Source organism: Perissodus microlepis, chromosome 9, assembly GCF_051167445.1.
Source record: "Perissodus microlepis isolate ML-2025 ecotype Zambia chromosome 9, ASM5116744v1, whole genome shotgun sequence".
NCBI classification, from domain to species: Eukaryota; Metazoa; Chordata; class Actinopteri; order Cichliformes; family Cichlidae; genus Perissodus; species Perissodus microlepis.
This window is the reverse complement of record NC_140469.1, coordinates 4,027,934-4,316,291: the sequence shown is the minus strand read 5'-3', so window position 1 is coordinate 4,316,291 and position 288,358 is coordinate 4,027,934. Positions and strand designations below refer to the sequence as shown.

The window sequence follows — 288,358 nt, the reverse complement described above, 5'->3', positions numbered from 1 at the left end:
GAGACACTTTGGACACTCATTCCCCCACCTCTCCCCACTCCATAGAGCCATCACCACCTACAACACCCCCCGCCACACCCCACACCAAGGAGGATTTCACACCACCTTCTCCCACTGCAACCCTTCATATTCATGAAGCAGATGTGAGGAAGCAGTTTAAGAGTCTGAATGCTCAAAAAGCTCCTGGCCCAGATGGTGTGTCTCCTGCCACCCTCAGACATTGTGCAAACGAGCTGGCCCCAGTGTTCTCTGGCATTTTCAACTCCTCACTGCAGGCACGTCATGTGCCTGCCTGCTTCAAGTCCTCTACCATAATCCCTGTCCCCAAGAAACTAAGGATCACTGGACTAAATGACTACAGACCTGTGGCTCTCTCCCTGTACACTAACTGCTGCACCTCCACCCACCAGTCTGTCAAGCTAATCAAGTTTGCAGATGACACCACCGTTATTGGACTCATCTCGGACGGGGATGAGTCTGCCTACAGGAGGGAGGTTGAATATCTGGTGTCCTGGTGCAGCCACAACAACCTGGTGCTGAATGCCCAGAAGACAGTGGAGATTATTGTGGACTTCAGGAAGCACACAGCCCCACTCCCCCCCATCATCCTGACTGACACCCTCATCACCTCTGTGGACTCATTCCGCTTCCTGGGTACCACCATCACCCAGGACCTGAAGTGGAAGCCCACCATCACCTTTGTCATAAAGAAAGCCCAGCAGAGGATGTACTTCCTGAGGCAGCTGAAGAAATTCAACCTGCCAACACGGACGATGATGCAATTCTACACTGCAATCATCGAGTCCATCCTCACTTCCTCCATCACCGTGTGGTACGCTGGAGCCACTATCAGGAATAAACAGAGACTGCAGCATGTTGTGCGCTCTGCTGAGAAGGTGATTGGCTGCAGACTCCCATCTCTGCACGACCTGTACACCTCCAGGACACTGGGGCGTGCAGCTCGGATCACAGCTGACCCTTCTCACCCTGGACACAGTCTGTTTGACCTGCTCCCCTCAGGCAGGAGGCTCCGGTCCATTCGTACCAGAACCTCTCGCCATAAGAACAGTTTCTTCCCCTCTGCTGTTGAACTCATGAACAAGAACCATATGACTGTTCCCACCACTAACACATGACCCTACGCTGTGTTCACTGCATCATTCCATGTTTGGCACTGATCACCACCTGCACTCATGTATATATCTATCTACTTAGCACTTTTAATTTTTATTTTTATGTTTATTTAAGTGTTATCTGACAGTATGTTTTGCACTAAGTACCGCAGCAATTTCCTAATGTTGTAAACCTGCTCAACATTTGGCAATAAAACCCTTTCTGATTCTGATTCTGAAATCCATAACCAACAATGATAATGTCCAGGTATGCTTATACTGTGCTGGCAATGTTTTTGGGATCACTGTGCTGAAAGATGATGTTGTTACTAAGCAGATGTTTTCCAGATGGTATTGCATGATAAATACAATTTTTATAGTACTTTCCTGCATTCATAATTCCATCAACTCTAACCTAAATGCAGATCCAAACATGACAACAAAAAAACATGACGCCCTTTTTCCTATTGGTGGAAAAATGCACTACATCAGCCAATCAAAAACTATAGTTCACTAGCATATCTAGACAATCTCTCCACACCGTTACATATTCTATATGTACGGCGTATGATCCCCCTTGGTCGTGGCGTGTGGATACTTCTTTAAGACACTCCGGCTTGCCCGGCCACGCCCCAAGGCTCACGTATAACACAGCTGTGCAGACATAACACCGGTGATCATTTGATCTCCACTTGTGTTGTGTGTGTGCCTTACCTTGAGAGTGCTGTATGTATGTGCGTCCATCAGAAGCCTGTTTCAGCAGCCTCCATGGGCCCTGCCTCTCCCTTGGTATTCCCCTGGTATTCCCTGGTATCCCTTAGCTTTGGTTCCCCTTAGCTGGCCCATAGCCCCCCTTGGTTGGTAGTTGCCCTCCCATGGCCCAACTCCCACTTCGATCTCCCTAGTCTTGTACAGGCCAGGTCTGGCTGCGTTCCCCCGGCGTGTCTGTCGCTTCTCGGGCTTACTGTGCTGCGGTCGGCGAGTGAGCGTTCTGCAGCCTCCTAACCCGGGTCGGTAGGGCATATCAGCTGCTGTTTCCCCGGCTTATCGCCACGAAAATAGGCTTATGCGCCGGTCGGACATGCTGTGCAGCTGCCGGCTAGCGAGTAGCTCAGCTATGGTGAGAAAACACAGTAGGGACATGGCTTCAGCGTTCAATTGTACACTGTCGCCTGGGCACTGTGCAGCTCGGCCGCGATGAATGTATACACAGAGGGGATACGGCTTCAGCGTTTCAAGCATACGCTTTCACCTGTCAGCAGCTGTGACACAGAAGCAGATAAACAGTGCAGGGGGAATAGGGCTTTGGAGCGTGATGTCACTGGAGGGGGGCGTGGCCAGGATTTTTGGTCGAGGCGCCATTTAAGCATGACAAACAAAGGGCGAAAACACACGGATAGTATCAGCCATGGTTCGTATTTGCTGTGTTGTCGGTTGTAATGTTAGATCGCACGATCGGGAAGGGAATAAGCTGGAAAATGGCTCCCTTTTTATCGGTTCCCCTCCTGGAAGCAACGTCTGGGACCTCATGTATCGGATATTACCAAACAAAGACGTCAGGCCTGGACAGCAGCGGTGAGACGAGCTGATATCGAGTTCTCTACCATCCCCAGACCTATGTTTTGTTTTGTTTTTTTATTCAAGACTTGTTCATATGTACTTAGTAAGTACATACACATTAAATGCACATTAAATTTTTACATGCTGTAGTGCCAATTTTGGGAGCATTTCAAGTTGCTATACATCAATACAACCATTATAGCCTAAATTTTAATAATATGTATGCATTAAGTGCATAGTAATTACATAAATTGCAAAAAAGTGCAATAAACTACAAAAAAATTGAAAATCGTTTTTGTTTTTTTAACATATATTTCTAGTTAGAGAAATTTAAGAGGCTTATCAAAGGAGCTTGCAAAGAAAAGCGTCTGGACTTCTTTAAGTTGCTTGAAGACGTTTCACCTTGCATCTGAGAATCTCATCCAAAACTCCAAAACACAGACTTCACAATGTGGTGTTATGCTGTATAGTGCAGCGAGGAATGCCCAGACCTCTACATTGAGGAAACCAAACAGCCACTTCACAAGCGCATGGCACAACATAGAAGAGCCACCTCCACAGGACAAGACTCAGCAGTCCATCTGCATCTTAAGGATAAAGGACACTCTTTCGAGGATGCCAATGTTCACATTTTGGACAGAGAGCACAGATGGTTTGAAAGAGGAGTGAAAGAAGCCATCTATGTCCACTGTGAGCGACCATCTTTGAACAGAGGCGGTGGTTTACGACACCAACTGTCTGCCATCTATAATCCAGCTTTGAGTTCCCTCCCCAGACGCCTTAACGCCCACTCACATCCTGGGCCATCCGACCTCAGGAATTCGCATGATAAGGTGGGGCCAGGTTTCACAATGAGCTCACCCGAAACTCTGGCTGATTGGGACCCACACCCAGTTTCACACCTTGGCTCAGGCGATTAGAGGATCATCAGGGGGTCCTTTTGTCCCTCTGTGGGGGGATACTCCCACTAGGTTTATATCTGGGACTCCCTACCATTTGACCTTAGAACTGAAGAAGCTTCTCAGATGAGAGGTGAAACGTCTTCAAGCAACTTAAAGAAGTCCAGACGCTTTTCTTTGCAAGCTCCTTTGACTACGATGACCTGGATGACTGAGAACCTTCACAGACTTAAGAGGCTTATCCCTTAAAACTGTAAATACAAAAAAGTTGCACAAAATAGTTTCCAACCACAGGAAATTTATTTTGAGTGCCTTCATAGTTTTATTTTTGAAATACACTAATTTTTATATACTGCAGAAAAAACGAAAAACAATCCTATAATGCAAATCTGTAAAGAAAACAGCATGTGCATCAAAATAAACTATTTCCAGCAGTGCAATTTGACTTCTAAGCATCCTAGAAATGACACAGAAAGTCATAAAGTCAAACATAATTTTTAAAAACACCAGCATAGGCTTATAAGGCCTTGATGGTAAAAAACTACATTTCCGTGAAAATGACATCACTTCCTGTTTCGGGCAGGTCATGGCGGACATGCGATAGTTCGCGCTGACGTCTATTCCAACGTAGGAAGTGTTACGAACAGCTGATCGGATCGGCAAAGCGTGTTTCTGGAATATTATTTTTTTGTTGCTGCAAGTGCTTTTTATGCAATTTTTGCAAAGCTATATGTGGAAGGAAACCATGACCTAGGGCAAGTTGATAGCATAAGATGTAAGTACAACTCCTCCGGTTTCATATGCAAAAACAATAATTGCGCTAGTTTACGTGGTTAAAAATAGTTACGCAAAACGGAGCGTGCCCGCTCCGACCGGTTTTAAAGGGTTAACATGGCTACGTACAGCTGGCATCAATCGTGACCCACAAAATAAAACACTATTGGTTATTTAGAGCAGCCCTTATTTGAGAAATATTTTCCCACCAGTTCAGGAAGGCACAGTTTTTGGAAGAAGTCTTGTGCTTTCTTCAAACGCAGTTCCCAGAAGTCCACATCAGGGAAGATGCGTATCACAGTAAACTCCCTTTGTTGCCGAAGGCAGAAGTCTTTGTCCTGTGCAGTCAATGCCTGCTTGCTGTCCGTTCGGTGTTTAAAAGGACAGTTAATCTCCAGACACCCCTTCCCACAACAGTCACACATTGTGAGTCTGTCTGGAGATGCTGCCATTGTCTCGATGTAGGCCCTTGTGCGTCCTCTTCATGTGTAACGCCCCATCTTGTTTGCACAGTAGACAAAGACTTTTCAGGGTAACACGCACGATTCACAACCAATTACTGTTTTCTACAGTCATTGTTCACAACACTTTGGGCCGGTGTGTCCAAACTTGTAGCAAATATAGCATGCATCACCAAAGCTGTGACTCTCAAGCATGCCAGCGAAACCAAGCAGGGGTCTTGTGCTGAAATCTGTGTTTGTTTTGATTCGTGGCCTGCTAAAATGGTGCCGCGCTCCCACAATGCATTGTGGCGTTACGTCAACTCCAAAGCCCTATTCAGGTTGCGGCCAGTGCCGGCTACCTGTTAGCACTTCCTGGATAGCGTGTGGCCCTGCCCTCTTGCTTGGTAGCAGAAGTATGGCAGCCCACACGTCCCAAGCATGTTTGTTTATGGCATTTTTGCTTTTTGACGATAGGCACGAGCAGTGTTGCTGTGCCTGGGCGAAAAGGGAAAAATAAATAAATACATAATAGCAGCCCAGAGCATGCTGTGCTGTCTAGAGAAGCTGACGCTTGCATGGACTGCTTTGTTGCCATCACGAACTAGGGAGACTGTGCTTGGTTTTCTGAAAGCATTTTAATGGCCCGCCCCTCCCCCATCTCATGCCTTCAAAAAAACGAAAGCAGGCTACTATGGGGAAAATGCCTGCCTCTGCTGTGGACACCAGATAGGCAGGCCATGGTTCACTGATTCACTGCTGGCCCCTCCCACAGCGTCGCTCACATGGCTCACATGGTGGAGGTTGACTATCAGGTGGCGGATGTTGAAGAAGTGTCCATCCTCTCCTCCGGTGTTGCCCACCTGTCCCTGGGCTGCCCCCTGCTGGTCCCCAGGCACAGTGTTGGGCGAGATGGGTCCCTTCAGCTTTTGATTGGAGCATGCCGGGTGTGGGAACTAGCCCTTCCTGAGGTCCTGTCTAGTAGAGCGGACCTCAAGGTCGATGATGTCACACAGCCACAGCGCCTCCTATCTCAGGTGCCGCTGTCGCCTGGTTGGTCTGGTTGCAGGCAGTTGAGTGCCCTGCCTCCCAGCATTTATGGTTCCCTGCCCGCAGATGGTTGCTGCAGTGCATGGCAGGCGTAGTTTGCCTTTGGCCCCTCCCCCAATCCAGAGGGGCCCCTGGCCCCTCTGGATGCCCCTTCGGGCCCTCTCTGGGCAGGGCGGCATGCCCTAACAAGGGCGTGAGGGTAACTGCTGCCCTGCTGGCGGCCATTTTGTCGCTCCTTCTGATGGCTGCAGCGTTCCCTCCCATGGCCCCGCCTCTGTTAGGCCTGAGCCGGCGGAGGTTGATTATCGTGAGGTGGATATTGAAAAAGCTTCCATCCCCTCTGGCTGCCACTGGAGTGGAGCCCGGACGGGTGAACCCATGTCTGGGTCGCCTGATTTCCGGGCCAATCCCACAGCATTCCCTCCCATGGCCCTGCCTCTGTAAGGCCTGGGCTGGTGGAGGTTGATTGTCAGGAGGTTGATGTTTATGACGCTTGGCTCCGGTCAGATGACCAGGGTTGCCTGATGGGACTGCCTGTCTACCCTGCGGCCATCTCGCTGTGCTGAGGAGCCTATGCAGGCGTGTGGAGACAGCCATGTTCAGGTGAGGCGGGGAAGATTCGGAGCGTAGGCTCAGCTGTCCTCCAGCCGCCTTCCTCCCTCCTGACATCCTTTGAGTTGGGCCTAGTGGCCAGCACTGCTTGCAGGCTGTGTTCCCCTGGCATATTGCCTGCTTCGCCGGTTTCCGCACCAGTTGGACCTCGCTGTGTCTGATGCGTCAGCCAGTGAATGAGTGTTCTTTAGCCCGCAGCTCTAGCTCCCTTTCTGGCGTTGCCCGCTTCTTGCAGGGTTGCGTGGCCAGTAGGGACTCCACTCAGCGGCTCAGTGAGCTACACTTGCTCTCCTCACTGTGGCCCTCGGATTCCAGGTTCGGGCCCTGGGAACCCCTTTAGCGCCGCCTCTCTGTCTGGCATTGCCCACATGTCGTAGGCCTATGTGACCAGCGGGATGCTATTTGACAGCTCGGTGTGCTGCACTCCCAGGCCGTCTGCCTCGCGGTTCCCGGGCTGACCTTGAGCAGCTGATCACTTGCGGTCCTGCGTCCTGCACGACCGGTCCGGTTCGCCTCCACCCCCCAGCTTGGCCTTCGCGTCTGCAAATCCCTGACCGGGGTGGTCTGCTTATGTGTACTTCGTCAATGGTTCATTCGCACCCTCACTCTTGGCGGTTCGGTTGCACTGTCTCCTCACGGGGTGTCTTACAGAGTTACCCCATACATATGGAATATGTAACGGTGTGGAGAGATATTCTCAATATGCTAGAGAATGTATGGTTAATGTGTAACCTTATTTTTTTCAGTGAGAGACTATCACTCCACTGCCAGGCTGCTCAGAGACGCGTTCCAATCAAACTATCACCGGTGTCACGTCTGCACAGCTGTGTTATACATTAGTTAGGTGTGGAGCGATAGTCTCTCACTAAGAGAACTAAGGTTACACAGTAACCATACGATTTGCTGTTAGAAGATGAGGTTTCAGCAAACAGTATCAGCGGTCTGGTGTTTGTTTGGCCCAGAACTCAAAACCAGAAGTGACCCATTAATGGGTCCACAATGCAGAGAAATAAGAATCTGTGAAAGCCCTGGTTTATAGGAACTGAATAGGAAATCATTAACAGAGACAAGGAAGGCTGGACTAAAACACAAAGAATAAAACGTATAACCATTCCTAAATGCTAACATAAATCAGATGATAAAGATAGTAAGAACTCAAAATTAAATATGGGGGAATTACTAAAAGAAAGAAAAACGTTAAGGCAATAAGAACTACATAACCAGACCTAAAACACAGGATGCTTCATAATGAACAAGAATTCGAAGTCCAAAAATACAAAACTGTGTTTTGTACTTAACTTCTGTACAAGAGAGTTCATGGCTCAGGACCATGACACTTTAATTGATTCCGTGGTCCTTCCTTGGTGTTTAATGGGTCAAGTAGTTCTGTCTTACTTCTTGGTCTTGTTCAGTTTGGGTTCTTCAAAGCAGTTGAAGACTAAGCCAGTTTGACATAGTTTCCTCTGAGTAGGTGATGCTGAGATGTGTCTGTTGCTTAAACTACTTGATGTGGGTTCTAATTTGAGCTCTTTGTGCCTGATTAATGTGATTGGGCTTCTTCACTTTGTCTTCCTTTCCAGGTGACATCTACATGAAAGGCACTGGATTTTAAATTGTGTTTTTATGGGTTTTCTGATTGCACTAGAAGAAACCATTTAAATTTCTTTAAATATTCAGAATTAAATTGCCCCTTTCTTTTCTTGCTGTCTTATTGTAAACTCTTCTGCAATAACTTTTAGTAAGATAGCTTTTAGTTGAGGGGGAAGCGTCTGTGATCCACGAATTTTAAGACTATCTCAGTCTTGCACTGGAGAGGGAGAGATACAGTGTGTGTGTGTGTGTTTGTGCATATATGTGTGTGTGTGTGTGTGTGTGTGTGTGCCTCAGGTCTCTCCAATAACCAGCACAATCTTTGGAGAACGACTTAAACAAGTTTCAAGACTCTCCAAAAACTGTGCAGGTCTTTGAGGAGAGTCTGGACATTTGTTGCTGGCTACAAATTCAAATGGAAGCATACTGCTTTAAGAGCAATGACAGCCTCTTGAATATCAACATCTGTGCTATTTTTAATTGACAACAACACAATACATAACTTACAAGTATGCATAAGAAATAAAATATATAAAATAATTAATCTATTATTTTTTTCCATTCTACTTAAATCTTTACACTAATAGCCAGGGGGCATAAGCAGGGCTTAATTTTACATATAGTTCTGCGTATAACTTATCTATTACACGTAAATTGGTGGTTGCATAGTGGGCGAATATTACTGGCATGCAGACAGGACTAAACCACCAAACTATTCATTAGTACACAATCTGCTTTTCATCCTAAACTGCAACCACCTTTTCTTCTTACTTCTGCTACAGGAAAAAGAAAAAATGTAGCTTCATCCATCTATTAACCAGTATGTCTTATGTCATTTAATGCCATTATTGTTCAGTAGCTTTTTCACAGTCTTCAGGTAGTCAGCATCTGGGCCATCACTGAAAGAATACAGATTAGAAAGAAATAATTAAATTAAAAAATAATTGTCATCACACACACACACACACACACACACACACACACACACACACATTCCCATGTAGATGTAAAGACAGAAAATTGGGACTAAATAATATATTTAAAACTACCTATTAAATCAGTAACTTTAACAGTAGTGTTCTTTCAGTGATCTAATTTTATGAGTTCAGTTCAATTCAGTTTTATTTATACAGCACCAAATCACAACAACAGTCGCCTCAAGGTGCTTTATATTGTAAGGTACATGCAGAGAAAAACCCGACAATCATATGACCCCCTATGAGCAAGCACTTTGGCGACAGTGGGAAGAATAAAACTCCCTTTTAACAGGATGAAACCTCCAGCAAGAACCAGGCTGAGGAAGGAGTGGTCATCTGCCATCTGTCTAGACATTTCAGTTTCTAACACACAATTGTAAATGTGTTTGTGTTTGTTTGTTTGCTTGCTTGCTCATTTTACTTCAAGTCAAGTCAGTTTATTTCTAAGCACATTTAAAATCAAGGCTTAACCAAAGTGCTGCACAATTAAAAGGGATAAGCATTAGGCCTTTCAAACCAACTCTGCTATAGTATACTCACAATATGTTTCCACCTTCTGACTGTATTTTTAGTGGAATGGAACTTGTAGTGATCACGTCCTCTCCATCTTCATTTGTGGCTATTCTAAATAGAAGCTTCTGATTGAATGCCTTTTCCAGCAGAGCAAGAACCTTCTTGCCTTCACGGTTGTCAGGCAGGTAAGCACAGAGTACTCCCCCAGCATAATTCTGGCCAGGGTGAGGGTGCATCTCCTATAGGTAGATATGTTTAGTGCATAAATAGACATTCATTAAACCATGTGCTTAAGTCTAGCCACATTGTACTTAAGTCATCATACTTTTAGAGTTAATTAAATATATAAAACTGTAATTAATAACTATTAACAAAACTATTTAGACTTTCGTTTAGTACTTTGCTTATTCTTTATTAAAAATATTTTTAGCCTAAGCAAGAGTTCTGAGGTTTTATTTAATAGCAGGCTATAAAGCCCACAGGTAAAATATGCACATTAACTAAGGCGAGATTTTAATTTAATTTAAAAATAGACTCTGACTTGATTAACTCAGAGGAACTCTGTTTCCCCATTCCAGAACACCTGATCAGGTTAAGTTCAGCAAATTGTGAGTACGTTCACCCTGAGCTAAGCGTGTGCACTCTTTCATCATCACAGAACAAAGTCTGATATATGTATTGACACCATGTCTACTGTGGTGATTTATCCAACTCACATTTTTGTTAGATAAAGTCGGAATGCTAATTTTGAATGTAATTATCTAGCTGTAACCTGAGAGAGGCAAAAACGAAAAAAGGAAAAGAAAAAAATGAAGAGAAAAATTGTTCATATTAAGCAGTTTACTGATGGACCTGTGATATTAGTTATCTAGACAGCAACACACTCCAGAGTGGTCAAGTGTGTTTTTTTATAATTGGTTTGGTTTTCTTTTGCTTTTCTGGTGGTTGCTAAATCAGTTGTTAGCTAAATCTATTTCCTGTTACACCTCAGAAATGCCAGAAAACACCTGCCCAGTCCTCGAAAAGAATAAAAAATATTGGGAGATACAAAATTAAGATTAACTTAATGATAGGATGAATGATAGGAAGAGTATACAGAAACTTTACTACATGATTTATCAGAGGAACGGGGTCACTAGTATATTGATAAAATGACTGTTGATAGTAGGATAGTAGTAGAATGTGCACAGTTTGTCTAAGACTCAGTCAAATGTTGCAAAATTGATCAAATTGTGCTCCTCAAAGCCCCCCAAAATACTTAAAAGCTACTCAAGAGTTTAAATATTCTTCTGGAGATTCCCCAACAGTCATGTCAGTCAGTGGTTATCAATCCAGTACATCATAGTTTTCAGTTACTTTAGACAAAACTGTTTTTCTCTGCACCAGAGAGAGACTTAAAAGAGAGGGCATGTTTCTTCTATACCGGTTTCTCTTCTTTGGCTCCCTGTTAAAAATGCAGAATCACATACAAGGCCTTGAATAACCAGGGTCTTTTTTTAAAGACCTCAAAGTACCATATCATGCCAATAGAGCACTTCCCTCTCAGACTGTCGGCTTACTTGTGGTTCCTAGAGTATTTAAAACTAAAATGGGAGACCTTCCGCTTTCAGACGCCTCTTCTGTGGAACCAGTTCCCAGTTTAGATTTGGGAGACAGATGCACTCTCCACTTTTTAAACTTTCCTTTTTGATAAGGCATATAGTTAGGGCTGGAACAGTTGACTCCGGATCCTCTCTTAGTTAGGCTGCAAACATGCAAGCATGTGCTAATGAGCTGACTGATGTTCTCACGTCCATCTTCAACCTCTCCCTCAGACAGAGTACCATCCCCACATGCTTCAAGACCACAACCATCATCACTCTTCCCAAGCAGAACAGCTGACCTATTTTAACAGTAATAATAATTTTAGCACATCAGGTCATCTCACATATCAAACCAGCAGATTAAGCTCATAGCTCTTTTGCACATAAATCTATTTAATACTTTAATACTCTAAAAAAATTTTGTCTCCATTTATTTATTCATGCTATTTGTATTTATCTATTTATAATGGGGCCGAATGACAAAAGCGAAGCTGCCATATCACGCCATCGGCCCCTCTGGCCATCACCAGTAGGCGGTAGGTGAAGTGTCTTGCCCAAGGACACAACGACCAAGACAGACAGAGCTAGGGATCAAACCGGCAACCTTCCGGTTACAAGATGAGCTTCCCAACCCCCCTGAACCTCGGTATATATGCACAGCAAATTCAAAAGTGTTAAATGTTTTGGTGTTAGTAGTCTTCTTGCAAAAGTAGAGTTAATTTTACTCTAAGTAGAGTCACATTCTTTTAATGTAACTCTGAGGTGTAAAATGATAGTAGTTAAAATCGAGTGTTAAAAATTAGTGTTTCTATGTCAAATCTGAGGGTGTTACAATGGAAACATTAACTCTTGATCTCTTAACTCTGAACTCCTACAGGGGCTATGACACCAATAGAGTAAATTCACAGACTCGGCCCCCAGCACCATAGGCTCCAATCGAAGCTGAAGTGAAGCCGTTTCAGAACATTGCTCTACATATTTGAGTTGTTTGCCATGCTTGGTAAGTCATTTTTTCAAAGATTGTTTCAATTATTATTATTAGCTTTTACTTCTGTGGCTCTTTGGAGTTGAGACAAAGCTGTGTGAAAGGCATTAGCCATGTTGCTCGGCGATAGCATAATATTCTGTTTTAGCTAGCTGAAAGGTATTGTTTGCAGGCAAATACCACAGCCTTGAAAAAAAGCTTGCATGTGAATTTTCAGTCACATTTTTGGTCAAATACACCTAAAACAATGTCTAGAATGTGAAATGTTGGTATAATGGTGCTACTTGAAGCCTGAAAATGATCTCCCATAAAAAAAAAAAAAACGAGCAGACACCAGTAGCAGATGTCCTGACTGGGTTCTACGTTAGCATTTAGATCCCTCCAGAGTTTTGTGCACACGGTTTAGGTTAAAATGAAAAAGGTTGAGGTTTTACATTTAGTTCAGTATTACCTGTTGCCTGTGTCCTTGTCTTTTGGGAAAATACTTTACACAAGTAATGGCTCAAAAAGGATTCCTTTTTTTTTTTTTTTTACTGTGCTGCAATTGATTACCGGATTATTTGTGCCATTAATTAGTGTCAACTAATTTTTATTCAATCTCCACATAGGATATGTGAAGATGGAATATGGGGGAGAGCAGAAGTGTGTTGAAGTGCGTTGAAGTGCGTTGTCCTTCATTCATCACTTTGTGGAAACAAAGTGATGAATGAAGGACATGCATATTGTATTGAAGAAATAAGTGATGAGAATGCTGTTATTTGCATTTACCAGCTCACCTATGTCAGACCTTTTGATAAACAGAATTATAATGAAAGTGAGAACATGTACACTGTTACATCTTTCAGAAAATGTTTTGAAATTGTGGTGCACAGTTCAGAATAAATGTTTTTCAAAAACCATTGCGTCTTTTTAGTAAATGTTTATTTCCAAAAGAAATTTCTAGAAGTTCAGAACAGGAAAATTCCCGCTTTTTAGAATTAATTAGAAGATAACTCTTACGTAGTTAAACTAAAATACTCTTTGAGAGTTAATATATAAACTCTTAACACCTAGTTAGCATTAGTAAGTATTAAATTATCAACTCCAGACAGATTTGGTGTTTAACACTTAATCAGAGTTAACGTACCAACTCTCCAAAAAGAGTTAAATTAACACTCTCTGATGTGGACCCATATAGACACTTTAATAGTGTTGAAATCCAATCTGACAGTGTTAATTTGGACATGCTGGATTTGCTGTGTGCATTTAGTGAGTGTTGTTTACAAGTATGTACAAGTATCTTCCTTCAAATCAAAGTATGTGCTGCTCCTTTTTTTTTCTGTTTTCGTTTTCTATTTCCATCTACCGTGACACACTAACCTGACCAACCAGTTCACCAGTTTCTTTCTGATAAGAATGCGGTGTATATGCTCTTACTCTAGTTCAAATAAAAGAATAGTTAGTGTTTCTCTTTCTTTTTGAACAATTTTTAAAAAATATCTTTTGAACCGTCAATTTAGGGTTGTGCCACATAGTCTTCTTATGTTTAATGTGCTGTACATCAGCGGTCCCCAACCCCTGGGCCTCAGACCAGTACCGGTCCGTGAGTCATTTGGTACCGGGCCGCGAGAGTTGAGGCTCAGGTGTGAAATGTGTGGTTTTCAGGGTTTTTATCGGTTTTCAGCGTTATTTTGTTATCGTTTTTATCGTTAACTCTGTTTTCCTGGGTCTTTTCACGTGTGTTATGAATAAATCTTCTTTTTTTCGGTACCGGTACTAGTTTTATTTTGTTGTGTTTATCCGCGACACCTTAAAGGCCGGTCCGTGAAAATATTGTCGGGCATAAACCAGTCCGTGGCACAAAAAAGGTTGGGGACGTTGTGTTTTTTATCATTTTAAACAATGTTATTGACCTAGTGAGAGAGTTAATCAGAAGTGTTTGACTGTTTCTTTTTTTTATTATTATTGTTATTATTATTAATAATATAATTGACTTTAGCATACAGACTGAAGAAGCCTGGAGTCAAATTACCAACCTTGAAACTAGTGCATGCCTTGCTCAACCTCATTAGCTATCTCAAATATTAGGTATTAGTACATATTAGCTATACCACATATAGTTGTCAGCAGATCCACTAAGCTCACCGTCTGTTTTCCTTCCAGGAATGAGAAGTTAATCTTCAGGGTATTATCATTAGGAAATCCAGCTAGGTCTCTGTTGATAACTTCCCAGGTCATTTGACCATCTGGTTGGCACCCACTTAGTGTACTGAACTTCCCATTTGCCTGTTCAGTAGCTGGACAGACAGAAGCAGATTTTCAGTGGAATTATCTACTAGTAAATAAGAAATTGTACCAGGCATTCAGAAATAGGTGTGTGTATTTTTGAAGGACCTTGTTCAACCAGCGATGGAGGACCCTGTCCATCGAGATAACGATTACAGTGAAGCTTGTCACTGCTCTGGTTAGAACCCATACTGTAAAGACAAGGGAAACAGTATGAATTAGCACTTTATCTAGAATAAATCGCAATGTTGGTAAATGTCTTATAAGAAAAAGGTTTTACCGTTCAAAAAAAATCAAGACAATTGTAAAACTGAAACAAATGAACAATGGAGTTCCAAGAGGAAGAGAGATTTTTATACATAGTTTAAGATTTGTGTTTAAATTTACTATCATGCTTAAATTCATTTTATAGATCTTCATTACTCGTCATAACCGCAGCTAGCTGTAGATTATGGACTGTGTATTCTTGCAGATGTCCACTCACACAAGAGGATTTCTGTAGACTGGTTAGCACAGTTTGATGGTGTGTCAAGGCTGTAAATCACAAAACCCTCTAAAAACATTGAGCTCACAGGACATGCTTAGAGTCCCCTGAATAAAGGTGTGAATGGTTGTGAAATGGCTGTGTACAAATGTCTAAATTTGATGGCAGAAGATACATCCTTAACACATCGTATGTCGCTGCTTATTAGGGAAAAGTATTTTATGGCCCTCAAACACAAGAACTTCCTCTCATGTACTTCGAGTCCTAAAAAAACAAAAAGATTTGATAGCTGGCTTGTAACTTCAAATAAACATTTAAATGTGTCCGATGTTATTTTTAAATAATCTTTTATACTGCCAAATACAGCACATTGACTAGGTATATCTGAGTAGGGCAGGTGAAACTACCGAGTGCTGAAAATAAAGTTTGTACGTTTAGCCAGTCATAATGTCTTTGGTTTTGCTGCCTAGCATTTTGCCTGTTCTGTTCTTCAATCAGCTTGTTTTAATTCAGAACAAAAAGAAAATGTTTACAACACAACACAACATACATTAGTGGGTGAGTTCAAACTGACTAATAACTTAAAATTCCAATGATTACAGTAAATGTTAATTATTGATGAGTGCTATTCATACTCTTCTCAGTACCTGCTGAAAGGCTGTTATCCACACTGCAGAAAATTATCTTGGTTTCTCCTGTAGTAACTAAAAAATCTTGGAGCTCCAGGCATTCGTTAGCTCATGCTAAAAGTGCACCAAGTCAAACACAGAAACAAGGGAAAAATAAGATGGGTGTGTCCAGTTAATGGGTTGTGGTTTAAGGGCTGAATGATCTGCTCAACTGGTCTAGCAAGTTTGGTAATCATGGTAGTGTGTGTGTGTGTGTGTGTGTGTGTGTGTGTGTGTGTGTGTGTGTGTGTGTGTGTGTCGGTGTGTGTGGCAGAAGCAAGCAAGAAAAACAGTTTCACAGTAGTTTTATGTGTGATCATAAGGATAACAATTTATTTGTGTTGTGTTTTATATTTTTATATATTTCATTGAATACAACCCCAATTCCAAAAATGTTTGGATGTTTTTTTTAAACACTTTAAAATAGAATAGCCCTTTATTGTCATTGTAAATGTACAGCAAAATTGTGGGTGCTCCACACCAACTGTGTAGAAATAAAATATAAAAAGTACAACAGCAGGAATAAATAAACATGAGAGATATATACAATTAAGAGGAATATATAAAAAACAACAGAAAAGGCAAACATTAGAGAACAGGCAGTTAAAAAGACTTGGTCAGAATAGAGTCCAAATATAAGTAGTCTGAGGGATGAGGGTTACTTAGATCATGGCTCAGATTGGTGGGTGTGTCGTGAAATCAACAAGTCATGAACAGCTGTCGTCACACATGTGTCCACTGTACTATCTGGGAACTCTTCTTGTTTAGCACTCGTAATAATACAAATGGCTACTGAGGGGGAGTGAACTGTAGTGCTGGACTCAAAGATGTCAATGTTTAGTGTGTTTATTTACATTGATTCACCAACAAAGCTATACCCAATGCATTAGAGGAAAATAGTTTCTACGTGATCCAGGGAATCAAAATACCTGGTTATCCAACAAAAGAACACTCTCAAAACTCAGGGCGACTCATCACACTCCAGGAAAGGGAATCCAGGGGAACTCTTTGCAGAGGGAAACACCAGGATTTCACTGTGTAGTTCAACACTACAGCAAAGAATGACAGCCAGTCATTACCTTAACTCGTGGCAGTTATGGTATCATTGGTGACAGGTGGGTGATGTGTTTCAAGCTAGAGTCCTACCCTCGCGCATAGACAACAACAACAACACAGAGAGAGAAGAGAAGAGAAGAGAAAAAACAAAGACAGAGAGACAGATAAAGTCAGTCGGAGAGGCCTTAGGGACCGTGATAGTCATTCATGCATGTGCCACGGTGTTTTAAGTTTAGCTTTAGCTACAGAAAGCAGTTGTTCAGTTTGGTAACTTGTATTCACATTTCTTCCAGAGAAGTGGAGGTGGCCATTAAATGTAAAATAACCGTTATAACACAGTGTTGTTATATTTAATTCGTCAACATTTAAACAGCAATGTTAATAGTCTGTTTATTTTTTATGTTTTTTTGCATATCAGAAAAGCTGAAAATGGCATTTCAATTCACACAGATCAGCTTATTGATCTAGGTATTGACCTATATCAAATTATCTTTTGATGCATAATTAGAAATGATAGTTTGTACCGACGTAGAAATAAAACTTAAATTTAAAGTTAAACGCAGTAATAAAGAGTAAAAATCTTGATCATCTTAAATAACTGCAACAACATATGAGTAAAGAGGGCAAGCAGTTTGGCTTAACAAATGTGTGCCCTGCCTCCTATATGTGAGGAAGGTAAAAACCCAAAGGACAAAAGACACACTTCTTGATAAGAATGTAAAACGGATTCTTTTAGCGTGTGCCAAAAGTTTCTTTGTCCTTTGTCCCACAGATGTATGTTAGAGATATCCTTGAACATGGTTTACTCAGACTGAGTTGCAGGTCTGGGTTCCAGGCAAGAGGAAAGAAAAGATGGTGGTAAGTGGACTGGTTCTTATGTAGTGCTTTTCTATTCTAACTGAGCACTCAAAGTACTTTAATGCAACTTGTGCCATTTGCCCAGGCAAACAAACACTTTCTTCTATGCTTTTTTTAATGAGTAGGTGCTTTCTGTCTAACATTTACACATATTCACATTTCAATGGGTGCACGGATGAGAAACTTGGAGTTAATATCTTGCCCAAGGATATTTGGCATGCAGACTGAAGCAGCTAGGGATTAAACCACCAACATTAGTAGGTGACCTGCTCTATCTATTCAGCTACAGCCACCCCAAGATGAGGAGTCAAAAATTAGTGAAATGAGAAAACCCTGTGGACTTTGCCTTTTCCTGCTCCTTACATGTAATGATTGCCCCACTGATTGCCTATATAGTCATGACAAATGACTCTTTAAGAATAAAGCCTTTGTTTAAATTTTGGAATTTTTCCTGATCTCTCGCCTAAAGTCTTTGGTGCCAAACAGAAATTTTATTGAGGGTAGCACTTAATAAAAAAGTCTCATGCTTAACAAATAATTAGAAACAGATGAATATTTGCATTCATCTCTCCAATCATTCTCCATTTGTGGAGAGATAATGCTTTTAGAAAAGGGCTGAAAACTCTCAGTACTGCAGAGGTACAATACTTACTAAAGCCAAGTTTGCTCAGCAAGATAAAGGCTTTCTCTTGGGATTTGTTCAGCTCAACATTTGGATCAGTTAGACTCAGGTGTGATGTCCAGTATGTCCCTTTATCTCCTTTGTTTTGTTTGTGTTATTGACTTGTCAGTTTTGATCAGGCTGTGAGAAGTTTATCTATTACATGGCAACATTTACCACTGTGACTCAAAAAAGTTTTTATTTTTTGAGCCATTCATAGTTTGACTTTCTGACGCTTTGTGCATCACTTTCGTGCTGCATAATCCAAGTGTGCTTGAGCTTTAGGCCAGAAACTGAAGGCTGGACGTTTACTTTCAGAATTGGCTGCTAGAGACCAGAATTCCTGGTTCCATCCTGCTTTGATACAGCAAGTCATCCATGACCAGTCAAGTAAACCCAGATCATCATATTACTGCAACCATTTGTGTTGGTATGATGTTCTTTTTATAAAATGTTATCTTAGTTTTATGCCAGATGTAATGAGAGTCAACCCTTCCAACAAGTTCAGCTTTTGTCTTGTCAGTCCACAGAATGTTTTCCTTGGATCATCAGGTATGAAATCACCACCTACTGACCAATCAATTTTCCAAAAATAATGTCACCATTCCTTGAAAAACCCTCAGGCCTCTGCAGGGAAAGTAGGAAGGGTTGTTTTTTAATAGAGTCTAGTATTAGCAGTGTAGCAGTGTAAAAGGCATATGCAGATTAAAATGAACTATTAGAAAATTTTATACACTTTCTTAATCACCAAATTAATCCATGTCCATTCTTTTGACAGTGGAATGCATAGTTTGTGTTTCGTTCTGTGGTTTCAGTAAGGTAGACATAGGCTGCACATATGAGTGCACATAATGTACATAAATAGTTATGTATTTAAAAAGTTACCTGGAAAACCAAAATCCTGCTTTGTAGTACAGGCCTTTGGTCTGCACTCTTGTGTAAATGATGCTAACTAAATCTCTGAAGATTCCCTCACTTTTTCACTTGGTAAAAAGTGTACATGTTTTAATGCTAACTTCACCCTGCTTAAAAAACTGTTATAGAATCAACAATGTCTATGAAGATGGATTTAGGAAGTACACATTTAAATAACATGTTTAACGCTTTCTTGTGCAGGTACAGAATATGGCATCACTTGTGAAAAGCAAGGACAGCAAAACTAAAAAGCAGTTCCTCTGGGCTGCAACAATGAGTTTTGTGTTAAAAAAAAAAGAAAAGAAACAAGGATATGCTGTCCACTTTCACTCCCTGTCTCTTAAGCAGTATATTGTTGCTAACTAGCTGAATTGAAACAGGAGAATCCATCTATTAGCTGTAATTTTGTGGTTTGTAAAGCACTTAACGAATGAGGACAATGTAGAGGAGAGTATACTTTTATCAGCCTTTGTGTTTTGCATTTCCTTTGTACAAGTCCCTTCTCAAAACTTACAGCAGACTCATTGGATTACTGTGATTGGCTAGAGTACCACAACATATCCGTGTCACTTCAGAGCTTACCACCCGTTAAACACTCAAAATTGATATTAGACAATCGATTTTTTCACATCACACGAGATGTGGCGCAGCCTCAGAAAGCCCTAAAGTTAAGCATTCTTGAAAATCAGAGGGTTCCAGAACAACCTTGGTCCTCTCAGAGACAGTTAAAACATATCTGCCTCTTCATTTGAAATCCTTTGTTGTTGTGACACAAAATCCAAGCTTGTTTTTAGTGACCTCAGAGACGCTGAAACAGAGAAAGACAATCCCGCTTAAGCTAAGAGGGCGAGAGAGGTTTAAAAAAAATAGGCTGGGGACAAGAGGGGGATCTCAGATGGGATCTCAGATGGGATAATTACCATGTGTCCCAAATCCTGCCTTACTCTCCCCTCTAATCCAGACAGGAAGAGAAAACACAGAAAAGTCCAATTATGTTTTGAACTTGCCTTCCTTTTCTTCTCTCACCACCATTCTCTCCATATAGTGCTCACCATTAAAGGTGTAGTCAATCTGAATCAGTGCTAACTGTCATGGCTGTGTGAAGCAATATTGTATATGTATTGTATTAAGTTATATTTTAATAGAGTAGCTACAACTTTGTGAATTAAGCTGAACAAAATTATTTAAGGGGAGCATGGTGGCACAGTACAGGGTGGGCCATTTATATGGATTCACCGTAATAACATGGGAATGGTTGGCGATATTAAAGTCCTGTTTGTGGCACATTAGTATATGTGAGGGGGCAAACTCCTCAAGATGGGTGGTGACCATGGTGGCCATTTAGAAGTCAGCCATCTTGGATACAACTTTTGTTTTTTCGATAGGAAGAGGGCCATGTGACACATCAAACTTATTGGTAATGTCACAAGAAAAACAATGGTGTGCTTGTTTTCAACGTAACTTTATTCTTTCATGAGTTATTTACAAGTTTCTGACCACTTATAAAATGTGTTCAATGTGCTGCCCATTGTGTTGGATTGTCAATGCAACCCTCTTGTCCCACTCTTCACACACTGATAGCAACACCGCAGGAGAAATGCCAGCACAGGCATCCAGTATCCGTAGTTTCAGGTGCTACACATCTCGTATCTTCACACCATAGACAATTGTCTTCAGATGACCCCAAAGATAAAAGTCTAAGGGGGTCAGATCGGGAGACCTTGGGGACCATTCAACTGGCCCACGACGACCAATCCACTTTCCAGGAGACTGTTCATCTAGGAATGCTCGGACCCGGCACCCATAATGTGGCGGTGCACCATCTTGCTGTAAAAACTCAGGGAACGTGCCAGCTTCAGTGCACAAAGAGGGAAACACATCATCATGTAGCAACAGTGTTGGGGAGTAACGGAATACATGTACCGCTGTTACGTATTTAAAATACAAAATATGAGTAACTGTATTCCGCTACAGTTACCGTTTAAAAACTTGGTATTTAGAATACAGTTACTTTGTTGAAATAAAGGGATTACACTGCAGTATTTTCCTGTTTCATATTGTCGCAGGTCAGGACTGTTCGGGTTTTGTTTGACAGCTATGTTCTGTTGTTCCAGGCGGCAGCGTTACGGTAGCCATGGTTACAGGGTGATGCGCGCTCCCTCTGCGACTGTGTGTTTCCTGGGAGAGAGAGCGCCTTTTTGTTGTTGTTGTTGTGCTAAGCTAATAGGCAGAATGCTACAGGCATCGCTCTAAAGAACGTAGCCTCATGGGCAGTGTAGTCCGTGCTGCAGGGAGAATGGACCCGTTATGTGTCTGTGAGCGCGAGGAGGGAGAAAAAGGAGAGTGGAAAAGTACGAGTTGCCATCGAGCAGAAACGGTAGCTGGAAGCATGTCAATATAATAATAACCACTGCAGCCAAGAAGACGGCCTGACGAGCCCAGTTGTAAGTATGCTATTAAGACTCGACTGTACACCGTGTTCGTGTTTTCCTCCGAAACAATAACTTCCGTTGGAGCAGCCTTTCAACACCTCCCTCTGTCTCTCGCTAGCAAACTTGACCCAGACAACAAAGTAAAGCTATTTTTTGGCTATGAGCCCGACACGGAACCCGACGTATTAGCCAGAGGTCCCTTACTACGGTTCGGAGCCGCGGACCTTCGGTAATAGTAATAAATCACATTCATGTAGTTGTAAACAGCATGATAATATATTAAGTAATCCAAAGTATTCAGAATACGTTACTCTCATTGAGTAACGTAACGGAATACGTTACAAAATACATTTTGGGGCATGTATTCTGTAAACTGTAGTGGAATACATTTTAAAAGTAACCTTCTCAACACTGTGTAGCAATTTCAAATATCCAGTGGCCTTGAGGTTTCCATTGATGAAGAATGGACCCATTATCGTTGTACCCCATACACCACACCAAACCATCACTTTTGTTGTTCCAACAGTCTTGGAGGGATCCATCCAATGTGGGTTAGTGTCAGACCAATAGCGGTGGTTTTCTGATCTGGGTCATCCTCGTTGAGATGCTGCAGTAGCTGGAGTTTGTAAGGGTGCCATTTGTGAGTAGCTAATATCCGCCGAAGGGATGTTCGACTAATGCCACTCTCCAGTGACATGCGGCGAGTGCTACGCTGTTGGCTCTTGCTGAATGAAGCTAGGACAGCCACTGATGTTTCTTCATCAGTGACAGTTTTCTTGCGTCCACATTTTGGCAAATCCAACACTGAACCAGTTTCACAAAACTTAGCAAGCAGTTTGCTAACTGTAGCATGGGAGATGGGTGGTCTTGTAGGGTGTCTTGCATTGAAATCTGCTGCAATGACCTGGTTACTGCGTTCACCAGATATCAACACAATTTCGATCCGCTCCTCACGTGTTAACCTCTTCGACATGTCAATGGCTGTGAACAAAGAGAAACTTGTAAATAACTCATGAAAGAATAAAGTTACGTTGAAACCAAGCACACCATTGTTTTTCTTGTGACATTACCAATAAGTTTGATGTGTCACATGGCCCTCTTCCTATTGAAAAAACAAAAGTTGTATCCAAGATGGCCGACTTCTAAATGGCCACCATGGTCACCACCCATCTTGAGGAGTTTGCCCCCTCACATATACTAATGTGCCACAAACAGGACTTTAATATCACCAACCATTCCCATGTTATTACGGTGTATCCATATAAATGGCCCACCCTGTAGTTAGCACCATTGCCTCACAGCAAGAAGTTCAACCCCACCATCTGTCTGGGGCCTTTCTGTATGAAGTTTCCATGTTGTCCTCGTGTTTGCGTGGGTACTCCAGCTTCCTGCCACAGTCTAAGGACATGCAGTTAGTGGGGGTTAGGTTAACTGGTGATCCCACTGGTGATTGCCCATAGATGTGAATGTGAATTGTTGTCTGTCTCTCTGTCCCTGCAACAGACTGGCTCTTGCTCTACGGTAGCTGGCATACACCCCATCTTCCCCATAACATGAACTGGATAAGCAGAAGAGAATGAACACAATTATTTTAGATATGATGTGATAAATGAGTGCATGTGTTAAATCCAGGAGATTGACAAGGAAAACCCACGGGAGTCAAACAGTCACTACAACACAACAACAGCAAATACAAGCTAACTGAGGGTTTGAATATACAAAAGATAATGAGCGAAAGGGAGATGGGAGAAGACACAAACATGGCTAAAACTAATCACAGAGGATAAAGGAAGTAAAACTAAACACAAGGGAAAAGGTGACAAAAGCAAACAAAATTAAACAGGAAGTAGCACAGCAGGAGCACATCTAACACAGAAACAAAGGTTTATTAGAGCCAAGTAACAATAACTAAGGTTATCTGCAACTAAATTTAAGAACTGAAAGTGCTGTCCATACTTCAGAGGGAAAAGATGTGTGTCTCTGTGCATTTTCTTTGTGTGTGTTTGTGTGGCTAGCCCTGTGGCTGAGCCTCAGTCCCTCTGGGACATTGTTATTAGGGGTGGAGGGTTTCCCCTCCCTGCTGCTCCCCACTGGTCGTTGCTTTCAGGTGCTTTTTATTGTTTGAATGTGTTTTGTTACAGATGCAGAAGTTGTAGAGCCAGCACATCTGTTTGTTTCATCCCAAGCCCCCCTCTCTCTTTCTTTCTTTTTCTTTTTCTTTACCTATACCTCCACTTTCTTCTTTCTTTACCAACCTGGCCTTCACCCCCTGTCCGCTCCAGCATATTATTCACACAGATAATAATATGAATAAAAAAATAAATAAATAAAATAAAGAGATTAACAAGAGGAGCCTACAGAGAGTCTACAGTGCTCGTCTTGGGAAAGCAAATGTGTTTGGCACAACAAAGCCTTCAGACCATAATTCTGCTTGTTCCAACTGCCAGATAGGAAAGGGTTTAAAAAAATGAAAGTGAATGCAGACTCTAGAGTTACCCCAAGATTCCTGACAGACGATTTAACAAATGATGCAAGGGGCCAATGGCTTTCATTACACTGGGCAGAGACAAGGACTTCCATTTTATCTTCATTAAGTTGGAGAAAGTTGTTAGCCATCCAACTTTTCATGGAGTCTAAGGACCTATTTAAGATCTGCAGCTTAGAAGTATCTTGGGGCTTAAAAGAGATATATAATTGAATATCATCTGCACAGTAGTGATAGCAAATGCCTTTAAAGATACTCAAAATGTGCTGAAGTGGGAGGAGGTATAACAGAAAAAATAAGTGGTAAGTGGACTGGTTCTTATATAGGGCTTTTCTACTCTATCTGAGCACTGCAATACAGAACCTTGTGTCACACCATAGCTGAGAGAAGAGGACGAGGAACTGTACTTAGAAACAGCCGCAGAAAAGTATAGTTCAGACAAATACAATGTGAGCCACTTCATGGCAGATCCAGATACTCCCACCCCGTATTTCAGCCTATCAAGCAAAACATGGTGGTCAACAGCATCAAAACAGAGGTAAGATTCAAGATTCAAGGTTTTTATTGTCATGTGTCACAAGAGAAAAGGCATTTCTTTGTGCAATTAAATTCTTTCTTTGCTGTCCACCCACAGATGCCGATTAATATATACAATAGAAATAGAACATATAAATACAAATAGTACAAATAAATAGCTGAAGACAGAAAAGGAGACAAAATATGGAGATTTGAAACAGATGTGTGCAAAAGAGCTATAGCTCAATATGCTGGCTTAATATGTAAGATGACCAGACGTGCAAAAAAAATTATTATTACTGTTCAAAATGGGTCAGCTGTTCAAGAGTCTGATGGCAGTGGGGAAGAAGGAGTTATTGAGTTGAGATGTTCTGGATTTCACACTTCTAAACCTTCGTCTCGAGGGCAGAAGTGTGAACAGTCCGTGTTGGGGGTGTGTGGGGTCTTTGAGGATGGAGGCAGCTCTCCTCTGGACTCTGCGATGGTAGATGCTCTGCGGAGAGGGCAGCAGAGTTCTGATGATCTTCTCCGCGGTTGTTATCACTCTCTGCAGGCGTTTGCGGTCCATAGCAGTAGTGCTGCCGTACCATGCAGTGATGCAGCTAGTCAGGGTGCTCTCCACAATGCAGCTGTAGAACCTGCTGAGGATCTTGGCCGACATACCAAATTTCCTCAGCCTCCTCAGGAAATACAGCCGCTGCTGAGCCTTCTTGACCAGCTGTGTGGTGTTCAGTGTCCAGGTGAGGTCCTCAGAGATGTAGACGCCCAGGTACCTAAAGCTGCTCACCCTCTCCACTTCAAGGAGATAGACAGCGGTGGGTGAGGCCTCCTCTTCTTCCTCGTGTCCACTATCATCTCCTTTGTCTTGTCAGTGTTGAGGGTGAGGTTGTTGTCCTCACTCCATGACACCAGACCGGCCACCTCTCTCCTGTAAGCCGCTTCGTCCCCTCCAGTGACGCAACCAATCACTGCAGTGTCGTCCGCGAACTTCAAAATGATGTTGTCTTTGTTGGAGGCGACACAGTCATGGGTGTACAGGGTGTAGAGGATGGGGCTGAGGACAAAACCTTGTGGGACGCCAGTGTTTGTAATAATGCTGACTGAAGTCCTGTTGCCGATCCTGATGGACTGGGGCCTGCCAGTCAAAAAGCCCTTTAGCCAGTCACATAGGGTGGACCAATATTAGTAGAACGGAAAACTCTTCTGCATTGCTTTGCACAGAGTGTCACTGGGCACTCTAAGAAGAGCAGTTCCAGTAGAATGAGCTCTAGAGTATTCTTAAAAATAAGCACCCAGCAGATTGTCGATGCATAGTGCTGCGCAAAGCCCCAGTACACCAACAACCTGTTCACATTTCAAATAGTTTTTCCCATTTCACGATACACCCACCAAGGAACAGACTCTGGTTATTGGTGGTTTTGTTTTTGTCATGGACCTGGGCCGGTGACCCAGTGTTTTGTAACTGTTTTATTTGTGTTTCTTGATTATTTGTTGTTCAGGATTGTCACTGTTAATATTTTGGTTTCTGTCCTAGCATTTCTAGTTCTCAGGTTTTGTATTTTGAGCTCCTTCAGTTCTGTGTTTTTGTGTCTGCCCTAGTCCCATGTCTCTGTGTTCCCTCCCTGTTGCTATGTTTGATGTCTTAGTGGTAAGCTAGTGTCTGTGCATACCTTTTATATTTCCTGTTTTACCTTGAGACTATCAAGGACTATCAGGACAGGGACTACCTGTCCTGTGTGTAGTGTGCCTGGTTTTGCTTCCCCTTGTCTCGTGAGCTCTGATTTCTCCCAGCTGTGTTTCCCCCCTGTCTCCCATTCCCTGATTGCTCCTGTGCATATTTAAGCCCTGTGTTTTCTTCTGCTTGTTAGTGGTCTGTCTGCGTTTCTCTGCAAAGTCATCCTGTGAGCAATGTTCTCTCTAATTTTTCATGGGTCTGATCGAACACACAAACTCCCTGAGCGGTCCCTTGGACCACTGTGAGCAACAGCAGACGTGTGCACTGTGGTCACGCCAGCATCGAATCCATCCAAGTTACATGGTTTATTAAAATAATCAAATTGCAGCATTTATGTTAGACTACTTTTAATTAACTGCTTTAGCCCACTTACAATGACAATTTTAAAAAATCTTGTTCATGACCTGTGTAGTATGTTAACACTATTGGAAGTAAAAATAACTTTAACTCCAATTTTGAAAACACAACTTTGTTTTCTTTTCTTTTTTTTTTGTATAAAGCTCTGACTTGTATTATGAGCATGAGTCTGTGGTCTGGGAGAGAGTCCTGTAACTCTCTGTCTGCAAAATACAGTATATAATGACCAATGTTGGGCAATTAATTATATAGTTACTTCTTCAAAAAAGTAACTGAGTTACGCAAACAACAAAGTTTTTTGCAGCTGTTTACCTAAAAATGCAGCCAAGGCATTTTTTTAAATAAACATTTCAAACTATTTACAGAACAATCAGCTGTTCTGCATCAAATTTGATGCCACACAAATTATTTGTGCCACTCCAAAAAATTATTTCTGTCCACTATGAGATAAAGGAGAACTACAGCCTGATACCTGCAGGCCTGACAACAGGAGATGTATCACTGCTGTAACACCTGTAACATTCAGTAGTCGCCTCATTGTTCTGACACACACAACAAAACTACTGACTACACCACACACTAACTACACAAGATTTGCGCTAAACGTCGCAAATCTCTCACATCTCAAAACACCACCGTCACTCCTAAAACTTCCCCCTTCCTAAACAACTAAATGCCATGTTGCCATATCATTTTTGATTGGTCGACATGGTACATTTTTCGACGAATAGGAAAGGGTGGGGTTTTTTTTGGTTTTGTTTTTGCTCACAGGCGAAGAGTGCTGTCAAGTGCTTTCCTTATAAAACGCAGTTTTTACCGTTTCTTCCCACAGTAAATATAAACAACGACAGTATTCTGGAAGAAAACCAAACATTGCAGATATTTTTATCAATACTCTGGTTTTACGTGGCCTATCAACACAATTTAAAAACTGGTGTAAAGTCCACACTTAATCCGTCAATTGTTCTGTCTGTCCTGCTCACATCTCCAATGGTTGTACACGTTGTCATTAACGTGGCTTCACTCCACATCAGCCACGCCGCTTTGCTAGCTAAAACACTGGTGTCAGCACATAAGGACGCTGTCATAGCCTGTCAACGACGTTGATTAGCTGCGTATATACGAATGTGAATCGCATTATTGGCTGGACTATGGGATAAGGTGGCATCGTTCTAATCCCATACGGAAGCAGCCAGTCACTTACTGACTAACACTGCGAAACAGAATTGTTGAAATTTTAATTTTAATTTCAATTCAGGTCATTTTTTTGGGGGGGGTTTTTTGTGCGCAACTCAGATTTTCTGTGCGCAGAGACCGTGCCAGCAGTGCACAATTGCGCACGCGCGCAGCTTAGAAGGAATGTTATGGTTTCAGATCTGTTAGATATTCCCAGTTTAGGTGATTCCTTAGTTTCTGTCCTTCCCATCTCTGCTCAGTCTGTATTATCACCACGTATAAATAAAGCTCACTCATCACATCTAAGCCAGTGCCTGCATTTTGGGTCCATCTCTCATTTCCACATGGTTGCCTTGCAAATCGTGACAGTTTTGAGAACTGTAAAGTAAGAGATACCAGCAGCCATAGTAAAATGTTTTCTCAGGGCTAGAGCAGATGACATTGAAGGAACCCTGAAACTGCTGGCTAGAGATCATTTCAAATTTTGCAAAATTAGAATTCCCAGGTTCTTAGCTTCTTTTGAATGTTTTTATTTGTATTATTTGTCTTTGTGATAATGTTGGTGCTGTTCCTTCAGCAAACATGTGCAGTAATTTTGGGCCTTTTTTACTGACAGTAAGGATGATTTAGGACCATTAGGTTCTATGTCTCACCGCCTCAGACCCCAGTGTTCCTCCTGGTTGCTCAGCTGTCGTGGAGACCTTGAATGAATTATGTATGGCAGTTCATCACCTAAGATCATCACACTGCCAGAGACTGTCTTCCCCCAAAATCTGGTAAAAAATATTTTTCATGCTATTGGGCCTGTTTCCAGAAATTAATTAACACTTCCCTAAATACAGGATGTACCTCATCATGCTTTAAACAGACTCAATTTTGGTTTCAGCCTTGTTTGCACTGTATATGTTGCCACTGTGCTCTATTTGATCACATTATAAGGTTTTATTTCACTGTTTTGCAGATGACATTGAGATTTATTTGTCTTTAACAACAAAGAAAGACTCCATTTAGCTATTATTGTGATGCCTTGAAGATTTTAAACAGTGGTTGTCCTTCTTTTTTTTTAAATGAAATGAAATGGAAAACAATTGTTGTGGAATTGTCGTTTTTAAGAACTTTGTTAGTATATAAATTGACAGTGCTCTGGGCCCCTTATCTTCTTATTGTAAGTCAAATGTTAAAAACTTTGTATGTACCTTGATGGTTCCTTTAAACTGTGTAGGCAGGTGAGTGCAGTAGTCTGATCTAGTTTTATCTATCTGAGACAGCCTTCAGCCATCTTCTAGCTAATGTCTTTGAATGTGCTATTGCAGATTGGACTACTGCAACTCTCTGTACTTTGGTTTGGACCAGTCCTCTATTTATTGTGTCCAGTTGGTCCAAAATGCAGCTGCTCATCTCCTCACTGGTATGAAACAAAAGGAGCATATAACCCCAGTGTTGGCATCTCTACACCGACTTCCTGATCCTTATAGGACACAATTTAAAATTTTACTTTTTTAATAATAAAAATGGATTGCATTTATATAGCGCTTTTCGGGGCCCTCAAAGCGCTTTACAATTCCACTATTCATTCACACACTGGTGGAGGCAAGCTACAGTTTTAGCCACAGCTGCCCTGGGGCAGAATGACAAAAGCAAAGCTGCCATATCGTGCCATCGGCCCCTCTGGCCATCACCAGTAAGCGAAGTGTCTTGCCCAAGGACACAATGACCGAGACTGTCCGAGCCAGGGCTCGAACCGGCAACCTTCCGGTTATAAGACAATCTGCCAACTCTTTGAGCCACGATCACCCACTAAGCAAACTCACTAAACAGCTGAGCCCTTTCTTACCTACCTGAGCTATCTCTTCATGCTCCAGAAAGAATCATGAGGTCTGTGTTATCAATTCCAAGGTCTAAACTAAATCTCACCGAAAAAGAGCTTTCTCTGTGGCAGGTCCCAGACTCTGGAAGTCTGCCGCTAAATATTAGATCTATACAAACACTGGAACACTTTCAATCTCTACTGAAGATGTCTACTGAACATTTTGATGGACTGGCTTTTAGCAAATGTTGACTCAAAGCATTTTTTTTTTTTTTTACCAGCCTTAGTTCTTATTTTTAGTTCTTTTTGTCTTATTGTATAATTATTTCTCTGTTATGTTTTTATTGCTTCACTGTCATGCATTTTATGTAATTTAGTTGCATTTTTGTTTCTAAAGCACTTTGTGCAGCATGAGTTGTTGAAAATGTCAAGTAACTTATTATTTTATTTTAACTTTATGGGGAAAACCTGGCCTTGTTAATAGAGGTGGGATTTATCCCACTTTGGATGGAGCAGCTCTCATTTTTAGAAATGTGGCTAAATATATGAAACCATGAAAACTTGACTATCCAGGTGCCAGGATGTTGAAGTCTGACATGCCACACTGGAGCTTTTCTCCTCCTGTCATGCCCTCATAACCCCATCCCCATAGAGACTGTGAATAGAATTTCAAAAAGACCCTGGCAAAAAGGTAGCAATTAATGGGGGGGCTTTTAGGCTTGAATATTAAAATTCATTATTATTGTGCTGTCCTAAAAACACCCTGCAGCATTCTTCAGTTGATCCAGAATACTGGAGTGAGAGAACTCACAGGGACTAGAAAGAGAGAGCATATTTCTGCCATATTGGCTTGTCTTTATCAGCTCCCTGTTAAGTTCAATTCAATTCAATTCAATTCAACTTTAGTTATACAGCGCCAAATCACTACAACAGTCGCCTCAATAAGCCCCCTACAATAATACATAGAGAGAAAACCCAATAATCAAATGACCCCCTATGAGCAAGCACTTTGGCGATAGTGGGAAGGAAAAACTCCCTTTTAACAGGAAGAAACATCCGGCAGAACCAGGCTCAGGGAGGGGCGGGGCCATCTGCTGCGACCGGTTCGGGTGAGAAAAGGGAGACAGGATAGAAGACATGCTGCGGAAGATAGGCAGAGATTAATAACAAGTAGGAGTCAATGCAGAGAGGTCTGTTAACACATAGTGAGTGAGAAAGGTGATTAAAAAGGAAAAACTCAGAGCATCATGAGAGTCCCCCTGCAGCCTATGCCTATTGCAGCATAACTAAGGGAGGACTCAGGGTGACCTGATCCAGCCCTAACTATATGCTTTAGCAAAAAGGAAAGTTTTAAGCCTAATCTTGAAAGTAGAGATATTGTCTGTCTCCTGAATCCAAACTGGAAGCTGGTTCCATAGAAGCAAAGTGCTCTAAAAAGGGTGATATGGTACTACAAGGTCATTAAGATAAGATGGGGCCTGATTATTTAAGAACTTGTATGTGACGAGCAGGATTATAAATTTAATTCTGGATTTAACAGGGAGCCAATGAAGGGAAGCCAAAACAGGAGAAATCTGCTCTCTCTTTCTAGTCCCTGTCAGGACTCTTGCTGCAGCATTTTGGATTAATTGAAGGCTTTTCAGGGAGTTTTTAGGACTTCATGATAATAATGAATTACAGTAGTCCAGCCTAGAAGTAATAAATGCATGAACTAGTTTTTTAGCATCACTCTGAGACAGGATATTTCTAATTTTAGAGATTCAGTTCAGAATTCATTTTAAAATCTCTCTCAGTCCTTTTTTCTTACATCTCAAATAATCAGTCCCCATCTTAGCTTAAAGACCTAAATAGTTCCACATGACCCCAACAGAGCGCTTCATTCCCAGACTGGTGGCTTACTTGTGCTTTCTAGGGTATTTAAAAGTAGACTGGGAGGCAGACACTTCACTGTCAGCCCCTTCTCTTGTGAAATCAGCTCTCAGTTTGGATTCAGGAGCCTGGGTAGTGGTGGAACTCTATTTGTTTCTACACCACTCTGCATTTAGTAATTAGTTACTCCTACTCTCTGGCTTTCTTCCAGTGTGTCTTTTGTCCTGTCTTCCTCACCTCACTCACAACCAGTTGGCAACGGCAGGTTGCTGCTCTTTCCTCAGACTGGTTGCTTAGAGGAGGTCATATGATTGTAATATCATTTTCAGGAGTGTTGATATGTGAGTATTGATGTGACTGAATGATTGTCTGTCATTCTGTGTCATCCCTGTGACAAAGTAGAACCTATCTGGGATTAAACAACCTTTCACCCTATGACAGCTGGCATAGGATCCTCCTGGGATAGGTTACTTACATGATGACTGGCCAAAATGAAATTTGGCTGTTGATTTCCATGTAAACTTTCTGCAAGAAGAACTGATAAAAGAGGACTGTGCTTGATTTCTTCCAGTATTATTGGACCACAGATTTACCAGATGGCCTACCAGCTTTTTCCCATTTGTTACTCCTACATATTCCTTAGCAGGTAAATTTATAAAACAATGAACACCTGATAAATAAACAGAAGTCGAGTTTTTATGGTGTATTTCTGACTGAAAGAGGAGCCTTTATGATCCTGTGAGGCATACTTCTAAAATGCACATAAATCTGGTCCAGGGGTTTCAGGTGATGTCTCTATAGTGATTTCTTTCTGTGATGGATGATATGCTGCTAACAATAACCCTGCCTCTGTGGATTGTTATCTAAAGTTGTGTGTAACTATGACGAAAAAATAGTGTAAGCTCCTGTATATGGCTACATGGAAGCATCAATGGTTGCTGAAGTAATGTAAAAGACCTTTCATCCCTCATTATGTGCACTATTTTTAGTTTACTTTTATTATAATTAAAGTAACAAAAAGCAAATACTTCTTAAATATGAAACTGTAGTCTGAAATCCATGCTAAGACAGAGAGACAGCCACTCATTCACACTCACATTCAAACCTATGGGCAAATTAGAATCACCAGTTAACCTAACCCCACTGTATCCCACTGAAGTGTGTTAAATACTAAATATTTTAATCTTTTTTTTTAATGAAAAATGAACAATATCATCATGTCAATTCTTTCTAGCCCATAGCAGATTTAAACAACAGAAGCTGACCCAAAGTCTTTTAAAGATGAAAAACACTATATAGGCAAACTGTGTTAACTAGTTATTGTGGGTACCTAAAATCACAACGCTGTTGTGTTAGTGTTCATTAAAATATCTACAATGATTCAGCTCATAAATCATTACACACTGCTCTCCCTTACATAAGCTCCCTTTACTGGTTATTTGGTTATTTTTTATCAGTATTGGTATCGACAATACTTCTCTTAATTTACTTGGTATACTAAAATTTACAGTATCGCACAGCACTATCAGTTAGTCTGTTGGTTTGTTTTCTTTGTATTATTGTAGGGTCTTTACCTTACAAGATAAAGTACCTTGAGGCAAATGTTGCTGTGATTTGGCACTATGTATATAAAATTGAGTTGAACTGAACTGAAGTCTAAATCAAGCTTGAGGCAAAGTGAGATTTCCAGGCGTTACAGGGAGTTTTTCTTCATTAACTTAATGACTATAGTCCAAAACTCAGTTACAAACTATGCTACTCACTGATATGCCTTTCTTAAATTTAACAGGTGTTAGCTGCATCCTCCTTTTTTAATGGTTTTGCACTTTACAGTCTCCATTGACACAATAGAAAAGTTCACTAGTGGAATTTGCAAAAAGGGAGATTGAGCAGAGTTTAACTGGCAGATTGGTTTCACAGTCCTGGAGAGAAAACAGAAGTTAGAGGGAGGAATAGTTGTGGTTTGAGTGGCTGTTCAGTTCAGTCAGCTGATTGATTCTGAAATTGTGTCATGATTTAAATGGAATGCAGGAATCAGCAGAGGAGGGAACACGATTCAGGGGGCCACCAGGGAAGCCAACATCAGTGACGAAGAACCCAGTGGCCAAAGCCACTCTGGTGGACTCAAATCTGCACCACTGCAGGCTTGCCTGGAGACCTATGTTGGTAGAGGTGATGGGACACCTCAGGAGACTTGGCAATGGGCAAAGGTCTCCAGAGGCCTGCATCACTGATGGAAACCCTCCAGAGGGTCTTAATCTCAGTTTCAGGTGCAGGCAGATATGGAGCCTTGGGCCCAGATCTTTTTTTACTCTGGACTCTTGGATACAACAGGATCCACTGAAGACTCTGGCAACTGGGGATGCTCAACAGGGCATCGCTGGATTCAAGTTTAGCTGGCTCTGGAGACCTTGCAGATTCTGGGTCAAGGCAGGTAGAGGGGACCCGACGTCAGCAGACGCAGGTGCAGTAGCAGTAGCAGTCTCTGGTTGGGGCCCATTGTCTCTCAGGTTGCATAGGATTCTCAGGTTGCACAGGCTGGGGCTGCACAGGGGCATAGGGCTTGCAGTCAACTCTAGAGGCTGGGGCTGTTGAGGGCACTCAGCAACTTTGGAGGATGGGGCAGCACAGGGCACCTAGTCACCACACGGAGGCTCTGAGCCATTCAGTGCAAGTAGCACTGAGTTACAGGTCATGATTTACAGTTTTCCAAAAACACCATGAGCCATAAAATGCTCAGAATAAATAATTAAATGTAAACAAAACACAGTACTAATTTAGTATTGTTTAATTTAAACATATTCCATTTCTATTTCTGATCTGATTTGATCTTTTCTTAAATTATCTTATCTTTCTTTAACTTTTAGGCCTGCCTCACTGCTTGTGTCCACGTTGGTAGCTTGCCACCACAACAGGCACAAATAACCTTTTGACATAGGCTTCTATTAGTTGTCTCTGCAAAGCAGGCTTCAAACATAGTGCTTTTGGATTTAGGATACACAATAATTGAAGATGTGGTAGCTAAAGAGCTGTTAACCGTGGATCATATACCAAATGTGTTTTTTAAAAAGCTGACTTTTGATAACAAATAAAATGTAATGTTTTTTCTCACCCAACAGTGTTCCTTCACAAATTGTGTGGCTTTATAATAATGTTTACTACTGCCATAATTTCAATAACCACAATGAATTCATACATGATTTTGAGGCACTGACTAAAAGAGTAGATGCCACCTTAAATTACTTCCTGCATGGCTCTGAGTTTTAAAAAAAAGAAAATGCATTTTTTTAATTGGCTCCCTCTAGAAGTTTAAGTTTTGATCTAAATTACTAAAATTAGTCATAAATGATGTCAACAGAATACACTGCCCTTGAGCATTAGCACTAATACAGAAGGGATGTCAAATCAATTTGCAGGTACAGATTTAAGTTACTCCAGAAGATATATTGTGAATTTAAAACAGCTGTACATAACTGCACTGAGTAGGAGATAAGGTCAGGTTCTGTTCAGGCCCTGCAGGAAGTATGACAGAGCTGTCACAATGTATCACCTTCAAACACGTAGAATTATTATTTGATGCCAATCTTTAACATCTTATGTAAACAACTTACCAGAGATAAATCTCACTAATAAATGTGGATTTGCTGCATGTACCTCTGTTCTTCACCTATTTTGACAACTGTTTATCTAATCTATTTTAAACTTGTTGGGTGTATTTCTGGGTATCCAAATGCAGTGTTATGTTATTTGGATGACTGGTCGTGTCATTTTGGGGGGGTTGTCCGTCTGTTGCTAAGGCAACATTATCAAAGGCACAGTGTAAGGTCACACTTCTCTGCAACCTTACAATGATTTTACAAGTCCAGATAACATCTATTTTGATCCTCATGTTAACATGTATGCGAAAGGTGTCATTGCACTAGAGACAATGTAACACTGGAATTGTACAGCCTTTGTCATCTGTAAGTCCATTTTGTGTGGTCCTCTTGTTCTGTGCTGTGAGTCTGGTTGTAAACAGGGTTGCTTCTACCCATACATGTGGAAAATATATTCAAGCATTGCAAGTATTTACCTCCTTTCTGTGTATGTGTATCTTTTTGCTTGAAACTATGAAAGACAAGATGCATACAAACATTAATACAAAATGATAATAACTAATATCATACATCCAGTGATCTCAGTAGAGCAGAGATATGAAGAAGTGTTTCAGAGAATGCTTAGTTTGAGTAATAGCACACTATCATAAATGAAGATACTCTTATCACAAGTTTAAAACATTGCCTTTGTTTAATATTTAATAGTTAATATAAAGGTGTATTTTAGACTGTCCATAAAACCAAATGTTTGTTGCTGTGACTTAAGCAGACAGAAGACTGCATTCATACCCAAACACACAGACACAGACTCTCACACCACTCCTTTAGCAGCAGTTTTCCTCTCTCTGAATTAGCCTGCTGCAAGAATGTGATGAGAAGTGACAGCTACTATGGACTGTTTGGACTGGATGTGATCCACTTGGCTCACTGCTGATCAAATCTCCAACAACAGACTATTAACTCCAAGCAAATTGTGCCAAGTAGGTTAAAGGGATCCTTGTCTGTTTTAATAACTGTGATATCTCAGTTTGTTGACAGAGTGTAAAAAGACTCATTTTGGTTAGCCTGATAGCAAAAGCACACAATCTGTCACAGTCTTTGTCTCTCCACCTCTATCTCAGCTTTTCCCCTTTTTTTATCCTACTGTTTTAGTGTTGTTGTTTTTGTTTTTGTTTATTCCAAAATTCTACATAATGTTTTATTGAACATTTTAAGATAATTTGTCCTTTTTTTTAAGACACGCCTTCTACCATGCATAAGAATTAAGATTATATATGTACTTCAGAAGAAAAAAAACACATTTCACCATATTACATTCAACTCAGTCATTAATCTGATGCAGTACATGCAAGTTATTTAAATATTTATGAGCTTGTCATCGTATTACATCTGTATCTGACTGACAGTGCTGATTTCACTGTGACAACACTTATTTAGTATGCATTTCTCTTCCTTAAAAGTAAAGGTAGAAAGCACAATGAACAAACAACACACAGCTGCAGTAGCTTGACAAAGAATGATAAAAGAAAAAAAACAATACACTGATGTCCATGATGTCAATGGAGTGTGGACTCGAGGCAGTCACTGCAGTGCATGTAATACATGATAGAAATTTTAATTATGAGCTGGGAACTTTTTGGCATGCCAAAATTCCAGTGGTGGATCCACCTGGGTTTAACCTTTTCCATTATCATCTACCCCTTATATATGGTATTTTCACAAATATTACATATGAAAAAGGAAACATTATAACAGAAGATGTTTAATGCATGTAAGAGAGTTGATGTAAAAGGATACATCTTTTGTAATAATAATAATATTATTAATAACAACAACAATAATAATAAATTATTTGTCTTTTAAATGTGGATAATGCTTAAGTCTTAGTCTGATGTAAGAACATATTCAGCAGAGCACTGAGGTGAATAAAACAAATATGAGGGCTGGCAAAGTTGTTCATCATGCTTTAGTTGGGGCTCTGTCCTTTCAGTTGATGGTTTGGACGTGATGGATGTTTCTTTAGTGACAGTGAAATCAATGCATTCCACTGTTTCTACTGTGAGCTATCTAGAGCTCAAAAATATATATATGTTTGAGAGCAAACACTTAGAAACATTGCAGTGTTATATAGGACATATTGATGTCTCACTCCTCAAAGATGTTTATTTCTAGACACAGTGTCCCAGTTATTCAGGATGATGTGTATTTGCTGTTTATCCAAGTAAAAATGGGTCTTGAAACATCCAGGGTCAGTCAAATCACAATAACATGTGTATTGTGTATTGTGTAGGCTTTAGGAAAAGGAGACAAGGTCCACTCTTGTTTTATGGGAACAGTCTTTACTTGCTTGTCATGATGTCAACAGGGTAAGTAGTCAGAGTTAGGCTTTGTTAAACAGAGTGTCTCCTAGGACAAAAGTAGATTGGTATGTGTGTGTCTTTAAATTTGTGTGCATTTGATTGGGAGGGGACAAGATGGTGGTGGGTTTCTCAAAATTAAATGGCTTATCGCTTTCTTGTCAAAAGAAAAATCAATTGTGACATTCTCCTGACAGTGTACACCACATTTAATTAGCACAGAGATGCCTTGGAGAAAGCAAAATTATCCAGTAACTGAGGAGTAGACAGTGGTTGGTTAGGGCAAGGTGAAGAACAGTAATGCAGGATGCAAAAAGAGAGTAAATGGTAGATGATAGGAAGGCAACACAGGGGTCCAAAGTTGGAAAGTAGGAAGAGGGAATGTAACAATAGAGAAGATGAAGTGAAAGAGGGAAAGTGGATGCAATGAGAAAGAAGAAACCAGGGCTGAGGCAAAAAGAAGAAGGGAGAAAAAGGGAGATTAGCGAGTAAGAGTAAGCTAAGTTTAATTCAGTTTTATTTATATAAAACCAAATCAAAATAACCAGACTGTGTCGTTCAATGTGAATATTAAACAAATGAGTAAGAATCTGGTTAGATACCAGATTCTTACTCTGGATAGCATTACCTTGGCCTCCTGTAACACTGTGAGGAATTTTGGAGTCATTTTTGACCAGGATATGTCCTTCAGTGCACATATTAAAGAAATATTTAGGACTACTTTTTCCCATTTTTGCAACATCTCTAAAATTAAAAATATCCTGTCTCAGAGTGACACCGAAAAACTATTCATGCATTTATTACTTCTAGGCTGGACTACTGTTTTAAGATGTCCTAAAAACTCCATGAAAAGCTTCAGTTAATTGAATTCAAAATCCTGCTCCTAACATACAAGGTCTTGAATAATCAGGCCCCATCTTATCTTAATGACCTCATAGTACAATATCACCCTTTTAGAGCACTGCGCTCTCATACTGCAGGCTTACTTGTTGTTCCTAGAGTATTTAAAAATACAATGGGAGGCAGAGCCTTCAGCTTTAAGGCCCCTCTTCTGTGGAACCAGCTTCCAGTTTGGATTCGGGAGACAGACACTATCTCTAATTTAAGATTAGGCTTAAAATTTTCCTTTTTGCTAAAGCATATAGTTAGCGCTGGACCAGGTGACCCTGAATCCTCCCTTTCACCTCTCTGCATTAAATCATACTTGTTATGAATCTCTGGCTCTCTTTCACAGCAGAAATTGGAGGCCATCCAGGTCTTTATGTCTTTAAGATGTTCCTGCAGTTTAACTAATTGGTGTGTGTTATCTGGCTTCATGGATAGATAAACTTGTCATCTGCATAGCAGTGAAAATGTATCCTATGCCTTCTGATGATATTGCCTAGGGAAGCATGTATAATGTAAACAAAATTGGTCCTAGCACTGAACCCTGTGGAACTCCATAATTAGTCTTAGTGTGTAAAGAGGACTCTCCATTTACAGGAACAGTTGGAGTCTATAAAGTAGTAAATATAAAGTTTCTTTATATTTCTTTCTTTAGAGCTATTGATATATTATATATTTTTTATTTTCAATAAATTTGCAAGAATTTCAAGCAAACCTTTTCTACTTTTTCATTATGCAATATTGTGTGTATAGGGTAGTGTATAGAGTAAAACATTTGGAATAAGGCTGTAACATAACAAAATGTGGAACAAGAACTGGTTGGAAATAATGGTTCTGGAATAATGGAATAATTGTTTTTCCTCTAAATATATTTGTTGCAATTATAACTCCCTTCAGACCAGAGTCTAAATGGGTAGTAGGGATTAAGTACTTTAACTTAAATACAGTATATTGAAGTTTCTGCATTTAAAATACAATATGAATAAAGTCATTTAAAAAAAAGCAATGGAAAAATTTTGACTGAGCTCAACAAACAAGTGTAAACACCACAAAGTATCGATATTAAAAGCTACTTTAGGCTGCCCCTTGTCACAGGGGGTAAACTGATAATACAGGAAAAACTCCCTGGGTTGTTTAATAGTTTGGAATTTCTTAAGTTCACTCTTAAGGTTCAGCTTTCTTCTCATTTGCAGCTAGCTGGTGCCTGCTCAGGTTCAGATCTTAAGTGATCCCGAATTAAACAAATGAGTTCAGTGCTGCAATTCCACAAAGGTTTACTCAAGGGAATGATGGAGGAAAGGGACATGGCGTCCTCCTCTGGCATAGTGGAAACTCAGAGCAACTTCTCAGGGTAAGGTGATCAGGTTTGGGGTGCTCCAACATCCCCTACACAGTGAAGAATTGCAAAGTAAATAGCATTTCGTGGAATCTTAAAACCCCAGCCTATATAAAACAGATATGTCATTGCCTTAAAATCATTTCAGTAGGGAGAGATCACTTGGAATAATTTAACATGATTTAATGAGACAGAGAAATTAATGTTTTTGGCTATTAGTCTTTGATGACCCATCATGGCAGAACAAGACAGGACACCCGATTTACAGATTTACTTCCTACAATTTAAGTTCAAAGAGTCATGTACACAGATTTCTTTCATTTACTACAACAGCATTTCTTTATAATGTAGGATAACTGGGATTTACTGTCGTAATTGTGCTTCTTTTCTTATATTAAAATATCTCATTAATTAAATGTGTAGCTAAATTCAGTACACTGGCAGAAGAGGGAGTTTCACTGGTCCAGCTTAAATAAAATCACAGTTTTCTGTAAGTGGCCCACCTTGTAGCCACTTTCTCTGTTGATGCATTAGCATGGCAGCCTCTATTTTTCTAATGTTGCTAGATGAACTTGACTTTACATTGTAATTAGTGCTATTGTGGGTTGTTTTAAACCTTTATTGCTTTAATAAACTGAAAGAGAATTGAATTGTTTGTTTTTGTTGGTTACTTTTGTTCTGTGTTAGTGTACAGCTGCAGGTGCTGCCTTGCAATGCACCGTCAGTGCCTATTATACTTTGTAGTATGTCTAAAATCACTCCTCCACACCTGCACTTAAAATTATGAGGCTAGATGTACCAAGTAAACTGATGTATGATAATGTGCTATTATTCACTAGAATTCACTTTAAAGCTAAACACACATAAAATCCATGTTAAAATATATATGGCTGATGTTTTACAAGCATAACTGATGATTAAATAAAAGCTCAAAAAGTCACAATATATAAGATATAAAAAGATATGATACTCTGTGAAAACTGCAGCACTAAAATAGCATTGCATTAAAGTATAGATTTATTAATGTGTTAGAGAAGTATTTTGATAGTTCATTTTAAATGAATAGCCATTGAATACTGGTATTTATTGATTTAATGCAATAACATCCCTGTTTCATACAGGCTGGTAACATGAAAATACCATATGATTAAGAAGACCTTCACCTTCTAATCCTGAGGAGCTACTCAGAGGAAGAGGAGACTATGCCCTTTTGTTTCATCATTTACCTGAGTTCACCTGTGTGAAAGCACAGCACCAAACAACCTAACTTATTTGTTTAATTCAGGAGCAATTTAGAGCTGAACCTGATTGGATTGGCTTATCTGAGTAAAGCTAACTGACTACAAATCAGAGGAAGGTTGAAACTAACCCTTTTCTTGAAAAGTTTAATAAGACTTTTTATAGATGTTTTCTTTATAAATGGTCCTCACTTTGATGAATTTGGCCAGATTTCTAGAAATGAGAGCTGCCGCTTCCAAAGTGGGATGGATGCCAACTCTCCTAACAAGCCCAGGTTTTTCCCAGAGAGTTTCCCAGTCATCTATAAAGCCCACATCATTTTTGGACACCCCACAGACAGACAGCAATTAATGGAGAACATACGGCTAAACGTGGCATTACTCATCCAACTGAGGAGTGGATAAGTGACAACTACAGAGTCCGACTTGTTTGATAAAGTTACACACCGACTCAGTATTAATTTTGAAAACCTATTGACACAGCCAGGTGTCGTTACTGCCGAGATGATAAGAATTTTATGAAATGTATGTTTATTCCTAGCCTGCACTTTGAGTTTCTTCAGTGTCACCTGCTCTAGGCCCTAGAGGACAATCAACTATGGTTGGTTGAGTCTCTAGTTTCACATCTTGAGTATTAGGCTTATATTCTCATTGACAGAAGCTCCTTCAATATTAAAAATAAATAAACAAATAAATAAAAAAGTTTTAGCTGATTGAGTTTGTTAGGTGTGAAAACTGATTTCAATTTAGCTTTTTGTTTTCTGTCTGTTTATGGTATGTGCTGTATACAGCTTTTTTCTTAGGGCACATAGCTTAACATAATAATTAAAAGTCCAGTCACTGATAAATTGTTTGTGCCAAGAAAGTTTACATCTGCAAACTGATTTAACCATATTATAATAAAGACAGGACAACCTTTAAAAAAGATGCAACACAGGAGGGGTTACAGATTTCAAATATATGCTTATATAAATAAGCAAAATATATGTTAAAAATATTTGCTATAACTGAAACTTTTCTACGACCATATTCATCTACAGTGTTTCCCGTTTTCATGCTGTGAAAATGTGTTTTACTAACAGTTCTTGTGATTTCAAGAAAAGCTAGTTAGCCTTCTGCATCCAGTTACATATTTTGTTCTTTTGCTTTCTGGCCATTGTTCTTCAGATCCCTTTTTCAGGAAGATATGTCACATACATCAGTGTCCCAGCTGAATACAAAATCTCGAGCCTCTGAGAGAGCACAGGCAGATGGAAGCTCATTTAACTGATGGATTCTAAAATGCCACAAATCCTTTGTAGCTCGTGTACAAAGTGAACACATTCTTACAGTATTGTTGAAAAAATCAAAGTGGATACACTCAAAAAAATAATTCATTGGATGAACGTAATTTTATCTTGCCACTTATATTCCATCTAAACAAATCATGTTATATTAATCCATCTTGATTGTGTTGTGTCAACACGATATATGTGTGTAGGTTTAACATAATATTAACATTCAATTAATTTGACTTTTGTTCAATCAACATGTTTGCACCACGTTAGTCTAATTAAATTTATTTAAACCATCTTATATTGTTTAAACACTTTGGCACATCAAAAGTCAGTCTTGTTACATGAACTGGTAAAATATTTGCTTGTTACACCAATGATAATCTTGTTGAATGAATGAAATGTAACTTATGTCTGTAGTACATGTTGTATTCATATTAAGTAATGTTCAACCAAAAAAAATCAATGGATTTACGGCAACTTCCAATCCACCCATCTTCTTATCTTTATCTGGGCTGCGGAAGTGATAGGGCAAGAGGGACAGGGTACATCCTGGACAGGTCGCCAGTCAATCATACAGAGACAAACAATCATTTGCACTTTAACACCTTTGGGCAATTTAGAATAACCAGTTACCCTTACAACTGCATGACTTTTAACTGTGGAGGAAACCAGAGTACGCAGAGAGAACCCACTGCAAACTTCGCCACATTGTGGATTTGAACCCAGGATCTTCTTGCTCTGAGGCAACAGCACGAACCACAATGGCATTAATCTGTCAATACAGACTTAACAAAAGTAGGAAAGCTATATGCTTGATGATGCTTTATGTTGTTGTCCTTGACAAGTTAAACCATAAGAAATAGTAACAGCATACACGTGGTGTGGTTGTCTGCCTCTTGTAACCCCACTGACTCTAGTAAGAGCGGTTAGTTGCCTGGATCCAGCCACTCTTACTAGATTGTATGATGTCATCTCAACAAGAACAAATTAAGTTGCTGAATTTCATGCAGATGCTACATGATTTAATTACGTTCACCATAAAAACATGGAATTATTTAGTTCAAATTACAAGTTTGGATCTTATGCATGTAACAACCACCCAATTTCATTTTTTTGAGTGTATATGACTGCATGTCCCAGTCTAAATGCTAAATAGACTGATTCTTATATAGTGCTTTTCTACTACCCGGAGCACTCAAAGCAACATACAACATGCCACATTCACACAAGCGCTTTCTTCTATGCTTTCAAGTGCTTTCTAGCTAACATTCCCACACATTCATACTCCAATGGATGCACCAGAGAGCAACTTGGGGTTAGTATCTTGCCCAAGGATATTTTGCATGTTACAGCCACTCCTACTATCCCTGCATAGTCTGTGCTTTACCCTGTTTGTTGTTCATCATCGCTCTGTGCTCTTCTTTTCTCTCTTCTCTTTTCCCATCATGTCATCAGATGTTTGAAGATGCAAGTATGATTGCGAGATTACAAGTAAGGGAACTGATGAAACCACTAAAAACACAATATAAATACAGCATAAGTGAAGGAATTTGTTTTTTAAATAAAAGGGAGTTTTCCTATTGATTTGGTAGAATATATTACGCCACTGGTTCTGATGTTTTCTAGAAAGTTGTTCCAAAATCTTGCTCAGTCCAAACCTATTCTTTAAACCCATTTCAAATTAAATTTTGAAAAGTCACGCTGGTGGTTTTCTCAGTATGTCAGAAAGACTATGATAAAATCCACACACAGCCATAGCACAATGAAAGGGTGAAGTTATTAGCTAACAGTTGTAGGACTGTACAAATTGCAAACAAAGCCCCTGGCTTTAAGGTTTAATAAAACCCAGTTGCTAACTGAGGGTACATCACGACTGACAAGAGCCTCACAAGAAACATCTGATAAATATTACTACTGAGTGACAATCACATGACCAGTCTGTACAAAGATGAGATCTGCAAAGTCATGTTTCAATTTCTTGAAGTGCAGCAAGAAAGCAGGTCTGTTACTTGTGACCTACTGCTACAAAGCCTAGATATGCAGGGCATCTGTGAGGAAATGTTACATTGTTACATCATTGGCATTGCAGCTGATGAGGAAGCCACTGGGTAACATAAAGTGATTAGTGTTAATGCTAAAAGCTGCAAAAATAGGTTGCTGTAAAATGCTTTACAGAGTCATTTTTTTACATATGTATGAATTCCCAAAGTCCAGAAGTCTGTTTGTCTCCTTCTCTGTCTCCTTCTCTGTCTAGAGATTTGTAAAGATGATGGTACATGAGGGTAAATGGCTGATGCTTTTTTGATCCTATCCTATACTATTTGAACATTCCTATGAGCCTAATTCACCTAAACATATATTCCTACAAGGACATGATTTTTCTTATGGCTATGGCTTTTATCTAACATCATATTATTACTCGCACTCTAATTACAGCAACTGAGTATTTGGTGTACTTGCATGTACATGCAGATACAGCACCACTGAGCATCTGGTGACCTTCTGACTGGTAGACAGTCCTCTCCTGAGGCACAGCCACCCTGAGGTGACACATTACAGATGAGACCTCCTCAGAAAAGTTGAATGAAACAATCAGGCATCAACACAGACTGCTTTCTTAGGCTGACATGATAGAATCTACTGTTGCAGAATATTTTATTTATTCTAATTGACAGCATGTTGTGGTGCTGCATTTGAAATCTTTTTAGATCAAATATTAAAGGGAAGTGGCACACCTCTGGCCAAATGGTGATAACCTCAGGTGTGTGTGATCTGACTGGTTCTGCCACTAAACTCGTGTTATTTATACATTATGGTATAATTACTTCACTTTATTTATTAACTCTTCTTACAACTTTTCCTTTTAGCTCAGTTTTTAAAATTGCACATCTTTTGCATTTAAATAAACCCACTGACTAAAGTGAAAAGCCCAGAAATCTCTAAACACAACGAGGTCAACTAATGATTTTTTTTTCCTTTATATGGTACACCAAGATATAACAGAGTCTATGTGCAGTTTGGTTTTACTTGATCAAAATACATGATAAAACTTTACTGAGATAAACAGCTTTTGATGTGAAATTAACAACATGTGTGATGCCAGAAAAAGTTTTGACAGGCAACAACACAACTTAATGAAAAAGGAAAATAACTAAGTTTAAGGTGAAATTGTTTCAGCTTACCCACAGGCTAATCTTAACCCATTCTTCCCTATAAACCTGTGATTGGTGTTTGCTGGCTTTTGTGCTGCTGTGCTGTCAGTCAGACCCCAGGCCTCCATCTGGATAACTAGCAGAGGTGTGAACATGGATATCAACAGTCTCCTTCATCGCCCTTCACCGCAGGCTGCGCTTTAGAAAAGGTGCTATGGTAAGTTGCCTGGACCATAAAGAATGAGATCAGTGTCATTGGAGTCTGAATCTCAATAAGTTGTGTAAAAATGGATTTATGTTTCTGCCTGAAATGTTTAAAATTCTTTTTTTCTCTCTTCACTTTCCAGTCAGCACAAATGATTGAAACTGATGGCTGCCCTCCTTCATCCAGGGCCTCTTATTGTCACAGGTCCAATCCTCATTATTTTATGTTTTTTATTTTCAAATGCCAAATTTATTTCTGATATATGTTCAAGAAAAATCCATTTAAACCTAGTTATAAATACTTTGAACCCTATTAGATTGCAAATATTTTTTTTTATGTTTTTTTGGTGTCAAGTAAAATCAACTCATATTTTGAGCAAATTCTCATTTAATGACAGGGTGTTGGCTTGGTTGCTACAATGTCTGAGAGGAGTTTCCATGTTTTGGAGACTCAGCCAGTAGTTTGATGGTGTTGTACCCTCACTGGGATCTTTGATAATCAGAATTGTTTTGCCCTGTGATAGCCAGTCTGGATCAGCACCTGCTGTTAACACCACCCTTATTTGTGGTGCCAGGCATCCATAAGCTTCTTCAGACAGTAGCCATGGATCATATCAGGTCCTGGTGCTCTCCATCTCTTCATTCTAGAGACTCACTGTATGTCTGCCTTCGCGTGTGACTAGTTCTTCTTCTGGGAAGTTGTGGTCTGCTCTTAAGTCAGCCACCTGGCATTTTTTTTCACAGAGGTTTTTTCTAGTATTGCCCAGTTTTAGATCTGGGTGGGGCTGCTGTTGTATCATTGTTCCCTTTTAGCAGAGAGTACACCCTGGGTGGACCTTTGAAGAGCAGTCCATTTATTATCTTGCACTTTTCTCATATATCACTACAGCCAAGTGACCAGAGTTGTGAGCCTGTGATTGGCCATTTCTAGAGCCTCAATCTTGTTGTAATTTCTATTCAACCATGACATCCAAATTAACCAACAAACATCATATTGGACAACCAACCTCCTTGAACTCAAATATTTATCAATCATTTAGTGAAAATTGTAATGATTTGTAATTCTCTCTTCCGGGTACTTGAGCAGGTACTCGGGTGTATGGTGGAACAGATGCTGTAGGAAATAATAATATTAGCTGCAAATGTGATTGATTGTTGTGGTTTAGATAAGTGTGACTGTATTTGTGCAATTGTGAATTGTGGATGATGATTTATAGTGTAGCAACCACTCACCTCTTTTCTCCTTCTCCTTCCTTCCTGTCCTCTCAGAGTGTTCAAGCTAATGTGTCCCTGCAGGTCTGAATACTGTTTCAAGGTTCTTGGAGTTGAGTGAGGGAAATGCTTGGGGTTTTCCTAGGTGTCATTTGGGATTTGTAGGGTTATTTCTTTTATATGTAAAAAAAAAAAAGTGTTATAGATAGATTTAACTATAAAATGTAATATATAAAATGGCGAATGGTCTTGTTGGTAGAGTGTGGGAACACCCATGGCAGATTATGAGGAGGATGTGGCTTATCAGCAGATGGGTATAAAGGGCTGCCAGTTGCTATTTAAGAAGGTTTTTTTGCTGCAGGTAGAGCCACTCCATTATGTTGGAAAATGGAAGTTCAAGTAACGCTCCATCAATTCCATATTGTCAGTCCTTGTCCATGTGTACCTTGTTCCAGTAGCCCACTTTCATTCAGTATGTTCTCAAGATGTGTTCTCTCAACAGCTGATGTGGACCTTGTTAAGCTGGGTAAAGTCAGCATGGGGTAGCATAGGTGGCAGAGCCCGGGGACTCTCACTAAATGCATGGCCTTGGCTTTTGATGAAGAATAGGATTTGACCGATAAAGACAGTTATGTTGCAACATATGTTTTATGTGTACAGGGCTCTGACTTACTGGCAAACATATAATAGTGATATCTCAAATACTTTGAAATTCACACACAGACACAGTGTTATTTCTATCCATTTTATTGAGATATTTTTGAAGTAATACTACACAGGGGACTGTTGTAAGACAGGAGGAGTGTGCAAAGTTTTCATAATATTGCACACACTTTATCTACCACACATATGCCTTTCACACCAATACAATGGTCAGGCTATGACTTTACAATAAGTAATTATTGAATTAATAAGAGGATTAACTAAGCATCTCATTTCATCTACACTCTTCCAGAAAACAAAGAACATATTATATCAATACAGCATTTACAGAAGATTCCAGTATGAGCAACATTTTCAGACAGTCCTTGCATGACACCGTATTGTTGTCATTTTGTTATGTCTGCATAGTAGTTCCAGTTCACATTGCAGTTCAAATATACCATATGAGCAGTATGCACTCACATTTGTACTAACTTCAGGGACTGTAAAAACTGCACTAGAAAGAAAAGTGATCTTGGACAAAGGCACAGGAAATGACAGTTTTTAAATACTTGGATACCACTGATGCTGATAACACCATATTAATATTTGTAGGTATGTATGACACTTGTTTACATGCTATATAAATACAAAGGTTTTGTTAGAAAATAGGCCATGATAAGTTGTGTTCAGCACTTATGGCTATGATATTAGTTGGTAGACCAGAAAATCTTAATTTGATTGAGAAAGATGCAGCTTTAGTGAGGCTATGATACAACAAGCACCGATGCATTTCTATTCCAGGGTGTCAGATACTGTTTTGTTAGATTGCCGACATCTCCAAATTACACGTTTGTTTGTCTTTAGCAACTCCTTATTCACTGTTTCTGAATTTCATTTTGATCTGTTTATGCTGCCGTTTAGATAATGTACCATGCATCTTCTTCCTTTCCAGTTCCACCTCATCTCAGGGCAGTTCATAAAAAAAAAATTAGACTCTTGATTGACCAGTCACAGTTTTTCATGTTTAATCTTTTCTTCCAAATTCTCTCTTTATTGAAATGTAATGCAACAGGGTCCTTCACAGGTGCAGTTGTATCACAGCTGCCTGACGCCCTTGGGAATGAGAACTGACTGACTAAGACTTAGCAAACATGGCTACCAGGGCACCCTACGTTTCCTCTAAAGCCAAAAGAGGAAGTTCCAGGGAGATTCGCAACCACCCGAAAACTCCCTGCTTGCAGGCTGAACATTGATGGGTCAAGTATGCCAGCATACATTTACCTGCAAACCTGCAGTTTGTGATTTTATTTTTAAATTTACTTTCACTGTGTTTTAAAAAAAAAAACCTTGGTGCAAAAAAAAGCCAAACCAAAAAAGAAAAAAGAAATTGATACACAGAATAACAATTATTCTAGGTCCCCTTAAGCATATGCAGAGAACTTTCTGTGTGAATTAGGTGAGAAGGTCTTGGTGAGAAGACCTTGGTGAGAAGGTCTATTCCATAATTTCATTAAGGCTATCATGCCAGTAATGTAGTGTGAAAGGATATTAAAGCAATTTACAAAAAGATTTTATACATATTCAAGGGACTCAGTCATGATTACACCTTTAATTTAAACTTTATTCAATGTAAAGACCCTCTAATATCGCCAGTTTTTAATACAATTCTTTGATAAGATTACGGTTGTCAAGCAATTATTTCTGCTGGTACAAACACAAGTCCATATGTCAGCCAACAACCCATTAAAATATGTTGTAGTCTACATACTTTTTAAAGTGACTTATACTGTGAAATATGGTGTATCGAGATCATGTATGACATTTTACCATCTGTTATTTGACTAATCAGTACCAGCATCTCTTTGAAAAAGACAAAATGCATAAACATATAATTGTGAACATTTGTCTGCGCTGTCTCGGTCATCTTCATTTGTAGACTAATCAGTTGTACACTTTTAAAACTGTTCAGAAATTGCAAAACCTTTCAGAGTTTGTGCATAGTCACTGCACCTACACCAGACAAGCAATAGCAGCCATACAAACTGCTGTTAAAATTACAAAAAGCAAAAAAATAATTTCCACTGGCTTTTAGCTTGTGTATAGACTGTAAGGACAGAACTGATCTATGCTAGATGCAGAGACATCAAACTGACCTCCTCATTAGACTGGAGAGACTGGGACATGACATGAAGTTTTGAGTCAAAAGTCTTCCAGTAAATGCAATCCTACATTTATACATCAACATTCCCATCGCCAGGTATATCAGATAGTATATATTTAACTGAGTGTTGCATTATATTGGGTCCAAAAATGGGAAATAACATGACAAACATGAGTTTTAAGGTGACTAGGAGTGAAACATAAACTACTATTCTTCTGTATATGGAGCAAAAACATTTGCATTCATATTTGTTCTGATTGTGCTGTATATATCATTTCATTTTTCCATGAAATTGCTTTTATTTTTTAGATATAAACAATTAAATGGTTCCAACTTGTAAAACCAAAAAAACTAACAATCAAATCAAAAAATTTTGCATCAGCAGACTTAACTGGCCTTAGTTGTTGTTTTCACAAACAACTTTCTTAATGTCATGTTTATATTTGATTTCCTCTTTCCACATTTACTTTGTTGATTTAAATGTTTGCTGGATTTGTTGACATGCTACCTGTGATGATGTCAGATTCATGACAGAATTGTCTTCAAACCTCCAACCCCTGAAACGCCCTCCACCCCCGAGCTAACCACCATTATCCCACAAGTTCTACTATTGGAACAAGCATGTCAGTGTTAATTATGACATGATAGTATACAGACAGGAAATGTTTACAAAAAAAGTTAAACAATTAATTTTCCTGTCGAGAGATACTTTCAACAAGTATCATGAGAATAGCAAAACATAGGAAATACATTATGCAGCTTTCTCTTGGTTTCTCCACAAAAGTTTAAAAAAAAATTACATTTGAAGAAGATGATTTGTGGAAGCGCTGAGCCAGAAGGCCAATAATTGAAAGCAAAAATGTAGTAATTATAGTTTAATCAGCGTAGATAATGAATCCAGAGAATGTGCTGTACTTGTTGTTGTTGCCTCCGTGAGCTTTTCCTCCATCTAGTTTAATGTAGACCTCATCTCCTGGCTCTAGATGCAGAACAGCACTGTTACTGGCATAGTCGTAGTTCTGGTCTGCATCCTGGGCTATGGCACTGGCACGTACCTACAGAAATACGTGAAATGCAGATACACACACAAACAGACAGAGTTGTGTTTCATCATGAGGACAATAAAAGGACTTACATTATATTTCATAGAGACTTACTACTATTTGTCTACCCCTGATTTTAATCAAGTCTTATTTCAAAATGTAATGTGTAAATGTAATGATTTGCATTAAGAGGAATTTTAGTTTGTCCCCAAAATGGATGCAGGTCCCCTGTAATGTGATTGTGTAAAAAGATGTATGTCAACAACATGAGTAATAAGAAAAAGAAAAAATAGAGAAGCATACATATTAAGTGAGCATAAAAGCTCAAAAGAATTAGAGGGAAGCTACTGGCTTTAAAACAATAGAACAGTCAACCCCATGTGTTGTGGTACCTGTGGATAATTTGAGGATAAGCCCTAGCTATTCCAAGAAATCATGTCATTATAAAATAGTATAATATAGTACATATAGTATGGCATACAGCTGGGCTCATCTATTCAATTCAGTTCAATTCAATTTTATTTATATAGTGCCAAATCACAACAACAGTCGCCTCAGTACAGGGCGGAGGTAGAGAACTTGTCCCACTGGTGCTCAGAAAATAACCTGACGCTGAGCATCCATAAAAGAAAAGAACTCATAATGGACTTCAGGAGACACTCCCACTCCCCTCTTATTATATATGGAAAACGGGTGGAATCTGTCTACACCTTCAGGTTTCTGGGCACCGACATCCCTGCCGATCTTACCTGGACCCACAACACCTCATTAGATATCCAGTTTGCTCTAACAGTTATCAGTTAGACCAGTAAATACAATTATGATCAAAAGTTTAAGACCACTTGAAAAATGGCCAAAAACAAACCATATTTTGCATGGTTGGATCTTAACAAGCTTCCAAGTAGAGCTTCGACATGGAATAAGAAGAAATGGGAGTGAGACAAAACATTTTTTGAGCATGCAATTTATTGAAAACAACACTTAAACTGAAACAGGTTCTGCTCATCAAAAAGATCAGTAGAACCTCTCCTATGAATTTTTTTCCCCAATTTTGTGGTATAATCACGACCACTAACCCTAACTGAAAAAAGTGCAGGCCTTACAGTTAGTAACCCTAACTGTAAGGCCTGCACTTTTTAGATCTTGTTTTCAACTGATGGTTTTAAAATCAAAACAGAAATCCAAATCTGACTGATGGCATGTTATAGCTTATACACAATGGAGAAAACAGGGAACAGTAGTTAACTTTCCAGGGAGTGGCAGCCTACCAAAATTACTCCAAGAACATATTGACAACTAATCCAGATCACAAAAGAACCCAGAACAACATCTGAATTGTATGAAGGTATGGTCTACATTAAGGTCAGGACAGGTTCCAAGGGGAAAACCACTGCTGACCGAGAACACAGGTTTTTGGATGGCATTTTGGATAAAATGAGGAATCATCAGGGATGATCTTTTATGAATTTCTGAAATCTGGTGTCTGCATTTTCTGGGAGATTTTGCAGTGGTTTGAGATTAAACTGCACACATGTAGAGCAGAGTCAGAAGAGGAATCTGGGCAGAATCTCATGTTAACTATCAAGGATGATTCGTAATAATTTTTTTATTTTTGATATGGGTGTTATTATACTTCATTAACTTTGTTCAGTTTGAGCGGAATTGTCCTTTTTTTCTCAACGAAAAGTGCAGAAGCTTGAGATGAAACTCAGCACACAGTGTATAGGAATGTGAGAATTTCATGTCAACTATCAAGGATGATTTTTTTTAGTCTAGTCTTATTTAACCTCCTGGACCTGGCGTCCACATATGTGGACATCACATTTTGGGTTATTTAGACCAAATTACTCAATTTTGCTCTACAAGGACCTGATATCCACTTACGAGGACATTATACTGCCGCTGTTCTATTGAAATTTTAAACGAATATCCTCATATGTGGCTCTCATTTTTCTTAGAAAAAAAAATTAGGTAAAAAAAACAAAAGTCATTCTATGCCCAAATATCAAAGAGAAACTAAAAATGCATGCCGTGGAAGAGTTCGGGTCTTAGGAGGTTAATTCACTTTGTTCAGTACAATTAGAATTGAAATAAATTGAAATAATCGTTTAGAATATTTTTCCAGGAATATTCAACGGATATCAAGTGAAATTCACCACAAACGTAATGCAAATTACATTGAGGATTTGAATTTATTTCTAACGGAAGCTGATCATGAACAAAAAAAGTCCATTACCAGGAAAATTCAGAAGAAAAATTTAAAAAAGCACATCTTGCTACTGAAATGTAATTTCTCTTAATTTCCTCAAAATAACACGAGCCATGTCTCACCCTCTCCCTCCTCCCCCTATACACACACTTTCCCCTATCTATCTCTCTCTTTCACCCACACACACACCCTGATTTTTGTCTTTAAATACACAACAACAATATATCTAATTTTCTGTCTGTTAAAGAAGTAATCAGCAACAAAAGAGAAGCATTAGCTTTTAAATGACTGGTGCCCTGAGGCCAAAATGCTGCAAGACTGACTGCTCATCATTGCAAGTCAAGTTCATGGTCTGGCTGCTGCAATGGGGTCTAATTCACTCAGCTTTAACATCATTTTGGGTTCTTGACTACCTTTGCACGAGCTTGCTGTCTGTGCACATGCTTCCAAAGAGTTCAAGTTGTGTTAGCAGTATTATGCAGTTCCTATTGTCCTACACACAGTTTGCATTCCACAATACAACCTTTGTCCTTTCATGCAATAAAACTACAATATCCAATCAAAAACTGTTCTGCTATTTTCCTCTTCTTGGCACTTGGAACTGACATTAGCTGATTGTAGCCCAACCAGGCAGAAAGAAAAAAACAAGAGTCAGTTTGAGTTCTTTTTCCCCCTTCCTATCCACCATGTGTGCTTGTAACTAAAGAGCCTTTGAAACGCAGGTAATGATATAATTGTACCTTTAATGTAATTACTGGGTTTAGTCCCTGTATAACTGAAAAATGTAGTAACACATTACTTTGGAAGGCCTTAAACCCAACACTGACTGTGGATTAATGAACTCCAGTGGACATTTAAAGACAATACATAGAATTCTTTGTGTGAAATAAATTAAATGGTAAATGGCCTGTATTTGTATAGCGCTTTACTTAGTCCCTAAGGACCCCAAAGCGCTTTACACTACATTCAGTCATCCACCCATTCACACACCCATTCACACACTAAATATTAAATATTAAAATGTAGTCACAATAACAGTGGAAGGAGAATAATTACTCCAAAACAGTATACTGAAAAGTGAAAAGGAAAATATAAATTTACAAAAACAGGGGTGATTGTCATGGAAAATTTATTTTACCTAATGTATATTTTGTACAAATTGTCTTTTGTATGAAGACTCTAAGCTTTGCTCAAAGCCATGACACAATTCGTTACCAAGCTGGTGCCGACATGACAGTGAGCACTTCACTCACTGTCGAATAGCGAATAGACAAAGATTGTATCGACACGACAGTTATAAAGGAGCTGTTACAATTTTGCTTTTTTGTCAATGCTGGTAGGAACACTTCATGCTGTATTGATCCCATTGCAAAGGTTTTAACTTTCTTTCAATAAATCTCAGAAAATCAGTTGGGTTTCAATGCTCAAATTATTTTTCTACAACAGCAATGTGGCTGTGAAGGCAGATGTCGTTAAATATCTCATCATCACATCACATATAATTAATTGGCACATGACTATTGCATTGTTTTTATACCCAGGAAAGGAGAGAGAAGGGGATGAGAGAGCAGTGAAGATTAAAATTGCAGCAGATTGATACCAAAAGAGCAGGAAAGGTGAAGAAAAGATAAACATTCAAAAGACAAGACAGAGATGGCCACGTTTAAAAGGTCCCATTATGACACCATAGAAGCAGAAGCTCTGGTAAAGTTGGCAAACAATGCTGAAGAATTTAAATCGCACTGATTGTATTATTTCAGTAGAATTCTGCAAGAGACAGCCCAATACTTACAGTGTTTGATATTTTATTTTAATTTTGCTCAAAAATATCGTGAATAACTTTAGAAGAGGTGCTGTTAATGCTTTCAGGGCTATGCTCAGCCCCAAGTGTTTCAAGTCAAACCTTAAAAGAAGAGAGGTCCTGTATCTTAAACCCAAACTGTTAGGTCCACCAGGTGAAGGCTCCTCCTCCAATTCTATTTTTTTCTAAATAGTGTTGGCAGCAATGAAATAAGTCATGAAATTGAGCTTGCGCTATAATAACTTATCATCAATATGGGTGTTTAAGTTTACCATCACTAAGTTTTATAAATTAGTGAAACTTCTAGTTGAAATATATCCGTAGATTTACTGGGTGGGCCTGGACCCCATAGGCCCCTGCATAACACTGATGTTACCCACAAGTCCCCAGTCTAGGAGCTAAATGCTCTGTTAAGATAACAGAGTCCAGTTAGCTCTTTAGGCTTTGACATGTTTTTATTATTCAAGATTTGTATGTAAGGAGAAGGATGTTGAATTCAGTTCTGAACTCAACAGGGAGACAATGATCGGGACTCAGTTATGGGGAAATATGGGCTCCTGTTCTAGTCCTAGTTGTTACTCTTGCTGCAGGATTCTGGATCAACTTTTCAACTGAAGACTTTTCAGGGAGCATTTTAAGCAGTCTGATATTAACGAATTACAATAATCCAGCCTAGAAGTAATACATGCATGGTGTCAGCCTCACGGTTCTGAGTTCTTCTTATGCTTTGTGTTGTTTTTGTTATTTGTTTTATTTTGTTAGTCTTTTGTCTCGTGTGAGCTGGGTTTACTTTTTTTTCTTGTCCAATCTTCTGAGAGGAAGAGAAGGAGTGAAAAATCTGATTTCAGCCATAAGCTGAAATCAGCCATAAACTGAACCCCCAGCTCAGAAATTGTAAACTGCCAGTGTTTCTTCAGACTTCAGTCATTCAGCCTAATAAATGATACCCAACGAGAGTCAATAGGGGAACAAGCTGTTTGTTTGGCATTGGCAAAGAAGAACTGGCAAGTTTTTCATGGGTACAACCCACCCATGCTCAACTCTTTTGCTCAACCCAGAAATGCATTTTACTTACAGAAAACAAAGGCTTTCCTAGATTTGTTGCCAAGAAGCATTGTTACAATAAAGAAATATTTCATCAAACACCAATTTCCTTACCTTTTGTGCTAAATTTAGTTCATTATTATTATTAGTAGAAGTAGCATACATTTTATTTGTTGGAGCTTTAAAAACACTCAGCATCACCTTATAACACAAAGCAACACGAACAATATTAAAAGTAGAGATGGAACGATCCGATATTACATATCGGTATCGGTCCGATACTGACGTAAATTACTGGATCGGATATCGGAGAGAAATAAAAAATGGAATCCGATCCATTAAATATCAAAAAAGCACCTCACAAAACTTGCGACACGGCGTAACTCGGAGCAGTGTGCTCACGATAGAGCGGCTGTGTGTATTTGTAGCCTCTAGCAAACCAGCATTTCATCTCCGAGGAAGTTATCCCAGAGAGAAGTAAAGCAAGTGTGTAAGTTCATCTCTGAATGTTTGTAAAGCATTCCCACGTTAAGCTTAACAACCGATATATGGAGCCAGTGCCTCTTCTTGCTGCTACTTCAATCGTGAAACTGATTAATGATCAGCTGATCGGCTTTTCTGTCACGAGTCCATCTCTCTTGTTTGTTTTTGCCCCACTTCGCGCCATAAAGAGGAAACCAGCGGCTGAACAACAGCAGTACGTTTAACCTTGATAAGCTGTTGTTAGAATTTATTTAATATTACTTTCTACACCAGGATCTTTTTCTACGCAGCTGACAGCTGGTAACTGTGCAGGGGCGGATCTAGCAAAGTTTAGCCAGGGGGGGCGATAAGGCATTAACAGGGAAAAGGGGGCACAAAGACATACTTTTCTTTCTTATTCTCATTTAAAATGTCTAGCTTTTAATAAATAATTATCTGAATCTTACACCCAAAGTTTTAATCTTATGTAAAATATATAGAAGTCCATTACTGTATATAGTAACTATTAAGTGTAATACACCCTAGTACGCTATACTACTTTTTCCTTTGGGAAGGTACCATCTGTGCAGTCTGCAATTATGTTGAAGAAAGATGTTGAATCTATTTAATTATTCTTGAAAAATAATTGATTTCTGTGCATTTTTTTGCATCAAATTAAAGTTGATTACGTCGATTAAGCATCATGAGGTGGAGGGTGGGGGGTGGTTCCCTATTTTTTTTTGCTGGGAGTTTGCAACCCTATTAGTTACGTTGCTTAATATTTCTGCTAAGTACTCTTTAAAATACCAGAATAGGAAGGATGGAGTAGGTTTAAGTTTATTAGATTGATCAGTATTGCTATGAAATATTTTGGGTGCAGTGTATTTTTTACATACAGGTATAACAGAATAGTGTCGTTGTTTATTTAAACTTGAGTATGAACTTATACAAAATGCAGCAATATATTAAAAAAAAACACAAATTTATGATATCGGTATCGGACATAAAAAAGTGGTATCGTGCCTTCTCTAATTAAAAGATGGGAAAAATAAAAATATAAAACATACAGAACATATAAAACAGGATGATTATTGATGATATACTAACTGATATTAATTGTGTCAAAGAGTGCTGTGTCCTTGATTCCAATGTTAGTCAGACATTTTAACAGAAGACTGTGAAAGAAAAACACATAGGGCAAAGCACAAAATTAAACCAAAAAAAAACAATGCAAACTATAAACTCTCTAGGTAACTAGTGGGCACAAAGACCAGAAAGCAGAGTAACACTAGGTAACTGAACAGTATGAAGGACAAGGAGAGACTGGGACAACATATACACAGGAGGGTGATTAGGGAAAGGGGAAACACATGGAAAACATACCAGGAGCAAATCAAGAATAACAAGACAAGGGAAGTTAGACTCAACACAATTAATTAATGCCAATACTGCAACTAGGACATGCAAACCTGACAGCGTGATAGACACGGAGACAAAACAGAGAGACCAGACAGACAAGGTGAAAGAATTACAAACACAAAGCACTGGGTCCAAAACACAGGATTATAACAAATTAATTAGTAACCGTATTTTTCGGACTTAAAATCCTTTAATTTTCTCAAAAATCGACAGTGCCCCTTAAAATCCGTATTATGTATAAATTCTGGTTGTGCTTACTGACCTCAAACCGATTTTGTGTGGTACACAGCGCTCAAAAATCTGTCAAAAAATGTTTTAGTACTACTTTAGTAAGCTATGAAGCCGCAGCACTTGATGGATTGTTGGAGCATTACGGCTACCGTAGTCAGGAGTCTTGTGGAGTAATCTGGGTCCAAACTCTGCTTCAGGTCCCAAAGTCAAACGAACACTGCAGCATCACAGAGAGTTAAAAACTGTCTAAATTCTTTCATCTTTAATAAAATGAACAGTGTTGCTGCTTTACCAGATGTAACAATTAAGTTTAACATCCAGGCATCCATGAAATCAGAATTTATTACATTTAATAGAGTTAGAAGTTAGCAGGAAGTTAGCGTGCTAGTTTCCACCTAAACATCATATAGCATGTTCTGGCTGAGAAATTTCTGAAAAAATTAAAACGCACAGCTCTGCTATCACTTCCAACATAAATGAAGACAGAAAACTAAACAGCAGTGACTTTTGTAGGGTTACTGAAGTTGGGTTAGCTGGTATATAATAATGTGCTACGTGACTGCTAGTGACATAGCATAATATAAACACAGTGAAGCTGGAGGATGAACGCTAACTTTTTTCCACTCGATAAAAGTTAACGTGAGGGTTCCTGATGGTTAGGGACAAATGCAATCGCGTGGCAGGATGCTTTAAAGGGAACATACTTCAGTCAGGAGAACAACTGAGATAATCCATCCACAATACGAAGTTAGTCATTAATGGGAACATGGGAATAGAGCAGCTCTATTCAACATTGCTGAATCAATGGTACAGAAGTGGAGGAAGCAAAAAGAATGAGTTGAGCAAAGTTTGACTTATCTGACTGTTTTGTTTTGCTTAATACACCTTATAATCTGGTGCGCCTTATGTATGAAAACAGATCGGTTTATCGACAATGTACCTTATAATCCGGTTATTATAATCCTTATAATCCGATAAACAATACGGTAACTGTTTATCTGTGTAGGTTCTCAGTCATCCAGGTCATTGTAATCTAAGGAGCTTCGAAAGATTTAAGATTTAAGTTTCTCGAAGACTACCTCTTGTCCGAGAAGCTTTTTCACACCTTGGCTTATCTGATGAGGCACATGATCAACAACCCTCTTAAGGGACAACTCCCACTAGGGCTTAAATATCTGGGAATCCCCGATTTGGTCTTAGAACTGAAGCTTCTGAAATGAGAGGTGAAATGTTTTCAAGAAACTTAAATAAGTCAAGTCGCTTTTCTTTCCAAGCTCCTTGGATTAGTTAACTTTTTTGAAAACTGTTCTTTTAAGAGTTTCTGAAATGAAAAAGAAAGGTTAGAAATTGTGGTATATGTGGATCTAGGAGATCCAGGCCATCCGCAGACCACCAAGAGTAAGACCTGAGAAAGTCTTCTCAGTAAGTAATTGATTAGTAATTATAGCACTTTCTGAAAGACATACTGTTATGAAATGTGTGCCTGTCACCCTCTTCGTCCCTCACTCTCTCACCCTCTCTGTCCCTTGCTCTCTCACCCTCTCTGTCCCTTGCTCTCTCACCCTCTCTGTCCCTCGCTCTCTCGCATCTGTCTCTTGCTCTCTCACCCTCTCTGTCCCTCGCTCTCTCACCCTCTCTGTCCCTCACTCTCTTGCTCTCTTCATTCCTAGCTCTCTAGTCCTCTCTGTTTCTACCCTCTGTTCCCTGTATTTATTCAGTCTGCCCTTTAGTGTGTTTTTCCTGTTTTAGTCTGGCAGTCTCCTGTCCGGTGTGTTGTCCTGTGGACAAGCAGTTAAGTCAGTGGGTAATAGATGGCATAATAGAACATTTGCCTCAAAATAAATTTTGTCCATTCATAACTCCATCGTCACTGACTACTCTTGTTCAAATAGGTATCCACAAAGACAGTACAAGAAGACTTACTGATAGAGAAGCAAAAAACAGAGGAGTAACTCTAGTTAAACTCCTTTTCTCTATGTCTGTGTGGTTCTTGGTTATCTGGGTCATGTTAGTCCTGAGAACTTGAAAAGAAGGCAGCTGGTTTCTTTAGGTTTTTTGAACACTTTCTACCGCTCTCACCTCTCCATGAGGCTTCTTTGGTTATAGAAGAACTGGTGGAGAGCGCCAGGTAGTAAGCCACTTGTCTGGACTGTCCCATTCGAGGTATTCCTGAGGGTTGTTAACCCTTTACTTGGTAACCTACAACTTGACCATGTCCTCACATGAGGCATGTGTGAAAAAAAGATGTGTCATTCCCATCACCTGAGCCAACAGGTTAATATTCTGTGAGACATTACCCCACCCCACCATTGTGTGAGCTATTGAGGTCACCTGAGGCTACTAGTAAGTGAGAGTTGAAATTCCTGGGAAGGGATCTCGGGATTCAGTTGTTGGTGACTGACAGCTGGTGCTGTAAACCATGACCTCACTTCAACAATGGTCATACACAGTGGACATAGATAGCCTCCTTTGCTCCTCTCTGGTTTGATCCCTCCAGTCTGCATGCCAAATATCCTTGGGTAAGATACTAACCCAAGTTCCTCTCCAATGAATCCATCAGAATGTGCGTGAATGTTACACAGAAAGCACTTACATAGAAAGAGCATAGAAAAAAAGAAGTGCTTGTGTCTTTTTTTTTTTTTTGCCTGTCCCGTTTGGTTCTTTTGCCATCGGAATTATTGTCTAAAGGCGAGGAAAGATGCCCAACGGATTTACTTTACCAAATTGACCATCCCAGCCTTGCCGTAATGGTCTATTTGATTCACCTTTTATTGTTTATTTTATTTATTTATTTATTTTCATTTGCTAGATACGGGACAGACTTGAATGAGGAAAAGAAAAGGGAGAAAGGAAGAGGGGGAAAAAACAGCGGAGAAGAGGGACTGGGATAAAGGGCAAAAAAACAAAAAACAACTAAATAAGCAGACAAAAAATGCTTGTGTCAATGGGCAACTAAGGCAAGTTGTATAAAAGCGCTTTGAGTCCTCAGTGTAGAAAAGCGCAATATAAGATCCTGTCTTCTTAGTCCAAAATGTGAGCAATGGCACAAAAGAGAAGGATATGACAGAACAGACGTTCATGGTGTGTGGTGGATGTTGTTATATTGTATGGCTATAGAGTGAAAAGTAAAGTACATAAGGGCGTAGAATAAAGGGTAACGCTTTATATAACATAACATTATATAATATTGTCACACTATTAAGCATTAGTAAGATATTAGCAAGTACTCAATCAATTATATATATCATTTCTTCTCCCTAGTATGTCATTTATAAAAACAGACATATGTTACTCTTAACCACTGCTATCACTGCTACTACATCACATCTACATGATCATAGTTAGATTTCATATACCTGTATTTATAAATGGCATACTACGGAGGAGTAATGCTATATAAATGAAGTAAGCACTTGCTAATACCTGAATAATACTTAATAGTGTGCCATTATTATAAAGTGCTGCCAAATAAAGTGATATTTAAATGTGTGACTAGACACTTAAACACTCTTACTGCTTTACAAATATGCTGGGTTACCTGTGCAGTGTACATTGTAATACTAGAAAAAGCAGTAAAAAAATGTATATAAGTCTGTATGCACTGCATATACTTTAATTGTTCCAAAATAATATTCCACAACTTTACGGCCCTAATTTTAATATACACAGTTAGTCTAGTCCATGCTGATTCTATTTTGCAGGTAGTCCAGCTATTTCCATCCGGAATAGAGCAGGTCACATTTAAATATTTCTCAAGGCTCCACATGCACAATTAGAAGTTCCTTTTGCTGAAAACATGGAGCTTAGCTTTTCAGCTGAATTCACTGGACTCTTACTTTGAATTGCAATCACATTAGAGATAAATTCTACAGTAATGATCAAAAGTGAACATTTTGTCCAAGTATGCCAACAATATTGCTTTAATCATTCCTTAAAGCTTTTTCAGCTGTGGTGGAGGTTCAGCATAACAAATAGTCATAAATGTTTTGTGAATAGTTAATATTAAAACAGTACTTCTGAAGTACTACAGAGGTGTGTTTTCTGCAAATTGTTTGCATCCTCTTTATATGTTGTGGTCACTAATATTCGGCCAGTTTGTTTTTTCTTCTTAGCTCTTACTTTTAGACATATTTTTGGACAAACAAACGTGTCCCACTGGAGTGTGCAGTATGTAACATATGCATGGAGCCACCAGAGAGTGATTAAAAGCTGTGTCCATTTGAATACCCAGAGGAATGCGCCTCTCATTGCAAAATAAAATTCTGATTGCATCTGAGAGAAAATGAGGTAAGTGGATAAATTCCTGATTAAGAAGTATCTGTTGTTGAATACAAAATAATACAAAATAATGTACAATTTGTAAATTATGGTTCCAATCAAATTAAAATACTACAATTAAATTATGCTTTAGGCAACTTTGTGAGTGACAACTCATTGCAATATGAATGCAGAGTCCACCAGCTAGTCAAACCTCTGCTTGTTTAGCCTGCAGTTATACTACAAGATGCAAAATGTTCTTCACTAACTTTGACTAGATTTTAATTAATAGCATAGAGATTAATGAATGCACCTTAATAACACAGCTATCTACTGTTAGCATTAACTTACTGACTTCACATCTCTCATTTGAATATGTCACAGTTTCAAAAGACCGGGATGGTGAAGGGCAAAAGGCCACACTAGTGGAGTCGTTGTAGAGTGTACATCGAATTTTTATTGTTTTGCATAACTTTGAAAACTGAGGGAGTGTGGCTAAAGGAGGAATCCATTAAAATGTTAATCTCTATGAGATGGCTGTGGTTAGAGCAGATTTAGATAGTATTAAGATAGCATGAAAGCGCATCACAAAACCCTTCAGTGAAACATATTTTTTATGTACTTGAAAACAGCAAAAAATTGCAACTTCAACGCAGCATGGCCTAGTGCAGTTCCAGCAAGAAGTATTTATTTTTATTTATTTATTTATTTATTTTGTATTCGTTAGTCTAGAAAACTACTAGAAGATGAGATTATTTCCACATACATATGAACTCAATGCTGACATCCTGTTTTCTATGAGTCAGCGTGGTTTCCTTTAATCATTATTGTTATTGTTATGAATATAAAATGAGTGGATTTAGTTCCTTTGATATTACCTTAACCATACAGGTTTACTGTATTTGTTGGCTGTTCAGCATTACAATAGGTAAAGTATGGTTGTGTTATTTGAGAAGAATAAAAGGTTTTGTATATATATTGCATAACGTCAGCGTTACAAGTAGTGTGGGCCTCAAGATGCTACAGTGGTTATTGCTTATCACCTTATGGCAAAACGGTCCTGTAGTCTAAGCTGGTGGACAGCTGGCTAGTTTATTCTGCTTGTCACAGGGCCCCAAATTGCTCCCACTGGATTCACTGCTGTTGCATAATAATTAATCCCTTAAATACATAGAGTACAGAACTGTTTGAAGGTGTGTGTCTGAATATTACTTGTAGAAAAAAATCCCTTTGAGCGTTCATATAAAGTAAAAAGTTTAGAACATTTAAAATATCTATCTAAACTCAGAAGGCGGTACAGTGGTTAGCACTGAGAAGGTTGTGGGATCGAAATGTTCTTTCTGGGTACTCCACCTTTCTCACACAGTCCAAACACATGGATAGATCTGTAATATAGAATAATTCTATTCAATTTTATTTGTGTACCAAATCACACAATAGTCGCCTCAAGGTGCTTTATATTGTAAGGTAAAGATCCTACAATAATACATACAGAGAATAATCCAACAATCATATGACTCCCTTTGAGCAAGCACTTTGGTGACAGTGGGAAGAAAAACTCCCTTTTAACAGGAAGAAACCTCCAGCAAAACCAGGCTCAGGGAGAAGCGGCCATCTGCCACAACCAGTTGGGGGTGACGGGAGACAGGACAGACATGCTGTGGAAGAGAGCCAGAGATTAATAATAACTTATGATTAAATGCAGAGAGGTGTACAAAAACATAGTGAGTGATAAAGTTCAGTGAAGAGGAAACACTCAGTACCTCACGAGAAGCACCCAGTAGGATAGACTTATTGCAGTGTAACTAAGGGGGGATTCAGGCCCTAACTATATGCTTTAGCAAAAAGGAAAGTTTTAAGCCTAATCTTTAAAATAAAGAAGGTGTCTGAGAGCTGGAAGCTGGATGCCTCCCATCCTACTTTTAAATACCTTATGAACCACAATTAAACCAGCAGTCTGAAAGCGGGTTCTTTTGGGGTGATACGTATGAGGTCTTTAAGATAAGATGAGCCTGATTATTATTGTATGGAATACCTAATGTACTATAAAACAGCATGGAATTAAAGAAAAGTACATAAATATTTATAATCGGTTTACGACTATCACTGTAACATCTTGTTTATTTGTGGTTACTGTTAGGTGTCAATTTACTTTTTTAAAGCTTGTTTTATTATTTGGTCATATAAAAGTCATATTGAGAGAAAAGGCAAAAACAGAAAATTTAAAAATAATAATTTAATCTTACAGAGTCAACAATGAAATGCACTCACAGTTTAATTCTGCTTCTCATACTGTTGCACCCAGACTGTGGACTATTTCTACGGTGGACTTGGTGGAGACCTTCAAAAAGCAGCTAAAGAAATTTTATTTCAAAAAGCGTTTAATTAGACCAGGGTTTTTATGATGTATTTATGACTGTATTGTATTGTGTATTGTGTTTTGTTACCTTTCTTGTGAAGCACTTTGTGACATATGTCTGTGAAAAGTGCTATATAAATAAACTGTGCTTACTTACTTTTCTTCTAAATTAACTGACTTAGTGGGATGACACATGTGCAGTGAACTTAAATTGTCTCAAAACATAAATGTAAAAAACAAACTTGAAACTCAGACCAGGATTAGTGCACAGAATGCCACAGAACTTAGGATATGATAAATCTTAACTCTATCTTTTTTTTAATAAGTTGGCTTAAAATATGGAGTGGTTTCATCAGTATTTAGCAAATGATATCCAAGAATTTTTTTCATAGCCTGATAGAGCCTGCATATGGAGGAAGAGGCAAAGACGGATGCATCTTTCTTTGCAGAATCTGAGAAAATCAAGAACCGGAGAGCTTCACTTTTACTTGACAGTCACACTATGCAGTCCACAATTAACACACATAGTTATATGTAAGATGTAAGGCCACTTTACATTTTGAAGATAAATCATGTTTGAGTTTTTGAACAGTCTCCTCAGAATTTCCTTTTCAATCTAAAATATGTCTCAAAGAGTTGTAGTACCTTCCAGAGACAAAATTACTTGATAAGGCTGATTAAATTTTTTTCACAACTATATTTGTTTTTGACAATATTTTAGGACTAATCGTAACAATCACTTCAGCAGGTCTTGCTTATTTTCCTCCATGACACTCTGAATATATGGTCAAAAATCCCAATACCAGTAACCCTAATTGAAATATGTATTTCAGCATCTGATTTGTCATGGTGTGCAGTTCTACTGCATTAATCCCAAAGATGTTTGCTGTATTCCTTGTGCTTTGCAGCAGTATTACAGTAGTCGGCTGACAGGCAGAAGAGATGTGCTTGGTGGAGCGGTGCTGCAACACTGGTTTGCCCCACAGATTAGATCTATCGCTGACAGCCTGATCACTACAGAGACGCACAGAGAGCAGGACACCGTGATGGAACAAACACATACCAGATGAAACAGAGGCAGTAAATGGCTTCTGTAGTTCACTCGGTCTCTAATTATTATTATTGTTATCATCATTATTATTTTTTTTCTTTTATTATTATTGTTGTTGTATCATAAAATACCTTTATGTGATGTACTTTTGGGGTAAATTATTGTCGTATGTTTCATTTTCCTTTCTTATTTCCTTTATTCAGGCCGTGGATTTGGAATCCATATTACTTGAGATGTTGGAAAGTGAGTGCAAAATCTATTATTATGTATATTCTTTAGTGATTTCTTTTGCTAACATGTAGAGGTTTAAACAAACTACGGTTACATATCTTACTACCTAAACAGCTAAAATTAATCAAATGCACAAATACCATGGCACTCTATTGTTTGGAATAGAACTCACTAGCCAGTTTGAATATTAGACTTGTCTAAATATCATTATAAAGTACACTGGTAAAGTTGTGTGGGTTTGTTTGTACTCCTAAATATATGTGGCTACTGGATGATAAAAAACACTCTTGTTCTCATTTAATCAGTCAAAAAGCATTTCAAAGAGAAGCTAGATGTACAAAGATCCTGTCGAATTCTTTATTGTTTCTCTAACCATTGCACTTAGCATAAATGTTACTTAGTGTCATCTTCTCTTCTGTCCTATTAGGTGGCCAACACTGTATTTTGCCTCTTGTAGAAATGCATTGCTCAGTCTAAGCATCACTGCCTTGCGGTTTCACCAAAAACCACAGACTCCACTTCGTTTAGTCCCACTGTTTCTCTGTTAGATTGACTGACAGCACCCCTGATATATCTGGCTGCTAACTTGTAGATAGTCCAGAGATGTATCAAATGTACCTAACAAAATGTGACGTGTTAAATGAAAGTCAGATACTGTGGACACGCACACCTAACAATGGAAACCTCGTGGAACTGCAGAGTTTGCTTTAAATCTTTGCTTCTACGTGCCGTTTGTTTTACCTGATTGTTTTTGCACAGATCAGCCCACATGCTTGTGCCGTCCCCTCCGCGCATCAGGACGTGGTAAGCGAAGAAATAAATCCCAGGGATGGAACACGTGAACTTTCCGGTGGTCGGGTCATAGTGGTTTCCCAGGTTGGTCACCACGTCGTCAAACTTGAGTACTTCGTAACCCTCGTGCTGTTTTTTCAGCCCTGCGTAAAACGCAATCTTGGGTACGGTGCTGTAGGTGGCCGCGCTAATAGCACTGGCAGCACCGCTCGGTCCCGGTAAACCGGGTCTGCCGGGTTCACCTCTTTCACCAGGTGGGCCGGCTGGACCGGGTGGTCCCTGTTCACCTGGCAATCCCTTTGGCCCTACCTTACCCGGACGGCCCGGTTCTCCTTTCGGACCTTGGATAAAAGTGGGTAAAGACTGCATTAGGCTGTTGTCGCGCACGGTATCGGCTGTGGCAGTGCTGGTTGGAGATTTGGTGCCGTATGGGTCACACACCATCCTACAAGTACCGAGCATCTCGTAGTGTGCAGCTGTCCCCGCTGAGCTGACTAGAACAGGGATGAGAATGACCAAAACCAGTACCATAACGACCCCCAGGACCCCCGCCGCCACCAGCCGCTTCCTGCCGACCAGCCGCGTCAGCGCAGGACGATCCTGTTGTCTGCTTTTAGGTGAAATTTTGCTGGCTAGGTAGCAGACCCTTTTAAAGAAAAAAAATGTAGCACAGCTACACTTTTTTGCTAATGTTAATTAACTTTTAAAGTACAGCCCCCCTCCCCTCTGTATCCTCACCTCTCCCCTCTCCACACTTTTCCTGCTGATGCACTGATTATTCAAGTCTCTCAGAAAGTTGGTCCGTTTAGAAGTCTGCGATTTCCCAAACCGTTTGATTTAGCATCTCCAACACGCTGTCCAAGAGAGATACGCGGTCTGCTCCTTTTTGATCCACAGACCTCAAACTGAAGGTGAATCAGGATCAGTTAAAGCGTCTGCAGGGTGCTCCAAGAGTCCACGCAGAAGCGCCGGGGAGGGGGGGAGATGTTCTGTTATCCAATAGGAATAGGGAAGGTTGTTTAAAGAAAAGAAATGTCCGATTTTTTTTCTTTCTAGATCAAATGTAATCCAGAGATTTGTCTTTTGCCTTCTGTTTAGTCTGCTCTGAAAATTTCATGAATTTTATCTAGTCATTAATCGTCCTCCATAACCCAGAGAATGAAACAGCAGCTGTACAAGCTTGAGAAGAAATAGTCTATATTTGCCATCTTAATAAACATTTAATTTAAGCTGCTGAACACAAAATTCATATAAATTCCTTCATATGGATAACAGAATGTAATAAATCGAAGTTTGGGGAGATCTTAATGTCAGAAACATTTCATCATGATTTAAAATCAAAAGAAGTTATTTTGTAGACTTATTTAACCTACCTTATAGCAGATTTATATCATGTGAATATTTTTTACATTTTCATATTTTTATACTTTTACGTTTTTGATATTTAGTAGTCAACTATAATGTAATCATTTAAACATTTAAGCAATTTAAACAAATTAACTTCTTAAGTAAAACTGATAATTGCATTGATACATTTATTATAACAATGTATGAACCATGAAGGGACTTTATAGACATAAAATTCAGTAGAATTTTTTTTTCTACACTCATGTTGTCACGTACAGAATCAAGTGTATCACATACACTCACAAGCCACGTCTGTTTACCTGCTTGTTAACACAAATGCCTAATCAGCCTATCACATGGCAGCAACTCAGTGCATTTAGAGACAACCTGCTGAAGTGCAAACTGAGCATCAAAATGAGGAAGAAAGGGGATTTAAGTGACTTTGAACATGGCATGGTTGTTGGTGCCAGAGGGCTGAGTATTTCACAAATTGTTGATCTACTGGGATTTTCCCGCACAGTCATCTGTAGGGTTTACAGAAAATGGTCTGAAAAAGAGAAAATATCCAGCAGGCTGCAGTCTGAGCGAAAATGCCTTGTTGGTGCAAGAGGTCAGAGGAGAATGGACAGACTGCATCAAGCTGATAGGAAGGCAAAAGTTACTGAAATAACGACTTGTTACAACCAAGGTATGTAGAAAAGCATCTGTGAATGCATAACACATCAAACCTTTAAGCAGATGAGTCATAAAAGTCCACACTAGATGCCACTTCAGTCATCTAAGAACAGTGAACTTCAATTTGGACAGGCTCAACAAACCACATTAATTAAGCTGGTCCCACATTTAGACGCTAGGGTCAAAAATTGGAGTAAATAAGCACTAGCCTTGGTGAGCATTCCAATCAAAGTCTAAAATGCAAAACATGGTTTGTAGATTATAGCCAACATAGTGGTACAGCACAAGGAGATCCTGGGTTCAAATCATGCTCTCTCCAATTACCTCTGGGTAGATGGCGATTCTACCTGCGTCAGACTGGCAACATGTCCAGAGTCCACTCCAGATACTGAACACCTTCATTAAAGAAACTGCGCTTTGTGTTCACCTGTGTTATCGTTGTCAAATATTGACATTTATTTGATGATTTAAAACATTTAAGGTGTGACAAACATACAAAAAATAAGAAATCAGGATGGGGGCAAATATTTTTTCACACCACTGTATGTTATCTGCTGCAGTGCAATGTTAGATTAAATAAATATGTGCAATGGCATTTAAAAATTAATAGTGAAACTGGACTGATTGTAAAATGATTAAACAATCTAATGATGTTTTCCATGATTTGCACCATTTGTGCCTGTTGCTTTGAGTGTCTGTAGGCCAGCTTGTGAATCCTACACAACTGCCTTGCCAGTCTGCCCTGCCTCCTGTAAATTCTGCTTCCACATAATTTTAGCCATTTCTCACACCTCTCAATTCTTTTTCACTTCTGGACTGCCTTCCCCAATGATTCTGTTGCTCAATTCTTCCTTCTGAACAGTCTTGCCCACTGAGCTTTTCAACTTCCCCTTGATTACAGAACTGTGCAGCCAAGAGATCTATAGATATTTGCAGCAGCAACTCAGAAGTGCCTCTTCACACACATTTCTACTATTCACACCCAAATGTATATCTTGAACTCAATCAACTGTCGTGTGGATCGTGTGACATAGAGGTAATGATGGTATTTTGCAATTAAAATCAAACTAGCTTCTCTTCTCTGGCTATATTAGGCTTCCAAAATTCCACTTTTCTAGATTTTTTGAAAGTAACCTGTGAAGGCAACAGAGAATCACTGGATGGGCATTTTCAGTCTTGATTCAGTCTCTTTCCTGTTTCCCCCTTATATACTCTTCACAGAAACTCATCAGTCAGATATATGTAAATCATCTACATAGACACCAGGCACATGATTATTGGAAAGTGTCTCTATATAATTGAAAAAATGAACAAATAAAACTTTAATTTTTAATTTAATGTTTATTATAATTATTGTTTATTATAATATAATATATTTTATTATATTTTATATAATATATTTTATTTTATTATAATATAATATATTTTCATTTCTATTTTATTACGTTTAGACATTTAAATTCAAGGAGTTTAAACCATTTCATTTGTCATTTATAGCAGATATTTAGCAGATTTAATGTGTGTTTTCACTTCTGCGTCAAGCTAATTTCTGCTTCAATGACAATTATAAAAAGGAACTTTCATGGTTTACCTCCTCTGTGAATCGCTACCTTAACGTGGTGGAGGGGTTTGTGTGTCCCAGGGATCCTAGGGGCTATGCTTTCCGGGGGCTTCTGCCCCCTGGTAGGATTTCCCATTGCAAATTGGTCCTGGGTGAGTGACCAGACAAAGAGCGATGAGTAGAAGATCGAGGGCACGGTTCACCCTCCCAGGGAAAGGGTTGCCGAGTATGCCCCGCCCTGGAGTTAGGCCTGAGCCCAAGGGCAAGCGTCTGGTGGCCAGGCCTTTGTCCATGGGGCCCGGTCGGGCACAGCCCGAAAAGGGGACATGGGCCCATCCTCCTGCAGGAGGAGTTCCTGGCAGACCAATCCTCAGCTACCAAGACTGGCAATCGGGAATGGATAAAAATAATACTATTATGAACAGTGGTTAACACAAGCACTGTCCTTGGTACAGAAGAGTGGTCACTCAGTATGTGTGCCAGCACAGTGGCACAATAATTAAGATACTGGTTTCAAATCCCTGGCTTATTTCCACAGCCCACAAAACTGTCCAGGTAATGTGGTTCAAAGATATGACCACATCAAGATCAAATCTTTGACTAAGCTCTGTTTCAAGTCCAGGATTTCATTCTCCACCTTGAGACAGATTTGGGTTCCTTCATATAGTGTATTTCAGCCCCTACAATCTGGTGTGACACCTTTTGTATGACAGTGGTAAAAGCTGAAAACCTAGTCCCACACTAAGTATGTGTTGATGAAAAAACAATTAAAATTAATTATTGCTTTAATAACTTCAAAATAACCTTAATTTGTTCCAGTGATTGTTTTTTACTGGCCACCATTTTATGAGGAATGTAAAAGTGGTGGCCTCACAGTATTGTGTTCAGCTTCTCTGCAGTCAAGCCAGATAAGTGGCTTCTCACTGCAGAAGGCCATTGGTCTAAACACAAAAACCAAATTCAAAGCTTTAGTTCATAATTTCAGTTGCTTTAAATATTTTCCCTATAGTGATGTTAAGGCAAACAATAAATCTTCTTGCAAGTCATCTTGATGCACTACACATAGACAAGAAAGCCTAATTTCCACATCTGTGAACACATAAACATAAATTGTATATCATAAGGATGGACCTAGTAAAAACATTTTCAGCTGCCTTATCAGTTTGCACCTTGCCCAGCTTTAGCAGCTGCAGCTTCCAGGCATATGTCCTTTATTTCTCTCCAATATCTAATGGCATTTCCCCCCCTTGGTAATAGTATTAGCTACTAGATATTGGAGCCTTCAAGGCAGAAAGTTTAACCGAGTTAAGGGCTTGCATTTGTGGACACCATTCCTTAAGCAAAAAGAAGAGTTATTTCTGGCCAACATATAAACAAGAATCTTGGGATACTGGAGTAAGGGCATAACTTACTGTCCTTTTGTGTGATGGAGATGTGTTGAGAAAGTACCACAGAAAACAATGTGAAGTTTCAAATAGGATAGGCTCAATTTTCAACTGTTAGCCTCTGTTATAATAGATAGGTGGCAGACTACTACCTACTGGGATTCTGCAATTTCTATTTCTATTCCTGGATAAAGACAAAGGAGAAGTTGGGCGTCAACTGCCAACTTTTTTTTTTTGTTACCATGATATTACTTTGATATTGATAAGTTATTACTTTGGTAATTGAGTTCTAATAACTTGAAAATTACCACATTATTACATCTTATTTCTTAGTTCGAGTTGACAAGGTCTCTCCAAATGTCTTTAGAATACATCTCTTGACAGAAACATACAGACATGGATTTGCTGGTATGTTTCTGACCATTGTTTTGCTGCATAACTGAAGTGCACTTGAGCGTCAGAGCCAGAACATTCAGGATTTTTTGGTAGAGAGCATAATAATTAACTTAGGGATTAATGAAGTATTCTGATAGTGATTGAAATTGTGATTCATCATTAAAATGTTCACTTGCGAATATGGGAAAAACCTTTGTGTTATTTTGGTCACCAGTGGTTTTTGCCTTAGAACTTTTCCATGGATGCCCTTTTTGCCCAGTGTCTTTCTCACTGTTGAATGTTGAACATTGACCTAAACAGAAAAAAAGTGAGGCCAGTAGTTGTGTAAATGTTGTTCTGGGTTCTTTTGTGACGTCCTGAACGAGTTGTTGATGCACTCTGAATAAGATTTGGTACCACTCCTGAAAAGGTTCTCCACAGTTTCAGGTTTCCTCTATTTGTAGATAATAGGTCTCGGCCTGGTTTGCTGGAGTCCCAAAGTTTTAGAGATGGCATCGTAACTTGCTACACTGGTGCTAAATGCCTCCCAATATGCACGAGGCTGTCAGACCCACAGCCTGTACAGCTGGTGCCAACCTTGGTTTAAATGATGGAAGATCTGGCAGCTATGCATCAGAAGCAGGCAGTGGCGGACTTGAGGCAGCAGGACCTATTGCAGCCTCAGGCTAGTAGCACACTGAAGGCAATATTTAACTGGCTCCTCTTCCCATGGATGCAAGGCTCAAGGTACGTGAGGCCCGTGGAAACAGACGAGAAATTTTCCACTGGAGTTTGCCCTCAAGCAAATGTTGACATTGAGATGATGGCCAAATGGTATGCAGACAGCAGAGGTGTGGACTCGAGTCACATGACTTGGACTCGAGTCAGACTCGAGTCATTAATTTTATGACTTTAGACTTGACTTGAAAAAATGTTCTAAGACTTGTGACTTGACTTGGACTTTTACACCAATGACCTGGGACTTGAATTGGACTTGAACCGGTTTACTTGAAAAGACTTGATATTTCACCCCAAATATAAAATTTAACATGCATATTATATAGAGATTGAAAATGTGACGTCATTCAGGGGTAAAACCGCAAAGGATTCTGGGAACTCGTGGCAAGAGGTACTAGCGCACGCAGGCTTTCAATTGAAATCAGTTACACAGCGATAAAAAGAAACACAAAAAATGGCAAGAAGCTGTTGTATTATTAACTGCAATAGCCGGTCGCATGACAGCCAACCAGATTTTTAAAGAAAAGAAAAGAAAAAAAAAAACGCTCAAAAATGCTGCAAGGAGTTATTTTTTTCAGGTACATAAACTATGAAGTAGTCAACAAAAAAACGAAATGCAATATGCAAAACATGCAAGAAGAGAATCACAGACAGAGATGGAACAACTTCCAACTTTCTCCGACAGTTGAAGTTGTATAAAGAACGGTAGGTGGTGCTTCATGACTTCATCTAACTAGCAAATGTTGTCCAGGCTACGTTGGTGATGCAGTTTTTTTTAATGTGTATGATATTTTTGTCATGCGATTTTAAAGCCGGTCCTACAAGCACATCCAAGAATAACATGCAGCTTATCTCAGAACTGTCGGTGAAAATTATTCTAGGAGCTAAGTTTAATTGAGCTGCATTTTATAGAGGTGCAATTTCACAATTTGTGTATATTTTCTAAGTTCACTATTTTGTCATGTGTTGAGAAAAACACAGATTTAAAAATTACATGGTCTAATATTTACATTTAGCATATAACTGCAACATTCTTTTTTCGTTTTTTTTTTAAAGACTCGAAAGGACTTGAAATTCAAAATTTCAGACTTGTGACTTTACTCGGACTTTTACACCAGTGACTTGAGACTCGACTCTGACTTGCCTGACATTACTTGAGACTTGACTTGTGACTTGAGGATAAAGACTTGAGACTTACTTGAGACTTGCAAAACAATGACTTGGTCCCACCTCTGGCAGACAGAACCCTATTTTGCAATGAGTGGGACAGAATTTTTCAATTGAGTTGTGACACTTCCAATGGGGAAGAAAACACCCAGCTGTTGGTTCCAAAGAGCTGTCGGGAATAATTTTCCAGGCAACTCATTATACCATTACCATTGTCTCATTACCTGATGGCTGTGACTGTTACAGGCCATCACTTGAGTTGACAAACTGTTTTCAGACAGTGCTCCTGGGCCCTTGCAGTGATTTCTTTGACAGAGTCATGCTTGTTTTTAAGGGCCTGAAGAGGACAGCCATCCAACACTGATTTTCTGCCTTGTCCCTTGCACACAGATTTCAGCAGATTCTCAATCTTATGCTGAACGTTCATTTTAAATTGTTCCACAATCTGTAGACAGCTTTTTGCAAATTAACGAATCTCTACTCAAATTTATTTCTAAGAAACACAGTCTCCCTAAGATGCTCTTTTTATACCAGTTATGCCGACCAGTTTTCAGTTAGCCTGATTAGTTGCCAAATGTTCCTCCAGCTGTTTCTTTTAAGTATCACTTACTTTTTCAGGCTTGTTGCCTCTATCCCAAGTTTTGGAGAAATGTTGCTGGTATCAAATTCAAAATGAGCTAATATTTTATAAAATGGACATGTCCAAGTTTGTGAATATGATTGTTGAATTGAATTAAGTTGAAGTGCCTTAAGAATAAATGACCTAATGATCATTAGTTGAGAGTTCCAAGTCTTCTTTAATATGGCAAATTGCTGACATGTAAATATTGGTATAATGAAAATTTAATTGAAGTCCCAAGTTTCAGCTTTAATTTAAGGGGGGCTAATAAAAATATTGAATCAACTTTTCAGGAATCTTTACTGTAACCACTTGGTTACACTGGTCAGTGTATTTTTCCTTTTTAAAAATCCACCAGGTTGTTGATTTGACCGTTATAATTTTTGGTTTTTCTCTGATAGGTGTTTTTTTCTTTATAATGACATTCGTTTTGGACCTTATATTGAAAGTTCCAGTGAGCAAAGGGACAGTTCTAAGTCTTTTATCTGTTTAATGTGGAATGGCATAGCAAGGTGAAACACCTCACCTGGCCATGATATATCAATTGTCCAATTATTTTTCACTCCCTATAAACTGGGGACCATATAATTCAGAAAATGTCTGTAATTTCTAAACAATTGCAATCCTTTTGTTAAAGCTCATTAAGTCTGCAATTCAATCACGTCTTGATCAGTGTTCCCTCTTGTGAAGTAGTCAGATTCGAATGTCAAGGAAGGTGGTAGGGAAGCAGACTACACAAATATTTCAGGTTTCAAGAGGTGAGCAATTTATTTACAGTGAACTTAATTTAATGTGTAACTTAACAAAACTTCCCCCAAATTAACTCAATTAACAAAACTCAACATAACATGGATCTGGTAACACAGCTCACCTCTCCTCTCTCTTGAATCTGGTAGAGACTGGCTTTAAATAGGGCCATCAATTTCCCTTCACTTAGCCCAGCCAGTACCACTCTCTCGAACTGAGGGATCTAAAACTCTACACAGATGATTAAAAAGACACAAAATCTCTTCACACTTCTAATATGCACATTTACACAACTAAATGGCAGTATTAATGAAAAGAAAAACATTCAACAAACCCCATTAAACCTTAACACAAACAAAAGGAAGCGTTTCTATTGACAAAGAAACCCCTCCACTTGGTTTGACCTGCTGATGTCATGTGTGACATCATCAGGACTTTAAAATGAGGAAATGCTAGGCAGGCGTTTCCCCACACCTGACCCTCATGAAAACTGAAAAGACAGAACAAAGTAAGTATGAACAAATGACTTAATCTGTAACATAATAAAATATAAAGAAACATGTACCTGAGTATTTGCCTTAATTTGCAGAATGTTTGATTTGCCAGCAACAGAACGCTTACACAAACAAACCCGGGATAGTGAGTGCAGCAATGTTACTTGACAAATAGCAAATCATAGCAAATAAATAGAAACAGAATAATGTGTACAATGTGCAAAAAAAAAGGTCAACACATATGGGACAAATGGAGAGCATTGCAACTGCTCATCCCCTTTGTCACACCTCTAATTTTTCATGTGTCTGAGCGAACACACAAACTCCCTGAGCGGTCCCTTGGACCACTGTGAGCAACAGCAGATGTGTGCACTGTGGTCACGCCAGCATCCAAGTTACATGGTTTATTAAAATAATCAAATTACAGCATTTACATTTATGTTAGACTACTTTTAATTAACTGTTTTAGCCCACTTACAATGACAATTTTAAAAAATCTTGTTCATGTGTAGTATGTTAACACCATTGGAAGTAAAAAATAACTTGAACTCCAATTTTGAAAACGCAACTTTCTTTTCTTTTTTTTTTTGTATAAAGCTGTGATTTGTATTATGAGTATGAGTCTGTGGTCTGGGAGAGAGTCCTGTAACTCTCTGTCTGCAAAATACAGTATATAATGACCAACGTTGGGCAATTAATTATATAGTTACTTCTTCAAAAAAGTAACGGAGTTACGCAAACAACAAAGTATTTTGCAGCTGTTTACCTAAAAATGCAGCCAAGGCGTTTTTTAAAAATAAACATTTCAAACTATTTACAGAACAATCAGCTGTTCTGCATCAAATTTGATGCCACACAAATCATTTGTGCCACTCCAAAAAGTAATTTCTGTCCACTATGAGATAAAGGAGCCTGATACCTGCAGGCCTGACAACAGGAGATGTATCACTCCTGTAACACCTGTAACATTCAGTAGTCGCCTCATTGTTCTGACACACACAACAAAACTATTGACTACACTACACACTAACTACACAAGATTTGCGCTAAACGTCGCAAATCTCTCACATCTCAAAACACCACCGTCACTCCTAAAACCTCCCCCTTCCTAAACAACTAAATGCCATATTGCCATATCATTTTTTGATTGGTGACATGGTACATTTTTCGACCAATAGGAAAGGGTGGGGGTTTTTTGGTTTTGTTTTTGCTCACAGGTGGAGAGTGTTTTTGAGCGTTTTCCTTATAAAACGCAGTTTTTACTGTTTAAATATAAACAACGACAGTATTCAGGAAGAAAACCAAACATTGCAGATATTTTTATCATAACTCTGGTTTTACGTGGCCTATCAACACAATTTAAAAACTGGTATAAAGTCCACACTTTTTCCATCAATTGTTCCATCTGTCCTGCTCACATCTCCAATGGTTGTACACGTTGTCATTAACGTGGCTTCACTCTACATCAGCCACGCTGCTTTGCTAGCTAAAACACTGGTGTCGGCACATAAGGACGCTGTCATAGCCTGTCAACGACGTTGATTAGCTGCGTATATACGAATGTGAATCGCATCATTGGCTGGACTATGGGATAAGGTGGCATCGTTGTAATCCCATACAGGAGCAGCCAGTCACTTACTGACTAACACTGCGAAACAGAATTGTTAAAGTTTTAATTTTAATTTCAATTTAGGTTAGTTTTTTTTTTTTTTTTTTTGTGCGCTGCGATGATGTACAGAGGAAGCAATGCAAAAAGTGTGTCACTGTCCAAATATTTATGAACCTAACTGTATTAGAACATGCTTTGTACCTTTGGTTGTTAAGCTAAAGAAAAACAGCAGCTATATAATCGTGGTTCATCCTGTGGTAAGCTGGGTGCTTACTTCTCAACCCTGTGTCACCATCCTCATTAAAGTGGCACTCTGCAGCCTCCCTTATACAATCAAGTCTGCCCTAACGTGCATGCCACCTATAAATCACCTTGTGAAAATCAATGGGCTTTAGTAAGCCTGGGACTATTGTATCCTTGGAAAAGTGTGAGATGAATTGAGATGAAGTAAGGGCAAATCTGGTACAACATCCACCAAATGAGATGCAGGAGAAATGACTGTAAATAGAGTGGGCTTTAGGATATATGTCTGTAACACATCCTTAGTAACAAATCTTCAGTTGTACAAATTTGAGGAATAGTAATAATGCACTATTGGGAACTGTCAATTTTTCTTTTTGTATTTTTCATTTCAGACACACACACACACACACACACACACACACACATATGTATATATATATATATATATATATATGTATATACACATATAAATCACATTGCTCATTCCTACTCATACAGCTGGATGTCATGCATGTACAGTGTTGTGGTCATTAATCAACAAAAGAAATACATTACTTTCAAAGTAATACTAAATTACTTCCTGTAGAAAGTAGTTTATTAGAGCGGTCCCCAACCTTTTTTGCGCCACGGACCGGTTTATGCCCGACAATATTTTCACGGACTGGCCTTTAAGGTGTCGCGAAAAAAAGAAGATTTATTCATAACACATGTGGAAAGACCCAGGAAAACCGAGTTAACGATAAAAACGATAACAAAATAACGCTAAAAACCGATAAAAACCCTGAAAACCATACATTTCACACCTGAGCCTCAACTCTCGCGGCCCGGTACCAAACGACTCACGGACCGGTACCATTCCCACCTATGGGCCCGGGGGTTGGGGACCGCTGCATTAGACCACTCAATACATTACTTTTTCTTTACTTCATAAACTGACCTGAAATGCATTGTCAAATAATTACCAGTTAACAAATTTAAATCATAGGCTACAGTTACACGCACCAGCACAAATCCCTATTCTAGTGAGGACACACATGCAAACTTTCTCTTTGTGTTTACGTAAGAACAAAAAGCCAACAGTGAAACACGGTTGTTTCTGTCCTGGATCCAGTTTCTCCCTTTTTTCCACTTATAATTGGATCCGCTCTTAATAATGAGCTGCCTTAGGAGATCGAGGCCTGCAGAACAAGAACCAGGACAGTACATCAACTTGGTATAAGGAAATGACAGTAGGTCTAGACTTTTGCAAATCAGTATGTATATCTTTTTATCATTTGTCACTGTCTTAATATATGTAAAGTAGGGTGACAAAACACGAACTACCTTTTAGTTTACTGTTAATTCCTTATGTTCTAAACAAGAATTATATATTTTTTTATATTAATGCTAATTTGTAAAAACTGTTTTAAAAGGGTAATGGCTGCCTTACCTATCTTTGGTGATCCAATCTACTTGAGGAAGATGCATATGATATGATTTTAATACATACCTGCAAAAAAATAATAATAAAGAGATGTCAATTAAAACAACATCAATAATTTCATTCAAACAGGAATGTGTGAGATTATAATGGATGGTAAATAATGTTTTGTGTTATTCAGGTTTATATGACAAAGTACTTTATGATAATACTTCCCTTCTTAGGTTGAGTCCTTGGGCCCACCTGAGTCATCAGATTTTTAGACAGTCCCCGCGGTTTTTATTTATATAGCACATTTCATTGTACTTCAAAGACAAGATAAAAACAGAAACAACCTGTGTAGGTTTAGAATGAAAACAAAAGAAGGTAAAACACAAACGATCATGAATGCACACTTATTAATTGTACGGCTGTGAGAATAAAAAGGTAATTTTATTATCATACCCAGGAAGAGCATTTAAAGTTAAAGAGTAGTGAACCAAGGACAGATTCAGGAGGAACCCCTAAATTCTAGCTTCTGTAATTTAAAGCTACCCACTGAAACATAAAAACTTTTACACTGACCTATAAAATTCCACTGGCTTCCGTGCTAGGGCCAATTCTATTTACATACATACACACATACATATATACATATATATACATGCTTCCTTAGGCAGTATTATTATAAGCCGTAGTATGCATTTTCATTATTGTGCAGATGATACCCATGAAAATCAGGTGACACGTCAATAATGAATGCCTTAATGGTTGGATTACCTCTAATTTCCATGCTTCTAAAGTTAGATAAAAAAAAAAAATTGGTTATTGTAGTTTTCTTAAAAATCTTAGAAACATGTTGTCTATTTAGATACTTAGTGTGGATGGCATTACCTTTCCCTCCAGTAACAGTGTGAAGAATCTTGGAGTCCCCATTCTTAATACATAGGGGTTTGCACCTATACCAATTTCCAATTTACCAATTTAAAGCTGTCTTTATGGGAATTTTTGATGTTGGATCAAAAACTAACATGCTTGCAGTTACTGCAACCTCTAAACCCAGACTAGCTCATCAGATTGCTGGACAGAAGAGTGTAACTCTGGAGAACACATCTCCACTGCTTTAACGTTCAGACACAGTGTGCTCTACAGCACTGCATCTGATGCTTTGAATTGCACTCGGTGAAGTAAGGCTTGGATGCAACTACTTCGCCTTGGAAGCTGTTATTGAGCTTATCTTAAGGCAACATTGCTTCCACTTTGTTTTATTACTAACAGGTGACTGTAGAATCTATAATAGTGAGGAAACTTCACGACTGGACTTCTTGCACAGGTGGCATCCTATCAAAGTACCAAGTTGGAACTCCCTGAGCTCCTCAGAGTGAGCCATTTTTTGACAAATGTTTGTAGAAGCTGTCTTCATGCCTAGGTGACTTCCATGACCAGCTGCAAGATGTCTAAATTTACAAACTTCTGTCTCAGAGTCCTGCTAAAAACCTACTTCATGCAGTTATTACCTCTTGGCATGACTAGTGTAAATCATTATTATTGTTATCAGGTTGTTCTAAAAACTCCCTGAAAAGCCTTCAGTTGATCCATTCAGAAATGGCACATTTGTCTCATACTGGCTTCTTTTTATTGGATTTCTGTTAATTCCAGAATCAAATTTAAAATCTCCTCACATACAAAGTCTTCAATAATTAGGCACCACTTTACCTTAAAGGCCTCAAGTTACCACATCACCTCAATAGAGCACTTCACTCTCAGACTGCAGGATTACTTGAGGTTCCTACAGTATTTAAAAGTAGAATGAGAAGCAGAACCTTCAGCTTTCAAGGCCCTTTTCTGTGGAACCAGGTCGCTGTTTGGATTTGGGAGACAGACACTATTTCTACCTTTAGATTAGGCTGAAAATTTCCTTAAGTTAGGGCTGGATATGATGATGCTGAACCCTTAGGCTGCAATAAGCCTAGGCTGCTGGGGGATTCCCACCCAGCATTTCTTCTTTACTTACCTTTACTTTAGAGGCAGGGTACACCTTGGACAGGTTGCCAGTCTGTCGCAGGGCTAACATATAGAAACAGATAACCATTTGCACTCACATTCACACCTATGGGCAATTTAGAGTTTCCAATTAACCTTTCCCCACTAAACCGCATGTCTTTGGAATGTGGGAGGAAGCCGGAGTAGCCGGAGAGATTTCAGGTCTCGGCCTGATTTGCTGGAGTCCCAAAGTTTTTAACAGAATTCTTCCTGTTAAAAGGGTGTTTTTACTTCCCACTGTAGCTCCTAGACAGTCATCTGAATGTTGGGAAATTTTCTCTATTATAGTAGGGTCTTTACCTTTCAATATAAAGCATTTTGAGGCAACTGCTGTTGTGATTTGGCGCTATATAAATAAATGAAATTAAATGAAAACAATTCAACAGATCACATTCAGAAGACAGGCAAAAAGATTTTACTTTTGCATCAAAAACACTGATTCTTTTTCAGCTGGTTTCCTTTATCTCAATTGCCGTTGCTGTTTCTAGAAAGAAATACATGCAAAGAAATCTGCACCTCCACTGTATTTTGTAGGAAGTAGAGTACTCAAATCTAAAATGAAAAATACAAAAGTACCCTTTTTTTATTTGCAAATGCTGAAATGCAGTGAGTACAATTAATGACCAGCATGTTTTGAACTGGCATAAAAGCTTAACATGGATTACATTCACACATTCAGAAAGATCGTGAAATATTTGGCACTGAAAAACAGAATGTGAGAGAAAACGTGAAACGGAAAGCACAGAGGGATTCAAACACAATATTTCATGTTCATTTGAAATTCTTCTCATTAGTGGAATGAATACAGTTAATGGCAGATTTCACCATAGGTGGATGGACGATAATTCCAAGGCTAAAAAGTTAAGCTAGTGTATACCTTAAATCTGTATTCCTTCTAATGGACATCAGGTCCTCAGATTGCAAAGGGAAGCCAGATCATAAACATGATCATTCTGATCACTTGATAGATATCCTCAGCCAACATTTCCTTTAACACTAATAATTGTTAATTTCAAGTCTTATAACATGGTGTTAATTTTGTACATTATGGTCCCTAATACTGTAAAAAGCATGATAAATCAGGGGGTGATTTTGGGCTGGCATGCATGATTGCAGTGTCTCTCAGTTTCATAGTTAGATCTCCTTTGCAGGTCATATCATTTTTCCAAAGATGAAGATGGCTACAGAAAAAAAATTGATGCTTCAGAACAAGACATTGGTAAACAACAGGCAACATGATGGATATACTGACAATGGCTTAACCGGTTTCCATAGCTTAGGCACGAATAAAAACAAATGTATCGAAATGTATGACAACATCTAAATAAGCTGTTAATGTATTTTTTATATGCACCATAATATTACGCTAGATTATAATAATTAAATAGGAAGGTTTGAAAGTAACAGAACATGTGTATCTGAACTCTCCTAACAATGTTTCTGAAATACCTAAAAGCTCTTTTCACACAAAAGTAGAATCATCCTAATTCAGTTTTTTTCCTTTGGTATATAGCAAATCCTTTTTTCCTAAAAGATAACATTACAGTAATTTTTTTTGTACTTTTTTGTACTGTCAATTTGCGCATTTTTGCAATCTTTATCAATTGTAACATGTCAAGTTCCTATAAGTAACAAATCATAAATACAGAGACTCTGACAGTTAACAAGCCCAAATGACACATTGTAGCCAGAAACACTCTTCATATATTTAACTGCAATACAGGTTTTTAACAAAAAAAGGAGCACAAAAGGCACATGCAGTGAATCTGGCTGCTAAATAAGTGTTGATTTTCCATCCTCTTATTTCTTCTTCACTTGTTTTTGGCAGCCAGTGGTTTGCGGCTGATTTTCTTACTCTTATCGTTGTTCTTTTTGGGTGGTTCTGGGTTGGCCTGCATGTGTCTGCCATAAAGACTGGGGAGAGGAAAAGAGGAGGGAAGACACATTAAATATCAACGTACATGTTTATGATTACATACAAAAAACTGCACAAATGTTTTTCAGAAAAGATCATGTAAAAGTCAACCAAAAAATGTGAATTTTACTGGCCCCGGACAGTGCTCTGTTACACATAACGAGTCAGAATAAATTACAGGTACAAGGACATTTTTTATGCATTACTAGGATTTGTGAATGAACTTCCATTAAAAAGTAGCCTTGTCTTCCTAAAAATACAATTAGAGATAATTTGACTAAGCTGAGCAATAACTCAAAGACATCTGTACTGTGAAAGCTCTGTGAAAATGACTTCTCAAAATGCTACATGGTGTAAAACAAGTCTCCAGACACAGGTGGATGTTTACTTATAAAAAAGGGGAAATGATGAAACAAACTAAAATAGATGTACGGCCATTACACCCTTTTTAGCAAGGCCAAAAACAAGCTATGAGTGGATCAGTGGAAATATCCAGTGATATGGTGAACTGAATTAATTATAACTAATTCACATGAGATACGAGTACTCTCTCTGCTAAGAACCCTAATAACCTGTGTGTTTTAAAGTCTTTGCTTACAAACATCAGAGGGGTATGCACAAAAGAAAAGGTATGAAAACTCGTACTGATATACTGCCTTTCTACTGAATTTGAGCTCTCAAAGCACTTTCTACTACAAGTCTCATTCACCCAATCATACAAACATTCAGGTGGTGCATTTATCTGTACCTTTTAAGCATTTTTATCTAACATTCAAACATACTCTTACAGATGGATCGGGGCAACTCAGGGTTCAGTATCTTGCCTAAGGATACTTTGATACATAGAGAGGAGGGGCCAGGGGTCAAACAACAAATCATCTGAGTGGTAGATCTGAACCACACCCAGCCCGACAATTTAAGTGTAACACGAAAATCAAGAAAATCATCAACAGTGAGCACACAGTTGTTGTGTTCAGTATTGATTGTCCATATTATTACAGTATACCTTTTAGTGTAAGTTACACACACCACCACTTACACGCTCCTCTCACCCCACTGCCACCTTTGCCGTCCCATGGGTCTCATCTTTGCACAGAAGCAAGAGAGCTCATCGGACTGGAAAAGAGTTCTCTGCTCCTCACTGCAGGATGTTTCCACAGATAAACGTGTTGTTTTTCTCTCTTCTAGGCTTAAAATTTTAAATAGTATTCAAAATATAATAATAATGGATTGCATTTATAGAGGCTGCCATATCGCTGCCAACACCAGTAGGGGGTAGGGTAAAGTGTCTAGCCCAAGGACACAACAACCAGGACAGAGAGAGCAGGGGAATCGAACCGGCAACCTTCCGGTTACAGATGAGCTTGGCTCTGTGGCAACCATGGTTATATTTTATTGTACATAACAGTACAAGTAGGAAAAGGAATCCAGGGTTGAAATTCTGCCTTCAACAGCAGAGATAATCATGTGCACACAGGCCAGCAATGGCTATAAAGCTACAGCCAAACAAAAATGTTGTAATTATTCAATTATCTGTGTTTAGACATTGTTTCAGGTAAGAGTATAAACTGTTCATTGCCTCATTCCTTCTGAAATGAGACAAGGAATTCACCCTTTATCCTCTTCTATGATTAGACAATGCTTAGATTAGGGAACCATGTACAATTGAATCGGGTATGGGGCATGGAAATTGGGGTGAAGGGTGTACATAATGAGTATATCCCTTTGTGGAAAAACGAATTATGCAAAGGATTTCTTAAAAATGCATTAGTATTCCAACTAGTAACTGTCCTATTCTAAACATCAATTATTTCTATTTTCCTTTATCTGGTGTCAGTTGTTTTATTCTAGCTGTAGCTGTTACGAAGCCTCAGTAAATTTCTCCCTTTTCCAGCCAACTGGTATCTAATGCTCTTCTACTTGTATCTCCTGACCCAAGGCAACCTTGCACACATGTGCATTTCAACACTGCCAAATAGATGAATAGCTTTAGTTAAGAGGACCTGGAGTGACTTATGGGATGTAATGGAATTTCTAGATGCAGCAGGAAACAGGTCCAGGTCAAAGTGCCACCAAAGTCACAGTGTGTCTGTTCTCTCTGCGATTGATATCAAGACAACAGTTTCTTTCCTTAGCTGTTGTTATTTTGGATAAACGATTAAAGCGATGTACAGTGTAGTGCACATAAATCCGGTTTCTTTTAAACTGTTTTGTATCTCTAAATTGAATTAGTACATTTAGTACAAAATATATTTTAACAATAATGTGTTTCCAAAAGTGATCAATTTCTATCATGCATGGATATACCAGAAAAAGCGTAATAAAACAATAATGTGTTACAAATATGGTCTAGCTTTTTATGGCCAAATGCCATTTTTAGACAGCGGAAACATAAATTGTGTATCTATAAGAGCTTGTCTCACTATCAGATCGCATTTCCCAACAGTTTCTGCAATAGCCATTATTTACACTGTCCTTTGTTGGCATCGGCAAAGGGAGATGTCACCGTCACCTGAGGTTTATATAAAAACTTCCAAACTGCTGAGATTTTAATGAGGTCACAGAGGAGCGTAATATCCACACACTTCTTTTGTCTTTAGTAACACACCTTTGAAGTCTGAATAGAATTGAATGAACGGTTGTAGTGATAGGCTAGACAGATGTCAGACAGACATACAGAGATCCCTTCATTTGTTAGTTTGGTTTGAATGAGATGAGTCTATGCAACTGTCAGGCTTTTCTCTTGGGTGGTTTGTGGACAGGGTGACTGTAGGCATTCAAACTTCATAAACTGGAGGGTCAATGCTGAAGTGTTTGCTTGCATACACTGAGATGCGGTTATGAAAGCAGATGACCTGAACATTTAAAAGGAGCCACCCATGATTTCCTTCTATACGTATAAATGCAAGTCATTTTAAATACAAATCCCTGAATACTAATTAAAAACTCACACCACAAGAAATTACCTAGAATAATCATAGTTAAATAACAGACATTTGTAATCCTCTTTTAGCCAAAGTTCTCTGTGAATGATTTAAGATCAAGCTTAATGGGCTAGGCACCGCTATCCACTGTTTTTGTCCGTTAATCATCCCAGGGACCATGTCAATAGACATTAAGGGCCCACCCATGGTCTTCTGTAATATGGCCTCACCATAAGTCCTGATACAAACCTTATAAATTAACCACAAAGTTAATGTTTCTAAAATCAGATTACATAGAAATGGAGCATGGGGGAATACCTGCACGCAAGAATGTAACAAGACTGGGACTAGGAAATCATCAAAGCTAAATTTCACCATTTTTATTTGGTTATTAGATAACATTCAGAATTTCAGCTAAATTAAGGCTGGTATTGTGCCAACAAGCAATTTATTGTGGTCTACCAAGCAACACAGAGTTCTTGTGGCAAGACTTAATTTGAAGAACAGGAATGGTGTGTTTGAAGGTGTTTCCAGGTCATGCTGGGAGCAATTTTCTATCATTGTATTGATATCGCTATATTGCTGTCATCGGTCAGAAGTCTTATAGCCTAAACAGAACTTGGTGCTTCTCACCCAGCATTGATAGCTGAGGTAAACAGTGAGTAAACAGCTTTCTACGGATAGGGGAAAAACTCCAGGAGGATCCAAACGGTAATGGAAACCTGGTGGCTGCAGCCATTGTAGCCTCGGCTAGGGCGCAGATTATTTTGCCCACATCTGACCCCTCTGATCTTCCAATTTGCTCAGCTGTCTTTCAACAGTTTGAGTCGGTTACTCTTGCTCAGCTACAGGAGGTGGTGGATCATTTAAAGCCTGTAGGCTCACCTTATGATCCTATCCCTCCCCTTTTTCTGAAAGAAGTTTTTTCTACCATAGGTCCAACCATTTTAACCATTTTAAATAGCAGCCTTACTTCAGGTATGGTTCCAAAGAATTTCAAAGATGCAATTGTGCAACCACTTCTTAAGAAACCTGGGCTAGATACAAACGCTGTTGAGAACTTTAGACCAATATCTAAGCTGCCCTTTTTATCCAAAGTCTTGGAAAAAATTGTATATGACTAATTGATCTCATACTTGAATGCAAAAAATGTTCAGGAGATTTTTCAATCTGGTTTTAAAGCAATGCATAGCACTGAATCAGCACTTTTAAGAATTTTTAATGATATATTTTTATCATGTGATTCTGGTGAAAGTGTCATTCTTATTTTACTCGATTTAACTGCTGCATTTGACACTGTAGACCATGAAATTTTAATCTCACGTTTGGAGCAGTGTGTCGGTATAACAGGTGTGGCTCTGAAATGGTTCAGGTCTTACTTAACAAACCGAACCTTTTCAGTTCGCTTAGGAAACTGTGAGTCCTCCCGTGCTCCGTTGTCTCATGGAGTACCACAGGGTTCCATTCTGGGCCCTATCCTGTTTTCACTTTATTTACTTCCATTGGACTCAATTCTTAGAAAGCACAGACTCTCTTTTCATTGTTATGCAGATGACTGCCAGATTTATGTTCCTCTTAAAAAGAAAGATGGGTCGTCTGTAAATCGTTTACAAACATGTCTGGAGGACGTCAAGTCGTGGTTGGCGCTAAACTTTCTTTGCTTTAATGATTCTAAAACTGAAGTAATGGTGTTCAGACCTGCCTCCACTGCTGTTCCGTGTGTTGATTTGCAATCCCTGAAATCATTCTGTAAACCAGAGATTGTTAATCTGGGTTTTAAAATGGATCCTGAGCTTAAGCTTGAAAGCCAGATCGGGTTGGTTGTAAGGTCTAGTTTCTTTCATCTGAGGCAACTGGCCAAAATTAAGCACTTTCTTACGAGACAGCAATTTGAAACAGTAATCCACGCTTTTGTAACCGTTCGGCTGGATTACTGTAATTCTCTTTATTTTGGGGTGAGTCGATCTTCTGTTTTTCGACTGCAGTTAGTCCAGAATGCTGCTGCACGCCTTTTAACTGGCACTCGTAGATACGAGCATATCACCCCAGTTTTATATTCACTTCATTGGCTGCTCGTGCATTTTAGGATCCATTTTAAGCTGCTTTTATTTGTTTTTAAATGTTTGTCCAATGCTGCCCCTGTGTACCTCTCTGAGCTTCTTCATCCATACATACCTTCCCGGTCCCTCAGGTCGGCAGACCAGCTCCTCCTGAGCGTGCCCAGGACTAATCGTAAGCTCAGAGGGGATCGGGCGTTTACTGTGGCAGCACCAAAATTGTGGAATGAGTTGCCTTTACATGTTAGACAGGCACCTTCCTTATCTGTTTTTAAATCACGTCTTAAAACATATTTATTTACCTTGGCTTTTAGCACAGCAGGACTTGTTGATGTCTCTTAATATGTTTCTTATTAATTATATTATTTTTAATTTTAAGATATTTTATATGCAATTTAAACTGTTTCCTCTCTGTTTTATATTTGTAGCACTTTGGTCAACATTGTTGGATGTAAAGTGCGTTATAAATAAAGATGCTATGCTATGCTATGCTATTGTGGGGCACAGTGGTACAATGTTGATTACACTGTTTTTCCTCTCACTAGGCTGCAATCTACTGATCCAGTGGTGAAGTGATCTAGTGGTGAACCCTTTAAAGTTGAACTTAAAAGGGTTCAACTTTAAATTTGGTCAGGCTGAACTACAGACCTCAGCCATGCTAAATTGTGTAGCTTTTGTTGTAGTGCACCACAGCAAATTTTAAAAATTCAAATCATAAAATTTTAAATTAGGTGTCACACATACATTTTCTAATTGACACCCATGTGAAAGGGTACATAAAGCCCTGAACCCTGGGGTGCAAGGGCCCCATCATTATTATAATTATTATTATTATTATATTTTTTAAGAACAGATTGCTAGAACAGATAGCTTTTATTTATGGCCCTAAAAAGACAATGCACGTAGAAAACTAAAATACATACTTCAAAACATCGCTTTCAAAACAAGACACTGAAGACACTAGAAAAGCTTAAGCATGTTACTGAATTTCTACAGCTAATGCTGCACAAGCACACGCACACACACCCTAAGAATGTGCGTATACAAATCCACAATAGTGAAAACTGTCAGTCTATGATTGAAGTGTCTCGTTTTCTTCACCCTGCCTCCATCCCATGTCAAACCTCTCATCTGGGAATTAAATATGCCAACCCCCTCCCATGCTGCCCATCAAAGAAACTGTAGCCCTGGGCAGAGAGACACACAGGCCAGAACAGAGAGGAGTGGGACAGACGGAGATACACCCAGTGGAGGAATAGCAGTAGGCAACTCTTTTTCATTTTAACATCAGTGTTTGCTTTCCATGGGCATTTTGCCTTAACTCATGCAAAACCCATTTACGTTTGGAAACAGTACAACAGCAACTCTCTAGCTAGATGTAGTATTACAAAACCAGCTGGGTTTTAGCCATGTGCAGCAACAGCTCAAAAGGAGTGAGTTGCTCACTAATTGGAAGGTCAGTATATGTACCCTTAAGTATCTCAGACGCACACAGTTGTGAGTGCGAGTATTTTTGATCAATAAAGTGCGGCGTAAGGCTAAAGAGAAACCTATTTAACATTTCCCTACTTTAAAAAGCCTGTCTGTTTGGAGAAACCACATAACCATTTAGGGTCTGCAGGGATACATATCAGACAGAGAGACAAGTTGAGACAAAGTAGGATCCTTGTGCTTTGCAGAGCTTCTTGCCCACTAGAGCCATCCCAGAGGAGATAATGGGGCAGGGGCAGGTGCCAGGAACCTCCTGGGAGTGTCTGGAATCAGCCAGGCATAGGGGCAGTTGACAGTTTTTACCATGTAAACAGAGCTCTAGGGATGGTACTGTCTCACTATTGGTCCTCAGTTTTGTCCAGGCTGAATTATGTCAACATCAACAGGATGGATTACTGTTAAACATGGTCCACTCATGTTAATTTCAGGATGAATTCTAATCCCTCTATGATCCTTTAATAATTGTAATCTAGTCTGTAAACACAGCTATATATTGTGTATACTCTCTGGATTATGACCAAATATGAGGCGTGATCTCAAAGTTTCATGACTCTTCATTTATATGGCAAAAAAACAAAAAACAAATATATGTTGTGACCAACAGCTCAAAAGGTCAAGGTCATCAAGTCAAAAGCATGGGGATTAAAGCAATAACAATTTTGTTGCTTTAACAGAATTCATGGAATTGTGGACATAGTTCTAACTTTCAGTGGAAACGAGGTGAACTATGGTATAATACTTAGTGCTGCTGCATCACAGAAAGAAGGTTCTGGATGTAAATCTCTGATCTGTGTTTCCACTGTGTACCCTGGCTTCCTTCCATAGTTCGATAGCATGCTTTGCTTAACTACTGATTCTAAACTGGTGATAGGTGTTGATGCAGGTTACAGTTAGGGCTGGGCGATATGGCCTAAAATTCATATCGCGATATAATTTGAAGCATGTGCGGTAACAATATATATCACGATATATTCTTTTCTTCTGTATAACATATTTTCCACACTATAAGGCACACTTAAAATCCTTTAATTTTCTCAAAAATCGAGAGTGTGCCTTATGTATGAATTCTGGTTGTGCTTACTGACCTTGAACCGATTTTGGCGTGCAGAAATCTGTTAAAAAATGTTTTAGTACAACTTTGCTAAGCCACACTGCTTGATGGATTGTCAGAGCATTACGGCTGCCGTAGTGAGGAGCTTCGCGGAGTAATCTGGGTCCAAAACTCCGTCCCTTCAGGTCCCAAAGTCAAACGAATACTAAGAGTTAAAAACGGTCTAAATTCTTTCATCTTTAATAAAATCATCAGCGTTGCTGCTTTACCAGGTGTAACAATTAAGTTTAACATCCAGGCATCCATGAAAACAGAAGTTATTAAATTTAACGGAGTTAGAAGTTAACAGGAAGTTAGCTCGCTGGTTTACACCTAAACATTTTGTACCATGTTCTGACTGAGAGATTTTTGAAACTAATTAAAACGTACAGCTCTGCTACCACTTCCAACATAAATGAAGACAGAAAACTAAACAGCAGTGGCGTTTGTAGGGTTACTGAAGTTGGACTACCTGGTATATAATGTTGTGCTACGTGATTGCTAGCGACACAGCTATGTTAGCATAACATTAGCACAGTGAAGCTGGAGGATGAACGCCAACTTTTTTTCCACTCAATAAAAGTTAACGTGAGGGATTCTGGTGGTTAGGGACAAATGCAATCGCATAGCAGGATGCTATACACGGGCCAAACTTCAGTCAGGAGAACAACTGAGATTATTCATCCACAATACGAGGTTAGTTATTAATATACTGCAACAACATGGGAATAGAACAGCTGCGAGAGAATTCAACATTAATGAATCAATGTTACAGAAGTCGAGGAAGCGCAGTTTTTGGCTTTCCCCATATTTCAAAAGTGCTTCATCTCTTTGCTATGACTGTCGCCCGCCATAATTTGCAGATGATAATGGTTTTAGCCACTGCGATGCTTTCGACCAAAACAGGCGCAGCTTGATGACATCATCAACATGCGCTATTGCGATAGAGCGATATAGTCAAAATCTCTATCGTTGGCTAAATTTATATAGTTTCTATCGTATATTGTTTATATCGCCCACCCCTAGTTACAGATACTACTTAGGAGCACAGAATAAAAGTATACCAAAATACCTCGGGTTTACACTGGCAATGTGAAATCAATTGGACATCATTAAAAAAGAAGAAGTTTTATAGTAACATCAACAAAATTTCCTTGTTAACCACTCTAATTGCTACTTTGTCTGTCCATCAATCCTCTTAACCACTTGTTCGATGTGGGCGGCTTTAGGCTATCCAAGCTCTTAGTTGGAGAAAGGTATGGTACACTTTGACGTGGTTGTTGACAGAGTTTATCGTTATGTCCAAAAAGGAAACTGAGGTACAAGGGCTACTATTTTAAAATAGGGTAGTAATTCAGGCAATTCTTTAGCTGCCCATCTGCATCTGATGGTACCCCCACCCCCCCACCCAAAGGGGGTGGGGGTACCATCATCTTACCCAGTCTGACTGGGTAAGGGGCTAGGTGCAGCCTGGACAGGTTGCCGGTCCATCAAATACACTTTCATTTCACTCGTCACTGGGACGAATATCTTGGTTGTCTTTTGTAATGTTCTTTTGTAAGGCTCTTTGAGTAATTGATTTGCCCATACCCTCAACATAGGACGACCTCTAACTGGTGTGGAAAGGTGCTGTTAATAGGCCTCCTTTGCTCTTAAGCATTGCAATAATGTTAATATGTCAGGAGATCAGAAGAAATATTTCATAACAATTAAGAAAAAACGTGAATATTCTTGTGTTATCTTAAATAGATGTCTCTTCTAAACTGATTTTAAGTTTTGTGCTTTTATGTCTTAATGTAAAAAAAGGTGTGTATCTATTTCATAAAATTAAATTGTATAATGTTTTAAAAAGATCTAAATCCTTTACAAAGATGATTACAATTTTGTCAGTATGTGAAAAAAGAAAGTGGAAACAGCTATTGTAATGAACACAATAGAGCTGCTTGAAGGAGCTCAGGACTGTGGTAACTGATTGAATATGCTCCTTTCAACAAAAGTGATTATTCATTAAGTCAATATGTGGACAGCCAATGCAGCACACTTGGTGTTGTCAAAACAAGCAGTATTCGCATAATTATGGGTACCAAGCATTGATGGATGAGAGGCTCATGGATAAAACGGAAGAGGGGGAGCGGGAGTAGAGAGAAATGATCAGTATGTCATAAAGGAAAAATTAAATGAGTGTTAAGACAGAATAATGATGCAGCCTTATTGATGCTAGGATCCAGTTTTCATTAATGCTTTTTAATTTTAATTTTAAGTCACACCTACGTTAAGTTAAATAGAAGTTGTGTGAGCGGCTGTAGTGACAATACTGCCAATGAGATACCACCTAGGGCTGGGCGATATGGCCTAAAATTCATGTCGCGATATAATTTGAAGCATGTGCGGTAACGATATATGTCGCGTTATATTCTTTTCTTCTGTATAATGTATTTTCCACACTATAAGGCACACTTAAAATCCTTTAATTTTCTCAAAAATCGAGAGTGTGCCTTATGTATGAATTCTGGTTGTGCTTACTGACCTCGAACCGATTTTGGCTGCAGAAATCTGTTAAAAAATGTTTTAGTACAACTTTGCTAAGCCGCACTGCTTGATGGATTGTCAGAGCATTACGGCTGCCGTAGTGAGGAGCTTCGCGGAGTAATCTGGGTCCAAAACTCCGTCCCTTCAGGTCCCAAAGTCAAACGAACACTGAGAGTTAAAAACGGTCTAAATTCTTTCATCTTTAATAGAATCATCAGCGTTGCTGCTTTACCAGGTGTAACAATTAAGTTTAACATCCAGGCATCCATGAAAACAGAAGTTATTAAATTTAACGGAGTTAAAGTTAACAGGAAGTTAGCTCGCTAGTTTACACCTAAACATTTTGTACCATGTTCTGACTGAGAGATTTTTGAAACTAATTAAAACATACAGCCCTGCTACCACTTCCAACATAAATGAAGACAGAAAACTAAACAGCAGTGGCGTTTGTAGGGTTACTGAAGTTGGACTACCTGGTATATAATGTTGTGCTATGTGATTGCTAGCAACACAGCTATGTTAGCATAACATTAGCACAGTGACGCTGGAGGATGAACGCCAACGTTTTTCCACTCGATAAACGTTAACGTGAGGGATTCTGGATGTTAGGGACAAATGCAATCGCATAGCAGGATGCTATACACGGGCCAAACTTCAGTCAGGAGAACAACTGAGATCATTCATCCACAATACGAGGTTAGTTATTAATATACTGCAACATAGAGCAGCTGCGAGAGAATTCAACATTAATGAATCAATGTTATGGAAGTGGAGGAAGCGCAGTTTTTGGCTTTCCCCATATTTCAAAAGTGCTTCATCTCTTTGCTATGACTCTCAGCATAATTTCCAGATGATAATTGTTGTAGCCACTGCGATGCTTTCGACCAAAACAGGCGCGGCTTGATGACATCATCAACATGCGCTATCGCGATAGAGCGGTATAGTTAAAATCTCTATTGTTGGCCAAATTTATATAGTTTCTATCGTATATCGTTTTTATCGCCACCCCTAATACCACCTCAAATAAAAATGTGCATTGCTCCAAATATGCTGTCATATATGGCGCTACTGGCACACCCACCTTGACAGTATTAAATGCAATTAATTAAAGCTAATTACTTTAATAATGCTTCCCTCTGATGCATATCTGAAAAGCATTATCCATGCCATTAAATAAAATACAATTTCAAATGGAAATCACTTTACTGTATTGTTTTGAATCATGCAAAATAATAACAAAAAAAGTCCATCGCATGTCTTGAGGTTGTCAGCATCAAGCATGCTGCTACTGCTGAATATCCTGTAGCAGCCAGAAAATGATCTAAAATCTACATATATAAACAAAACCAAAAACGACAGAAAACAGCCACAAAGACTGATCTGCGTTTTCTGCAACTGGAATAAAAACTTACTATTAAGGCACACCAATTAGCATGATAATACAAAAATGTGTAGGATTTATTAATGAGGATTTAACCTATAGGAAAAAAAAAACTATATAAAGGTAATCTGTGCTTGTTCTAAAATGAAGAGTGTTTAAATGGTCTATATTTTTATTAACAATACTTGACAATCAGAAACCAAATATCTAACTACACCAACCAAAATTAACATGCTAGATAATCTGTTCCGATTATCTTTTTTGATATGCAGTTTGCCTTTGCTAAATATAGCAACACTTTTTTATTTATTTATTTTTACTACATTTTATGCTATGCAGAGTGTAGTACAAACTCAGAACAGCTTTAATTTTTACTGTCACTATCACAGATACTAAATAACATCTCCACCACGTGGAGGTTGCAGAACCTTCTTCAGTTCTACCTCCATTTCCATGTGGACCTGCAGGGGCCATGACTTCTCTACATGTCTAAGGATCACACAGACTAGCAGACATCTGAAGTGACAATCACACTGAGGGGAACTGCAGTCCTCACAAAATGGTGAGATCACAGTTAAAATTCTCCAGATAGTGTAGCATACATGCTGTGGTGTGTGTATGATACCTGAAACACAGCAGACAATAGCAACTAGTACAAGTCATTTGCTAATTTGCATTTGACAATGCTGCTGTTCATCCTGTGTGGAGTGATGCAATATTTGTTTTATTACAAAAAAACGGTCAAAATTAATTCTGCATTCTGCATGTGTAATTTAATTTTGTGCATTTATTCCCTGTCATCACAGTTCTTTCAGATCATGTTTTAGTGTGGGATGAAGGCCATGGGCGTAATCTCTTTTATGTTTTGGCCCTTTTATTTTCTCTCTCCTGAACCTGGAAACTCCCAGGAAGCTCAAAGACAACTTTCACATTTTAACGGTTTTTAAAAGTAAATTCTCTCATATGCAGCCCAGCAGTAAATTAAGCATTTATTGCTGCAATCTTGATGGAAACAAGATAGCAGCGCATACAGATGTATGCAGCAGCACAGCGTCCCTAACTACTGTGCACCTAACGCGCTGATCACATACAGTCGTCGAACTAATAGACATCAGCCTGAACCCTGACTTGGGATTGGACTGACAGTATCCTACCCAACTGGGTGCTTTGTGGGTTATTGTCTGGAACAGCAAGCGATGCAGACGGCAGAGAGAGAGGAAACAAAAACAGGGATGCAGAGCTGGCTATCACTACCAGCTGCCTTGCAGCATAACTATGCAATGGTTTAAGTTCACCTGATCCATTCCTAAACCTATGTTGGTGAGGTTTAATACCTAATCTTCAAATCAGACAGAAAGACTGTCTCACAAATTCAAACTGGGACATGCCCCCAAAAAGTTGATTCTGTTCATCTGGACGTAGCATCTTCAGTCAGCTGATTGATTCTCAGCTGACTGCAAGTTTCGCCAACCTTATAGAGAAGACATTTGCACAATGACTGAAATGAACACCACTGGCAATCAATAGCCTGTGATGTGAGTTTCTTCATTAATTATTGAAGAAATGAGTGGCATAACATTTCTCCCACTGAAAATGCTACGTTCAGATGAAGGGAATCAACTTTTTGGGGGGATTTCCTTACCTGGATGATTGCGCATACATCAAAACAAACTGGGACATGGTTCCACAGGACAGGGGCATGACAGCTGAAGGCTCTGCCTCCCATTCAACTTTTATAAAGAAAACAAATTCACAAGTAAGACTGCAATCTGAGAGCAAAGTGCTCAACTAGTACAGTGGTCCCTCGCTATAACGCGGTTCACCTTTCGCGGCCTCGCTGTTTCGCTGATTTTTTGTGTGCAATTTTACATGTTTTTTGTTTTCTACAGCGCATTGTTTTCTGCGTCCTGATCGGCTGTAGACGATTATCAATCAACCTCGTGCTGCGGTCTTGTACAGTACAGAATGTGTTCAAGCTTGTCAAATTTACATAAATCTTCGATCGCTAGCAGTGTGACTCTGAAGTGCTGTACTGTATGTTTGTAAGTTTTCTCCCCAACAAATACAACAATGTCAATTAAACGTTTTTGCACCATCAAAGGCAACTGCGGGCGCCTTTGGTTTCAATCTATAATACTGGACTTATTTTTCTACGAAGGTTTGAACTTTGAAAGCGTTTAAACAAGAGAGAAAAATGTGAAAACATTCATGCCTGTCTGAGAAAAGTGTATAAAGTTTGTAGTTGGCTACTTTGCGGATTTCACCTATCGCAGGTTATTTTTAGAACGTAACAACGAGGGACCACTGTAGTTCAATTCCATTAAAAGGAATTTTGTCAGCAATTCTGTTCATAATTTTTATGGACAGAATTTCTAGGTGTAGCCAAGTGGCGGAAGGCTTCCACTTGGGTGGTCTGAGAATCTCATCTCTGCTTTTCGCAGATGATGTGGCTCTGTTGGCTTCATCAGGTGACGGCCTACAGCTCGCACTGGAGGCATTCGCAGCTGAGTGTAAAGTGGTGGGAATGAGAATCAGCACCTCCAAATCTGAGGCCATGGTCCTCAGCCGGAAAAGGGTGGAGTGCCACTCCAGATCAGGGATGAGTTCCTGCCCCAAGTGGAGGAGTTTAAGTATCTCGCGGTCTTGTTCACGAGTGACGGGAGAGGGAAGCGCGAGATTGACAGATGGAATGGTGCTGTGGCTGCAGCGATGTGGATCCTGTACCGGTCCATCGTGGTAAAGAGAGAGCTGAGCGTAAAAGCAAAACTCTCAGTTTACTGGTTGGTCCATGTCCCTACCTTCACCTATTGTAATGAGCTTTGGGTAGTAGCAAAAGAATGAGATCGTGGATACAAGTGGCGGAAATTAGCTTTCTCCGAAGGTTGGCTGACCTCTCCCTTGGAGACAGGGTGAGGATTTTGGCCATCCGGGAGGTGCTCAGAGTAGAGCTGCTGATCCTCCACAATGAAAGAAGCCAGCTGAGGTCATCTGACAAGGATGCCCCCTGGGTGAGGTGTTTCTTGCATGTCCAACGGCACGGGGGCAGACCCAGCACACACTGGAGAGATTATATCTCTCCGCTGGCCTACGAACTCCTTGGTGTTCCTCTGGAAAGGCTAGAGGAGATGGCTGGGAAGAGGGGATTTCTTGGCTTCTCTGCTTATGCTGCTGGTCCCGCAACCCGGATCAGGATAAATAAATAATAATAATGTAAATAATGTATACTTTATTGATCTCTGTGGGGAAATCCCTCTCTGCATTTAACCCATTCACTCAGTGAAGCAGTGGGCAGCCACTGGGCGCCTGGGGAGCAGTATGTAGGAACGGTACCTTGCTCAGGGGTACCTGAGGGTAGCCGTTCAGTGGATTCAAACCCCTGACCTTCCAATCATGGGGCCACCACGCTACCTACTGAGCTATCCCTGCCATAAGCGAAGAAAATGGATGGATTCATTCTTTCAATTTTATGCGACACTGTGCAAACTATAATGTCTTGGGGACAGTGTTTGCACAATGGATACACATGTTGTGTCCCATGCCCCTACATTCATTTGCTTGTCGTTTTAGATTGTTACCCCTATATCATTCTTATTACTATGCCATCTGATATTTGCAGAGTTACAAGAACTTCTTCCCGTTGTTTTTTTTTTTTAATATTAAAATCTATGACATGTAAATACAAGCGGCAGACATGTAGTCTCAGCTCCCACCTATTCCTTTCCTATCTCTCTTGCTCTTGTGCTGAGCAGGCTGGAACCAGATATTAAACCAGTTGTACAGGCACATGACCAATGCAAGCAATCAAGAGCAAAACAGTTCTAGCTAGAGGTCAAGATAAAGATTTCCTATTTATTTTAAGTGTGTGTATTTCTGTGTGTGTGCATGTGTGTGTTTTCATGTATAGCTCCAGTGATGAACTGTTAGGGCCAATTAAAATCAGAAGAAAAGAGGCGAATGGATTCAGTTTCCTGATGATGTCTTTATAGAGTTCTGCTATTCCACACGGCTTAATTAATCACAGCAAAGTTCTGTATGTGTGTCTGCGTGTGCAAAGAGAATAAAAGTTGGTATTTGATTTTTTTTTTCGTACGTGTGTGTGTGTGTGTTAAAAAGTTAAAAATATCTATGTGAATATATGCGTGTATGATAAATGTGCATGAAGGCCAAAGGCCATTGATCTGATGGAGGCGTTCCTCTTGCAGCCTCCTCATCTTCAACAGAGTTGCCGAGCAATTACGTAGTATCATTTACAGTCAAGTAATGTTTGTAGAAAGGAGGAGCTGCAGTGAAAATAAGAAAAGGGAAATGCAGAGAGGGACTAAAGGCAGAGGAAAGGAGTAGAAAGTTCCTAACTAAGATTCATGAGAAACAACTAAGGTTTTTAGCCAATGGTGGAAAAGTTCTTTGCCTTTATCATTAGTTACATTTCCTGCTGACCCACCAGTCTTCTGACAGATATGTAGTGCATGTGAGTACTACTTTAGTAACTATAAATTAAATAAGTAACAAATCTTTTACCTTTGTTACACAATCATAGTGGATATCTTATGCTACCCTTTTACACTCATCAGTTTTTAACCAGATTGGGCATTTCTACTAAATTCCTCACATTTACAAAATGTGGAATTTACAAAATTAGGAATGAAATGAAATAGAACTACATACAAATGTGCATCTATTCATATTTATGCATTTTGCAGGTTAATTTGGATATTTGAATACAAATTTTTCTAAAATGAAAAATATATATGAGCTCACCCCTTCACTCTTAGCAGCATTTATTACAAATATGTCTGTTTTCTTTAATCCGGCAAACTTAGAAACTTGTTCAGCAACTTCTTTTTCCATGAAAAAGTGTTTGGTGACAGTACTGATTTTACATTCACCTATACTACTTCTGCTACAGACATACTGTGACTACTCTGTAAGCGTTCTGTTCTACAGAAAGCAATGGGTATAACCTTTATTTCTGCTGCTTTTAAATTTCTTTCACTTTGAAGTTTTGAAGCTCTGACTGATTTCAGGACTTGTTGCAAAGTGGCATCCTACCACATTAGAGTTCAAATATTTGCATCAAAATAAAACTGCTCATCTTTATTCACCCAAATTCAGTGGCTCTCTTAGAAAAAAATTCAAAAATGTACCAAAACTTAACACAAAAATGAAATCAACATTGTACTACTTTACTCTGTGCTACAATTATGTAAAACAATCTTTACATATATATATTTAAAATTAATCTGTTTAACGTAACAACGAGGGACCAGTGTTTATTCAAAGAGCTCAAGTCCAGAAGTGCAATTTTTGGCACCTTAGGTAAAATTGATTGTGCTAGGCGATAACATATCTTTTGTTGAATATGTTTACCATTTTCCTGAAGCCATTCGATACACATCTTCGGCCAGATGGAATATGACTGCATTGGTCATTTCAATATGCCTTTGGGAGCTTGATGGATAAGCAGACATAGGCGGCTGTACAGGGTGACTTTTATGGATCAACCGGTTTCCAGAACGAATATGAGACAAAGGACTGAAAACATCCGTTTAGACTGTTGTGGTTAAATGCATCTATTGAGGGATGAAATAACAGCCTAAGAAAGCATAGAATGAGGTCTGTTTGGACACGGTAACAACCCTAATGGGAATTTAATTTGTTACTAATGATACTAAAGCTTAGGTCCCAATTTCTGCTAAGCCAGCTACTACATGTGGAGTAGGACAAACGCATCTGACACAGAAGAAGAGAATACATCTAAACAGGTATACATATACAGTTGTGGTCAAAAGTCATAAAAGAACCAAACTTCATGAATGTTTTTGTTACAAAGAAGCGTCTTTTCCAATCACTCTATCAGAGAAAAATCAGAGTTGTAGAAATAACGAGACACTCAAGAGAGCCATATTATATTCTTTACAAGTGTATGTAAACTTTTGACCACAACTGTACTTTATTTAAATTAATCTATGTATAGTCTGCATTTTTAAAAATATTTCAGAGATTCAACTTTCAAGAAAACATTATTTTTGAGAATGACAGAAAGATATTCTGAAAAATATTTAAAATGATTTTTCCCACCACAGCAATAAGATGATAACAGCCAGATATTCTTTCTATTTTCATTAGACAGAAACTGGGGGTGTGGACAGATGTGTGTGTATGTGTGCGTGTGTGTGTGTGTGTGTGTATGTGTGAGTGTGTTGACACGATTTGAAGAGGAAGGACATTTAGTCAGGTGTAAATAAAGCTGTGAAGAAATTAACACCTGTCAAAAGAAAGGCTGCTGCTAGATGTAAGTGTGTGCATGTGTGTCCTTCTCTTTCCCTGTTGTGCTGTTTTACAGTAATACATATTTCCTATTTACTTATTTTCACAGTCTATTCATATTGTGTCTTTCACAGTTTGGGACAGCAAACTGAAAACCAGCCATGAGTGGAGTTAAGCTTGTCCAGATGCTGAGACCAGCGTAGACCTTGTTCATCACATAAGGAGTAACTGAAGACTTAAATGAAAATAAACAGTTATCCACAATGTGGTATTTTTTCAAAGTTTAGTCACTTAGCCTCTGAATGTGGATACTGGATCAGCATGTTGTATGAAATGAGCTAAATGTTCAGCATTTTTTATTATAGTTTAATCCCCAATAAATCTATTTTCATACATTTTTCTCTGTTTTTGTTATCAGACCAATGGAAGGATTACTTAACAATCACGCTCATAAAATCCTTATGTTAACACAATGACCTCTGACATAAACACCACTTACCAAAACTAACATAAGTTATGGCTTAAGCAGAATTTATTGTCACTGTACAAAGTATGTGGTCACTCTTGCTTTGCTGTATATCCGCCAGCCAACCACACATAAGATTGAAATTATAACAAAAGACCATTAAAAACAACAAAAGGTTTCTACTGCAGCAACGGTCTGTGTTTTTTATACTGTAGTTTTCGATCTTTGAAGTTTTATCTTTTTTTTCCTCACAGTTTTCACATTTCTGGTGAACTCTGTCACCGTAACTCCCTTCCCTATTCCAGCTCACCAGTAAACCAATCAGCATTCGTCAAATGCATACTTTGTCTGCTTCCAGCAGCATGTGGTTAGAATGTTGAACGACTCACGACAATAATGACAATACATACTTTGTGTTTTTGCAATAAGGGGCTAATTGTATATTGCTTTTATTCATATACAAAAGCAAAGTGGTCTGTGAAAGAAATTCTGTTTCAAATCTTGAGGTGATAGCTGAACTCAAATGTAAGTAGTTCTTATGAATTTCTGTTTAACTGACGTCAAACTTACAGCAGAATGACTGTCAGTTATTTCACGGTCTTTAGGTAACGAAATCTCTTTGAAAAAAAGCAACTGACTGCAAGTTGTCAAAGAAATGATCCCTGTTAGTCAAGCAACCATTTCAAAGACAAAGATTTATAGCAAAAGGTTGCAAAAATGTTGACTGTACTGTGACCTCGAACCACTGTTTTCCTTAGTGTGGCTGTAGTGTTAGTGCAATATTTGCTGTATTAAAAGTGATCAAAAAATTATGAAAATGATCCAATAAAATTAAAAATCCTTACATTAATTAAATTTGTCTATTTCCCCCCCTCCTATTAAAGGTCATCATATTATGTATCTAAGAACCATTTTCAGTGAAGGTGGCTTTTTTAAAATCACTTTCTGCAAGTCCTATATATGTGCCAGTACTTGCAACTCTGTGATGCCAACTGGATCTGTTACAGAGTATCAAAAATGTGATTTTTCACTTGGGATAAATCACGAGAGGTGAAACATCTTCACAAACATAAAGCCGTCTAATCGACTTATTTTTTCACCTTGACTTCAATTGAAAGGGACGCAACTCAAGCCGAATTGTAAAAAGCTTTTGCGTTGGTCTGGATTAATTACAAGGCACAACTTGCACGCCTTATGCAAGGCTCCCGGTTCCTTGTTTAAGCTTTTTTTAAAGAAGAAATTGTTTTGTTGTGGATGAGCTTTTGGTTTGTCTGCAGGTGTACAGATGGGAGTGATTATGCATATGTTGCTTTTATGAATGCTGACTTCAGCAGTGACAGTGATTGATTGCATAGACAGAGTTGGAGTCGACTATATAGTGCAGGTAAATGCTCCATCATCCACCCTGACCGATACAAATAATCATGATGTGCAACTGTTTATCCTAAAATACAACCCGAGCGTTCTTGGCTGGCAGAGCTGAATTATAACGCCACACATTTTAGTTATAGTCCAGGAAAAATTGCAACAATGCAATCCACCACAAATGTTTTATGGTGGATATTTTAAAAAAACTGAAATGTATGAATATTTTGTTGCTGTATTGAACCGCAAGCTGTGCTCTGTTATTAATGCTTGAGATGTTTTTAAAAGTTGGCTTGATGGACATATCTTTTTTATAAGGCCCAATTTACACTGCAGACCTTCACAAACAATCAGACAATACCCTATGAGCAGTGTTGGGGAGTAACGGAATACATGTACCGCCGTTACGTATTTAAACGTACGTATTCCGTTACAGTTACCATTTAAAAAGGTGCTATTTAGAATACAGTTACTTTGTTGAAATAAATGGATTACACGGCGGTATTTTCCTGTTTCATATTGTCGCGGGTCAGGACTGTTTGGGTTGTGTTTGACAGCTATGTTCTGTTGTTCCAGGCGGCAGCGTTATGGTTGCCAATGCCGCGCTCTCTCTGCGACTGTGTGTTTCCTGGGTGAGAGAGCGCCGTTTTGTTGTTGTGCTAAGCTAATAGGCAGAATGCTACAGGCATAGCCCTAAAGAATGTAGCCTCATGGGCAGTGTAGTCCATGCTGCAGGGAGAATGGACTGCCATACCCGTTATGTGTCTGTGAGCGCGAGGAGGGAGAAAAAGGAGAGTGGAAAAGTACGAGTTGTCACCAAGCAGAAACGGGAGCTGGAAGCATGTAAATATAATAATAACCACTGCAGCCAAGAAGAGTGCCTGACGAGCCCAGTTGTAAGTAAGCTATTAAGACTCGACTGTACACTGTGTTTTTGTTTTCCTCCGAAACAATAAGTTCCATTGGAGCAGCCTTTCAACGCCTCTCTCTGTCTCTCGCTAGCAAACTTGACCCAGACAACAAAGTAAAGCTATTTTTCGGCTACGAGCCCGACATGGAACCCAATGTATTAGCCAGAGGACCTTAAGTAATAGTAATAAATCACATTCATGTAGTTGTAAACAGCATGATAATATATTAAGTAATCCAAAGTATTCAGAATACGTTACTCCCATTGAGTAACGTAACGGAATACGTTACAAAATACATTTTGGAGCATGTATTCTGTAATCTGTAGTGGAATACATTTTAAAAGTAACCTTCCCAACACTGCCTATGAGCAAGTGTTTGGCAATGGTGGGAAGGGAGAACTCCCTTTTAACAGGAAAAAACCTGGAGCAGGTTCATGGAGGGGCAACCGCATACCACAAATATTAAAGTAAATTCAGGTAGTAAGTGAAGAAAAGTCAAAATAGGATACATATGATCTTTCTAGTGCCTATCATGCTTTTGCAGTGTGTTTTCAGTTCACATAAAAAATTACTATAATCTAGACTAGAAGTACCCCTCCGTGAATCGCTACCTTGTTGTGGTGGAGGGGTTTGTGTGTCCCAGGGATCCCAGGGACTATGTTGTCTGGGGGGTTTTGCCCCCTGGTAGGTTCTCCCATGGCAAATATGTCCTGGGTGAGGGACCAGACAAAGAGCGATTCAGAAGACCTTTATGAGGAAAACATTGAGGGAACAGTTTACCCTGCCCGGGATAGGGTTACCGGGGCCCCACCCTGCAGCCAGGCCCGGGGAGGGTGCCTGAGGGCGAGCGCCTGGTGGCCGGGCCATGGGGCCCAAAAAAAGGGGACATGGGCCCATCCTCCCGCAGGCCCACCACCCACAGGAGGTGCCGTAGGGGCCGGGTGCATTGTGTGGGGTGCTGGAAGGTGCTCCACCTGGAGACTCTGTTGTCCTACTGGGAGACTTCAATGCTCACGTGGGTAAAGACAGCGAGACCTGGAGGGGCGTGATTCGGAGGAACGGCCTCCCTGATCTGAACCCGAGCGGTGTTTTGATATTGGACTTCTGTGCAAATCACAGTTTGGCCATAACAAACACCTTTTTCGAACATAAGAGTGTCCATAAGTGCACGTGGCACCAGAACGCTCTAGGCCGCAGATCGATGATCGATTTTGTAATCGTATCACCACACCTGCGACCATATGTTCTTGACATTCGGGTGAAGAGAGGGGCTGAGCTGTCAACTGATCACCTGTTCAGCATCTCCATTGCCGAAGCCGCTGCATTGAGCTGCGGCCGCAAGGTGGTTGGTGCCTGTCGTAGTGGTAACCCCCAAACCAAATGGTGGACACCAGAGGTGAAGGGAGCCACCAGGCTGAAGAAGGAGTCCTATCAGGCTTGGCTAGCCTGTGGGACTTCGGAGGCAGCTGACAGGTAGGAATGCGGCTCGGGCAGTGGCTGAAGCAAAAACTCGGGTGTGGGAGGAGTTCGGAGAGGCTATGGAAAAAGACTTTTGGACTGCCTCGAAGAGATTCTGGCAAACCGTCAGGCGTCTCAGGAGGGGAAAGCGGTGCTCCACCTGCACTGTGTATAGTGCTGGCGGAGCGCTGCTGACTTCGACTGAGAAAATTGTTGGGCAGTGGAAGGAATACTTCGACGACCTCCTTAATCCCATTGACACGTCTTCTGAGGAGGAAGCAGAGTCTGGGGGTGAGGGGGATGACCCGCCAATTTCTGGGGGCGAGGTCACTGAGGCAGTTAAACAACTCCTTGGTGGCAGAGCCCCTGGTGTGGATGAGGTCTGCCCCGAGTTCCTGAAGGCTCTGGACATTGTAGGGCTGTCCTGGCTGACACGCCTCTACAATGTTGCGTGGAGATCAGGGGCAGTACCCCTGGACTGGCAGACCGGGGTGGTGGTCCCCATTTTTAAGAAGGGGGACCGGAGGGTGTGTTCCAAATACAGGGGGATCACACTCCTCAGCCTCCCTGGGAAAGTCTATGCCAGGGTGCTGGAAAGGAGAGTTCGTCCGCTAGTCGAACCTCAGATACAGGACCAGCTCTTTATCCTCTCAAGGATACTTGAGGGTGCATGGGAGTTTTCCCAACCAGTCTACATGTGTTTTGTAGACTTGGAGAAGGCATTCGACCGTGTCCCTCGGGCTGTCCTGTGGTAGGTGCTACGGGAGTATGGGGTGTCTGGCCCATTGCTACGAGCCATTCGATCCTTATTCGCATTGTTCGCATTGCCGGCAATAAGTTGGACTGATTCCCGGTGGGTAATGGGGTCCGCCAGGGCTGCCCTTTGTCACCGATTCTGTTCATAATGTTTATGGACAGGATTTCTAGGCGCAGCCAAGTGGCGGAGGACTTTCACTTCGGTGGCCTCAGAATCGCATGTCTGCTTTTCGTGGATGATGTGGTTCTGTTGGCTTCATCAGGTGATGGCCTCCAGCTCGCACTGGAACCCTACCCTCACCTATGGCCACGAGCTGTGGGTAGTGACCGAAAGAACGAGATCGCGGATACAAGCGGCGGAAATGAGCTTCCTCCGAAGGGTAGCTGGTCTCTCCCTTAGAGATAGGGTGAGAAGTTCAGCCATCTGGGAGGGGCTCAGAGTAGAGCCGCTGCTCCTCCACATTGAAAGGAGCCAGCTGAGGTGGTTCGGGCATCTGACAAGGATGCCTCCTGGGCGCCTCCTGGGCGAGGTGTTCCGGGCAGGAGGCCCTGGGGCAGACCCAGGACACGCTGGAGATTATATCTCTCGGCTGGCCTGGGAACGCCTTGGTGTTCCCCCGAATAAGCTAAAGGAGGTGGCTGGGGAGAGGGAGGTCTGGGCTTCTCTGCTTAGGCTGCTGCCCCCACGACCCAGCCTCGGATAAATCGGAAGAAGATGGATGGATGGATGGATAGACTAGAAGTAACCAACACACAAACCAGTTCCTCAGCATCACTCCCGAGACACAATGTGTCAATGGAAAATTGTATGAGCAATACCGATAAAAGAAGGCAGTCCTTCACATTTGTTTAAAGTGTGAAGTGAAGAAAATATCCTTGTCAAAATCACACCAAGAATCCTCAGTGCTACTGGAGACTGAAGTAATACAACCCATACCTTTGCATCTTTATCTGATAGAAAGACTGATTTGTGTCATTTGTTTTTATGACAAATACAGTGGTACTCTTCAGGATACTAGTAGATGCACCTATGGTAACGTTTTAAAAATCTTCTATGCCATCTTTCTCAATTTATTGTATTCACAACATTTTCAGAAAACTTGGCCCCTGACCTGGACCTCAATGTCAAAGGATTGGAAAAAGAATTTTTTGTAGATGCACGCATGGTATCTTCTTCTTTAGTTAATCGCATTCAAAAGACATTCTAAAAACTTAACCTCAGATTTTGACGTTGAGGCTGAACTCATCTGCACTTTTTAGTAGATGCACCTAGTATGAATTTCAAAATCCAAAGCCGTACAGTACATTACTTTTAATAGCAACAACATATTCTAATCTGTAAAGTTAAAATAGTATTAAATGTGAATAGTGTTGTCAAATGCTGCATTGAAGTCTTGGAGGACAAGCACAGAGATAAGATCATTCTGAAGCCACAAAAAGATCATTATTATTACTTTACTAGTGCCATTTTGTGCCTTGATGAACTCCAAATAATTCCTAAATGAACCATTCCTACAACAGCTTGACAATTTTGTTTTACATCTGATACTACAGTTACTTTTCAGCAATTATAACAGCTTATGTACCTTGTTAATTAAAGATAAACCGATCACATTTAGTTTTTTGTTTCCCAGGAATCCCAGGAGCTATGTTGTCTGGGGGCTTTCGACCACTTGTAGGGTCTCCCATAGCAAATTGGTCCTGGGTGAGGGACCAGACAAAGAGCGATACAAAAATTGCTGTGAATGAAAGACCAAGGGAACAGTTCCCCCTGCTTGGGATAGTTAACAGGGCCCCACCTTGAAGCCAGGCCTGGGGAGGGTGCCTGTGTTGGAGCGTCTGGTGGCCGGGCCTTAGTCCAAGGGGACCGACCGGGCAAAGCCAGAAAAAAGGACATAGGCCCACCACCTGCAGGAGGCACCGCAGGGATCGGGGTGTGTGTGTGCTGGGCAGCAGCCAGGGGAGGAGAACCTGGCGGACTGATCTCTGGCAGACAGAAGAAGCCTGAGCAAGTGTGTGGGGTTGAGGAGTACCAACTAGATGTAGGTATGGGATGTAGCATGGCTTGGGCTGCGGAACCAATCTCCTGGAGAGGGGCTGGAGTCTGTCTTATTCTGGAATTGGTCTTGGTGAGAGGCAGCGGGCTGGGATGGGTATCTTAGTAGATCTTCTGAGTTCTTCCGGTGCACAAGAAGGTTTGTTCCCTGCACCTTCAGGTCGGATGCTTATGCGCTGAATGACAGTTTAGAGTACCTGACCTTCTTGGAGTCCCAAGGTAGGGTGCTATACCTGGGGACCCTGTGGTCTTACACTCATATGGGGAACGACAGTGAGACCTGGAGGGGCATGATTGGGAGGAATGACCTGCCAGATCTGAACCTGAGCGGTGTTCTGTTACTGGTCTCCTGCGCAAACCACAGTCTGTCCATAACAAACATTGTTTTGTAATATAAGGGTGTCCATAAGTACACATGTCACCAGGACACTCTAGGCCACAGGTCAATAATTTTGTAATCGGATCATTAGATCTTAGCGTAAAAGCAAAACGTAAAAGTCTCGATTTACGGTCGATCTACATCCCTACCCTCACCTATGGTCACGAGCTTTGGGAAGTGACCGAAAGGAGATAGCGGATACAACCGGCAGAAATAAACTTTATCTAAAGGGTGGCTGGCTCCTCCCTTACAGATCAGAGTAGAGCCGTTACTCCTCCATATCGAAATAAGCCAGTTGAGGTGGTTTGGGCATCTAACAAGGATGCCTCCTCGGTAAAGTGTTCCGTGCATGTCCCACTGGGAGGAGGCCCTGGGGTAGACCCAGGACACGCTGGAGGGAGTGGCCGGGCAAAGGGAGGTCTGGGCTCCTCAGCTTAGGCTGCTGCCCCTGTGACCTGGCCCCAGATAAGCAGAAGAAGATGGATGGATGCATAGATTTAAAATCACATCATTAAATAATGGTAAGACTTCTTTGAAGAGTTATGTAGGGATGGGGGTCAAATAGATGTTTGGTTTGGAACTATTAAAGTTAGTTCAGAGAGGGAAAAAGAAAAAGAAAAAGAGGGAAAAAGAAAAAATCTGAAACTACTGCAGTTGCTGTACTCCTGCTACATCGATGAGAATACTGTAATAACTTTTTTAAAATATACACATTTTCTTTTTAAAGAATTTCATGAAGGCATTAGCCATGTATTCCTTTAGAACTAAATGAATCCAAAGAAAGAGACAGAGGGAATGGCACTTCCATGCCTGAGAAACTATTATTATGCTGAACAATTGATCCCTGTACTGCACTGGTGTAACAGAGGCTATAAAGCCAAGTGGAAGGAACTAGAATTTAGAATGTCATCTAATGTCATTTAGAATGTCAACAGGGAAGCTGCTGTTGTGTTATCTGTTGTTATCTGTGTTCTGTTGTTATCTGCTGTGTTGTTTCACCCACTTTGTGATCCTGTCATTGATTTAATAATCAACTAGCTCTAAGACGGATCAACAAGCTCTAACGAAGAAAAGTTCACTTTGTTGCTGCTCCTGTCCACCACCGTTTGTTTTACACTGCGAAAATCAACAGTAAAGCTACAGAACCAATGCTACATTAAAAAATGCATAAGAACTGTAAACTCAGCTTGATACGATGTTTAAATTAGACAGCTCGTTGAAGGCTGAAGGCAGCCATCCCACTTTCTGTCGCAGTGATAAATGGTTATAATGCATAATTTCCGTATAATGCAAAAGATTTTAATCCTGGTCAAAAAAGGCTTAAAACCCACGTTTCTTTCTTTAGTTTATAAAAACTGAGGGATAATCATGATCTTGAACAGAAGGACTTTTCAGATGCAACCATGTATGTGGTATCTGAAAAAGATAAAACATATATCAAAATCATCAGTTAAGAAATATAATTACGGGCATTGTAAGGATGCAGCTCTGTGATTAAAGCAGAACTGTTACAGCCAACATTAGACTCAAAATGTTTTGACATTTTAAATTAGGCTTTTGTTGCACCATAAATAATACCATCAAAAAATCTGTATGAAAAACTGTCCCAAGCTAAGAATGATAGTGTCATATTAAAAAAACATGGTAAAAAGGAGGAAAAGGACTATCCTCTGAGGACTAGAAGGAATTATGTAACTTTCAACACTGACTCAGTAACCATGAGTCTGTATGGAAGCTTATGTTGTCCCGATAGTGGAGCATTACATATCACGGTGTATCATGGTGAGTGGTCTGATCAGAGAAATGTATTCTACCAAATACAGAGAGATCCCTCAAGAAATTCGCCACAGAAAAAGTGTGTTCTAAGGCCATTTCCACATTAACATGAACACTATATGAGGCATTATATTTTATACTCTAGACTCCCACATTGCTGCCTTTTTAGAGTACCACATAGATCTGAGGCAAACTCAACATACCCATGATGTTTACTTATCTTGTCTAACACAATCCAACACACACCTTTGTTTGACTACACCAAAAGAATAAAAAGCTGCTCAAAGGCCATTGAACTAATGGATTAATTAACCTCCTAGGACCTTCTGCGGCATGCATTTTTAATTTCTCTTTGATATTTGGGCATATTGGGGCCCGATGAATGTAAGAACAAAGAATTACCAGATTTTTTTTTTTAACCTTATTTTTGTTTTTAAGAAAAATAAGAGCCACATATGAGGATATTAGTTTAAAATTTTGATAGAACAGTAGCAGTATAATGTCCTTGTAAGTGGATATCAGGCCCTTGTAGAGCAAAATTTAGTATTTTGGTCTAAATAACCCAAAATGTGATGTCCACATATGTGGACGCCAGGTCCTAGGAGGTTAAATCTAAAAACACAAAACAACAAAAAAAGAAAAACATTCCCTGAGTTCCCATTGATGCTTTTGAGGGAAAGATAACGCTTGACACATTATCTAAAACTATCTGCACACTGGAGTCTACATCTTGTACTGATGGGGAGATCATGGTCCAGTGAAATGATAGGTCAGTATGTTGATCAGATATTACAATGGATACAACATACTATGGCAACGGCAAAGCCTGACTTTACATTTTCAAGCCCTGCATCTTGCGCGTCTTCTTGTTTCATTTTTACTGGAGACCACAATGTTTGTATTCCCACTGTCAGCCTTCTCGATTGGTCTTTTGGTAATTAGTTCACTAGTAATGACTTTAAAATGCATATTAAAAATAATTAAAATAATAAAATAATAAAAATCAAGACATTTAAGTGCTGCAGAAAAATATTTTGTGTGTGGGTCAAAAAAAAAAAGAGTTCAAATCGGACAAAGTGTGACATTTGTATGCAGTACTCTATATCTTCACGGTGCTATAACAAATCTCATAGAAGTATGCAAACATATAGTGGAATGGAATTTGTTTGAGACATGGTCTTTTTGTCTCTCTCGCCCACAGCCACACAGTGCAGGGATCAGTTCCAGAGTATGCCTCAGAGCAGCAGTTTGAAGCATTCACACAGAGGATTTGCAGCATGTCCTGCTGCTTGGAACAAAGAATTAATAGCAGTCTTCTGCTTTCCAGTGCAGACTCTAACTTTCTTCTCCGCCAAAGTACCCTTTGTGTGTGCGTGTGTGTGTGTGTGTGTGTGTGTGTATATATATATATATATATATGTATATATTACTGTGACAAAGAATGCAAGCATTGCAGATAAACATATACATTTGTGTGTGTGTAACTTACTATTTATAGGTCTCGGAACGAACATATTCAAAAACATGGGAGACTCCTAGCTGGAACTGGTCTGCAATGGGAGTAACCCAAGGATTATTCTCTGCTTTAAACACCTGTTTAGGGCCAGTCAGATCCAGATTACCTGTAGACAAGAGGACATACAAACATGCCATTGAAGCATTTTCTCATATGTCTGATGTTTATCTTGTATTCTGCAAACTAATCACATTTACAAAGTTAGATGCAGCTTGCTATACAGCTTCAGAGCCATCAGGTTGAGGGCTTTGATCATGGGAATTGCAGTGCTAATTAGGAAGAGTACAGTACTGCTCTAACAGTTCACCCACCCAGATTTATTCAGTTGGTAGAGAAACTCAGCTCTTGCATTTATATATGCTTAAGATCCTTTAAAAAGGAAATGTGATGACAAAGAACACAGCTTTTCTCACCAGATTTCTATTTTAAACATAAACACTCAGTTTTAACAGATGAATGTATTTGGATCACAGTGATAATTTAATAATACGTTATTAGGGCAAAGAGCCAGTCCCCATAATGTAAAGCATTCAGTTTTAGGAAAAAAGACTTTGATTAGGTCTGCATTAAGTTTGGGTTAGGCTAAGAGATAGGTTCAGGATTTCAGCATCGGTCAGCAGACAAAGTCTCCAGGAAATACACATACAGTAAATCAATATGCTATTCTCTAAAGAGTTGTTTGTATGTGGGCAGTACCAAGTTCCGGGGGCAGAACGGTCAGTCTGTTGCCCTGGATGTGAAGCTCTTTGAGATGAGCTAAATCCCCAATCTCCTTAGGCAGCGAGATCAGATCATTATCTCTAAGACTCAACTAAAGAGAAAAAATACACAAAGCAAAAAGAGGATGCGTTCACTTATTATACAAGATCACATGCTTACATTGATTCAAAATTCAAATGGGACTTGAATATTCCAAGACTTCTATTCATATTGACTTACTATTTGCAGCTTCGTCAGCTTCCCAATGTCAGCTGGAAGGACCTCAAAGTCATTGTCACTCAAATAAAGAGCTCGCAGAGTTGCTGGAAAACAGAGATCCCTGTTACTTTGTATCCGTGTGCAATGATGGTGGAGAACAACACAACAGCCTAATCAATCAAGAGCAAACTCAGCAACATCATCAACATAAGTTAGCAAGAGACAGGGTGAGTTTCCAAAGTTTCCAAATTAGGCACCTAGTTGTTTATGGAAGGCAAAATATTAAAAAGCTTAACTAAACAAGACCCCGTTCATCCGTGCAATCTGCGACAGGTTCGCAATTTTGGCCCCATAGGCTGTATTATTGTAGGGTCTACCTTACAATATAAAACGCCTTGAGGCGACTGTTGTTGTGATTTGGCGCTATATGAATAAAACTGAATTGAATTGAATATAGCTTCACTGCCACAAGAATGGGATAAACTAAAATAATTCTATAACTCTTTGAGACTTTGGAAATTATTTTGGGCAGACTCTATGATTTTGAACTTTTGTGTGTGTGTATGGACAGATATTAATGGGGACCAAAAATGAGTAGTTTATTATACTTGTGGGGACAAACAGCCCTCGTGGGGACCGAAATCCCAGTCCGCACGAGTTTGAAGAACTGTGGTTTTAGTGTCAGGGTTACAATTAGGTTATGGTTAGGTTTAGGGTAAGGGGCAAGGGAAAGCATTATGTCAACGAGATGTCCCCACAAGGGTATAAATACACACACACACACGTGTTTATTTGTGTGTGTGTGTGTGTGTGTGTGTGTGTGTGTGTGTGTGTGTGTGTGTGTGTGTGCGCATGTGTGTGTGTCTTCATGCACACTAACTGAGGTAAAAGAAATTCCCAGGCAGGCAGTTCTGGTTCAGGTTGTTATAGGTGAGGTCCAACACCTCCAGAGCAGGCAATGACCCAAATCCTCGGGGCAAGGTACTCAGGCGGTTCATCCTGTGCTCCAAAAAACAAACACAAAACCCATATCATGCATTACATAAAAACAATACACCAACTTCAGCTGTTCGCAGTTTCTGTTTCTAATTTAGGCAATGACTCAATTACTTATTGTGCATCATAACACAATAACATCAACAGAATGTTGAAATCTGAAAAATGTCAAATCTGTGTGTGCAAGGGACAAGGCTGAAAATTAATATAGAATCCTCATCTTTGGGAAGGTTGGTGGTTCGATCCCTGGCTCCCCCAGTCTGCATGCCACAGTATCAGGCAAAAGTATACATACCACCTACTAACATTTTGTTAAATGTCCCTTTTAAAGTTGCACCTTGACCAAGAGTCAGATACCTTCTCTACGTCCAAGAAACTTCTTAAAACTTTCCTTTTTGCTTAAGCATATAGTTAGAGCTGGATCAGGTGACTGCTACAAAATGTAATAATTAGTTGCGGGATATAGCTGCTCCGCTCTAAGCTATGTTCTGCCAGAATTAAAGATTTTAAGCTTAAGTATTCCATTCATCAAGATCTGATGCATCACAGATCCCCAACCTAAATAGGACACACACTTCACAGCAATCACCATAGCTATTCTACTTTAGAAACGGGTACAGGTAGAAATGGAGGCTACAATGCTACTGCTTTTGTTGGCTGTTGAAAATCAAACATTGGCCATTTGATTGTGATCAGCATACACTATGATTTACCATTCTTCTGGATTCTTCACTGTTGGCCTACTGTTAACATGCTGTCTTTGAGTCCACGTTGAATCAGCAGCAGTGGATAGTTTTTTTTAACCTGTAGTTTGCATTTTACTGTCATGTTCTTGTGTTTTCATGCAGCAATAATAAAAGCTCTTTCAAATCGTAACTCATCAATATTTATAGACTACTTCAAGATCTCTCTCCTCCCTGCACAAACTGAATCCAGCTGATCGTAGTCTATGTGAACACATGGGGCAGGGTTTTTTTCTCCTTACACTATATGGACACAGTCTAAGGAGCTTGAAAAGAAAGATGACCGGACTTCTTTAAGTTTCTCTCATTTGAAGAGCTTCTTCAGTTCTACAGGCAATTAGCGGAGGTTCCTAGATTTAAGCACTATTGGGAGCATCCCCAAGAAGGTCATGGATCCCCTTTTGATCCTCTACCTAATCACATGAGCCCAGGTTTGAAAACAGGTGTGGGTCACAATAGGCCAAGGTTTCGGGTGAACCCATTGTGAAACCCATTGTAATTTCTTTCCTTAGTGACTGTAATATGATTTCTAAATTTACAGATGAGAAATCATCTCAAATGTAGCAATGCTTCTTGATCTTGCATTTCCACAATTACAGATTCCCATGGTACAAATCTGAATTTTTTGTTTGGGCCTTGTCCTTGATGATTATCATGAACATCGTAACCAAATAAATAGGAACAAAACAAACAAAAGGTGTGAACAGACAGATTAACAGAAAAGGAGGATTTGATAATGGAGGAGACACCAGCTGAGTTTATGCACATATATGCTTTCAGGTAGAAGGAGCTGACAGGTCACAGGGACAACCGTTCTATTTGAGTTCTATGTGTTTGGCAAATGAAATTACGAACCTACGAGGTCCAATCACATCAATGCAAGTCCAGCGACACACATACACATGCGCACACACGTACAGACGCACACTCACAAAACAAAAAAATAAACAGAAAATGAAAAGTGAATGCACAGCCTGAATAGTAGTTTGAGGCTTAGACTATCCAGATCATGTTTGTTTGTGGATCAATACACACCATGGCTCCTCTCCTAATCCTCCTGTCACTGACATCCTGCCTGTGTGAGGCTGCACTCATATCTAAACATACACATACATTCACTTCCAATTTGTGACACAGAAACTGCAGTTTTGATTAGATTAGTTTGTAGTTTTTCTGTAACACTAAAACAATAAATGAAAACTCTTGAGTATTATTTGTGTTGTAAATCGCTGGAGATAACCCAGCAAAGAGTCACATAAAGGCTGTGTGTTTGAGCTGAGGTTTAAGCATCAAACACATGCTCTTTTACTCACTTACTGCTCATCAAATAAACGAACCAATTTAGATAAATTGCTGTAATCAAATCGAAGCTGGAGCAACCTGAGGTTGCACAGACTTAAAAAGGTGGAAAGAGATAAATTTACTGTATACAGTAATGTGTACACACTGATGTGAGAAAGTATTTCCCCGTTCAAACATGAATGGCCTGTCATACCAAAGCACTGAAATTAGATTCAAGTCCAAAACCTTAATTTAGTTTTGTTGAGCCATTCAGAAATAGACTTGCTTATGTCCTTTACATTATTGTCCTGCTACTTAACCAAAGTGTGCTTGAGCATCATGGTACAAACTAATGGTTGGACACCCTATTTTCTGGTAGAGACCATAATTTGTGGTTCCATCACTTATGACAAGTTGTCCAGGTCCCAAAGCGGCAAAGCAGCCCTGGACCATCCACTATCACCAACGTGTTTGATTCTTGGTATGACAATGTTTTCGTGAAATGTTGTGTTAGCTTTAGGTTATATTTAGATGATATCGTGATTAAACAGACCTGGCAGTAGTTAGCCCTGGGTGCTGGCAAGTGAAATTGAACATGTAGTTAATCATATTATACTAGTAATATTATACTGCAGTTGTAAATGGAAGTTATCACAGTATAGTGGTGCAATAGATGAGCCTTTCTGCTAGTTGAAGAGTCTTCCACAATATTTTCATTTTTTTAATGTTCATTTATTTATTTTGATTCACTTATTAATATATTGATATTTAGTGTCTCTGGATCGATGTAATATCGTCATGCAAAATATCACAATACTGCGCCATATCAATTTTTCTCACTTACCTCTATTGCACAAGCAACCTTACCTCAAACGATGCAGTCTGACTTGGACTGAGTACAATTGCTCTCCGCAAAGTTGTCAAAGGTTTGAAAATAATTGCTGTCTAATTTAAAAATACACATTGCCATTGCCAGTCTGAATGAGTCTTTTTGATTTGAAGCGACTCGCCTCAACTGGCTGCCAGCTAATTGCACTCTGGTGATATTGCTTTAGAATTGGAAGGTTGCAGAGCACAAATGTAAAAGTATTATTCAAATTTCTGTTAAATGTAAACATCTAGAGATATTTGATTCTTGATGATTTATGACAGTTAATTGCTTTACAATCAGAAAAAGATTTCATTTAATAGCCATCTTGACACCATTTAATCGCAGGCTAATGTACTGAAGACATAGTGTACATTTTCATTTTCACTGCTATACTGATGACACCCAGCTCTATCTATCTATGAAGCCAGATAACACACACCAATTAGTTAAACTGCAGGAATGTCTTAAAGACATAGAGACCTGGATGGCCGCTAACTTTCTGCTCCTTAATTCAGATCAAACTGAGGTTATTGTACTCGGCCCTGAAAATCTTAGAAATATGGTATCTAACCAGATTCTTACTCTGGATGGCATTACCTTGGCCTCCAGTAACACTGTGAGGAACCTTGGAGTCATTTTTGACCAGGATATGTCCTTCAATGCACATATTAAACAAATATGTAAGACTGCGTTCTTCCATTTGCACAACATCTCTAAAATGAGAGAGCATATTTCTCCTGTTTTGGCTTCCCTTCATTGGCTTCCTGTTAAGTCCAGAATTGAATTCAAAATCCTGCTCCTCACATACAAGGTCTTAAATAATCAGGCCCCATCTTATCTTAATGACCTTGTAGTACCATATCACCCTATTAGAGCACTTCGCTCTCACACTGCAGGCCTACTTGTTGTTCCTAGAGTATTTAAAAGTAGAATGGGAGGGAGAGCCTTCAGTTTTCAGGCCCCTCTTCTGTGGAACCAGCTTCCAGTTTGGATTCGGGAGACAGAAACTATCTCTACTTTTAAGATTAGGTTTAAAACATTCCTTTTTGCTAAAGCATATAGTTAGGGCTGGACCAGGTGACCCTGAATCCTCCCTTAGTTGTGCTGCAATAGGCATAGGCTGCTGGAGGACTCCATGATGCATTGGGTTTTTCCTTTTCAGTCACCTTTTTCACTCACTATGTGTTAATAGACCTCTCTGCATTGAATCGTACTCGTTATTAATCTCTGTCTCTCTTGCACAGCATGTCTTTTATCCTGTCTTCCTTCTCTCTCCCCAACCGGTCGCAGCAGATGGCCCCGCCCCTCCCTGAGCCTGGTTCTGTCAGAGGTTTCTTCCTGTCAAAAGGGAGTTTTTCTTTCCCACTGTCGCCAAAGTGCTTGCTCATAGGGGGTCATGATTGTTGGGTTTTTCTCTGTATGTATTACTGTAGGGTCTACCTTACAATATAAAGCACCTTGAGTCGACTGTTGTTGTGATTTGGTGCTGCATAAATAAAACAGAAACGAACTGAATTGAATTGAAAGCAGTCTGACTCTGTCTTACGGCAACATTTATGGTAAGTTTTAGTAACAGTGTTGGTATGCTTGACAATCTCCCTGTGTAGCAAATAAAATAACATAAAGCAAATAACTTTATTAGATAAAACAGATAATGAAAGATAATTATGAGGGCATAATTCACTGTTGAAAAAATGTAACAAACTGCAATGTATCGTATTGCAGTACTTAACATATTTCAAAATATTAAAAATCCCAAAACACTGTATCATGAGCAAAGTATTGTGACAATATCATATTTTAGGGTTTCTGGCCATTCCCACCTATATGCAGCATGGACAGCTAGGGAACAATAAAGAGTAGGTGGCGATTGTAAATGAGGTAACCATAGCACATACCCAAGGTTGAGGTGTTTCAGCTTCTGAAGGCTGCTGATCTGAGTAGGAAGCTCTTCAATCTGGTTGTTGAACATGTTTAGAACTTCCAGGTTCTTCAGTTCTGAGATGTTAGCAGGGACAGCTGGAAAACACCAACACAGGGAAAATAAATGATAAGTATATCCAGCATACTGGGAACATAAGCACAAAAACACACTTCTCCTGGATGTCTGAAAATATTGATAGTGTGGTATCACACAGGTACCATCTCTACAGCAAGGATACCATCAGCAACTCGGGCCTTGTTCCGAGACAACTGACTTTTTAACTAACCCTACACACCCACCATTTACCAGGTTGTTTACAACAAAAACATACATACTGTGACAAGAACATCGCCTTCCCAACTCTGATCACCAGTTCATCATCATCAACTTGATTAAACACTGTGTTGACCAACCTTGATATAAGATTGAAGAGTATAAACGAGGCAGTTTTACTCTTCCCTACTATTTACAGTTCTACTGATGATCGGTGGACATTTGAACAGAGACAAGTTAGAAGAAAAGAGTAAACCAACTAGGCCCTGACATGAATGCTGCCAGGAGGATGAGTGTTAAAGTGGTGAGGTCTGGGCATACTGATAGGACTTGCGCGTGAACGTGTGTGTGTGTGTGTGTATTTTTAACTTGTTAGTTGAAATGTGCAATATCTACTTTCTACATTTTAAAAATAATTGAAGATAAATCTGTGGAATTCAGATCAAGCCTTCCACAAAAACAACATTAACACAAAACACAAAGTCTGTGTCTGTAAGGTAAATATTGTTTCAGTCCAATTTAAGATTATATGTGGTCAAAAGAGTTTGTAAGAAATTATATATGAAGGTATTACCACTGTTTGTTAGATTGACCACATATAAGTAGCTTATTTTAATGGCATGCCCGTCTTGGGCTATGGTGGGCTAAAGACTGGGGTGGAATTGTGGGACTGGGTGGGGATGGTAGGTTCTTGGTTCAGCCTTTGCTCCCTGGTCTCTCGTTGGGTGGGATTGGACTTCACCTTTCTTGCTTCTTTTAATGCACAGCATTAGCCTAGCACAGGCTCACCTATCAGATTTATAATAAGTGTATTAACTATAGTTGTTAGGAGCAGATTGGGATGATGGTGGGATGCTGCCCCACACAACACAGGACCCGAAGAGTTTCAGGGCGATTCAGAACAGCGTTTGGGACAGATCATCTCCTTGGTAAATTCCACACTTGATGGTGTCTCGTGCAATCGGCTTTATGCTGGCATCCGGTGATTTTTTGCCACATCCTCATCGATTTTCTAATGAAAGCTGTTAGGGTCCTGAGTCATAGGCCTTTGTATAGACAATCTAGGTGATGCACAGGTTGGTCAGTGTGGTATTGCAGTCTTGAGTGATTACTCTGTCTACTAAGACCTTGCGCATCACAAGCTCACCCCTCTGGTGAATCTTCCAATTCCCTTCTGGACCCTGCTCATGTGTTGAGTCATGTGCCTGCTCATCTTAGCTGCTGTGACGCCTGAGGTCACTAGTTGGATAGGACTGCTCCCTTTTGGGAATCCTTCAGGATCAGGACTGTCAGGCCTTCTGTTAGCCATTGCAGGTGCGTCTCATTCATTAGCAGCTCATTTGTTTGTACTGCCAGACGGCCATATCTTCTTTAGCCAGTAGGTGTGAATGATGCCTTTGCTTTATATCATGAAGCGTGCCAGTGCCCTACGCTGACAAACAGGCCGACACCATTATGTTAGCACCTCCAAACTTCACTGTTGGTATGGTGTTTATGGGGTGATATGCAGTGCCTTTTGACCACCGAACATGGTGTTTATTATGGCATCCAAAAAATTCAATTTTGGTCTTATCTGACCAGACTATATTCTCCTTGCTTATCTAAATATTGTTGAGCAAATTTTAAATGCATTTCAATATGCTTTTCCTTCAACAATGTAGTCTTGCATGGTAAGCATGCATACAGTTTAGATATTCTTCTGTAACCAATGCCATCAGGAAGGTCTTGAGAAAGCTCTCATTGGTTTTACCCATCATGAGATGTTTCTTGTGTGACACCGGTTTACAGGCCATCAGTTTGGACTGAACCAGCTGACATTAATTTGCACTAAGTGGCAGGATTACGTTCTAATTACTGATGGATTTCAGCTGGTGTTGTGACTTTCCATGCCTTTTTGCGCCCCTCTTTCTTCATGTGCGCAATACTTTCTCCCTGTGTCATTTCTTGATTTTACACATAATTTATGGACATCTATGATTTGATTTCTATGCATGTGTGGATTAGATGGGTTGTTACCGACATCTAGTAAGAATTTTAATGTCCCTAATGCCCAATTAGAAACATATTTAGTGACACAATCAATACTTATTTTCCGTGCTGCGTGTATATCTTTTTATTATGTCCTCTACACTGCTGTGGGGAAGAAATGTAAACCATATATTTCTTAAATGAAAGATATACTGTACATTCTTTGGCATTATTAGATCACCTTATTTAGTTTTTTAACTCATAAGCTAGTGTTTTACATGACTTGAAGACATACAAACTGAATAAACACAAGACCAGCGTGAAAGTGTGAGTATATGCTAGTGAAGGAGGACTCGGCAGGCTTGCAAACCACATATTAGTGCTTGTGATAATATGACAGCAAACAGTAAGGTGTGTGTAAGTGTCAGTGAAGTCTCTTCTCATTCCTCCTGTGGGCCACTATCAATGAAATACCACAACCTCCTAACCATGTGAACAAACCTACAGTATTTATGAGGCTTTCTGTACAATATATGACATTGATTTCCATACAGGCTCTTTGGATGGTTGGAGAGCTACTGTATTATTAGTTTGCATGTTCGTGTATTTGAACAAGAAAACCTTTTCAGCCATGCTTGAAAACACTGATATAAAGAAAAGTTTGGTGCAGCAGGTCTTCAATACCTCCTTTATGCCAGTAGTATTCATCATTAATCATTTAAATGGTCTGAAAAATCACGACACAGAAAGATCAGGTGTGAGAATAGGATAGAATCAAACGTATAGAACAATATAAACCAGAATCCTGAAAAGAAAACATTTCTGTTAGGAGACAGTCACCGTTTCCACTCCTTTGGAGTTCTAAGGTAATATGAGCCAATATAATACTACAAACAGTATAGACTGTCAAGTTTTTAAGACAAGTGTTAAGACACTTGTCTTAAAAACTTGACAAGTGTCTTAACACTTGTCTTTCCTCTATTATTAGAGGAAAGATGATCCTCTAATAATAGAGGATCATCTTTCCTCTATTATTATAATACAGTCTTTACGTTGCAATAAAAACCACCTTGACATGACTTCTGTTGTGAATGGGTTTATAGAATTACAATTATAACAGTGCATTTATATTATAGTACTGCACTGTACTGTAACTGTTAGAGTAAAAAGTATTTCCGAAGTGCTGTGAAACAGAGCAAAGAAATTTTTCACACAGCTTCACCAAACATCCTAGTTTTATTTTGGATGCTTACACGATTTTACTTGTTTTAAAAAGAAACTAAATTCACCAGCAGCAATGCATTGTCTCCAGATTCAGTTTTGCTGCTGACTGCTTGAGGTGTTTCTTCAAAGTGACTTCCAGTATCTTTCTCCAGGTCATCTTTAGCATATTTGAGTCTATATCACAAGTAGAGTTCTTATTGGTCCGTAGCCTCCTAGCCCATTGATGTGCAAGGTCTAGTGATTGTCTTCTATGAAACTACAATTCACAACTTAGCCAAGTCATTCATTTGTATCTTTTGGGACTTTTAGACACATCTCTCACTAGTTTTTGAAATGTTTTGCTTACAGCTCAAGCCTTTGCTGAAGTTTTTATAATGTGTATAAATTGGAAGCTAACTCTAAGTTTTACCTTGATTTTACAAGCTTTGAGCTAAGGCATATCACTGCACAGCAGTGGTTTGTGCTATGGCTTAATAAAAAGGTCAGTTTTTTAGGCGACTAATAATATTGATCCTGGTCTTATTTTCTCTGAAATAATTCAGTTATTGTCTGCAAATAGGAATGCTTAGAAACGCTATGGTGAAAATCCCTTGATCTGTTAACCTAGGAAACCTTTGGAACACACACACACACACACATCCTACTTCTTCATATAGTTTTACATTTAGTTTATATTTCTCATAATTAGCTTTTATGAAAAATGTAAATTATCATTTTATTAACATCACATCAATCAGCAAGACACGATAACCAAAACCCAAGATGTAGTTTCATACCAGTATAAAAACAGCTTAGTGAATGTGTGTAGTGAGCCTGTGATGACCTCTGCTGGTGCAAAATACAATCACATGACTTCAATGCCATTAGATATTACAAAGTACTCCCCTCCAGTTCCCTATTTATGATATAAACGGTGTCTTTGTTTTAGGTGTTAAACATCCTGCAGATCAAGTGTATTTATGTATGTATGGGGATTTTATGCAAACAGCTCTTAGAACAGAGCTAGTTAAACAAGGATGGGAAATGATAAATCAATATGAACACTACAAGTAGTCCAATGGACCTCCTTTATATGTCGACACCATCTGAAACTCCAACCAGGGTTTACCGTTTACTCAATATACAGCAAGCATATACACAACATGACCTTGCTTCAAATTCATGCCATGCTTAACAGGACTGAGAGATGGGCTCCTATCTCTGTCTGGCAGATAATGTTATACCACGAAGGGTGGACTGGTTCAGGGCACCATCAATTTATTTACAGTTGTGGTCAAAAGTTTGCAAAAACTCATCACTATATTCATGCCCAGTATATGTAATCTTTTGACCGCAACTGTATTTATAAACTACAAGTCTTCAATCTGTTACTGCTTGTCCTGTTGCACAAATGAATAGAATGCCTTTATTGTCATTATACAGATGTACAATGGGATACAAATGAGTTCAAATCCCAGCTTTAGTGATGAAAAGAGAACAGTATGAATGTGAATACACAGACTGGGCCTACCACTGACATAACAGGATATTATGGTTAGTTGATGCTGTCCAGATGTTTGACTTGAATAGGACTTTTTATTGATTCTAATATGCCAATGCTTTCCTTTTAACGTAGCCTGCAGGCTATTTATTTTACAATATGCCTTACTCTAGATCTGACAATAGTTAAAATGATGGCAAGCTTCACAGGGTTGTTTGATGTTAAACAGCTTAATATCTGAGAGAGCAGAGAAAGAGATAAGAAGTTACCTGTGAGCTTGTTGTGGCTGAGGACCAGCTGAGTGATATTAGACAGGGTGACTGAAACGACAAGGAATATCAAGTCAACAAAGCAAGGTGACAAGGTGATGACAAGGTACAAGTGTGTGTTATGTTGATGCACTGTTACCACCAACACAGAATACAAGTAGTAAATATATAATACATTGTATAACCAAGAGTCAAAGTTGGAACAATCTGGAATGAGGTTGGGCTCATAAGCAGTTAAATCTGACAGGCAGTTAATACAAAATGTTACCGAGTTCATTTTTCATGGGCTGCAATGTCAGGAACCTGCATACAAAGGCTCCTGACAAAGGCTCCTTGATACAAAGTCTTTCCATGGGCCCGCATGTATGTATTCTTGCTCTCACGGTACTTTTGCATCTAGCCACTTGTAGGCAAATGTTTATATTATACATCCATTCATTCTCTTCTGCTTATCCTGTTCGTGTGGAGTGAGGGGTGTGAGGTGTTCTGCAGTCTCTCCCAGCTATCATGGGATCACGGACTCTCACACCTAGGCCCCATTTAGAATCATCAGTTAACTTAATCCCACTAACTGCATGTCTTTGAACTGTGGGAAGAAGCTGGAGAACCCGGAGAGAACCTATGCAGAACCTATGAAAAGTTATAGTTGAAGCAAAACAGAGTTATGTATAAGAACTCAGTTCAAAAAGTAAGGGAACATTTGTTTGGCCAATTTCTTTGTTGTAACAATTCTTTTTGCCAATAAATGTCAGGATACCATTAGAAAGCCTGTTTATTCCATAACTTCCTTCAGGATTAATAAAGTATTTCGGATTAGTTGCCCTTAAATGGTGCCAAATTTAAGCAACAAAGTAGAGTATGAGTATGTGGTTTCTGCCCATGAAAAACTTCCAAATCTTCTGCTACTGATACTTCTGCTAATTGGACTGAATGAATTAAGTGTGAAGAAAACTGACATACTGAAAACTTCATTATTCATTTAACAAACGGCCTCAGCAGCATGAGGAAGAACCATACACAGCCTGCCCCGTCCTCCTCGTTCATCTTCAAGAAGCGTTATTACAACAAACACCTGACCAATAAACAATTTCGTTACTACTTATTTTAAGTGAATATATAATTCTGTTTTGGCCAGTAACAACAGCTTTTCACATCACATTATAGTCACTGTACAACGGTACACACGCTTTAAACATGACGCTATTAGAATACCACAGTTGGAAGTGACGGTCGCAGATGGCTTTCAACAATGTATATTAGTCAGGAGTGGGAACACCAAGCAGTCTTCTCTGTGTGTGTAACTTCTGTGTTATTTCTAGGGTACTTTGACTGTTACGTTAGCAGGCTTAAGAAAGTTTCGAGCTTAAATGGAAGACGGTCTTTTTCTTACATAGTCCTGGGATGTCGAGCATGTTCGAAATACCCCTATCGCACATCTCCACCTCCGGAAGGTTCTTATCTCGACACTCCTCCACAATCTTCTTCAAAGACTTGGACATTTTTTCCTGAAAATCCAAAAGATACAGACGTGTTTAGAAACTCGTAATCTGTAGCTACACTGCAACGCTAAAAGGGGAAGATCCGCCTCTTCACAATTCTTCTATTTAGCAACGCAAAAAACGGAAGACAGTTGTGTTCATACGAGATGGGCTTACCGTTAAGAAAAGACCGACAAAAAATGTAAAAAAGAAAAGAAGGAATTTTAGATTTTTAAAATCCGGACACAGTCGTCCTTACAAACTCACGCCCAACCGGAAGTTTATGTGAGCGCTACCATTCCATACTAGGATATTTCCTGTTCCTAGACTCGGTCAGCCACACCTCGGCTTCAGTGCAGCGGTGAACAACGTTGTTAGCAACATTGTTTAAAGTTTAAAAATAGTTTAAAAAAATAAATGATACTGGATACTACTACCGTTATAACTACTATTATTATTATTTAATAATAGTTATATACAGGTCTCCCTTGTAAATGAGACATCGAGTCTCTGGGACTACCTGTAGAAATAAAGACAATATAACTACCAGTTTGTGCTAGCAAAAATTTTAAAAAGTAAGCTAAAAATGTATATTTTCTATTTAATTCAATTTTATTTCACAAATGTTATTATTCTCCCATTTAGTTTTATTTTTCCATTTATGTTTCCTGTTTGTTTTCCATTTATTTATTTGAAGAAGAAATCGCTAATAGATTTCTTTTTATTAAGATGGGACAAATTAATTTGACATCACTGCTGTAAGGCAGAGGAAACAGGCCAAAGGAGGCATGCAAGAGGAGCTATAATCAAGGATTTGCAGTGTGCAAAATCTGCACATCTGCAAAGCATACGTATGCTTTGCAGATGTGCAGATTTTTTTTCCTGAAAATACATAAAGCTTGGACAGAAGGATTCTTTTTTTTTCTTCATTTGTCAGCTTTTTGAGAAGGTCAAATATTCTGCCCTCTCCTCTTTCTGTGTGGTTAAAAATGTATTATATTGTCACATTGTGCTCTGTTGTGAATTCATACTGGGAAAATAGGAGCAAACACAATCAAACGTTTTGGATATTAACAGAGATTTGCTCTTTCAGAAAACGTCCATTTGGATTTGGTACATGTTGTCATTTCTGATTTATTTTGAGGAATATTTTGTATTTTGCATATGAGAAGCTCGAGGTTAATTAAACTAACGGGCCTGTCGCTACCTGTACCACATTCCACACCAGCAGGTGGCGGTAATGTTCCGTGTTCTTTAGTTGCCTGATAACCTTTATTGAATACGAAGAAGAAATATGCACCGCATCAGCACGCCGAGGTAGTTTATTTTGCCATGGACAATCTACGAGTACTCGAGTTGTATAGTGGCATTGGTGGAATGCATTATGCGTTAAAGGGTAAGCGTATTTGTGGTGGATACAAAGATTTGCTTATTTTGATTTTACTGGTCTATCCAACATGAATCCGGAAACACTGTTGGACTGTCATGCCAGCGCCTTTACTGCCATGCAACGCTCAAAAGTCAGGCCCGTGTTTCGGTTGAGTTTACGTATTACTTGAAGACTTGTGCTGGCTGTGGCGTGACAGCCGAAAAAAGTAGTAAGAAAATGATGACTGAGTGAATCGGAATCCTGATAGGAGGGGAAAACTGCCTTTACCGTAAAGAAGAGTGTGCAGTGGGAAACATGCTGTCACACGTGTAGAAGTCAGCTTTGAAATATATACATTTTTTTTTGTCCTTTGTCTAGGGCTCATTTCACAAACGACATTCTTCTCACAGGATTGAATCACTCTTTAATTTTTCAGCTAAAAAGTGCCATCGACATTAAACAAAAGGCGTTTTTACTACAGCTCCGACCAAAAGGGCTGCATGAACTGCAACAAATATAGTAGTTTTATATATTAACTGTTCTATAAAGAGATTTAAAGTGGCCAAAAGAACTTTCTTGATTATAATGTAGGTACAATAATGCACAATCTTAAATATATTTACAAAATAGGCAGTTCTTTATTTTATGTATAACCCCTTCATAGATCCTATTGACTAAATTCTACATACCAAAATAAACAAATACATTGCACATTAAATATGACACATAGACAGAGATCGACAGAGACCAGACACTTTTGTCAGTCCTTCATATCAATTAGTAGCCTTTCCAAGGAGTTTCTGATTCACTGGACAGACTCTGTCCAGCCGTTGCAAGGTTCTGCTCTCCATAAGATCTGATGCTACCCCAAAACAGTGCCTGTATCAGCTGAATAAGTTCATTAAGGCTCACAGAAACTGCAGAGGAAAAGGAGACTGTTGTTTAGTCAGCTTTTAACAGAATTTTTTTTCTGAAGAACGTCAAGTACTGTGCTTTACTATGCCAGTACTGTTTGAGCTTTCTTCAGGAAGCTGATCAGCAATGTGTCAACAGGACAAGGTAACTGCTGAGGAAGACAAATACATGACAAATGCAATACATCACTTTTGTGCCAGTCACAAACAATCGATTTGTTAGCAGTTGATATTTGCATTACATGTGCTGAGTTCAAACATCAATTTTTGTATCAAAGTGACCCAACCGTCCTCTCATCACCATGAAGGTCACCACAAGTCAAAGACTCAACAGCAGCTTTCAGCGGAAGAGCCTGGCCACATCCCATTAGGCCAGAAGCGTAGAAAGAGCATACCCTTTTTGGAAATCCACAGGGTTGCGTGTCCACAAGGGTCAAACTGTCAAAGAGTTCTACTGATAAAGATGTTTAGCACAAATGACATGGACTGTAGGACATCCATTATTTGACCTCTCTGTGAGGAAGAAATGGTGAATATTTCATGTATGAGAAAGGTAGCATTAATCTCAATTTAATTGTTATTTTTCTAGCTTCTTAACAGGCAGGAATATATTTCTTAAATTGGTATTGATTAGTAAAATAATAAGCAACAGGCCCAAAATAAATAAAAACATATTTTGGTGTTTATTTGAACCTTGCAGTTCAAAGTAACAGGCTGCTGCATACTGCTGTCATTTATGGTTGAGCCTATTTTCTCCTTTTCTCCACCAGTTCACAGCACAGGTGGAGCTGACAGGGACGGGTAAATGAAATGATACTAATCAAGTTAAATGCAACACATTATCTCATTGTAATAGTAACAAAGACTTATTTTACATCAAATTAACGTCCCTCCAACTTCTGCATTATATAAGCATGTTCCTCTGACCAAACACAGATTGAGAGAAGGTAGCAGTCATCGCCAGAGCATTTTAGTTGTTTTAACTCACTTTGACCACAGTTTGTGGTTAAGTTAAAAACGTACATAAAAAAAGTTGTTGGTTTTAGCAGGCGTGAACGGCCTCAAAACTGCTGACTGTTTACTGTGCCATTCTATTTTGGCGCTCTCACTGGCAGCAGGTGCACTGTTGCTGACGTGTGGCGTAGGAAGAACAGAATGACATAGAACTGAATTCTGTAGAAAAGTCTCATGGTCGAAATGTTGTCACCAACACCACATCCAGCTGTTTGACTCAGGGTTTAACTGATAATTGATCCGCAGCCTGTTACAAGTATGGCTCACCACATGGCCTGACCACCACACCAGAGACAGTGGAAGTAAAATTTTCATGGAATTTGGGGAGGAGATGACATTGAAGAGAATGTCAGCCATGCAGACAGTCGTTTCTGATCACACCTCATTTAATGATCAGTCATTTGTTACAAAGGCTTTTGCAATCAAAAGTTTTGCAGTAGAGCACCTCACATTGAACATTGAATATAATGGGTCTCTACACACCTTTGCATGCATTCTTTCTCACACTCACCTGCCTAATATTATGTCACCATTGTGCTCCTGCTATTCCACTCTGTGACTCTGAATCATGCAGAGCCTTTTTCGCACCCTGTGAACACCTAATAATTTAAATAGTCAGATTGCCAGTAGACAGTGGGCCTGATTGTGGGGTGTGATAGGGTCTGCTGAGGACTGGTAATCATGTTTCTGGTTTTCTTGTCACTGGTGGAATAATAAACCACATGGCTGTGTGGCATTAAGAGTGTTGAGTTGGTAATCTGGGACGTAAACAGCCATAACCAGGACTACACCATCTGTTGTCACCTGTCATTGCAATCCCTCCTGCTTTCTTTTTTTTGCCTGCAGTATCTGTTGACCTGTAGAATGTAAAAAAAAAACCAAGCGTCTTCAAGATCCCAACTTTTTCCATCAGTGTGATTTTTTTTTTTTTTTTTAATAATCTGGTGAGAAATTAAACTGTGGAATAATAAACTAGAGCCTTAGGTAAACCTGAAAATAAAATGAAATAAGTAATACAATGCAACTCATTATTACTATTATTATTTATCCATTTTGCAGAGAGTGGCATACCTGCCCAAGTTGTAACTGCCATTGACATAAACACCACAGCAAATCAAGTCTACAAGCACAACTTCCCCGACACTCCCCTCTGGAACAAGACTATAGAGGTTAGTGATCATGGAGCATTGGTCCATTGCTGATCAAACAATCAATCATATTTAAAATCCTTTTCTTTTCTTACTTTAGGGCATAACGTTAGATGAATTCAACAAGTTGTCTTTTGATATGATATTGATGAGTCCTCCTTGCCAGCCCTTTACCAGGTATGATTTCAGTGTTTTGTATGTACTAAAATCCAAAATTTTGCAATCGTGATGATGACGTGATGAGAATGATCTCTTATTCAGAGTTAAACTATCGTGCAAAGCCTGCATCGTAAAAAAGGCCATTTTTAAGACTACAGTGGAACGCCGACTTACGAATACCCCATTTAATGAAAAATTCAAGTTACGAAGGCACTTAACGGCAAAATTTCTGCCTGTGTTACGGCACAATGCCCGTGTAACGAAATCCGCTGGCTCTGATTGGCTGAGCCCACAATGCCTTCAGAATCATGTGACAACCCCCTTGGCTTTCGAACTTTCGCTTCGCTGTTCCACTTGAGTGACGTATTGTTGTTGCAGTTAGCAATTAACCTATAGCCTATTGTTCACTCAAAAGGCGCGATGGGTGCTTCGACTTAGGAAAATTTTCGACTTACAAAAGACCCTCGGGAACGAATTCATTTCTTAGGTCGGCGTTCCACTGTACTTAATTACGTAGATATAAATAAATCAATAAAAACAACCTTTTCACTAATCGTCTGATACAACAGACCATAATGAGTCTTTGTGAAGATAATATAATTAAAATATTTAATATTAATATTTCTGTGTGAACGGGTGACAAATTCCCTTATTTTGAGTTTTCATTGCATGTTTGTCACAGTGAAATGTGGCAGATCATCAAACAAACTTATATTTGACAAAGAAAACACAAGTGAACATAATCATCATCAGGCTGTTGTTGTGTATTATCGCTATGTAAATAAAACCGAAGCTCACTTCATTGTATTTGGGCTTTGTCTGTAGTGTTCTTAGTGAGTTTTTTCATTTTTCAGAGAGCTGTTGATGACTTCCTTTAAAAAGGAATTACACTTCCAGCCTGTAAATGACAAATGCATAGACTTTTTTTTAGTCACTATCACTACATGATGTTCAAAATTAAGACAACGTGCTTAACCCAAAAGTTTAGATTCGGGTCCCCTAACCTAAGTTCATGAGTATAAAATTAAATTTCATTTAGGGGGATAAAGGTTGACTAGTTGTATTTCACTCCATTTCACACATTTCTCCCTACCAGCAGATGCCCACTGTAAAACCCAGAAACTAGTTTCTCTCTAACAGGACTTTAACTGTCTTAGGTGCAGCGTAACACACTGAAACGGGGACCAGGTTGATATAGTCAGCCTAGAAAAAACACTTTTGTTGAGCAACTTAAAACTTGTTCCACCTTGTTTCGTTTGTTTCTCCGCAGGATAGGCCTTCAAGGGGACGTTACTGACCCCAGAACCAAGAGCTTCCTTTATGTCCTTGATCTTCTGCCAAGGTCTGAAAGATCCAAAATTTCAGTCAACTTCTGGAAACCTAAATGAAATGAAAAACTACACTAATTTTTTATTTTGCTTAACAGTCATAATACACAGCTACTTTGTTTGCTTGTAGTAGCCATTCAGATTATCAGATAGGTAGCTATCAATTTTAAGAAAATCAACCAAATTGATGTCGAACATTTGTGCTACATTTGTGCTGGCTCCTCGGTCTAGGTCGGGTGATGGGGGGCGTGGTTTGTGGCGTGGCTGCAGGGGAGGCTGACACACCTGAGTTCAATCAGCTCATCAAGCCTCCCCTGTATTAAACGTGAGGTGATTGTTGTTGTGTGTGCCTGTGGCTGAAAAGCTGCAGCCGAGTGTGATGAGAGCAGCAACTGGAAATAAAGTGCGTTGGTCCGTCATTGCTGTCACACAATTGTTTCAAGCCTTGAACTCGTGCATGTTTAGGGCTGCTCTTACAGTATCCACTGATATTTTGTGAGTGTATGGCAGTTACACACTTGTGCATGATGCTGCCGACTACACCTCTTTATCAGCCAGTTTCCCAGACATGAATTAAGCCTAGCTTAACCATTTCAAAAGTACTATAGGCTTCGGTTAATACATGACCATTTACCGAGAGCCAGCTGTTTCACAAAACACACTCAAGTCACTGTCATTGTGCTCTTTCCATCACACTGAACTTGTGCAGCAATGTAATTCTGTGTCCATGTTCATGGCTGACCATTTTGTTGGCTGCACTATTTATATATTTCATCAAATGGCAGTTCCAAACACAGATTAGCAAATGGTCCAAGGTCTCTTGATGTCAGCTGTGGTTGGATATGTAATAAGACTGATTTCTCTCAGCAAACTCTCCCATGCTTTGTTCCTAACGTGTATGTGCCATTGTGTTATTAGGCTGCAGAGGCTACCACGTTTCATCCTGCTGGAGAATGTGAAAGGCTTTGAGACCTCCTCTGCCAGGTAATTACTGGGCACACTAAGCACATGAAGGCCTGAAAGCTCAGCAAGCAACATGGACAGTAAGCAGGGAGTCTAGAAATCTACCCATGTTTTCTCTATCTGCAAAAAAAATCCAAAAGTAGTCTAGTAATTGTAATTAAGTAAATAGAATAATTGTATAATAATATAGTCATACTTCAGTTGTTGTGGGCGGGTTTTCACAAAATGTACCACCATATTGATTTCAGCAAACACATTTATATCCAAAATCAAAGTGCAGCATGAAAAGAACATCCACAGACATGCACTTATCTATTCAGAGAACATGACGTGTTAAGAAATATTTATTTTCACCCTGGTTTTGATCAGTTTCTGACAAAGCCTGTGCTCTTTGAACTCTAAACTTACTTATAGAAATGATCAAAAGAGGCCGGACGGGATTGAAATTACATTATGTTTATGGGACATCATGATTACTTCTCGATAATCTAAAAGTCATAAAAAATGCAGACACGATTGATTGGTGTCTGTTGAATTTGGAAGTGTGCTTACTTACAAAGAAAGACCAGTCAATAATTTTTATGGTTCAGAGATTTTAATGGTGTAAGAGAGAGAATATTAACCAACAATTGAGAAAAAACATGAAAGTTACAAATTGATTTGCAAGTCGTTGAATGAAATAAATATTTGATCCCCTACAAGCCGGTTAGAATAGTGGCTCCCACAAACGGGCTGTGTGCTCAATACACAGCTTAAAATCAATCAATCAATCAATTACAGATACATCTGATCTCAACGTATGTGTAGGTTGTTCTTCCATTCCAACCACTCCAACACAATGGGCAAAAACAAAAAGCTGGTATATAATGTCAGGAACAAGATTATACATACCTGCACAGGCTGGAATGGTGTCACAAGTTAACAGCAAGAAGCTTGGTGACCAATGTTGGTGCGATTAATCTGAATTGGAAGAAATGAAAAACAATTATTAAACATCCTCAGTCTGGAGCTCCATGCAAGATATCAACTCCTGGGCTGCTGAGCATGAGATGTGTGTCGGATCAGTCCGAAACTACTTTAAAAACTTTAAAAATAAAGCTTCATTAAAAGAAAACAACTGTAAAATGACAGAATATTCATTCTTTGTAAGTGAGCAAATTACAAATTCATTTTTTTTGATAACTTCTATAGAAATTATGTCTCTAATTCTAAAAATTACTTTAATGATTATACAAATGTGAAAACTATACACAATTGAAGACAATAAAGACATAACTATTTTACTCAATTCTGTAGGGCACGTTTGGTGAAAACGCTGACGGAGTGTGGATATACTTTCCAGGAAATCATGATCTCACCCATAAGTGTAAGAAAGACAAACTCTTACTGACTTGATTAGATTACTGAAGTTTGCTGATAATCTAAGATGTTTCTTTGTGCCCATTTCACTGTTATATTCATTAATCAGGTTGGGATCCCAAATTCAAGACTTCGTTATTTTCTGATTGCAAAGATTTCCACAGAAGATTTAAACACCCAGGCACCTTCAAAGGTGAGGTATGCAATGTGTAACAAAAAATTGTTATTTTGTATGTTTGTGGGGGTTTTTTTTTAATATGAATATGTTCAAACAGCTGTTATGTAACAATTATATTCAGCACAATATTCCTCAATATTAATATTTTTCTCAAAAAGAGCACTTAGTAAAACTTGTTGATTGTGCCAATTTACACAAGAGCTAGACTAGAAATCGTTGGCAGCAGATCTTATCGAATGATAATATGGTTATATGGACTTTCCCATATAACCAGAGGAAAAGTCAAACGGAGCTGGCGATGCAAATCAAGCATTTTGTATAAAATCAAAAGGACGTGTCATTTTTAAAATACCACCAATTTGCTAGAACATTTAGAACACAGTCATATAATAATGATTCTAATCTTGCGTTTCTTTCGAGTCTTGAACTGTTTAGGGCTGCTCTTAGAGTCTCCACTGATATGAGTGAGTATATGGCAGTTACACACTTGTGTATAACGCTGCCAACTGTAACTCTTTAACAACCAGTTTCCCAGACATGGATTAAGCCTAGCCTAACTCTCAAAGGAAAAAATCAGGTTCAAATTAGGATTTCACGTGGGGAAAAAGTATTTAATCTGGGAAACATTTTTAAACAGTTGCAGTTTTGTCATCACACAGCCAGATCATGTATGTTTGCTGCTATGGGGCCAGTAGGCATAGCAGTATTGTGTGTCACTTCTCAGACAAAACCTCTACATCAGTACTGATAAAGGAGCAGAAGATGACAAAACTAGAAGCAAAGAAATTGCTTGTTTTTTGTTTTTGTTTTTTTTTTTTTCTTTTCTTCATAGTTTTTTCCATTTTTTTTTTTAAAAAGCAGAGGTGACGTCAGTTTGGTGTCAGCTTTGTTGTATGGCGTGTTTGCCAGCACCGCACAGCAGATATAATGAGACCCGTAGTCTTCTTTGATGTCCACATGAAGTGTGCTGCCTGGGCCACATGTACAGTTGATGCATTGTTATGTAAATTGTCCCCAGAGGACTCAGCAGAATCACAAGAACTTAAGAGCTATATGGACATTCGCAGTGACTCAATGACTTGAAGAAAATATTATTGTTAAGTAATCGCTGTGTTCATATATATGACCTCAGTCTTAGACACTGTTTCAAAGAGGCTGACATGAGACAGATACTTTAAATAGCCAAGAACAACTTCACTTTTCACATGAATTTTCAACGTATTCCTTATTCGCACTGGGTCATTACAGCTGGTAGCTCGGCACATTTGATTTTTTAAACATACAGATTTTTTTGCCCTTCCTTTCCTGTCCCGTAGCAGATTTGTTTCTCGTCCTAGAAACATCTTGAGATCTTTCGCTTGTTAACCAAATATGAAAACCCAGATTTAAAGTACATTTTCTGATATCATCAACATTTGTTGATGATATCACCAACAAATGCCACAGGCTCATATGATTTGGAAAGCCTTGCATACTCAGCAGGATTCATAATTTTGATTATGTATGCATTGGTTAGCACATCAACAAGGTTTAGAGCTCCAGCTGGGTTCTCCCCAACTGTCTGGAGTTCTCCCTGTGCCTGGGTGGGTTTCTTCCATATACCCCAGCGTTTTCTCTCAGTCCAAACATATGTTACTGGTGATTCTAAATTGGCCATGGATGTGAGGTAGATATAGTTTTTAAACTATGTAGAATAAAGTGTTATATGAACGTATGGTTAGATATGGTTATGGATTGTAATCTAAGGCAGTTTTAAGTGGCCACTAAGGACCCCACAGTGCTCATTTGTATATATTTATGTATGTAAGATTTTATAGAAAGTTTCTCATTTTAGATTTTAGACTTCTTCCCACATCTTGCTGAGAGTGATTCTTCTGAGCATCCTACATTTTTGAGTCCTGCCTGTCAAGGTGCCAGCCAGCCAGAGGAAGGAACTGATGTCCTGTTTAAGCTAGAGACAACAGCAGAAGCCCAGAGGAAGATTCGTCAGAACAGCAATTTGTCTGTTAAGCAGATCAAAGAATTCTTGGAACCACAAATGGAAGTAAACATGGAACCTTATCTCCTTCCTCCTAAAACACTGTTGCGATATGGTCTAGTCTTGGACATTGTTCAGCCCACATGCAGGAGGTCTGTCTGCTTCACTAAAGGGTGGGTTCATTAATTCTCTTCATCTTATCATCATTCCCTTCATTATTTTTAATGAACAATATGAATAGTAGGGGCGATCGTGGCTCAAGAGTTGGCAGTTCGTCTTGTAATCAGAAGGTTGCCGGTTCAAGCCCCGGCTCCGTCAGTCTCGGTCGTTGTGTCCTTGGGCAAGACACTTCACCCGTTGTCTACTGGTGGTGGTCAGAGGGCCCGGTGGTGCCTGTGTCCGGCAGCCTCGCCTCTGTCAGTGCGCCCCAGGGCGGCTGTGGCTACAATGTAGCTGCCATCACCAGTGTGTGAATGTGTGTGTGAATGAGTGGATGACTGAATGTAGTGTAAAGCGCTTTGGGGTCCTTAGGGACTAAGTAAAGCACAATACAAATACAGGCCATTTACCATGGTAAACAGGTTTAGCAAAGTGTGAAAAAAATTGATTGTGGAAAAAATGTTGAGCCACTATTCACTTCTTTATATTTCTCAAGGAAAATGGGAAAGCTGCAGCAATTTATTCAAACGTGCGAGCATACATGGAAATACAGCATACAAAAACAGAGTTAGGCAGAAAAACATAGTTAGGACATTGCACACAGAGCGTGTTCCTAAAAAGTAATGTGAAATTCCAAATTTTTCCAAACTTATCACGTAACTTAAGACTGAGATTCTGTTGGTAGGAAGAGAAGAGTAGATATGACTTTTGAATCTGCTGTTCACGATTTCTCTCTTTTTTTAGGCCCTCTACTTCTTTTTTCTTCCACTTGTCCAATTTCTTTTTAAGAATACACTGAACACAATGCCAAGATATGGCCAGTGTTCAGCTTACCTTTCAAACTTGTATTTTTTTCTTTTTCTTTTTTTTTACAGAATTTGCATTTTGCAGTATAGACTGCTAATAATGACTCGCCTAAAGATACAAAAGCTGGCTCTTTGCCAAGTTTTCTGTAATGTGTAGACATAGCGTCCATCCCTTGGGTTACGCGCTCTTTCATGCTTGCATGATTCACAACTTGGTGTTAATGGCCTGTAAAAACGTTCAGGTACAATGACTGGAGTGAAACTGACCAAAAAGGCAACCTGTGTGTGTGTGTGTGTGTTACCAAAATAATTTTTTGTGTTTGTACAATGGTTAATCCACCAGTATGCATAAAATCTTTAAGGCAGTCTGATATATTTTCGTTGCAGTGTCTATATGGTGTATAAATTAAATTAAAATGAGTAATTTTGTTATTTAACTTTGTTCATGTTGTTTCTCCATAGCTATGGCCGGTATGTGCAGGGAACAGGCTCAGTATTGCAGTGTTGCATGGAAACCAAGGTACGTTTGGGTTTTTGTAAAAGTGACTTTGGACCCACAGAGAACGATCTCTGTGAACGCTACCTATTCCAGAGAAATCATAGATTAATGCTGCAGAAAAGCTAAAGAGTAAGCACACAGTTAGTTACTTTAGAGCCAAATGCACTCTGTGGGGCTATTTATTACTAAGCTGATGACTGCTCATTAGAGCTCTGAGACTCTAAACTGGATTCACTTAAACATTAAAACTTTTAGTGCCCCATAGCTTGAGATATGGAAAATGCTTTAGTTTGTCACAAAGAAGTGAAATGAATCTGATTGATTGAACAGATATTCTTGGTGTTCTAGAAGCTGTAGTTCTCAGCAATAAGAAAAACTTGGTGAAAAGTTTGCTGTTCTAACAATATACTTTTTATTCAGAAATCAACCAAAGGCTTAATCTATATGCAAAGTGGATATGAGCTGAGCAAGTACAGTGTTGGTGTCCTGTTTTAGAATCATATATTAATGCACATAGAGCGATAAAACAGTTGTTAAATTGTTTAAAGAAAACAGATTTGGAATAAAGTTGCACCTAAAAATCAATATTTATTGCCGACTCTCATTTGGGAAACACATAGCCTTTAGACAGAACTTTCCTACTCTTCCTGCAGAGGTCCAAGGAATCTTCCAGGAATAGTGATGCTATTTTCAGGATTCTTGATTGGTCAGTAGGCAGTGATTTTATAGATGTTAATCTCTAGAGTAAATTGCCTTATACCTCGGGATAATTTGAATCACCTTCATAGTACAGCAAACCCAGGGTAAAACCTAAAGTTACCTGCCTTCAGGCTTCTAACCCTCAGTGTCATCTGATGTTTTTTGTTTTTGTTTTGTTTTTTTCACATTCCATTAATAACTCTATTTTTAAACTCAAAATTTAAGAGTAAGTCCTTGAGCAATTAAGCCCAGAAGCTTTTTACTATCTTTGAATGAGCAAAATTGAGCAAAACTCATATAAATTTATAAAGCTACATCCTAGATAGGACTCCAAAATGCACAACAGATTCGCTACTGTCATTGGTTTTGTGAATATCATCTTACTTTACAGTTACCAAAAAAATACTCGATGGCAGCCATGCCATGCTGATATTTGCATGATAAATCTGTGTATGCTAAATATAAAACCGGTCTTACCACTGTGGTGATCCTTCCCAGAAAGCTGTATGAATGGATTTAATTCTTTTTTAAAAAATAATTTTTGCATTTTCCTTTGTGCGGAACCCCGTGTAAGAAAGAAAAGAATCTTATGCTTGCTTTTGCTTTGTGTCCTGTGCAGATTGAAACTGTCTTTATGGGTCTGGACCAGTGCTCTGAGGAGGAGAAACTTCAGCGGCTGTTAAAACTGAAGCTTCGTTATTTTAGTCCCAGAGAAGTAGCCAACCTCATGGGATTCCCTCAGCATTTAAGTAAGTCATAAATCTGTCCATTGTTGGAACTATGCGTCTTTAAGAATTCTTATGACCATTGTGCGCTATCAAAATCTACTTTCATAGATGGATAGATGTTACTCTTTGTAGGCGATCGTCTATAGTAGTACTTAATTTTTTAAACTATTTATTTAAAGGTCATGAAATGCTTAACATTTTGTTATATTGGCATTGTATAGATGATGATCTAGGGGATTGACTGTGGTTTTCCCATTAATACAATAAATCAGTCATTGAGTAAAATAATAGGGGTGCAACGATACTCATATCGATATTGAACCGTTCGATACAGTGCTTTCGGTTCGGTACGCATATGTATCGAACAATACAAAATTTTTAATTTATTTTATCAACTTTTCTTCTGACGATGCTGTCTGTGTTGAGAGCTCAGTGGATCTGCGCTCGACTACTCCGCCTAGGCGGAGTAGTCGAGCTCAGTGGATCTGAGTTGTCTTTGCACTAGGATGATGTCGGCGTAAATGTGCAGTCATATTCATTTTGTTCCCACTAGTGCTGTCAGCTTTAATCTAACCCCACAACACGGCAAATCTCCGTTAACGAGTTACCGCGGATCGCCCCGTCAGTGGATCTGCGCTCGACTACTCCGCCTAGGCGGAGTAGTCGAGCGCAGATCCACTGAGTGCAGCGCAAGCTAGCAAGACAGAAGCTAAGCTCGTTGCAACATGGCAAATTGAACCTCCCCCACCCTCATTCAGATCTGGCCTTTGGAACTATTTTGGTCTTCATGTGAAGTATGACCCTGAAGGTAAGCGCGTCATGGACAAAAGTAAAACAGTATGTCGGATGTGCCACGCAATGCTCAATTACATGGGTGGGTACTACTGCGTTAGCGCAGTTTGCTCGTTAACGTGTTGACGCCGTCCAGCCCCACGCACGGGGCGATCCGCGGTAACTCGTTAACGGAGATTTGCCGTGTTGTGGGGTTAGATTAAAGCTGACAGCACTAGTGGGAACAAAATGAATATGACTGCACATTTACGCCGACATCATCCTAGTGCAAAGACAAGTGGAAGCAGACAAAAACAACAATCTTTACCTGAGTCATTTAGACAGCCGTTAGCACATGATTCTCCTTATGGGGACCTGATATGTTTAATATGCTGCTGAGAATATAGCCCAGAAGAAGTGTATAGTATAGCTTTTATTTTGGAAAGAGCCATTTCTCTGTAATAAACTCTCTTTTCCAAAGATGAGGGATTTCTCAATCAGATAGATTTATTATTTTATCCCTTTGTTGTTTCAGCAACATTAAATTTAAAAACTGTACGTTTGAGTTAAAATATATATTTATAATTTTAATAAATGACAAATTAAAAAAGCATGAACATTTTTTTGTATCGAAAAAATATCGAACCGTGACACCAAAGTATCGAACCGAACTGTGAATTTTGTGTATCGTTGCACCCCTATAAAATAAGCATTTAATTCTCAAGAATAACATGACTTAGTATTTTGTGGAGAAACCCTTGTTGGCAAGTACAGCGATGAGATGTTTCTTGTAGTTGGAAGAGGGATTTTGATCCAATCATCTTTACAGAAACTCTCTAAATCTTTTAGGTTTCTTGGCTGTAGGTTGGCATCTCAAAACTTAAGCTCCCTACGCAGATTTCCTATAGGATTGAGGTCTGGAGACTGGCTAGGCCACTCCTTAATGTGGTTCTTCTTTCACCACTTCTTTGTTACCTTGGCAGTATATTTTGGGTGATTGTCGTGCTGGAAGACCCACCCATGACCCATCTTCAGTGTTCTGACTGACAGAAGCTGGTTCTCGACCCCGTCCATTGGCTTTCAGAGCAGCAAAGGCATCCTGTACACTTAGAAAAAAAACAGCCCGAAACCATAACGTTCACACCTCTGCACTTGAGTTTGGTGATGGTGTTCATCATTTCTCTTCCTCCAAACACTCAAGATGATGCCAGAGCCTTTAGGTTTCATCTGACCATAGCAGTTTCTCCCAAGCCTTCTCTGAATAATTTAGATGTTAGCAAGCGGGCTTGTACATTTGCCTTCTTAAGCAGGGGGACCTTGGAGGCGCTGCAAGATTTTGGTCCATTACGGCATAGTGGGTTACCAGTGGTGTTCTTGGGGACTGTGGTCCTAATTGCCTTCAGATCATTAACAAGCTCCTTCTCTGTAGTTCAGCCACATACTTCATGATCATCCTCGTCCCATGGGCCAAAATATTGATTGGAACTCCAGACTGAGAGCAACTGATGGTCTTTTTATGTAACTTTCATTTCCATGTAATTGCAGTAAAATCAATTTTCATCTTCTCAGATGCCATTCAAGCTTTGTGCAGGTCTACAATCTTGTCCCCGGTGTTCTTTGACAACTGTTTGTTCTTGCACATAATGGTGGAGAGATTGAAATGGAAGAAACTGATTCAGTAGACAGGTGTGGTTTATATACATACACATGCTACTCTGTCTCTCTTGATTAAAATGAAACTACCATTAAAGTTAGAGACTGCTCATTTCTTTGTAAGCAAACAAACTTCAAATACAGCAGGTGATCAGCAGATTTCTCCCACTGTATCTTAATATCTTTTTATTCTCCTTCCAATGTAGAATATCAAACAATGTTAAGTCAGAAATATAATTATATACACAATACATGTATTGTGGCTTTATTTTTTTGCCACTTATCATGGTACTACTGCTGTTAGGAAGAATACACCGTAGATAGCGTCTACTGCAGAATTATCATTCGTTTAACAACAGACTCTGTTTTCAAGTGTAAAAGTATAAAACATAATTTACATCTAACATCTTACTTTTCTGTGCAAGCTAAGAGGGCTTTTGTTACATCGAATTATTAAACATTTATTAAGCATCATATGCTTAACCTGACATACACTTGTAGGATTAGTTCCACACAACATAATTGAACTATGAAAAAATGTTATTGTTTGGGCCCATACATACAGAAATGTGCTGCAATGGTTAGACACAGACTTGTAATTCATATGTTATTTTGCTGAAACATGAAGTGGATTGTATTCATATTTGCTTGTTGTTTAATTATTTTTTTTAATACAGGTCCGTCGGCACATACACAAAGCGATTCACAAACGATTCTATGCTAGACAGTAACATGTGGTTTCCCATGTCTATTGGCTCTCTTTGTAGGTTTATATATTTCACTTTATTGATTTTTTTATCTGTTTCTTCTTTTTTTAGCCATGAATAATAACGTGGCCCAGTGTTTATATATTTTCTTTATCACTTTTTTCTGTTTTTTTTGCAGTCTTTCCAGAAAAGATCCCTACCATTCAGCAGTATAGACTACTGGGAAACAGCCTCAATGTTGTTGTGGTGGCAAAACTTCTGCAGCTGTTGGTCTCCTAGCACTTCTGAGGAAGACACCATTGTTGTACATGTTTGGATTATATTACAATGCCCCTGTATAGCTGAATGTATAGTTGAGATTTTGTATGAATGGTCATTCTTTTAATATTTATAAAACACAAAAACAGTTTTTGTGATCACCATTAGCCAATTTAAAATGAATGCCTCTCACATGTGTGTATATCTTCTGTTTCAGTGTGATTTTTTTTTCTCATCACAATATATTTTCTAATAAAAATAAGTCTAAAACCTGTAGAGCACATTTTGTACAGTATTTACTCTAGATTTATTCAACTATTCATTTATTTAACAATATTTGTTGTTATTTTTTATGAATATTGTTACATTTCTATAGTATATAAATTTATGCATTTGGTTTACTTAGTTTATTATATATACAGTTTAAACTTTAATTACTTTTTGCCTTTCTTTTTCCCCATACAGTATACTTCTGTCATTTCTGTGTATCAGTAAGTAATATTAGTGAAATTTGGTTGCTCAAAGAAATGTAAACTTGGAAGAGTTTTACATTCATAACCTAAACATAGTTTACATTTCTCATTGATCTCATTGGCACCCTGCTAGCTGAGCTCCATACACACTGATCCTAGTGCACAGCTTCCTGCCAAGCAGGACAGCACAACAAACAGAAGTGTATATACATTTCTGTGCTGAAGGGGTGCCTTGTCATCTGTTGGTGTTGTTGGCGGTTCTTTGTGCGAGTCCAAAGTCAATTCAATTCACAGCAGACACTTCTATGTTGTCCTTTTTTTGGACTGGTTTTCTGATTTTTGCTCTAGCTATAAGCCATAATCATCAAACTTGAAACAAAAAAAAGGCTTAGATGAGCTGAAGCACTGACATTCTCTTAGGACAGTCAAATCTAAAAATACACATCAACTAAAACATACAAAAGTAAGTTCTCCTTGTCATGAAGCGCCTCCCTTGCCAAATAACATCTGGACGTTACATTACCGCCATCTTGTGGCCGCAGTCGGCGGATTCAATCTCGTTGGAGACTGTAGCTATCCCTTTAATGCCGTGTGTCCTTAACAATGATATGAGTCGAGCAAGCTGACAGGCCAGCAGCTTTTTTCTAGTGGTTTGCGCAGGTAAACTGAAGGAAGAGCTGAGGCAGTAGCTCTCACTATGTCTGTTCTAATAAATCAGGCAAGTTGAACAGGTGCAATCGCAGCAGCACTGAATCTAATATGGTTAACCAGCTTTGCATTAGAGAGTGACGGTTAACCATGTCACTCACCGCTCAAGCCTTTTAATTCAGCGGATTTTGTTGTTACTTATATATTTTATTATTTAAATAAATCGAGGTGTAGGTCTGTGTTTCTGAGCTGATGATTTTTTCTGAGCTGACTTTTTCATAGACGTGGTTCTCTCAGGAAAGCCACTACTAACATTGCTCTATAGAATATGATGCTGGACAATATAAATTACTTCAAATGAGCTAAATTTTTAAACATATACAGCAGAAATATTAATCACTTTAAAGTTCCTGCACCCACACCAACGAGAACAACAGAATATTTTTTGGTAATATTTTCTTATATAGATAGATAGAGGAAGGAATGAGTGCACAAAGTTGAAGCTGTCCAAATGTTTTAGTCACTCATGTCACACTCATGTGAGTTATCTTTTATGTAACTACCAATATTGGCTCATCATTTTTTGCGTTGTACTACTATTGTTACAGTATTGGAAAGCTATCATGAATCACAGCTAGATGAGCCTTTCAAAATGTAAAGGAGGCTTTTCATATGCTATTAAATGTTTTGAGCAGCCATCTATCACAATTACTCAATAATTTGTTGATTTGCAGGTACCCAGAATGCAGCCTTCGATATTTTGTCCAGTAAGTTATCAGAAATCTCCCCGCCCCCCTTAACAATGTTGGAAAAAATGCACACATTAAAAAACAACAACTCTTACACCCAATGTACTTCAGATGCCTGTAACTTTGACAATGTTCATATTATAAACATAAAGAAATGCATCTTTATGGCAAAATCAACCAAGGCTCTGAGACTTTCAGGTGGGAACATTTTTTCATAAACACAAATCATGCAATATGAGTTTTAGAATTCTAAATTTATTTGCCATAATTTAAATCATGGTCGAAGCATGGAAGGTTCATTAATAAAGATATAAAAATCTTGTATGAAAACGTTGTTTGTTTAACGTTAACCATGTGTGAGATCTGCAAATTTACGCTATGCACATAATGTCACCTGAAATGGGTTACTTATTTCTTAAAATCATGTGAGTGACATTCTTTTTCAACAATAAACCATAGTTAAACCATAATAAACCACAATAAATAAACTATAGTTAACCATTTTGGGCCAATTGAGATGTACTTTATGGCTGTACTGTCAGGTCAAAGTCTTGGCAGTGAGCATTAGAGTGTGGCAGCATGTAAAACCCCAGTAGAGTTGCTGAGGGTGTTCATGCATCACATCCATTTTCCATGGCAGGGACACTGCGGCTATACTACGCACTAGTATTCCTTCTGGTGGGATTGCAAGGAGAGCTGAATGACCCAGCACAACAAGGAAGCCAAAGCAATGACCAGTGAGTTGGTGTTTATAAAAAAATATATTTTTTACGCTTTTCTTTGAATATTTCATGTTATTAAGATGCCATGTTATGCAGATGATCACGTTTGTCTTAAGCTTTGATTCTAAGAGAATAAATGTATTTGTAATAGTATAAGTCAACCCCATTTTTTTAACCATTGCCTTTACTGACCTAAATATGAAATTGAATTTTGGACATTTGAATCTTTAGGCCTTCCATGGTGTCAGATAATGGTCACCTTGTCTTCACAACTGGTGACAATAAAGAAATCCGTTTCCAGACCTCAGCATCAGGCCGGGTTAAAGTGGGAAATGAAGACCTCACCCAACTTTTGAGTCAAGTAAGCTTTCTTTTACCAGCAGCAAATATTCTTCTTTTGTTATTTTACAAGATCACTGCCTTCGTGCGATGGACATTTCAATGATAGTAAGTGACTTAAGGCACAACGATTGTGATGGTTATGGTATATAACATCCACATTTTGAAACACCCAGGGACAGCCTCAAAAAACAGAAGCAAAGGTCATGTCACATTATTAGTGAATGGCATCCTAACAAAGTGAATAAAAAATAACAAATTGCTTGAAAAGCAAAAATAATGTTTATAATATGTAATTTTTTCCATTCCTAGCAAACACGTATGCTCCCACACAGATAACAGTTCACTCTCTTATCCAGTCACTAATTACTTTGCTGCTTTTGTTTCAATCTAGTAGTTAAAACAAATGTTTGTACTGCCACCCGTACTGGAACAATAAAGCAATTTTTCTGATTTCTCAAACCAATAAATTCTCTCTGACTTTTGGAAGTATGTAATTATAACATCTCATCACCTTTTAACGACCAAACACTGCTGCTCATCATATGACACTGTGAATCATTAACAAGTTAGGAAGCCAACAAAGCAAGACCAAAGCTCAGGGCTAGATACATTTGAGTCAGTACGGCATTAAATGCAGTCCGTCATACATGCGCACACACTCACAATTTTTCAACATTTTTATGATGAATAGTTTTATGAGTAGGTGCTAAGGCTAATATAGATAAAATGAATGCTTTTTTTGTTTATGTTTGGGGAGGAACATTTTTGAGTTATAGCTCAAAGATTTCTAAATTAAGATGCTGTATTATGACCACTGTAATTAGGGTGCAGACATGCTTGGGTCTTGGGCAGAAGGTGGGCTAGATGTCGTTGTTTATTTTCAATTTATTTCACTTCATCATTTTATATATGACATAAATAAACACAGACAGTCTGACAGACACACAGCTATAATCTCCATGCTTATCCTTATCAGGATTGCAGGAGGAACCCTATCTATACCTGGAAAACTAATACTCAAATACTATGATTTATAATTCTCCCCTTTAAGTTTGTGTGTAAAATCAAGACATGTTTATGTCAGCCTAAAAATATCAAATGGTAATCAAATTTCATACATTTTTCATTTTACATCATATTAATGTGTTGACACATATTATTATTACAACTTCTTATAGACTTATAGTAATAGACATGTTCTGATAATTAGATGATGTTGCTTCCTGGAGAGTACTTTCACACATTTGCATGTCAACTGCAGCATGACTGCATGTCAAGCCTTTGTTACTCCCAAGGTTTTTATAGTTGATAAAAATAAATACGTAAGTAAAACCTAAAAACAGGTGTAATAACCCTATAATATAGTTAAATTGGCAAAAGCCTTTTCTAAACAACAACAAACAACAACAGACAAATTTGCAAAGTGCTTCACAAGACAAGGTAGAAAACAAGCAGCCCCAAAACATTTAAGAAACGATAAAGGCAAAAGGGGACTGGCAGCATAAATTCAAAAACAGGCAAATTAAATGCATGTATAAAATAATTAAAAGAGCCTTGGCTAAGGACCTGACATTATGACAGGCCACAGAAGATCTGAAATATACTCTAGTATAAGTCCAGAGTAGGCCTTAAAAAGCTAAAAACACAAACACACGTGATTATTGTAAACGTTTGCAAAAAATGTTAATGCAGTATTTTTTTTCATATGACCGTACATTAGGTGGATGGTGAAATCTTTTATTGCATAAATAAAAGCTTTAGCCTTTTTTAAATAATTTTCAGGATAGTGATGATGATGGGAAGTAAATTCTTAAGTTAACTTTTTATTTGAATGGCAGCCAGGTGAATGGAGACCAAAAATATTTAAAATTCTAAAATATATCTAGTTTATTAAGCTAATCTAAAAATGCAAACATACGAATAGTTTCTTTTTTACCTCATTTACTTTATTCTTATCTTTAATCACAAATGCAATAAGACTAAAAAGAATCAAATCATGTTTTAGATCCCTTCTTTAAAGCTTTTTAACACTGAACCGTCTGTTATGGACTTTCTAAATGCAGATTAAAACCAACAAAGATGACATTGATGACATTAAATCTCATGGAGGAGCCGTCCCTCCTGATATCACCAACAAGCTAAACCAGCTTGATACCAAGGTAGGACAAAGATAGTTCCTGGTGGTAAATAAAATCATTTTTAATATTGCCATTAACTTATTTACTACTGTTCGTGTTACTTATTTCATTATGTTCACTTCATTCCTTTTATTGTTCCATGAATAATTTTGATTCAGTAAAGTGAAGTGCTTATAATGAAAAATGTAGCCATTGTCATCAAACATATTTACACTGCCTCTTTTCTTTCTTTTCAGGTTTCAACACTTGAGAATAAAGTGGTTACACTTGAAGAGGTGAGTCAGAAAAAGTCAAGAACTTCTATTGAAGTTGATGGTCATGGTTTAATCTGTTTACCATACCTTAGATATCATGTCTTCCCTTGTTTCCCCTTGCAGACAGTGCAGAGGGTGTCTTGCAGCAGTAATCCCTGTCAGAATGGAGGAACATGTCTCAACTTATTAAACTCATATCACTGTATATGTCCCGGCAACTGGGGGGTGAGTTCAGTATTGTTCTTCATATTCTTCATAACTTTTACAGGTTGTTATGTATGGATTGTAGACATTTACCAAAGTCGGTGGTTAGGACTGTTGCCTCGCAGCAAAAAAAGTCCCTGGTTCGAGTCCACTGTGTGGATGGACCTTTCTGTGTAAAGTTTGCATGTTCTCCCTGTGTCTGCATGCCTGCACGCTCCAATGACATGCAGTAAGTGGGGTTAGGTTAAGTGATTATTCGAAATTGCTCTTAGGTGTGAATGTGAAGGGTGAATGGCTGTCTGTCTGCAACCCTGATATGGATGTGCAGAAGAGAATGGATGGATTAATACGTGGGTGTGATATTACTAAATAAAATAATACCCAGAAACCTCAAACTTTTAATCCCAGTACTGTTTTACTATAAGACTTTACTGTGTTCCTTTTCGTTGGGTCCTTGTTTTCCTGCATTATATTTTGATAAACCCATGTTTTCTCTTGCTCTGCCTCTGTGTGTGTGTGTGTGTGTGTGTGTGTGTGTGTGTGTGTGTGTGTGTGTGTGTGTGTGTGTGTGTGTGTGTGTGTGTTTGTGTGTGTGTGTTTGTATGTCTGTGTGTTAGGGTCCTAACTGTGCAACAGATGTAAATGAATGTCAGGTCTATTCAGGAACGTCACAAGGCTGTCAGAATGGGGCAACCTGTGTTAACACTGCTGGATCATTCACGTAAGTCTTATGCCTTCCTCTTTTTACTTACTAATTCTATGAGTGCTTTACATTATGCTGGCTTATGTCTCCTCATGTCTTCTTTTCTTATCTATCTTTTGATCCATAAGACTTTCTCCTCCACATCCTGAAGGATTTCCATTTTTTAAAGAAACCTTGATGCCATTAGGATTCAATAAGAAAACAAAGTAATGTTTATTTATCAAGCAGTGTAAAGTATGAATGCCAGATGCACTCATGGTACCCACTTTGTATTAGTATTGTGTATATGTAAGATTAGACAGCAGAGGTCCAGTAGAGTGTGTCCGTAGCTTGTAACACACAGCTAGCTTTACAAACAGTGGACAAAGAAAGTTTTTGTAATTCTACCTCTGTACACCTTGACAGTGAGTTTGGAATGAAATAATTACGTTTTTTTTAACACTTGAATGAAAATCCAGAGACTAAAGTCTAGAACCCATGAACATCAACAAAAGTTGTTTCCTATGCTCTGCCAGGCCTTTACAGCAGCCACCTTCAGTCACTGCTTGTATTCAATAACTTAACAGCATGCTGTACTGGGTAGAGATCAAGTGACTCATTTCCCTTGAAAAGGTCTTGGATTGCTTTTTCAGTGCATTTTGGGTTGTTATTCTTTTGCACTGTAAGCATTTCTGATCAGTTTTGTGGAATCTGACCATTCAGGTTTTAGCCTGATGCCCAGTCAGGAAAACACATACCCCATATGATCATGCTCCTCTTTGTATGCAGTTGCAGCTGTCCTCCAGAATGGCATGGGACTCTCTGTATGATGCGTTATGATGACTGCAGGAATGCAGGCAGTGACTTGTGTGTACATGGCTTATGCATTGATGCAGATCGAGTCATAGCTGGACAGGTAACTACTCGCCTACCCTGTATCTATCTATTTATCAATCTGTTGTTGTTAAGTGTTCTCACTAACTTTTGCTAATTAACAGCCTAAATACCAGTGCATTTGTGAGAGTGGGTGGGAAGCTCCAGCTGGGAACCCAGCGTGTGTGGCTGATGTTGATGAATGTAACCTTCCCAACAAGCCTTGTTCAACCAACCCAGCTGTTCCTTGCTACAACACCCAGGGATCCTTCTATTGTGGAGCCTGTCCCTCTGGTAGTGCTTAATAACATAACAAGCCATAGTATAGCCAGTTCTAAATTAGCATTTGGAGACAGGAGAGACAATTGATGCTAAAACAATTAGTGTAACTCTTTGTTCAGAGCTTTAGCTTTTAATACTATTCTTTGCAGTGATGGCTTTATCCCACACAAGTGTTAAGCACTAATTAAGCCATTTGATGTTTTTTTGTTGTTGTCACTTACTATGGTTTATTTACAGTTAACACTTGTCAGATTATTACAATCCTATATCAGAAATGGATGAATGGATGAAATGAAGACATTTTACTATTTCATGCAAAAATATGTAATTTGATGGCAGCAACACGTATCAAAAAGTTGAAACATTTTTACCACTGTGCAGCATTCCACCTTATTTTAACAACAGTTCATAAACTAATGGAAAATGGGAATAGCAGATACTGGACTGTTCTCTGGTTTGTGATTCTACCTGTCAAGAGGCCTAGATCTTCTTTGTTGGATTTTTTGTTTGTTTGATGTATTGTTTGAATTAGCACAACAGAACAGTTTTCTACTTTAGCCAAGTCCATTGCAAATGAGCTTTGACTCAGAGAAGACGACAGCATTACAGGATTTCTTTTTTTGCATAACAGAGCTCTAACCTGCATTTATGGATGGCACAGCAAACTGTGTTCACAGACATTTGTTTCTGAAAGTGTTCCCGATCTCATACAGTGATTCCTTTGACAGACTCACGCCTGTTTTTAATGCAGTAAAACTTGATTCCCTGAAGAACCTTTTTAGCTCTGTCCCTTGCACAAAGAGATTTTTCCAGAAATATTTTGATGATAACATGTAATGTAGATGATGAGATGTTCAAAATCTTCACAAATTTCAGTTCAAGAGCAATCTGAAAATTTTCCACAATTCATAGACACAGTTTTTTTTTTTTGGCAGATTGGTGTGCCTCTGCCCATCTTTACTTCTGAGAAACTCTGCCTGTACACAGTCATATGACATCCCAACTTTTATGAGTTATGTGCCATTAAATTCAGACTTAGTTAATATTTTTCATGAAGTAGTAAAATGTCTCAGTTAAACATTTAATATGTTTATTATGTGCTATTAGCAGTAAAATGTATTTTTTATGAGATTTTTACGAGTAATTAGAAATGATGTTCCAAGATTTGTTTTAAAACTTGTAAAGTTAAATAGCATTTTGCATCTTGTGCTATCCCAGTTTGCTAATGAGTTGTTGAGATTTGTGCATATAAATAGATTTAAGATTTTTCCTCTCATTTTCTCTGACATGTCTTAGGCTGGCAAGGAAATGGTTATAGCTGTCAGGATGTGGATGAATGTTTGACCAATAATGGCGGCTGCTCCACTACTCCAATGGTTCAGTGCTTGAACACCATGGGCTCTTTTCACTGCGGTCCCTGTCCTCCAGGTAACTCAGCAGAGAACAATACTGAATGTCATGCATATGTGCAGGAAGATTACCTATAGCTTCTACGGCTTGGCTCCACTTAATCCCTGAAATTGCTGGTGTACTTAACCCAAGTAAAAAGCTGTGCTTTTCAATAAAACATTTTGAATCACCACATAGCCTGACAGCACCTGGTCCAAGACACTACATAACATACCATAGTACAAAGTACACAATACTGTAGCTGTAAGAGAAACATTTACAACATATGTGGTGTAGAAAAAAACTAATTTAGTTTCATTTTTAATACAAAGTGCAATGGAACTCTGGATATTTAAACTAGTGATGTGTGGTCGCGAACGAAATGGCTCTTAGAGCCGACTCTTTGAAGTGAACAACGCCAGCAGGCTCCTTATTGGCAGCAGTGGGTTGTGTTTTTTTTTTTTTCTTTCTCTCACCCCCTCTCTCTCTTGCACTTTTTTCCCGCTTCACTCAGCACGCGAGCCTTGTGCTTTGCGCTGGGCAGAGGGGGGAGGGGCGGTAGTTACACTCACAGTAGCACAGGAACAGAGTGGAGGGAAAGAGAGAGAAAGAGAGCCAGGGGCAACAACGTCACATTAGAAAGGTATAGTAATCATCCACAACTATTTTCAGTTGCGGATGATAAAGGATTCAGAAAGTTTATTCATGCAGGCCCATATGACAGAGGATGTGCATCTTCTTTTTGTTTTCATATTTTTTCATATTTATATTTAATTGTGTTGTGGTTTGCAGTGTTTTGTGTTGTTTCACTTTAAATTTGTTTAAAAGGAAAAAGCTGAAAATTTAAATAATTAAAAGTTGAAATGTGAATAGTTGGATTTTGTATTATATGATTTAAATGGACTGATTCTTATATAGCGCTTTTCTACTCTCACGGAGTACTCAAAGCGCTCTATTTACTTATTACATTTTATGTGGAGTGAATAAATAAAAGTATATTTACGGTGGCCGCTAGAGACAAAGCACGTACAAACTTCAAAACACGTAAAAACTCCAAAACACTAAAAACTCTATAGCATGTACAAACCCCAAAACACGTAACACGTACAAAACACAACAGAAGTGCTCCAGGATGCTAGGGGCAGTGTTGAGCTTTTGTTACCTAGTGGCTACACAAGCCAGGAAGTACCAACGATTGGACTTGGTGTGTGGTAGTAACAGGTAAATGAACTTTTTTTTTTTAATTATTTGAATATATATGAGTGCTTGTGTATAAATACACAAACAATACACATATGCTTTCAATTGTGTAATTTAAGTGATCTAGTAGCTCTGCTTTGGAAGTTCAGTTAACGCTAGAAATGCGTTTTGGAGTTTGTACGTGCTTCGGGGTTTGTACGTGCAGGGGCCACTGTATATTTTTATATATAAACATATATAAATAAAACCACGTCTTTTTACATTAGTAATTCCTTTTGTGCATAATTTTATATTGTTGTTAATAATAAATAAATTAAAGCAACAAAACAACCTGAGGAGCCTGTTGGGAGCCGAAAGAGCCGGCACTTTTTAGTGAGTCGAGCCGAAAGAGCCGGTTCTCTAAAAAGAGCCGGAAATCCCATCACTAATTTAAACTCTAATTCTTTAAAATGTAAATATTATAGCTGTGAAAAATAGTTTATTACTGCATGTTGAGTATCTGCCTGTAAAAACTCTTTGTAACTCTTGTCTGTTAAAAATATAAATATTTTTGTTACTTAGTCAAATAGCTTGGTGACTGACTGTGGCTCATCAGATGTGAAAGCCACAGTCTGAGAGCACAAAGTGTCATTTGCACTGATAACTCACAGATAACTCCTCTGTTTTTGCAGGCTATGAAGGAGATGGGAAAGCATGCACACAGTCTAACATCTGTGATACTAACAATGGAGGCTGTTACCCATTAGCCACCTGCAGCTCCAGCCCTGGTAAGAAAAGACAAGAAAAAAGAAGCATGGGTTTATTGCTTTATATGTCAACCAAATAAGAATGAAGCATGAGCAAATAATACCTACTTACTACTGAAAGAATGAAATAAGTACTATTTATTTCTTCTTTCTGTACTTCTTCCTGAAATTTTGCTCAATTAAGAGTTATGTATGCATCTGCTCATCTGATTCCCCAAACATCATCAGTGGTCACCAAGTCTGATCAAACCCCTTTCTATTCAAATCTCTTGCATCCACCAGGATCAAGTCTCCCAGTCTGTACCTGCCCACCAGGCTACATAGGCAATGGATATGGACCAACTGGTTGCACCCAAACCAGCAACATCTGTCAGACAAACAACCCCTGTGTCAATGGGCAGTGTGTGGTGAGTGTGTGCATGCGCATGTGTACTATTCTGGAGTAAAAATTAGGAAAAGAATTCTGTCTGTAAACAACACTTCTGTGGAGTCTTATATGACTCCCTGTAGCTTCACTCCTCCTGTCATCCCCAAACCCCCCATCTCCATAGAGACTGTTTGTTCCCAGACCCTCAAAAACAAACCAAAAATCAGCAAAAAACAAATTAAGTAGAACATTTCATAATAAAAGAATATTGTAATAATGCCCTCAACTACACCTAACAGTAAATCAACTAAATGTGAACTATTTAACAGTAAGTTTCTCACTTCTAAGTTCCTGTTAGTAAATTGTTTCATAAATGATTAACATATTCACTCTGCTTTGCCCAGACCTAGTTACAGCAGGATTAATATGTTAGTTCAAATGAATCATCAGGTGATCTCTGGGACTACTGGGGTCTGTTGGCTCCCTGGAGGCTGGAGAACTGCGGTTGCCTTTTTGGAGTATCTGGGTCTCTGCCTCAGTTGGTGGCGGTGGGTGACTGGGGTGTGCCTGGGCTGCTTGTGGTGGTGGGTTCTGTCTCCTGACTGGGAAGCATGACTCTTCTGGGGTCTGGGGGTCTGTGCCCTCTTTGGCTGCCTTGCCGTGTAGGGTGGCTGGAGCCCTGAGACCCTGATCTCAGCTTGCACCAGGGTGGCTGGGCTCTAGCGGGGTTCTCTGGGACTCCCACCCCCTTGCCGTGAGTGCCCGATCTATGGCCTCGCTTCTTCTCCTGCCGGGATGGGCATGCTGATATCGCCGAGATGTGTCTTGGAAAAGCAAAATATGTTTGGCACAACAGTGCATTCATATCATAATTCTGATTGCAGAAGCTGCCAGACAGGACAGGATTTAAATAAATAAATAAATGAATCATGACCTTGAGTCTGAATCCTCAAAGCACATGCAGAGGAGAAGATGCAATCTTTCTCACTGGAAAATTAAAAAAGTGAAATAACTATTCTGGGTGATTTATCATCCATGGAGATGTTGAAAATGACTCAACACTGCATTTTATTATACCCAGTTGGCTTCTTTCAAAACATAAATGATCCCATTCATTGTCCTAATCACACTCTGGATATTGACATATGGTATAGAAACTGAAAACCCTCTTTTGTCAGACCAGGTTCTGTTTTTGATCAGGATTTATTTTTATAATAATAGACTATACAGCACTTCAGAATAAATTGTCTTTCTGAGAATGTAACTAAGTGTAAGGCAGTGATCTTGTTCAGGACCACATGCCACCACAGTGCAGAGCAGCTGCCTAAACTTTCATTGCACAGAGGTTGATTATTTTCTTAATAGCATTACGTCCTCTCTGGATACTGTGGCTCCTCTGAAAAAAGAGGCAACAAGTGAGAGATGCTTGACTGTCTAGTATTACTCACAAACACGCACCTTAAAACAGACAACCCATAATCTGGAGAAGAGAAGGTGTTGCACTTATTTAGAAAATCTTTGTTTAGCCTGGAAAGCAGTTTTAAACATATAAAAAGAATAAATAGTATATAACAATAAATAAATTGAATCGATTTTGGAATAAGGCTGTGACATGACAAAATGTGTGAATGTTTTCCAGGTGCACTGTATTTTTGGTTCCTAGAGTTTTTAAAAGTAGAATGTGAGCCAGAGCCTTCAGATATCAGGCTCCTCTAGCTCTATAGTGAAATAAAATGTACCACGAGAGATTTTTTAAAATTTTTTTTGATGTGTCATATTTATTTGAAATGTGTTTTTATATTTACTGAATGAATCTTTGAATGCCTAATAAATCCTTGATATGAAAACAAAGACAAATCCGTTTGCAAACATAAAACCTATGCTACCACAGGACATCACCTCAAATCCTGGCTACATCTGCAACTGCAACTCTGGCTGGGAAGGCGTGAACTGTGACCAGAATATCAATGAATGCTCAAGCAATCCCTGTCAGAATGGAGGAACGTGTACCGATGGCATTAATGGTTTCACGTGTACTTGCACCACCCAATGGACTGGCGAGTTCTGTCAGACTCCTCAGCAAGGTAATGGGAAGGATGGGCTGAGAGGGTGTGGATAAACTGAAAACAGATGAGGAGAGGAGAGTGAATGTGACACGGAGAGGAAAACGCCGGGAGCATAGAAAATAAGCTGCAAAGTGCAGAAATACATTTATTCATCATCTGTCTGTGGCCGAGTGACTCAATAATCACTTTATATTACAGAAATAGAACTACAGTGGATTATTTTGTTTTTTATTATTACACAGATAAATCGTAGCTTTACGCTTCAAACTACGTTAACATGACTTGTCCTTTAAAATGGTGTGTGGTTAAAGCTTAAGAAACATAATCGCAAACCAGTAAAGATGATTTCAAACTTCAGCAGCATGCAAGCTAGCTTCTCTCCCAAGGACGATATAAAGGTTAAAAACCAGTGTGAATGTGTGTTGCAGTATGTGGAGGGTACCTGACTGGCCCTGCTGGTTCCTTCAGTTATCCTAACACCCCAGGTCATGATGAATATGATCACGAGGTCAGCTGTGCATGGGTGATCCACACTGATGCAAACAAGGTGTGTTCCTGTTCCTCTCAAATTGAAATTCTAGACAAAAAAAAGTTTTTTTGTTTGTTTTGTTCTGTATTATTTTGTATTTTCATGATTTGGGTTTGTGAGGTGGTAGTAAATATGGTGGTGCAATGAAATGTGTTAAATGTTTACACATCTTTGGCCCTTACTAATGTTTACTAATTAGTCATTTATTTTCTGTCTTTTCTTCTAGATCCTGCGCATTACCTTTCCATTCTTTGATCTGGAGAACAGTGCCAACTGCAACTTTGACTTCCTTCAGATTCACGACGGGGAGAGTGCTTCAGCTTACATGATCGGAAAATACTGTGGCCAAAATAGCCCTGCAGAGCTCTTCAGCTCCCATAATTCTCTGTACTTTTGGTTTCGCTCTGACCACTCTGTCAGTGCCGGTGGCTTCACAGTTGCTTGGCAGTCTCAGGACCCAGGTCAGTACAGTTCAAGTGTTTTGGTTTTGAAATTTGAAATATTTTGAAGCTTGAAGCAGGAAAAAAAATTGGCATGAGGTTGCAATTGCAATTAAATGTGCCAACAAATGAAAAAACGAATTTATATATTTAAATAAATAAATAACGAAGACGCAGCCAGCTCATTTCAGTAATGGCTAAGAACAGTGCAAATTTGTGGGTCATAAATGAGCAAAGTTGTTTGTGAGTGTTTTCGTTGCACTTTTAATTAGTAGTTGATAACCAAAAAGTTAAACACAGCATTTACATTTACAGTGCTGTCTTTTAAAATGACATCCATATTGTAACTGAATGCCCATATGATGAAAAATGTATGTATGTGTCATATTTACATTACATCACCCCTCTTCTTGCAGTCCTTATCATTTCAAATAAATGAACACACACACCACACAAAATTAGATTAGCTTTTTTCAGTGTCGTGACTTGTGTGCTGCAGGCCGTAGAAAATCATATTTATGTGATTCCTTTAAATTTTCTCCTAATAATATTTTGTGCTCTATAACTGAAATTTCAGTTGCAAAATTGACGCAATGCCTTTTTAGTAAATCCTGGCTGTAACTTTTTAAGACCCAGTGAGGTGTTTGATATGACACAGAGGGTTAATAAATCTCGTCCGTTACAGTTAGTAATGTCTCAGTTATAATTTTGAGAGATCTTGGTTTCTATTACTGAGTTAGGCATGGGAGCTTGTGTTTTATTTATTTGATCATACTTACATTTTATGACTCATATGCACATTGTGTGCAAATGAACAATGTTTTCCTGTTAAGTTAATAGAAAACAACAGTTGTATGAATAATTTTGATTTATTTAAATCCATTTCTAATCTCAGTGTGTGGAGAGGAACTAACTGCCCCCTATGGCAACATTAATTCACCTGGTTATCCTGGAAACTACCCACCTAGTCGGGACTGCTACTGGACAGTAACAGTGGACCCCGGCCTTCTCATTACTTTTGCATTCGGGACTCTAAGTCTTGAACATCATCCTAACTGCAACTTTGACTTTCTAGAGGTAAGGCACATTACCCATTTCACTTTGAACGCATGTTTTTGTGTTGTGTGGGGACAGTCCTCTTTTTAACCACTTTATCTCACTCAGACCTGACACATACCTATGTACTCTGTAAAGCGGGGTTAAATGCATCCTGAAATGAAAACAATGAAATTATTCCGTCTTACTCGTGTTTGCTACAGTTTGCTATTTTAGGAGGTATGTGCATTGGCTGAAACTACTACTATGTTTTTCATCCTTACAGTTTTTCCTCTATTGTTTTGTGTCACCAAATGCTATAGATTCGGGATGGCCTTCTATCTGAAGATCCAGTTTTAGGAAAGTACTGTAGTACTGCATCTCCACCCCCCATACAGACCACTGGCCCAGCAGCATGGATTCACTTCCACTCTGACTTCTCTGTCTCTGACCGAGGTTTCCACATTACATACACAACATCACCAAGTAAGAAACCAGTCATACTGAGTTTTGCTTGGTTAAGTGTATACAGTCATGGCCAAAATTATCGGCGCCACTGGAATTTTTCCAGAAAATGCACCATTTCTTTGTTACAATATTGTTACAAGATTGTTACAATTACAAATGTTTTGTTATACACATGTTTATTTCCTTTATGTGTAGTGGATCAACACAAAATACATAGAAAAAAAGCCAAATCTAAATATGATTGAACACTAATGGAGAGATCTCAAAATTGTTGTTGGGAGAAGGCGCCCTTCAAATCTCAGAAACCTTGAGCAGTTTGCAAAAGAAGAGTGGTTGAAAATTCCAGCTGAGAGGCGTAACCAGCTTGTTGATGGTTATAGAAAGCGATTGATTGCAGTTATTTTTTCCAAAGGGCGTGCAATCAAATGTTGGTTTTGGAGTTTTGCGTGAAACACTGTCAAATTTGGCTTTTTCTTCCTTTTTTTTTGTGTTGATCCACTACACATAAAGGAAATAATCACGTGTATACCAAAGCATTTGTAATTTTAACAATTCTCTGGGAGAAATGGTGCATTTTCTGGAAAAATTCCAGAGGTGCCGGTAATTTTGACCGTGACTGTAAGACAGATATATAGTTGTTTGTATTAAACGCTTTTCATTTAGCTTATGTAAACAGAGAAACAGTAAATTGTAGCCTGATGTTTGTCCCTAAGATCTTGAAGAAACTGTAAATATGTACCTTTTACGTATTGCTTGCAACCATTTTTAGCACTTACTGTAAGGCCAGATTTGCTGACAAATTGTTGTGCAGAAAGACAGCGTGTTTTATGTTTTGGGCTTCAGTTACTGCTGCATCACAGAGATTTAAGAATGCATTCTTGAAGAGTGAGATTTCTTTGCAAGGCCAGATGAAGATGTGATAAAAATGTAACCTAATTCTAGATTTGCTCTGTAATACCAGCTGCAAAATAATTTGGTGTCTGTTTCTTTGCTATATAATGTGACAGTAGTTTCACATGCTGTGCAATGCGCTTCAAAGCGAAATGGCTGAAGAACGGTGAGAACAGAGGAATAGAGGGAAGACAACATTGAACTCTGGACCCTATCCGTGCATGATCAGTGCAATTATTTAGCAGTCCGTGTCCGTGAAATTAGCAAATCCCGTGTTTTCTTTTTTTTCCCAAAAATTAACCAACTGCAACTGTCCTGTTAGTAATTGTATTACTTCTGATACAGTAGTATAGCATAATTGACTGTCGTATGCTCTCCTGCTGTGCAGGAACTCCAGCAACACTTAAGGAAAGATGAACAACTTTAGTAATTGACCAACGCGTTTCGGCTTGTGGCCTTCATCAGGGTCATGAAGGCCACAAGCCGAAACGCGTTGGTCAATTACTAAAGTTGTTCATCTTTCCTTAAGTGTTGCTGGAGTTCCTGCATTGTGAATTCTTTCATCCTCTCCATGCACCTTGGAAGTTGGTGAAGTTGTGATGTATGCTCTCCTGCTGCCATCTCGTGTCCTTCATACTGTAGTTCTGATCCATTTTTTTTATTATATTTGGTCAAAATTATTTGTTTCATGTTAAGCTGAGTTGTAGCTAAAAGTGGAAAAATAATGGAATTTAAAATGAAATGAAATATTTTAGTGTAGAGGGAACAGTTCTGGACTGAGAAACATCCTTACAGTTGTACTTTTTAGGGGATTTGAGACGCATTATTCCCATGGGGCTTTTGGCCCCCTTAGTTTCATATTGCACTTGCGTATAGTTAAGGATGCCATCTTTTATGTGATCTGGACCTGTTTGAGAAAAAAACAATAAGGGTGATTTTCCTAACACTTTATGTTTTGTATATCCTAAAAAATATATTCAATGTTTTTGCATTTTTGTGTGCCTACAATTTGTACAGAGTTTGGATAAATGCTGTAATTGTCAGTTGTCATTATTATCATTATCATATTTATTAACAGTATTATCTGTGCAATGCAATCCTTGGATGCTTGGTTTGATTATTCCTAGCAGTGTCAATATCCTGCTTTGTGAATTGTGTTGTGCTTCTAACTCTTTGTGCATGTTTTTTCTTAGGCGACCCTGGTTGCGGTGGAACATTCACTGACAGTGAGGGCGTCATTATTTCTCCCAACTGGCCCAACAACTATAACCACAACCGCCAGTGTATCTATTTGATCAGGTTGCCAGAAGGTGGGCAGGTGGCCCTCAACTTCACTGACATGGATCTTGAGAGTCACAGTGGCTGTGCTTTTGACTATGTGGAGGTAAGACCTATTTATGTCTCCCAGACAAATATTTTGTCCCTCCTTTTTTCAGAATTTGATATGTGGAAAGAAATCTCACCATACTTAACAAATGCAGTGATTTTTTTAGACACCATTTTGTGAAAATGATTGATAGCCACGATCAGCCTGGGAGCTTACTAATAATCCGACTTTTATTTACAAGTAAATCTGCACATACATGGACTCTGTACTGGTCCATATGAACTTCAAATTATTTATTTCAATTCAGTTCAATTCAGTTTTATTTATATAGCGCCAAATCACAACAACAGTCGCCTCAAGGCGCTTTATATTGTAAGGTACACCCTTCAATAATACATACAGAGAAAAAGCCAACAATCAGAGGACCCCCTATGAGAAAGCACTTTGGCGACAGTGGGAAGGAAAAACTCCCCTTTTTGTGTTGCCTGTCCTGTTTGGATCTTTAACCATCAGAATTGTTGTCTGAAGGCCAAGAAAGATGCCAAGCGGATTTACTTTACCAAGTGAATCATCATGGCCTTGCCATATTGGTCCATTTGATTGACCTTAATTATAATTATATTGTATTTATTTGATTTGATTTTCGGTTGTTACAGACGGGACAGACATTATTGGGGGATAGGACAGGGAGAAAGAATGAAAGAAAGAGAGGGAGAGAAAGAAAAATAGAGGGGAGAAGAGATGGTGAGAAAAGGGGGAGGGAAAAAAAGAAAAACAAATAAAATACCTTGATCACCTGTATGAAGATAAAAAAATTTGAAAAAAAAAACAGAAACAGAAAAACTCCCTTTTAACAGGAAGAAACCTCTGGCAGAACCAGGCTCAGGGAGGGGCGGGGCCATCTGCCGCTACTGGTTGGGGTGAAAGAAAGAAGACAGGATAAAAGACATGCTGTGGAAGAGAGACAGAGATTAATAACAACTATGGTTCACTGCAGAGAGGTCTATTAACACATAGTGAGTGATGTGTGTCATGGGAATCCCCCGGCAGTCTACACCTATTGCATCATAACTAAGGGAGGATTCAGGGTGACCTGATCCAGCCCTAACTATATGCTTTAGCAAAAAGGAAAGTTTTAAGCCTAATCTTAAAAGTAGAGATAGTGTCTGTCTCCTGAATCCAAAGTGGAAGCTGGATTCAGCAGTTTGCACTGTGCAATTGCTAGTTACTGCAAAAGCTTGACTGCACTTCTTGCTGAAACATGTAAATGTGAAAAATACACAACAGATAAGAAATCAGGGTGGGGTAAATACTCTCTCACGACACTTTAGACACCATTGCTCGACAGAGAGTTTTTATCAGATTAACATTCCAGCTTCTGTCCTCTTGTTCCACCTCCTTTTTTTTCAGGTCCGTGATGGGAGAACAGAGACTGATCCTCTAATAGGGAAGTACTGTGGAAACACCCTGCCAGCTCCTGTTCTCTCATCCTCAAACGTCCTGTGGATTCGCTTCAAGTCTGACAGCTCAGTCAGTCGAGCTGGATTTAGGGCTCGCTATACTGTTGGTGAGATTTGTAGTGTGATATGTTTTATATTTTATGACATTTTATGTCATAAAATTTTTGTCATTTATTTTTGTTTAAGAATATACACTTACATTTCTATTAGTTGGCAGTTAGAATTAAAGCTGCAGGGATAATACTAATTTGCTTTCCTTGTTGTCCCATTAGTTAACAGAAAATATTTTACAGTGACATGAAAATCATTTTTTTGAAGTTTTTTTTTAAAGCATAAATTTTATGCAGACTTGCTCAATCAAATATTTGTGTGTGTAATTATGTATATTTACGTTCCAACGTTAACTCCACTTGCCACTGACTAAACATTACCTCTCCCTCTCTCCAGCTTGTGGAGGTACTTTATCTGGGAGTGGGCAGTTTCACTCTCCCTACCACCCCAATGCATATCCCCATAGTAAGGTCTGTGAATGGGTGATTAACCAGCCAGAGGGTTATGTGGTCACCCTTGACTTCCTGTCATTTGACGTTGAGGGAGGCTCCTGTCGATATGATTATGTTGAGGTAAATTAATTTTATATTAGTTCTCACAGTTAGATATTTTAACAGTACTCTGAGTACGACACACAACAATCTCAAATATAATAGAATAATAGCCTCATTATTTGTCCGCTTCTTCTTTATCTTCCTATTGTTCTTCTTCTTTTTTATTATCATGGTTATTTATATTATTTCACTGTGATAAAAACATTAAGGAAATGAAAATGTTGCGGACAATAAAAAGTGATAGATGAGTAACATTACTGATATTATTTTACATCAAATAAAACATATCCAGAGGAAACCACAAGAAACATTTTCATTCATTCACAAAACAAAAATATAAACAGATGAACATTTCAATAATTGCAATAATTATGAGGAAATCCTGGTTCAAATTCTGATTTATGGATATGAAGGTGTGATTAATGTGATTAACTGTTAAATACCTGGAATGGAATATAATCTAGGCTTAATAGGGATGACATCTTAGGCTGTTTCTATGCTCACCGCGTCACTTTTGTTGTGGGTGTCGCATGATGATTTTCACATCAGTTCTTGTGTCATGGTGACATGGTGAGATGACGGTCCACCTGTGTACTGGAGCTTGTCCTTCAGGTTCTCACAATACATCAGGACCTGTTGCCTCCTGAATTCACACCTCACTTGGTTTAGTGTGAGGAACATGTTTAAGCGGGTGGAGGGGCAGCACATTGGGGAAGTTAGTGGAAGGGTGAAGACCTAAGCTGGGAGTGGGCCATTCCTCTGGGGGCCCATGTAGGGTGTCGTTCTCCATTCTCCAGGTGTAGGTGGGTTTTTTTTGTTTAAATGATTTCAGATATGGGTTAAGGATTAGTGAGTGACCACATCTAACTCCATACATCAATACTTTGTGGTCTGCTGAGACTGCCTACTCCATTACACCATCTTACCTTAATTTCCTTTCTCAAGTTTTAGTTCCCAAACAGCTGTATTTAACTTAAATGTTCAAAATTTACATCTGGTTACAGCTATCACTAACAAAAACTCATCACATGTGTAAAGCTCAGTACCATAAATTGCTTTAAATAATTTTATGTTTTGTGGGTGGGGTTTTTTTGTTTGGTTATTTTGGATATATGTGAGTAGTTCTCTCTGGTGGCACTGATGCAGTTAATGCTTTTATATTTCACCTATAAATGTAACAGTGCTTGTGCGTTATTCATACTTGAACTCGTGGCAGTGGATCAGTTATATGAGCATATGCTTTGTCCTGTTTCTAGGTCAGGGATGGAGCCACGTCAAGCTCTCCTCTGCTGGGGACATTTTGTGGTGCTGAGATTCCCCCCAGGCTTCAGTCTACTCAGCGATCTATGTACATCAAATTCACCACTGACTCTTCTGTCAGCAACCACGGCTTTGAAGCAGCCTATGACTCTGCCATAGAGGGTGAGAGAAGTATCAATGTTTCTCATTGAGTACTCTTATAAGTGACAAATATTTTGCAGATCACCAGATATGATGGCAATTTGCTAAGCACTATTGGTTTTTATTTCTTGGCTTTTATAGGATTTGTTTTTTTTTTCTCAGTTTTTAAATTGATCTTTCTTAAAATGTATTGTTTGTTTTTTTGCTTAAAAAATGTATATTGTTTGTTTGTCTGGATGATATTTCTTTCCTTTTTGAAAAAAACCCCCACTCAAAAACCCCACAAGAATTGACTGTGAGTAAACACAGATACTGACAGAAATGTGGAAATTTTGTAATCAAGTTCATTCACTGTAAATAATAAAATTTTATTAATTGTAATGTAAGCTCATGAATTTATTATAACCGAGTGTGTATTTGAAACTGCTGTTAACCAATTTAAGATAACTGATAAACTGACTTGTGCAGCATGTGTGTGTAAATACAGTCTGATATTTAGTAACAGCGTGCACAGCAGCCCACCTGCTCTTTTTAAACCTGCTTTTTTTTTTTTTTTTTTTTACATGACATTAAGTTCCAATTGTTTCAGACCTGTCTTTAAGCTTTGAAAGCTCAAGCTCAAAAGTCTGTTGATCTCTAATTTGTTTTTTTCCATATTCCAGGCTGTGGTGACACCTTGACCAGTCCTTCTGGCACCATTACGAGCCCTGGTCATCCCAGCAGCTACCCCCATGGTGCCAATTGTACCTGGTACATCAATGTTAGCCCAGGCAACCTGATTCGGCTGACATTTGAGTCATTCAACTTAGAGTACCATGCTAATTGTAACTTTGATTATCTGGAGGTCTACGACAACGGCACAGTGCAAACCGGAAACAAGATTGGAAGGTACACATGGACACCATGCGCACACAACTGCACATATATGCACTCAACAACCACTTTGCATCAACATTTGTACACAAGTGTGCATGTTGATTTTATAATGATAATGATGATGATTGTATGATTCACGCAGTTGCATATTTATACAGAAGAGGAATAAAATTATCAAAAATGTTAAAAGGTCATCTTGTCAAGAATATTCAGCAATAACTAACTTGAGAACTCGCAAAAGTTGGTATTGGTCTTGGAAGTCATCCCAACTAAGCTAAACTGTTAGCTTCACAGTTAATTTAAAGAAGTAAGCCTGATTCATTCTGTGTTTTACATAGAGACAAATAAAAAGTCACAAAAAGGGGTACCATAAGTTGGGATGCTATGTAAAATGTGAATAAAAGGTTTTTTTGGGGTAAAAAATTATTTTAGCAACAAAGGTCTGGGAAAGTTGCATGGTAGGACAGTCTCACCAGTATGGGTTGACTGAGTATAATGAAAAAAAAAATGTATATAAAATACTGACAGGCTTGTGTCAGTGGGAAAATTACTTCCCAAAACAATCTCAACCTTTAGTGCTTTAGTGTTATTCTAAATCCATGTCAGGCAGGAAAGGACCCAATTGCAGACTCAAACTCAAAGGAACACAGCTTTATTGCTGAATGGCAAAACGATACAAAACTATACTGTTAAATGATAAACTGAACACACAGAGAGACACACAGGGAAACATAGCTGACACAAATTAACTAGACACACCGACTATGGGCACATGACTTTCACAATAAAACAGGAAGCAGGAGTGGAGGAGTGGCAGACTAGAGGGAGCAAGGGAACATGAGGGAGAGAGAGAAAGAGGGCAGACGTGATGGGCTGGGGAAACAGATAAACATGACGGAGTGAAACGAGGCACACGTACACGCATAAGCACAAACATAGACACAGCGAGGGAGACACAGAGGGCAAAGACATCAGGGAAATCCAATAAACAAATCTAAATCGAACCACCAATAGAATAACTCTAGACTAACACAGAGGACCAAAACATAAATAATAATACAAAATGACAAAAACACAGAAAAAGGTAAACTGCTGGGTCACCAACCCAGGACTGTGACAATTCGACCCTTAAATCATTTTGTTCTCAACAAATTACCCTTTGTAGAAGAGAAGGAGGAGAACTCAAGGAAATCTTTGTATAAAAGGAAAGTAAAACAAAATTTTTGATGAATATATATTTCTTTCTTTTTCAGTAAAGGCCTCATGTTTTCAGTAACACAATGCCACAAAAATCAAAATGAGGATGTCTTCTTCCAGAAGAATAATAATAATTTGTTATGAACTTTAATTTCAAAGGATGCTTTGTATGATTTGTCACTCCATGCATTGTTATGGATGTGTTGATTATCCAGCTACTATAACAATGCCGTTTTGTAGTTTTTGGTATTTTTACTTTACAGCTTTAAAAGAGGCTTGTTACTTTAAAATACTTTTTTTTTTTATCCTTCTCATTCTGATTTGTAGAATGATGCAAACTACATTTAAGTTACAAAGCAATTAGGTTTGTAAAGGTTTGGATTGTTTTGTACATGCTGGTACAAGGTACATGTATAAATTTGTCTACATGTTGCATTTTGTATGTGCAGGTACTGTGGTCGCTCAGTGCCTCCATCCATCACGAGTACTGACAACCAGCTGACCCTGCTATTTGTGTCTGACTCAAGTTTAAACACAGAAGGATTCTCTGCTAGCTATATCTCCATCAATGCCACCACAGGTACATGGTTATCTTTCCCAAAACAGAGCATAGAATTTTTAACACAGCTTTTCCAGACATCCCAGTTTTTATTGACATATTAAAAGTTTTGCAAACAGATAAAAAATATATTTCCCAAAAATAAAAAACTACCAGGTTCAAAATTATTAGCCTCCTAATGCAAATAGTACCCTTTTTTGTTGGATAAGTGCTTAAAGTCTTTTGACACACATCTCTTGAGAAATCCCAGTCCATTTTTCTTTTTTCGCAAGGCCTCCAGTTTTATAGGCTTCTGCCATTGACCTGGGTCTTCAGTTCATCCCACAGGTGGGACTCAATTGCAGGCTAGTCAATAATATTCACTTTGGTGGTACGTTATGGTGGTACGTTACCATTGTCATGTATCAAGATAAAGTGATGACGCAGGCTCAGTTTGCTGGTGACTGCCTGCGGTTTTCTTTCGTCACATATCCTTGTTTCTTCTCGATTCCTTCCACCTCGAAGAGATTCCTAGTTCCAGATATACTGATAATACTCCTATCATTGTGTTTTACTGTGGGACGGGGGGTCTTTGGGAAGCACGCCTTTCCCTTCTTCCTTCAAAGAGCTAGTTGTTTGTCATCTAATCTAAGAACACACTTCTAGCATCTTTCTCTAGGTTTCCTGAGCATACTTCAGTCTGGCTTCAAGGTGTCTCTAAAACTGGACTTTTTCTTCATCTGCAACCCTGCAGTCCATTCCTGTGAAGAGTTCTAGTCATTTCTTTATTTGAGACTACAATTCCTGACTTGTCCAAACCATTCATTAGTGTTCTGGAGTCTTTGAAATTGATTGCTGTCTATCTCTGCCAAGCTTGTTCTTTAATTTACAGATGATACTTCCCCCTCCAGTTCTTGACACTTGAAATGCTGTGATAACTTTGTACATCTACTTCCTGCTTTGTGAGGGTTTGTGAAATAACTTCTGTAAGTTTAAAGTCTAAACTAATTTCTTGTGTTTTTTGGCAAAATATGTTTTGAAGTGACAGTTCAGCCCCTCCTCATGATTTTACAAGCTTTAAGCATTAAAGAGTTGTACCACATCATTGCCCAGAAGTGCTTTATGCTATGGCTCAATAAAAGTCAGTTTTTCAGTGGACTTTGAATCTGGACCCTGGTAATTTATTTTCTAAAATAATTCTGTTTTTGTGTGCAGACAGAAAGAATTTATGAAAATGATGTGCTGCATTAAAGAAGAACAGGGAAAAATTTGACAAGAACTTCAAAAACTTGACATAAATTTCATCGGGGGACTAATAACTTTTTTCTCATCTGTATATGGACATGGTGTTTTCAGTCACAGTGTATAAAATCAGACACCCAGTCATGTAGTCTGCCTGCATAAACATCGTTATAGAGAAAACATGTAATTAACTACATCAGTTTTAGAATTTAATCAAGAAAACGACATTTTAGGTTGCAGAAAAGTGCTTCGCTGCTTTTTCTCATGCAAAAAATAATATTATAGTCAGATTGTAATTTTTTAAAAACATTATTCCCCCCTTTTCTGTCTCAACAGACTGTGGCCAGACTTTCACCACCCCTACTGGGTCTTTCAGTTCACCCAACTACCCACAATATTACCCCAACAGTAGAGACTGCATCTTCAAGATAATTGTGGACGTTAATATGCAGATTATGCTGAACTTCACTGATTTTGAGTTGGAGGGGCTCCATCCTTCTTGCAGATTTGATTTTGTGGAGATCAGGTGAGGCAAAAAATTTCTGCCTACTTGGAAGAAAACTGCTGTACAGTTTTATCCGTAATACTTTTTACTCAGACCACTGACATGTTGAACTTCCACTGTCTCAACTAGGGACGGGGGCTTTGAGACATCTCCGTTGATTGGTAAGTTCTGTGCCAATCAGCGGCCTCCAGTTCTGATGTCACACAGCAACCGTTTGTGGGTTCGATTCAAATCTGACACCTCAGTCACTCGTCCCGGATTCATGGCTCACTGGGACGGAACACAAACTGGTGAGGTTCAAATATATGTGATACCAGTTTTTACTATTTCAGCTTTTCTTTATCAAGTTTAATTTTAAGTAAGTCTTTGACATTATGGGCTATAATTATTTTTCATAATATACTATAATATTAATAGAATTAAAATTATAATACCACCAAATTCATGCATTTTGCCAGGACATCTGCACTTTTGCATCTGTAAGTTACCTATTATTTCAGTGACACATGTCAAAGGTTAGCAGCCATCTGGAAGTAGAGAAATGGCCAAGGCCAAATTTCTAAGTGAATTTAAAAATTAGAATTACAACTACTGGGTGAGAGCATTTCTAGAATTGCAGGTATTACTGGTCCTATTATGTACCATTTCATGCCTACATAAAGTTGTGTTCTGGACAGTGTGTTGCTTTGGCACACAGTGTTTCATATTGTCCTATACCACCTACTTCTAACAACCTGAGAAGGATAAGACAATCTAAATTTGTATATAATTATATATAATTTGTACTAGATTGCAAAATGTCAGTTAAGGGGGGGGGGGTGTTGGCTCAATTAAATTTTTGAAAATAAAGGCACCTTGACAAAAACAAGAACATGTAGCTAATGAATTAAATAAAGTACAGATAAATCAGATTGGGGTTGCTTTGGCTCAGGTGGAAGAACAATCTGAAGGTTGGTGGACCAATCCCTGTTGAATTATTCTTGGGGAATAAGTCTGGATTCTAAATCCAGCGTTTCCCCTGTCCATTCAACAGGGTGTGTGTGTGTTTAAATGTGAGGTAAAAGTGGGTAAAGATAAAAGCACTGCTGAATGTTGTGTGATTGGGTAATTAAATTTGTAGTTAAACGCTGTTTGAGAGCTCAAATTGATCAGAAAGGTGTTTTTTTTATATATATATAGATATATAGATATCTATATATCTATATATATATATATATACATACATATAAAACCTGCAGAGGGTCAGGCAAGTCCTGAGGAGTCAGCTGAACGGTAAGAACAAGATCCGGGCTATCAACACTTACGCCCTGCCCATGATCAGGTACCCTGCTGGGGTAATAGGCTGGCCAAAGGAGGAGATAGAAGCCACTGACATCAAGAGAAGAAAGCTCCTTACCATGCATGGAGGGTTTCACCCCAAGTCCAGCACCCTGAGGCTGTACAATAAGCGGAAGGAAGGGGGCCGGGGACTGGTGAGTGTCAGCACCACAGTCCAGGATGAGACAAGGAACATCCACAAATACATCACGAAGATGGCCCCAACTGACAGCGTGCTCAGTGAATACCTCAGGCAGCAGAAACCCAAGAAAGTGGGGGAAGGCGAGGAACCATCATGGAAGGACAGGCCCCTGCATGGTATGTACCACCGGCAGCTAGAGGAGGTGGCTGATATCCAGAAATCCTACCAGTGGCTGGGCAAAGCTGGACTGAAAGACAGCACAGAGGCACTAATCATGGCAGCACAAGAACAAGCTCTGAGCACAAGATCCATAGAGGCTGGGGTCTATCACACCAGGCAAGACCCCAGGTGCAGGCTGTGTAAAGATGCTCCAGAGACAATCCAGCACATAACAGCAGGGTGCAAGATGCTAGCAGGCAAGGCATACATGGAACGCCATAACCAAGTGGCCGACATAGTGTACAGGAACATCTGTGCCGAGTATAACCTGGAAGTCCCGGGGTCAAAATGGGATATGCCCCCAAGGGTGATGGAGAATGACCGAGCTAAGATCCTGTGGGACTTCCAGATACAGACGGACAAAATGGTGGTGGCTAACCAACCGGACATAGTGGTGGTAGACAAACAGAAGAAGACGGCCGTAGCGATCGATGTAGCGGTTCCGAATGACAGCAACATCAGAAAGAAGGAACACGAGAAGCTGGAGAAATACCAAGGGCTTTGAGAAGAGCTCGAGAAGATGTGGAGGGTGAAGGTGACGGTGGTCCCAGTTGTAATCGGAGCACTAGGTGCAGTGACTCCCAAGCTAGGCGAGTGGCTCCAGCAGATTCCGGGAACAACAGCGGAGATCTCTGTCCAGAAGAGCGCAGTCCTAGGAACAGCTAAGATACTGCGCAGGACCCTCAAGCTCCCAGGCCTCTGGTAGAGGACCCGAGCTTGAAGGATTGACCGCCCACAGGGGCGAGTGGGGAATTTTTATATATATATATTTTATATATATATATATATATATATAAACAAGAACAAGATCCGGGCTATCAACACCTACGCCCTGCTCGTGATCAGGTATCTGGCTGGGATAATAAGCTGGCCAAAGGAGGAGATAGAAGCCACTGACATTAAGACAAGGAAGGTCCTTGGTGGGTTTACCCCAAGTCCAGCACCCTGAGACTGTACGCTAAGCGTATATATATATATATATATATATATATATATATATATATATAGATAGATAGATAGATAGATAGATAGATAGATAGATAGATATAGATATATACAAGAAGGCATCGGTGGGCAAGAGACGAAAATAGGTCATTGTTGGAATGCTACTACACAAGTAACCCTGGCAGAAGGGGTTACATGAATAGGATGAGGTACCTATGGATTCTTCGATACCCAACATCCACAATGTCTCAAACTATATATAGGTTATATAGTTTTTTGTAAAGAGGACCTGAAACACTGAAAGAACCCTCTCCACAGTCCACCTGCTGATTGAAGCTTATGAGGGAATTGTCTAGCTATACTTCTATCTTCTTATCTAAGGCGTAAGCCAGCTGACCAGTTGGTATTTTTCACAAGACTTTATTTCATACCTTTAATAATAACAAGAAATGTTTACCCTTTACTGTACAACAATTACAGCATGTAGAAAACAGTACTTTTTCATTTGAAGTTTGATTGTAACAGTAAAATGTAAAAAAAAATAAAATAAATAAAAATGTGCTTTCTGTCTTTTTTTTCCTCATCTACATGTTTTATTTTATCCTTTGTTCCAAGGCTGTGGAGGGACGTTGACAACTGCATCTGGAGCATTCTCCTCTCCTAACTACCCGCTACCCTACCACCCAAATGCTGAGTGCTACTGGAACATTAGGACCAACCAGGGCAACAAACTCCTGCTCTCTTTCTCTGATTTCCATCTGGAATCTAATGCTAACTGTTATTATGATTATGTGGCTGTGAGTATTCTACCTCTAAGTCATATGGTTGCATTGTTATGCAAGACTAAAGTGTGAAAGTAGATGAACGTTTCATTTTGGGGCATATTCAAACATTTTCTAATGGATGTACATAACTGTAGATAAACATGGATGCGCAGCAGGCTTACTCAGCTAGGTGTTTGAAAACAACAACAAAATCATTACAAAGCTGGACTGAAGTAGGTTTTTTTCAGTTTAGGGTATAAAACAACTTGCTTGGAGGTGTCAATGGGATCTAAAGGACTCGGAGAAAGCCAATACTCAGCCCAGAGGCTTTATCAGCCCACATTGTTCATGATTGGAGAAAAAAGGAGAGAAAAAGGAGTCAAGATTTAGTTCATTCTTGGTGTTTTTATTCTAATGAGTACCAGAAACCAGTATAACTCTGCTAAGAGGGGACTGATGTGCTCTCTGTCATTGGTTTTCATTAATAACCTTGAAACAGAATTCAGGATAACCTGCAGCCTATTTGTAGTTTTATGGGGAAGCCCAACAAAGGGAGCACTGTAGTGATCCACTTTACCAGAGATAAATTAGTTTTTCAGCATAATGACAAGTCAGGAAGGGTCCAATTTTGGTGATATTCCCAAGTCTGAAGAAAGCTATCCTGGTAATGAAGTTTTAAAGCACATTTCAGAATCTAAAATAACTGCAAGAAGGAAGTCAACTAGAATTTTCAAATTGATACCATAGGTGTAGCAACTAAAAATCTTGGATGAGTTTGAATCTCAATGACATCAAGGTCAAAGGTTAGAGGTCAAGTTTTCTGAAAATTGATTTGGAAAGTGATACCATGAGTGTATCTACTAGGAGGCTGAGGGGTAGCACTGGTGGCTGCCAGCATTTTAGGTTGGTGTAATTATGACAAAGTAGTACATATTTTGTTAGATTTTGTTTGCTTTTTTTCATACACAAATGTAAACAAGTTGTTACTCCCTCTGTTGAAAATAACACACCATAATTACTGCTTTCAAAAATTTCAAAAATTTCAATTATTGAAATTGTTTTTCTTTAGTTCATTTTACTTCTTCATTTCATTTTGTTTCTGTTATCTGTTTCTGTTAGGTACATGATGGCAACAGCAGCAGTGCTCCACAACTGGCCAAGCTGTGTGGCAGTGACCTGCCGAGTACCATCAACTCTTCCAGCAATGAGCTCTACGTCAAACTCCGCACAGACAGCAGCGTCAATGCAGGAGGCTTCCTTGCCTCCTACACTTCTCGTAAGAAAACATATTTTGTTTCTTTACATTATCTGTTTTTGTGAATTTAAATAATTACGAAGATTTGGAACAATTCTGATAATTTCATGAGATATTACCAGAGATGGCCAAAATTGTATTTAAATTAGTGCTTTTAGCGTCAATCTCATTAAAATGATGTTAACGCCATAACTGCATTAACAAGGCATCAGCTTGTTTACGCGTTAGTGCCATGTAGCCCCGCGCACAGGGCGATCCACACTAACTCGCTAACGGAGATTTACTGCGTTAATGCGGTTATGGCTTTAACGTCATTTTATTTAGATTAACACTGACAGCACTAATTTAAACAATAGAAGTGTTGGATAAAAACATCAGGCCACAAAGTCAGATAAAATTAGTCATCATCAGTGATAACTAAAATACTTGAGTTCACTATATATGCTATTACATAACTTTCTTGTTCTTGTAAAGATGGCTAACAAATGATAATGATGATCCTGCACATATTCTTTTTAATAATTTCCATTTATCGGAGTAGGAATGTCATATGTGATCTTCTTATTTCTTTTTTGCAGAATGCAATAGTATTTTGATCTCTGGCAAACACAGAGGAGTGATTGAGTCACTGAACTTTCCCAACAACTATCCGGACAACAGCCAGTGTAGCTGGACAATCCAAGCCAGCGGTGGAAATACCGTCAACTACACCTTTACAGCCTTCCAGCTAGAGGCCACCTCTGCTGCTTGTACATTTGATTACATTAAGGTAACACATCCACATCTCTCAACATTATAAAAGAAAAGAAATAAAAGAAAGAATGACTCGAAACTCTCACCAGGCATGTTTGTAAATAAACAAAATTTGATTTTGTGCATTTTTTCAATCCAATTTGTTTACAAAAATTTAAATACTTGTATATACAACTGACCCCTTTGTTTTTTTTATTATGTGACATTAACTAAAGATAACAGTTACTAAAATTTGCAACTATCCCAATAAAATAAACATCAATAAATTGGCTGCTGAAATAAGTTTCAACATTTTGTGAGTTAATGATTTGCTTTAAATGACTGCTACTTTAACATTATCTTTTTTTCCCTCCTTCACTGATAAAACGTCATCATTATGCAACTTTTGGCAGACCTACAAAAAGTTATAAGAACTTAAGCTGCATGGTTCATGAGTTTAAGGAGAGCAGCAGGATAACAACCAGAAAACGATGGGAAATTTGCCTGTTTTTAAATGTTACCAGTCAGAGATGCTAAAGGAAATATGAGGTGTAATGACTTCAGTGGCAGATGCTATTTCACACATGTAAAAACATGTCACAGTATGACTGAGGAAATCTGTGATGTTAAGGAGCAAATTCTCTCTACACCTCTTTATCTGCTAACTCCTTAAATCTTTGTCACCTGTGAAGTGCCCATTGAACACTGAGTCGTCTGAGCAAAACTCAAAATAATGAACGAGCTAGTGGAGGAAATGTCAGCGGCAAACATCATTGAATTATTCTCACCTGCTTGGGCATCACCTGCGACCCTCATCTCTAAAGTAGGAAGCCCTGTTTCTGTGTTAATTACATAAAGCAGTGTGTGGTCATGTAGACAGATGCTCACCCTTTGACCACCATTTAGGAAATGCTAGACTCGCTGGCTGCCTTGATAGTCTTCTCCACTATTGACATGGACAATAGATACTGGCAGTGCCAGATTGAGGAGAATCGATGAGATAAGACTGTTTTTAACCTTTCCTGCAGGATTATATCAAATCAAGGTCATAGCCTTCACTCTATGCACCAGTAACCATCCAGTAACTGATGGAGATAACCTCTGGATGGCGTAATCATCTATTCATCATCATGGGAACAGTACCATGAGGGCATCCCCACACTATTCCAAAAGCTCCAGGAGGCCAAGCTGACTGTCAATATGAAAAACTCCAACCTTTTCAGAACATATTTCAGATTCCTTGGTCACATCGTGTCATTTCCAATTAACATCAAAGGAGATCAAAGGTTTCCTTGCATGGCTGGCTCATACTACCAGATTGTTCCCAATTTTTCACAACTGTCTGAACCACTGAATGAATTGCAACGCAAAGGATGTATGTCAGACTTCTTTTCAAGACCTGTCTGGTCTCCCCATTCATCCGGGGTCATCACCGATGCCAGTGATGTAGGCCTGGGAGCATGAGTTTGGAAAAGAGGAAGTACTGGAGAATTGCAGTAATATTGTGAATAGAGTAGGCAGAACTTAAGAATTCTGCCACTGAGAAGTGTTTGGCTCTGGTATGGCCTGGAAAGGCGGCGATGCCAAGTGGATGGGGAATGCTTTACTGTGGTCACAGACCACTGCGCTATACACTAGAATGGCCAAACAATTTTTTTAACATAATTAATTATGTATGCTGTGCAATCATTCCAGACTGGAAAAAGAACAGTTCAAAGAAATCGTAGCAAGCCCCAAATTACCATGGCATTTCTGCCCATTTTCAGTGCATACTTTCTGCTTTCTCTGTATATCCTTGCCCTAGCTCTATGATGGGCCTAACCAAGAAGCGCCTCTGATTGGCACATTCTGTGGATACACTCCTCCCCCAGCCGGCAGCACTACAAGCTCAGCCCTCAACATTGTGTTCAGAACTGATTCAACTGTTTCGACATCAGGCTTCCAGATGATGTGGTACCAAAATGGTAAGAGGGAAATATATTTGATTGTTACAGACCAGATCAAGAGAACCATTACAAACATACTGTGTACTATAGTATTTAAAATAGTTTTTAAAACATTTATATAAATAAATGAAATTGAATTTTTGTATTTTTAAATACGTGCTACTAACTTAGCACAGAGATCTAATCTCTCTAGCGTGTTCTGGATCTGCTCTGGGATCTCCTCCTAGGTCAACACACCTCACCTTGAAGCCATCAAGAAGGCATTCTGGTGTGTTGGCCAAACCACCACATGCGGAGGAGTTTTCACTCTTCACTGAGTCCTTCCCGATCAAACTTATCACCTTATCAATAAGGAAGATCTCTGACATCCTCATTTCATCTATCAGTTTTCCCAATTTATTTTTTCCTTCACTATCCAGAGATCATGGCCGTAAGTGAGAGCAGGAATGTCAACCAGTAAATCAACCACTCTGCACACTCTCCAGCACAACTGATCATTGTAACTAAACGCTGACTAATAATAGAAGTACTGCATCTCATATACCAAGAACAGGTGCATCCACACACTGAGGCTACGTCCACACTAGCCCGGATAGATTTGAAAGCGGCGTCTGAAAACGCTTCGCGTCCACACTATCGTTTTCAGTTGTTTTCACAGAGTTGTGCGTCCACATTGAAACAGCCGAAAACGCTTACGTTCCAGTAGTGCGCATGCATGAAACGCAAGACGATTCGACCTGCCTCATTTCTGTCTGCCGCTTATTTACTTTCCGGCTCTTTGAAACGTCGCGGCAAAATGTCGAGGAAAAGCATCAAGTTTTTTAAATGGACTAACAATGAGTTAGAGTTGTTGCTGTGAGTAACACAAAAGTACAAAGTTGCAAAAGCGAGTGAGAATTAAAGAATTTTAGAACTACATCTCCTTTGTCTCCTCAGATTGTCACACATATAGAGAGAAGGTGTGACTTTTGCAGGTAGTGGAGGTAGTTTTTTCTTTGACGGTATACTATAAAGGCAGTTTTAAGTTTATACTACACTTGTCAGCTGGCTGTTGGTTTTTATCTCTGGTTTTGATAAGAGTTAATGTGTGCTTTATTGCATCTTTTCTCATGCTTTCTCTTCACCTTCCTTTCTTCTGCTGACAAAAGTGCTGTGAAAATCTCTTTATTAAAAATGTTGTTTAGTCTAAATAATTACTGAAACAAAATAATACTAATTTGATGCATGATTTAGTGATTTCTTTGTCCCTGCAGGTTGTGGTGGGGATCTCTCTGGTCCCAGTGGCTCCTTCAGCAGCCCAGGCTACCCTAACAGATATCCAGATAACAGAGAATGTATATGGTATATCACCACATCAGCTGGCAGCAGTATAACTATCACCATCCATGAATTTGATGTTGAGTACCACCAAGACTGCAACTATGATGTGCTGGAGGTAAGACACAGACCTTTTTCTCTACTAGATGTTGGCTTAGTAGTAGTCAGTTCATAAACATACCAAAAGCTGAATTCATGACAAAACTCATATAATTTTAATTCAGTTCAGTTGAATTAAATATCAGTTCTGTTAAAATTGAGTTTTACTTATGTAGCACTGAATGACAAAAAAACCCACAAAAACAGTGGTCGACAGCACTGTACACAACAGTAGACTGGTGCGTAATAAGCAAGCGAATAATGCAGAAAACAGAGATTTGAGACGGGAAACTGTTCTCTCAGTTCACTGGGAGAGAGAGAAAGAGAGCTGTGCAGGAAGTGCGATTTTATCGTAGTGGAAGCAAAACAGCCAAAGTAAGAGGAAATTCATGACGATGTTGTTCAAACGTGAAGCGTAGTTTTGATCTTCTTTTGCTGCTGGTTCAGTGAATTTTGGTCAGAGAGTGATTAATATTTGAGATTTGATGATTGATGATGATTATTGGGGGGGTCATAAGCCCCCTAACCCCCCTGGAAATTACGCCCCTGACTGAAACTATTGTGATTGGTTGGAGTTCATGGCAGAAGGCAATAAATTGACCTGGTTGTTGACTTGATTTCTTTTTCATTTGATTATTTATTGAATTGATGTCATTTCTCCTCAGGTTTATGGAGGGCCAGACTTGTCAGCCCCACAGCTGGCTAAGCTATGCACCACTACATCCACCCCAATGCATGTCTCCAGCACTGGCAACCTTCTCACTGTGCGCTTCAAATCTGATGCCTATGTCAGTGGTCGAGGATTCAATGCAAGCTGGACTGAAGTCCAGGGAGGTGGGTAGGCATCATTAAATACAGCTTTTACAGCTCTGCATGCTTCTTCTGGATACAGCATCAGAGCTTTGGGTTTTGCAGTTTGATTATAGACCTTGTAGCTGGGTGCAATATTTTACAGAAATGTAGCTGTTGTAGTCTCAACTGGATTGAAGTTGTTACTACTGCAATAGTTTTTGACTGCTGACAATTCACCACCTGTTATCTTTCTGCCATTTTAAATTACAAAGCCTTAAGAGTTTATGTATATATACAGTACTCTGTAGGTTTTAATAAACTCTCTTTCTTCTTGCAGGCTGTGGAGGCCCAGTCACAGCACCTTCAGGGGAAATCCATTCTCCTTTGTATCCCAACAGCTATCCAAACAATGTGGATTGTTCCTGGGTCATCAGCGTGGATCCCAACCACCGTGTCTTTCTGAACTTTACAGACCTGGACATTGAATATCACAGCAGCTGTAACTTTGACTATGTGGCTGTAAGTGACTGAATAGCAACTGGTTGGTGCAATATTAAAGCAGCTGTCTTTGGTTGTTGCTGTGTGCTGTATCTAAGCCTGACAAGGCAAAGACAGGCAAAAGCACTATCACTGCTTGAAAAGCCAGCAAACTAAGAAAGAACTTTTCATTCTTGTGCCTGATTTATTAATCAATACACTTCCATTCGGTGTGACTCAAGACAATTAGGCTGTTTCTGAATTTTTTTAATGTAACTTTTATTTTTTATTTTATTTGATGCAAACCATTATAGAATAACAAATTATAAAATCACATGTAACATGCATACATGTAAGACAAAAAAAAAAACAAGTCCGAGTCAACAAGTAAAGTAATACAAAGTCCAGCTTATCAATAGCAAATTGCACACCTTAGTTAGCTCTGAGGGAGGGAGACAAGAGATATGTATAAAAAAAAATCCCCACTTGCCCTGTGGGGTGGTCTTTTTATCTCTTAAGATTAAATTCCACTTCCACAAGCAGTTTTTTCTACACTGTTTCTAAGTGCTTCCTATCTAACATTTATGCACATTCATACTCTGATGGATGCATCAGAGAGCAGCATGGGGTTAGTATCTTGCCCAAGGATATTTAGCATGTAGACTGGGGCTGAAACACCAAGCGTCCAGTTAGTAGGTGACCTGCTCTACCACCTGAGCAACAGCCACCTTCACCCCATATATATCTGTATACTTAGTATATTTTTGCAGGACTTCTACAGGACTTCTCAGAGTATGCAAGCAAATACAGTTAAAAAAGAAGTTTTTGTATCAATTAATCATAAACCCATCAATATTCTTTTTTTGTAATGAGATATGTGCATTTTGCATCATGGCGTAGTTTGACTAAGCTGTCACGTGAGAACTAATGTGCACCCCAGTCAATACGAAGGTGTTTTCTGTGCTCAAAATTTATGAAAATAGATCCATGAAAAGTGATTTGTTTGTTCATTTATTATGTGCCAACACAACCACAGTTTTACTGAAAACATATGCTTGTCCATTGGTAGATCCATGATGGTCCAACCTCATCTTCTCCTCTGCTTGGTCGTGTGTGTGGTTCCAGTGTTCCTCGCTTCACTTCCACCCAGAACACAATTTATGTTCGCTTTAGGTCAGACTCCAGTGGCAGCCACCGTGGGTTCAGCGCTCGCTTCTCTGAGGGTCAGTCTTCTTTAACCTCTTTGCACTTGAACACTGATATAATTTGTCTGCTGTAATGGGTTTGTCCACTCATGCCTCTGTCCCTGCTACATCAGAGAAGACTGCTTCAGTTTTCAGTTCAGTTTTCCTCCTTTTTAGCTGCTGGACTAAAACCTATCTGCTGCAAACAGCTTGATCTCCGTGTTCTGGTTGCCAAAGCCAGAGTGCAGGTGACAATGTACTTTTGTTTTCAACAGCTTGTGGTGCAACGATTGTAACAGATGATAATGGTGGGGCCATTGCATCACCAAGGTATCCAGCACAATACCCACCTAATCAGAACTGTAGTTGGATCATTAGAGCACAGGAACCATGTGAGTTGCTTTAGTTGAAGAGGAATAGAAAATGTCATTCTTTTATATATTTCATATAGAAAAACTTGAGATGCAAACTGTTCCAATAACCACTGACTTGTCTTTTTGTGCCCAGTAAACCACGTGACCCTTTCATTCACTGATTTTGACTTAGAGATGATCTTTGCCAATTGTTCTCATGATTTCTTGGAGATCTTGGACGGAGACAATTACGATTCACCTACTATAGGTAAATATTCACTATATGTGTCTTTGCTTGTCTGTTTTTGGTAAGAGTTAGATTTAGAAGGGTGGTGCTTGCCTAAGTCTAACCTTTCTAATCATAAGAGAAGAGATGTGCTGAATCCTGAAAACAGTATCCTATTGAGTATCATACCACAGTGCCTTTTTATCAGTCCACTTTCCACATAAGGTTGGTGTCGTTCTGTGACAATGCCTTATACACCTGGTTTGTCACTCCAATCTTGTCATATTCTTGTAATGTAATATGTTGCATTTAATTTCACTGGCTCAAATACAATCTTTATTTCATTTCAACAATGAATGGCATTCTACCAGGAGCAGTGCAAATTAGCAGTAGAAAAATGAGCAGACCCAATAAGGGAGCGAATAGTCTACCAACCAAAATAATACCACATAAGCACAGGTTTTATGGATGTGTTCTCTCTGGAAAAATTATGACAATTCAGATCAATGATAGCCAAGTGAAAAAGAATTAACATTTTTGAAATTAACTTTATGTTAAAATTACAACTTGATGTTGTCTTTTGTTAGGGCGCTACTGTGGATCTGAAATACCTCACCCAGTGACATCCTTCAGCAACTCTTTGGTAGTCAAATTCATCTCTGACCAGTCCTACTCCAGAAAGGGTTTCAGAGCTACCTACTCGGGCTCCACTTCTAGTAAGTCATACTGGGTCACACTGCTTATATCCACACACAATAAGAAATGATCAAAACCAATTAAAAATCACGTTACTATCATGCATACACACTCTTACGGACAAGATATCCAGGTTTTTTCTTTTTATTTCCTTTACTCAGGTTGTGGAGGAGATCTTGTGATGGAGACTGGTGCATTTAACAGTCCTAACTATCCAGATGCTTATCCACCTAATGTGGAATGTGTGTGGACCATCCGCAGTTCACCAGGAAACCGCATCCAGCTCTCGTTTATGTTAGTCAATTTAAGCATGATTTTTTGACTTTGGAAGAATCTATCAGAGTTAGCTTGTAAATAAGTTCCTATCAGCAGTATTCCACAGACAGGCATTACTAGTTGACTGGCTATCAGTGGGAGTGGCTTTAGGGGGTCATCTACTAATCAGAGGGTTGGTGGTTCAATCTCTGGCTTCTCTAGTCTGCATGAGTAAGGAGGAATACCAAGTTGCTCTCTGATGTGTTAATGAGTATAAATGTGTGTGAATGTAAGATAGGAAGCACTTATGCCTGATTTATACTTCTGGCTTACGGACTTATGGTTATGTTGTAAGTTACAACATAGTTTTTCAGCTGAATCATAATAGAGTCATTAGGTATAGAAAAAGGTGCTTGTATGAATGGATGAATGTTGTATAACATCTTCCAGTAGAGTAGAAAAGCAATGTATAAAGACCTTATCATATACCATGAAAGGTTTGACTATAACATTTTAGATAGTAGTTAGAACATATTTATTTAAGAACCACCTGGAGCACAAATTAGTGTCTCAAAAATTAACACACCCAACCATTTATGTCCTAACAAAAATAATAAGAATAACTAAAGGCTTTACAAGTGTGTCTCTCTGAAAACACTGTGGTACTTAAGATAAACGAGGAAGTTAGAAGAATCAGTATCTTATGGGGTTAAACTTGCCTGTTAGAAAAAAGCTTAACTGTGTGAGGTCCTGAGGATTGAGACTCAGGTGGGGAGCTGATTAAGTAATACAATCTGTTACAAACTATTAGAAAATACCTTTATTAATATAAATAGCTCTAATGTATAAATATCCTGATATATTACACAAAACTGAAATATAAAAGAAATCTGAAATTCTTATCATACTGACAGTTATGTTCTCTGAGAGGATGTGCAGATAAGGGTGTACAACAAAATGCAGTGTATCCTTTAAGATAGAGAAATTGTAAAGAGATAGTCACAGCCATTCTCTGTGTGGATTTTCTGTGTGGTTCAGTGGTGCATTTGGGTAATCTCAGTCTCTCACTCTGATGGGCCAGCACATTATGGAGTGGGTGGGAGGTATTGTCCAGCAATGTCCTTATATTAGACAACATCTGGCTATCTGTAACCACCTTCAGAGAATGCATCTCCATTTCCACAATGCTGGCCTTAAGGATGGTGATGTTATATGTATGATTCAGCAGAATAATTTAAACTTCCCACTGTGCTAAAATAGCCTTAGAAACAAATGACAACTGATACACTCTGCTACTTAAACAAATAGCACTACACCTCTTCTTAGGTGTCTGTTACATGAACTAAAGTTAGATAATTCACTCTTGTACCACTGTTAATTTATGACTTTTCTATACACACAGGAACCTATATTAGTAAATATGACAAACAATCGCATTGTGTTTTATTTTAGTACATTTCAGCTCCAAGGAGACTCTGATTGTCAAAATGACTACCTGGAAATCAGAGAAGGCAACGCCACTGGGCCTCTAGTCGATCGCTTCTGTGGAAACTCGCTTCCTTCCAACTACACCTCTGTCATTGCTCATATCATGTGGATCAAGTTCGTCTCAGACGCTTCAGTTAGTGGAGCAGGATTCAGAGCCACCTTCTCACACTGTGAGTGTCTGTGTATGAGAGAATTTACCAGCCATCTTCTATATCGTCATTTTTCTCAGGTTCTCAAATTTTTCTCCTGAGGTCAGTACTAGGGATGGATAAGGGTATTACTGGTCTGTGATCCTAAATGTGTCACGAAAAAGAATAAAACCAGCATATTATTTTTAATTAGATATTTGAGATTATGCTTTTTATACCTCGAGTTTTAGTGAAGAGACTGTGTAGAGATGGAACGTTATATATACAGTTTCAACCTTCTTTACATGTGGGTTGTAGTCATTACCTCATTGGAGCTTGCAAAGAAAAGCGTCTGGACTTCTTTAAGTTACTTGAAGACGTCTTCAAGTAACTTAAAGAAGTCCAGACGCTTTTCTTTGCAAGCTCCTTTGACTACGATGACCTGGATGACTGAGAACCTTCACAGACTCATTACCTCATTGTAGGTGAGGTGTGTTGTGCATCAAAGAAAGTCAGTGTCAGTTCAGCCAGCTGTTTACACTGAGTTATGTTCTGTGTAACCAATAAAAAAAGGATATAATGAGAAATGTTTCTTTTTTCTGTGTCACTGCTCCACAGTGTATGGTGTTGATGTGACTGGGGAATCTGGTCAGATAGCATCCCCACTGTATCCCAGGACATACCCCAATAACGCTGACTACCACTGGACTATAACTGTAGATGGAGACAGCTACATCCAAATCCGCTTCTTGGACATGGACATCGAGGATCTTTATGACTGCTACTATGACCACCTGAAAGTGAGACTGAATGCTCAGAGACTGCAATCTACAAACAATATCAGTCACATTTTTATAATATTGTACATACTTCTATTAACTTATGGCTCAATAACAACTCAGAATTTGTGGGAGAGTTGTGTGTGTATGTGTGTGTGTGTGTGTGTGTGTGAGATCTATACCTCACATATTGTTATAGTGCAGCAGCTGAAGTTGTGTAGGCACCACTAATAGTCATGTGTTAAAGCACACCTGATGAGATAATGGACAACCATGTGTGTGCTATCGAAGGTCTGTGCCCATCTTCATGGTCCTGAAATTATAACACTTTATTTAATTTAATATTTATTTATTTAATGTTTTTAAAGTTTATTAATGTAAATGCTTTAATCAGAGTAAAAACCACAAAAACTAAATTTTCAGGATGGATCCACTGACTTCCCTTCTTTGAACCCCGTTGTGCAGGATGTAAAATTCCTGCAGCAGAAGCCACAACATGTCGAAAAGAACCTGACACCAAAACTCGCATTGAGTTGCAAACAATTTTGCTTTTAGAATTAGGTTGCTGCGTAATTTATACATTTTTATCAAATCTGCATCTGACATTCCAAATGAACTGACACGAGTGGATTAATCAGTTTGCGCTTAATTTAAGTATTCTCCTCCTTAGACTAGTTAGTATTTTGTCAGGATGGAGATGTTTAGTAAATAGTACAAAAAAACCCCAACCAAAGATAATATAGATATTTTCTTTTGCATGTCCTGTTGCAATCTCGTAACCCCAATTTTGAAAGACAAAATATAATTCTGTGTGATCTACAGATCAATGAATGGAATGGTTTTTATATTTGCTGTGACACTCAGTAGTGTGCAACATCTACAAAAGAGACAGAGCAAAGCTATTGTAAACTATTGTGGACTAGGATGGTTGCCCAAAAGGCTGTCTGTTTACGGCGTTGCCTAATGGCTTCTGAGACACAGAGGGTCCAGAGAGTGTTTTTTTGCGCCATTTTATTTACCGCGGCTGCAGCACACAAGCTGCCAGCTGCACATGCAACACACCACAATACCAAACAATCCCGCTTCCCCGTGTTTTTAACATGGCGAGCGTGATTGTGGATGCCGTGCAGGTGAGTCCCCACGGCACCACCGACCACGCCTCACCCTTCTCACGCCTCACGCCTTCTATTCTCAATCCTTGTGTCTCTGCAGATATTTGATGGTCCCAGTATTCATTACTACCCTATTGGGACATTCTGTGGTTTGAATCTGCCCCCTCCTGTAAGAAGTTTGGGAAGCACTGTCACTGTGCAGTTCAAGTCAGATGCAGTGTTGGGAGGAAAAGGTTTCCTTTTGGAATGGACTGCTATTCAGAACTCTGGACCACCACCCACTATCACACCAGGTGAGAAACAGTAGTTTCTCAGCAGCCCTGTTACATAAACCCATGCATGACCCATATGCAGACTCATAGCTGGGAGGAAACAAAAACCTAACCTTTACTGTGGCTGCTGTAGAATATCTGAGAATACTGCAGGGAAACACACTAGACAAACAAATTACATAGAGAAAATGCCAATGGCATTTTTTTTTTATTTATATAGCATTTTTTAGTTGTTTATTTATTTGTGCTTAATTATTTGCGCTTATTTATTGAACTGAAAGGCAATGTAATGACTTGTCTGTGAAGGTTCTCAGTCATCCAGGTCAACCTAGTCTAAGGAGCTTGGAAAGAAAAGCATCTGGACTTCTTAAGTTGTTTGAAGATCCGAGAAGCTTCTTCTAGGGTCATATGGTTGAGAGTGCCAGATTTAAGCCCTGTGGGAGTGTCCCCTCAAGAGGGACAATGGACCCCCTAATGATCCTCTACCTAATCACACCAGCCAAGGTGTGAAGATGGGTGTAGGTCACAATCAGCCAAGGTTTCAGGTGAGCTCATGGTGAAACCTCACCCCACCCTATCATGTGATTTCCTGAGATGAAATGGCCCAGGGTGTGAATGGGCATTAAGGCGTCTGGAAGGGATCTCAAAACTAGATTATAGATCCCTTCCCAGATGCTTTAATGTTATTTTTGACAAGTTTGCTTTTTTCCTGTGGGACACTCCCACAGGGCTTAAATCTGGGACCCTCCACCATTTGACCCTAGAACTGAAGAAGCTTCTCAGATGAGAGGTGAAACATCTTCAAGCAACTTAAAGAAGTCCAGACGCTTTTCTTTCCAAATGTAGTGACTTCAGTATTGGGTAAGATGTTCACATTTCTGTGTACATGTAAGGACCCGGACTGCTGCTATCAGACTCTTAGTCAGTTGAGGAAATGTATTTTCTTTAGTGATAGAAATAAAGTGTGCTTTATAAATAAAGTTTATTATAGAAAGCAGTCCCGGTGACCTTATTAATATGATTTTCAAAACTGAAGTCACTGTCCAAAATCATACCCAGGTCTCTGACTTACTCACTGTGTTTCCGAAATGTTAAATGCAACCTTCATCTTGTTGTTTTTCTGTATGTGTGCCAGGTGCATGCGGTGGAATACTAATGACAGGAGAGACTCCTGGCTTCCTCTATTCTCCTGGCTGGCCAGAAAACTACCCTCCTAATCAGGAGTGTACCTGGTTAATACGTTCTCCAGACTCAACTGTAGAGCTTACTATCTTGTCTTTAGACATAGAGGACAGCCATACCTGCTACTTTGATAGCGTTGTTGTCAGAGATGGTAAGTAATTAAAGCCAACATTAAGGAATAATAGTGCTGATGGATTTTTAAGGTCATTCAATTTCAACTGATGAAATGACCATTTGTGTTTTCCCTGCTTTTAAAGATATTAAAAACAGTTTTCTTTGAAATTCAATGTGACATTCCCCCACCCCAAAAATGACATAATCTAACACCATCAAGTTGACTTTTATAGAAAGATTTGGTGTCTGATAGTAACATATCCAAAACTTGTGATGGCACCTGCCTTTCTTTCCCAAAATGAATTGTTGAAAAATTCCTGTTCTTGTTTAGAGGCAGACCACAGCCTCAGACTTAATATTCTAGTAAGAGGAAAACTGACAGGTTTTGTTTTGAGCTTAAATTCCACAACGTGTCTTATGCTTTAGGCTAAATTATGTATAAATGACTTAAAGTGTTTAAAAACAAAAAATATTAGAGCACAAAAATGCATTTATGAAAATTTCAGCAAGTGATGCGACAGTAATGTTGTTATGTTATATTATGATATATATTATTCATTTTGTTTCATTTGTGGCAAATAACAGCATCTAATAACATACTGTGCAGTATTGTTATAGATCTCTTGATAATTCTCCCATCATTATTTATGTGTGGATTCTATATATCAAAACAACAGCTTTCTAATTGAGAATTCTTGAGGAATGATCATTGTGAAATGTATGATGTCGTTGCAACATCCAACTTGAGATGCTTGTTTCATAAAGTGCTAGAGCTTCTCTGGACATGTCATTGATTGCTGAAGTGAAGATGGCTCGTGGATTACCTTGATTGTGCAATTTAGTGCAACTATAAACATGATTGGCACACAAATATTTTTATTTTCTGTGTGATGTCATACATGCCTGTATGTACTGTCCAAATCTTGTGATTTGAAATCTGCATTTCACTTAAATAACATAAATTATTTGCATGGCAGTGCTTTCTTTTATATAAAGTAGTAAAAATTATTTTCTGCAGATGCTTATTTAAACCAGATAACATGAAAGACCCTAAAGTCAGTGCCCTGGACTTGTAGAGAGCATTTACATGTCCACCTGACTGTAGTTGGTTTGTTTGGCCTTCTGGACAGCTTAGAATGTCCTTTGTTTTGGTTACTCCCAGGTGCAACCAGTCAGTCCCCTGTGCTGGCCAATGTATGTGGTCGGGATCATCCAGGATCTCTTCACTCAACAGGAGACTCCATGTACATCCATTTCTCCTCAGACGGCAGCATCAGTGGCCAAGGCTTTAATGCCTCCTACTCAAAAGGTGATACATTAGCAGTTAATTACTAAACTACACGACATATAGCCATAAGATCAAAACAAAACAAAACACTAAAATGCTGAAATACTACATGCTTCAGTCTTAAAAAGACATAAAAGCAAATTGGGTGGTAGTCCTTTTTTTTAAGAACGGAAACCACAGGGTGTTTTCAAACTCGATGAGAATCACAGTTCTCAGCTATGACAGAAGAAAGAGGTCATTTACTTTCAACATAAAGTAAGTTGTAACAAGCTTTCAGTGTGCGAACCTACCATAACTGCTTGAAGCATTCTCTCCTGTATGTCCATGTGAACCCATTAAAACAGATGGGCTCCCATTTGTTTTTGGTCACACTTTTAGGTCAAACTACTGTAACTGTAACCTTCGAGTCTTTTCTATACATGTTTTTGATGGACCCCCAAAGTTCATATAAGACATAAAAATGAGAAACAAATCTACACTTGTTGAACATAAGACAGTCCAAGAAGTCAAATTATAATTATACTATATAATAATTATTGCTAACTCCCTTAACTTGAGAATTGTTTTTGGTAATCCAGATTTAACATCCATGTAATGTTCTGTGATACGTTGTGGTGTTGTGGGCAGAAACACTTCCTTTCAGGTCATTTTTCATGATCAATATATTAACTGCCAGACACAAACTGCCACTACTCCACAACAATAATTATACTAGTAAGAGGAATTATATGTGTTACTTTTTCTTTTCGCAGGTTGTGGTGGACTCCTGCATGTTGACAGAGGTGTAATGAGCACTCCCAATTACCCACAGAATTACCGGCCAGGTTTGGATTGCAGCTGGCACGTGATGGTGACACCTGGCTTTAGAATTTCTGTCACCTTCCAAACCCCCTTTCAGATCCAAGGCTTTGGAACTGGATGCAGTACAGGGGATTACCTGGAGGTAAACATATGGATAGCAAAAGCTGCAAAAATTAAAATTTGAAAAAAAAAAAATCCACATTGCTACAAGTGAGAATATAGATTTTTGACCCTGTGGATGCACATAGACTGAAGTGATTACTGGCAATTAACAGCTGTTTTAAGCTGTTAAAGAATTAACATTTACTGGTGCTAGAAATCAATGAAATTCACTGTGTTGTTCAGCTCGATCCAGTTTGATCCAGTCTCAGTCCAGTCTGGACAGTGTGCAGGGAATAGTTTGATCAAATGTACTGTCCACTTAAGTCACGCCATGATGATGTCAAGTGAAACAAGCAACAGGCTTAGCTATATTTGACAAGTTTGTTTGTTTCTTTTTGCAAAAAACAATTCTAAAAACAATGCAATGTGCAAAAATGTGAAACAATAGCATAGAAGAAACAAATGTAAATTGAAGTAAATTATTAAAGTGAGCATCTCAACACGTTCTTAGAGTCACATAAAACCCCAAGAAAGTTGAAGGAAAATTTTATTTGTTGGAAAATGTTCCCACTAAGTTCATATTTGACAAAGCATGTTTTTGAACATCAGACAAGTAAGCATATGTAACGTCACATTATCAAAGTGAAGTTTACCGGAGAGGGCAAAACGTCATATGTCATCATGAGAAAAGCCCCCACATCCCCCAAGAGATGGTGGCTATGTTCCAAGGTATTGATGTTACTACTTCTCTAATGTACTAACAGATAGATCATGTTAAGAGGAAATTTATATCCTTCCAAACTATTCTCAGTTTGGATTGCTGTGCACTGTCGAATTGGACCACCTGGATACAGCAGTAACTTTTTTATTAATGCGTTTGATTAATAAAAAAGTTTGCAGAAGAAACTGTGATACATTGTGGTGTTTTTTAAAAACTGTGGTTATGTTTAAGTTTATTTTATAAACCTTACAGTGACAACAACAACAGTAGATGGGAGTACTAAGGTTCCTGAAAGTCTTTTTTTCTTGTTTCAGAGCCCTGGTTGGACTTCCTGAAGTCACTGATCTTTTGATTAATTATTTCTATCACTATTCACAGTTATCTTTCCCTTTCTCCACAGCTCAGGAATGGTCCAGATGGCTCTTCTCCATTACTTGGAGGACGACTGTGTGGTTCAAGCCCCCCATCTGTTCTCCAGACAACTGACAACCACCTCTTTATTCACTTTGTGTCCGATGCCAGTAATGAGGCCTCCGGCTTTAAGCTGGTATTCGAAGCCCACAGTCAAGGTAGAATCTTCACTTCATCAATATCATAGGAAATGTTTCAGTGCAGAAAAGTGATCATTTCTAAACGTTTAGTCATGGTTGACAAGTTTCGAAATTGGAGGAAACATGGACTTGATGCCAACAGAACTCTAATTTAGGAACAATGTTTTCAGTTTTATGCTTACGAGAGGCAAAGGGAACTAAGTTGGCTTAAAGGGGGCGGGTGTAAAGTATCTTGTTCAGAAAGAAGATTAATTGAGGAGCTGCACTAATGCCCAGCATAAGACAAAGGTTATTTTGTAACTTTAAGTCATGCAAAGCTGCTGTAGTAAAGTCCAGGAGAAACTTTGGAGTTGGATAAAAATAATAGGTCCTTCTTTTTCAATTTTCAGCCTGTTTCCAAAAATGTTTGCTGTGTAAAATATTAATAAAAACAAAATGTCATGGTTTAAAAGTCCATATTTAATTAAAAGAAGAATAAATTAAATGTTGAAAACATTATTTTTTGGGTGAATTAAAAAAAACCCATATACTTTTCTTTCTTTGGTTCCATACTGGTCATAATGTCATAAGGTTGTCCGTACTGTATGCAGGCCAGCTTAGCAAATGGACCCTTGTGCTATAGAGCTCTGCTGTTAGAATACAAATAGAATGAGGCTTATCATTGTCTTAGTATATTGCTCCAAAGTTTGCATATATAGTTTAAGCATTAATTTGGCATTATATCCATAATTATACCCATAATTTCCTAAATCTGTTTTTGATTTTGATTTGTCAAACCACGGGACATTTTTGCCCTTTACCTCAGACTATCTTGAATAACCTAAACAGAAAAGATGTGTTTCTGGATCTTTGTATATTTTTGCATGGTAGAGTTTGCTTTTGCTGACTGTGTCCAAGCTGTGTCCATTGCAAATCTTTAACTTATTTTTGTTTGTTTTGCACAAATTTTCCTGGTATCCAAACCTTTTCTGAAGTAGGTTTAAAAAACCCCACAGAGTATTATCTTTTCAAATTTACGTAGATGTTGGAAAACCTGTCACGTCTCTTATCTTGATCCTTCTATTTCTCCACAGGTTGTGGAGGTTTCATCGAGGTGAATGATAATGATCCTCCAGGGTACATTACTTCACCGAACTATCCACAGAATTACCCCCAGAACATTGACTGTATCTGGGTAATTACTGTGCCGAATGGGGAAGCTGTCCAGATTGACTTTGAGGATCAGTTCTACATTGAACCCACATCCAGGTACACCTTTACTTTCTCTTCTCTTGTTGTATTTATAGCTTCTTATTACCACGTAAATATAGCAATTTTTGTCATTTTATTGTGTTTGATCCCAAGATTATTGGTAAATACATTTTAGCCTATCTATGTTTTTACAAAAGAAACTAAACTAAAGAACAAACAAACATTACAATCTTACTAAATTGGTTGGTGGTGTTATTAGTGTTTGAAGAACACAATATGTAAACTCTTTCTAGAAAATCTTTCACTTAGACCCAAGTTTCAGGGCTTACAACATATTTTTGTCCATTTATTCAACAGCTGTATGTACGACTACTTGGAGCTGCGTGATGGCTCAACATCCAACAATAACATCATTTCCCGTCTTTGTGGCAACACCCGACCATCTACTCAACATTCGACAGGTTCCTCCATGTGGCTTAGGTTTCGTACTGACGCCAGCGTCACGCACCAAGGATTCAAAGCAAAATACTCCATAGGTAAAGAATATCATGGTCATGCAGTCTGAAACTCATGACTGTGTCTGTTCTTCTCTCATTAATGTCTAGATTGGAAGTTGTAAACCAGAAAGCTGATGGTCTCATTATAAGACCGGCGTGGCAATATTTTGATCAACTGGCAATATAATTGTCTTTATATTGACAATATAAAGACAATTATATTGCCAGTCTCGGTCGTTGTGTCCTTGGGCAAGGCTCTTCACCTACCGCCTACTGGTGCTGGCCAGAGGGGCCGATGGCGCAATATGGCAGCCTCGCTTCTGTCAGTCTGCCCCAGGGCAGCTGTGGCTACAACTGTAGCTTGCCTTCACCAGTGTGTGAATGTGAGAGTGAATGAATAGTGGTACTGTAAAGCGCTTTGAGGGGTCCCGAAAAGCGCTATATAAATGCAATCCATTATTATTATTATTATTATTATTATCTATGTCTGGTTGTAAGGTGCCTTCATTCTGCATTCTTGTGGCATACAGACCGAAAGTTATGGGAAATTGTGCCAGTATCAAAGCATTACTGGACCTTGTTTGTTTATGTCTTAAAACAAACAAACTCCTGAGGAGGGGAGAGGGAGGAGAAACAGGGGGACAAGGGAGGGCGGGAACAACTGAGTTGTAGGTGCTTTTCTACACTGTGCAATATTTGCAATATTTGCAATATTTGTTTTTTGTTTTGTCTTTTTTCTTATATTTGACTGTGCAATAACCACTGTGCAATATACTCACTCAAATGAGCAATCCTATTTATCCATATTGTATATTCTGTATCTATATATGTGTATATGTGTATATATGGTGTATTTATGCTTATATCCTTAATCTCATTCCCCTTAATGTATCTGTAACATGCAACTTCTTTCGGTGCTTTGCTACTGGAAACTGAATTTCCCGGAGGAACCCACCCGAGGGATTAATAAAGTTTCATCTAATCTAATCTAATCTAAAATACTGTATGCCATTTGGAATTCACATTAAAACATTGATTTGGATAATTAAAGAGATGTAACCTTTGAGGTTTTGACTATGTAGCAGAGTGGTGATAGAAAACCACAATGACCTATTTCAAAGCTCTGTTCTGATTCTGTAACTCAAATTCCTCACAGCAACATGTGGAGGTACCTACATAGGTCAGAGGGGTGTGATCTACAGCCCAGGCTTCCCAGGCTCCAACTATCCTGATAGCTCCAGTTGTGAGTGGTACCTGGAGGGACCCACAGGACACTACCTCACTCTTAGCTATGGGAATTTCAGCTTGCAGAATACTGATGGATGTTCTGCTGACTATGTGGAGATCAGAGAGTACAACGCCTCAGGTAAAAACATAAGTAATAAAAAAAACCAAGATACATTCTCTACACCATCACAATGTCTATTGTGTTGAAATCTTTTCTGTCCGCAACTTTCTAAAACTGGACTTGCTTCTCAGTTCTTTTTCTTAAATAAATGTATTTATCTGATTTAAATTTATAACCCAAATTATGAAAATGTTGGGATGCTGTGTATTTCTATCTATCTATCTATCTATCTGTCTATCTGTCTATCTGTCTGTCTGTCTGTCTGTCTGTCTGTCTATCTATCTATCTATCTATCTATATATATATATATATATATATATATATATATATATATATATATATATATACACACACATATATATAATTTAAAAACCTTATAAACCCATAAACCTTTGGAAAATAAAAACATATCAAATGTTTGAACTAAGGTGTTTGTTCCAGTAAAATATATATTATTTTGCGAAAAGTAGATGTGTCAAAGATGTGTCAAAAGGGGGTTGGGACAACAACAAGCTGGAAAGCATATTGTGCCAAAAAACAAACAGGTGGTCAGTAATATGACTGGGTGTAGAATTATACAGACTCTTTAAAAGTTTTGCTAGACTGCCTTGATGACATAAAATGATGGCTAGCATTAAACTTTTTGAATGTAAACAATCAAAAAAACAAGATTGTGGTATTTGGATATTCTGACCCTCGTTCTTCTCTTGAAGGGTGATCTTAGCCCTCTGGAAAAGTCCAGTACTCGCATTGGAAAAAAAGTCTGGAAGTGTTCTTCGATGACAGTTTTTCATTTGAGAAACAAATAACTTCTGTTGTAAAAGCTCAGGGCCGTTGCAAACACTAAAAGTATTTTGTTATCTGCTGACTTTGAGAAAGTGATTCTTGCATTTACTTCATACAGGCTTGATTAATAGTTTTTCAGTCAGGCTCTGCTCTTTCATCTTCAGCTTGTTCAGAATGCCGAGGCCTGACTTTTGACAGGCCCCAGTCTTGGCTCGTTTACACTGGGTTCCTGTATGTTATAGAATTGATTTTAAGACTTTAGAGCTTGTTTTTAAGTCTCTAAATGGATTAGCTCTTTCGTACCGCTCTGATCTTTTAACTAAAAATACTCCAAATAGAACTCTTAGGTCAGCTGATAAGTTGCTTCTGACTGAAACACAGAGTAGACTGGGCCTTTGCAATTGCTGCACCTAAACTTATATACAGTCTGCCTCTTCAAATTAGGACCTCTCCAACGCAACGCAACAAAAGTTTTGCTCTCAGTTTGAAATTAGCTAATGTTTTTCTTAAATTGTACATTTTGTCAGTTAAAATATTTGATGTGTTTTAAATGTTCTACTGTGATTAAAATATAGGTTCATAAGATTTGCAAATAATTGCATTCTGTCCCAATAGTCCCAACAGTTTTGAACTTAGGAAAGTAAATTACACACAACCAGTTTTGGTCAAGTTACTTGAAAAAAGTAGTCAGTAACTAATTACTGATTACTTCCCCCCCAAAGTAATCCCGTTACTTTACTGATTACTTATTTTCAAAAGTAATTAGTTACTTAGTTACATTTTAAAAACATGATTTACAACCTGAATAGGTAATAAAGCGATAGATCTTTCAGCCCAATTCTACTTTTTCTGCATAATCCATCATACAAAATGTAATCAAATAGAAAACTGTCTTTTTAAAACTTGTTTTATTAGTTTTAATCTTCTAACTTTATGCATCAAGGAAAATTTTAATTATGTGCAACATTCTCTGACTGGAAGAAATTTGTTTAACATTTAAACCTATTTTCTGCACATTCAAGCACATAAAATAAAATATTTTTGTGTTTACACTCACTCTTTCAAATAGATGCAAGTAAAACACAGCAGAAAATAAATAAAATCAAAGACTCGGCGGTCCTGTTGCTCTATTTTCACCTGTAAAGCAGGAGTAGGGCAGGTTTAGGTTTGCCTGTGCAGGTGTGCTGCAGCGGTCAGTGGAAGAATCTGCAAGTTTGTCTGTGAATTTTCCATTCCCGGTGCTTGTTCAGACGTTTAGGGGTTTTTGTCACTTTTAACGGAATCAAACTCAAAGTAAGGTCAGTACTTCCACGCTTTAAACGCTGCACTCAATATATTATCCATTGTTGATCTGCACACAGCTGTTGCCACGAACGTCGCACTCGCTTACGTCATTGTCATGAGACATTCTCGCAAAAAAATCACGGTTTTAGTAACGCAGTAACGCAGCGTGCTTACCGGAAAGTAACAGTAATCTAATTACCTTTTTTGCAATAGTAATCCCTTACTTTACTCGTTACTTGAAAAAAGTAATCGGATTACAGTTATTGCCCATCTCTGCACACAACACATGTGTCTGTGTTTCATGTTGAGACAGTGGGGTGATCAAGATATTCCTGCATCCTTTCTAATGTTTGTTTAGGCCGCCTACTGGGCCGACATTGTGGCAATAACCTTCCTGCTCCCATGGAGACGTCTGACAGTTTTGCTTATGTCCGGTTTGTCAGTGACACTAGTGGAAATGCAGCTGGCTTCCGTCTGTTCTTTGAAGCAAGTGTTGAAGGTGGGTACATTTTGAAAAGTACAAGGAATAGTTGCTGGATGATCATTATGGTACGTCATATTTACACATGAATTAAATCTTTGAGTAATATCACCACGATAGTCATAATTATCATAGAGACCTGTTTTTGTGGGTAACTGTTGTTTCATTAGGTTCAGTTTTTTTCCTTTTCATTTTGAATGACTGCATGGATGAGAACCAAATCGTACAATAAAAAATTGACATATGTATATTAAAGCATTTGATAGAAAACGTTGTCAACATTATTAGAACTTGCTCTCATACTTTCATATTTGTGTATTTGACAGCTCTTCAGTTAGCAAAAGGTCATAAATAAGCCAGATATAGTCCTGCATATTAACAAACCATTACACTGTATGTTACGATATTATGGAGAAAACATAAAACATAAAGTTAATAGGTTGTTTATATTCTATTTTTTTAATGACCTGTAAAAGAAGAATCAATACAAATGTTTTTATCACACAGAGATGCTAAAGTCCAAGCTTTAGATCCTGTTCATCAATATGTAAGATCTGACAGTTCTTTTCTTACATTTCTGTTTCTGTTATAATAAAGTTCAGTGTATTATATAATAATATACCGATGATAATAATCACTGCAATGTTTAATTTATCTTATTTGTAAAGTGTCAGTCATTTAAGAAAACAGCATTTTTTCATAATAAACCAAATAACAAAGTGATTCACATGAAGATGGAGATAAAACACCTTGACCTACAAACAGTGACATAAAGGGAACCTGGAAATTGCGACTTCGAACAAATGCAAAAAGAAAAACTGGATAACAGGAGATACAGGCTGGTTGATTATCTGCCTCATTATAGTGCCTTTTGATTTTGTTTCCAAGCAACAAAAGGAGACAAAAAAAAATTAAGCCACTCTTCATTCTAGCGACCTCAAACTCAAAGCCAGTCTAACTCACTGGCAATGATGGGTTGTGGAGATACCTGATGAACAGACAGATCGGGTTAAATGCTTAATTTAGTTTTTGGCTTACAGAAATACATGAAATTAATTTACAACATTATTTGTTATGCTGAATCTCTCTTTTTTTTCTTTTCCCACAGAATGTGGAGGTGAACTGAATGCTCCCTCAGGAACTATCTCCTCTCCCAATTACCCCAACTTGTATCCACACAGCCGAGTGTGTCGCTGGGAGCTGGTAGTGTCACCAGGCCGCAGGGTTACCCTCACCATCAATGACCTGAGACTGGAAGGTTCTGATACATACTGCGTATTTGACTATGTTGATGTGAGTCCCTTTCTGCCAGTAGTCGTCATCCCTTTTACTTGACCCGAACCACAAATCAAATTCCCCTTACATGCTGTGGAATCTCTGATAGCCATCAAGAACCCTTGAAAAATGAAATTTAAAAAATCAAAATTTGCACAAAAGTTTATCTGTGTAATTTTTTTTGTGAAATTGAAAATACTGAAATATAGTTTATTACCTTTTTGATGAGCATGCAAGAAAAATTGCATATCAAGCATAAATCTATGTCCTCCAGGTAATGAACGGATTGGCAGTCGATGCCCCTCACCTACAACGGTTCTGTGGTACAGTACCGGCTGGAACTCAGGTGCGGTCCTCTGGCAACACCATGGCTGTTGAGTTCCGCACTGATGCATCGGTGTCCAGTGGTGGATTCTTGGCTACGTATTCCTCTGATGAACCTGCAGGTTAGATTCTCCTGCGTGCAAAACTAAAATATTATCTACAGAAAAATATAATTCACATTGCTTTAATCATAATACCCATGTATTTTTATCCATGGCAGTTTCTTAAACACGTTAATGCAGGAAACCACACTTATACATGATTTAGTATTATTAATGCAGGGATGTAAGATATGAAAAACATCATTCTGTTATCAAAAAGTGTTCTGCTGCAGTTTCATGTTGTATTGTCTAAATCAGAGGTCTTGGTGTAGCAATTTTTAGATCCCCCAATGGCTTGTGCTCTGACCAGTATAAAGTGGTAGGTAGAGAATATGATGACAGGTGTTAACACGTGTTCTTTCAAATGGTCCAATTTAATTTCTATTGGAAGATAGTGCCAAAAATGACTTTCTATTAGCTGATAATGCTACCTGGCAGAGGGTTGTTTTAAAACATTCCTTTACCAAAAGAAGCAATGAATCACTATGAAAAGACATCGCTACACAAAAACTGTATTTTATTTTATTTATTTATTTTTAGCAAATTCTACATAATTTCTCAAAACAAGAATTAATTACTCTGCAGAAAAATCTTCCCTGTCAGTGTTATGTGGATTAAAATATTTAAAACATTTCATACTCTATTGTATCATTACTATGGATACATGTTTGCAATGGCTCTCCTGTGAAGATATTTCTGAAAGAAAACTGGATTCCATCTTCTTATCTACATCACACATGTTGGGCAAGGTGGTTAGTAACAGAAAACTCTGTTATGATGATAACTGAAGCAGATCTATTTGTTAATGCTAGCTAGCTCTGTTTCCACACAAAGCACAGTTTGTATCTGATTTCAGGACAGGCTGTTTTGATCCAGCAGGTAAATCCAGGGAGCATGTGCACATGCGGTGGATCTGAGCAGAGAGAATAAGAGGCCCAACTGAAAAATGCAAGAAGCATAATCTACTATTAGGAAGCCTGAGTGACTGTAGATCTTAGCTAGTCAAATGACTTGCAATGAGAGTGAGGAAGGATGTGTTATGTATGTCAGCTGGTGAGTAATGAGCTGCAAGTGGATAGGCCGGGAAAGATAAAAGGAACGAGCAGGTAACCACACCTCTTTAACCACAAAAAAGACTTTTGGAACCCAAAGAAAGCTGAAAGTCATACAAGATTATTCCTTATTGGAGGATGATGTTTTTGTAATTGCTGAAGAGTCCAATTACTCTGTCCAATTGCCTGTCCTGTCTGTACCTTAGTATTAATTACTAATAATTATTAATAGGTATCATTTCCAATCAGTAACAGGTCAGTCAGTTACTCGATATAGTCTCAACCACCTACACTTCATTGTGTTTTAATGAAGTGCTGTTCCGTATTGTGTTCTAACATTTACTCTAATCTGATATTTTAATCTGTATTTTGCTAGAATGTGGCGGTATCCTGAATAACCCTGATGGTGGAAACTTCACTTCTCCTGGCTACCTGGTGTCCAACTACAGCAACAACATCAACTGTGAGTGGCTGATTCAGAACCCACAGCACATCAACTCCTCTATTGTAGTGTTGATAGAAGACTTGCACCTGGAGGACCATCAAACCTGTGAAGCAGACTATCTCCAGTTCCGCTTAGGTAAGTCCTAAGTAGGATACCAGACCAATATGACGTATAAATTATGTGTGCAATGAAGTCTATAGCTGCATTTTTATTTTAATTACATAAGCTTGGAGGCTTGAGCTTACTACAAGCTACCATAGGGCGTGAAGCAGGGTATACCTCGGACAGGTCACCTGTCTGACATAGGGCTAGCACATAGAGACAGACAATTATTCACACTTAACCCCATTAATTGCATGTATTCAAACTGTGGGAGGAAGCCAGAGTACACGGAGAAAACCCACGCAAATGTAGGGAGAACATGCAAGCTCCACACAGAAAGGCCCCGGTCAGACGGTGGAGTATAACTCGCTACTTTCTAGCTGTGAGGTGCTAACAGTGCTAACCACCACACCACTGTGCTGCCGTTATTAAAAGAGTCAATTTGGCAAATTGCTATAAGAAATGATCCAAGCCTTAGCAGACAGCTAGTTGGTTGTAACACGAATAGAATTTAGTAAGAGAGCATTTTTATTTATGTATTTTTTTAATTAACCATTACTGCCATTTGAAATAGATTAGGCCAGGCAAAATTGCCGGCACCACCTCAAAAGTAAAGTTTTTGTTTCTTTTGTGAATAAATTATGCAGCTGTGAGTTTCCAGGTTTCGTTATGATTTCAAAATAAATCTTTGCATTATGATATTATTATTATTATTATTGTAGCAGATAAAAAAAACCTAAAAACTCAATGTATCTGTGTTGTGTGTTCAAGAGTGGAAGAAAAAGTATATGAAATCTAGTCTAGTCCTTTCTAATCTAATGTCTCACCTTTCGCAGGTGACTCAAGTGGAGAGCTGCTGGGCAAGTTTTGTGGCCAGACAGCTCTTGTACTTCCTATTGTGGTCTTTACCCCAGAACTCTGGGTCCATTTCCAGACAGACAACTCCAACGGAGACTTGGGTTTCAAGGCTAAGTACTTGTTTTCCGGTACGACTCACACTAATACCTTAATTACCCTATGCCACTATTTCTTTGAATTCGAGACTAGTATTTAGCTAATGTAGCAATCAAGTAGCAGATGAACATTGTCCTTTGATGCATCATTCTCTCTTTTTTCTCTTAGAATGTGGAGGCTGGCAGACAGGTGACGGTGGGGTGTTAGCCAGTCCTGGTTACCCTAACCTCTATCCAAGCCCCAGTCGCTGTGCTTGGCTGCTTGAGGCTCCCGAGGGCCACACTATTACAGTAAGTGTGCACAGTGGCTTGCTACATTAAAACAACTATGTGGACTACAGTGTACAATTGAATGCCCCCTATAAGTGAGCACTTTAGCGACAGTGGAAAGAAAAAACTCCCTTTTAACAGGAAGAAACCTCCAGCAGAACCAGGCTCAGGGAGGGGCGTAAGACAGGAGAAAAACATGCAGTGAAAGAGAGCCAGAGATTGATTAATAATCATATTAAATGCAGAGAGGTGTACAAACACTGAGTGAGAGTGAGTGCTGAGTGAGAAGGGGTGAGAGAAAGAGAAGCGCTCAGTGCATTATGGGAAGTCCCAGCAACCTAAGTCTATTGTAGCAAAACTAAGGGAGGATTCAGAATACCAGGGTGATACAGTACTATGAGGTATTTAAGTTAAGATAGGGCCTGATTGTACAAGACGTTAATTTATTGTCCAAGATGAAGTGCTAACTCGGTGCAACACGATTAACTGAACTTGTCAATTGCAGAGTTTGTGGCTTCACTGCATTAAAAGTGACCTGTCACATTACAGCCATTCCTCTTTGTTTCCCTCTGCACTACAAATTGTTAAAGATGACACTGATTCACCCGAGCAGAATCCAGTTTCGAAAGCAAACTTGTATTCTAGTGCATGGATCTCTTGCAGTCCTCACCAAGCAGTCACTTGTGTATTACTGATTTCAGCTGATTTCAATTTCAAGCTAGCCACTTCTGAATAGCACTACTGAAATGTACAGCTGATTTGTTGTTTATTTTAGCTGCCAAGGTAGAGATTACTGTTTTCGTGTGCAGACTGAAGTGTTTAACGATACCTAGGAGCCTCTTATACTTTTCAAATTTCTTGATATCCATTTCTCTTCCATGCTGCAGCTAACCTTCACCTACTTTAACCTGGAGTCCCACAACACATGTGGCTGGGATTCTCTCACTATCTTCAATGGAGGATCCCCAGGTTCTCCCATTATTGGTCAGTACTGTGGTACCACCTCCCCAGGAACCATCCAGTCAGGATCCAACAAACTGGCTATAGTTTTCCTGGCTGATCATAGTGTGTCCAAAGGAGGATTTTTGGCCTCCTGGTCTTCTGATTCTTCAGGTGGGTCTACACTGCCTAATTAAACATTTTATTCATATTCTTAATACATTGCAGTTGCCTATTCCATGTTTACTCCAATTGTATTATCAGGATCTCACATCTGAGTTAAATTCAGTGAAGCTAAACTAAGACATAGTTGAATATGTAGGATTAAATACAATATGATACAGTATGATGCTGTCACTTTGAACACTGAGTTAGATTATTTTTTTTTATATCCAACATGTCAGAAGGTCATAACTGTTCAGTATTGGTTTTCAGCCTTGTGTACAAATATTTTCCTGAGTATTCAGTGTATGGTTATTCATAAGCGGAAGAGCTATGGGACGACCTCTGAGTTATTTAATGTCTTACATACACTTTGTGCTCGTGTACTCACATATTTTTTTTACTGCCAGGATGTGGAGGGGTGATCCATGCTGATGCAGGAACAATCAAGTCTCCAAACTATCCCCAGAACTTCCCAGCCAATGTGGAGTGTACCTGGAAAATCATTGCCCATGAGGGAAATCACCTTGAGATGAGCTTCAGCAGTGATTTTGAAATTCCAGACAGCGGCGGGACCTGTGAGAGCAGCTATATCAAGGTATAAGCACTTGCACCTTGCAGTAGATTTTTTTCCCCTTTTTTCATTTTAAATTAAGCTTTAATTTAGGGCAGGGATAATCAAATTGCTATTGAATCTTCTTCTTCATATTCATATCAAAAATATTCATCTTCGTATTTTTGTTTTGGCAGATTTTTATTCCTTTTAGGTTGAATTCCAGAATTCAACCTAAAAGGGATTTGTGTCTTTCATGTATTAGGCGAATATGTAAACTAGGACACTGTGGTGCCACTGAGTAATGTGTCCTTCGTATAGGTAATAATATTAATAAAAATATTATCATTATATGCATTATTATTATTACTTCCATGTCAGACACAAGTCCCTTATGGGTTGTGTCAAGAAGGGCATCAAAAGTCTGCAGCGCTACAGTAAGAGTTTGGAAGGGGGCAGGTTGTGTTTTTGTTTGGTTATTTGTTTGTTTTGTTTTAGTTTTTTTTGTTTAAATTATTATTATTACTTAACTGTTCCTTTAGTTTTGTCTCTTATTCTACTATCATCAGTGCAAAAATAATAAGAAAACCTCAATAAACGAAAACTATACAATAAATAACAAAGTCTTAATATCCAGAAGACGTAATCTGTTTTGTCTCCGTTTATTCTATTACACTTTGTATCTGGAAATATGCAATACTTTAGCTTGTTTTCATTTGACCTGCAGTTGCATGCAGAGAAAGCTCTCTGAGCCCCACCAGCAGCGGTCGTTTATTGCAGGGAAAAGAAGACCGAATAGAAGCAGCGCAACTAGAAATTTGTGATTTCTTGTTTTCATTTTTATCCCTTCATCCTTTTCCACTTATCAGGGTCACAGGGAGACTGGTGGCCGTCCCAGCTACCATAGGGTGGGAGGCAGGGAACACCCTGAGAGTGTCAGTCTGATGCAGGGCTAACACAAAAAGAATGACAGCATTCATACTCATATTCACACCGATGGGCAATTTAGAATCACCAATTAACCTAACCCCACTAACTGAATGTCTTTGGCCTGAAAGAGGAATCCAGACTGCCTGGAGAGGTCCCACACAGACGTGGGGATAACATGCAAACTCCACACAGAAAGGCCCTGCCCAGGTGGTGGAGGCAAACTCAGATCCATCTTACTTTGAGCTAACAGTGCTAACTACGATGCCTATTCATTTTCATTTATTTTTGGCTTATGTGTAATACTTACATATTTAAAATCATTAGACAACATTACTATGAATTAGTTGAATTACAAAAAGAAGGTTAAAATCATCAAATCTCTGTCTAAGACTTTGAGTATACTAGTGGCCAAAAGATAAATCACTGAATGCATTATTCTTGTTTAACCGGTTGCCAAGAAAATTCATGGAATACAGTCATTTAATGAAAATAGGCTATATAGGCTATATCTGCAGTTATGTGTAGACCCAACATTATTTTGTAAGTCATCCTGCAGCAAATTAGTAGTATGTTTTAAAAAACAAAACAAAACATTTTTTAGCTTCTTTCTCCTTCTTTTTTAATCAAGTATATTTGCTTTCTGACCTTTGACTGCAGAAATTAGAACATTAGCTTTGATTTTTTTCCCAATAACTTTTTTGTTTTCAAATAAAATTGGCTGCAGAATGGTATCATAACAGGACCTGATTAAAACTGTGCATGTTTCTGCAGGTGTGGTCAGGTCACAGTCAAATTAGTGAGGCTCTGCTGTCTACAGGCTGTGGCTCTGTGGCTCCAGGGTCCATAGTTGCTCCAAATAACATCATCACGAGCCGATTCCAGTCCACTGGAGCCCCTGGCAAAGGTTTCTCAGCCTCCTTCAACACCAGTAAGAACCAGACAGCCAGTACAATTTCATGTTAAAGCTTTGCTGTAATGGCTATTATATCACACACTTTGGTGAATTTTCCTCTTCTAAATAAGTTTAGAATTAATCTTTTCTAATATGAATGTAGAGAAATGTTACTATTGCTATGTAAATGCCATTTTATCTCTGGAAACTTCCATGGGAAGACCCAGTAATTCCATGTTTGCCCATTTGGAAGCCGTTGCAGATTCTCAGTTAAGCCTTTAGAACAGTGACCCAAATGTGAGCTGGTGGACCACAAAGGTGCTGCAGGTGGGCTACAGTAATAACAGAAATTCAGTTTGAAATTATTCAGAAATATGTACAGTCACATATTTATTTAGACTTATTTATTTATATAAAAAGTGAATTAAAACAGGTGATAGGAGGTGGTTAGTTTGTGATATTACTTATTACTTTGACTGTTCTTGTATTGAAATGTGTGTCCTAGTGCAGCTGGGACACACATTGGCCTTAACACTTTGCATATGACCGGGTAGCATTAGACATTTTCAAAGAAGTACTTCACTTTCGCTTGTATTTTGATTAGAGTATAAGTCACATGGCATTTTCTGCTTTGTTTTGTTTTTTCTAAGCAGCCATTCCCACTCTTGGCTTTGGGGATGACTGCTCAAGAAGCTTTACACACATCTATTGTTTTATGTTTGTTATTATGTTTTGCACTCTATGCACATACTTTGTGGGATTTAGTTGGTCAGAAGAAGTCAGAGACTTGTCCTGAAGCCACAGTCTCAGAGTACTTTCCAAAGTAAAAGTATTTTGCTCTATTGGGTTGCATTCATTCTCCCTGTAATTTCTTCAAGGTCTGTTCCTCTGACAAGTAGCTGTCATTCATTGTTGTCTTACAAGAAAGTGGCAGGAGTTGCATGAACATTTGAGAAACTTGATTCTCATACTCAGATTCTACAGTTTTGCAGACTGTAAACAGTTTTTGTATTTAACTCAGTGTTACAGCATTCACAGCTTCTTGAACATAAGACAAAGAGGAACAATTGTGTCATGTTATAGCCTTATTCAAACATTCCAAAATAAATACATTTTTTCACTTCAAAATTGTCCATCTAATAACAAAAAAACAACAACAACAAAACAAAAATATAACATGTACATGTTCACAGTAGAGCTGGGCGATATAAGATTTTTTCATATCACGATATGTTTTTTTCATTTCAGGCGATAACGATATATATCACGATATAAGCCAAATAACTATATTTGTAAGATTTAAATGTGCCGTTGCTCACAAGTAAAATGTGAAATAATCAGCAGCTTGTTTTGATTTAAATATTTATTTCCCATAATAAGTTCAACAGGGTAGATGTACTTAAGAAACATGAGACTTTTTCAGATAAATAAAGGCAAATATTGAAAACTACACAAAAGGCAGCCGCTAAAGCGTTTAAATTTCAAAATAGAAAAACAAAACAGACTACTAAATTGTCAATTCCACTTAGAAACAAAATATTAATTCTAAAAATAAATCTTAGTTTGTTTTACAGAAGAACAGACAAAATTGACTAACTTTTGTCAATATCAAATAAACTGAGAACTAAAAGGAAATTCTCAATCTCTCCTTGTTGTATAGCTTATTTTTTCAAACAGTTTTAACAGTTACTTTAGTCTGACAAAAGCCGAATGACGAATTAGCGCTTTCAGTCAGAAAGCAATTTATTGTATTTCCAGACTTGCTTTCGGCACAATTTACAGTGCACGCTACTCTGTTTTTGTCAGACTTGAAATAGCCGAAATACCTTCACACTATGGAACTTCTATGGCTCTTCCGTTCAACAATCTCTCCGGCATCGGAACCATCATCTGTTTTCTCTTCGGTAACCTTCGGTCACGCTCTCGGTTGATTTTTCTCTAGTCGGCACACTCATTTCCTCCATTATCCGGGCGGCACGGCGGCTGGCTGCTTCCCAAACAAATACACATGTGCGGCTTGGCACTTGTGCTGTACGTAACAAGTCACCTGACGTGACGCTGCAGCTGTGATTGGATCGGCTCTGCGCTAGTTAATTTAGATTGGCTGTTCTTCTCTCTTTTTTTTTTTTTTAAGAGGACAAGCGAGATGAGGCCTATCGCAATAGTTTAACTTTTCTATCGAGAAAAAGTTGTTTCGCAATACATATCGTTATCGTTCTATCGCCCAGCTCTAGTTCACAGCCTTTGCAAAATACTTTGCTAAAGCTCCTTTTCCTTTATTTACCGCTTCAAGTTCTTTTTGAGATGCTAGGGGCTTACCACACCATTCACCAACGATGTCTTTGTACTTTGTTTCATTCATCTTTCTCTCTTGTTTCTTGCTTCTGAAAAACATCCCATGGTATGACTCTGCCACCACCATTCGTCACTGTAGGGATGGTTTTGGCCAGATGATGCGGCCTTCTTTGTTACCTTCAGACATGATGTTTGACATTCAGGCCAAACACTTGAGTCTTTGTTTCATTGCCCCAGGGAGCTTCTCATGGTCTGAGAGTCCTTCATGTGCCTTTTACTGAGAAGTGGCTTCCACCTTGCCACTCTACCATAAAGGCCTGATTGGAGGAGTGCTGCAGAAATTGTTGTCTTTTTGGAAGTTACTTCTCTCTCCACAAGAAAAGCAGAAGCTCAGAGACACAGTTACTATCGGGTACTTGGTCATCTTTTACCCCAGTCTCTCAGACTGGTTGGTCTGCTTTAGCCAGGGTTGTAGTCCTTTAAAAACGTCTTCTGGAGGCCACTCTTTTTCCCCCAGTATGTCATATTAGGGATAAAAAGCTATTTTTTTCCGTTTTTAAAAGTTACTTTTTTAACTTGTTGGTCGGCAGATCTTTTTTGCAGTGACATGGTCATTCTATCAGCATGCAAAGAAAGTCTGTTGTGCTCTTTTCATTAGGATGCGGTGCAAACTTTACAGCTGACAGAGGCCGTGTGGTGTCACCAAATTATCCAGCAGACTACCCATCCAGAGCCAACTGCAACTACACCATAGATGCTGGAGAAAAGACTGTGGTCATCCTCACCTTTCAGACATTTCAAGTTGAAGGTAAGTGTTACAATTAGGGATATCTACCGCCAGTATCCGGTGCCATTATGGCAAACTCAGCAGCCTGCAACAAGTGCTTTAATGTGATACTGTGCAAAGGAGGTAACACCTCGAATCTGATGAAACACCTGGCGACGCATAGCGTTTTTTTAAAAGCTGAGAAATGCACCGTATTTGATAGCTTGCTGCAAGACCACATCTACTACGGGTGTGGTGCCTGTTATCAGACCCGGAGTTAGCAACATCCCCCAAGAACCCGAAGAGGAGAGTCCTGGCCCCTAGCCCTGCCAGTGTAGCAGAAATGATGACGGATGATGATGGCAGCAGCAGCCGTTCTTCTCTGTGTGAGTAGCTTAATGTTGTTCGTGTGTAATTTACGTTGAGTAGCTAGCAAACACCGTCGTAGTTACATGCGGCTGTCTTCTTGTTTGATGGCAGATACTCCCTTCACCCTGGCCAAAAAGGCTAAAATGACCAAAGAAAAATTGGAAAACAGTTAAACATGAGAGGTTTTTGGACAAAGTTTGTGTTTTTTCCATTGTTTAAGCACTGCTTCCAGCCAAGAGTAGGGATGGGTATCGTTTAGGTTTTATCCGATACCAGTGCCAAACCAGTACTTTTGAAATGGTGCAGGTGCTTAAAAGGTGCTCGAACCGGTGCTTAAAGAATGGAGAACACAAACTTTGTCCAAAAACCTCTCATGTTTAGCTGTTTTGTTGTGGGGTTTTTTTGTTTTGTTTTGTTTTGGGGGTTTTTTTTGTAAAAAGATAACAATGTTAGCCTTTTCTGCAGCTATAGGGCATATATGGTATCACTCTTGGCTGGATTAATTATTGATTTAATAACGTGGTTAGCCTACTTAACGTAAATTACACACAAACAACATTAAGCTACTCACGCAGAGAAGAACGGCTGCTGCTGCCATCATCATCATCCGTCATCATTTCTGCTACACTGGCAGGGCTAGGGGCCAGGACTCTCCTCTTCGGGTTCTTGGGGGATGTTGCTAACTCCGGGTCCGATAACAGGCACCACACCCGTAGTAGATGTGGTCTTGCAGCAAGCTATCAAATACGGTGCATTTCTCAGCTTTTAAAAAAACGCTATGCGTCGCCAGGTGTTTCATCAGATTCGAGGTGTTACCTCCTTTGCACAGTATCACATTAAAGCACTTGTTGCAGGCTGCTGAGTTTGCATATTTTGCTGTGAAGTACAGCCAGCCTTTTGACCGCTTCGCCTTGGGCATTTTTAATCTGTAGCTCTGCTCTAAAAGAACGTATGTACCTGGGCCCGCCTACTATCCTCAGAAACGTAAAATGGCTAGAATCCAAAGTGTATCACAGCTCAGGAGGAAAAAAGCACCGAAATAAAGCACCGAAATGTGCGCTGCTTTTTGGTCTGGTTACTACTGTTTATGTCAGAACCGATACCGATACCCATCCCTAGTTACAATTAACACATTTGCATGCAAAATATCTAATTAGATTCAGTAGTTTGTTGAATATTTCCCCCCTCTCTCTGTTGTCTAGCACATTCTACCTGTCTGTACGATGGCCTGAAGATCTACAGTCTTGCTACAAGTGGCATTCCTATTGCTACTTTGTGTGGTACCACCATCCCAGGGAGCTTCTCCACCTTTGGCCCCATGTTGCTCCATTTCTACTCTGACTCTGTGATTACAGACACTGGCTTCATGGCAGAATACACAGCTATTCGTAAGCAATTCAAAGTCAAATTATTGTTATACCCTAATGAGCCATCACCATTTGTTTTAATCAAAATCAAAGAATGGGAAGGCAAAGAACATTTTATAAATTGGAATAAAGTCCAGTATTTTTAATTAAAATTATTATAATTATGTAATGAACCACTTTTCCATTTAGTTACTATGTCAAACTTTTTCAATCCCTTCTACTTTTCTTTTTTGGCTTTTATCTTCTTTACTCTAAGGAGGATAATTTGTAAAATACATATTAATCAATGTCAATATAATGTTTTAAGGGAAAAAACTAAATGACAGATTTTATTTTGGTTCGTTTCTTTTTTGTATTTTCATTATATTTGGCATTAGGTATATTTATTATAAAGGGTGTGGTGTGAGGAGTAGATGCATACATCTAAAGTTGTGATTGTGTGTGTTTGTGTTTGTGTGCATGTACAGCATGTGGTGGTTTCTTTAACAGCACCGCGGGTACAGTGAGCAGTCCGGGGCTGTCCATGACCAACTATCACCACAACATCAACTGTACCTACCACATATGGGTCCAAGCAAACAGAGTAGTAGATCTTAAGTAAGACTACACTGACTTCACTGGCTGCTCTAACCTGACTGCAGTACTTCACAAATGACCTGATATTGTTCACAAATTATTTTATTGTTTTATAAACAGAACCAAATCTTGAAAAACTTGAATGCAGTGTTGTTTTTCAGTTAGCTTTGACTTTTTAAAAAGATTACTTAAAAAATTACATGACATCAGTGCATTGTCTTAAAACTAGAACAACTCTAAACATTTTTTCCCACATATTTCTGTGGAACCTCCTTCACACAACAATGGGAACAAGCAAAGCCTTGGATACATAGAACTTGAGCTGGTTTCATCTGATAACCGGACAAACTGGTGCTCTTGTACTCTGGGCTTTAAGAAATGTTTCTTTTCCACAGGTTTAACACCTTTCATCTGGAGGCATCTTCTTCCTGTCAGTTTGACTCTGTGGCAGTTTATGACGGACCGGACACTCTGTCACCCTTGCTGGGGAAATTCTGTGGCACAGTGCTCCCACCCAATCTCCGTTCCTCCACAAATCAGCTATTCATTGTCTTCAGCACAGATAACACAGTGAATGGGATTGGTTGGAGAGCTACTTACAGTGAAACACTCGGTAGGTGGTAATGACTGTGTATTTTTTTTTTTAATTTTAAGAACAAGTGAACGCCACTTATTCATAAAACTATGCACTTGCACCACACAACTGATGATCTCCTGGGACATTCAGTCTCTAGAGCTTATTCAGAAAAAAAATTGTTCAGCTGAGTGTGTGGATAGAAAGACTCATTTAAAAAGTGAAGTAAAGGAAAAATGGCTGGAGCTGATGGGAACCCCAACTTTGGGGTACAAGACTGCACTTCAAGATGGTAAAAGGACTGGTACTTACTATATAGTACCCTTGTACTCGGGTTGAGCAATCAAAGTGCTTCCTGCTACAAGTCTCATTCACTCAGTCACACACAGATTCATACAACACTGTATGCTAAGCTTTCCCTAACATTCACATACATATTCACGATGGATGCATCAGGGCCACCTGAGGGTTCAGTCTCTTGCCCAACAGAAGACATTACCCTAGTCTGGAGAAGCTAGGGATTCATCCACCAAGCATCTGATTGTGGCGGGCGACTGTGGCCACAATCCACTACATTAGGTCACACCTGTCAAATAAAAACAAATCTGAGGCTGCAGTGGATTTTCCACAGCTGAAGGCAGGGAAAAGGGAAGCCTAGTCTCAGTTTTCCTAAGGCTTTAGATCATGGAGCCAAAACTTGACATCAGTTGTATCCATCCATGGACCAAACCCACCTTGGGTCAAAGAATGGTGACAGTCAAATACAATGTAAAGGGGAAGAGGATTCTCTCACTAAGAGACAGACTTTCACCCACTACACATACCCAGAAACCCACAGATCATCAGCTCAGCTGTTCACCCTGCTTGAAATGTGAGGTAACACCTAAATAGCAGTCCAGGCTAGTTTCCAAAGATCCCCTTGAAGTACGTGATCACTGAGTAAATTTGAATGAAAATTGGCTGATAATGACTCTTCATTCTCATACACTGACAATTTTTGTAAACAACCTTCTCTTAAAGACTGAATATTTGACTTCGGTGCAACTGAGTGAAAAGGGACAGTGAATGTTTAGATTGTATGTACTTGTAAACTTGAGCATTTTCTTAATTTGCATTGTGTGTTGTTGGTGTTTTTTGTGCTTTCTGGGCATGTGTCCACTCTTTGTAGGAATTGATTTAAGGTACAATTACTGTATGCAGTTTGCTGGTGATAACTAAAACAATAACATTAGTCTGTCTTGAATTCTGACTGGGTACCCAGCAGAAACTGTTACAAGTACTATCTAGGCAGTATTATCTATTTTTACATTACTAGTTTGAACTTTCCAGACATTGGACAAGTTCTATTGTTGCTGTTTTAACCAGAATAAACAAGTGGACATGCTTAAATCACTTGCAGGTCCAGCACAGGGATGTGGTGGATACCTTTCCATGCCCATGGGCATGTTTGGTTCACCAGATCCAAATCTAGATGGTGTCTATGAACCACGGATGAACTGCCTATGGACTATTGAGATGCCTGTCAACAAGGCAGTCAATCTGACCTTTGACTCCTTTGAACTTGAGACTTCCACTACCTGCCGCTATGACTATGTCAGAGTAAGTATACTAAGGGCAGATATTTAATGCATTGAAAATTTTCAAGTTCAAATATCAACAGTACTATTTTTATACTAAAACCCAGTTTACACTGGCACAGTGTGTTAGTACATCTGGCCACAAGTGGCTCAATTGACTCCACTTGTGGCCAGATACACTGACCCTACTACTATGACCAAATGAACTTGCTATTATCTGGTATTTCCGCCAAGCTTGTATTAATATTTGTATCTGTATCTCTCTCAGGTTTATGATGGTGACAACATGAACTTCCCTTTGGTTGGGACATTTTGTGGAACCTCTGTCCCTGCTTCCTTCATATCAAGTGGAAACTTTTTGACTGTTCACTTTGTCACTGATGGCTCGGTGCAGAGGCGAGGCTTCAATACTACCTACAGAGAAGTACCATGTAAGAAACATTTTGATACTGCATTGCATTCAAAGTCATATTTTCACATGAAGAGACATGAGACAATATTTTACGTACAAAATCTATCTGCCCTCTTTTTTATTTGGCATTGTGTCTGGTGGCTGAGTGGCTGAGACACTTTTTTTTTATCCATCACAATGTTCAATGGATGCGGCTCTCATGTCCTTACATACATGCAGATATACATGGATTCTAGGTTACAAAAAATGTGATTTGTTAAATTTTGTTATGCCACCGACACAGCTGGGTTGAAGACATGAGCGTACGATCGTGTTGGTTTTTAGATTTTCATAAAATATCTGGCAAGCAATGTCAGCTAGACCTTCAGGCCAAAAGACTTCAGCCCAGTTGAACTCACATCGCTGGTCATGAAATGTTTTGATCATTCTGTGAAAAAATACATCTTTTTTCATCATCTTCAAGTGAAAAACTAATTCTTGGGCAGCAAAACACAACAAATAATATGTTTTTTGTGTAACTTTTATTTTTCAAGATGGATTCTAAAATGCTACACATTGTACATTCATTGAAAATGTGTTGGCTTTCTGTATTATTTGTTGCTTTGGAAAGACTTCTGTGGCACAGAACACACCAATTAGAAAGGTAGTAACAATAGCCAGGAAGTTGTTGGGATTTGCATTAGCACTGTGTGTGGAGCAAGGCAATTAACATAGTGAGTGATGTGAGGCATCCACTTGCCTCTTCCTTTAAACTACTACCATCTGCACGGTGCTATTGTCGCTCTTTGTTCACAAAAAAAACAAACTCCAGACTATATTGTATGTTTTAGAGAATGGCTCGTTACAGAATAAGTCTGGCTATTTTTGGAGGGTTTTTGTTTCTAATTGTGTCTGTCTTTCCTCAGTAATTTGTGGAGGGACACTGAATGCCACCTCTGTTGTCCAGACCGTGACGTCACCCTTTTTCCCTAATGAATATCCTCCTTACACCTCCTGTCGGTGGATCCTGGATGCTCCAGCCCTAGAAACCATCAAAATGTCCATCCAGACCTTTGTCCTCCAGCCTGACCAGAGCTGCTCTACAAACTATCTAGAGTTGAAAGACTGGCCTATGGTGAGTACAGACAGAGACTAGACCAACACGTGCTGTGTCGTTAATACTAAGGTGGTGACTGGACCTCCTAAGCAACTATCACTCTTATCGTTTTGTAGAATTTTAAGATGAAGTTACTCCAAATGTTTTTCCCTTTTTAAAATTTGAAATTATTAAATGTCACTTGCATTAGATGAACTCTTGTAAAATTGAATATGCAGTGAAAAGGAGGTGCACTAATAAGAAGGTGGCTCTGACAGCACACATTATCAAAACTATTTCTATTGGTATGCTAAGGCTATTGCTATGTCTATCATGTAGGACTTTTACTTGAGTAAAGTTGGTGCCACCTGAACAGAATCACAGATGACCAGGCTGCAAAGCACTGAGTAGTCAGGAAGCCAGTCTGAGAAAAGAGGAATTGTGACCACATTTTATCGTCATAGTTTTTGTCTACCAAAAGTCAAATGCAGAGAGGCATAGATCATGTAGAAATTAATAAATACGTTAAACTATTTATACAATTGTTTGTACATCCCTAAACCTCAGTGCAAGTACAGATTGGGATACAGTGTAACAACCCAAAATTACTCAATAGTAACACATTCATAAAACTCTCCCTTTTAAGCTTTTGATGTATTTTGGGAAATGTGTGAACTTTTTGTCATGATATTGATATATTAACAAAAACTAAAAGGTTTCATCAGAGTGTCTTTGATCATGTTCAGTATGAAACCGCCTTACCGTACCAATATGTAGACGTATGGCGTTAGTATCATTCCAATAAGATTCTTGTGTTTTTCAGGGAGACTATGGGCAGTCTCATAAGCTCTGTCCATCAGATGGTCATCTACCAGACTTTTACAGTTATGGCAGAACAATGCATGTGCAGTTCAAATCGGACACCTTTGTGACAGGAAATGGCCTCAGCTTCACTTTTCAAATTGCCAGTAAGGAAGGAGAAATAGACCCAAAATACCCTATTCAAATCATGCCTTTTTATTATTAATAAAATTCAAATTACTTTAAAAAGTGTACTTGCTTGTCTGCATCATCCATACTTATTAAAGTGATACTAATTGTATCTGGTTTCTGATAAGTGCTCTAACTATAGTTTCTGTGTTTTTCAGGCTGTAGCCGAACATATGAGCAGGAATATGGCTACCTGAAGAGTCCAGGCTGGCCTGACATATATCCCAACAACATGGATTGCACCATCATCCTAAAGGCACCACAGAACAACTACATCTCTTTCTTTTTTAACAATTTTGATGTGGAAAGCCATAGCAACTGTCAGTTTGACTTTTTGGAGGTAAACCAAGCAATGTTAATGCAGAGACACAGACACTGTGTGTGTGTGTGTGTGTGTGTGTGTGTGTGTGTATGCTTCCATGTGCCATTTAGAATAGAATAGAACAGAATAGAATAGAAAAGAATGCCTTTATTGTCACTATCAGATGTACAATAAGATACAGAGCATCTCCTACTCAGTGCAAGAGGAGAAGGAGAAGAAAGGGGGTGTGAGGTGCACAGTTTCTATTCTATTCTATTCTAACATGCTGTTCCAATGATTTCCTTCATTCCTTCATATATTATAGAAGTGTCAGATTCAGTGTAATGTCGGTTGGATACCATATTCTGTGTGTGATATGTTTTATCCTCGTTTCCATGATTTTCATCTCTCAGATCCGTAACGGCAGTACAGCAGACTCACCACTGATTGGCAAGTTCTGTGGAAGCACTCTGCCAAGCCCTGTCTTCCCACAATCCAACCAACTCTACCTACGCTTCAAAAGTGACTTTTCGCATTCTCGTGATGGCTTCGATGCCACATGGACATCCTCCCCTCAAGGTCTGAACTGAACTGAATAAAATATCATTTTTAACCAGTTCCTATAAAATATCAGGGGCTTACAAGTCTTTTTTTTTCTTGTTGGCATGACCAACTAAACATGATTTTTTACTATTACTTTTACTCTTTTATACATTTGACATCCCTCCTTTAAGCTTTTAAGTCAACATGTATTTAGAATTTTAAATCCTGCTCTATTTAGGAACTATAAAATATTTTTAGTAGTAGTAGTTTTTGTAATGAAGGAATACAGATTGTTCACTCTGTTCATCCTGTCTTTTTTTTTAACTAGGTTGTGGTGGCACTCTATTTGGAGACCAAGGCTCATTCGCAAGTCCAAACTACCCTGGAACCTATCCCAATAACACCCATTGTGAATGGAGCATCATGGCACCAAGAGGCCGTGTTGTGACCATTACCTTTAACCAGATCAGTATTGATGATCCTGGAGATTGTCAGAACAACTTCTTGAAGTTGTACGATGGCCCAGATACCTCTTCACAGTTTGTTGGACCTTACTGTGGTGTGGTATGTTAAAGAGCATTATTGTAATCTTGACATAATACGGTTTTTATACATTTTACTGCATTGCATATGTCAGAAAGATTTTACGGACTTAGCGTTCCAGATTAGGTACGAGTGATCAAAAGCTCAGTAGAAAGAGACAAGTCAAATCTGTCCTATTCAAACCTCTGGCATCTAGTGTCTGGTGTTGTCTTTGTTATGAACCTGTGTGGTATAATAATGCTATTATTTACAAAATTCACAAAATAGGTTAGGTGAGTCTGGTCAGGGTATTAACAATGTAGAAATAAACTATTAGGCATAAATTTTTCAATGGTAATGTAGTTTTACTACATCTGTAACAGAAAAAGCTAGAAATTGATTACTTGGGGTAAAAAAGTCCTCATAACTGAACACTCCACTTACTGGGTCCATCATGTGGTTGTATCATTCTGTCATGAAATGCAGAGAGATAGGACCCAGATGGAGACTTGTAGTTGACACAAGACAAGTCTTTATTATGGCTAATATTGTCCAGATCACAAATTTATCAAAATTCCAAAAAACAGCAAGCACCAGGATAACAGTGTCAAACAAATAAGATACATATTCTCAAAACACTGTGTCTCTGTGACTTTCAAACCCCAAAACATGTTGCACCAAAGTAACACGTTTTGAAAGTCCATCTTTCACCAACTGAAAAAAAATGCTGTGATTGCAGCCGTTCCCTCTTTAACTCTGACAGTTTGAATATTAACAATCACAAAACTGAGCTAATGTCTCATATTTAGGTGGTTTTGCTAGTTACAGTCATTGTGCAGCTGTACTGTTTATAAAGTTAAAATAACAAAAAGTTTAGATTGAGTGTGCAGTATAAAGTAATTATTGTACTTATTTACCTATTCATTTTGCAATAGATTATGGTGTCATGCAAAAATAATATATAATTTGACAGGTCCATTTCCCATTTCATGCAGGTTTTTTCTTCAGTATTTAGAGTTCTATTGTGTTCATTTCCATATAGATATAATGTTTTCTTTGAATTCTTCGTCAGAATAAAGCACAGACATTGTACTTTGGTAACTATGATTGGTAATGTGTTGTTTTTTTCCTGTTTCTTAGCTATTTAGAGTGAGTCACTGTTGATAGTTTCAGTATAAAAATGTAAATTTCTCCTATTTCTGTGTTGTTTGTTCAGGAAACCAACATTGCTCCATTCACAGCCACTGCCCACCAAGTCTATGTTGTTTTCCAAGGCCAGTACTCCACCCTACCTTCAGGATTCAGACTCACCTGGACCAGCTGAGAGGATGCTCTCTTTCTTCATCTCTGTCTCTCTCCCTCACACATACACCATTACTAAAGCTATGTTATAATGCCGTGTTATAATAAATATATAATTCAAGAAATGCAACAGTGTGCTCAGTTATTTTTATATCAGGTGCTGCTTGTAAAGCAGAATGCTGCTGCATCAACCTCACTCACCTGCTGATGAGTTAGATGTCACAAAATTTATTTATTTTTTATTCACTTATTTTTTGACATGGTGACAAATAAAGGTGTCAATCAAATCAACATGCTTTAAACATTAATAATGACAGCTTTGCGTATTATATTTGTTTTATTGGTTCTCATATTTTAGCAGTGATAAAGATGTTTGTCTAGATGTTTACTGGAAAACTTAAGACAGGCCTGTGCATGTGCCCCTTTGAGAAGAGGGATCTTGCAAGCACTTCAACATTTCAGTCCATAATGGCACAATTTTGGGCTGATCTCATGATCATCATTACCCCGTGAGGCAAAGTCTTGCACCGATCTCCAGACAAATTGTCATGGTTTGCTGTGTGGCAGGCAGGATGTAGGACCCAAAAGCAAGACTCATGGACAATGAAGGCGTGAACTAAAGAAGGCAGCTTTATTTTGACTGTAAATGATTCTTCATACAGAAAACAAAACCTGAAAGCAAGGAACTAGAAATTCGAGCTAAACTACTAAATACTGAGGGCTAAAATACACAGCATAACAAGAGGATGGGGAAACATAGCTGGGACTAAAACTCAAAACACTGAACACAGGACAGGGACTATCAAAGTAAAACAGGAAACACATGGCAGGCACAGAGGAACGGAGCACAGGGACAGGAGAGACATGAGACACAACTGACTGGGGAACAAGAAAATAAACATGAAGACAGAACTAAACTACACTAAATATGAGGGGCACAGGAACACAACCCAAGAACTAGAATTCAAGGAATACTAGAAAACTTAGGGAGCTAAAAGTAACAGTGATAAACCATGATGAAATCAACACTTGGTCACCAACGCAGGACCGTGACACAAATGGTCATTCTACATTTCTTTTATTTCTGAATAATCGTACTAACAGTGGTCATTTTCTCACCAAGCTTCTTGTTGAATGTCTGGTAGCTTTTACAGCTTTGTGCAGGTCCCCAGTCTTGTCGCTCATGTCCTTCTTAGTTTTGTAGTTTTACCCATGGTGGTGAAGAGGTTGGAATGGAACAAATTGTTTCTATGGATAGATGCTTTCTACACATAACGAGTTGAGATCAGGAGTGTCTGCAACTGATTGATTGACTGATTGATTATAATGTAAGTGCCTGATGGGCACACAACCAATCTGTTGGAGCCAGAATTCTGGCTGGACTGCAGGGGATCGAATAGTTATACTTAATGACACGCAAATTGATTTATAACTTTTATGTAATGTGTGTTGTCTCTCTCCATTAAAATGAAACTACCACAAAACTAGAGACTTTTGTTTTGTTTTTGTAAGTGACCAAACTTAAAAATTCAGCATGGGATCAAATAATTAGCAAATGTTTAGCAAGATGAAGTAGTTTGTTGCTAGTTTTAGTAAAGGAACAATGGTACTATTACTAGGCCCTTTTTTTCTTAGGTCAGGAAGGAGCACAGAAGGGTAAAGTTGTTCATGCAACGAGCATACAAGATGCAGCACAAAAACCATGAAACTGTATTGTCAGTTTGCTTTAAAGTGGTCAATTTTGTTTTGTTAGGCAGTGGAAGAACTGGATTTGTTTTTTCTTTTTTTGTTACAAGGTTAAAATATGTCAAGAAGGCAGGTTAACATTAATCCTATAATATTTGTTATCTATACATAGTTTTAACGGCATCCACTTCACTGTTATATAAAAACTAATGTAAATCAATGCATATCTTCACTACTAACTCCCAAAAAATGCAGCTCTGTGTCTTTTTATTCACAAATTTTAATTGCCTTCTAGCACTTTCCAAAGTCTACACGAATCACGTTATAATCTGCCCCATGCTGAGCCGCGACTGATGCAACACTCACTACCTAAGGGCAGTGTCATGACTCAGACGAGAGCAGACATCCAGACATCTGAGCTATCACAGACTCATCATTTTAGAGTTAATCATATGTTACACAGTGACAACTTTGTTAAAGCTCATTCAAAGATCGATAAACAGGAAAACACCTCAAAAATCATACTACTGTGAAAAACCTTTTTACATATATTTACATCATATACTTCAGATAAAGTGAAATGTTTCACTTTGAAATTGTTTTTAATGAATTAATATACATTTTAATGATAATGGGTTATAGTTCGTGAAAATCAGAATTGCTGCATCTCAAGTTATTTCCCAAACTTCATAGACTTGGGGTTATGGTTGGGCCTCTTGTCGGCAGTCCCATTTCAGTGGTCCTAACACATTCATCAGCAGAGTCAAAGGCCAGCAAAATTTTATACAAATAAACCATTAAAAAAACACTAAGCTTGACAGGTTGTGAACTGTTGTGAAAGACAAATACCTACTATTATTATATATTACCTAAGTATTATCGGCAGGCACCAAAAAAGTAATAACCAGATGATGGTTGTGTGTGAAACATTGACAGAAATTGTAGAGGAAATATAAATAGTAAAAACACAAATGGTATAAATGGGAAATATACGTGTGTTTTGCTCACCTGTAACATTCTCAGAATTACAGAAGTGAAAAGCAATTAAACTGGTGAAACAAAAGCCTGAATGATATAGTTGTACCCCCTGATAGATGGTACAGTCTGCCTGTCTAGCAATGAAGACAATGCTTTAGAGCTTCTGCAATGAAGGGGGGCAGTTAAAGGAACAGGCTGCTGTTTTAATGCAATTTAACCTTTTCCTCCTTTCAGTTTAAACTAGGAAACGTAAAACTCATTCTTCTCCTCTGCTCTTTACACTGTAATAATTCTTCTCATGTTTTACTTTTAATCCAGAGCTCTTGGACCTACAGATTCAGTGGCAGTCACTGATAGGTGTAAATGACCTGAGGGCTGAAGCAGCTTTTTGTCTTATCTTGGTAACTTCAGGGTTAACCCAGGGTTCACGTCTTATTAGGGTATAATTTATGCTGCAAACCTTATCTGCTCCAGAGCGGGTTAGACTAAAGATCAGCAGGTTTGAAATCACTGTCTACTGACCAATCAGTTCCCTAGAAAATAGCGGCAGCATTCCTTGGACCTCTGTGTCCAGAGGGCCTAAAGTTTTCCAGTAGCATCATCTTTGCATTTCCCGGATGAACAGTGACAAATAGGAATTCTTAGAAACAACTTTATCATCAAACTTTTTATTTTATTGTTGTATCAACTTTACTATGCTCCAAACTATTAAACGCCACCAAGGCTGCACCTGAGAAAAAAAAAAGAATTGTCTTTTAATTTATTAAAACATTCTCATTTATAGTCTGTCAGATTCTCTGTGTCTTAATGGTAAGGCTATGATTTTGTTAAGTGTGTTAACTTACATAGTTGGCCAATGTGCTATTATTGTAGCTGCCCTTTTACAGTCTCATGACCTAAGTGCACATTGATACTAAACTGCATGATTTTCATCTCACATCAGTGATTTTTTTGAAGAAGCTTTGCTGCTTTGATTCTGTTTAATTTATGTAACAGAAATTAAATCCTGCAGGACCCAGTAAACAACAACATCTTGTAAACAACTGCCAAAATTAAATACAAAATAAATGAAGCAAAGAGTGTTTACAGTTTCTCTTTTATTGTTTACATTAATGCTTAAAAAGGTGTACAAAAAAAAGGCCCTTACCACCCTCCCCCAAAGATCAAATGGTACATCCCCCCCCCACCCCATACAAGCCCTTTTGGGCTGAATGAATGAGAAAGGGGTTAGGGGGAGGGGTAGTGTGAGTTGGAGTCACTGTGGTGTTCAGGCACTCTGCAGCAAGCATTCCTATGAGCCACATTGATTCTACCAGTTAATTCTAGTTCTGCTGCATGGAGCAAACACTCGCGAAATAACAGCAACACTCAGATTTGACTCAAGGGTGTGAGGATGAAAGTGCTGCTGCTTTTGTTGTTGATGGGGCAAGCCGTCGCTCAGCAGAGAGGTGAGACACCTTTTTAAAAACTTTGCTGAGTTCTAACAGCTGCTTTGAATTCTTATTCTCAAGTACCTTCACAGATTCAAAAAAATCTCAGAGAGGAACACTGAAAAAGTTTTTATTTTCAGGGTTACACATCTGTTTAAGCACTGTTGAACCCATCTCAGCTCTGCAGCCTGATCAGTGTGATTAGAGCTGGCTCTAATGTCGATGATTTAAACAGAATGTACTTTTATTCTTGTTTCCCAAAGTAGTTTGACGGTAGTATTCTGCTATAGTTTAAAGTATGTTTCCCTTTCAGCTGTGTGTGTGTTACTGTTAAAACAAATCACATGTGCATCTTTGAGTCCTTGAGTCTTCATGCACTGTGGGTATTTTGAATAGTGTAATGTAGTGAACATGCTACTGTTATCTTTGTTTTGTCTTCGGTCAGGGTCAGTTTGTTCTGATTTAAGGAACATTTCATGCACACTGACCTCTTTCTGTAAAAGTTTCAGTCAGCAGACTCGAGACAAATAACTTTGGGATTAAGCTCCACTTTTCCATCAGAGGTCAAATATCTGGAAATCTGATCTGGATTAAAGCTTGAGCACCTGTGATGTTATCTTTATCATCATATTCATCACCCCGAATCTGTTTAGGCATGCACTTTTACTTCTCTTATCACTGGCTCATGAATGAATCAGTGGAACAGTGTGTGTGTGTGTGTGTGTGTGCGTGTGTGTGTGTGTGTGTCTGTGTCTGTGTGTCTGTGTGTGTGTGTGTATGTGTATGTGTGTCTGACAAAAGACAAGGAGAGGGAGAGAGATCAAGAATTAGTGTTTACAGTCACACTCTTCTCTCCTTCCTCACTCCCCAGAGATCACCACCCCCAAACACACAACACAACACAACACAACACATATATAGACAAATCTCTACAACCTAAATACCTCTGTGTGTGTGTGTGTGTGTGTGTTGGGGGAAGGGTGACAGGTCATCCTGAACCTAAAATGGCTGACTTAACACATCCCAACACACAAACAGTCAGATGTATTGTTTTGTATGTAAAATATATAAACTAAGTGCTGAACAACATTTCACTGCAAGGTACCAGCAGCACCAGCATTATAGCATAATAATAGTGACAAAGCATCACACACAGTGGACTCATATAGATTGCATATTTTATTAACCCCTCCACTGTTGTTCGATTCTGTCTCGCCTTAAATAATTTGCTCCAATCAGACTTTGGTTCCTCATATTTGAACCCTGAGGATATAACATCTCTATTCCTTGCTACCTATGTAAACATTCTCAATTTAAAAAAAATGCTTTCATATATATATCTATATATATATATATATATATATATATATATATATAGATATATATAGATAGATAGATAGATATATAGATATAGATATAGATATAGATATATGTACTAAAAGACATTGAAGAATGAGTCAGTCAGAAAAGAAACAGATCAACCTTTGACCTCTGACCCAGATTGATTTTCAAAAAACAAACACATGTTGGTTCATGTGTTTGTTTTGTTCAATAATAAAAACCTATGCACACTGTTTCAGAGTCCCATGGTTCTAAAATTCAGATTTTTAACACAGTGAGAATCTCAGTGGGAAACTGCAGCTGAGTCAATAGACTGTGTATGTCTGTGTGATTGGTGAGGTGGTAGGCTGTGGGGGTAGATGGGTTTCAGTAGTGTCTGAGAGACTTTACTTGTTTATGGCTCCAATATATTTAGGCTTTGAGGCCCGGAGATGTAATCACTGAGTATCCATTGAGACCGCTCACCTAAAGATGCAAATATTCTGCCCTTATGTGAGAAGGTTTCAAAATAAAGGTTATAGTGTAAACATTCAGAATTGTCTTTTTATTACAAAAACAAGTCATGATCTCACAAGAGTAACACCGAGGTTTTAGACAGTGACTCATCTGAGAGCATACCTGTAAAAAGACCTGAACTAATCTATTCATTCATTCATCAGATCACTAATGTCTCCCCTTATATCATTCTAATGTAACTGTACTACAGGTCTGTTTCCTGCCATATTGAATCTGGCCAGTAATGCAGTAATCAGCAGTAATGCAACATGTGGAGACCCAGAACCTGAAGTCTACTGCAAGCTGGTGGAGCACGTTCCAGGACGGAGGATAAAGAACCCACACTGTCTCAAATGTGATGCCAACTCCGTTCTGTCCAGAGGTACGAGACAAGACTCCAGATTCTTTTTTACATCAAAGGTCCAGTTTGCTTTAATCCAGAACCAGAATCACACAGATCACTTCAAATGATCCAAATGAATTCACATTTTACCTTTAAATTAAACATTTTGCAGCATCAGTAAAGTACCATTTGCACTTAGCTATGAAATTCCAGTGCACTACTACAGTATTCATCTCTGTGTGCAGAACGTCATCCAATTACAAATGCTATTGATGGAACCAATCGGTGGTGGCAAAGTCCAAGTATCAAGAATGGACAACAGTTTCACTGGATTACCATCACACTGGATTTGAAACAGGTAACACAAACACAAGTAAGACCCACACAGACTAAAACATAAAGAATGATCACAGATAAAAATGCAACCATTAGAGGAAAAATATCAAGGACAGCAACTCTAATATCTACTGATATTTACTTAGACTCCTTCTGTCCAATCAATCTTTCCGAGTTAACTTCAATAATGTATTTTTCTAAACAATGCCGTTGAGACCCCATTAATTAATACCTCAGTTTTAAATATGATTAATATATCTTTATTAACGAGCTCCATACAAAGGGGTTTTAAGGTGTCAGTAATTAAAGCATTACTTAAAAAGCTATCGCTTAATTCACCAACTATAGACCTATTTATGACCTTTCTTTACTTTCAAAAATTCTTGAAGGAGTCAAACAGTTGACTCGTCATCATCAGTGTAAGCCATGCACACTTGACATGTTCCTTCAGGATTTTCTGGTAGAGAGCAAAATGTGTTCTTCCATCAATTAGGGCAAGTCATACAGGTGTTGGAGGGAGGGAGCTTTGGATAGCTTTATATGGCTTTAACAGCTGCATTTTGTATTTACTTTATGGCATCATCTTCTCTTTCCCTTTACTCCTAACTAGTTGTGGCTGGTGGCGGCCCCTCCCTGAGCCTGGTTCTTCCTGTGAACAGGGAGTTTTTCCTTCCTACTGTCACCAAGTGCTTGCTTATAGGTTTTTTTTTTTCCTTTCTAATATTCGCCTTGTAAAATAAAGCACCTTAAGGCGACCGTTGATGTCAAATGGTGCTTTATGAATAAAATTTGAAAAATGAAAGTTTTGCGTTTCTTTTCATGACCAGAGGGGACAATAAAAGCACAGAGGAATACATTAACCAGATGAACAGTGCCAGTATCCTCTGTTCTTTACTCAAAGTCTTTGAGTAACTTTGAACTTTTGTGCTGTCCAGATTTTTCAGATCGCGTACATCATTATCAAGGCTGCTAATTCTCCTCGAGCAGGTGAGACTGGCCCATGTACTGCCTGTTTATCTGCCTTTGTACCTCAGACACAATCACAGAGTAAATATTTAAGACATCGTTCCATGTTTGCTATTTTGATCTGTCTGTTTCTCAGGTAATTGGATCCTTGAGCGGTCTCTGGATGGAGTTTCCTTTGAGCCCTGGCAATTTTATGCCATCAGTGACTCTGAGTGTTTATATCGCTACAACATCACACCACGACTGGGACCACCAACCTATAAGAGTGATACAGAGGTCATCTGTACATCTTATTATTCCAGATTAAACCCACTAGAGCATGGAGAGGTGAGGCTTGCACTTGCTATGCTCATGTTATCTGTCTCCCTTTCTGTTTAGCATCTGTCCCTCTTTGACCTTTCTTCTTCTCCTTGTGCCTCTTTCTGTCTCTCAGATCCATACCTCCCTAATTAATGGCCGACCTGGAGCCGATGATTTAACCTCAGATCTGCTGAATTTTACGTCGGCACGTTACATCAGACTGAGACTTCAGCGAATCCGAACACTGAATGCCGACCTGATGACCCTGAGTGCTCGCGATCCTCGAGATATTGACCCTATTGTCACTCGGAGGGTGAGATAAGCTGCAAAAAGTTGATCTTTGACCAATAAACTGACTTGTACTTTCTGATACCTTTTGTGTTACCGTGTTTCTCAGTATTATTATTCCATCAAAGACATCTCTGTGGGTGGGATGTGTATCTGCTATGGACATGCTCAGAGCTGCCCACTTGACCCTGTTAGCAAGGTAACGGCAAACGCCCGAGCATCTGTATATTGGAACATATGTAAAGTGTTTCACCAGGTAAAATATATATGTATGTGTGTGTGTGTGTGTGTGAGTACAGAAGCTTCATTGTGTATGTGAGCACAATACTTGTGGAGAAAGCTGTAACGAATGTTGCCCAGGTTACCATCAGCAGCCGTGGCAACCAGGGACCATCTCCGATGGAAACACGTGTGAAAGTAAGAAACACCCGAAAGAAAGAAAGAAACACCCTTAAACACACTGAGTACCATTTCCGTCAACTTCTGTGTGCTATTTGTTAACCTGTCTCTGTTTGTCTCTCAGAATGTAACTGTCACAATAAAGCAGACGACTGTTACTACAATCAAACCATCTCTGAACTCTCTTTGAGTTTAAACACTCACGGTGTTCGTCAGGGAGGTGGAGTTTGTTTTAACTGTCAGCAAAACACAGCTGGCATCAACTGTGAGACCTGCAAAGATGGATACTTCAGACCTGCTGAGGTACTGACACAATATTACAAACTGGCTAAGGTTATTGACATAATGCAGCAATTAATACCACAGAGTTGCTAAAGTATTGACACAAGTAAAACTATATCTGGAGATCCTGACTCAGAATGTCTCTCTGCATGATCTGTGTGTGTGTGTGTGTGTGTGTGTGTGTGTGTGTGTGTGTGTGTGTGTGTGTGTGTAGGTTTCTCCATATTCTGACTTTCCATGTGTTGAATGTAAATGTGATCTGAGAGGCTCAAAGTCTTCAGTCTGCGCCAGAGACACACAGCCAGGTTAGTATATTTTTATTATTATTATTAGTAGTAGCAGTAGTATTGTTGTTCTGCAGCAGTTTTTTGTAGTATAACTATATTTCTTGGATGTGTGTGTGTGTGTGTGTGTGTGTGTACGTTTAGGTTTGCTTGCAGGTCAGTGCATGTGTAAGGAGGGGTTTGCAGGTCAACAGTGTGACCGTTGTGCGTTTGGATACAGAGATTTTCCTCAGTGTGTTCGCTGTGAGTGTAGCCTGTCAGGCAGCATCAACACTGACCCATGCAGCCCCTGCATCTGCAAGGTAAACACCACCTGCTCTTCAATATCTGACCTGCTTTCTGATGTTTCACCTGGTCCATAACCTTACCTGTTCTCTCATCCTCAGGAGAATGTGATGGGAGCTCACTGTGATCTGTGCAAGCCAGGTTTTTTTAACCTCCAGGAGAGCAATCCTCTCGGATGTACCAGCTGCTTCTGCTTTGGTGTGTCTGATGTCTGCGAGAGCTCTGGCTTGTCCATACGGCAGGTAAAAAATACCTGTGTTCAGGTAACAGCACCATATTGCATGCCTACATCATGAAGAACCTCTAATTATGTTGGGGTTGTTTTTTTTTCAGGTGGTTACTGCAGAAGCTTTGCTCTTCCCCTCTGAAACAATCACCACCACCCCTGTACTTCACAGCAATGAGATACCCATTCATAGCAACATCTCCTCTGGTGCCACCCACCAACAAATGCTGTGGTGGGCAGCACCCCAAAGTTTCCTTGGCAACAAGGTAAGCTACCATTTCCATATTTGCTCATTATGCCAAACACATGCCAGTCTCTCCATCTACTTTCTGACTTCTCTCTGTCTGTGTCTGTAGCTGTTGTCTTATGGAGGTTTCCTGAACTACTTTGTGGTTTATGATGCTCCACTTAACTTTGAAAACCCCACCCTGTCCGCCCACTGTGACATCATTATCAAGGTGAGAACAGACATGTGATTATATCACTATTTTGATTTCTCTAGATTGGTATGTTGTGTTGTTATCAGACACCATCTACATTTTCACAGTGCATGTTTTATATTGAAAATGTAGCAGTGGTCTCTTGAAGGGCTTCAACATCCAGACTGAAGAAACTCTCTCATTCTCAGGGTAATGGTTTGGCTCTTCGTCTTTCACGTCTTCTCCCACTATCCCTCTCTACACTGGCTGAGCAATTGGTTAACGTGCCAATGGTCTGGCAGCAATTTGCGTATGACCAAACAGGCAGGCATGTTACCCGAGATGACCTGCTATTGGTTCTTGCCGATGTGACGTCACTGGTTATCAGAGTTTACCTGAATACCTCCGCCACCGGAACGATACGGTGAGGAAAAGTAAATGATAACATATGGTCAAATCACTTATCTAAGGCTGAGTTGGAGATTAAAAAGACTCAGATAGCAAGGCTGAGATTCACTTAACCTGAAGCTTGAGTCCTATCGAGTCATCTCCCCAGCACAATTCTGCAGGAGGAGCCCAACATCAGTATGAACACTGCTGCATTCTGCTGAAGATGGAATATTGACTGTCTCTGTTTATCACAGCCTCAGCTCCGTCTCTCTGGACATCGGTGACGCTAGCTCGCATTCTGAGGTTCAAGCACTTGCTGTGGAGAGATGTGAATGCCCGTGGGGTTACAGTGGCACTTCCTGTGAGGTAATTTATTTAAGACTGAAACTATTTTTCATAATTTTGGATGCTATTGAAATGCAGACTTTCAACATTCAAGGGACAGAATTAAAAAAAAAAACCAAAAAAATAGTATCTTACCACAGAGGAGTTTGCACTTTTTTTAGACTCAGCCCCTTCCTTTAAATGAAATTCTCAATTCAAGGACAGGTGAGGGCTATGTTTTTATTGTTTGCTAATCAGTTAAGCCCAGAATAAGTTTGAAGTGCAGCAGCTGGGTAGTGTAGTGGTAAGACTTCACACCTTTGGAGCGGGAGTTCCCACCGGCATCCAATAAGGGTCGTCGCTAGACCCCCCATGCTAAAACCAAGACCTGGAATGGCGCGGCTACGTCGGCAGCCTATGCGCAGCTGGGACACAAGCATTTCATTACATGTTGTACTGTGTATGTGACAAAGTGAAATTGGAGTGCATCCTTAATAATATCATTTCAATACCTAATTGTTTGTGCATTTTTGTGTTTTAGTCGTGCCTACCAGGTTTCTACAGAGTGGGTGGAATCTTGTTTGGAGGAAACTGTATGCAGTGTGAATGCAATGATCATGCCACTGAGTGTGACATCAATGGAGTTTGTGTGGTGAGTCACGTCACAATCAGAACAATCAAAAACAGTTCTCACCTGCTGTTCTGACACATGGTTCATTCCCTGTCCATTGTGTGGTCATCTATCTCTGACCTTTTACTGATTCGTCCGTCTAACTTTTCTCAGGGTTGTACCCACAACACCACTGGCCCTCATTGTGATCAGTGTCTTCTGGGTTTCTATGGTGATGCTACAGAGGGAACAACAGATGACTGTCAGTTGTGTCCATGCCCTCTAACGGAGCCATCCAACAGGTTTGTCTTTGTCGTTGGACCTCATTCAAACGAATTAAACTTTATTAGTACAGACAGTATGTAAGAATACCTCTGTGCCCTAGGTTCAGTCCCACTTGTGTGTTGGATGCATCTGGACAGGTACTGTGTGACCAGTGTCAGGATGGGTACACTGGAACCAACTGTGAGAAGTATGTATGATTGAAAAGCTGATCAACCCAATGATAATTTGATAATCCAGTATAACACATGGGTTTGTGTCTTCAGGTGTGCTAGTGGTTTCTATGGGAACCCACAGGTAGTGAGTGGGACCTGCGTTCGCTGTGAGTGTAACGGTAATGTGGACATCAGTGAGGCAGGACACTGCGATACTGTCACCGGGGAATGCTTGCATTGCCTCGGAAGCACAGCAGGGAGACACTGTGAGTTGTGTCGGCCTGGGTACTATGGAGATGCTGTGCACACCAAAGACTGTCGGGGTAGGCTACACATATCTGCTTTGACATCAGTAATGATACACACTTAATGACTAAATGGGCCATTTTACCATTTTAGATACATGATTGATTACAATTTGTTAATGTGAATTCTTCTCACACTGAAAGGTTAGTGATCGACTTCCACTGTGACCATTCACATAGTCTGTGTGAATAGTATCCACGCGGCTATGTCTTAAACACATAAAAGTCTGGATGAGATCGAGTTTTCCACTTCTAAATTCATGAAAAAATTAATCACGCTGTCTAATTGTATACTTATAAGAGACAGCATTACCGTGGCCTCCAGTAACACTTGGGAAATTTTGGAATCATTATTGACCAGGATATGGATATGTGTAAATAAATATAATGTTCTCTTATGCTTTTGTTCATCTTCAGTTGATCCACCACATCACATTGAGAGTGTTAACAGAAACTAGAAAAGAGATCATATTTCTCCCAGATCACCTTCTAGTTACCTGCTTCTTGTTAAATCCAGAATTGAATTTAAAATCATTTTCTCACATATGCAGTCCTGATAATCAGGCCACATTGTTTCTTAAAGACTTTATAGTACCACATTTTCCAATATCCCTGCAATAAAAGCAGCATTTTGTTTTTCTTCTCAGCCCCCAACCAGTCATGGTAGATCACTCCCCCTCCCTGAGCCTGGCTCTGCCTGAGGTTTCATTCTGCTGAAAGAGGGCTCTTAAGCCTTGATTATACTCTGTCATGGACATGGACACAGTCTGTTGAGTCATTCCTGTTATACAGGCCAACGCACAGTTGTGCATTGTAATTTAAAGTCTCCATGGATTAGTCCACAGTCAAGAAAAACTGGCTGTCACACAGACCTCTGCATGGACGCTCGCACTCACCATACAGTAATGAAATTTATGTCCCTCAGACCCTAGCAGACTAGCAGGCAAGGAAAAAGCAAGACCTTTCAACCATCACAGCAAAACACTAAATATGTTAACCACAACATACATGAATAGTTTAAATAAGCATAATGGGTCATAGTGAAAATTAGGCTCTCAGTCTGGAAAGTGAAGTCAGTGTGGAAAAAACTAACTCCCAGAAACGCACACCCAGGCGCACTCAGAATTGCTTACACAGAGAAACACTCACTGCCTTTGTTTGAAATGTTGATCTTTTCAAATCCAGATTAGATTCGACCTATGGCCTCTTTGTTCTGCTGTCACATGACTGTCTGTGACTATGTGTGAGTGTGTATCAGTACTTGTGATTGCATATACTACTATCTAGTGGTGACATAATCAAACTGCACTCTGTTGATAATTTATAGCAGTACATTTTTCCTTGTTTTCCAGACTTTGAAAAGAGTTGAGATTCACAGTCATTCCCGTCTGCACAACTGTTGTAAATCAAACTTGAATTTCCAGATACAAAAATGTAGCTAAATTCAGTTTTATTTAATTAGCATTTCTCAAGGAACTGTATATTGCAGTTACCTTTGTGGTAGAGAGGAAGAACTCCCCTATAAGGAGAACCATACACAGGGCTGCTGCAAATAGTTGAGAGTGAGGGGAAAGAAGATGGAAGAGAAAGCACAGAGAGGTGAAAACAATCAAAAGCCCAAAAGCTCTTAGAAGCTGTACTGTTTCTCAGTAAACAGCAAACAACTTTAAGAAACTATTGTAGAGGTGGTGTCACTTGACCTGGGCTGTTAACGGGTAGGAAGTTTCACGTAATTTTTGACAGCAAGTGGGGCTTTCTTTCAGAATGTGACTGTGATGTCAACGGGGCCCTTTCCAGTCAATGTAATGTCACAACAGGCCAGTGTATCTGCAGAGAGAATGTGACGGGACGCACCTGTGACCACTGCAAGGTGAGAGACACACATGCATGTGTGGCATACACTGTTTCTGTTTTGTGTTTGTTATTTTCATTTATACTTTGTGTAAAACTTGTTTTTCAGTCAGGATTCTATGGGCTGCAAAGTGGCCATGGCTGCATGCCATGTGGCTGCAACAAATCAGGATCTCTGTTTGAATCATGTGATAAGGAGGGGCAGTGCCAGTGTGTAGAGGGTGTGACTGGACACAAATGTGACTGCTGCAGTAGGGGTTACTATGGTTTCCATGACAAAGGCTGCATAGGTAATAAACTGTAAGCTACAAGTCTTCATGCTGATTTGTTGACATTTCTGTCTCTAATTGACTGTTATTTTCTCCTCCCAGCATGCTCCTGTGATCACACTGGTGGGAACTGTAACCCTGAGAATGGAGAGTGCATCTGCCCCGCCCACACAGAGGGAGAGACCTGCAATAAGTGTGTAAAAAATTACTGGGGCCATAACCCCACCACAGGCTGCAAGGTAACACACACACACACACACACACACACACACACGAAGGCAACTTACGCTTGTGAGATAGGTTAACTCTAGTGTCTGTTTAGCCTTGCAGCTGCAGTGAAGCAGGAAGCTTCTCCCCTCATTGTGACCTGACCAATGGACAATGTCTGTGCAAAGAGGGGTTCTTTGGCAAGTCATGCGACCAGTGTGCACCTGGTTACTATGGGTACCCAGCATGCTCAGCCTGTGGCTGTGACATGGCAGGCACAGAGGAGACCTTTTGCAACGCTACCTTGGGGGTGTGTTCCTGCCAAAACACTGGAAATTGTGTGTGCAAGGTAATGCGAGTTTTGTTTTTTTGTTTTTTAAATATATATAAGTTCTGGTTTAGAGATCTCATCAAATCAGTGATGGTCCTGCTTAAGATAATAAAAAGACCCTCATGAAGTTCCATATTCCAAAATCATATACATGCAAAACAGTCTCAGAAACTGAACATGTGGACAGATTTTCCTTCATCAGTAGCATCAAGTGCTGCACTGCTTCCCGCACAGCTTGAAATGTTTGATTGCTCTGGGAAAGTTAATAAACTTTGCTGTTAATCTCAAATTCTTTTTATGTTGTTCACATGTTTCTGTATGGTATAATATGAGTTTGTCCTCTATGTGTGTGTGTCTCTATTTTTTCAGCCTGGGGTCTCAGGCCGGCGATGTGAAGAGTGTGTTTCTGGTTGGTTCGGTCTGTCAGCTGAAAATCTAGATGGTTGTTTGCAGTGTTTCTGTTCAGGACTGAGCCAAGACTGCGAGGAACAGGGAGGACTGACCAGAGTACCAGTAAGTACATCTTTTGGATAATCATTGTAGTTTACGCATCATGACATACACAGTTAAGGCTCCAAAGAGTTCTCCCTCATGCTGTCCCTTCTCACAGGTGTACCTGGATTACTCCTCCACTCTTCCATTCCTGTCATTGGTCAGTCAGTCAAACCTGCAGGGTACTGTATCTGGAGTGTACCGTCAGGGCAATGAAATGCTGCTCGACACCCGTCAGCTCAACACCAGCGGGCTGACAGGCCCACTCTACTGGAGGCTCCCCGCTCAGTTTGAAGGAAACCAGGTACTATTATCCAAATTGATGCCTGAAACTGTCTCGTTGCTTCCACTGTACCTTCAGCCCAATCTGCTAACTGACAGCTGCTGTTGCCCACACTGTTTAAATATGTGCTTCGGTTGTTTAAATATTCACAGAGTGATTTAGTCTTGCAACCTTTAAATGTGTTGGTTTAGACTTTACAATTTTCACTTCATTATAGTAGTAGCGTAAATTGCTGTGCATGCTTAGTGGTGTATTTACGTTGTTTTCACTTTCCAGCTACTATCATATGGCGGACTGCTTTCTTACACTGTCACCTTTTACGCTGAGGATGGCTCAGGACTTTCTAATCAGGAGCCTCAGGTGCTAATGAGGGGCGGGACTCTGAGGAAGCTTGCCATATACACTGACATGGTTGCTCCAAGCAATGGTGTCACGACTCAGCATGACATCAGGCTGACAGAGGTACAGCAACATGCTAAAATAAAGACAGATGTTTAGAAAGAAAACCTGCTCACTCTGTGTGTGTTTTTTACAGCACAAGTGGAAGTATTTTAACTCTGTATCACAGAGGTCTGTGAGTCACGCTGACATCATGTCCGTCCTCAGTAATATTGAGTACATCATCATCAAAGCGTCTTATGGTACCAGACTGCAGCAGAGCAGGTATTTGTAAACACTGTACTACACATTGTATTAAAATAACTAATTATGGTTAAAAATAAACTGTGGGCGAAATAAAATGCAGTAGTCATGTATAAGCAGATGGAGAGTAAAAGGTGGGAATGGAGAAGAAGTACTCATCCAGTTTATAATTCGGTCTGATCAAGCCCCTAACCTTAAAAGTAGATGCTGTCTTTCCCAGTGGTGGGATAACATTTTGATCTGTAGCTAAATCAAGGAGCAGGTGGAGGTATGCGCTGAGAGAAAAGGAATTAAAGTGAGTAGAAACGAGACAGAATACTTACATGTGAATGATAGGGATGCAGAGGTAAAGGTGACGATGCAAGGATTAGAGATAATGAAGGTGGTTATGTTTAAATACCTGGAGTCACCCACCCAAAGCAACATACAAAGAGGAGCTGAAGAGGTGAAGAAAAGAGTCCAAGTGTCAGGGGTGATCTGTGACAGCAGCAAGTGTGAAAGGGTAGTGAGACCTGCTATGATATATGATTTGGAGACGGTGGTGCTGACAAAATGACAGCCAAAGCTGGAGGTGGCAGAGTTAAAGATTTTCATTATAAGTGGTCAGAGAGGACAGGACTATATCTGACAGACAAAGTAAGAAGGCAAGGCTGAGATGGCTTGGACATATGACATATTCATCAAAGGATGTTGAAGCTGCCAGGCAGAAGAAAAAGAGGAAGATCTCAGAGGATGGATGTGGAGAAGGAGACCAAGAATAGGGTTGGCGTGACAGAGGAACGATGCAGGGATAATGTGAGATGGAGGCAGATGATCCGCTGTAGTGACTGGAATAATCTCCCGGTCGATATCCATACAATCATTCAAATCGCTAAATGTAGTCTTAATTATATTTGTATTATTTGTTCCTCGTTTCGCCCGCATTGCAGTTTTATTGTGAAGCACTTTGATGTACGCTAGTCTTTTAAATGTGCTATAGAAATAAACTTTGACTTCTAAAAGAAGGAGCAGAAAGAAGACCAAGAAGAATCTAAACTGGGGGCTTCTTCCACAGGAAATTTATTTTTTACATGTCTGTGACCACAAGTCATGGTAGCTGTGAGATCACCAGTTTTCTTGTGCTTGTGCTGTTTTTTTAAGGATCTCTAACATTACCATGGAAATGGCAGTGGAGGTGGAGAAGTCAGAAGTCGGAAATGTAGCCAGACTGATTGAGTCGTGTGTCTGCCCACCTGGGTACACTGGACTCTCATGTCAGGTAATCGCCATGTGGTGGTACAACTGTATACCTGGTGGGGCACTATGTAAAGCACCCTTTCTTCCTTTCCGTGGTTGTGGCTACCGAGGCTAACTAGGTCTGCACCTGGACTTAATCAAGTGAATTAAGCTAGCTAGTCAAGTTTAACTAAAAGCTGAAACCCTTTTCTATCCAGTTTGTGGAAAGAGTAACTTACCCCCAGTGTCATGGCTGTGTGCAGGCAGGCAGGGAGAAAGGACCCAAAATGCAGGACTCGGAGGCAGATGTAAACTCAAAACACTCAGCTTTATTGCTGGGCAGAAAAGGAACATAAACTTAACTAAACTGGGAATACAGAAATAAACTAAGCAGACAGGCTAGCAGACGGAACCCACAGTTAAGGTGAGGGTGAATAGACATTAACAACACAACACTGACACACAGACACACTGGGCTTAAATACACTGAGAGAGTCATCAAGGAATTAGAGACAGAAGGGGAACACAGCTGGGAGGAATAAGACCTAACGAGACAGGGAGAGCAAAGCTGGAACACTGACATCAGACAGGAACAAGAACCTTCAAAGTAAAACAGGAAACAAAACACACTTTACTAAGACACGGACTAGACAGAGACAGACTTGACACTGACCAAAACCTACTAAATAATAATCATAATCAAAACAGTATCACTGATCAATCAGAACATAAATCATAATCTAGAAAAACACCAAAATATGAGAAACAGAAAGCTAGGTCAACATGACCCAGAACCGTGACACCCAGTGAAATATAAATAAAAACAGAATCAATTTTATTAACAGTAGAAACATATCTAATGTCTAAAACAAAACACTTTATTTCATGAAAAATCTTAGCTTATTTTGAACAGCAATATGCCTCAAAAACAGTTGGATTGAGGTAAAATGAGGTTGGAAAAGTAAATAACACTGAAACGAAACAGCTGGAGGTTTGCAACTATTAGGTTTAGTGGCAGCAACTCAGCACCATGACTGGGTATAAAAAGATTGTCTTTGAGAGGCATTTTCCTACAAGTTTAAATGGGCAGAGGTTGAGCAAAAAATTGCATCTACTAATTGTTAGACTTGTAGTCAAGACCGCCTAAACCAAGACCCAGACAAGATCGAGACCAAGACAAAACCAAGACCAAGACAGACCGAGTCAAGACCAAGACAAAGTCGAGACGAGACCAAGACCGAGACAAAAAAGTCTTTAAACTGCAGCCAGATGCTGCTTCGTTTACGGGTGTCAGGCATATTTTTGTGTTTTTGCGATGCACTCGCACAGCCCTCCTCACCGCTGTCTACTGTCTCACTCACTTACTGAGAGGACAGACGCACGCTCCACTTGACTGTCGCGTTTCTCACCCTCTCTGTTTTTCACATAATGATATTATCCTATATCCTCGCATGTGATTGGCCACAATATGGAGAATTGGAGCATAGCTGAGCCACTGTGTGAGAGCTGAGCAGCAAAAGGAAATTAAGTGAGGAGCCGGCTCTCGCTCAATGGGAGTCGACTCTTCTGATTCACTACAAAGTGAAAAATTTCAAAATAATGACCGTCAGCCTTGAAAATCTCGTCATTTACACTATATAATATCATCAAAGGACTCCAAGAATCACGCGTGTGCAAGGATAAGACTGAAAATTCATTGGGCCCTCAGGTGCCACAGCATTACAAATAAGCATGTCATAGAAAACACTGTATATGCTCGCTCCGCAATCCTGAAATTCATGTTTGAGCTGTGTCATACAAAGAAAAGGCCATACATACTCATTATAAAAGAATATCTGCCATCATCTCTGGGCCAAATTCAAAATGCAGTGAGACAAAGTGGAAACTGTTCTAATAGTGCCTATGGAATTGGTAGCTTACACAGGACAGGCAACATCAATGCTAAAAGGTGTAGTAAGGTTTTACAGCAACATATACGTCATATACAGATTACATTGTTTACATGAAAAGCCTTGTTTATATTTAAGCAAGCCAATGCTAAACTGCACACCGCCTGTATTGTAACAGCAATGCTTCACAGTAGACAAGTCTGGGTGCTGAACAGGCCTGCCTGCAGTCCAGACTTTTCAACAACTGAAAACAAAAATCTGGCAACGAAGGCCCAAGACTGTTGAAGTAGTATCTTCTATGAGAATGGGACAGCAGCCCTCCCAAAAGTCCAGAACTGGCATTCTCCCAGATGTTCATGGCTGAACATGGTAAACATAGGCATATTTAAAGTTTTTTGAAATATTTTCCCAGTTTAATCATTTGATATGCTTTCTATGTTCTATGTTTGGGTGTATGCGATTTGCAAATCATTGCACATTAAAAATATATATATTTTACACAGTATACATGTTTTTCTGGAACTGTTTGTATTTTTATATTTGAATTTGTATTTGTATTGTTAATGGTTTGGACTGTTGTATTACAGCAGGAAGGTTCTGGGGTCAAACATATTTGGGAGCTTCCTGTGTGGATTTCTGCTGGTCCGGGTTTCTCCAGAAGTTCCAGTGTCCTTGCATAGGCTGTAGACATTTCTGTTAATTCAAAGTAGATCATGTCATAAGTATGGATGTGAGGTAGATAAAGCAGAAGTTAAAAATAAAACAGATATAAAATAAAGACTGTTTGTACTGTAAAGATCTTTCCAGTCCAAGGAAGGACTCACATAGAATGGGACAGGCAAGTGAGTAGAAGTAGAAGAGGTTGGAGATGGACATGAACAGACAGAATGTGCTGAAGGCAGAGAGAAATCCCTGCATGCAGTTCTCTCTTTGCAGTAAGAAGGGAGACGAAATGCCCACAGCTCTCAATGTGCACCTCTTTCCTACACTAAGCAGAGTGAGGCCCAGTTCACTTAACTACGTCTACCATCACCAAAGACATTTCCTGACACATCTCTGCCTCTCTCATGTATCCTTCTGCAGGATTGTGACGTAGGATATTTCCGTCAACCTCAGTCTGAGTTGTCACCGCAGAGCAAGAAGTCGATGTTTGTTCGCCCCTGTGTTCGGTGTCGCTGCAACAACCACAGCGAAAAGTGTGACGCTGAGACGGGACAGTGTCAGGTAACGTGCTAACACTGATTCATACGTGCATTTTAGAGGAGATTGCAAACTAAAGACAGAACCATAGTCAGCGCAGAATATCAAGAGACTGCAGAATTTAGTAGAGTCTGTATTTTTTCACACAGGACTGTAAGCATCACACCAGTGGACAGAGCTGTGAGAAATGTGCCTCAGGTTATTATGGAAGTGTCAAAGGATCCATCGGCGACTGCTCACCATGTGCATGCCCCCTGCTGAACAACAGGTGCACACCTTCATCGAGCATCTTGCGCCTCATTTCTTAATGATTCTTAAATTGTGTAAAATTTTTTAAAATGTCACAGTTTTAAAATTAATGCTGGAATTAGATATGTTAGCATGGCTATTATATAAAATAAACTTAATTAGGCCTATGATGCTTATTATATAACAGGCTATTAAGATACATGAGCTAAGTTAAGCATGTGTCTTTTAGGCCCAGCTCCTAAACAGCAAAAAGTGGAAACCTTATATCAAAGTAGTCTAAGGAGCTTGCAAAGAAAAGTGTCTGGACTTGTTTAAGTTGCTTGAAGACGTTTCACCTCTCATCCGAGAAGCTTCTTCAGTTCTAAGGTCAAATGGTGGGGAGTCCCAGATTTAAACCTAGTGGGAGTATCCTCACCATTTGACCTTAGAACTGAAGAAGCTTCTCGGATGAGAGGTGAAACGTCTTCAAGCAACTTAAAGAAGTCCAGACACTTTTCTTTGCAAGCTCCTTTGACTACGATGACCTGGATGACTGAGAACCTTCACAGACTTATATCAAAGTAACTTTAAAAAACTTGTTTCAACTGACAAACAGTCCAAAATACAAACATACTTGCTATATTTAATGTTTATTAATGCCTGGATATAATACAGAATTTTGGTATTGATCAACTTTGGCATGTTGTTATTTTTGTATGTGTGTGTGCAGCTTTAGTCCCACCTGCATTTTGGAAGGAGCAGCAGGTGATTTCCGCTGCACCGCCTGCCAGCCTGGCTATGAAGGGAGATACTGTGAGAGGTGAGATCATTACGTCACATCTGTCTTTAGACCCTTTGTTATATACTGAAGTCGTCATCTAATTAATGCAACTTTTATTGTGAAAATTTTCTTGCTGTGTTTTCACACTGCCATCCTCCAGGTGTTCTGTTGGTTACTATGGTAACCCATCAGTACCAGGCGGTGTGTGTTCACAGTGTAGCTGCAGTGCATGGGGCTCCCTCCACTTGCTGTGTGACGTGCTGACTGGAGAGTGTGAATGTAAGGATGGGGTCAAAGGTCAGTCATGTAATGAGTGTGAAGAGAGGAGCATCTTCCAGGAAGGCGAGTGCGTGTGTGAGTAAATACATTAGACACACACACAAACACCACACACACACAGACACACACTAACATGAGACATGCGACTAACATGTTCTTTTTTATTTCCAGCATGTGATGACAAATGTACTGGTATCTTGTTGGATGACCTGGATGAGTTGCACAATCACTTCCTGTTTTTCAACCTGAGTACCATTGCCATGTCATCATACCGGCAGTTGTGGCTGCTGGAGAATCAGACCAGAGAAATGCAGGTACAAAAATGTGATTAAGTTGTTGCTCATGTCGACATGTACGACATACTGAAATAATGACGACATGTCTCCCCAGGTGGTGTCTTCACAGAACAACTCTGTTATAGTGTCCACGTCTAGAGTGGAAGAAGGTCTAAATTATTTGACCTCTGAGCTCGGCTCTCTACTGCAGCAGGTAGGCACACCCGCCTGTCTGCTAAAGGTTCATTACACCACCTTCTGTGTGTCACTCAAAGTGTTTTCACCCCTCTAGTTTTTACTGTAATACATTGCACATTGCAAACGATGTGAGAATGTTCAGTCTGATTTTTGTTTAACTGTGAATGAGGCAAGTGCAACAAATGTAAAATACAAGGCGAAGTTACTGGGTCCTGGAACAGTGGATAACATTTGCAGTAATTCTAGAGTTAGCTGCTAGCTAGCGCTGAACACTTTTGTACTCTCCACATCTGATAACCGACTGGTCTTTTAAAACTTCTTTCCCATCCCATCCGAAAAAATTTTCCCAATTCCTGATTGGCTAGGTCAACAGTCTGTCTAACGATGTCCAGATAGTGGACGTGTCCACAAACAACAGCTTTTCCCGAGGCGTGCTCCTATTGGAGGGCATCACCAGACTTCAAAACAATATTCAAGGTAAATAACAACAGAATATCAGAATGATGAATAATGAATGATTAATGACACATTAATTAATGAAACAACAAAGACACCATTACCAACAGCAAACAAGTTGTTTTTAATCAAACGTGAAAACTGTAATTGATGTAGTGCTTCAGAGGGAAGCAGCACACCTGAATCAGACTGCAGAGGAAGGACTGGGTTCAGCCAATCAGACGCATCTGCTGGAGGACGTAGAGTCCATATTAAACAGCATCAAAGATGTAAACCTAACAGCTGCAGAGGTTGTAGCCAATCAGGAGCTCAGGTCTGTTTGAGCAACACAGCAATATAGTTGATACACAAGGACAGCGGTAACATGCTCTCTCTCTCTCCAGCCTTTCGGAGTCTCTCTTTCAATCGGTGCAGATCGACTTCCTGTCCAGCAGGGTGGCCACTAGCGACAAGCTTGGCCGTCTCTCTACTTCACTTACTGCTGACATTAAAACACTGCAACATGCAAACACAACGCTGAATGATGCAGTGCAGCACAACATAGAAACAAACATTCTGCTGGACACTGCACACACATTGCTGCAGCTATATCAGGTAAGTCCACATATACAGACCACAGGCTGAAGTGAAATTACTGGATTGCTCTAAAAAAATATTCCTGAAGTCAAACTGGAAGTGCAGAGCATAGGATCCACATGGTTGAGGATCATAGTCTAGTCCAGGGGTGGGCAATTCCAGGCCTCGAGGGCCGATGTCCTGCGGGTTTTAGATCTCACCTTGGGTCAACACACCTGAATCACATGATTAGTTCGTTACCAGGCCTCTGGAGAACTTCAGGACATGTTGAGGAGCTAATTTAGCCATTTAAATCAGCTGTGTTGGCTCAAGGACACATCTAAAACCTGCAGGGACACCGGCCCTCGAGGCCTGGAGTTGCCCACCCCTGGTCTAGTCCCTGTAGTCTCTCCCCGGCACAGTTTGGATCACCTGAAGGCCTTTCAGGAAACTTTTAGAATAGCCTGATAATATAACCTCGACATAAAATAAAAGAAGTAAATGCATTAACTCGTTTTTGAGCATCACTAACCTCCTGTTGGCTAGGGCCAATCTGCGTGGAGTTTGTTGTGTTTGTTATGTTCAAAATAGCCTTGTAGTCAAAAGCATTGAGAGGTCAGTAAGACTAGAGCAGAGCTCAAGTTTTTTTTTTGCTGTTTCTCTGCGTTATAAAACACGCGTGACATTGTCTTAGCATTCTTCTGAAATTCAAAGGTGTCTTTTTGCTACTCTTTCTCTCTCTTTCTGTCAGTCTGGCCATCAGAACCTAAGTGTGGCGTGTCTGTCTTTGGACTCACAAATGGAGGACAGCCAGCTGCTGCTTGAAAATGCTGTCAGTTTGACGGAGGAGTTAACAAACCACACCAGAGTAAGAGAAACTATAGTAGTCAATAATAAAGCTTTCCAGCAGACGCTTGCTATAATAATTATGTCACACTGATCAGCAGGTTGAGATGTTGGCTGCTGAGCTGGATCAGTGGCGCCCCCTCCTGAGGAAACAGGTGAATGGTTTGGTAATGGGGCTGAAGAAAAACGATGCCCTGGAGAATGTTTACCGTGCAGAGAAACATGCCCACTTGCTGCAGAGCTATGCTCACTCCTTGCACAGGTATTTTGTGTTCCTCTTCCTCTGTTTGTGTGCTCCTGCTGTTTTTTCCCACTGAAATAAAAACTCTTCTCTCTCAGTTCTCTGTCATCAGTGTGTAACGTGTCTCAGAATGGTAGTCAGTTGGCTCAGTTTGACAGTGACATCACAGAACGGGTTGACTCTGCCCATCAGATGGCTTCAGTTGCCCTAGTGTCTGCCTCCTTAGCTCTAAACATGGTAAGTCTGTATTTGGCCTGAGACAGCAGTGCAATAGGGTAAATGAGAGGCTGTTGGTATGCAAATGTATAACACCTACATGTATTTGTATTTCAGAGTGTGCAATCGGAGCAGCCACTGTCAGAAGAAGGCAGAGCAAAGCTGGAAGTTTCCTCTGCTATTTTGGAAGAAAGCCGAAGAATCAGCAGTGCGGCTGAAGGTGTGATAATGTTTCTGTTTATGAAACAATGACTTGGACTATCATTGCACATCAGCCATGTGTGGACTGAATTGCTACTTTTAGATGAAACTTTTTCCTCTTTGTTTTATTTAGACCTGCAGATGAATGTTTCCATGGTAACTATCAGACTTGGACTTGTCAGAGACAGCGTTCATAACTCCAGCTTGCTTCTCCGTCAGCCCGTCAAAGCGTTACAGAGCCTTTCAAATGGTAAAAGGACTGATATGCGTGATGTACTAATGCACTGACGTATTGAAACAGTGACACTAATACAATACTGATACTCGTGTTTATCAGGTTCTTCTGAGGCATTGCAGCAGACCCAGATTCAGGCTGCAGCAGCGCACTCCAAGTTGCAGGAGGCGATGCAGCGGCTGCAGAAACTCAGAGCACAGCTGAAGGATTCTTCTTCTTTGGTGGAAAACGCTAACAATACATTGAGGGAGACTAGTCAGCTGGTGACTCTTACACACACTGCAGGTTTGTCATTAAGATTTTACGCAAATGAATTGGTTTCATAAAAATCCAAATCTTTAGGCAAGGCAAGTTTATTTATATAGCACAATTCAACAACAAGGTGATTCAAAGTGCTTTACAGAGACATTAAAAAACAAAAACAATAAAAAAGCATGATTTAAAATTGATTAAAAAGACAGTAGATAAAATTAGAACAGTAGATAAAATCAGTAGTTAAAACGTACGTTTTGAAATTTAAGCTTAAAAGTGTGGATTTGGTGTTTTATTCAAATGCAGCTGAGAATAGGTGAGTCTTCAACCTGGATTTAAATAAACTGAGTGTTTCAGCTGATCTGAGGCTTTCTGGGAGTTTGTTCCAGATATATGGAGCATAAAAGCTGAATGCAGCTTCTCCGTGTCTGGTTCTGACTCTGGGAACTGATAAAAAACCGGATCCAGATGACCTGAGGGATCTGGAAGGTTCATACTGGGTCAGGAGGTCACTGATGTATTTTGGTCCTAAACCATTCAGAGCTTTATAGACCAGCATCAGAACTTTAAAGTCTATCCTCTGACGGACAGGCAGCCAGTGTAAAGACCTCAGAGCTGGACTGATGTGGTCCACTTTTTTGGTCTTAGTGAGGACTCGAGCAGCAGAGTTCTGAATGAGCTGTAGTTGTCTGACTGATTTTTTAGGTAGACCTGTAAAGATGCTGTTACAGTAATCAAGCCTACTAAAGATGAATGCATGGACTAGTTTTTCCAGGTCCTGTTGAGACATCAGATCTTTTATCCTTGAAATATTCTTGAGGTGATAGTAAGCTGATTTTGTTATTGTCTTAATGTGTTTTTCTAAGTTTAGGTCTGCATCCATTACTACACCCAAATTTCTCGCCTGGTTTGTGGTTTTTAGGTGTATAGATTGAAGTTCTCTGGTGACCTGTAATCGTTTTTCTTTGGCTCCAAAGGCTATTACTTCAGTTTTGTTTTTGTTTAGCTGGAGAAAATTGTGGCACAACCAGTCATTAATTTCCTCAATGTATTTACCAAGAGCCTGTACAGAGCCTCGGTCTCCTGGTGACATTGTGATATATATTTGTGTGTCATCTGCATAGCTATGGTAGTTTATTTTGTTGTTCTTTATAATCTGTGCCAGTGGGAGCATGTAAATGTTAAACAGAAGGGGTCCCAAGATGGAACCTTGGGGAACTCCACATGTGATACTTGTCTGCTCAGATGTGAAGTTACCTATTGATACAAAGTATTTCCTGTTTTCTAAGTATGTTTTGAACCAGTTTAGTACAGTTCCTGAGAGACCTGCCCAGTTCTCCAGTCGTTTGAGTAATATGTTGTGGTCAGCTGTATCAAATGCTGCACTGAGATCCAGTAAAACTAAGACTGACATTTTTCCACTGTCTGTATTAAGACATATGTCATTGTACAGTTTGGTCAGAGCAGTTTCAGCGCTGTGGGAATGGGACATTTGAGATCGGCCTGTAGTTGTTCATTTGTGTCTTGTCAAGATTGTCCTTTTTCAGTACAGGTTTAATTACAGCAGTTTTTAGTGGTTCTGGAAACACACCTGACATTAAAGAAAAGTTGACGATCTGTAACAGGTCTGACTCCAAAGTCTTTGAGACCTTTTTGAAAAAACTTGTTGGCAGGACATCTAAACAGCAAGAGGAGGAGTTCAGTTGACCTAAGATGTCCTCCAGGTCTTTGCTGTTAATAGGTTGAAACTGTTTGATGGTGTTTAAACAGTTTTTCGGTGGACACAGTACATATCCTGAATCTGCTGTTGATGTACCAATTGCTTGTCTAATCTTTTGGATTTTTTCTGTGAAGAATTTGGCAAAGTCATTGCAGGCCATGGTCGAAGTTCAGCTGCCACTGACACAGGAGGGTTTGTTAGTCTGTCAACTGTAGCAAATACACCCGAGCATTATGACTGTTTTTAGTGATGATGTCAGAGAAGTAGGACCTCCTTGCACTCCTCAGTTGTAAATTATAATTGTGAAGTTTCTCTTTATAGATGTCATAATGAACCTGGAGGTTTGTTTTTCTCCATCTGCGCTCAGCTTTCCTACACTCTCTTTTTTCATTTTTCACCAGTGTGGAGTTTCTCCATGGAGACTTTTTCCTTCCAGAGATAACCTTGACCTTAATGGGAGCAATAGTGTCCATTACATTTAACATTTTAGCATTGAAGCTATTGACGAGCTCATTGATTGAACCTCTGGACAGGTCAGGTGTTAATGGGAAGACCTGGTTAAAGATCTCACTACTGTATTCAGTTATACACTGTTTTGTGATCACTGCTGTTGACGTATTTGTGTGGGCTGAAATTTTACTTTCAAAGAAAACACAGTAATGATCAGACAGGCCCACATCAGACACAGTAACCTCTGAAATGCTCAGGCCCTTGGAGATCAGTAGGTCAAGAGTGTGTCCTCTATTATGTGTGGCCTCTGTTACATGCTGAGTCAGCCCAAAGTTGCCCAGAGTGTTACTCAGGTCTTTAGTCCCTTTGTCCCGAGGGTTGTCCACATGGATGTTAAAATCCCCAACAATAATTACACAGTCGAAATCAACACAGATCACAGACAGCAGTTCACTGAGATCATTAAAAAAGTCTGTGCAGTATTTGGGAGGCCTGTAAACATTAAGAAACACAACTTTGGATGGGGCCTTCAGCTGTAAAGCCACATATTCAAAAGACTGAAAACTTCCAGGAGATAGCTGCTTACATTGAAAGGATTCATTAAATAAGACAGCTTTAGCCTAACTCTTCCTGTTTCCTGTGTGCTCAGCCAATGAGATGCAGCATAAGATGGAGGAGGCAGAATATCGTACACAGCATCTGATGGACAGAATAAAACCAATGAGAATGTTAGGAGAAACATTGAGCAGAAACTTGTCTGACATCCGGGAGCTGATCTATCAGGCCCGCAGACAGGCAGCATCGGTAAGTAAACACTCGCACAATGGCTTCTATCAATGTCCCAAAATGAGCATAGATGTCTACAAAACTCCTTAAACAGGAAAGAAATGAACAGCAAACAGTTTAGATAAGCCAGCCTAAACCAGAGAATTCTATATTAGGACATCTGTGACCAGGATGGATAATCCTGTGACTATGATTATCCACAACAACAGTTATTTCAAGGCACTTTACATTGTAAGGTAAAGACCTCACAATTTCTCTTGATAATGATGGTGTTGTGGTGTAACATCATCAGATTAAGGTGGCACTGCAAGCGGACAGAGGCTGTGTTCGTTCCTACAGACCATCGATTCAGTCCAGTAACTTCAACACTCTGAATCTGATCGTGAAGACGACCACTCCAGATAACCTGCTCTTTTACCTGGGCAGCAACACTACGGTAAAGACAATAACTTGCTGTTAATGAGTAGTAACAGAAACGGTTTCGTTCTGCATCCTAACTGAAGCTGTTGTTTCAGATGGACTTCTTGGCTGCTGAGATGCATAATGGACAGGTTTCCCTACTGTGGGATGTGGGCTCAGGCAGCACCCGGCTTGAGTTTCCTGGACTGGATATCACCAACAATAGATGGACAAAGATCAATGCTACACGGTAAAAAAAACACTAAACTAAACTAAACGATTTAAACTAATCACACGATTGAAGACGCAGGTGAATATAGGTTTACAGCTGTGTTTGTGTATGCCACAATGTCATGATCCCGGCAGATTTGGATCACATGTTGCACTGTCAGTCCATCAGCTGGATTCTGAGTCAGCTCTGCTGCCAGCAGTAACAACAACATCACCAGGAACCTTCCAAGTTTTAGACATCGACGAAAACAGCTTTGTTTACATCGCAGGGCTGGGAGCTCATACACAGGTAATATTGGGACACATCAGGTATGCAAGTCTGTGTGCAGGTGAAGAAGGGCTAACTCGGTGTGTTTGATTTCAGCGGCCTGCGGCACTGCGATCGACCACCTTCCAGGGCTGCCTGGGTGAAGTTTCACTGAATGAGCAGAACATTGGACTCTGGAACTATGACCATACAGAGGGAGAGTGTGGCGGCTGCTTCAGCAGGTACTCACACAAGTTTTAACATATTTACGTGTACACAGCACTTACATGGACGCAACACAAACACATGTTACACACACAGTTTGCTAAATCTGCACATTCCTTATGCAAATTCTGACTTGTATTTTGTGTCACTCACAGTCCCCAAGCAGAGGAAACTTCCTTTCACTTTGATGGATCTGGCTATTCAGTGGTCCAGAAGTCTCTGCGGTCTACTTCCACGTTAATCGTTTTGCAGTTTAAAACTCTGTCTCCAGTCGGATTGTTGCTGTACCTGGCCTCCAACAACACTGTACGACACACACATTTACAGTCTTTGCTGGGCTTCTTATTTTTAAGGAGACATACACATACCTCACTTTCTGTCGCCGACAGAGAGACTTCCTGTCCATGGAGTTGGTGGAGGGGCGTATTCGTTTGACCTTTGACCTCGGCTCTGGTGCTCTGATGCTGACCTCCAACAGGAAGTACAACACTGGAGTGTGGTACAAAATCACACTGCAGAGGAACAAACGCAAAGGTACTACTATTACTCCTAGTAATACTCGTGCTGCTGCTTCTGTGTCCACACTGCTAAATGTTATTTCACATTTTTCTGTGTGGCCAGGTTACTTGTCCATAATGGCAGCTGACCAGTCATCGGAGAAGGAAGTGTTGGAAGCGGACTCTCCTGGAAAGGCCTCTGATCTGAACCGCTCTGATCTTGACCCTATCTTCATTGGTGGATTTCCTGCTTCCAGACCAATCAGGTGAGTTTTTGAAGACAAAGGTGATTATAATATAGCCAGAACCGTGTTATCACCTGTGAATGCCATCTCTCTGGTTGCTAGGCGACAAGTAGCATCCCGGTCTTACGTGGGGTGTATAAAAAATGTGGAGATTGCTCGGTCCAACTTTGACCTGCTAAGGGATGCACATGGTGTCAGGAAAGGCTGCATACTCAAGGTAAGCTCAGACTATACAAGCCCCAGTTATCCCACTTCTACTTGTTGAAAGAGTTTTTCTTGCTCACTAACAGGACATCATCTGATTGTTGGGGTTTTCTCAGGATTATTGCGGGGTCTTTATATTAGAATATAAAGCACCAGTTGTGATTTCTGGGCTAAATAATTAAAACTGAATTAAAAATTTGGACAGACAAGACCAAAGTGGAGATGTTTGCCAATAATTCACAGTACGATGTTTGGTAAAGACCAACACAGAAAATCAGGACACACAACTCATAGCAACTGTCAAGCATGGTAGCATAGGAGTGATTAGTGGTGCTTGTTTTTGCAGTAAGAGGACCTGGGCACCTTCCAGTCATCAAGTCTACCATGAACTCCTCTGTATTCTTGAGTCAAATATGAGGCCGTTTCCACAACAGTTAAGCTTGGTCCGAACTGGGTCATACAACAGGACAATGATTCCCAAGCATGCCAGGAAATCTATTCAGTTGAATTGATTTAGATTCAGTTTTCTGTATATAGCACCAATTCACAACAATACTGGACTCACAGTGCTATTGCAGGGTCTTTATCTCACATTTTTGAAAGAATCCCCAAGAATCAGACAAGCCCCTATATAGTCAGAAAAAATATAGTAATCCGCTGCATACAGCAGCATAACTAAGTGACCAGTGAAACTCCAGAACCTGATGGAAACACTATGGCAGAACCTTAAACAAACCCACAAACCTCCATGAACTGAAGGAATAATGGGGCAAAATTAATCCACAATCACGCAAGAGACTGAAAAAGAGAATTATTTTTTATTTTATTTATTAGTTATTGTTGCTAAAATTGTTTCTACATTCTATTGAATCACAAGGTTTAATTAATTTTCCTCAAGGCTGCACATAATACTATATTGACTATATCTGTCGCCCTGCCTGACGCCATCTCTATTCATCTCAAGTCTCTTTTGAGATCCAAGCTAATATACACGTTTTAATAAATGCATGTACTGATACATATAATAATGCACAATAATCCACTGACTTAAAGTCCTTGGATGACAAGTAATTTTCAGCTTGTAAATTTAGACAAAACTGATGTTAATTTTTCTGAAGTATGAAATAAAATAACTGTCCAACAGTTATTTCATTGGCTTCCAGTACTACTGTGAAGAACCTTGGAGTTGTTTTTGTCCTTCAATACACATATAAAACAAATTTCTATCACCACCAGCAGGTCATGGCAGATGGCTGCCCCTCCTCGAGCCTGGTTCTGCAGGTTTGTTCCTGAGTGTTTCCTTCCCACTATCCTGAAGTATTTGCTCAAAGGGGTCCATTTGACTGGTTACAAATCCACTGCCTTTGTTACTTTGAGGTTGGACAAAGCAGTGAGAGAAAGCTCATATTTATTTTAGCTTCTCTTCATTGGCTCCCTGTAATTGAATTTAAAATTTCTTCTCACATATGAAGTCTTGATCAGACCTCATCATATCTTAAAGACCTTAGTCTTAGTATCATATTATCCAGATAGAGTACTTTAGTACTTGGCTCTCGGTGTGCAGGGAAGCAGAGCCTTCAGCTGTCAGAGCCCTCTCCTGTAGAACAAAATCCAAGTTTAGATTCAGGACACGGACACCCTCCATAGAATTAGACTTTGGAATTTCCTTTTTGAAATAACTATTAGTTAACACTGGAACAGGTATCCTTGAACCATTCAGGCTCAAACTACTGATGATGCACTGGGCATTTACTCTCCTCGTTTCATTCCTGAACCATTTACATACAACTACTGCGACATTAAATTTGTATTTCTCCCCTCCATGGTTGGTGTTTTGCTCTTGTGTCTCTGTGCTCTTTTTTCTCTTCTGTCTTCTCTTTCCCCTAAATCCCTCAACCAGTTGTTGTAAAATGCTCCAACTATCCTGAGCCTGGTTCTCTCAGAGGTCACTTCCTGTTAAAAGCGAGTTATTGCTGCCCTTTAACTCTTGCCAAGTACTGCTCGTAGGGTATTGTCTAATTTTTCGGGTTTTCTCTCTAATATTGTACTATCTATATCTTAGATTTTAAAGTGCTTTGAGGTCACTTTTGTTAATTTTTAATGAACACTGATCACACTCGTAGGATAACAGCTTGATTGATTTACAGGTTAGTTGTTTGATTGATTAATGTATTGACCAGGCGGTGCGAAGTGTGTCCCTATTGGCTGGAGGCTATGTTCAGATCACTCCACCATCGTTTGGTCAAGAAGCAGAGTTGCTCTTCTCCTTCTCCTCCAACAACCAATCAGGGGTCCTGCTGGCTGCTTTCAGTAATGACCGCTCACACAAACAGGTGAGACTGATTTAGGTCACATGTATACCAAGTCTATTTGAACTAACAAAGCTATGTGGGTGACACTGCAACCTGAATTTTTCTGTGTCTGTATGTGCAGCACTTCCTATCTGTTCACCTAGTCTCAGGAGCATTGGAGGTGGAGCTTGGAGAGGTGGGCGGAGCCACACGTAAGGTAACTGTGATAAAGCCTGATGGAGGATCCTTCAGTGACAGAATGAAACATTCTGTGATCATTACCATCAACAAAAAGTAAGTATTAGCATAACATGCTAACTTTTATGCTTCTTCTCACATCTCACCTGTCTGGCCTTTCTTAACTGTCTTTCAGGTCGCTCTCAGTGCAGATTGATGAGGAACATAAGAAGCTTGTGTCCCTGTTGCCGGGTGTATTTTCTCGGCTGTCTCCAGCCTCTCTATTTATTGGTGGGCTGCCTTCAGGTGATGATGCCCGTCTACCAATCAGATTGCAGAAAATATCTAGGTTGTTCAAAGGCTGCATCCAACACCTGGCAGTTGGCAGAGCGTAAGTGTTTTACACATCCAAGTTGTGTCCCAATTCAACGACTGCATAATTCCAATGCCTGCCAAAAGCTTCTTTGAATGCACCCATCTGAAGGCTCCTGAAAATGCAGTTTACAGATGTGTCCCTATTTTCTGACACCACTGCTTTTTCAATCAAAGAAATCAAAGCGTTCATTTCCAAACTTAAGATATTCAAAGGCTGATTTAGATCTGTTCCCAAACCTTTTAAAGCCAGTTGGGTAGTTGAAATGTCAGGCAGTTTCCCCTGACTATTAGATCTGCAATTTACGACCTTCAGAAGAGGTTGTTTTGCCAAGAATGTCCTTCAAAAAGCCTGGAGAGCTTTTCTTGAAGGCTACTTAAAGAACTTACAGGAAATCATACCAAAGAGAGTTTAGGATGTGCTAAAGAATAAAGCTGGTCATACTAAATACTGACTTTAAAATTCTTTTTTGACCTTTTATACTATATTTCCATAATTGTTTGCAAGTTTCAGTAATTTTTCATACCAAATATAAAGAAATGGAGATTGGCTCAAGACTTTTGCATAGTATTGTACATCAGACACCAGCAGCAGAAGCAAATTTCCTTAAGTCAAAAAAGAATAAATGGGATTTATGGATCTCGGCCAAAAAAATGTAAAATTATTTTAGGGCGGTTCCTGATTGTTATCTGCTGCTGTCAGTGTTACCTAGGAGTCAGTTGTGGTGCTTTGCATTACAAGTACTAAGGTCTCCTTGGACTAGACCATCTCATGTAAGAGCCTTCATAGACTGTGTTCTCCAAAGGAGTTCGGACAACAACAGTTTTGATTTTGTGGCTCTGTGCAGGCTTGTTGACCTTTCAGGAGCTCTGAGATATGAGGGGGTGAAGTTTGACAAATGCGTCTTGGAGGAGAAGCTTGGGGATGTGCTCCTTCCTGATGACCAGGATGTAAACGTAACTCCAGACCCTACTCATTTACCTCTACCTCAGCCCACACAATTTGGTGCCCTGTCACCTGAAGGTCTAACGGTAATTACTATATTCATTATTACCTATTCTCAGTGCATTCATTTTAATTGATTAATTTAATCAATATGTCCGTTTTTATTGACTATTGGTTTTTGATTTATGTGTGTGATGCAGTGTGCATCAGATGGGGAGTTAACCTTTGTGCCGTCAGCAGTTCAGTTTGGCTTGTCCAGAAACAGTCACATGACCTTCATTATCAACCCAAGCACAGTCAGAAAGAGGTGAGTTTCCATAGCAACAGAGGCAACTCTCGGGTGACAGAGGGGACAGGTCACTTCATCTTTGTATAACACTCCATCTCCGACACTGCTGTGGTGTGTCTCACTCTTGTCTTCACTACTGTGTCTGTTCCCTTCCTCAGTGTGTCGGTGAGGTTGTTATTTCGAAGCTGGGCCCTGGACGGGTTGATCCTCCTTCTCTCTGACTCCAAGCAGATGGACTTTGTTGTCCTCAGCCTAAAGGGGGGCAGGCTGATGATGTCAGCTGATCTGGGGAAAGGCCCGGCCTCCATCACCTCATCTGTAGCTGTTAACAATGGAGAGTGGCACACTGTGAGTTAATTGGACATGAGGCACTGTAGACGCATCAATGTCAAACTCTGTAAATTTCAACCTGTGTTTGAGGTTTTGGTGTTAAGACAAAAATAGCTTTGTTTGAATGGTGTTCACCGTGTCTCAGGTGGTTGCAGAGGTGGGTCGGCGGTTGATGTCAGTGTCTGTCAACAGTTTGAAAACTGAATCCATCTCAGTCAAAGGAAATCAGCTGGATGTGGACAATAAAGTTTTCCTAGGAGGAACACCTCACACTATGACCAGCAGGAGAATCGGAGTATGATTGTTTTTCATTTTTTCACCGTTAAACACAAAAGACACAAACATTATTACCCCAAATACATCAAAAAAAAAAAAAAAGCATTTTATGTACCTAGAAGAGGAACTCTTGAGGTATTGAACATCTTTTGCACGAGTGTCCTGATTTCACAGGAAGAAATTTTTGCGCTAAGAATTAATATGTAGACAGATTTTCTTTACGCACATTTTTGAAACTCACAGGTATTCTGACTCTATTGGAAATCTCTCCCCCTTTCTGCTCCCATGTGTCTCCCCCTGTCTTTCTTCCTGTTTGGTTCTCAGGATACCAGCAGTTTTCCAGGCTGTGTTGAGTCCATCAGTCTGAATGGTGTCGTGTTGGATGTGTCTAAGCCGGCGTCACAACATGGTGTCACATCCTGTTTCACCAGAGACCAGATAGGAAGTTACTTTAATGGAAGCGGATACGCTGAAATGAGTAAGTCAAACTTGTAGACAAAATCATCTGCGCTGAAGATGAGATACAGACTGATCAGTCTGTATAGTATAGAAGGACTTTTGACAGCCCATAGTCTGTACAGCTTTTGCCTATAGTTCATATGAGAAATTACTTTTGGCTGCTTCCTTATTGGGCCACAATTTTGAGAGCCTGTTTTTTAGGTAGTTGGAGCAAGAGTTACAATGTTTGGATGATGGGTGTACCGAGATATGAACAAATGAAAGCACATTTTCATTAACAAACTGTATTCATAAACTGTATAGGTGGAGTGCACAGACCATTGCTAATTGTTGTCAAGTTACAGCAATCCACCAACTGCAAAAACATAGAGGTCCACTTGAGAACTAGCATCCATTTTTGTTGACTTCTGTCTATGGATGGCAGTTGATAAGAATTTAGCGATTCCGATTCCACTGCAAATATCACTTATCGATTTGATTTCTTATCCGTTTTAATTGGGTTAGCTTCATCATTGCTAAGAAGCATATCAAAAGCATTGTTATGGGTTACATTACTTTTGTGTTTTTCTGTAAATTGACCTGAAACGCATTGTTTATATTGGTAAATAACCAATATAAACCTGAGGCCAACACAAATCCCTATTCTAATTAGGACACACATGACTTATTTTTTAGGTATGAACTCAAAGCTGACAGTAGAAAGTAAAGACAAACCAGAACACAGAGACTTTAAAGCAGTCACCACATTGATTGTACTTCAGAAACCTGAACAGGTAGAAACGGGCTGCCGCCTGACTGCTCATCACTGCGTTTTGTTACCTGTTGAAGTTCAGGGTGTGGCTGCTGGGGTGGGTTTTGCACAGATGACATGCTAGCACTGAGGTTGTGTTAGCAGCATAATGCAGTTTGCACTTTAACGTCATGCTCTACACTATTCTCCTCCTCCGGCAATGAACACTATTTTTGTGTACAGAGGCAAAACTGAAAAAAAAGTGGCATTGTCCAAAAACGTGTGGAACTAGCTGCACGTCACATACTAGACAGGTGTTGGATAGCTGTCTCTAACCGTGATTAAGCTATGATCTGATTACATGCTGTTTCCATCTGCAGTCCATGATGGCTATAAGGTTGGCTCTGACATGACAGTCTCTCTGGAGTTTCAAACAAGTCAATCAGAAGGAGTGCTCCTGGGAATCAGCAGTGCAAAAGTCGATGCTGTGGGACTGGAGATAATCAATGGACAGGTGAGCAGAGATATTCCATTCTATGCATTATGTAAACAGTAATAGGCCTACACCCCAGGGATTTAATGATCTAACTGAGCAAGTTGCCACGTTTTCACGGTATCTTTCTAATAGCTGCAGTAACATCAGAGCTTCTGTTATTCTTGGTTTTTGACTAAAGTAATAGATGTATAGAAAAGGATTGTGCAAACTAAGTTTTAAATATGCAAATGAAGTTTTATTTGTGTAAATAAAGGTGTATCTGTTTTTCTCCTCAGGTGGTTTTCAACGTGAATAATGGGGCAGGTCGAGTGTCAGTGCGTTCTGGTGGCCAGATGCTATGTGATGGACAGTGGCACCGCCTGCTGGCCCAAAAAACCAAACATGCCCTCAGCCTAACTGTAGATGAGCGAACTTACACCACTGCAAACCCTTACCCACAATCCACCTCTGCTGAAACTAATAACCCTGTCTTCCTGGGAGGATATCCAGGTAAGACCCTTTGAACATAAACAGAATTTTTAAAAAAGATGAACACACCTAATAATAATTCTAACCTGTCCATCTCTCTGCTGTAGCTGGTGTCAAACAGAACTGCCTGTCAGTGAGCTCCAGCTTCAGAGGTTGTCTAAGGAACCTGCAGCTCTTGAAGTCTCACCTGACCAAGACCCTTGATCTGAGTTCTGCTCACTTCCTGTTGGGAGTAACCGCTAACTCATGCCCCGCTTCCTAGCAGTGGCCAGAAAGCATGCCGGATTATGTCACAGAGCAATATCATTGATTGATGGGCTGTGCAGTGTGAATGTCTCTGCTGATTATTCCTGTGGATTTTGAGTCTCTGTAGTCCAAACTTGAATGATTAAAGTTCATCTTAAAACTAACATATTCATACTTTTTATTTTCTAAGCAGAGAAACTTCAGTAACTTCTGCCTGTAAACATGAACAGTAATTAAACCACAGAAGAAACACATTCCTGGTGATCAGTTTGAGTTTTTGAGTAAAGGCACATTTTATATTTAAGCTCATCATTAAAAAGGACAAGTCATCTGTCTGTAATCTAAGTAGCATTTTATGTTTAGACATCTGCTGAGGCCATCCTTTTCCATCTACCCATTTTTGTAAATACTTATCTAATTCACTTAGGTGGAGGGTCCAATCTATCCCAGAGGTAACAGAGTGATCGGTGGGGGTACGACCCAGGGCAGGTTGATGGGAGAGTAATTTGAGAGTAATTCTAGTTTATTCTATTAAAGGGGTGTCAAACTAATTTCATATCTCAGCTATTAATGTCCCATCAGTATGTTGGAGCTGATTCTTCAGCCCTGCTGAGAATCCAGTTGACGGCACTTTACTTTGATGGGCACAACCACGCGGTCAATCGCATGCAAAGACAGACTGCGATCGTACCATTATGTGAAAGAAGAAAGGGCGGCAGATGTTTTAAAATAGCAAGTGTAGTGGTACAGGCCAGGTACACAGACAGACGGGGGAGCCTGTCGGGAAAAAGTGAAGAAGCGAACAAAAACGTAAAATTAGCAGCATCTGGCTGCATTTCAGTGATATCGAGGACTGCAAAGCGGAGTGCAGAATTGATAAAACTAGTAGCTAAAGTGATACCTGTTTTTATTTTCAGCCATTATCCATTGCGGAGGACAACACGTTTCAAGACTTACGACGACTTTGAAACCACGTATCGCTCTTACTCTCAACAAGCAGCGGGTGCTGCCGTGGGCACCTCGCCAAAGCGCTCACAGGCGGCAGATAGTCCCCCCAGGTCAGGGGTCTGCAACCTTTAACACGCAAAAGAAAACACTGGGAGCCGCAAATACTTTTTGAAATCTAAAATGAAGATAACACTGTATATATACTGGTTGGTTGTTTTTTTTTTACCTTTATGCTTTGTGTGAACAACTAAAGTAAGTAAGTAAAGTTTATTTATTAAGCGCTTTTCACAGACCCCCCTGCTGACAGCAAACAGCTACAACATGTAAACAATATTCTGCAAAGTGTAGGCTCTGCACAGGACTAATGCAAGACTGCATATCAGGGGGAGTGATCTGTATATAACACGAAAGAAAGAGAGCAATGATCAGTGGGGATCTCTCAGTATGGTATTTCTGTAATGCCAGATTAACATGGGTGAATCTCACATGTCCTGGTTCTGCCCTGACCCGGTTAGCAATGAATTTGTCAAACTTCTCCATTGCTGCACCAATCAGTCTATCAGTCTTCCTCCATTCTCTCCTTACTCATGAACAGGACCCAAAGATACTTTAATTCCTCCACTTGGGGCAACAAGTCATCCCTGACCTGTTGTGGGTACTTCAACCGTCTGTGGGTCAACTTTGGAGATGTTAATGCTGCCGTCCATTTACCTCTGAAGTTGGATGTCAGAGCCAAGAGTGACACGACTCCTGAGTCGACAGCGCTTGGAAGCTGCTTCAGTAGTAAAATTGGAAAAGTGAGGAAAGATAGAATTTGTTTTGCTATTGGTAAGCAATCTTGCATAACACCTGTTGTTGGTTTATTTTTATTTGTAGAGTCAGTTCTCTGTGCAAGACAACAGTGGAAGTACAGAGTAAAAGTTTAACAGTTTTACTCCTGTTTATGTGCACTGCTACCATCCTGAAGCAAGATTCCAGTTGGAAAATCTGACTAAGAAAATGAAAAATACTGCAGGTTTTTTTCATCACTGCAGCCAGGCAGACAAAGTTAGAACTCTGTTGAGCCAAGCATTCCTTTAACATTAATAATCATGAATTTCTTCATAAATAAAAGTTTACCCATTAGAGTAAACTGTATAACATCCCAAAGACATGTCATTATACAGCTACTTTAAATCCTATTGATATTTATTTAAACTGTTCTCTCCAGTTGATCTTTTGTGAGTAATTTCAGTTACTGCTTCATTCAAGCCATTCAAGCTGTTCAACTTCTATTAGACCAAAATGTCCAACAATTAATTAATGCTTTAATATTAAATATGATCAAAAACCTATGTATTCCAGGCCTTTAGGGTGGCTTTAATTGAAAACATTCCTGAAAAAGCCATCAGCTGTCTTAGGCCAATCTCCAACCTTCCTTTTATCTTGACAGAGTAGTTGTAAAACACTGATCACATGGAAAGGAACGTTTTTTTTTTTTTTGAAGAGTTTCAATCTGAATTCCAAATTCATCACAGTACAAAAACAGCACTTGTGAAGGTTACAAAAGATGCTCTGTTAGCCTCTGTTTCTTCTTCACTTCTTTACATTTCTCACTCTCTGTGTCCTCCTTATACACCTCTCTGCATTTAATCATTAGTTATTTGTAATCTCTGGCTCTCTTCCACAGCGTGTCTTTGGCCTGTGTTCCTCCCCTCATCCCCACACAGTCGCAGCAGATGGCCACCCCTCCTTGACCCTGGTTCTGCCAGATGTTTCATGTTGTTAAATGGGGGGTTTTCCTTCCCACTGTTGCCAATGCAATTGCTCATAGGGGGTCAGCTGGTTGTTTGTCTGTTTTCTATTATTGTAGGGTCTTTACCTACCTGTGGAAGACAAGGTCATTGAGGCAACTGATTTAGTGCTATATAAAAAAAAAAAGGAAAAAAGTGAATGGCTTGTTTTGGCAACATAGTGTATGTCATAAAAGAGACACTTGTGTCTCCATTGTGGTCCCTCATTTGCGTCTTTATTTCTGGTTGACAAGGTCCAGATGCCAGACCTCAATACACAGCTGAAAATCGGTGAAATTTCCCTGCTTTGCAATAGTGTTGTCTAGTTTGAAGAAAATAGCTACACGGATCCATGTTATGGTTTTGCTGTTATACCTGATGTTTTTAGATTCACATTATATTTCAATAATGTATTTCACAGTATTTCAATATTTAATATTGAGCTGATTTTCAACGTTTTACAGTATAAGCTATAACAAGCTATAACGAGTTTCACAGCATGAGCAGTGCCATTGTCCGACCTTAGCTTTCACAACTTTTAAACGATGCAATAGGAAACCTTTCTTTGGTTCACCATTTCTGATCTATGGAGACTGCATCCTTTGTATACAGTATCATTTGAAGGATTTAGCCGCTGAATTGGGACACGTCTGTCTCTTATACGTTGGTAAACTTTCACAAAGAGGTGATGGTCAGTTTGATACCAGGGAAGCAGAAGTCTCTAATACAACAGAGAAAGTAGTCGGTAATCAGGGGCTGTGATCAGTTTGTAATTTAATAAATAAATGGATACAGAAATCAAAAACACACACAGATGAATGATTCATCGTCATTTTCGTGGAAGGTTTAGCGAATGGCACATTACTATTGCATTATGGGTAAATTCAAAGCAGAGTTTTAGCTGTTTTTTCTTGTTAGACAGGAAACTGTTTTGATCAGCTGGTGATAGTACGCATCAAGTTTCTCACCAGGTAAAGCTCAAAGCACTATCTTTCAGATGTGAGGCTAAATGTTTTGAAAAGCTGCTGTCTCCCAACAATAGAGGAGCAAGCACACCTGAGTCAGCTAGCCAATCAGATGCCCACCTTAGAGTGTTGGGGAATGAGGTGTGGGGGAAGGCTTATATAAGTAAATGCTTCAGAGGGCTGATTCATAGTGAAGGTCCAGTGAAGGTTGTCTGTTGCTATGGAAACACGTCTTTCTCTCCCATCTCTGCGTTGCATGTGAAACTTTCAGTTAAATCTACTCATCTAGTCACACTATCGAACTAATGCTAACTCAGCCATTGGTTCCACCCCCTGTGAGATAGGCAGGCGATGCTGTATATATGTGTGTCCATGCATGAATGTGTGTCCAAATCCTCAGTTCATCCTCAGAGCATTGGATGCTGCAGCCAACAGTTTTGTTTCTGGCAATGCACTCTACACTAAACCCCTTGGGCGTCCAGATTCAGTCCTGAAAATGAGACAGAAGGAGCAGTGAGACACACTGTAGTTCAAAGATTCCATGGTATTATTCTCAGAACAGACCCTGAGACTGATATTTACAGTGTGGAGACATTTTTATTCTTAGATTATCACTCTGATAATGTCTATGCTAAGCTAGTTAAGAAAAGAGCAGACTGATGTTAAGTGCATGCTAGCATAGCTTAGTATGTTAGGAAAGTGTAGCTCTGTAGCATTGTGCTGTGTGATCAAACTGCATATTTCAGAGTGGCCTTTTATTGTGGGCAGTCTAAGGCACACAATATTCATGCTGTCTAATCAGCACCTTGACATGCCACACCTGTGAGGTGGGATGGATTATCTCGGCAAACGAGAAGTTCTCACTAACACAGATTTAGACAGATTTGTGAACAATATTTGATAGTAATGAGTCCTTTGTGTATGTAGAAAATGTTTCAGATCTTTAAGTTCAGCTCATGAAAAATCGGAGCAAAAACAAAAGTGTTGCGTTTATATTTTTGTTCAGTGTAAGACATGCATGTTAGGTGATTCCAAATTGGTTGCAAATGTTGTGGTTAATTGCTTAAAGTGCATAGAATAAAATGCTCTGTGTATGAGTGAATGAAGCTTGCCGTTTTTTAACCTTTTAACAACCCTTCTGTCCTCATCCCTTGAACACACCATTACAGAAACAACAACATTCAAGTTACCTGGTTGTGATCAACTTCTGTATCTCCAGAAATCACAATCCTCTTTTCTATTCTGGTTTCAGAAATCCCCCCTTTTGCCATCTGAAGAAGAAAAGGGAGAAACATCCAAATTCAGTCAAGTGTCTTTATCTTTCATATATGTCTTCTATGCCCTACCTTTTCTCAGGTTTTTAATGCTGTTTGCAGCAATGACAATATTACCATGGTTTGCAGTGGGATTTCTTAGGTTATGGTTTTACCTTGGTGACACGTGTGGGGCTCATGTAGTAGCAGTAGTGCTCCCATAGTTATCATGTCATTTTGTTGATGGGTGTGTGGTGGTATTGCCATGGCAGTAATGTAAATCTTGCGTATTATGGTGGTACCTTGGTCCCGTGTTACCTTGGTGATGTGAGTGGTGGTAGGGGTGTTGGAGGTCTCGGTAGTGTAGGTCTGTGAGCCCAGCAGCAGACCAGCAGGAGTATCAGATTCTGCTTGGCTCTGAAACAAGTATGAACATCAGCCCATGAGGAAGAGTAATAACCAAATACCAGCACATTTTTGTACTGATGAAAAAAAAATGTTGAGGATAAAACACAAGATGTCAGTCTGGGGAAAAATATTTATGTATCCATCTATTTCTGGTACTACTCATATTAACTACACATCTTTTGATTGATTAAACTACGCAGTAAACTTTTACATCACTTCAAAGTAATCCTCTGAATTCTTTTCACCTAATTAAATAGTACAAACTGACCTCTTAACCCTGGAGAACCCATGGGGTCAAATTTGACCCCATGGGTTCCCTAGTAAACCAATGGGGTTGGATCTGACCCCATTGGTTCTCCAGGGTTAAACTAAACACTTAGTCTTCCTCATTCCCAGAGTGTTATATCTTCCTCATCAATGTTACCTCTTAAAAGAGGCAAAATTGAACCCTTTACAGCCAGCACCAGCACTGGTTAAGACATCCTGAGGTCTCAAACTGAGCGTTCTTGCCTTTATCATCTTAATATTCTGAAACAGGAAATGCTGAGCTAAAAGGGGGTCTAGTTCTTAGCCAATGGTCATGCTCTAGTTTACAAATGAATGAATTTTGTCTTCACAAACTAGCCACTGAGCCCATAAAGTCACCAGGAATAAATAAAATTACTAACATTAGGAAGCAAGAGAGCCGAGGGAGGTTTTCCCACAAACCTCTTTAAAACCACTCGTAAACCTTTTTGCAGTCGAATGAGATGTTGCTTGGTCTCCAAATTAACTTCCCTTTCAAGACTCAGAAGCTATGCCCATCTGATATACAATCTATGTTTTAAACAGGGCAAAATTAGGAAAAACGGGAAAGTCGGACTAGAGTTTGAAAATATATCAAACTCTCGTCTGACTGACATAATATTTCGATGTATTCATGTGAACAGAGGGTAGATTAGATTTTAAGGAAGAAATGGGCCAAAGGTCACTGGGTCAGGTGGGGTAGGTGCAGTTTCAGGGTGGTGAAATTGGGCAAGGGTAACTAGTATAGGAGTCGCAGATGCCATTTAGGCAAGTGTCTCAGGTGTTACCTCCTGTAGTGGTTTGAACTCATCGTCATCCCTGTGGGCAGATGGTTGCATCTGATGGGCCAAGTGCCTGGATGTGGGATGGAGTAAAGAGGGCGGAGGGGAGTTTTCTTCAAACTGCCACCCTCCTTCATCTTCCTGTGAGTCGTCTGAGTCTTCGTTGTCAGTGTAATGCAGAGTCCCAGGTGTTTGAGAGTCCAGGACAGAGCTAGCTTGCTCCTGTTCACAAAAGCTAACTGCTGTCTTGTTGTTAATGTTATCCTGATTAGTGTCATTAGCGTTGGGGGCCTGAGTCTCTCTGACTGCAGCTTCGATGGCCTCCTCCACTGCTGCCTGTACCAGCACACTGACGGCATCCTCACTAATCTCACTAGCATTGTCATCGCTAGCCTGGCTGCTGGGCTCGTAGCTAATATCATCATCATCATCACTTGTTGGACTATTAGCCCGACCATCATTAAAACTGTCACAGGCCCATTGCTGTGTGCTATCATCAACACCTGCTGGGTTGGCTGGTAGATTACTAAAGGGCATGCCCACATGACTTTCTTTTGCTACCTTTTGCTGGTCCACCATTGCCTCGTCCTGGTCATGTGGCTCTGTCACCAGCATTATTGTCTCCACCTTCTCTGAAGTCTGAAAAACGAAGTGAAATCACAGAACATTAGGTGATTATTTTAACAAGTGATGTCTCCTTGATGATAGTGCTGCACATGTGTGTCATTCTGCTGCAAACCGATTTGAAGGACTGATGTAAGTGGCAGTTCTTTGTGAATTGAATTGAACGGAACTTCTCGAAATACAGAGGTTAAGCAATATTTGGTGATTATTCATAGAGTAGGAAATGGAAATGACCCCACCAGAGTCCAAATGCTGGTGGTGCTGGAGATGGCATGACATGGACATAACAGGTTAGCTATGGCATAATATATGAAAAGAGTATCGACATAACTAACTGAAAGGAGTATGGTGTAGAAAGGGCGGAAAGCTGTTGAAGGCCAGGAAATAGAACAGAAAGCCTACGATGAAGGTTTGGTAAACTGCCTGCCAGTTACCCCAGTACCCCTCAAAACTTGTCCATAGCACTATATGTGTGTAGAATTTCACCAGTTATAAAACAGCAAGGACCAGAACTTTAAATCTGTGCATAAACCTTTTTCAAATGAAACTGTGACCAGCAGATTGGGTACTGAGGAGCCTCGACTGAGTAAGTGACACACATGACTTTACTTGCTTACATTTAAATTATGTGCCTCTGATATTAGTTTTGAACAACCACGCGCCACTGCCAGCTAATTTTATCAGCGAGATGGACTGTACACTAAAGTGTGATGCAGTAAAAATCTGAATATGGGCAAGCTGGAAAAGATTTTGCAAGTTGTTTGCAGTGTGGAAACACAAGTTTGTGAAAGTGAGATCAGAGAATAAGGCAATGTAGGATTTTGAAATTTACAACATAGGTCCATCTTCTAAAAATCTCAGATGAATTCGAATTTTAGTGACCTCGACCTCATGGTGAAGGTTCTTTCAGGTACATGCACTAGAAATCTTAGACCAGTTCAAATCCTGGTGACCTTGACCCCAAGGTAAAATTCAGGGGTCAAGTTTTCTGAAAATCTTATGACTGGAATAATGGAGGAGGCTGAGGCGTAACACTGGCAGTCACTGTTATTTTTTAAAATGAAATTAAATTCAGTTTTATTTACATAGCCCCAAATCACATAAATGGTCACCTCAATTTACGTATTTCACAGAGCTGTGAGACCAATTTATGCTCTTTAACAGCACAATTACAATTCTTACATATAAATAAGTCATGCATGGTCTAATAACAACAAACCTTTGTCATAGTCTACGTATCAAAAGAGCTACAAACAGGTGATCTTTTAATTCATTTGCTGGAACGTGAACACTGAGATGAAAAATGTATTCTTGAATTCTTTAGAATTAGACTCTTAATCAGTGCTAGTTATGTGTTAAGCTCGAACTAGTTAAACTGTGCACTTCAGGATCTGAGGATTTTAAATTAATTTTTTTAACTTGTAATATTTTTGTGAATATGTAGCCTTGAAAATGAAAGGACAGCTTAGAATAACCAGAAACCACTGAGGTGAGTATGAAGAGGGTCAAGCAGCTGCTACAGGGTCATGGAGCAGATCGGTATCAGGGTTGTTCTTTATGATCTTGCTAGAGGATGCAGGGGAGTGTGGCTGTCTTGCAGGGATGTCATAACAGCCTGGAGGACATGAATCAGATCAGTACTGTTGGTGAAGGGGCAAGGAGAACCCATGCTCTGCTTATGTCCTTAGTGTTAGAACTCAGACCAATAATTGTGGCAATGGAGGGTTCTTGAGAAGCTGAGATGATTTGTTGCTCAGAATGCACAAACATGGAGACTGAAACTAGCTTTTGAAACTGTAAAGCATTGAGATGGGATGCTGGATTTCTTTTACTGGCTGAGAGAAGCTGCAGTGAGGAGAACTGATTGTAGGTTTGACAAGATGCGGTGCTGGTTCTCATACATAAGAACATTGAGATTAAAACCACAGAGAAAAGAGACTTATTAACTCACAGAAGGCAGGCAATAAAATACCTGAAAGAGGAGTTAAAGAGAGCCAGACAAAAATACAACTGGACAACAAGGAAGACAGCTAGTGAAAAAGGCACCTTGAGCAGGTCGTGTTCTCTGAAGGTTTGTTGCTCTCTGGCTGATTTCAGCAGAGCTGTCAGCTCAGGAGACATATCATCAAATGTAGGTTTAGGCTGCACATATCAAACACACAAAAAACAACAGTTACAGTGAAAACAAAGAAGAAACTTGTAATTAAAAGTCTCAAAATAAAACTCCAGCCATGCAGGGGACACTGTGGAGCCATGGTGGGCTTATTTAAAATAGCCTTGAATTATGTTGATATTTTCCTATCTAAAGCCTCCTTGTCTTCCTGCCTCAGTTTCCAAAATGCATCCGGAGGAGAGGACCTTGATGGAGGAGCTATGGGTAAGAATGTACAAGTATGTCTTTGTTAATTATAATACCACTGTTAGTGGTATTATAACAATGTGGAAGCAACTGGCAATGACAGCAACTCTGTGTTAAAGCAAAATCAGAGATTCTCATAGTGCACAGAGGTCGCCAACTTTCTGCAGAGACAACTAGTACAGACTTCCAAACTTTATGTGGCCTTCAGATTAGCTCAAGAACAGTTCATAGAGAGCTTAATGGAATCTCTGGAGTACCAGATGGAGTGGTGTAAAGTGCATGGTCTCTGGAGTTACAAATCACACTTCTCCATCTGACAATTTCAACTGATGAGTCTGAGTTTGGCGTTTGCCAGATGTGTTTATGGTGTGGGGTTGTTTTTCAGGTGTTGGGCTCAACCCCTCTTCTTAAGTAACTCTTCAGACATTTTGGACAATTTCATGTTCCCATCTTTATGGGAACAGTTTTTGGATGGCTTGTTCCAGCATGATTGTGTACCAGTAAACAATGCAAGGTTCACAGAGTGGATGAGTGATTTTGGTGTGGAGGGACTTGAATGGCCTGCACAAAGTCCTGAGCTCAACATGACAGAACAACATGAATTAGAGTGAAGACTGCAAGGCAGTCTTTCTCATCCAGCATCAATGTCTGACCTCACAAATGCACTTTTGGAATAATGGTGAGAAATTCCCATAAACACATTCCTAAATCTTTTGGAAATCCCTTTTAGAAGCCAGGCTGACACAATGTCAGAACTCTGCTGAGCCAAGTATTCCTTTAGCCTTAACTCATGTAAAACAGCTAACTGATCATCTGCAGAGGAATGGCTTATTTGAAGAGTTACAGTTTCAGAGCTCATCACAGCACAGAAACAGCTCTACTGAAGGTTACAAATGATCTTCTTATGGCTTCTGACAGTGGACTCATCTCTGTGCTTGTCCTGCTAGACCTCAGTGCAGCATTTGATACTGCAGACCATAATATATTATTACAGCGATTAGAGCATACTGTAGTCAATATCTCTGAAATTAGAAACATCCCGTGTCAGAGTGATGTTAGGCAGTCTTTTAGGCTAGACTACTGTAATTGATTATTAACAGGATTTCTTAAAACATCCTTAAAAAGTCTTCAGTTGATTCAAAAAGCTTCAGCAAGAAAACTGACAGGGACTAGAAAACAGACTGGCTTACTTGTGGTTGCTATATTAAGGCTTATTAAGGCTTATAGAAAATATTAAATTACCTTTAAAAGAACATGAAACAGAGTTTGTCCTGAAGATCTATATTATATATAGCGCTTTTCTACTCTTCTGAGCACTCAAAGCACTTTACACAACTTGTGCATTCACACAAGCACATTTTTTCTAGGTGCTTTCTAAGTAACATTCACACACATTTATACTCCGATGGATGCATCGGAGAGCAATTTGGGGTTAGTATTTTCCCCAAGGATATTTGGCACGCACACTAGGGGAAGCCAGGAATCGAACCACCAACCTTCCGATCAGTAGATTACCTGCTCTACCATCTGAGCTACAGCCACCCCTTTGGGAAAGTCAGATGTAGAGCAAGCCATCTATTAATTGAAAAGCTGGTGGCAAATATCCTTGGGTAAGTTATTAACACCATGTTGCTCTTATTCATACATTAAAGTGTGAATTTGTAAATGTAAATGTTAGAACTTGTACATAAAAAACAAATGCTGTTGTGAATGGGTGAATAAGGGATGTTGTACAAAGTGCTTTGAGTGCTCAGGTAGAGTAGAAAAGAGCTGCATAACAACCAGTCCAATCGTTATTTACATTAATAAACAATGAAACAAAAACAAGACAATCCCCACCTAACTAGTTCTTTCTCTTCCAGTCTTCATAATCTCCCCTCAGTTCTAAGCACTCCTCATGAGGCTTCTTAAACAACAACGTTACGGGATTAACAATTAGTTTTGACTTTTAAATAAAAGGATTACGGGTAACTTCAGAATCCCTAAGTTTGCTTTAAGAATAAGTCCAATTTGCTCTAAGAGAAAAGTGTCTTTGGCTCAGAGTTGGACACTTTTTTTTGTTCCAACAGAATTAATTGATCAGTAGTGGTTCTCTTATCTAAAGTGTGCCATGGCAACATCAGTGGAACTGAACCACTTTGGTGACAAGGTTAAACTTGCATTTACCTTGCTAAACTTCTAATCCTGCTTTGTGGCACATGCCTCATGAAGTACTGAGACAACTTATTATGAAATCTCTCATTGTGGTGGATTTGTGACTTGCTGTCTCTTTGCTTACACCTCGCATGGACAGGAATGTTAATAAAAAGGCAGCAGCTTCCAACAAAGTAAAAAAGCATTACAAAGTCAAAGTAACCAACCAAAACAGAAGTGAAAAATAGCAGTAAAATGGAGTTAAGCCACACCCCCAAGCTCACTAAGGATAAATAAACAACAACAAACAGAAGAAAACAACTAGAAAGATCAGCTTCCTGTTTTCCATTTTGATCAAAGGAGAAGACACAAAATGGTTTCTGGGAGGAGGTGAAGCAAGAAGCTGGGCAGAGTTTAAACTGAACACTGCAGCTCACAGGTGCCGCTTCCTGGAGAAGAAGGAAACCCAATCAAAAACAGAGAAGGACCAGCACCACTAGATTGGATAAGCTCTGTTGTGATTGATTGCTACATACTCACTGACCATCTATGGCAGACAATGAAATAGGATGAAAGCACTATAAAAACAGTAATATCAACATGTCACACTTTTCCATTTAAGTTTTATAATTTAGAAGATTTGTCAGCATCAGGACACCGTCGCACATTTCTTTTAGATGGGTAGAGGAACCTGCTGGAATCATGTAATCTTTAAATAAGAAAAACTTTTGGTTTTTTAAAACTACCTGTCAGCAACAAGAGTCTAAGACACACATTACGTGGAAATCAGCTAATGCCACAAAAGATGCAAAACAACCAATCACAACAGAGCAGAACATCCATTATGATCTAATCCAGCATCAATTGTGATTAAAATCCTGTAATCAATTTTTTCTGATGGAAAATCAACTTTTCTGCAGCATCTCCTTTTCAGACTACCAGGAGACCTAGTTCACCAGGTGGAGATCCTGGTCTCCTGATACTCTGGTCCCTCAGATATCTACAGTCTTTTGGAGCTCAAGACATTCAGTTTGAACTAGCTCAGACGAGCCAGTGTTAAGCCACGCTTCCTGTGTCAGTGCTGCAGAGGTTAACATTTTGCTGCCAGGTTGTTGTTTTCATGCTTGTTTTCATGCTGACCACCAACCAACCAATCAGCATACCACTGCTGCCATGAAAGGTGATTTCCTGCCAGAGATGGGGCTTAGCTTGTCCAGTGAGGATGTAGGGGTGGCAGGGAAGGACTTCACAGAGACTCTGGCCCCACAGAAGTCGAGACCTTCAGCCGCACTAATCATTTGTCTGTTGTCAACAGGTGGCAGGTCCGGAGGTGAAGTCGGAGTCTTTACCTCAGGGATGGCAATCAGTGGTCCCTCTGTGATGTCATCGTCAGCAGTGAGCTGTGAAATGTGTTGAACTTGTTGGCAGGGTTTGACACTTGCTGTTGTCATGGTAGCATCAGAGCTGTCATCCATGATCGTCATGGTAAAAACCCTGCCAGAGACTGTGCAGTAAGTCTGCCCCACTGTGTAGCTCTTCTTTTTGAATGGCCGAGGAGGAGCTTGGTTTGACATGAACCCGCCCTCCTGGAGCGCACAGGTAAGCAATATTAAATAAGCACAGACTCAGCAAGAAATCATGTGACATACGAGACCAGTTTCCTGAGCGCAAAAGAAAGATATAGCCATCATGACAGCAATAATCCAGTCATTTTGGACTTTAAAGCATAACACCTGATTTGGTTGCTGCCATATTTCTTTGTTTTTCCTTTGTTTGATTGTTGCTAGAAAACAATATTTACCAACTGCAGGTGTCTGTGAACCCAGTGCCACAAGATAACCCATCCATGACTGTCTCACCTCATCGGGCTCAAGAGGTTCAATCATTGGGGAGTCATCGACCCTTCGGAGAGGTGACGAGGCCAGACGCTTCTCCCACTCTGTCATTCCTCCTCCTTCTCCTTCTCCTCCCTCTAAAAAGGAGCGTCTGAGGGCGCTGATGGTGCTCTGAGGTTTCTGCATCTCCTCAGGACTACCCAATGTTCCCTAAAGACAGGGCAGAGAGAGAAGGGGAGATGTAAGATGAGACAGAAGACATAAGTGAGGACAGAAGAGGGATCAACACATGGTAATATGAAGAAAAAATAGTTCAGGTGTTACCTGAGTTTTCAAATCTTCATCTTGGTCAGACTGTCAGATAGATAGGTAGGCAGAGAGACAGGTTATGTTAACAAGTCTTTCCACAATGGAATTATTAACCATACGATCACAGATGTGTACCTCAGTAGCTGTCAGGTCTTCGTCCACAGCAGTATCAGTTAGCTCAGTCTGAACAAAAAAAAGTAAGTAAGCAAAAAAAAAACAAACGTTTAAGTTGAATTATCAGTGCAAATATAACCTCCAGATCAAAACCAGTTAGTTCGCCTTCTGCTGTGAAATGAAGTGTGGTAGGATCTGAAATAGTTTCAAAGAGCAACTTGCAGGTTTGGGACCTCAGAGGGAAAATTAAGCAATGAGGCAAAAATGCACATATTGAAATAACCCTTTTAAAGTTGTTTTTGTAGCAGAGTTTCTGTCCACCTCTGCTTGACTGCAACAGGAGAGAGAGTAGCTGATGAGGTTGATATCAGCAATAGGAAATGGGTTTTTCTTAAACTGTGTCTCTCACCCACCCATGACACTAGTGAAAGAACTACACCAGCTATTAGTATCATACAGTTCTGGCTTCTAAATTCTAATCAAGGCTTCATACACCCAGGAACTTAAATTAACCGCGCATGTATTTCTTTCATGACTGAAACAGCAGCAAAGTCCTTTCTTCCCCTGCACAAACCACCAAATAACTCTCTTGCAAACCATGTAAAATGCATGTGTTCACTTCCAAACTGATTCCTAACAAATATTATATGCAAATAAAGAGAATCTTTAACCTGCAAGCTGCTCTTTAACTGAGGATTCAAGTGGTAAAAACATCTACTTTTGTAAAAACTAAATATAAAGTTGAGCACATAGAGAACTTCAGTAGGAATGTCAGATTATTATTACGTTTGTATTATATGCATATGTATTTTTCTCATTTTACCAGCTGCTGGGAGTAACACAAACACAATTTAAGGAGAAGGATGGCACCTGTATGGGGTTAACACACCATTTTAAATGTTTGTGGCCTTTCATGGTTTCATGGTTCTGGGTGATTTTGACCCAGCATTTTTAGTTTCTTGTATTTTGTTACTATTCTGTATCCTATGTTTCAGTTTAATTCTGGTTAAGAGTTTAGTGTAGGTTTTGTTCAGTGTCTGTGCCTGTTGTGTTTCCTGTTTTACTTTGAAAGTCCGTGTCTCATGTCAGTGTGTCTAGTTTTGCTTCCCTTGTCTCGTGAAGTTTGATTTCTCCCAGCTGTATTTAAGCCCTGTGTTTTCCTTGCCCTGTGTTGCGTTGTACTCACATTATTGTTTCGTGTTTCTGTTTGTTTCCCAGTTTCTAAGTTCCTGTCCCCAGTTTAGTTTCTAGTTTTGTGTTTGAAGGTTTTGGTTTATTTTGTAAAGTTTATTTCCCATGAAGAGTTTGTTTTCCCAGGATTAAAGCTGTGTTTAAGGTGGATCAGGGTGTAGGTGCGTCCTACACTCTACCTGCCACACAGCACAACATGAAACATGGCGCCCAAAATCTAGTTTTTCATACAGCAATAGAAAACTGGTCAGATTGGGTTGACAGGTGAGACAATTACTTTGGTGTCTATTTTCTGAGGAGTGAGAGTACTCTGCTGTGAAATCTCTGTTTCTTTGGTTTCCTCTTCCTCTTCCTCTTCCTCCTCCTCTTGCTCCTTTTCATTCACATTCTCCACTTCCTGCACCTCCTCAACTAGGGTGACATAGTAAAAAAAGAGAAGTTTGTGCAAGGTTTTAGATAATTTGACAGATTAAGTATCTGGTTCAAGATCAACCACAGACATTGTTTCTTACCTTGAACTTCACTGCTCTCTTCCATTCTCTTCTCAGGTGTTACTGTTGTGATGAGGTCACTGATGGCGATGGCTTTAGATGCTCCATACAGCCCAGAACCCATATCTATATACACACACAGAGAAGTGCGCCAGCCCTAATGTCATCACAATAACATCAACAGGTACAACAGTAAAGACAGCAACCACTATGATGCTCATTCAAGCTGTGTTTGTTCTCATCAGCAGCAAAGCATCACGACTTCTCTGTCAGAGTAATGGCACACTCAGCCAATTAACAGCTCAGGGTGCATGCACAGTAGCCGGGGCCAATCAGCATTCAGAACCACCACCAAGCCATGACCGCATATTATTTTGAATATCATGGCTCATTGAGCTCTGTTAGCTGTGTGGTTAATGGGGCTAATAAGTAGCGTCAACATAACCGTGCACTGAGACTGATAAATTCTGTCAGATAATTATCTGGACATCAAAATATTGGCAACAGGTTTATTTGAGCGATATGGTTGTTTTACCTTACATGTGACAAACATGTAATACTTTTGCATTCTGCTGAAAACAGGATGCAAGTCTGAGGGCATGTGAGCAGAATGAACAGAAATGTACAGCTGTTATCAGGTGTATCAGAGTGAAGCAGAGTAACCAAGTACACGGCATTCCTGAACAAGCTGAATAAAGCGATCGGAGCCCAGTCACAGAACAGTACCACAGCAGCCAGTAGCAGTGCAACTGCAGTATTGAGCACTACCTGTGTGAGTACCACCATTGACTTTTGGGGAAGCTGTGATGGCTTGAGAGACAATCGGAGAGGAGGTAGGTCCAGTCTGTGAAGCTGAGAACCAATCACAAACTGGTCAAATACTGAGGAAGAATGAACTAATCAGTCAGTGCTGAACCTAAACATAAGGCTAATGGGTTAGTGAGGTATGCTAAACCTAGAGTCAGAGTTTTTAGCGTCAGGATGGTTGCTTGTTTTCAACCTGGCTAGAACTCTAGAGTAACTTATGCTGAACAAGTGTATCTTTATGCAGGTTTATAATGGCTCTTTTTTTGTTGGGAGTATATAGGAAACAAAAACAGGATATAAATACAATAATATACCCCCATTTAAACCAAAAAAAAGCAAAAAAGATTTACTCCTGGGCTGTACATACAAATTACACTTTTAAAATTATGCAGTAGGCATAGAGCCAGTACCTAACAGTCTTCTTCATATAATTCATTTCAGTCTGATTGAAAGAGCGCCAATTCACAACAGCTGTTGACTCAGTGTCCCACAATACTGAAGAGAAAACTCCAAAGAACAGACAATCCTAAGTGAGCAAGTACTTGGTGACAGTGTGGAGGACGAACTCCCTTTTAACAGGAAAAAACCTCTGTCCGAACCAGGAAGGGCAGCCATTTGTCACAAACAGTTGTGAGGTAAGGGGAAAGTTAAGAGGGGGGAAAGGTATAGGTAGTAAGCATAAAACAGAGTAATAGAAACTCACAATACAATGCAACAATGAAACCCATTATTCCAAATGACTTGCTGGTCATGAGCAGTTTGCTACTGGATTGAGCAAAGGATGTGGCCTCACCAGTATTTACATGGTGAAATTTGACTGTGGCTCACTGCATTTGTGCGACAATTGGAAAGAAAGAATGACATGGAGCATACACACATAGAAAACATAGACACAAACCTTGGTTCAGTTACTTAACCAGCTGTCAGCACAGTGCATACTACTCCACACAGAACTTTCATAATACTGATCATCTCCGACTGGGGATTTTGACTTTGCTGAGCTAGCTAACACAAAAAAATATCCATATGTTTTTGTTATGTGGCTTCACAAAAATCCAGTAACCAAGATTACAATTAATACTTATAAAACAGCGAGTACCATATTCATATAAATGGACAATGTTGGTATAACATTAAAAAATATGGACTGACCTAGTTGGCCTTGGAAAGAAAAACAAACTCATAGTTCAAATTCCCCATTCCTCCTTTGTAGTACAGGTCTAGTACTTGGAATATTCCAGTAAATACAAGGAAAAATTTGACTTCCAAACTTGGTACAGTTGGATGCACTATTGCCACTAGTATTACTACTTGGACCAGTATGATACAACTAAAGCTATAGTGACCAGTTCTCTCATTGCAAACTGTTTACAATGCGCAATACTAATAACCCATATCAACCCTGTTAGCACTCTGGGAAACATAACTGATGCAGAATTCACGAGTACCTCCATCTAAACTGCGGCTCAACATGCTCCTCTTGCTGATACATCGTGGGAAATGCGGTGCTGGTCTGGATATCTGAGCACTGGCTCTGCGACTCTGAATCTGAGTCCGACCGCTGTAACGAAACTTTGAACCCAGAGTCAGGAACTTCTTAGGAGTTTCTTCTGGTGATAATAGCCTGAGAGAGGAGAGACACACAGGGAAGAGAATAAGATGGAGATGAGCAAGGGGAGATGAGATGAGGAGAATTTGAAAAACAAGCACACAGACAGGGTGGAGGGCAGACCAGAGAGAAGTAAGGAGACAAAAGATGGCTGTCACAAAACTGATCACATGATTTCTGAAACAAACCACACGTTGTGACATGATCTTGACTGACCTGAAAAAGGAGTGATGTTCCACACACACCTTCCAGAGTCTCTTAGCAGCTCTATGGTTGAACAGCTTAAAACCAATGGTGGACTCAAACTGCTCGAACTGAAGACGGGGAGAGACAGATTATTTATCAACATCTTAGCTTTAAAATAAACCCATCAGTAGGTGTCACTCTTGCACATCCTATACCAATATCACTAAACTAAATTCAGACACATTTTGAATGTGATGTCTGAATAAGGTGGGGTGTTTCTGGTTTACAAGCCTCTACAACATTCTTGCAGGTCTGGAGCAGTAACTCTGGACAGGGAGACTGGAGGCGGGGTTCCTCTTTTCAGGAAAGAGGCCCAGAGAATGTGTTCCAAATTTCAGGGGATCATACTTCTTAGTCTCCCTGGAATAATCTGTGCCAGGGTCTCAGAGAGGAGTGTCTGTCCATCAGTTGTAGTGAGTGATTAAGAGCAATGGGTGTGGACCAGCTCTTGACCTTACTCAAGTGTGCACAGGAGTTCAGCGGTGGCTGATGGACTCTGCCAGAGCTGCTCTTTGTCAAAGATTCTCTTTGTAATTTTTATGGAAAGAATTTCTGTGTCCAGCCAAGCAGCAGAGGATGGTCTTAACCATGGTCTGTGGTCTAGTCATCATATGATGAACTTCAATTAGCAGTGAAGTGGTGTGTATCTGAATATAAACCACACTGGTGAGAAACATCCAAGATTAAGGCCCTGGTCCTCAGATAGAAAACGGTTCCACACCCACTCTGGGTTTGGAGTGAGTGGAAGAGTTTTATCATTTTCAGCTCTTTTTTTTGTGAGGTGGGAAGAGTGGAGGGCGGTATTGACAGACAGAAGGATCTGCAGTAATGTGAACACTCTAATCTGCTGTTGTGGTGATGAGAGCGCGGTGTTAAGGCAAAGTTTTTGATTTACTGGTTGATCTACGTTCCAGTGTTCACCTATGGTGACAAGCCAATAAGCTACAGATACAAGCAATGTAAACAAGTTTTCTTTGAAGTGTGTCTGTGCTTAGCAATAGGATGAGCAGCTCAGCCACACTTGTTTATTTGTTACCAGGTTAAAAGTGACTCCCACATTGCGCACTGTGCAAACAGTTTCAGTCAGGATTTAGAGTCCACTGAAATACAGAAACAGCACTAGAGAAGTTTACGAATGACCTAATTCTTTTTAAGCAGGAATACACAGCATGTTTATTTTGCCACTCCCTGAATTTTTTCAATCTTTGAAAATTATGTTTTTTGCTAATTAATAATAATAATAATAATAATAATAATACATTTTATTTGAAAGCGCCTTTCAAAACATTCAAATTATTATGTTTATGTTTTTTGCTAATTATGAGACATAACCAAATGCTATCAACTCAAGACCATTTATTTTAGAAAACTGTTGTAAAAATAATGAGGAAACAGTCTACACCTGGATATGAAATGGCTTATCATTCAGTTGTCAAACTATACTTGAGCATTTTGCAGGGACTAAGTAACATTACAGAAACATTACGCTGCTGAAGTACAGCATAAGGGTCAGTGTAACATAGATATATCAACATAGATGTATCATAATACTCTGTTTAACAGTGAGTGAAATAAAGCCACCTTGTGGCCAGTCATCAATGTGTGTTCTTACCTCTCCTGGTCGGATCTTGATGTAGAAGTTGTTTCTTTTGTACGAAATCTTCAGGATCTTTGGCCATGAGAACCTGTTGATCCTCAGTCTATCTCTGTAGACCAGCAGACCACTATTGCACACACCCAGCATAATGGCCACACCCTCTGAGTCCTGCACAAATACACAAAAACACCATGGTTCCCAAACTAACACAGAACTCTCCAGTCATGTTTATCATTGTAGATGGATCCTAAAACCAAGAAAGTGTTTTAAAATATTTTCGGGCACTTAAATTGGGATTGAAATAACACTTTTGGGAGAAATGAATCGTGTTTATTTGGGAAGCTATTTGAAGCAGTAGCTAAACATCTTTCTAAGTCAATTCCAGCAGTCTGTATTACATGAAGATGCAGCATCACCAGTTTGATTTAAAAAAAAAACCCAAAGCTTAGAAAATTTGCTTATTTGGTTTTTTTCAATGTTTTTAGAGGTTCTTATAATGCCGCTGGTATTTTCCTTTTCGGTGCAGGTCTGAATCTGAGTTGAGCTGTTGAAATCTGCGGTTCTCAGCTTCTGTTGAAACTATAGCGTTCAAAACTTCTTTAGATTGCAGTTCTATTCTGGACACATGAGAGATTTAAACTGTGATCACAGCTCTGAGAGAATCAGAATATCAAGGGTTACATTAGACAAGCAGCCTCAGTTTTCTCAGTTGTGTCTTTTAATCAGCACTACTTGATGCTTAAAATGGGTGGGAGCATGGGGGTGGATTTAAGGCTTACTGTGAAGTCAGGAGCTGTTTATGAATAACTAACTCTACAAAAAAACAGTAACATCCAGATGGAAATGTTTGGATTAACACACACATACACATTTAAAATACAACCACATATAAACACGCCTACACACAGGAAAGAGTCTTACCTCTGACTTAGCTGAAGACAGGCAAACAAAGCCGCTTCCTATCATCTACTCCATTCAGACAGACAGACAGATGACAAACAAATAAAAAAACAAAACAAACAAAACAAAAAACCGAGCAACAACAGAACAGCTGGTCTAAAGTTATACCAGTTTTATACCATTACAACACCATTGTACATAAAAACATTAAAGGGTAATGCTACCGTCCCTGCAAGCGCTAACCATCAGTGTTTAGCTTACTGTCATTCAGTGCAAGCAAGTTTCTTCATCTTTGTGGTGCTCTTTGTTTAAATGAAGCTGCTCACTGATCACATGTACATGCACCACTTATAGCATGTTTCCATCAAACAGGATATCTTAGACAGGTGCACCTATCTCCTACGGAGCATAATAACACCATGGCAGCAAAAATTTAAGCAATGACTTCAATGATATTTAACAACTGGAAAAATACAACAGCGCGGGAGTGACGACTTTGTCTTTTACAGCCCACAAAATTCTGATTTTGTGAAGCAGGTCATTTCATTTTACACGTTATAAATTTACAAAAGAGAATTCACAGACGTTGCAGCCTTGCTGGAGAAAAAAGCTGAGTGGTTCTCTCTGTTTGTCAAATGGTTAATAAGAATACAGGAAAATGGTAAAATGAATTATCAGCATGTGCATGGACTTCTGTGCAAATTCACATCCAGTCTGCAACACGTTTTTATTAACAACCAGTCACACAATTTCTTACTTAACTTACCAAACAACGTACTAAGCCTAAAGGCCCTTCCACAGTAGAGTTACTGGGAGAGTAACTTTTGTTAGAAATGTATAGACTAAAACTCTCTGGGAATATTCTTTGAATGTTTGTGTCCACAGGTACATTTGAGCCATAGACCTTGGCCAGTATGTCCAGTCATTTTGCAGTTTTTTGCCTCATCTTCATATTTGAATCCACTAATTCTCCACCATCAGCTTCAGAAGTGTGCTCTTGTTCAGATGCTCTGCCTTTACTTCTATGCAATATTAGGCAGAGTGTCAGTGTTTAGCAGTCATTGGCTACTACATTTTTATTTATTTTCCTATAAGTGTTTGCAACATATGAGATCCTTGCTATCGTTCTCCATTATATCAAAGAAACATGTAAAAAATAAAATAAAATAATGTAAATGGTAAAGTCAAGGGGGAAAAAAAGGCCTGTTGTTCTTGCATCAAGATTGGCCGAGGCTGGACACCCATTGAGTGGAATAGGTCCCAGCCCCTCTGCAATCCTGAAATAGATAAGCAACTATGAAAATGGATTGATGTATGAATGACTCGGGAGAACTAAGTAAGTCGAGATGGATTCAATCATCCAAGATAAGTGCACATGCTCGTGTCTTATAATAAATCCTGGAAACCATGATCAACAATTCTGTGATTGCAGGATTTGAGCTTTGCCTCAGCAGAGCACAAGCTCCATGGGAAATAGGATGAATCATGCTAAAGGTGGTATAAAAAACAAAGGCAAAAACAAGAAAATTGGGGTGACAAAAAGTAACAATAAGATGAAAACAGTCATTATATAACTGAAATTAATTACATTTAATGGCATTTTCCTCTATAGCACAACAAGTATAAACTGCTGAAAGAAAGGGAATGTTTTTTTTCTGGTAACATGGTGAGGATATTACAGCACGAGCACCTGATATTTTTTTTTGTTTTCATATGAAGTTGGCTTGTGTTTTTCCTTCACACATACAAAGTGATGAAAAATCTGCACAGGCCGACAGTTGTTCTTCCTGGAGCAAGGCCTGTTGTCCCAAAGGAGCTATGGAGGAGACAAAAGCTGGAGCTAAATGGAGAGCTAAGAGGAGCATATATCATCATGGGGATTGTACACTCACATTTCCTGCACCGTGGTGTGACCTTTTTTTTTTTTTTTAACAGAGAGTTAATCTGAAGAAATGTGGAGGGATGGCACTAGCAGATAAACGTGGTATAATTCCAGACAAGTGCGGCAAAGCGATTACTCTGTGGCCTGAATATTGAACTGCTAGCTGTAGGATGCAGCCATATTACTTGCTGTGGGAATTTTCTCCTGTCATTGCTCTGGCTGTTTGAATTCAGTTTGAATCAATATACTGGCTAGATTCCTCCATCAACTGGACATAGAGGTCATCTTCAAAATCCTCCAAAACTGTAGCTGCACTAAATGGTAACACGCACGCACACACACACGGCAAAATGACACAAAATGCAGAGAATGAAATCCATTCTTCAAAAATGTCATTCTGTGATGTGTGTTTCATACACAGTGAATCAGTGGAAAACAGCCTTGATGGAAAAACCATTACTGTCAACAAATATGCACACACATGCATACAAACACACTCACATGTAATTGACTCTTGACAGGAACTGGGCCATCCATATTGATCAGATTGTTGGGTCCAGAAACCAAAACACACTGTGTGCTTTCATATGTTCATTCAAGGACGAACACAGTCTGAGCACATTTAATAATCGTGGGGTCAGGATAAAGAAGACGAACAGTGCTTCAATCTAGTCGAATCTGACAACTGACATCAGTTAAAATTAACGGTCAAAGCCTCTGGATCCTAGCTTGACTACCAGTAGTTAAATCTGTCATTTTCTTTCACATATACATGTTTTGTTCAGTGAAATCAATAAGTGTTTTGCACCTGACCTGGGAATCAGCTGATTCTACACTGCTTAAAACATTAAATAACCACTTTGAAAACACATCAAATCTCAATATAAAAAATAAAGCATGCTGGTTGTCAGTTACTGATAAGGCCTGGGTAATGTGTTGGGAATGAAAGGATCAGCCTGCAGAGGCCTGAATCCAAAGACACCAGGAAAATCAAATTCTGTCACATAAGCTCAGGATGAACCAGCTCTCATCTGTGAAAAGCTAATACCAGCGGTGGCCCTGCCAGTTCTGGTATTCTGTGGGAAATGCCAGTCTCCATGGTACTGGGCAGTGAGGACTAGAGGACGTCGGGCCGCCCTCGTGACAGCCTCACCCTTTAAGAAAATGCTTTCTAAAGACCTGAACTAATCATGAATTGCTGTATCACTACAACATCTATTAAGAATATAATGTTGACACTTGTGTATTTATGAACTGCTGGAGTCGTTCCATTTCATTTGTAAATGCTTCATGATGCATAGCTAGTCCTTGTCACACAAATACTAAATAACTGGTAGCTGCCTGAATTATCTATGACTTGCAATATTACTAAGTATTTATAATACCTCAATTTTATCTGTGTGCAGGTGGAAACATGCAGGTTTGGTATAGATTACCGATCACTATTGTGATGATTTAGGGTAGAAACTAAGTTGTTGCTATTTTTTAAATAACAGGGCTTACTGTCAACAGAGTGTCTTTACCTTTGCATGATGGAGGTCGACTCCATACATGGAAAGTTTCTTTACATTTTCCAGGAAATGCATCTCTGCTTCAGCTGGAGTCATTCCTCTAAAAACACAGTCATACACTTAAAAAATTTTGCTGCTCTGAATATTGACACCGTTTAGAAAAAAATATGTGCGGTGAAAAACCTGTAGGTTTTGTGCAGCTCTGTGATCTTCTCTTCCATTTCTTTAGTTTGATTCGGAGCAAAGCACAATTCACTGATGTAGTCTGCACCACAGTCATCTGAAATATGTAAACAGACGAACGAGCGGTCAGAGTGAGAGAGAAATGTGGACAGAGAGGTCACAGTAGTATAATAGGGCAGAGTGAGTACCGGGATCATAGTCTCCAAGCTCTGATTGGACTGTGTAGGAGCCGAGGATGGTGTGAGTTGCAAACGAACAAGGAAGACGACCAGAAACTATATCCTGTCTGAGCTGGAGACACAAGAAGTACCTGAAGGCAGAAAAAATTATCAGCGTCATCATACATGGAAACAAGTGAGACATGCACTATAAAGCTTTGATTGACAGGTGTGTGAGCCTACCTGGTGATGTCCTCAGACAGCTGTGCAGGATCAGGAGGGTAAAACTTCACATTAAAAGAGAAGTTCCAGGGAACACCTGTGAGACAGACAGCGATGAGTTGTATAACACACAGGGTTAACCTGCCGAACTTGCTGTGGGACCATACTGACCTCTGACCTGCTTCTTCATCTCTTTTCCTGGATCCAACCAGTTCTACAATGAAAAGGTCAGAGGTTAGAAAGACAGGTGGAAGACAGTAAACAGATGGACGGGTGGACAGGTACCTTGTTATTGTCAGCATCTCTGAAGGACAAAGCAAAGTAGTCTCTCTCTAGCAGGTTTATGTGTTCACAAACCTTCTCAAACAGCTGCAGACCTCGAGCTCGTTTCTAAGCACAGACAGAAATGGGTCAGTGATTTTACTGTTTGTCATTTTGGGCTATCTCCCTCCTGATTGTTATTTCTGTTGTGATTTATATCTTTTATCGGTACTCCATCTGTCTTCACTTTTTCCTCATCTCCATGAACAAGCCATCTCACCTCCACGGTGCAGGTGAACATGGAGCCATCTAGCAGGGTCACTCTGGCCTGCATTGTTCTAAAGCTCAGTGGGTTTCTAGCAGGAGAGCGAGCAATCCAGCTGCTTGACGACAGGTTACTGGCTGAGTCCTCTGCCAAGGAGCTCTGAGCTTGGGACACCCCACCCTTCTCACCCTAAGGAAGTAGGAAGTGATGTCACAGCAGTATTGATCTCATGATGTTTACTGATCCTTCTATCCTTTGTGTTTTTACCTGTTTCGGTGTGGAGTGGTTGGCAGCTTCAGGGAAAGACTCCGCCTCTGTGGGCTGGGCTTCACCTAGCTCTGTCGTCATGGTGAGTCACCTGCCATATATTAATAACATGGTTACCATAGAGTAATGGTGTGGTGTTAAAGCACGAGAAAACACTGTCTGAATGTCACATAAACGCTGGGTTCAGATATAGTAGTAATAAACATAATGTTTTATGTCGAAGAGTGGTTGAAAGGAGTAGAAAAGGACCAAATAACTGCTGGGTCATTTCGACATTTTTTTTTAAAAAAAAGGTAAATGATAAGCTGTGTATGCGACACGCTGCATTTAGCAGTAAGTAGTATAATTTTCACACTTTAACAATAAAGCTTCAGTCACTGCCGGTCAAAACGTCACAAGTTCAAATATCGGTGATGTAGGATAACCAGTCAGTGTTTTCACCAAAGATATTTCATTTACAGTCACAAGAGAAACAAGTAAACCTGATTCAAACACAAAGTTTGAATTTGATTGAATAATACCCGATTATTCTGTCTCATCAAACTGAACAGCCTGACCCCCATCCAGCTGTCAGGTGATGGTTTGCCATGGCAACATGAGGGAGCGGAGGGAGGGATTAAGGCTAAAATACAAGCTGATGTAATGTGGTTTGGAGTCTGACAGACAATGGCGATGATGTTGTTGTTTTTTTTATTCATTACTTTTATCAAATCCATAGAGTCCATAAAATTACTGTGTTAACTGGCTTGCACAGAGTGCATGAAACTGTATCCTAAATCAATATTCAAACTTAATAATAACTTGAACCAAACTAAACCAGAATTAGTTCAGACTGGATTGAGTTTATTACTGAACTGTTTAGGGTCAAGTTGTTCTTCAATATGATAACAGAAATTACACACATCATGTTTCCTGTAGGTACTCTGTATTCTGCACTGGGAGCGCACAAATACACTCCAGGCACCGCTCAAGCTCCTGCCCTTTTGGCCTCTTATTTCATAAGCGCCTTTTTTGTGACACAGATTTTTTTTAGTTTCTATTTCAATGTTTTGATATTAAATTTGGCTCATGGAATCAGTTTCTAAACAAATTTTCTTTGCATCTTGTGAAGTCCTTGTGGATCCTCTTCACTATATCACACAAATGTAGAAAATAATATTTGAATGTAATTACATGAAAAACTAACTTTGTTCCATGGTCAAAACATTTGGCCCCCGATGATGTGCAAATACTTGGACGTTAGAAATGTTGTGATCAGTGGCACAAGCAAGATGCAAGAATACATCAAAGTGTGTGCAAGTCCATGAGAAATGAGCAGCAGCATGTATTAAAACGTGAGTATTAATTAAATACAATGATAAACATTTCTGAAGCTAGACAGAAATGCATCAGTTTGTGCAATAATGCACCAACTACTTTGGATCATTTGTGAATATTACCACACATGCATAAGGACAGTCTGAACATTGAGTGAGTATATAAAGCTAGCTCCAAGTACTGGTCATTTAATATGTTCACATATTCGCTTTCTGCTGTTTATCTGGGAAACAGCTCCCAAATGACCAAGCTCCTCACGTTACCTCTAATCCTGAGCCCAGGCACTCTTTCAGCCCTTCTCATTATTTTGATTACGACACAGAGCTTGTTGAGAGTAAGAATGTAGATCAACGGGTAAATTGACAGTCTCACTTTTCTACCTAGCTCGCTCTTCACCACAACAAACTGATACAGAGTCTGCACCACTGCGCATCAGTCTTCTGTCATCTGCCACTCAATTCTCCCCACACTCGTGGCCAAACTTCTCTACCCTTTTCCAACTGAGAAACATTGCCAAAGACTTCTCCCTAATAATCACCCAAGTCACTTCTAATTTAGATACAAATGACCCAAGTGCAAGCTGGAGGTTATTGCTTGATGAAGCCAACAAAACCACATCATTGGCAAAAAACAGAGATGAGATCCTGAGGCCACTAAACCAGACCCTTGAAAAACTCAGGAAGAAATCTCATCCAACCACAGGCACTGCCACTAAGGAGTTGTTTAACTACCTCAGGGATCTTTGGGAGGCTGTGGATTAGATGATAGTGAGTCATCTACTAGTTGGAAGGTCAGTAAATTGATTTGAGTTGACTCAATTCGAGTTGTGCTAAATGACAAAGACTCATTCGGTCTAATGAAAACATGTTGGAAATCTGTCTGCATTTACAAATTACATAGAAGTTGTTTCCAAACCTTCATCAATCTCTCTGAGAGTGAGTGCAGTCTGTCAGTCAGGCTGCAGCTGGGAGGTTGCCTCCTATCGCCTTACAATCAGAGGTGCTTGTTAGTTTTGCATTAGTTATGCAAAACATTGCCCACAATGACATAAGCCCAAACATGTCTGAGACCAAGAGCAGCAGCACTCAAGGTAAAAAGGTCATGTTAGTAATGTTTTTCATACAAAGCTGCACTTTTCTCTGTACTTCGTCTACATAAGAGAGCACCTTAAGGTTCAGTATCGTGCCCAAGGGTACTTTGGCATGGAGACTGAAGCAACCAGCGATCAGGGTCAGTACATGACAGCCACCCACCAGAAAAAAGGGGTTGGTCTAAAAATACTACGCAAGAACAAGGTAACATGGTGGGAAAGGTGGTTTTTAAGTAACCGTTTAAAAAGAAAATAAACCTAGATGCAACATCTCAGGTAGAAAATATTCTTCAATTTCTGAAGAGTTAAGTTACTTTATGTATTGTTAATGTGTTAAAATAGTTATGGTACATTTTTACTTAAATTTTCCAGCACCTGGGATATTTTAGTGCTTACATTTGACCTGCACTTTATTGCACCTGCATCCTGACAAATTTACTCATCGAGTTAGGTAGTCTGTCATCAGTGAACTTATTGGAAAAGACAGAAAATGCCCTTCTTTTTGTTTGCACTGATCCTGCTGCCTGCACTCACTGATAAGACATGTTTCAGTTTTTCTTTTTCTATATTCAAAAATATCATTACATCAAATTTACCTGAATATCATGACAAAACTTTACAGCCATAACTAAGTAACATTAGTTAATAAATAAAATAGTTTCTGAAGCTAATGAGCAAGGCTCATTCCCCATGACACATTAGAAAAACTAAACAGTCTCGAGTATAATGATTTACTTTATAATGCATACCTGCACACCTTATCTAAATTGCAGAGTTGGGGGTGTAGCAGTAGTGCTATTGTATGGTGACAGCTGTCTTTAATATTGACGTTGGCGCCTGACACGAAGAGATTTTTTTTTAAAAGCACTTCAGTCCAACATAGTCATTAACCATGACCTCACAAATAAATACATCATTTAGTTTACTGGGTTCATTAGAGGTCACATTAATAGCAGAGCTGTTGCACTAAATTCGAATAGTTTACACAGACCGGTGTACCTAATAAAGTGACAGATTTTCACAATATCAGCTGATTCATCGAATCTGCTGCCAGCATCCACAGACCCACAGACACAGAGCCTAAACCGGGTTTGTTTAATATATCATATTCATTCTGGATCAATTACTGGTGTAATTTCATATAAAAAGATTTTTTATATCCTACGGCGGTTTTTCCGGTGGACGAGACTGTCCAGGCGTGTTTGAGTCTTTGTGGTCCTGCAGCAGGAAACAAACACACACCCTGAGCTGCAGTGTGATGAAGTACTAATGATGCTCCTTCGCGCTGTCTCTCTTATCATCGATAACAAACTGCTCATGGCTTCAGTCACTGATCACTGAACAGTAATCGCTATTCTTTCTCCCTCGCTTAAGTAAATCATCCCGTCATCTTTACCTGTCCTGAGCAGGACGCTTGCCCTCTTCCTCCCGGTAACGGACAGCTTTTTTTCTGATCACGTCATCTCTTACTACGACACACCGTGTCGCCTTGGCGAACCGCTGACGTCAGGACGCAAGGTGCTTTCAGATGTAATTTGTTTTTTAAATAAAGATGAAAACAGTGTTACGCCGAAGAGTACGGACCCCCAAGAGTGCCAAAATAAAAGAACTAAATACATCATTAGCCCTTTATTTTCCAAGATTCATATAATCCTAATATCATCCATTTTAACCATTTTAATTTTCTATATAGCCCGAAATGGTAAATAATAGGTTAGGAAATTGGTTAAACGTGTTGTTAATTAATTAAAATTGAAAATGAATAACTAATTGATTAAAAGCATCAATTTTATTTTAAAAAGATGTAAAATTATTTCGCTTTTTAATTCTTATATATGGTCCCCGTGCTGCAGCGCTTCTTGGATTTATTTTTATCCGACAACCTCACCCATCGCTCTGCAGTTGCTCTTCCTTGGGTGTTTCTCAATACCAGCTAAGAGTTTGTACTCCTTCCTGCTTGGAAAGTGCACTCAGGAGTGCAAACATCTGATTATAGGGGGACTGTGAGACAGTAGTATAGTAGAGGATATCAGCTCAGCTTTACTGTGTGCTTTACTAGTTATTTAAAGTTTTCCAAAGCCCCACAAAGCCAAGCTGGCAGCACCCACCAGCTCCCAGTCATTCCCCGGTTGCACCGCTGCCAACACCCAGCACCACATCCGCCCCACCTAGAACCAAGAGACGACACAGCAGATGCAAATATGGAGCCCCTGCATAGCTGCCACAGCACCTACCCAACCACAGCAAGCTAACCCTCATGGAGACACCAGGAGGCACACCAGGCCAGCCCCCACCCCCAACACACACAGAGGTCCAACCCCCATAAGGACTGGGAAGCGAACAGCAAGAGTAAAAGGGTTAGAGACGCAGGGGGCCGACGGCACAGTTCCACCTGATTGTGTGGAGGGATTGGTGAGTTGCATTATCAAGGCAGTTGGGGTAGAGGAGAGCAGGCAGTCAATACACATTATTGACAGTCAGATGGTAGGGTCTGTGCTGCAGTGACAGTTCAAATAATTTCATGATGGACTGAAGCACAGGAAGCATGAAACAATTCAAATAGCGTAATAATCAAATATGCCTTAAAATAAGTTGATCGTTTAATAAGTTAATGCTAAACTTAAAAATTATGTTTTTAATAAAATGTTATTCATTTATTTCTACTGTAATTGTAATTAACACAACAACACATTTAATTACTTATTTAATTATGCTTTTGTATGTTGCATTTAAACAGGAGGAGTTATGTAAAATTTATAATTAATAACCTATGTAATGAATGATTTAACAACGCCATGTGTTCTGTGCATAGACTGTAAATAAAAGACAGCCTTAGCTTACAGGTCTGGAAAATTCAGTCCCTGAAACCTGCATTCTTTCCTGTCTCATCGCAAAATGTATGGTTGTATAGAACTTGATGAGAAAACAATGCCAATGCTGGTCTATTTATTACTATTGATTTTTAAAATAAACATTTTATTTATACAAAGCTTGGCTCTGCAAGATGTTTGCAAGAATTCAAATGTGCATGTACTACTCTATATCTGTCCAAATCTTAATTCAATTAAATCTGAATATCTAAAATAATCTATAAATTAAAACGAGATAATAGGTTAGAATAGTTTTTAAAAAATAAATAATCCTCTTGCGCGTAACGCGCAGGTCTGTCTGCACAGCTGCCATGGTGTGTGTGTGTGTGTTTACTTACCAATACAGTTGAAACAGAAGGTGATCCATCCAGAAAAAAGAAAAGGAAAAAAAATTATATTATTGAGTATTTATCAGTGAAACATCATATCATAGTTACGTGCAAACTTTAAAGTAAATTCAGAAAAAAACAAATATAATGTGTCGCAAAACCATTCCTCTGAAACCACACTGCTGAATTCCAAGACAGAATAAAAACACATAATTAATACGCTGCTTCAGTTCAGCACCATCCTGAAATGTGCTCCCATAACAATATGTAAATGAGATAATTTGATATATGGTAAACATTTTAAAAAAATCACTAGTTACTAGTAAACCTTGTCATGACACGATTTAACATAATTGTCCAAAACACAGTGAGAAAGTTATGAATATAATCAGCTAGGGTAGACTAATATATTCATGTATTTACATAGTCACCTACCCATTATAATGGCAATCAGTCATTCGTCCCACCAGAACACACAAATCTCATTTCATATTATGAGTACAGCTACAAAGATGAACTGTACAGATTTAAATGTCATGAACTTCTGTTGTGTCAGTGCACTGATTCAACAGCAGAATGTTTCCTGGTTGAGCTGCTGTTTGACTTTTGGGGACAGGAGAATTACTATCAATATGAAATTCTCCTACATATTTCAATGCAAACATTTTTCAGTCTCATTACATTTTTCATTCTTAGTACAAGAAAATAGTTTACTCAACCTTCCCTTGTACTGCTCTATCTTACCTGTGCTTACAGTCTCTCTTCTGAGTCATGCTCAAATCTTGCTGAACATTTCAATGTTTCTGCCATTCCTTGAAAGTCTCCTAAACGATTCTGCTTATACTAATCCAGTTTGTTTAGCTCCTCAATGCCACTGGATACTTCGTTTAGCCAAACTGGATTCCGTCTTCCTAGGTGACCATCTGCTTTTTGGTTTGATTCCTGGCTGCTCTAGTCTACATGGCAAATATCCTTGGGCAAGATACTAACCCCAAGTTGCTCACTGACACATCCATCAGAGCGTGAATGTTAGATAGAGAGCACTTAAGCATAAAAAAGGTGCTGGTGTGAACGTGTGAATGGGGCATGTTGCATAAAGCACTTTGAGTGCTCAGGAAGAGTAGAAAAGCACTATATAAGAGCCAATCCATTTACCATTTACACCTTGGACTAACACAGCAGATGGTTAGAAAGAACACAAGTGGTGCCTTTCAACAACCACTGTCTGCCATCTACAATGCAGTCTTGATATCTCTTACCAGACACCTCAACTCCCCTTTGGACTTTCTGTCAGGTGAAATTCAGTAGGTGACATGGTAGGGTTGGGTAAGGTCTCATAGCAGTTTCACCCAAAACCTCAGGTTGTAATGACCCACAACCTTTTTTAAATACCTGGAACTTTCTGCCTTTTGGATGAGAAAAACAAGTTATAAAAAACCTTAAAGAAGTCCAGCTGTCTTTGTCCAGCTCTTAAGACTATCACCCTCCCTTAGTTATGCTGCAATAGGTGTGGGTTCCTGGGGGATTCCACTGGTTCTTCCTGTTAAAGGAGAGTTTTTCCTCCCCACTGTCGTCAAAGTGCTTGGGGGTCATGTGAGTGTTGGGTTTTTCTCTGTATGTATTATTGTAGGGCAGGGGTCTCCAACTCCAGGCCTCGAGGGCCGGTATCCTGCAGGTTTTAGATGTGTCCTTGATCCAACACAGCTGATTCAAATGGTTAAGTTACGTCCTCAACTTGTGTTGAAGTTCTCTGGTAATGAACTCATCATTTGATTCAGGTGTGTTGACCCAGGGTTATATCTAAAACCTGCAGGACCCCGACCTCGAGGCCTGGAGTTGGAGACCCCTGTTGTAGGGTCTGCCTTACAATATAAAGTGCCTTGAGGCGACTGTTGTTGTAATTTGGCCCTGTATAAATAAAATTGAATTGAACTGAATTGAATCATGATCTGGATGACTGAGAACTTCAACAGAAATATGTGAATTCATAAACTGTTTTGGAAAAAAGATTGGAAGTACAGCAGGTGAAAATTTCAAATAGGAGAGTCTGTAATTGACGTATTCATTTACTCCTAGCAAAGTTTTGTCCTAGAAACACCAAACAGGATTTTTGTTATCAGAAGTTTTGAGGGTTCTGCTCAGTGTGTTAGCTGTTCCTAGACAGAGACCATGGATGTTGAGCCACTCTCCTAGTTTTGTATCAACGAGGAGATTTCCATGGAGTTACTAACCCAAAACCTGGCATATCTCTGCATGGTGTGTCCTTAAAGCTTTGAGGAAACTAAAAACTGAAAATGATTCCCTTGGGAAAAGGCTGAAGTTTGCCAAATTTCACTAGAACTGGATTGAAAATCATAAATGTGCTCATTGCTGTTGTAAGAGTATGTGACCTGTTGAAATTGTGTCTACGGTAACCCAAAGTTGAGGCTCTGTCATGGTTTGAAGATGCACTTAACTCTCTGAGGTCTAAGCCATCGTTGGTAGTAACCGTTACGCTACACTAACCCTGTATCTTTGAGGAAAGCACCTGCTCACCTGACTACCACAGGACTCAGAGCCTCTAGTTGTTCTGCCCTGAGACTTTGGAATGCACTTCCACCACATCTCCGAACTACAAACTCTCTCTACTTTTAAATCATGTCTTAAAACCCATCTATTCAGAATTGCATTCCCTTCATCCTGACTTGGGTTTGGTCTATTTTTTTTACCATGATTAGCTTTTGTAGTTGGTTTTTATTTTGTTGTACTAATGTGAGGTGACCTTGAGCCTCTTTAAAAGTGCCTATAAATAAAATTTATTATTATTATTATTAATAATAATAATAATAATAATAAAAGCAAAACAGACATTTTTTTCTGTGATTGTCAAGACTTAGGAGAACAATGAAAAAAACATCTACAATTCTGACTGTCTGTGGTTAAAGTAAGGTTTTCACTCATGATTACCTAATAAAGCCAGTAAGTCAGTGCTTAAAGAAATAAATATGGCTAAACGTTATCACCAAAATGTCAGCTTAAGGCTGACACACACACACACACACACACACACACCTTTAAAATGTCCTATTTTTGTCTTTTTTGTTACACTGCATTTAAAAAACAGGAGGCATTATAGAGCAAATTATAGAGCAAGCGGTGGAATATTTAATCATTTCGGTGAACGCATACTCTTGATATCACAGATGATAGTGGCAAAGAAAAACAGATCACTCATGAAACAGATGACTTCTATGCTTTCGTGGGTTGTATCATACAGTAAATAAGAACAACATGTATGTGTTTTACCTGTGCAGGTAAGTCCTATTAATGAAGCTGGTGAAGATAAAATTCCTTTAAATGGTTTTTGTAGATTGTTTTCTTCTTTCTCTTGCTCTTTAGAACTGTCTGTTGTTTGGATGGATTATTGGTTTTTACTCTGATACATCAGGCCACGCCCACACAGATTAACCCCCCCTCCCCCTCCTTACAGCTGTCAACCTCAGAATGGGGGGAAAGGCTTACAGCTGTTTTGGATTTACCCATGGTGATGGACTCCTGTGAGATTGGGGATTTGTTGTGTGTGGAATGCATCCTGGGAATAGTAGTTTCCCAGGATGACTGACTTTTTTAAAATCACAGAAAAGGTTATTTTCGAACACTGCACAAGAGCTTTTGTCTGTCAAGGGTTATGAAAAGTGTAACAGCATGTACTGTGCAAGCAAACAGAAAGCAAACCAAAGCCAGCAGAAATGCCCCTCAGGGTAGTTTCTTTTATTATGAAGGTGTACTACAAAGCAGGATATTCAGGTAACTTCAGGTTAACTCTGGGTTTTCTGTACTACAAATGTTGATTCATTTCTTGCCTTATCACCATGATAACTTGTACTACAAACCTAACCTGCTCTGGGACAGGTCAGGTAAAAGCACACTTATACAGTACTTTTAAATGAATGCTTATCTTCAGACACACACACACACGGTTCACTGTTTTTTCTGGAGGTAACTACTAATGGCTACCTAGAGCTCAGTCTGTATAGTACACTTTTAACTTCCTTTCTAAAATAAGCCTTTATGCTGCCAGTACAGTTACCAATCAGGTGCTGCCAATACCAGCCTTTTCCTTGCCTGGCAGGAGGAAAACAGGAAGACCACGGTTAAACTTTACGGATGTAGTGAAGCAGCACATGCAGAAGGTTAATGTGATGGAAGAAGGTGCAAGTGATAAGGTGAAATAGAGGCAGTTAGACAGAGGCAACTGAAAGTGAACATTTCAAAGCTCTTTTCTGCACTTACTAACAACAGAGGGCGAGGGGGGAGACAGGACAAAAGACCTCCTGTTGAAGAGAGCCAGAGATTAATAACTGGTAATGATTTAATGCAGACAGTAGATTATTAGTAGTAAATTCATACATATTCATAAATTCAGCTGAAGTATATTATTAAAGCTGCAAGCAGCAGTGACAGTGAGAGTCCTTGCATACTCAGCACATGTTCAAGCAAGCTGTGGCATGCTGTAAGTGAGGAATGTCATGTGCTCAAGTGGATGTTTTCAGCCCAGGATGCTAATTGGGTGTTCTGTAAATCAGCTGCATAACAACTCCTATCCCCATTAGGTGGCAATGAAGAATACTGGGTACCTATATGTCACAGTGTTAAATATTATTAATGGGCCCACCAATGAAAATATGATTTTCATAGAATAATAATTGTCACCTACTGCATATTCCCTGTTACCAGTAGGTGGCGCCGTAAGTGTTGGGTTTATATGGCTCCAAGAGACTTGTTTGCATGTCTCATAACATTACATGACACCGCACAATATGAGACACATAGATGAAGCGTAGTGTCAGAGCTGCTTCTGTAGAACATTTATAGATGGTGCTACAGAGCCAGTTTGCAACACTAATAAATAAGTCCCGTAAAAATTTAAAGCCTATTCACCTTGAAGGTGTGTGCCAAGTTTCATGGTTTTTAAAGCTTTCCAAGACCCTGAAAAGTAAGTTTCTGTTTCACAGTGTGCTGTTGGGTGAAAACTCATAATTTTCACAACATCAGCAAGGTCTGAAGTGTATTCAGACTGCTTTTGAGGTGGATGCAGTTAACATGGGTGAACTCTAAAAGAACTCTAAAACATTTTGGAAAACATAATTTAATCGTACAAACTGTTTCCCAAATTGTCTTTTCCATTGCTGCTGTTCAGCAATCCAGACTTCCAACTTCAAGGACGAACCTGTTTGACGCGTAGGGGTGGCTGTAGCGCAGGAGGTAGAGCAGGTCACCTACTGATCAGAAGGTTGGTGGTTTGATCCCTGGTTTCTCCAGTCTGCATGTCAAGTATCTTTGACATGCAGACATCCAAGTTGCTCTCCGATGCATCCATTGGAGCATGAATGTAGTTAGTAAAAGCTCTAAGTATAGAGCAAGTGCTTGTGAGAATGAGTGTGATTGGGTGAATGTGGCATGTTGTATAGAGCGCTTTGAGTACTCTGGGAGAGTAGATCAGTCCATTTACACTTGAAATGTTAATTTGGACCCAGATTTTAAATCAGATCAACTGTGTAATCTTGTTGTTTTTCATCTGTTTATCAGAGTCTGAGTTGTTGCTGTTGTCAATTTGAATATTGAAATCACCTGAAATAATACCATCAAATTTTATTGCAATTTTGGAAAGAAATTCAACCATTTCCTCCA

At 39.4% G+C, this 288,358-nt stretch overlaps 7 protein-coding genes across 12 annotated transcripts; 3 read left to right on the top strand and 4 right to left on the bottom strand.

Moving 5' to 3' along the window:
* Positions 1 to 5,223: 5,223 nt before the first annotated feature.
* dtx3la (deltex E3 ubiquitin ligase 3L a) lies at positions 5,224 to 15,596 on the bottom strand. Its single transcript, XM_084938773.1, has 5 exons — positions 15,492 to 15,596; positions 14,469 to 14,551; positions 14,220 to 14,371; positions 9,555 to 9,766; positions 5,224 to 8,936 (listed from the first exon to the last, which is right to left on the bottom strand). The coding sequence occupies exons 2-5, from the start codon at positions 14,548 to 14,550 to the stop codon at positions 8,870 to 8,872; spliced, it is 513 nt and encodes a 170-aa protein (XP_084794899.1). The 5' UTR covers position 14,551; positions 15,492 to 15,596; the 3' UTR covers positions 5,224 to 8,869.
* A 31,771-nt stretch (positions 15,597 to 47,367) lies between these two features.
* c1ql3a (complement component 1, q subcomponent-like 3a) lies at positions 47,368 to 67,284 on the bottom strand. The gene is made up of 2 exons (XM_084938772.1): positions 66,291 to 67,284; positions 47,368 to 50,497 (listed from the first exon to the last, which is right to left on the bottom strand). Exons 1-2 carry the CDS (start codon positions 66,870 to 66,872, stop codon positions 50,318 to 50,320), a joined length of 762 nt encoding a protein of 253 aa, XP_084794898.1. The 5' UTR covers positions 66,873 to 67,284; the 3' UTR covers positions 47,368 to 50,317.
* Positions 67,285 to 81,301: 14,017 nt separating this feature from the next.
* rsu1 (Ras suppressor protein 1) lies at positions 81,302 to 124,813 on the bottom strand. Its single transcript, XM_084938770.1, has 9 exons — positions 124,683 to 124,813; positions 124,418 to 124,532; positions 123,028 to 123,078; positions 117,788 to 117,908; positions 112,879 to 112,997; positions 112,020 to 112,102; positions 111,777 to 111,891; positions 111,054 to 111,186; positions 81,302 to 82,657 (listed from the first exon to the last, which is right to left on the bottom strand). The coding sequence occupies exons 2-9, from the start codon at positions 124,524 to 124,526 to the stop codon at positions 82,555 to 82,557; spliced, it is 834 nt and encodes a 277-aa protein (XP_084794896.1). The 5' UTR covers positions 124,527 to 124,532; positions 124,683 to 124,813; the 3' UTR covers positions 81,302 to 82,554.
* Positions 124,814 to 125,780: 967 nt separating this feature from the next.
* On the top strand, positions 125,781 to 141,471 carry trdmt1 (tRNA aspartic acid methyltransferase 1). The gene is made up of 11 exons (XM_084938769.1): positions 125,781 to 125,901; positions 128,862 to 128,971; positions 129,051 to 129,127; positions 130,380 to 130,451; positions 131,356 to 131,421; positions 132,697 to 132,766; positions 132,869 to 132,952; positions 134,772 to 135,088; positions 136,343 to 136,400; positions 137,698 to 137,827; positions 141,116 to 141,471. Exons 1-11 carry the CDS (start codon positions 125,838 to 125,840, stop codon positions 141,214 to 141,216), a joined length of 1,149 nt encoding a protein of 382 aa, XP_084794895.1. The 5' UTR covers positions 125,781 to 125,837; the 3' UTR covers positions 141,217 to 141,471.
* A 2,159-nt stretch (positions 141,472 to 143,630) lies between these two features.
* cubn (cubilin (intrinsic factor-cobalamin receptor)) lies at positions 143,631 to 214,446 on the top strand. Its single transcript, XM_084938768.1, has 67 exons — positions 143,631 to 143,802; positions 144,019 to 144,148; positions 146,193 to 146,288; positions 146,504 to 146,542; positions 146,645 to 146,746; positions 147,343 to 147,446; positions 148,197 to 148,323; positions 148,406 to 148,574; positions 149,859 to 149,990; positions 151,823 to 151,918; positions 152,180 to 152,304; positions 154,156 to 154,348; positions 154,759 to 154,877; positions 155,086 to 155,320; positions 156,195 to 156,376; positions 156,658 to 156,820; positions 158,887 to 159,077; positions 160,431 to 160,587; positions 160,928 to 161,103; positions 162,342 to 162,507; positions 163,149 to 163,374; positions 165,009 to 165,139; positions 166,676 to 166,865; positions 166,974 to 167,134; positions 170,083 to 170,264; positions 171,351 to 171,507; positions 172,065 to 172,255; positions 174,023 to 174,182; positions 175,418 to 175,599; positions 176,246 to 176,414; positions 176,710 to 176,891; positions 177,919 to 178,072; positions 178,309 to 178,425; positions 178,541 to 178,654; positions 179,200 to 179,328; positions 179,470 to 179,602; positions 181,016 to 181,221; positions 181,798 to 181,979; positions 183,171 to 183,363; positions 184,478 to 184,675; positions 185,801 to 185,947; positions 186,679 to 186,869; positions 187,951 to 188,119; positions 189,175 to 189,349; positions 189,650 to 189,828; positions 190,946 to 191,155; positions 193,566 to 193,706; positions 194,797 to 194,981; positions 195,238 to 195,409; positions 196,817 to 197,020; positions 197,824 to 197,973; positions 198,110 to 198,231; positions 199,098 to 199,323; positions 199,722 to 199,909; positions 201,566 to 201,722; positions 204,640 to 204,789; positions 206,319 to 206,504; positions 206,951 to 207,080; positions 207,455 to 207,672; positions 209,033 to 209,232; positions 209,479 to 209,641; positions 210,528 to 210,736; positions 211,521 to 211,665; positions 211,846 to 212,027; positions 212,402 to 212,567; positions 212,860 to 213,095; positions 214,270 to 214,446. Exons 1-67 carry the CDS (start codon positions 143,699 to 143,701, stop codon positions 214,375 to 214,377), a joined length of 10,872 nt encoding a protein of 3,623 aa, XP_084794894.1. The 5' UTR covers positions 143,631 to 143,698; the 3' UTR covers positions 214,378 to 214,446.
* Positions 214,447 to 218,283: 3,837 nt separating this feature from the next.
* On the top strand, positions 218,284 to 251,959 carry lama1 (laminin, alpha 1). 2 transcript variants are annotated; one of them, XM_084938767.1, is made up of 64 exons: positions 218,284 to 218,467; positions 220,497 to 220,667; positions 220,874 to 220,986; positions 221,900 to 221,951; positions 222,067 to 222,257; positions 222,364 to 222,543; positions 222,628 to 222,717; positions 222,818 to 222,935; positions 223,042 to 223,220; positions 223,414 to 223,504; positions 223,628 to 223,785; positions 223,870 to 224,010; positions 224,102 to 224,260; positions 224,351 to 224,452; positions 224,623 to 224,837; positions 225,058 to 225,169; positions 225,669 to 225,779; positions 225,912 to 226,039; positions 226,123 to 226,209; positions 226,286 to 226,497; positions 228,243 to 228,349; positions 228,440 to 228,620; positions 228,702 to 228,838; positions 228,922 to 229,155; positions 229,507 to 229,650; positions 229,748 to 229,933; positions 230,189 to 230,374; positions 230,448 to 230,575; positions 231,695 to 231,812; positions 234,742 to 234,882; positions 235,008 to 235,126; positions 235,817 to 235,906; positions 236,028 to 236,221; positions 236,318 to 236,460; positions 236,537 to 236,635; positions 236,985 to 237,096; positions 237,232 to 237,388; positions 237,459 to 237,669; positions 238,382 to 238,498; positions 238,578 to 238,738; positions 238,816 to 238,954; positions 239,051 to 239,153; positions 239,268 to 239,384; positions 239,472 to 239,654; positions 242,441 to 242,595; positions 242,870 to 243,013; positions 243,093 to 243,226; positions 243,343 to 243,496; positions 243,572 to 243,696; positions 243,835 to 243,985; positions 244,069 to 244,213; positions 244,301 to 244,442; positions 244,524 to 244,638; positions 246,806 to 246,958; positions 247,059 to 247,210; positions 247,290 to 247,484; positions 248,314 to 248,497; positions 248,612 to 248,718; positions 248,859 to 249,048; positions 249,176 to 249,325; positions 249,631 to 249,784; positions 250,876 to 251,009; positions 251,267 to 251,480; positions 251,567 to 251,959. In XM_084938767.1, the coding sequence occupies exons 1-64, from the start codon at positions 218,413 to 218,415 to the stop codon at positions 251,719 to 251,721; spliced, it is 9,225 nt and encodes a 3,074-aa protein (XP_084794893.1). In that variant the 5' UTR covers positions 218,284 to 218,412; the 3' UTR covers positions 251,722 to 251,959. The 2 variants fall into 2 exon arrangements, with proteins under 2 accessions (XP_084794893.1, XP_084794892.1); XM_084938766.1 differs by having other exon boundaries at positions 238,575 to 238,738.
* A 3,215-nt stretch (positions 251,960 to 255,174) lies between these two features.
* Positions 255,175 to 280,992, bottom strand: epb41l3a (erythrocyte membrane protein band 4.1-like 3a). 5 transcript variants are annotated; one of them, XM_084938763.1, is made up of 24 exons: positions 280,886 to 280,992; positions 277,083 to 277,173; positions 276,831 to 277,004; positions 276,575 to 276,679; positions 276,461 to 276,503; positions 276,311 to 276,386; positions 276,098 to 276,219; positions 275,910 to 276,006; positions 275,739 to 275,826; positions 271,449 to 271,601; positions 269,807 to 269,904; positions 269,430 to 269,605; positions 267,943 to 268,026; positions 267,196 to 267,300; positions 266,961 to 267,094; positions 265,514 to 265,561; positions 265,394 to 265,423; positions 265,094 to 265,279; positions 264,398 to 264,634; positions 260,789 to 260,884; positions 258,680 to 258,757; positions 256,962 to 257,060; positions 256,581 to 256,661; positions 255,175 to 255,880 (listed from the first exon to the last, which is right to left on the bottom strand). In XM_084938763.1, the coding sequence occupies exons 2-24, from the start codon at positions 277,161 to 277,163 to the stop codon at positions 255,875 to 255,877; spliced, it is 2,397 nt and encodes a 798-aa protein (XP_084794889.1). In that variant the 5' UTR covers positions 277,164 to 277,173; positions 280,886 to 280,992; the 3' UTR covers positions 255,175 to 255,874. The 5 variants fall into 5 exon arrangements, with proteins under 5 accessions (XP_084794889.1, XP_084794890.1, XP_084794887.1 ...); XM_084938764.1 differs by lacking the exon at positions 264,398 to 264,634; XM_084938761.1 differs by lacking the exon at positions 267,943 to 268,026 and having other exon boundaries at positions 264,398 to 264,820.
* Positions 280,993 to 288,358: the final 7,366 nt, after the last annotated feature.

Bases quoted from the DNA above. Each gene is read 5' to 3' on its own strand.
- trdmt1 (XM_084938769.1), top strand. From the start codon at position 125,838: ATGGACAATCTACGAGTACTCGAGTTGTATAGTGGCATTGGTGGAATG. The intron at 128,972-129,050 runs GTTAGTGATCAT...TTCTTACTTTAG, and splicing joins TCTGGAACAAGACTATAGAG to GGCATAACGTTAGATGAATT. The intron at 131,422-132,696 runs GTAATTACTGGG...TCAATTCTGTAG, and splicing joins TTTGAGACCTCCTCTGCCAG to GGCACGTTTGGTGAAAACGC.
- dtx3la (XM_084938773.1), bottom strand. From the start codon at position 14,550: ATGGGTTCTAACCAGAGCAGTGACAAGCTTCACTGTAATCGTTATCTC. The intron at 9,767-14,219 runs GTGAGCTTAGTG...ATCTACCTATAG, and splicing joins TCCTGGAAGGAAAACAGACG to GAGATGCACCCTCACCCTGG. The intron at 8,937-9,554 runs GTGAGTATACTA...GTATTCTTTCAG, and splicing joins TCAGAAGGTGGAAACATATT to TGATGGCCCAGATGCTGACT.
- epb41l3a (XM_084938761.1), bottom strand. From the start codon at position 277,163: ATGACGACAGAGCTAGGTGAAGCCCAGCCCACAGAGGCGGAGTCTTTC. The intron at 257,061-258,679 runs GTAGCAAAAGAA...TACTTGTTTCAG, and splicing joins CAATGGTGGACCAGCAAAAG to AGCCAAGCAGAATCTGATAC. The intron at 256,662-256,961 runs GTAACACGGGAC...TTTCTTCTTCAG, and splicing joins CCACCACTCACATCACCAAG to ATGGCAAAAGGGGGGATTTC.
- rsu1 (XM_084938770.1), bottom strand. From the start codon at position 124,526: ATGTCCAAGTCTTTGAAGAAGATTGTGGAGGAGTGTCGAGATAAGAAC. The intron at 112,103-112,878 runs GTTAGTGTGCAT...TCTGTTTTCCAG, and splicing joins TGGGAATTTCTTTTACCTCA to CAACTCTGCGAGCTCTTTAT. The intron at 111,187-111,776 runs GTACTGCCCACA...TCTTGTCTACAG, and splicing joins CGTTCTGCCCCCGGAACTTG to GTAATCTGGATCTGACTGGC.
- lama1 (XM_084938766.1), top strand. From the start codon at position 218,413: ATGAAAGTGCTGCTGCTTTTGTTGTTGATGGGGCAAGCCGTCGCTCAG. The intron at 249,326-249,630 runs GTATGATTGTTT...TTTGGTTCTCAG, and splicing joins TGACCAGCAGGAGAATCGGA to GATACCAGCAGTTTTCCAGG. The intron at 251,481-251,566 runs GTAAGACCCTTT...TCTCTGCTGTAG, and splicing joins CTTCCTGGGAGGATATCCAG to CTGGTGTCAAACAGAACTGC.
- c1ql3a (XM_084938772.1), bottom strand. From the start codon at position 66,872: ATGGTACTGGTTTTGGTCATTCTCATCCCTGTTCTAGTCAGCTCAGCG. The intron at 50,498-66,290 runs GTAAAACAAACG...GTATTTCTGTAG, and splicing joins ATCTGTGCAAAAACAATCAG to GTACGTGCCAGTGCCATAGC.
- cubn (XM_084938768.1), top strand. From the start codon at position 143,699: ATGGCAGGGACACTGCGGCTATACTACGCACTAGTATTCCTTCTGGTG. The intron at 183,364-184,477 runs GTGAGAAACAGT...TATGTGTGCCAG, and splicing joins ACCACCCACTATCACACCAG to GTGCATGCGGTGGAATACTA. The intron at 186,870-187,950 runs GTAAACATATGG...CTTTCTCCACAG, and splicing joins GTACAGGGGATTACCTGGAG to CTCAGGAATGGTCCAGATGG.